Here is a 288,358-nt window from a genome sequence, read left to right on the forward strand (position 1 = left end):
ACTAAAACTCCCTCAGAGTGCTTCTCTATTAAAAAATGGTTTGTAAAGTCGAGGGTAGGTGGAAGTAAATTAGGAGCAGTGGTCACAGCAGGATCTCTCAGGCTTTGGCAGCATGCATATGTACATGGATACCCACATATCTTTCTGTGTGTGTAGGCATTCAACTTCTTCCACATTGTATTCCATGTGTATTTTGCTGGTATGCTTGAATTAATGAGAACTGCTTGTGCTTGTAAAGTGAAGGAGATGGAGTTTTGCCTCCCCAATGGGAAATGGCTCACAGGTGGGAGTATGGAGGTGTTCACTGGAGGCTACTCTAAAATTACTTGTAGATGCAGTGAGCATCTCTTCAAGTATTACACTTTTACCATCTGAGCTGACAAATACAAAATTCGATTGGGGAGGTTTAGGTTGGACATCAGGAAAAATTTCTTCTCTGGAAGAGTGGTCCAGCTTTGGAACAGACTGCCCAGGAAAGTGGTGGAATCACTGTTATAGGAAGCATTGAATTCAATGATTTTAGAGGTTTTTTCCAACCTATGATTCTATGAAATTACCCTGACATTCACCTATGGTTTAAGAGACCTTATACCTATATTGTACTCAAGTTTTACTTGAGTTCAGATATCCCAGAACTTTATGTTTGAAAGGACTAAGTCAGCATAGTGTTGCTGAATTAACTATTGACATGCTTTGTGGAGATTATGCAGCAGTGAAAAACTCTACCATGCTGTTTTACATGTAATCATGTTTTGGATTTGATGTCCCAATACTTATTGAACCAGATTCTGCTGTGAGAGATAAAGATGTGAACTGGAAGTTGTGCCATCCCTCTCAGCGGTGCTCTTTTAGACTTGAAGCAAAACGCACCATCTTGCCTTTAAAACATAATTCTGGTAAAAGCAAGCACCAACCTACATAAATTTCTCCATTTAGATTAGATCCTGCCTCATACAAACATAATCCAGAGGAGAAAGTGAGTTCCTGGCAGAGACAGATGGAAAATCCCAGCCCCTGTCTTGTGCTCACGTACTTGCTGCTGTCTCCTTTCAAACCTGTGTTTTCTTGTTGGTTGTCTCTCTTGAAGGTACGTGTTAAGAACAGCAAATTGATGTTTTTTTAATAGTTTTCTCAATTCCTAACCAGATTAGCAGGACTGACTACAAAGGGGAAGAATTTATGGGTATATGTTGCTGTGCATAGCCAGAGCTGCACGAGGTGTCTCCTGGGAAGAGTTCGCTTGAGTTTTAAATGGGTTTCTTGCATTCACGCTACCTTATCAGTCTGACTCTTTCTGTGCCAGGTGGCTGGCTGGCCAGAGGGAGAAAAGGCACCTTTCCCATCTGCATTTCTGCTTTTAATTTGGCAGCGCAGGGGCCTGGTTTGCTGCCAGTTGAGTAGCTGTGCTTACAGCCATGTCTGCGCCCTCTGCGTTGCTGTGTCTCTGTGCCATGGGCTTGGGAACAAAGAAGAGCCAAGTTATGATGAAAAAGGCCATTTGTTTCTCTGATAAGGTATTTACATGTGCAGTTCAAATAAACACAACCAGAATGAGGCATCCTGATGTGTGCTTTGAAAACATCGCTGGACTTGTGGATATGGAAGGAGGTTGATAAGGAGTTTGCTCCTTTCCAAGCTCTCTTGCTGCCTTTTCTGCCTGCAGCTGGGTGCTGCTGCTCAGTGCTCCTCTAGACTCTTTTTATTGCTTTCTACTGATGTGGTGATTTCTGTCTGGGTCTCCAGGGAGCCAGCAGTAACACAGGTCATGCTCCCTGCATAGCAGTAATGGTGGAATCGATCCTTATCTGGGATACCTCCTCGCTTTTCTGGCTACAACAATCCTCTACCTGCTCCAGCCCCAGCGTTTCCCATGTGGGGTGCAGAGCTGACAGCCCACTGCACTGGGTTTCAGGAAGAGCAAGGCTTCTCAGTAGCTTAATTATGGGACATGTAATGTATTAATGGGATTGATGGGACTTAGTCTTGATTTATGCAAGACGGGCTGGGGATGGGTTTCCTCTAAGTGTTGGTGGATGATGGGGTTTGTGCGTTTCTTGACTTGTAGGACCTTCCTTTGTTTCTCTTCTGTCTCTCTCCCTCTTTGTTTAACTGCAAGCACTGTACTGAAAATTCTGTTGCTGAATAAATGTCACATCCCAGGCAGTATTTGTTTTCCATATTTCTTTGCCGTATTGAGGCTTATCATGTTTATCAGGTTTGAATAAACAGCCTGTGGCTGTGCAGAGATGGGGAAAAGCGAAGGAAGGGTTAACTAGGCGATACCCAGATCCTGCCAGCTGGGATGTGAGCATATGTTCATGTGTCAGGCAGAGGCGAATTTAGTTTGCCTAGGCTGAACTTGAGTAAATAAGCTCTGCTGAGATGTGGTAATATTAGGTTGAGCTCAGCACTGCGCAAAAAGTGGTCATACAGCTTCCATGTGGATTAGTGGTTAGATAAAGTAAGGATGCATCTGTTCAAGGAGTGCAGCCAGAAAATACTTAATTCAAGCCTTGCTGCACTTAATAGCAGTCCTGATAGTTGAAAGACCACTGAAACTATTTAAATAGTAAGAGGGAAATGATGTGACCCGCTTCAATTTAGATTCATGACAGCAGTTAAAAGATACTGCCTATGTGGCGTAAGTTTGCTGCAAAGCAGTGAAACTTCCCTTGATCTGACATTTAATACATCAGCTTAAAAAAAAATAACAACCTGACTGTCACACTGGCAAAAATAATGGTGAAATACAATAGAAAAACTGCTTTGGGGCCACACATTAAGCCTGGTCCACACTGGGAGAAACAGGAGGGAGACGGTGTGGTTGTACCAAAGTGTGACTCAGGGCTGACACGTGTTTACTCCTCACTGAATCCGTCCCAAAGACTCTTAAGAGAAAGGAGATAACCTGGTGCTGGATTCATTGTGGCATAGATTCCAAAAGAGGCTGCTGGCCGCAGGACTCCCCTTCATCTGCACTCTGGAAACAAACAATCAATTTTTCATTTTTAGTGGTTAATTCTGAAAATATGAAGGTCTGTTTAGTCTTGTCTCCCTAACATAAACCAGCCAGAAAAAGGCAGCTTGAGGGGAGTTTGCAACAAGTTCCCTTATTTGGAATAACAGCCACTGCCGTAATGTGGCAGCTGTGGGATGCTCCCACCCTGGTGGGGCTCAGGGGGTCGAGATGTTCTTCTGATGGATCCCAGGGCTGTGTTGGAGGAACTGCAGTGGTGATGGACACATGTGAGGAAGCACAATGAGCCAGATTCTGTCCTAAGCTTTGCCTGTTACTTGCACCCAGTTTGTAGGAGCAGGTTGTGATATGAATGTGGTATGTAAAGGTGAAATGCAAAAGAAAATAAAATTTATGTGGAGCCAAACTTTTTCATGGGACTCCCATGGCTCTGACTTTATTCTTTTCTTCTGTGGGGCATAACACCATCCTACAAGCTCTTCCAGGAAGAGCTGCTGTGCCTTGCCAGTGAGGTGCTTGTGGGCAGGTGCCACCCTAACAGGATCCTTGTGTCATGGCTGTGAACAAGCTGGAGCGGTGGCTGCATGGCTGTGGGCCTGCCCAGCACCTCCCTTTTGCTGTTTTCCTTCCTCTTCCTCTCCACAGCTGCTGCTCACAAGGCCTTTGATCCTGCAGAAACAAGCATGGAATGTCCCTCTTGCGTGTTGTATTGACCTTAGTGTTCTCCTCTACAGGCATCTGATTTTCAGTAACTTGCTAATGGTGTGAGGTTGTAAGTCTTTCAAATTTATAACTTTCTGTGGCCTGAAATGACACCCCTTCATCCTTGGCAAAAGAGGGAATGAGTTCTCCAAGCTCCTGGTGAAGGTGGGCTGGGGATTAGGGTTTAGAATAATAGAATCAACTGGGTTGGAAAAGGCCTCCGAGATCATCAAGTCCAACCCTTGATCCAGCACTGCCGTGGTTACTAGACCATGGCTGAACTGGGCTCTGCTCAAGCTGTGGTGTGTTCTCCATGTTTTGAGGTCTGGTTACCTTGACAAGAGCAGAAAAAAAGTAAAGTGCGTTTCATTTGTATAGGACTTTTAAGTTACACTGTTGTCCCATATGCTGAACAGCATATTAGTTTACACACCCCTCTATCTTTCTCTCTTCACTGGTGGTACAAGAGCCTTCTTTTGCTCAGCTGCTGCTGGTGAGAGTGCTCTTTCTTCCTTCCATGTCTTCCACTGTTAAAATACCTTTATTTGTTCTCTTTGTTGGAACTGGATTGCACACTGATGTTGTATGGCAGATGCTAAGCACAGTTAGAATATATGTGGATATGCATTTGTCACTGATTTGTTCAGTAAAGCACTAATGACAAATTCAGATCCCATACAAATTGTGTTTCCTCCTAAGATTTTTTGCAGTATCAATATTTGATTTTAATACATTGTCTTAATAAATTTGTTCATAAATTTGGAAGGTAAATTTGCTTCTATAGGTAGATATTTATAATTTCATAGTCTTCTAAACAAATTTCCATAAATGGTGTTTTGAGCACTGTCTAAATGATTTCCATGCCATCTCAAATGTTTCACAGACCATTTTCACATCCTAATGATTATTCTAAGACAATGGGTGGAAATCTGCATTGCCATGAAAAAATGTTTCCTTTTCACAGAGCTTTTTTTTTTTTTTTTTTGAGCCACTGTAATTATTTGTATTCCTGCTTGAGGTATTTTATAAAATCTGTATTTGTTCAGCAATTCATCCCTATTTAACAAAGCATTTTAAAGTGTGCATTTCAGTTATGCCTGCTACAAGAGAATGAATCCAAGTTCACGTCAGGAACAGGATAAGATCCAGAAGAACCTATTCCCTGGCTCTTGAACGAAGTAGGGAATCTCGAGGCATTCCTGTGAGTGCTGCAGCTGCCTGCCCAGGGTTTCAGCTGCACTGTCACTCCAAGATTTCTTCTAGAATGAATTAAGATGGAATGTGGGGAGCCAGAACACATCTGAGACACTCGACACTCTGTCTGTTCAGCATTTGTTAAATCAGTAAGTTTTGGAGGAACTGCTGCAGTTAGCTCATGTTCTGTGTTTGGAGGATGGAGCAACGTGGGAGTTACCCTGGCTCCGGGGACAGTGGCAGCGGGGTGCATCTTAGATCTCCTCAGTCCTGTTCATACTGCATCATTCCACACCGTATTGGAGCAGCCAAGCTCTTTTCTCTTGCCTGCTTACTCCAATGGGTGGGATGAGCTTTTGTACATTTGCTCTTTTTCTAATCTTTTCATTACTAGCACTTGCTCTTAACTGACAGTCAGAACCGCAAGAGTTTATTCTCCTGTTCCACCCACCTTTCCCTTTAAAATTCCCACTTTCAGAGCAAGCAGTAATTACAGATGCCTTCAGATTGCTTTGCTCTCTCTGTAAACACAGAGCTGACATCTGGCATATTTTGAAGTTGCTTTATTGAATCTTGATCGTTCCTGTAAATAGGCTCTGTGTCTGTCATGCCTCAATGGCAGTGAGTAGTATATCTCTTCCTGCATGGACTGAATGGGAGAGACCCTTCCAGGCAATCCTGTGGTGGCCACAGGCTGTAGGATTGATGCCCTCAGGGCTGATCCCGTGAAACAGGATCAGTTTCTTGTGGAAACTCCTGTTTCCACAAGAGTGGGAGAGTGCACCCACAGTCATGAATATGTTCCTGTTGGTTCCATGCCGGTAGGAATGGATCATAAGATGGATAAACAATATAGGTGGAAGTGACAAACTGCTGTTAGAGTCTAGGATTGAGTCAGTTTTGGGAGAGACTTTGTTTTGTTAGACTCAGATGTGGATGGGCATGAAGCTCAAAGTATCTTTGCCAGATTTAGAAGGTTCTCTTTACTTTTTTTCCCCCTTCTGTTCCTTGCTAGTGGAGTATGAAACTCTATATGTTCCAGTATGAGCCAGGTGTTCAAGTAGGCTTTATTTTTAAAAATTGGGAGATAATCTGCAGAGCTTCCCACACTGCTGTACAGGTGAAAAAAACCAAAAGCTTCAAGCATGATGGTGTGGAAATCCTCTATGTATAGTTTGAAATTTAGACAACCAATGGCATAGGAACCAGGAGAGTGAACATGGTTTTTAACAAAAGGTCATGTCAGCTCTTTACTCCATGTACCAATCACCTGGCTAATTGCTGCTGTTGGGTTTAAGATGGTGTTTCCTGCCTTCCTATACCTAAATGTGGCCCTAAAAAATCATTAACAGAGGCCATTTTTCTGCTGAGGTGAAAGTGTTGTTCCTAACTGACATGTTGGGGAATAGGCAGAGGGAGGTGGAATGATTTGTCAGGGACTGTAGAGGAGGGTTAGTAGGGTCAGGAATTGATCCCAGGTATCCCAAGATCTCTTCTGACTTTTTGGCTGTGTTGGGAAAAGCAAATTTTCTGCACTTACTACAGGAACTGACAGAGGAAAAAATGTTTTTTTAAGTTACATTTGCTATAAACACAATTCTTTTTCAATACTATATGTTTGTTCATGTCTTGTGACAAAGGAAGACTGAAATTTATTATGAAGGGCTATAATTCTTGCACATCAGAGGAGGAGAAATGAAATATTTAACTTAATCTCTATAGCATATTCCATATTTTCCTTGCTTTGGTTACATTTTTGTGAGGCGAACTATGAATTCCCTTGCCTATTAATAATTTATTGTTACTGGAACATAATAGTGTAGAACGCAGTTTGTCCAGGAAAAATCTTCAGCAGGGAGTGAGTCACTGATGGTAATAAACTTCCGTCCCTCTCCGTAGACCATAGGACCGTTTAGAAAAATGTTTTTGCCATGATTTCTGAATTGCTTGTGCTTTGTGCAGCAGCTGGTAGAGATAAAAACTGAACGGAGCTGGGCAGACTCCCTGTCTCCCCTCTATTACTATAGCATGTTTCTGAATCATACACAAAAAATGTTTTGGTATGTAAGTGACTTCAGAAAAGCAACTCTGACTAGAAAAGAGCCAGCAGTGAGCAAGGATACATTCTCAGAGCATGATATTGAGTGTGATATCTGTCGTATATATAGTGCTCAGGGGGTTAGCAGTGCATCGCAGTGCAGCGCTGAGCTCTCCAGCATTGCCTTCCTGTGAGACGTGTTATCTTCTAGGAGTCCTGGGGCCTTCAGGAGGCAAATCTGAGCTGGATCAGATAGTGTTTCGCAGCTGCTTGGGTTAGTGTGCAGCTTTGCACGTTACTGTCTGTGACCTCCATCTTGTTTGATGTGCAAGATCTTAGTTGCAAAAGACCGGTGTCGTGTTTGATGGAACACATCACACTTGTTCCCGGCTTTGCTGGATCCAGGTACCCAGGAGCAAGCACCCCGTTTGGGTCCAGGAGAGTAAAATGTATTTCTAGCCATGATCTTTTGCTCTTCCCCATGAAGAGGCAGTATAATTAGTGACCAGATAGATAATAAACACCTTTTGAGGAAGTTGGATCTATTAAAAATGGTATTTTGACAGGGGCGTTAAGGCCATTAAGCATTCCCCAGTCAAAGAACAGTTTCTGTGGCATGGGTCTTCAGTATGTGGGGGAAAAGGTTAAACATAAGGTTAACATAATTTCCAGCCTTCTTCCATCAGAGTCCTTTCAAGGCTCCTAGTCCTCAAAGACACTACTGCATCCAGTAGTGGGTGGGTGCACTCTGGTGTTATGCTCCTGGCCAGGAGCAGTGTTGTTATCAAGAACTGATCATATAACTGTGAGGGCCAGATTCTGTACAGCTCATTAGATGGTGCATTATGTATCTGTGCAGCAAACTGCCCCCGTATGTGAATGGGCCGAGACGTGTAAACCTTTGATGACCAAAGGTTTTGCAGCTCAGCCTTAAGTGTGTGGGAAGGAGCTGGCACAGCTGTTGTGTGAACTTCAGAACTGTGACTGGACAGCCACTTCTAAAGTAGTTGAGTGCAAATGGGAAGCTATAATGCTTAAACAGTAAATGAAGCTAGCTTTGCCTAAATAATGCTTTTATTTCTAGTTTTTCATATGATGGCTTTAGGTGACAGATTTTATGATTCTAGTAAGCACAATTCCTGTTATCCTTCAGGGCATGTTTTTGGTGCTGTGGTGTTGTCTTAAACACTGCATATTGGAGTGCTAATACAAGCTTACAAACTTCCCCCCACCCTTTTTTTTTTAGTAGAGCAATAATTTTTTTTTAGGAGTTAATAAGGTATTATGAACTACTTCATCATTTTTTTCAGTGTTTAGCAGATTTTCAAATCTTCTTTCATTAGAAGCCTCAGTAGATTTCACGTATTTTTCAAAAATATTTCACTTTGTATTCCTCCCAAGTGTAGCACTACTCCTGCAGTGGTGCTCAGCAGCATCCCCCAGGTGAACGGTGCACAGACAGAGTCAGGCTGTGCAGTTTCCTAGGCTATCATCAACTCTCCTACAGGGAAGCTGGAGGACCTATCCTGCTCAAGTATCTTTGGGTTTATATCTCCTCTGCCAAAAGAAAGAAGATTTCTTTGTAACACTATGACAATATGATGAGACTGGTGAAGCCTCTCAAAAAGAACCACTTCCTTCCCACGTGCAACAAACCAAGTTGCTGGCAGTGCATAACACATTGGGAAGACTCGATGAGGGGTCTCCATGCTGTTGGCTTAGCCCCCCTGAAAAGGGCAGTGAAATCACTCTCCAGTCCAGTGAATCTGTTTGGTGAAGAGTCCTCTTATGGGATGCTGACAGACTGATCAGACATAAGGGTCTCGGCTTTCTTGGGTCACGAGCAGGGACGTGTTTTAGGTGCACATTTACTGTGTTTTTGACCAGCACCCAGAAGGTGTTTATTCCCTGGCTAGGACTGACTTAATTTGTTTTATCATTCTCTGCTGGGACAGGCCAGCATAGTATAAACAGAAGAACAATCCAAGTCACTGCAATTGTAATTAAACTGGTTGGCATTCATAAAGCAGAAGAAAAATTATTATGGGTACTCCTGTTTTACATTTACCTAATGAGCCCAGGGAGTGGCAGGAGAGGAGCTCACAGTGAAATGCAAGATGGACTGTGTGTGCTCTGTGGTAGTGCTGATATACAAGTTTGTAATTGTTAAGATATTCTTCAATGCTCACATTTATCCATGGAACAACGAGGCTGAAGGCAAGGAAAGGAAAGGGCAGAAGGTAAAAGAAGACAAGATACTTTTTTTGACACCTGGATAGCTGCTGTACTGAAGTGCAGAAAGCATTGTGCTTTGGGTACAGGGCATGCAGTGTGTAAGTGTGAATTGCAAGTGCAGGGATACCCTCTTTGTTCTGCGTACTTTTAGGTAATATGGGTTGATGCTGCCTGGCATTGTTTTTTGTTTGCATAATTATTGAATATCAGGGCCATAAGCTTCACTGGACATCCTTCCCAATCAAAAATTAGAAACTTTCTCCTGAATTTCATGTGTTGCTAATTGCCTGGTGTGTTTGCTTCCCTACAGAAAAAGGATGCCTTTGATACAGGAACTATTTCTGTTCATTCTTATTTAATGCAAATATTTTGCAGCATTTTTCAGTGACTGTCATGGATTTGCTATAAGCTTTTTTCCCCCTCTTTTGTTTCCTACTTCTGTGATTATCTCATGGCTGCAGCAGGCAGTGGTCTGATTATCTGCAGTTGGTTCCCATTCTTGTATGTATTTTTATCCTTTGGAGATAGTACACAGCAATTGCTGTGTAAGAAATACAAGCAGCCATCATCACTTGTTCTCATTTGCTGCCTATTCATAATAATGGCAGATTCTGAGATAAAGTCAGTGCTTAATGCTGAACTCTGTCATGACTAAGTGGAGAATGGTTATAGTCTGTGAATGGAGTTTGTGTTCCCAACAGCTTCCCACTGGATGTGTCTCTGGCATTTACCCAGGTGACATCAAGTTGTGTCGTAGGTTCAGGATAGCAGGTGTTCATTTAAAAGACAGAGAAGTGAACTGTTGTGTTTCATCCCAGAGCTCTTCTCTTTCAGTCAAGTGTGCCTCATATAGGATGGATGAATAGTGGGAAGTTTGTATAGATATTGTGGAGAAGAGCTTCTTTTGGGTATCTTAGTTTATCTGCATCCAAGAAAAAGGTGTTTTAAGCAGATCTGGGGACAGTAAGTGTTGTCAGTTAACATGTCACGTTTGGTTGGCACTGTTTTAATTACATTAAACCTTAAAGAGGAGATAAAGCAAAATTATTACTTACTAGCAAAAGCTGGGCTTCCCCCTGTGTCAGGCATCTTTCTCCAACAGGGCTCTGGATTTTGTCTTTTACTGTAATACACTTTAATATAATTGCTTGCTTGTAAATATTTTACTGTTAAATGTTTTACTGTTACAAGGCTGTTAATATTTAAATCTGCACCCTGAAATGTTTTCTGCATGGCAATTAGAGTGCAGCCAGAGAACAGTGCTTCAGCTTAATGGCTTGTGAATTCAAATTGTTGCAATGCTGTTTTCTAACAAGTGTTTTTATAATTTTTAAGAGCAGAGACCAGTGATGAGCTAAAATGCTCACCATGTTGGAAAATACTGTTTTTAATCCCAGGACTGTGGAATATGAAATATGATGTGTGACCCAACAGGGCTTTATCTTGTGTAGGAGATTGTTAGCTGGATGATATAGATTTATAAAACCTGCATCAGTTGACTTCAGAAACAATTCTACTTATAAAATAAATGCTCTTACAGATCTTCTACTCATAAGAATGAACTGGACTGGAAATCACTGTATTAAGCATATAGTATTTTGAGTGTAATCCTCAGATATCACACATGATCATAGAGACTGTAATCATACAAATCATCCCTGTCCTCTGCAATGACTCAGTTTTTCATATTGACCTCTTTCCACCTGTATCAAATTTACTTTTCAATAGTAGTACTTAATGTTCTTCAAATGGGCATGTTTCCCTTTCCCATGTGATTTATTTATTAGGGGTATTTCCGTCAGGATGTACCAAGTTTGCATCCTTGAAGTCTGCTTGCCCTCTGCTGACTTCTGCCAGCCTTCCCAGTGCCTCTTGTTTATTTATTAAGTCTTCCTAGTGATTGCATTTCCTAATTAGTGTATTATCTCATTTAACTTAATGTACTGTCTCTCTTCATTTGATGTGACTGGATGTGCATCTGTCCATCAAGTGATCCTATGGATATCTTGACTAACTTCCTTCCAAACACAGAGTCATCTGTTCCATAGAGTGTAATTACTGGAATTATCCTGAATATCCTGATGGCTGCTGGTTTCTTTCTGTCAGCTCAGCTACTTGCATCTATTAATGGACTTGACTGATGGAATGTGCACTGGTCTCAATCAGCTTTTAAAACAATTCCTGACTATTAAATTATTTAATAATTCTATCAAATCATTTTCACTCACTTTTCATATAATTTTGGATTTTAGCAGATTTCATTTATTTTACGAAACAAGTCTTCTTTTTTATTGAGAAGACTTTTTACTGTAATTGTCACTTTTCTGGCATCTGGTAAAATATATCCATCATTGCTCATATTTTTCCATTAATTCTCTTTCCCAGCTAATTTTGCTTGTAATTGCTTTCATTTTTGTGAGTTGGGTCTTTTTTTCGTATGTGTTATTCTGTAATTACTGTTTTGAACTTACTGTATTTCACATGCCAAATGCAATCAATTTGAGGAACTGGAGCACCTGGCTGCTACTATTTTTATTCTTTAACTCCTCTTTCTGTGTGAAGATGAGATCTGATGTGGCATTTCTCCCCTTATTGGAGATCTCAGGTGAACGTTCAAGTTACAGCTGAGCTTCAATTAAACACTTGGGTCTTCAGAGATGTGGACAGGAGCTTGTTGCTGATGGCATTGCTGGGTCAGGCACTCGCTGCTGTGGCTCTGTGTTCTCCTGGCAGCTGCCAGCCAGGCACCGATCCCCTGTGAGACCCTTACTGGAATCTCTCCTGCAAAAGTATTTGCTCTCTCTTCTCCCCACACGACTTCTCAAGCTGACAGCATCCGAGATCCTCACTGCAGGTTTGAGGAGCCGGGCATTTGGCATGTGCTTTCCTTGCGGTTGCACCAGGAGTGCAAAGAACACATCGCTGCATCTTACAGCATCAGAGTAGCTCAGAAATAGCCACTAAGCTCCTTTATGTTTTGCCTCTTCTCCTGGAGAGCCTTAAAACATTTGTGTTATTTGGTGAAGTAGCCTACTTGTCACGATCTCTGTGTATTGGTTACCCTTTGTGTGATAATGAAGATGACACTTAGACACAGGTTAGTGATGCGGTGATGCTTCTGAAATGAATGTTGCTAACAAACCTTCCCTCAGGAGTACATTCACCTCCGTGATGAGGGAAGCTATAGCATTTTACTGCATGTTTCAGCAGACTGAGAGCTTGGACACCAATTAGTGTGGATCACTTGCTAGGGGGTAATTAGTTAAAGTAACTGGTTATGGGTCCATCTCTGCCTTCAATCCTTTAACTGGATCAATGACTTGATCTAGCAGAGCAATTCCTAATTCCTTTATGAAACTTCGCTAAGATCTTGGACTCCGTCCAGTCCAAGAGGGTGCTACTACTTCATCAGTGGTTCTCCAGGATGGCAAGCTAAGAGCAGCTTAGAATTTGTGTCAAATAAGAATTTATTCTTATTTGAGGTGCAATAAATAATTTTCAAAGCAATGAATTGACCAGAGAAAAATTCCTCAATCAATCAAGTGCCTGCAGCACCTCTCTGCCTATGGTATTGATCTTACCCTGAACAGCTAAGCTCTAAAACAAAGATATGAGGTATGACTGCTGGAGATTTCAGTGAGGTTATTTTCTGGGAAACTGATTTTAAAAAAAATTATAACTAACAACTGTATCAAAGAATATTATCTGAAAGATGCCTCTGTGTGTGTTTTTTAGTGGCTTAATCTCTTAGGCAGGCTTAAATTCTTACAGTTTTTTGAAGGCAGTCACTTCATTTGACTACAATCCCTAGAAAGGTAAGTGCAGTATTGGTTCTATCAGCAGACCAGATCCAGAAACACAACCTGCTGAAATCTCAAAACAATCTTAAAGTTTGAGAAGTAATTTGGAATTGAGAGATGTGACTCATTAGAGACAACAATACAATTCTGTTCTTGGACATAAGAATTTGAGGGTGCAGATAAATATTAGTGCAGTGGGGATCTAGGAGGCAAACTCATGAGAAGTGGTGCAATTCTGTTGCAAAAGAATGAAATTTTATGCTCGGAGGAACTGGCAGAAGCCCCAGATCTGGGCTGGGACAGTCATTCCCCTCAGTGGTGGGGATGAACTGGGATAACATCTCCAGTTTTGGTCAGCATGCTTTGAGAAAGATGTGGAAACACTTAATAGAACCCAGAAGAGATGAACAAGAACCATGAGACAGAGGGAGCTGTTTCTGATGAGAAAACTGTAGAAAGAAGTGGATTAATTTCCTTTAGGGAGGTGAAGTCTTTGTTGCAGGGAGTTACACGTGTGGCAGCTCACTCTGTATTGTCCCTGCTTCCTCACATCCATCCCCGCATGTACTGTGCATCCAGGCTGGTCCTACTGGTGGTCAGAGGCTGAGTCTTGGCAGAGAAAGTCCATCACTAATCTGTGCAATAGGTATACAGCAGTGGCACCAGCAGGACGAGCAAGAGTACAGTAGTTAAATCCTGATCTGGTGGGACCACCTTGGGGGTGAAAGGGTGCTCAATCCTGTGGAAGAATGTTATATTATAGGATTAGGATTAATTTGCTCCGAGGTCAAATGGGCAATCCTGGATTTCTTTTAGGAACTCATAGCTGAAATCTAAATTACTAGTCTAGTTATAAAATCTGAAAAGTGAAAAAACCCTTCTGTTCATAAAATCCATAAAAGCAATTTATAGGCACCTTGCTAATTTTATCTCTTGCTAGTGGAAAGGAGGAAAAATCAGGTGACTAGTCTGTGTGTATCTTATCTTCAAGAAGCTAAGAAAAGTAAGCAGGTTTTATGTCTTGCCTTACTGAATTTACTTTCCTTTCATCTTTCCTTTTAGGTCTTGCCTCAGTGAATTTGCTTTCCTTTCCTCTTCCTTTTAGATGCACCAGTTTGATACCATTTTATACCTCTGTATATCTGACACAAGGAAGATTTTTCTGTCTCTGATATAGGAGGTACATTGGGAATATCACCTGAGAGCTGAGCTTTACCGTTTAACTCATTTAAACTGCTAAATAATTGGTCAGATTTTCAAAACTTTTGAACACACCTTGGTCCTCCTAAACCTACTCTGAAGCCTCAGGAATTGGCTGCTCAGTGATATCCAGCTGGCTGTGAATATCCAGCCTCTGAAAAACAGGCCTTTTTGTTTATTTGCTCTGCGTGGTGCTGCTTAGTATCGTGGGATGGATAAGCTCTGAATACACCTGATCTGGTGCTCGCCCTCCACCTGTATCCAACCCCCAGTTCTTCACAAGTGTCTGCATTACATGGCAGGATCCTGTAATATAAGAAGTCGTCAGGACAGAGCAGAAATGAGCTTTGTGAGAGCAGAAAAGAACGACTTGCACTGGAGCAGCAGATGTGGCTGTTGTTTTGTGCAAGTAGATGATTCCTTAATCCTCTTAAGGACGGCCTGGGTAAAATCCCCTTTGTGACATTAGGCACAGCTCTGGGCCAGGTGGCCTCAGCTTCTGTCGCTGGCTTTGTGAGCTGCTTTTGCTCTGTGCTGCTGCTGAAAAGCCACTGTAAAAACAGCCTCACTGCCAGGTGTGTGGGAAGAGCCCTGGGAAACAGCTAACGTCATGGTACTGGGAGACCTTTTGCTGAGTACAGCTAAGCAGTCCTGGGAGGTTTTAGGTCCTCAGAGTCTGTCAGTGTTACAGAATTGCTGAATGGTCTTTCTAGAATTTATGCATGTAAGAGGGTAATAAAATATTCAGCCAAAATAAAAAGGGATGACAGTGTCAAGTGAGGGACAAATAGGATAGTATGGGAAAAGTTTGATGGTGTGGGGTGAGCTGGCACAAAGAATATCTTGCAGCTCCCTTTGCCTTTATCCAGGTAAATCCACTCCTTTCACTGATGTGTCTGACCTGTGCAGTTGCAGAGCAAGGTTTTTCCTCATGGTTGGATTGTGAATAGGGTGGCAAAGGAGAGTGAAGAGGAGGTGGGATGGTGGTCTGACACCGGGCATCATTTCCCTCCTATGTCCTAATCTTTCTGTTACACTGGACAAAATATTTCATCCTGGAACATGGAAGGGACTCCAACTCTGCAAACAGTCTGAAACAAGGACTTGGAAACTGGGACATTTCTCCCACTTGCCTTAGTTGATACTCCTTGTACAAACCAGTAGTGACCTGTTAAAAACTGTTGTCCATTATTTCATGCTTAATAAAACTTACCCTCATCAGAAGTCAAACCCAAGCTCCATCCCATTGCTTTCATTCTGAGTACCCTTCAGTACCTCTTCCCTCCCCCATCTCCTTGTACCACACTCGACCACCGAAATCTGCACCTTGAACTTGTCCCCCTCTTATTTCGTGCTACAAGGAGTGATGAGACCCAGTATGAATGAAATATGCTACCTTTATATTTTTAGCATAAAACTGCAATGACTGTAAAAACAAATGGCATTGAGATTGTTGTTTTCCTTTCAGTTTGGTGGACACTACCATTTTTATTCTTGCTTTAACTGGCCAAAGAATTTTGGTAAACCAAAATTCATCTTTGGAATGACACACAATGCATTGTGGGAACACAGTAAGGCTGTTAAATTCTCTGGATTTTGGTGAAGATGATTTTGGAGGGTGAAGTCCTGAGGTTTTTACTTGGGCAAATCTCCCACTGGCTCATCCAAGACTACCATGGTAAAGTCATCAAGAGGAGATTGTATCAAGAGGATACAAGACTGTATGTGGTATGTTTCTGTAATACATTTTTTTGTACATCCAAAACAACTGGCCTTAGCTTTATTTCCATGTTTTCCAGATTATTTTTAATTTCCTCACCACTCTTGCTCATCTGTTGTAAAAGAAGAAAGGAGACAAAAATTTCTGGCCTTGCTTCCTTTGTAAGAGATGGTGATGGCAGGGTCCCAAGTTGCTGGTAGTAACAACTTCCGTGGGGAGAAGATAACAATTTGTCCAATGTCCAGTAAAACCCAACAGCTCTCCTGTGGTGACATGCACCACCCTCGCTTAGTCCTTGTGACTCAACATTCAGTTTATGAAGAGCTGGTACACTGCAGGCATTTCTAGGCTGGAAGATGTTCAACATCTTGGTGTCAGTCAACTACTGACTCTCTCCTACAGATTATATATGAATAATGTGTAAAATGTAAGATGTGTGACTTCACAAAACAACTTTCAGATACAGAGTGTGATTTTCTTCCTCTTCTGTGACTTTAAAGAAACTTGTGTTTCAAATGAGGTTCCTTTTTAACTCTGTCCTGACAGTCTGCTGGAAGTCTGGTGTCTGCCACAGAAGTCCAGCTCCATGGATCAGTCATGTAAATGGGTACAAACTGCCCTCTGAAGGTATTTTTCTCTCTTCAGTATCTTTCCTCAATGAAACTACTGTTTACAAAGAGACTGCATGAAGGAAAGGGGTCTAGGGCCTGAGCTTTCAGATGTTGAAACAAAAAGTTGACTTGAAGTTTGGTCACCCCAGGACCTGTTCCTGGCTCAGCCCCTGTCTTTGAGGAGCTTCAGCCTTCCTGGGCTTGGGTGCATTTCATGAATAGGTAAAAAGATGATTAAGGAAAACAATTAAGGCAGTGTTTGCATTAAATTCGCTTTAACAAGCTGTGAGACATGGGACTGTTGCAGCATTACATACTTTTTTGACTTTAGTGAAGCTACTCTGCATTTCTAGTGATGTAAAGAAGATTTGAATCTGTCCTCTTGGCTGCTCCACTTCAGCAACTGATTCTAAATCAGCCTTGCTATCCAAACATGTAGAATTAAAGATTTGTTACTAATTATATAGGTGCAATTCCTCACTATTTTTCTTCCTAGTTTAGTCAAAATCTTTCTGACATTTAGCAGATTGACATTCTCTTAGCATCTCCACAACAATCTGTCCAGTTTGTTTAAGAAGACAACATTTTTGGAAGAAACTGCAGCATCTCTGCTGGAAACTCAAGTACCTGGCAAGAGACGCTCGAGATACTTGTTGAGCTGGCCAAGTTCTGCTGTTATGCATTTCAATGGGCAGTCTCATGTGTCTTTGACTGTCTAGGGTTCACCTTTTGTTTTCTTCTAGAAGGCTCAGGAAAAAGCAATGTGGAGTTATAGACCACAGCAAGAACCTTGTTGCCTTGGATGGTTCGTTCTCTGCAGTGCTGACCGATCTTTTCGGTGAGAGGTGATTGATGCCAGCATGACACATGGTCATATTTCTAGTATGTTTGCACATTTCCTCATTCCCATGGTGGGGGTAATGACTGCTTGCCAGTCAGATGTTGTCATCAACACTCAGTGAATATTTGACTCACCTCAGGGAAGATATAAAGTGCTGGATGACGGTTACTGTTCCCATTGGTCTGAGGAAGGGGGAAATGTTTCCATATTCAGATTGTCACTTTATATTGTAAGGGTCTACCTAGTTAAGAAGTAAATCTGACTTAGGCTAAGGACACAGGACCTGTGTCCTTTGAAGCCAAGTAACTGCTGGAAGGCAGACATCACTCTAAAAATAAACATGGTTGAACAGTTTGCCCCATACCTGGAGGCTTCCACCTGGGGACTGTATTTTTCCAATCACCTAGGTTGCAATCTCCACTGCTGTTAAACAGTGCTCTGAGAGCCTCCTTGCACTCTTCCTTCTGATACCTGAATAGCTTTCCTCTGCGCTTAATTTTTATTTCCACCAGTTAGTGGTGCAATGGCCTGTCAAAAAACCTTAACAACTCTAAAACCATCTTGAAGTGTATAACATTCTTTAAATAGAATTTTTCTTCTGTTTTCTCTTGTGGGCAGACACTCTTCCAGTTGTTTACACCCAGTGCATTTCACATTTCACAGTGATCCTGCTGACCTCTGCTGATGCCTGTGCAGATCAAGATGAGTATATGATGTGTGCTCTGAGTGAGGCTCAGCCTTTTTTGTTCATTTGTTCTTTATTGCTGTAGTTTGAGTGACTGCAGGCATTGTTCCATCTTGTTGGGCAAATAGGTTATCTTGCAGGATCAGCTGTGCTCATCGCAGGCAGAGGTGGATTGCATGTCTGTTTTTTACATAATTAACTGCAGAGCAACAGTCATTTTCTGTTGTACATGATGACAGGTACTGAGTTCCAGGTTAACCATATTGAAGCATGCACTATTTTTGCTACAGTCTTTTTGGCCATTACTGAAGCATACTGATGACTTGTTGAAGCAGTTGGTAACACCCAGGGGTTACTCAGAGTTCAGCCTTTTAGCAGATACTTAGCTTATCTGTACTTGTCCCTATTGGAAGATCACTGTTTATTCTCATTTTGAGCTCCATGATTTGGATAAGTTTTTACACATTACTCATTATAAATTATACTTATAAGTTTCCATTTGGCCTGGATTCTTCTCTCTTTTTAAGCTTATCCCAGGATTTGTTCACTTTCATATTCCAGTGGCCCTTTAATAACCCTGGTGAGAATACACTTGTAATTTCAAGCCTTGTGTGCAGCTTCAGTTTGTGTCCTGCTTTCATTTATGGCACAGGCAGAGACTTTGTTCTGCTGTAGATACAACAGCAGTTAAATCACTTATGTTGAAAAGCAGTGAAGACTTGGTTGCAGAGCAACTTACTGACAAACTAGTCACTGTCTTAATTTCAGAATGACAGTGGAGAAAACACGAGAGCTGTGCTGAGCCAGAGCATCAGTGATATCACAGTAGCAATACCGCTCAACAAAGTATTTAGTGTCAAAACCTTGGGGTAAAAAAGGCTGGAATAGGTAAAGAAGTCCATTCTCCCTTGCCTAGAGCTCTTTGACTTCATCTTAAAGATAAATTGTTGTCTGATTTGGGTTGAAGAGGGCACATGACTTGCTTAGGCATTGCTTACTCTGCCTGCTGCTTTGCTGTCTAAGAGGCCATCTATTAAGTAGTACGCTGGCAGAAACTTACACTCTTTTGTAAAGTACTTGTCATTTGAAGATCTCCAAATCTGTCCAAAGTGGAGGAAATTTATCATCTCTATCTTATGAATTTAGAAACTAGAAACAGACAGACACACAAGGTCAGAAAACCATTGCCAGCACTGGAAATAGAACCCAACTTTTTGCATCGTGGTTTCAGATCTTGCTAAAAACTAGCTAGCAAGTGGGGAAAGGAAAATGATTCTTAATTTACTTCTGAACCTATCTTCTGTTGCAGTTAAGTTGCTAGGCTGCCATGGTCTCATGTTTACCCATGCAACATAACAATATAAAGCTGTTTGCAGAGCGTAACCCAAAACATTGTTTTTCGTGCAGGGGCAGTAAACCATTGCAGAGCTTAGGAGTGCCTGTGCACACTCAGGGAAGGGTTGGGTCATGTGAGCCAGTGTTGTCCTGTAACACAGCTCCAGCTGTAGAGCTGGATCCAAAGAAACAGGGGTTATTTCCCCGCAACTATGTACAGAGCCTGGCAAAATTATGCCTTCATCCTGCTTTGATCCAAGATGTTGCTGAAATATAAATATAAATAGTATAATAATATATTTTTAGATGCAAAGGCAGTGAACTTGTAAAAAGCAAATGGAAAATCCTCATGCATTGCAGCATCCAGTGAACCTGGTATGTCGTCTTGCTTCCTGAAGTCATTCACACATACTGTTTCACTCTCTGTTAGGAAGTAAGGAAATCCTTGCAAACCCAATTTGCTACTGAGTATGAGAGAAAAACAGTTACTTATGCAGAAGAGCTGCAGAGGCTTTGTAATCTGTATATGTAACTGACTTGGAGAACATTACTTCTCTTTTTAAAAATATCAGATGCTGTCTTACTGTGTGAGGTGGCATCTCCCTGGGAAAGACACTCTCCTTAATTCCAGCAGTCAACTATTGGAGAAAAGGGAATTAATTTTTCATATTTGTCTCTAGTGGAGGCATCTTGTTTTCTGTGAATCACAATTCAACTCTGTTAGAGAGGGCTGGAACCTCGACATAACCAAAGCATTTCACAGAATCACAGATTATGCTGAATTGGAAGGGATCCACAAGGATCATAGAGTCCAGCTCTTGACCCTGCACAGGACCATGCCCAAAAGTCACACCATGTGCCTGGGAGTATAATCCAAATGCTTCTTGAACTCTGCCAGGCTTGATGCTTTGACCACTCATGTGGGGAGCCTATTCCAGCACCCAGCCACCCTCTGGGTGAAGATTTCATTTGTACCTATGTTCTTAAATTGGTCCCCATTGCTGCATTCAAACATCTGCTCCCTGGGGAAGACCATTTGCTTCAGTATTTTGATTTGGAAATTGTACTGACATAAATAGACAGCAACATCAGATTGAGCATCTTGAATGCACTTTCCAGTCTCTGCATATCTTCAGGCTATCAAGGAAGAAAATTTGAAAGTATTTCCAGTGAATTCACTTAGATGATTCATTTAAATTCTCGGCCTTTTTAGCCATTGTTGTTACCAGACATTTGTATAATGGCACAAAGCAGTAGAGTTCACTGCCTCCCCCTCCATGTTCATCCCAGTGTGTAGTCTGGTGGGCTTGAGGACAATTTAATGGGATCCCTTTGTTAAAATGGGCAAGTCATCTCTGAAATGGAGGGTGCCTTGCTCTGATTTGAGATGGTGGGGTTTGTTTTTATGGAATAATACAACAAAATGCTCCTGTGTCACATTGAAATAACAGGCAATTTTAAAAATCCTCAGGAGACCAGTGCATCCAGCCACTCTAAGAGTGGCTAGGAGTCTGAGAGAGCACTTACCTCTTGCTTTTTCTGTGTGACAGCTCTAGGAATATATTTTTCTAATTCTGAAATGGGAACTAATTGAATGCTGAAGAGCATTTGTGCAAGCTGCTGCTGAAATGAGCTGACAAAAATTCCCCAAAGTTCTGTTAGTCTAAAGGAAAGCGAAGATGTCTGATGTACTTTTTTAAGATGTCTCAGCAGACTTGTGTTAAAGACAGCTTGTGGAAGGCTGGCCATCCTATTGTGTTATCTTTTCTGTTTTGTGGCACGTAGCCTAAAATTCTTTCTTTCGGGTTCTATCGTTTTGCCTTTTTTTTTTTTTTTAATTTGACCCCCCCCATTTCTTAAAAGTCACATTCTGCTTGGGCTGGACAGATAACCTCTTGTATATTTATATCTAGTTTTTCTTCTGCTTCCCTGCTTGTCCCAAGGTAGATGTTGTAAGAAATAGTGAACAAATTTAGGACAATGCTAAACCTGCTAAACCAGAGCTATAGATTTGGTGCTATAACTGTAGAATTTTGTCTTAATTGCTTCCAACTGCAGCAGCATGTATATATTTGTAAGGTCCTGAGTACCTTGGCCTCTGATACTGTAAAACACTTAGCACCTGTGGAATTTAACAAAACACATGGCTGTTTTCTTCTCTGGCACATGTTCTTCTCAGTTGTATGAAAGTGTGAGAAATGGTTTAGAGAAATGGTGAGCTCATGGTTCAGAGGATGGCCTGGGTCTATTCTAGTTTAGAAATAGGGCAGGTGTTCTCCATTGGTGCCATATCTCTGTTCTGTCCCTCTAACTCCTCATGACCCATTTGCCACATAAAGCTCCTGGACTACATAGAGGCTCTGGAGCTATCTGAGATTATTTATTTATCAAGCCATGGCAGTGCTGCCTATGAGCACAGAGGGGACTGTGGCATTGAGCAGTGCAACTCACACCCACCTTGGATAATACAATAACTTACAGTTGTGTTTAGTTTCCTTGTCTCCTTTTTTTATATGACTTAGCAAACAGTGCTCTGGGAAAAGGGAGTTGACTCAGAGAGAAGAGCAAATGTGTAAGGAGCAGGAAAGGGCTGTGGCAGTGGCTGCTGCCCCACTGCCACTCATCTTGTTTGGAGGAGAACACCCTTCTCTCCATGTCTTTTCCTTAGCTCCCATTTGGATAGAGCAGTGTTAAGGATGACCCTGTGTTGTCGCCTGCCCCAAGCCACAGATGGATGAGCAAAGACTGGTTTGGGGAACAAAGGGAAGGTGGGCATGTGGAGAGACTCTGCTCCACATGGAGAGAGGAGCATTGAAAGACCAGTAAGATCCTGATCTCCGTCCACAGCCTTGGTCTGACTGTCAACAATCAGAACAGACTCTGCCCTGTATGAGACATTTTGTTCTTAAGCCTCAAATCAGGAAAGTGCTTTACTCATGTTTTGCCAACAGCTGATGGTGTAAACAGTGAAATGAGTGAGCTGTAATGTAAGAGGGTGCTGTGGATATGTTATCCTCTGTATACTGGGTGTGGAACAAACCCTGTTACAACTGTGGGTTTTTTCAAGATTTCATTGCTACTTAAAGTCAGTCATCTCCAGAGTCCCTCTGGATGCTGAAGACAGCATGTGTTGACTAAAGTGTCTGCATATGTGACCTCTAGGAAAGGAGATTTTGCTTTTGATCCAGTTCATTTTTCACATCAGAGGCAAGAAAAATCACCCTTGAAATTGCCACTTTGCTGAGAACATGAGCAGAAAAGTCCCGAATGGTGGTGGCTGCACAGAAGGTTACCCATTGAAGCTGGCCTGGGAACAGTGGGAAGGGTCCATGTGGGCTGCAGTGACATCTTGGACTGGGTTCACTGTGTGCAGTGAACAGTTTGAGTGGTCCCATTCCCAGTTCCTTAACTGATTTTGCTAAATCTGTGATGTTTATGTGTGTGTTAGTTATCTAAAATTTCTCTGATCCTGGTTGAACAATTAATTGCTTGTGACCTGTTAATAATGAGTTTTCGTTCGCTGCTCACCTCCTTGGCACATGACAGAGCCCTTCATCATAATGCCTCTTACTCTTTGGGTGGTTGTAGCTGTTTGGTATGGGAAGTGAAATATACTTTCTCTAAACATTTCTCTTAGCACAGTTTTGCTTGTCTGTGCATCCATCAGTGATGAACACAACTTATTTCCACGTATGGTGGGTTTATATTTGCCATTAGTGTTTCAGAGCATTGTGATATCTCAGGTCTGGCTGAGGGAGAACTGTAACATCATGGTTATGTTGTAAGGCTTGGGTAATGAGAGGCATTCATGCTGTTTGATTTTTGCATCTTTTAACTTTAGAGTAGGTTTAAAACAATTTTTTTTCCAATTTAATGCTATAAATACTATTTGAAGATGAAGAAATAGCAAAAGAACTTGCTCCAGCAGGGAAGCTTCCTGTACACAAACAGTAACCAGAAAAGATGCTGAACTTAAACCACATGACATTTGCAATGATTGCCATTTTTCTGGGGCTGGTAATGAGGAACTTGCCAAGTGTCACAGCTGGTCCATCACCAGTGATGGCCCATTAAAAAGTTGTTTGCTGCTTGGCTTGCATCCCTTGTGGGAAGAGAGCAGATGAGCAGGCAGCTCTTGAGCACTGTGATCCCGGTTCTGTGCCTCTGATGCTGGTTGCCTCTCCCATCTCATCTGGGGTCTGACCCATGGCTGGTTGGGGATGGCAGTCTGAGGTCCTGAAAGGACTCGGTGTCTGACCCATCTGTGACATCTCTGGCCCTTGCTGGCCATGTTTGGATGTCAGCATTCATGCAGCACTACTCTTTCTCCTCTCCACACCTTGCCTGGTGTCAGAGCTCTCTGTCTCCATGGTGCCTCTTCATATTACTCTTTGCTTATTTAAAAAGGGAGAAGAAAGCCAAGTGGTGTCAGGTTCCATTGTGCATGCTGCCAATTCACCCTCTTACAGCCCTACTCTGTAATTTTCCCTATGTGTCTAAAGGGAAATGATTCCACCAGTGCTACAAATTCTTTTTTTTGGGGAATTTCTAACAAGGTTTTGTAAGAGTGTAGAGAATAACTGAAGACACCCTACATTTTCTTCTTTAGACGGCAAAACCTCCACGTTTTATTCTTTTGACTAAGAAACATGAACACCTGACTTAAAAAACCAGATGTCAAAAGCTCGAGGGATATTGTGCACACCCAAAACATCTGCTGGGCAGATAGTATTTAGAAAATGATAATATCAGAACCTGTTGCGTTCTATGTAAGTTGTGGAAATGTCCCTAAAAAACAACAGCTCCCAGAATGGGACCTAACCCCAGATTTGATTGCCCTGAAATGCTGGACCTGGATCCAGTTGTGTTGGCTTGATACTGCTCTGCTACTTACCTAAAGGGATTAGGTTCCTTACCCCATTCTTTGCTGTCTCCCAGTGCAGGTCTGCTGCCTGCATGACTAATCCACTGAGTATGCCTGATGTGGTAGTCCAAGTCCTGTTTTTCTGTTCTGCCTTATCTTCATTATATGTTCTGTACTCAGAGAGATATTAATTTCTGAATACCACGCTTTCCATAGTGACTGCTCAGTGACCATCTCATTATGGTCTTAAAGATACAAGGCCAGATGCTTTCATTTATACTGGATAAGCCTCTGAGGCTTACATGATCAGTTCCCAAAAAATAATTTACAGAAGTACTTTGCCTTTTACATTCCAAGAACTTAAGTTTGAGGGCTACTTCAATAATAAATTATTTACAACAATTTTTATCCAAATTAGCTTCTATGTCTGTGTTGTATTTTAATCTATTTTCATCTCACATGTTCTTTTGTTTGCTGTCTTTATAGATTTAACATGACTATCCAAATGGAAAATCTCTCCCTAAATGTGAAGTCAGCATAAGCAGCTTTTACAAGTTTCAAAACTCTCCAGATTATGACACCTTCGTACTGTGAAAATGGAAGTTTAAAATCATCCACTGCCTATGTTATATTATTCATCCATCTCATAGGCTATTAACTACAGCAATTTGTAAGAGTCTAACATAGCAAATGTCAGATGTTGTTTCCATTTCTGCTTTTGTTTTGCTTCACTGGCAAAATTCATATTGATTTCAGTGGTGGCAGATTAAGCCTTGCATATGTTCAATTTTCATAAGCCAGCAAAAATGCCTTTCTTCTTTATTGTGCCCATTTCCCTTAAATATTTCTGTGTGTCCTTTACACAACTCTCCCACTCAAGTTTCAGCATCTTTTGAGTCTCCGTTCTCAGCTCAAGTTGTCTAAAGCCCAACAAGTATTGGCTCAGACTCTGGGCTTACCCAGCTGAGGGTCCATCCCCACTGTGTGATACACTGCTTCTGTTTGCTCGAAGGTGAACTAAGGTATTGAATAAAGATGCTTTTCTGCATTGCCTGAGTTTTGTTAGGTGTCTCAGAGACTTGCAGAGCAGCAGATAGATAAATGGTGTCAGCAATATACTGTAAGTTGTGAGGAAAAAAGTATAGTTACTGAGCTTTAGGTTAGCATGAACAATATCCAGAAGGACTGACCAGCAAGTAAACTCTGGTCTTTGAGCATCCAGGGACACATGGCTCCCTGCCCTCCCCAAAAGGAGCAGCCAGTTTGTAGGGGAGTTCCTAAGGTCACTGTGGTATGGATTGCCCACATCTCATACATATTCTCTTAAATAAACCTCTGCCTTGACAGGTGGTACTGGGGTTTGTCTTGAAGCAAAAACTGATGTCTGGGAAGATCACAAGCTGCTAAGAGATGGACCTTGAATAGACTTCAAACTGTTAGAAAGACCATCATCTGAAAGATCATCATGTCCGTGTAATGTACAGGCCTGTCCTGCTAGCATGGAACATGTGGAGATATTTATTTTTTCATGCCTAATTCATGTCTAATGTTCCTATCTTAATCCCAGTGGATGGAAAAAAGATTTATATTTCTTAGCTACTCTACATTAATGAAAAACATTCTTCTGTCCTCCAAACACACTCTGCAGCTGCAGGGCAAATATCTCTGAAGTGGGAGTGAGACCACAGTCAGACCTTGAACGAGGTCTTGGAAATGTCAATGGACTGAGTTCACTGTATGTGAGTTAGAAGTGAGTCACAGTGCAATTTGTTGAAGATCTGATAGAAATTGGGGAGCACTGAGCATTGATTGTCTTTGTTTTCTCCTTGGAGGTAAAGGCTAGATAAGACTCATGTGGGGATTCCCCTGGGAAGAGCACCTGTCTCCTGTGGGCAAGAATATGTTGCTGCCCAAAGCTTTGGTGATGGTTCCTGAAGTTACAAGGCAGGAGGAGATGTGTGAAAATGTCCACTTCAGAAATATTGGCAAAGAGTGTGGTGGCTGATCTGCTTCCAGAGACACACATGAAAATTTGCTTTCAACACAGCAGTCTAGGTGGATACTTGGTGAAAGCCTGGTTAAAGATTGTGTCAGCATTATGAAGACTCTCTGGCTACAACTGTGCTGATAAATCTATTGAAGGTGGACATTTTGTCTGTGTGGCTACAAAAAGCTGAAGTGACAGGAATCATCATAGCTGGCACGAAGTTGCAAAAATAAAAATGCTTTTGTGCACATAAAACATCTCCAGGACATAAGAACAGCTGAGTTAAGATGACCTGATAGGGAGGGAGAGACACTCTGTTTGGACTGTTGTTGTAAATGATGTAATTGCTGATTTTTACTAGCCTGAGGTATGGCTCACAGGTCACCTTGAGCAAGCAAAGAGCTGCACAGAGTAGGTTAGCGTTTTTGAGTCATCCTGTGGAACATACACTTTGGTCCTAATAAACAATGTTTATTTCTTATTGAAACTCAATTCTGTGTAGGAATCACAAACATTATTTTTAGCCCCTCATGCTGAACAGAGTTCAGATGTATTTTATCTGATCAGTGACCAGTTGTGCTGGGGTCAAATCCTGCCTGTTATTAGGAATATGTGTATTTAATAAAATATATTGTTTATATCTAAGTTAAGCATTTTTTTATTCTTAGATATGTGTGATATAACATTTCTGTTTTGAAGATGTTTTTCTCTGTTCTCCCAAAATCAAATAATAGTTTGGGAGACTGAGAAAGAAGGGTGGGAAGAAGCAGACATCTAAGTAAAACATACATTGAATGGGAAAAAAATCAGTCGTCCTGGGTTCTGGGCCTATGATTGTTTCCACATGCCTGGACCGTATCACTGTGCTGTGTGCCATTAATGTCATTAGATGCTTTATGCCAGAGTGGATTTTTTGAATGTGCTGGTGAGATTGCAGGATTGAGACCTTGATGGGTAAATGTTGCCAGTGCCGTGTGGGCACTCTGGGGGTGTCTGCTGCACATGGAGCTCTGCACCCTTCCAAACCCCCTTCTTGTGCTGCGTGTGTGGGCTCATGCCCAGCCAGCCCAGCAGTTCCTGAAGTGCCAACAACTGCCTGGCTGGTTAACCGGCCTGCAAGCAGCAATGCTGGTCCTTAGCCCTTTTTAAGAAAAACAAATAAGAAAACTGACTAATCGAACCCCACCTTGTAAAAATGGATATTTTTAACTGGTACTCGATGCTGAAAGAAGGTTGAAAATACATTTAATGTTCCTATTCAAAGGTGTCTGTGTGTCCAGAAGAAATATCAGCCTTTCCCCCTTGTTTTTGTCAGGGCTGATTTGTGAGAATGCGAGACCTTGGGATCCATTGCCATTCCCTTTGGTTCCTGGTGAAAGGAAAAGAGATTTGATTGCTCCCTCCAGATAAAAATACAGAGGAGTCTTCTAGGCCAGAAAACAACTTCTATTTTCCTTTTCTTTCCTTTTTTTGTTGTTCTTTGAGCTTGCCAGATTGGTCTGCTCTCTGCTCTCCAAGTGTGTGGGCGGCACAGAAGAGGTTGCTGAGACAAAGAATTGGGGGAGGAAGGAAAAAGAAGTGAAAAAGACCTTTGGATTGGAGGCATGGTGTATGGGAGGAAGAGGCGCAATGGCACAGTGTTGTTTTGGTTTGTGAAAGTTTGCGGCAGATCAGAAGAAGCTGTGGTAGGTCAGAGACACTCAGTCTAGATGCTGTAGAGATGAATATATTAGCATGGTTTAGATCCTACGGATACAGACATTTTTCTGCGTTTGGTAATATGAAGCTCGTGTCCTACTCTGATCCCTCCTCCTGGAAATGGAGATGTTGAATGGAGAAGTGACTGGAGAGAAGCATGAGCATTGCTTTACTCAGTACAGTATTTGCACTTGATGTTCATCTGCTTTGTGCTTTGCTAAAGTAGGTACAAAATAAGTGGCATTTGGTGAAGGTAAAGCTCTGATTTTTATACTGATTAAATCCTGTTTTCCTGAGCTGAAGAACCAAAACTCATAATAGTCTACTGCATCTGGCTTAAGACCTTTCATGATGCTTCTGTGAGACTGAGTTAGGTTCAAAACATCTTTTTATTTGAATAGTAGAAGAAAGGAGTTAAAGGATATAAAAAGGGAGGAAGGCTAAATTTCAACTAAAACTTGAAAAGCCACAAAGAGTATAGAATGGAGAGGTATAAGACAACAGTATCTGGTGAGGGAGAGCAGGAGACCCAAGAAGGATAACAGATGAACAGAGGGAGTGGGAATGGGCAACATCTGTAACAGGCATGACATGATTTGTTTGGTATTTACACCTGCAAGATTCTTCTCATCAGGGCTGGAAAAATCACCATTGCCATGCATTTTGCCCTTGAAGTATTTGACTTCCAGCTCCTTTGGTTTCCTGGAGTCTAATGTAAAAGAGCTTGTGAAAGCAGCCCTGTAAATGGCAAAGTTTTGTAAATAAATCCCATTTCCTCTAGCATGGCCCTTTAGCAGGAGGCAGGGAAGTTTTGGGGTGAGGAGAAGTGCATAGGGAGCCAGTCCTGGAAGAGGATCAGGGACCTTCCTCTGTGACCCCAGGAGCCTTTCAAAGTTCAGGCTAAAAACTTTCTTTGAGCACCTGCAGTGGGGGACATTGTCTCATGGACATGTGGTGTGAGCCTGCTGCCTGTCTTGCCAGCCCAGAAGGTTTCTTTTGGATTCTGCTGCCCTTTGCTGTCCTCTCTGAAGGACTTTCAACAGGGTAATAAAAAGGTGCTTCTCTGCTGGGTTAATATTTACATTGCAAACATACAGCGCCTTTGCTTGGTTACAAACATCAGTGCATGTAAGTGAGAGGCTTTTCTTGGAAAGGGTGGCACAGGAAACAAACGTTATTCTCTCCTATCACTGTATCTACTAAGAAAAAACTTTAGAAACTGCACTTCTATGGCAAGGGAACATTATTAAGATTACAAATTCAAAGTCTCAAAAGCTTACGCATTCTGGAGTGGAAGCTGTCTATCTAACCTTCATTTGTACCCTGGTGCTTTCTGATTACCTTATTTACCTCTTTGGTTTCACAGGGTTCCTGCTTGTGCCCTTTCCAGAGGGCATGGAATGAAGATTGTTAAAGTGAATTAATCTGTTTCTTGAAAGGTCCTCCTTTAAATTTTTGCAAAACCTCAAAATATACTTTAGCTCAGGCAGAGAGGCATCACCTCTTCCTACAGAAATATTGTGAAAATGAATGTAGCGTTTGCTCAAACGTTCAAGCAAAAATGCCATGAAAATGCTGATGATTTCAGCTGGCAATTTAGTTTTGCAGTGCAGAATTTGGATGTTGCCTGTGATAAAGCATGAACAAGCTACTTATATAATATAAAAGTATATATATTGTACCAGCATTCCCTGTAACCCTGTGTGGAAAACTGTATTATACTTCTGTTGCTAAAACCTGTCATAGTGCCTTATCACATGATACTGTTTAAAGTTTCCAAACATTTAATAGCCATAGAACTGGACTTGAAGTAACAAGTCCTGCCATGTTATTGTTGTGCTGTGCCTTCAATCAGAGTAAAAATAAAGATATTCCCATGAGACTACAGAAAATATTTGCTTTAAGATAGAAACTTCAGTTTTCTCTCTAGTTTTTATATTTGTTCTGAAAGAACAAGTCAGCTTCACTAGGTGAATGTTATAAATCAGCATTTCTCTGTTTTTTGAAATTACAATGGTTCTTCTGGTGAAATGTTTTTATCTTCATTTTCCATTACATTTGGATAGGCCTAAGATTCTTTTGAATCTTCCTGTGCTTGAAGCGTTAATCTGAAATGGCAGTGAGAGGCAGCTATTAATTTAGCATATAAATGAAGGTGAGAGCTGGAGGCATTTGAAGGCCTAGTCAGTGTAGTGCAGTGCAGACACTTGCCCTCATGAAGGGGCTTTTGGCAGATTTCAGGGAATCTTGCCCCAGACAGACAAAGGTTTTCTGTATCATCTAAAAGCTCCTGGTTAGCTTGATGCAATGTTTAATTGCCAGGCACAGCTTACGTTGAATTTTGTGATCTCCAGTCACTACTTTCTCTTACTGTTCCACAGGGTTTTCTGAATATATTATCCCAAAAGTATTCAAGGAGAAGGGAGCACTCCTGGCTTTTGGGGCATTAATTTCTTTCCTGACACCTTTATGCACTGAGTCACTCTCTTTGAAGATAAACCCAGCATCCAGTGGGGGCTTGTGAGCATTTGCACACTGATGGAAAAACGTTGTGCAACTTGACCTGAGATCAGTTCAGTTTCTTGCCTTGGAAATCCTTCTCCTTGCTCAGCTTCTTGCCCCTCTCCAGCACCGCTGTTTCCCTCTTCCACTCCTGCAGACAGTGACGCAGGGGGTTACGATAAAACTCTGGGTGCTGGCAGGGTCAGGGTTAAGACTGGGATGTCCTGTGGCAGCTTTGGCCTTGCATGAACAGGCCTGACAGCCCTTGAGCAGTGACGTGATGCCTCTGGCTCTCCTTCACTGAATCAATCCACATCCTGGACATCCATTACAACACCTCCCTGATGTCTTCATTGCCCTACCAGAGGCAGCCTTTACCACTGTGCCACTGCAGCTCCTGTCACTAAAGCAAACACAACTGATGTCTCATTTATGCTGAGTGCGAATGTAAAGTGGATAGTCAGCCTAAAGATTTTTCCTGTCCTTAAACTCCCCTTCCTGCCGTGCCTGCAGATAATTGTATTGGGATAATTGAGCACCTGGGTTAGTGGTCACGGTGCCATAGTTTGTAGGTATGAGTGGAGATTTTGATTTTAAGAATTCGAGCCAGAATTTTGAATTTTGTTTGGCTTACACATTGAGACCTGGCTTTCATCCAGAGCTGCAGCTTTATAATAATGCTTAATAATGACATAACTCATTATATTCCCAAATGGTTGCATAAAGGTCAACTAATCAGCATACTGCTTGCTGGGGCAGTATCATTATCTTTGTATTACAGAGAAAGAATTGAAAGCAGAGACACACCTTTTGTCTAAGTTCCCTCTATTAATGGCAATAAATTATTGTTAAAAGGATACTTAGAAGGCAAGGTTTCCTAGCTCTGGTCCCTGTTTCTTGTGCACTTGCACATACTGGTGATACTTTTTTTCTTGGATGCTTTCCTGTTGAGAACATTATTTTTCCTATAGAGTTACAGTGGCAGAAGTTCCTGAAGGAAATCTGCTTACTGTACAGGTGAAGTTTCCCCCCACGAATCAGAGACTTGAGCTGAAAAAAGACCTGAGAATGTGTTCCCCTAAATTACCTTATCTTCCTGGATGAACTCCAGCTGTTTGCTGAGAGCTACTGTGTTGAGTGAAAAAGGGCAATTTCTAGTCAATCTGTTGGTTACCATAGAGTTAAGTGCAGTGGTAATAGAAAACTGATTGCAGCTTTTAAACATAAAAATCATTAAGAGAAGGTTCTGTGTCCCTGGCAAATATTATATTGATTTCCACAGTTTCCACCATACTGATCCCATACTGATATTCAAGGAAACTCTGTGGACTGGTTCTTGGCTGGATGTCTCTACCTGCAGCACTGTTAAAGTGGATGAAACCTCCAATCTAGAGAGGTTCCCCTTCCTCCTTCTTTTGTCTTGCTTATGAAGAGTAAATTCCAGTTCTCCACAGAGCCAAATCCAGTCCCAAAAGAGTTCTAGCTGCATGAGGCTTGCATGAGCTGGATTTTCATCTTCCTGGCCCGGCCTGTGCATAAGTATAATCTTATCCTTGATCTTCATTAGTTGGATTTTTCATCCTCTCCTTCTTCCCTCTTTGTATCTTTTTCTGTGTCTACTCCTGTGCCAGACAGGCCTCTGTAGAGCTGGTTTTCCCTGTTGTGGTTCCCTGCAGGTATCTCTGCTGGATTCTTCCAGTCAGGATGGAATGAGCTGTTTGGCCATGTTGGGATGTCTTTTCCCAGACCATGATGGATTTCTAGCATCCTCCTTGCTGATTACCAGCCTTCTGACCAGGACACCAGAGAAGCAATGCAGATGCTCATAACCCCTCAATTTCATACCCAAACCTGCTGCCTGGTGCTCAGGGCTAGGGTTTTTATCCCTGGAGGGATAGGAGAGATGCCCCATTGTCTGCTCAAGGCTGCTTGGAAAGATCCAAGGTTTTAGCTAATACACAGCCTTGATGACATGAATCTATCTTCAGGAGTGCTCTGCAGCCTCAGCATCCTACTCTTGTGGTCGATGAGTATATTTAGCAAGATCAGACATTGCCTCAAAATACTCTTGCAGCAGATTCCTCCCGGCTTGGACAGCAGCACTGCTGCTTGGCTGGAGTTTGCTGGATGCTGTTCATGAATGGGAATGGATTTAGGGGCTGGGTTTCTGTTGGGTCCAACCTAATACCTTTGTTAGTGATTTAGAAGGGAGCACAGATGGGAATGATATTGACTTTTATACCTGATGCCAAAATAGGAGGCCTTACCCATATTGACAAGGGCAAAGAAACACCCCAAGGGGGACCTAGAAGGTACTGGCAGAGAGAACTGTAAAATAGGAACAGGGCTATAGGTGGGTTTTCCCTATGTCTAGAGGAGAACCTAAACATGAAAGACTGAGGAGTAATTTGGAAAAGAGCAAGGTCTGAAAAGTGACAAGAACAAATCAGCAATAAGTTTCAGTGTGACATGACTGAAGGAAAGATTTGCCATATGGCAAATAATCCTCAAAGGTTTATCACAGAACAGGGCAGACAGGCCATTTTACTGCCATGAAAGGCTTTGAGGGGCTGTGTCCCCTACAGGCTGCTCCACAGCACTGGGGGAAGTTCAGGGGTGGGAGGGGATGCTGGATTTTTTCTGAAAAATAATGGAATTTTAAAATCAATTGAAATTGTTTATAATTTTCTGCCAAACAGGATGACTCACTTTGGCAGTCTGCCCTCTCCATCCTCCCCCTCAGACAAACAAACAAAGCCAATAAGTTGCAAAAAATAAAATAATCAGAAAAGATAACAATTCAAAATTTTCCTTTTGGTATATTCAAAACAAAGGGTTTAATTCTTTTTTTTTTTTTAGGGCATCATTTCAGAGCTGGTTTGAATGACCATAACTTGAAAAAATGAGGTAAAAATAACTCTGAAAATAAAATGCTTCATTTTGAGTTAAAGAAACATTTTGTTCAGTGAGACGCACAAAGCATTCATTTTTGGGCCAACATGAAATTATATTTTTTTCCTAGCAATCTCTTGGTTGAGGCAGTGAACCAAGAAGTCAATTATTCACAGAGCTGTAGCAAGATTAAGGTAAGGATGGAAAGCAGAGCTGAAACTGAGGGAGAAAATTTTGGATTGAACGTCCAAATTAATCTTCATTCCTCCAAGTGAAATGTGGTATTTGATGGTGTAAATTCCTGGACCCTTTGCTGTCAGCCTGAGAGGGTGGGCTACCCCCAGGACATGAAACTGGCAGTGTCCTTGTGGCCTCTGTGGGTGCCCAGCAGCCAGGGAGCAGAGCAGGGTGCTGTGATGGGGTCGTGTGACCTGGGAGATATCCTGCACCCGTTGGGGTGTGGGGGCCACACTGCAGTGCTCCTGGAGATGAGTCCTCACCCCACCCACTGTAAGTGCAGCATCATCTGGGGAGGGGAAAAAAATAGAAGGGGGGGGAAAAAGGAAGATTATTCTGCCAAGAAGCTGCCATGAGCTCTGCGGAGTGTGACTATGGGCAGGGATGAGCGGAGTGCTGCCTGTGTGCTGCTCAGCTAAAGAAGAGCTGCTGCTTGGCTCTGGGGTGTGGGTGCAAGTCTCTTCAGCTGGGCAGGTGGGAGCCACTGGGTGAGCTGGCAGCGGTGACTGGCTGCTGCTGGGGGGGCTCGAGAGAGGCTCCTCTCACAGGCTGAAAATGCTGGACACAGCTTTCCTCAAGCATGCAGCAATAGTGCAAACACCCTGACTGTGCTTTTTGGCTTGGGCTTTTTTTGCACTGCCTTTTTTTTTTTTTTCTTTCCAGAAGTGCTGAGACCTCAGCACACAGACGTCCTAAGCAATAATCCTTACAACACAGGCAAGAGAAAATCTTATTTCCCATTTTTCCGGTGGCAGAGTCGAGGCAGTGGGATGGCAGGATTTGCCCAACACCATGGTAAGAGTTGGGAGGTAGAGCTGCACTTGCAGCTGCATAAGTTTGACTCTTGCTCCTCTGCAGAGAGGAGAGTGACTGCGGCGCAGCATAAAGATGCATGAGCTAGTTTTAAACGAGCCAGCTGGGAGATGCCGTTGCTGGCTGTGGCAGCTCGGTGCTTGCTGTGTTAATTTACTCTCAGAGCAGTGGACAGGAAAGATGTAGGGACATGAGTGTATAGGTAGGGGTGTGCAGTGCTGGAGATTCAGAGGAGGGAACGAGCAAGGTCCTGCACGAACTGCGGGATGCAGAGAGAGGGTCTAACCCTGGCTGCAGTCCCCTGCGCACCTCCCTGAACCGCTGTCGGCAACCTCCTGCTTTTTCTAACGCTGGCCATTATCCATCAGCAGAGGTAGAGAACTGGAGTGCAGAAAGCCTTGTATCTGCGCTGAACGTGCGAGCCCTGCACGAAAGAATTTACTGGGGGTACTATTTTTATTATTTTCAGTCTGTGGTGAACCATTCTGCGTTTCGAGCACTTCTTTGCTATTAAATAATTAATAATTAACCTGCAAAGACCGTTTGAAGACTCTGGAGTGGTGATGCCTGGTAATAAATTTTTTCAAAACTTTTTTTTCCTATTCTGATTTATTCCAGGGCTTTGCACTAGGGCATCAACCACTGGGGAGCGAAAGTTTCAAATGGCCAAAGTCGTTTGATTTTACAAATTTTTTTTTGTCTTCGGTGGAGTCTGCGGTGCCTCTCGCTTTGTTCCTAGCGTTGCCGGGTTTCGCCGGCTACCGCCGGGTTTCATCCCGGCCAGCGGCGCGCAGCGCCGGTAGCACCGCGCGTGGATGCCTTTGCCCGCTGAGTTCTCCGCCGTGGGACTGTGGTGTGTGCGTGGGGAAGGGGGGACACGCTGCGTCCCTGAAACGCCGGCAGCTATTTCAGGAAGCCGCGAAGTCTCCTCCTTCTTATGTAAATAAAGATGACAGCTCGGAGCGCCGGTGCCGCGGCGGGAAGGCGCGGGGTGGGCCACACGCGCGCCGGCCGCGGGGCAGCCGCGTCCCAGCGTGGGCGCGGGGACTGCGGAGCGAGTGGGAGCCGGGGCCGGAAAGCGGGGGGGGCTGCGTGCCGCCATGGGGGGGCAGGTGACGAGAAGCCTACTCTACGGTAAGGACCGGCCCGCCCCTCCGCTGCGGGAGGCGTGGGAAGGTGCGGCGGGGGATGCGGGGATGCGCGTTCTGCCCGACTCGTTCCTCCAGGAGCATCCCGCTCCCGGAGCGGCGCTTGGCCAACGGGAGTAGCTCGGGCTGGGGATGTGCTCGTCTGGCTGCACCACGGGGATAAGGCATAAATACCTGCCCGGGCAGCGCTCACGGGCGCGCTGGGAGGTGTCAAGGTCGAAAATAAAGTAACTGTGTCCACGCGCGCTGTCTGACAGCCCCACCGGGGAGCACCAGGCCCGCGATGTACAAGGTTACTACCGGGCGGCTGAGCGGGCTCTCAGAACAGTCACCTTATTTCTCCTTTCCAGCAGCAGTTTCTTCTTAACTGGATTGATAAGGTTTGGAATGAACGTTGGTTTGAATTGACGACGCTGAGGCCATTCAGTGCAACCCACTCCCTGGGTTTGCTGGGTGATGTACAGCGGGGGAGAGGGAGGAGCTGGAGAGGGACTGGAATACCCTGCATAGGCCAACGTTAAAACAGAATTTGAAGCTATAGACAACGTGCCATATTAGCTATGTCCCTACCTGAGCAAGTCTCATGCCATAAATACTTCTGTGAGAATATTGCACTCCTTAGTATTAAACTTGCCTATTGCTCTCATGTATTCTGTTTAAGTTTGGATGTAGTAAATGTGCTGCATGTCTAGTGAGGTATGAGTGTATTTCCAGAGACTCTTCCTTGTCACAATAGTAAACACAGATGTGAAAGGTGTAGGTAAAGCATCATGTGGGTTTGGAGTATCTCTTATCCTTTCTTTGAACACAGATGCACGAGGTATATACATTTACTCTCTGAATATCTTGTTACTGTCCTGATTCTTCCCATATTTTCCACCGAGTCCAAACCCTATAGTTTAAGGAACAAATATACATAGTTAGGAAGTAGATGACTCTCCCTAAAGATATTTAGTAGGATGTTTCAGTAGAGATTTTTATTTATTCATCGTTTGTGTTCTGAAGTTTCTGTGGCCTGATCTTATTACTTCCCTAATTTCGTGATATACGTGTAATATGCAGAACAATTGTACTGTTGGGTCAAAGTAAAAAAAACAAACCAAAGAGCTCTGGTTGTTGTCTTGTGATTGTAAGAGCCTTTTCACCTTTGAAACATTATTTGAATGAATTAGAAAAAAAGAAATGCGTGTGAAAGAATAACAGCTATATATGTTTCCTGTGTGAGCCAGGGGCTTGGCATTCCTGCTAGGGCTTTCTCCTACTTGCAGCTGGCAGTGCATTGCACAGTAATCTTGCAACTTCTGCCTTTCAGCAATTCTACTCCAGCAAGCGTGCCTCTCTTTAATTTTTATTTGTTGGGAGAGGGAGACTAATGAGGTGATGTGGGTAATTAACTCAAATTTTCCTCTTCATACAGAGGGGCTACAGGCTGTGTTATATACAGAGGTGATGTACTTCTCTGTTCAGCACATTGATGCTTTAAAAAATGAAAAAAGGGACCTGCATTATATTAAAAAATAATCACGCTACAAGAGCACATTTAACAAAAATAGACTACATCTGCACTTGTGGTTTGTCTGTGGCTACTGTTCCTCCAGTTCCATCTTTCTGTTGAATATTTCTGTTTCAGAAAATAGCTGTGGAAAGAGAACAGAAACCATATCCATTTCTTAGAAGTGTAATCGAAAGTGAATGTAATGATAGTGAAAGGAGTTGTATTGATATCCTTGGGACTTTGCAACCTTTGTTTTTAGAAATCACGGGTAAATAATCAATCCATGTCCTCCATGGGTCAAGGATGGGCTGGGATTTTCATAAGCACCTAATTAATTACTCACTGAAAATTAGCTCAGATGGGGAGATACTGCACATGCTGGCTGCTGGAGGCTCTGCTGAGCTGATCTTGGGGAAACAGCAGGTTTCCCTGAGACACCTGCCTAGAGCAGTGTGCTGGGGTCCCTGCCTCTGCTGGGGCACGCCCTGACCTTGACAGGGTCAAAAAAGTTAATTGAGATTAAAGCTCCTGAAGTGGCTCTTGAGGAAGGCACCCTTAAAAAAAACCCACCTAAAACCAGGTTGGTGATTTTTAAAAGCTGTGTGTGCCCTGATGTAAGGACAGAGAGGTTGGGCGTTGGCTGACAGCCAGCTGAACGTGAACCAGCAGTGTGCCCAGGTGACCCAGAAGGCTGATGGCATCCTGGCTTGTATCAGAAATAATGTGGCCAGCAGAACCAGGGCAGCGATTGTCCCCCGTACTTGGCACTGGTGAGGCCACACCTGAAGTGCTGTGTCCAGTTCTGGGCCCTTCACTACAAGGACATTGAGGTGCTGGAGTGTGTGCAAACAAGAGCAACAGAGCTGTTGAAGGGTCTAGAGAATAAGTCATATGAGGAGTGGCTGAGGGAGCTGGGGTTGTTTGATCTGGAGAAAAGGAGGCTCAGGGGAGACCTTATTGCTCTCTACAATTACCTGAAAGAAGGTTGTAGTGCAGTGGGGGTCAACCTCTTCTCCCAGGTAGCAAGTGATAGGACAAGAGAAAATGATCTCAAGTTGCACCAGGGCAGCTTTAAAATTGGGTATTAGGAAAAACTTCATTGGAAGGGCAGTCGGGCGTTGGAACTGCCTGCCCAGGGAAGTGGTGGAATCAATGTCCCTGGAAGTGTTCAGAAAGCATGTAGAAGTGGTGCTTAAGGACATGGTTTAGCGGTGGACTTGGCAGTGCTAGTTAATGGTGGGACTTGACCTTAGAGGTCTTTTCCAGTCTTAAATTCTGTGATTCTAGGCGTGTAGTAGTCAAGTGCAACCATACCCAGACTGTCATGATGAGGAACACCTGGCATCATTTTACCCTGTTTCACTCACAGATCTGCTTTCAACAGCAAAGTTAAGTTATGCAGCATTCCTGCTGGACAGAGGAGTCTCAACATACTTTGGCACAAGTATAGCCATGGGTGGGTGATGCATCATGCTTGGGGTTGTGTGGTCAGTGGTGTTGATGTCCCTGGACCTGCACTGATGCTCGGGTCTGTTGTGTGAAGTCCTACAAGCCAGTGCTGTGCTGATCCTGTTTGAGGTACATGCACGCTGTCATGGGCAGGCATCTCCTTAAGTGAAAATTCTGCTTTCCCATTGATACATGGGAGGAGAGCTATGCTATCTGTCCTGATGATGGAGTTGGTGGATGCTGAATGGAGCCTGAGTCACCTGAAGGAAAGTTTCCCACTGGTGGGACTAGGAGGAAAAGTAATATTTCACCTAGGGTCACTGACGCAGCAGTTTCCCGAGCTTTCCAGGAGAGACCCATCTCTGACTTCATTCCTTACCACCAAACAAACTCCAATGTGCCTGCATCATGAAAGGCAGCACCTTTTTTTTTGAAAGGAGACCTGTGATTGGACATGGGAGTCTTCTCTGTGCAGTGTTGAAGCACACTCGTGCAGTCTCCATCTGTGTCCCTGTGCTTGGCACTGTGGCGGTCTCTGCTCCGCTTTCCCATTCCCTCTCACTTTTCCACCACCTCCAAAGAAGTACGTGGTGTGTTTTACAGAGCAGTCTATGCAGAGAGAAGAAAAATGGAACTAGGAAGTTCAAAGGTAACACAGCCCTGATAGACAGGATGTTTACTTGCTTTTTAAAATGTAATATCTATACATGAGGTGTTTAACACTGTTTTAAACAGGAAATGTTAATATGTTTGCTTGTGGTTTATCTGAAGCTGGTTTCTACAAGAATGACTGTATACTTATAGGCAGAGTTTACTAAATAATTATATTAGACTACTTGCTAGCTAATTACACTTGAAACAAGTCTCTAATAGATGCATGTGTCATAATACCTGTGTTGTTCTTATGTATTTGATACAGCTGTCATCTGCTGCAGTAGTTTTTAATTCCTCCTTATGGCCATGAGTGAGCTGCTATTTGTGAAAGATCCTACTCTTAATTTTAAGTGGCAAAATCTAAGAGATTCTGTCTAAGGAAAAAAACCAACACCTCAGTATTTTTTATTTCTCTTTCACTCAGAACCAAACTAACACAAAGTGATGGTTTAGCCAAGGATGCTGCTGCACTGTGCTGGGAGAGGGATTCAGTGTATGTAGTTGTGCAGAGGATAGTGATTAATATGTACACATCTCTTCAGAGGTCTTTTGACTAGCTAATGTGTATAGTGTAGGTTAATTCACATGGAGGTGAATACCTGCACATTTGCTCAGTACCTGTCCCTACTACAAGTCATAATTACTAATAAGTCACTCATTGCAGGGCTTTGTTTCACTTTTGCTTTAATTACTGTATGTGAATCAGCATACCTGCACATTTGCTCAATAAATATTCTTAGTACAAGTCATAATTACTAATAAGTCACTCATTGCAGGGCTTTGTTTCACCTTTGCTTTAATTCCTATATGTGAATCTGCATACCTGCACATTTGCTCAATAACTGTTCTTACTAGAAGTCATAATTACTAATAAGTCATTCTTGGCAGAGCTTTGTTTCAGTTTTGTTTTAATGACATCACAGACATTCATCAGAGTTTCGCTGTGGAATCATTCTTACAAGGAGCAGGAGAAAAGGTATCTCGTATTACATTTTCCAAACTGTAATTGTGTGGCATCAATGTAATTGCAGAGAAGTCCCCTGTGAGAGCATGTTGGCTTTTTAGCCTGGAAGGTGGTAATGATTGACAGACGTGATTTTCAGTTTAAATGGCTGAGTTTTTAAGCTTTTTGCAGGTGATGCTCTGTAAGTTGTGAATACAATATAAAGAATGGCTCTTGTGTCTTTGTGGGGTGTATACAGAGGATCACATAAGTATTATGCATGACCAGATTTATACCACCTGTATATAGATCTGATGAGCAATGTAGCCACGGTTGTGTGCTGCAAAAAGGAAGAAGGAAGCAGGAGTTAGGGTATAGCAGGACTCCATCCATGCTGCATGGCAAGAGGCTTTTGGATGGCTCTTTGGATTCATTTCCCATTTCCATGGGATCTTGTTTTCCATGGACTTTCCTACACCTGGCTAGTCATTTATTCCTGTGCAAAAAAGGTGTGAAGCCCTGACATGGTCCTTTCTCCGCATTTTGTTCTCCTGGAGAATAATTTCTGGGTCTTGTTCACATGTGTTGGCAGGAGATTTGGGACACTTGGGTGCAGTGTGAAAGCCCTCAGGCCCAGTGAGATCTGCTGAGCCGCTGCTGTAGGACTTCAGGGAACAGCAGAGGGTGGAGGCCATTTCCCTAGTGAAAAATGGTTACAGTGTGCAACTTCTTTTACTTTGCACTATAGAGCTCTGTTTTTATCTTTTTCTTAACTGCTTGTAGAGTGGTGAATGATATATCTATATGCAAGTGCTGAAATCAGCTCCATGGTTTGTTTCTCATTAAGTGTATTCATTGCCTGTCCTTCAACAGCCACTCCAAATACCACAGTTTACCCTTGCAGTTAATACCACTAAAAAGCATTGTTCTCTAATGCACACTGTTGTACACATATTCTAATTTAATAATTTCCATCTTCTTATACGTAATTAAAACTTCAAATATCCAAGAAGAAATAAGAAACAACACTGAAAAAATGAAGACCTGACAACATCACCTGCTAGTGAGATTTCTGTGCAAAGTAGTATGGCTTTGTATTCTTATTTCTAAGTTATTGCCTAGATTTTGGGGTAACTTCTCATTTGATGGAGTGACTGGTGATGGGATCAGCCTCACTACGGGGTGAACATCTCCCGTATTCTGCAGACAGTTGCTTGTTGAGTACTAATACAGGACTGGGGAGAAAAGGTGGTTTCTAAGCTCCCCCTGCTTTCAGCACAACTGCTATATAGCACTGAAAGCAAAAGGGTCTGCATATGTGTGTATGAGGAATTAATCCTGTTCAGGGTTGGATTAACTGGTGCAGAAGACCTTTGGCAGGATGCCAAAGCAGTGTTGGCATTTGCTGAAAGTGGGACTTCCAGAGATTATTTTGCTTTGTACCTCTGACCTGCGGGTCACCTACCAGTGTCTGAAGGTGACTGATAGTAAAGTACATCGACTGCTGATGATACTTCAAAAAAGAAAGTGTGTAGGACTTCTGTATATAGAGATTTTATGGGTAATCATATTTATACTTGAAAACTGTTCTATTTATTCTGAAAGGCAAATGTGTTTTTCATTAGTTGTGGCAGTTTTTGAGTGTAGGGATCTTGGTACAATGGTGATAGCAAGGAGCATTCCTGTTTTCATTTTGTCATTTACTTCTGTGATGTTTTCCCATTAATTTTTCTGTCAACTTGATGCTGTCTTCTAGAGGAACCTTGGGACTGAATGTTACTTGTCAGATTTTGTTATCTTATTTGTCTCTGACTGCCCTCTTCTATATGAATGCATTCTTACCTCTGATCCTTCTTCACCTCTTCCTTGCTTCTCTTGTTTTCTTAAGAATTATGGGTGATATGTTTATCTATCATTCAATTAATTTAGAGGCAGCAGGTGTCTCTTCAGGAAGGTTTGTAGGATCCTCTGACATGTCCTAGGGAATCATTTGCATACTTAATCAAAGCAAGTAGTCCCCCAGCCAGAAGATTCATATTGTTAATAGTATAAAATAAATTTACTAAACAAATATAATTACCATTGCTGACATCTAGCAGGAATTAAGAAAAGGTGATCTCTAGACATATAATCTCAAAACTGGTAGGGCTGCTTTAGTTTTAAAAAAGAATTTTTCAATAATGATATCCATACATGCAGAGGGCTGCATTGAGATCAGTCTAAAAAAATTGTGAACCCTGAAGGAAAGGGAGTTTCCTGGAAAGTGAAAGCAAACCAAAGAATGGATCTATTGTTTGCTCTCAGTAATTGTCAGGGATCACTGATGGCACAGCAGGGTACCAAGCTGGAGGTCAGCTTCCCGGAGGCTATAGGAGTGTGGCTGGCAGCCACCAGCCTCGCTGTACACGTGCCCACAGTTGGAGCATATGCTGCAGCCCTGTGCATCGCTGTACTTTGCTCTAGGCTTGATCCCTATTATTTTTTCCTGTCTACTCCCCTCTAAATCTGTGTTTTACTTTGAAAATATGTTTATCTGAGTCCAAATGAGTCCAAAATGAGTCAGAGCCACCTTCTCTCTTTAGCTCTTGTTGAGTTTGTCTCACCAGGATTCCTGTTTCTTGACTCTGTCCGTGATTGTCTCTTGAAGGGACACTGTAATTCGTTGTCATTAAAAATAACATTCAAGGTGACTGCAGTTGGGGCTAGGAAGAGGAGTCCTTTGGTTTTTCTGAGATATACCATGGGCCTGATAACACAGCAAAGGGGATGGGTTCAAAGAGAGGTGTGATAATTGATCAGATGCACGAACGTATTTTCCTCATTAGAAACTTCGGTATTACTTTTATTTTAAGGAAGAAGGGAAAATAGTAAAATGGGTATATAATAAAAGACATATACATTCATGAACATGATACAGAATGTAAGCAGTGTGCTTCTGATTGCTGCCTCCCCAACAGACAGTATCAGCAAAAATCTGAAGTTCTCACCCTCTCCATCAACTTAAAATCATTTATTTAATGAGAAACCTTTGAGATAAACCAAGACCCCTTGATATGAAAATCAGCTTCTTTTTGTGGTTCAGTTTTCTGGCTAGCAGAGGCTGTTCCCATCTTTGATTTTCCTAACAAGAAAGTTCCCACAAGTGACTTGCAGATGGCTCAGTGTGGCTCGGAAAATGCAGGTTTATTATTGCTGCTGGCAAAGACATTGGGTTGCTTGCTGCAATTTCATGAAACTTTTTCTGACTGATACTGCCAGATTTTCTCTGTGATAGACCTTGCTGTGCAGCCATGTGGCGCCGTGTGGATACAGCATTGGAAGTTTTTGGCCTATAGACTTGTCAGCAAAAGCAGGACCTGCTGTGAGATACCAGGGTGGGACTGAAATTGTGTTTTTCAAGAAATTCTGAGGCTTGTGGCCTGGCTTAAGCAGTGCCCATTGAAGCGGGAGGGAGTTTGAAGGAAGCATGTGTCTGTGTCTGAGTTGCACCTTGGCAGGTCTGGAGATTGGTTGTGATTTTTTCTGACTTGGACTCCTGCAAGAGCCTGTTTTTCTCTTCCCCGTGGTGCTCCCTAGCAACAGCTCCCTTCAGTTTGCCTAAAGGGAGTGATCCTCAGGCTCCTGCAAGTCCTGGACCTGGTGTTATCTGCTACAAGGAAGCTGCGCAGCCTTGAGAAGGGTGGATGGTTTTGAGCCTGGGAGAGCTCTCCCACTTGCAGGAGGAGGTTTCTACCTACAAAGCAAGGATGGGAAAGTGCTGTGCAGAGCCCGGGTGTGATGTTCTCCCCTGCTTGCAAGAGTGGAGGGGGATTTGAGCAATAAACCACACCATGGCCCACAAGGAAGCCATTTTAATTTCAGTCTCTGCTGGAAGCACCACATGGAAAAGAAAATGTGATTGGTATGAAAAGAAATGTTTATGTTTCTGGGAGCAGAGACCTCCTGAATAATTAGTATCACTTGACAAACTGCTGTTCAAAATGCAAGTGGTTTAAGTGCTGCAGTTCAGCAGGCATTCGTCACAACTGTGGCGTAGATGTGATCCATGCTGTGGGTTGGTTCCTGCTGCAAAGTAAAGAAGATCTCCGGTAAACATATTTTGCTTAAGGAAAATGTCTCCATGATTTCACTTTTTCTGGCTTGGAAAAGGTAAATGTTAGAAAACTGGACAAATGGCAACTTGGTGGCAAGGATGTTTGGGGTACTTTATTGGAATGAAATAAATCTTGAATTTTGTTTTCTGTTCCACAGACCAGGCTTTCAGTCAGAAGAAAGACAGAAATGTTTCATTTGCTTTAACTTTTGTGGGGAAAGAGAAGGGAAAGGGCTTTTGGGGGAGAGTTTTGAAAGCTACAGCTTCATCTCTGATCTGTCTATCTCTGATATTCACTGCCTCAACTAAAAGTACTTTAAATAAAACCTTACTTTTCTCTAGGGCTGTTTGGAGACTGACTGAAGACATAAGGGTGTTAAGAATTTATATTTTTCAAAGGTTAAAAATGACATCTTACAAAGAATCTGAGATAAAAAGAAAAGTTAAAAGAGAAAAGTCTCTCTGGAAGATGGAAATATGGGTGCTTATAATGTGCTGAAGCATCCCAGATCAAAATGTCTTCTATCTTTGCACGCCAAATAGAATCAGATTATGAAATATAAAATAGAGCTTTAAAAATCTAATTCCTTTTACAAAGGCATCATCAATGCTATGAATTTCTTGCAATTTGGAAAAGGAGAATTGCTCAATTTATTTTCTCATTATCCTAAACCAGTTCAATGCCACCCTCTGTTTTTTTCGTCTCTGAAGTGTAAGAGACTGTAACTCATGTTGCCTTCTTGTTTTATGACTCTGAGTGAAGCTATATGTATAGAAGGAATGCAAGTTTGGGAGTCCTGATGGATGTTGATCCATCTCACGTGGAACTGGAGCTACAGCATGGTAGGAGTTGCTGTTCTTCTGCTCTTAATCTGTCTCCCTGTCAGTGGCTTTGCAAAATTGGCCAAAGGGACCTTGATCAAGCAACATGGCTCTGAGAAGGTTCCTGGACAAACTTGTCTCCTTTCTGATCAGCCAAAAGTTCTATTGCTTTAGCAAAGGTGGGAGATACTGTGTCTTTGTATCTCATTGCGTGGATTTACGAACTGTGAAATGATCTTACTCTCCTCAATAAGGAGAGTATGCACAGCTATTCTGTGCACAGCTTCTAGCAGTGAGGCTTAGGTAGGAAAGTGGGCTGTGCTGTCTTTGGAATGCAACAGAAGATCTTGCATGATGTTAGAAATTAATTCCTGAAATGGAGATGCAGTGATTCCAGCTCCTTGCATCCTTCCTATGCAGGTGTGCCATGGCATTTATCATATAAAGGATGAAACATTCAGGCTATCTGTACCCATGGCAGAAAGAACAAAATGCAGTGAAATATCCTTCAAATGTACTACAGATGGATTTGAAAGAGTGCTAAAGTAATTCAGCATGTTTGCAAGAGCTGACTGCAGCTCTTGCAATGCTCTTCTCCAGAGATCTGGTAACCTCAGCCATTTTGCTGGAAGATGTTTCTATCTCCTTATCTGTAAAGTGGCTACCTGAGCTCTCTTCACCCACTCATGAGTTATCCCTCAGAGACCTTTCTGCTCTGAACCCTCATACAGCAAAGCTGTTCCCTGAGGACTCCAGGTCATGCCTCATCCCAAGCTGATGGCGGCTTCACACTGACCAGTGTACGAGCAATTGCTTGGAGACTGAGAAGTTCTTTAACATATGATAACTGGAATATTTTGAGGTTTAATGGCTATATATACAATGCAATACCCGCTTTCCATCTTCTCTTAATCCTGTGCTTTGGAAAATCTGTGCTTTAACCCTTGTGTTATGACTTTGTATCAGTTTTGTCTTTAGTGGTATGGCAGAAGCTGTAGTTTTGCTATACATACATGGCTAGTACTGCTGGCTCAGTTGATGCACAGGAAGGTGTGTTGTACTGTGTGAGCAGCTGTAATAAAGCTTAAGTATGGGCAAATTACCCTCAATACCCTTCAGTACTCCAGAGATTTTGTAGTGCACCCTCTGGGAAAAAAATACAGATTGGTAGTGGTTTGGGATTTGGGTAACTTCAGTTTGATGACAAATATTTTGTGTTTTCCCTCTATGTACTGTATTTACAGCAGTAGGTTCAGATTATGCATTAAGATCTGCTTTTGGGTGCAGAAAACTAACGAGGGAAATGTTTTGTGGCCCAGAGGTCTGGATTTGCAGACTCCAGTTCAACAGCTGCATCTTTCCGTGATGTCAGGAAGGAGCATCTGTCAGGGATGCAGTGTGGTCCTTATTACATTACAATTTAGAGCTGTGGCTTAGAAAAACAGGTGCATTTATATACTAATTTTTTTTTAATTAAAAATGCAGTGGTCTTTCTTATCAGAAGAAATACCCCTTATCTGAACAGAGACTAAAGGATTTCTCACAATTTTTTAAAGTAAAAAAAGCAAGGCAACTAGATGAATGAGTTGACCTCCACACCTAATTGCTCCTTGCTTTTCTGAAATAGTGTATGTGTCTTTTCACCAGGAAAATAAAGTCCCCTGAACCCTTTAGGCTTGTTTGCTATTCCCACGTGACCTTCAAGGCAGTCATGCCATGAATGTGGCTTCCTCAGGAAAAATACTCTGACTCACGTGACATCGAATTTCTTCCTCTTTTCACTCTTATCAATACATCAATATGCAGAAATGCCCTTTTGCATGAATTGCAAAACAGCATGTTTTCCCTATTCCAAACCGTCTTGCTTTTCTAGTGCATCTCTCTTCCTTCAGCTGTTTAGAAATGCAGTCATCTTTTCATTTTCATGATGTTCCTCTCGTGTCATTACCCAACTTCAGTAAGGGGTAACTGGTCATCTATGTCAGGAGAGATCATGTGAGTAAGTCTGCAGCATTATAAAATTACTGAAAACTGAATAACTGGGAAGTTTTCTTTTGTTTGTGCACACTGATGTTAACACAATTTCCAAGCTAGGGACGGCAAAGCTTCCTTGGCATGCTCTCTCATGAAATATTGGGGTAGCCTCCTTTACAAAATATTTTGTGGGGTTGCCTCTGTTACCAAAGTAATAAGAAAATAATCATGAAAGTTTGGAGGGGTTCTGTGAGGGGTTATAATGAAAGGGCTTTGAGCTTCCAGTTTAAAGTGTATTTTTGCCTGTGCGAATCAGAGAGGACTAGAGCTCTTTCATGTGCTATTGGTGACAGAAGAGGTGGGGAGTCCTCAGGTGCAAGGAATTGCATTGTCCATGGATATGGAGTAGCAGATGTCCTGACAGATTCATTAAAATAACTGAAATTCAGATGAAACACACTTACTTAAAAAGCTGTCTTCCTCTTACTCCCATTTATTTGCTGTTTCTTTACTTATAGGCAGCTTGTAAACAGTTCTGGGCAAGACCCATCTCTTCTTTCTGTCTATGAGATTCAGCACGATGGGGGTGGCTAGCAGGCAGGATCTCTTTTAAAGAAATAAAGGAAGTCTATGTGCTCTTGTCCTCGGGCAATAAGGACTCAACACCCTTAGTCTTTTACTGGCTGACCTGTTGCAGCAAATGCTAAGGAAAACAAATTCCTGTATGGACTACTCCAGCAGTTGTTTATAGCAAAACGTTAAGTGATAATTTTGTGGGTCTGGTGTGGGAATTGCTAGAAAGGGTGGTGGAATAGTATTCACACTCTTTTTTGAATAAGCATCAGAGATGCCGTTTATCATTGTTAAAATAAACTGTAACTTTATGGTTTGAGTGGATGATGAAGTTTCTTGTTTTAATTCAGTGGTCCACCTTCAAGTGCTGGTCTGCTAAAGAAACAGTGTTATTTACTGGTAAAGGATGTTGAAACTGGTGCAAGCAATATGCTGCAGAGCCAGATGAGAGTGGGAAAGTCAGTAATTTAGATTCCACTTGTGACTGTGGTACAGAAAGTGCAGATTAATGAAGGAATGTGCGCGTAGAGGGCCAAATTCTTGCGTAAAGGGAGAGGTGTTGCCCTTTCTCCCGGTTTTGCCTCAGCAGTACTTGAATTATTTCCCTGGAAAAAAATAATATTTTAATGGTGTAGTGGTTAACACTTCCAGAGTCCTCTCTAGTCTGGGCAAGAGTTCTTGCTTATAATTTCTACCTGTGCGTTGAGAAGTTGCTGGAGAGCAGGGCTGGTGCCCTGTGCTGGGCTGGGAGCTTTGTGTCTGGGCCCTCGTGCTGGCTCTGCTGGGTAGACTGGAAGTTTAACGGGCCAATGGTGAGAGTCATGGATGGAGCTCCTGTGCTTTCATCCCAGCAATGTACCTGAAAAAAATGCCGTTTTGATGGTGAACAGTAGCCTCATTTAGTACCCAGTGCAAGTTACTTTGCAGGAATACATGACAGATTAACTAGTGGGCTACTAAAATAAATCCATCTTTTTATAACTGTGAGATTGGAGAGTCTCTGTTAATCACTAGGACCTGTTATGTGTCAGGAGACGAGTAGTTGTTTTTTTTTTTTAAATGAGAAGATATGAAGCGTATCTGTCTTGAGGAGAACAAACCAGGAGATTGCAAGAGATTTAAAAATAAAAGAAAGCAGTAGACCTAAGTAAGAGAGGAATGTTCTGGGTAAAGTGAGGCCAGTGAAGGAAGTGGAAAACCTGAAAGAGAGAAGTGGCTGAGAAACTTTAATACTTGTGACAAGGGAGGAGGAGGAGGAAGATGTTTTTGAGAGGAAGGAATGGCAAAGCAAGCAGAGAGGAAGATTGTGTGTTCTGTGAATTTTCTTCAAGGAGAAATGGACAGAGGGAGAGAGAGAGAGGAAAGAAGGAATTAAAAAAAAATACATGGCTCCTGTAATCCTGAAACATTTAAGAGGATGTTAAACGTGGCCGAATAGCAAAGCGAATAGTAAATTTTAACCTGCATGAATAATTTCTATCTCTAATAACCCTCTACTTTAAGAATTTATTTGCTGCCAAAAGCAGGAAAAAAGCCGCTGGAATCAATATCATTTGGGTTTAGTCTGTGTGGAGCAAGACTAGAATTTCAGGTGCATTTTTCCTTTTGTAAGCAAAGAACTTTCATATTCCATTTCATAACAGCATAAACCCTGCAGCCAGGTGACCCTTTGCAGATATATGTTTAAAGAGCTTCCCTTTAGGATTGCTTTTGGACTTTATATTGAATGAAAATCTTTGATATTTGAGTAACCAGTGTGGATGGAAATAGTTTGGAGACTGTTCCAACTAAGAGCAAAGTGAGCAGTGCAATTTGCTCATGCTGAAAAAGAGAGTTTTCAGTTGATAGAAAGAAATTAAAGTAGTAAAAAAAAAAAATACATAGAAAAGATGTACAGGGTGACCGTACTTCCACAGCCACCAGTCTACACGAAGGAAAAAGTAATTACCTAAATCTGGGGACATCAACACCAGAAAATTTTGGCAAAAGATTCAGGGACCTGCTCACACAGCTGAGCAATGTTATCCTTAGAGACACAGGACTAAGCACTAAGGTCTGGAAATTCCTGGTGTCTCCCATTGTGAAGTGGAAGATCTCCATCACAAGAGCATCTGTAGCTGGGAATTGTCCTTCGGCCGTGCTGTCACTTGAGGTGTCCCCTGGCTGCTCCGTGAGAAGGGCCCTGTTGGCTCTTGGGTTTGGAGGTAAACTTTCCCAGGAGCTTGTGGGCAGCCATCAGCAGAGGAGGCACACTTACACCACTGGGAGGAGGGAATGGGAGCATTTGGCCAAAGCACTGCTTGGGCTCCAGAAAATGATCACTACGACTCAGAAGTGCTTGTTAAGTTTTAAATCCGTGTAAGGAGCTGTTCCTGGCAGGCACACTCTCAAGAGAGCCTGCAAAGAAAAACAGCAAGGGACTACAGGAGGAAGAGTGTGAAACAAGCATGGCTTGAGCACTGTGTTTTTAAACAAGACTATGCACAAAAAGAGACCTTATGGTCTCTCTAAGTGACTCTAAACGGATGTTTTATATTAGAAAAAGTGCACTCTCCAAGTGTAAATGTCATGTATGATAAAAGAAAAACTATCTTTTTCTATCTTCTGAGATTCTTTAGAAATGGCATTGTAGCATAAAACTTCATGGTATGTTGTCCTGAATGATAAACATAATCTACACTCTTCAGCTGAATAAGAGGAGAAGAAGAACAGGCTCTGGAATATATATCCTGACCTGTTCAAATACTAAATCAAAGTGAGGGCATACACATGTGATATTTGCAATAAATTCAAGCACGCAGAAGAGACAGCAAAGTTTCTGGAGATTTTACAACTGCAACCTAAAGTTGTCAACAATGTCTCTGAACTGAGAGGAATATTATGCCTTACTAACATGTACTGCTATAAGGCAGGAGCACATCAGGGCTGTGCTGGGCATAGCTATGCTGGGCATGGATATGGGTATTTGAGAAGGTGTGAAGGCAGGTGTGGATGCTGAATCTCCAGTGTGGGTGAGTGCACGAGCTCTTGAGGAAGGAGCTCTTTACTGTTTGCTCTGATCCAAGCTCACATAGCATGCTGGTCTCTAAACCTTTTATGCCTTTGAGAAACTGATGGTATTTGAGAGTTAAAGGGCTATAATCTCAAGGATATTTAATTTTCATATTTTAGTGCAGCTCTTGAGTTTACTGTGAGATGAATGGTGCTTTCCCTGTCTTGGAGTGTTTTCCAGGCTCCTTCTACAGGCACCCCTGCAGCAGTTCTTCTTCTCTGCCCTGAACCTACAAATACAAGTCCAGCACCCGCACCACCGTCTTGCAAATGCTATCACTGTGATGTTCCTGTTTTTGGTTCTATGTTAGGGAGCCTGTGTTGTTCCAAAGTGTTACTGTTCACTTGCCTTATTCCCAGAGTACTTGGCAGAGCCGAAGTTTCTGGAGAGGGCAAGATAGGATGGTGTCTCCTGCCTGGGTCACTTGTCTTTCTTGATTAGAGGTGGTCTCTGATTAGGGAGCTGTCTAAACAAGACACTTTGGATATGGGAGGTCAGAAGCAACAGGGGATTGTTGACCACTGTGTTCTGCATCCCCAGTGTATAGTCTCATGCACTGGAATGAATGGTAGAGCAGTGGGACAGTGTCCTCCATTTGCTCGTCGAGATGAGAAGCATAATTCAGAAATACTCTACATAATCCCTGTCTGTTTCCACTGGTGATGGAGTGTAAAGAACAGCATCCTAATATAGTTGATTACATTGTAAATATACAGTGGAAGGAGCCTGATGTGGGCCTAATTCAGTGTCTTGAGTCAAGAGGTAAATTTTTGATTTTACACAGATATAACTCAAAGAAAATTCAAGCCCTTGAGTTCAGAACCACAGCTTCTCTAACTTGCATTTTCTTTGCATGGCTTTTTCAGTAGGCTATACCATTTCTACCATCTTGGATTTTGGTTCTATAGATTCATTTGCTTGTCTCTACCACACTTACGTTTGTGTTTTCCTGCTCTCCATTGCTCCCCCATTCTTTCTCATCCTGACAAATTACATATAAAGTTTAACCTTGACAGGTTACTTCTGTTTCTGGTGAACTCTCAATATTCAGGCTTTTAAGTTATTACACTGTATATGGAAAATGTGCCCAGGATAGACTTTCCATTAAACTGTATTTAAATTGGAAGAGAATGCTGGCACCTCAACAAGTATTCCAGAATTAGATCCCAAAATACTGAGGCTAGTTAATCTTTTGGAAGAACAAAAAACTCTTGCTGATTTATATTTAGCAGAGGGAATGCATTTTAAAAACACAGTCTATATGAGGCCCCTTGAAGAAAACATCTTTTACACTGATTTGTAGTGCATGGAAATAATACACAGCCATAAAATATTTGCAGTTAGGCTCTGCTTTTATGTTGCTACTTTTTTGCAGTATGAACTGTCATGAACCCTCTGAGAGCGGCTGCTCTGCTGACTGTGGGCTGTGCGGTGAGACACGGCTGCCTCTGGGGCAGCAGCTTTGCTGTTCATCTCAGCTGTGCCCAGGATTGTGGGAGGAGAAGGAAAAAAGCAGCATGCATTTAGCACTACAGTGGGAACACTCAGTTTGTTAGTATGAGGCTTTGGTTCAAAGAGGATCCAAGGTTTGTATTTGTGCTGTACCCTGAGACCTGTTTAGAGAGGGATGAGGGACTGTTGGCCCTAATCTCAGCAGCACTGCTCTTAGTTGAGTGTCTGCAATAACTACTCGGGCTTAGTTTGCACGATTAAAAATTTAGGAGGAACTCTGTAATGTTAGCACAGGTGTAACATGTTATGTGCATAGTTCTGATATATAGTAAGAATACGAGTATCTGGGATTATGGGAAGTGGGACAGTTCAATGGCTTATTCCAATGGACAGTTTCTGGAAAAGGAGCTATGGCAAGGAATTGGTTCATGAATGCAGTGAGTCAGAAAAGCAGACATAACTTATAAAATATACATCATCTTACAGCAAACAGTGTATCAGCTTATCTTTGAGAAGATTATCAAGAGGATGGAGCATGGAAAGTTTTGGGTTTTTTTCTTGCTTCTGTCCCACCATCTGCAGCACAGACAGATCAGCCATTACCCTGGGCAAGCTGTTTCTCCTCCTCCTGAAGCATCAGATATTAGCAAAGGAGAAGATTCCTAGACTGCACATTTGCAAGAGAAGGATAAACAGAATTTTTGAAACATCCCTAAATCTTAAACTGAACTGGACTTAATCTTTCTTTCGTTAAAGACATATATTTTTACATTTCTTGTTAGACTGCTGACAGAGCCAACCTAATCACAGCAGAGCAAAAATGCTCTAAATCAAGAAAGAGATCTTAGATGCTTCCAGAGCACCATTTTTCACTTTGATCTTCTCATTTCCTACTCACAATATCTAACTTAGGATAGTAAGTTAGCCTAAGTAAGCCAGAGTAAGAACAATAAAGATGCAAAATCACTAAGATGCGAAGCGAATAAAGTCAGAAGTGCCTTGCTGCTCTCAAAACCAAATAATTATATGGCATATGCAAATTGCTGCTGTCTGTGAATCAGAGGAGCTGCTAGAAGCTAGTGTGGGGAGCAGTGGCTGCTGCTGATGGAGGGATGTCATTCTCCTTTCCCTGGACGTGGCTGGACTTCGAGGGACACAGCTTCTGAGGCAGCTCATCCTGCCCAGCATCTTTCAGGGGGGCTGCTCCCCCCATCTCTTCTTACCTGGCAGAAGGGAGCATATGGCTGCTTACTTATGCTCTCGCTGTCCTTATGTGCTCAGAGGACTTATGGCAGTGGCTCATGGGGATTTCCATGGGGAGAAGGCAAGGAAGGAGCCTGCACAAGATGGGCTGCATCCGCAGGAAATGGAGCAGTGCCAGGGGTCTCATGGCCGTCCTCTGTGGTGTGCCATGTCAGTAACTGAATTTCTGCAAATGACTGAGAGACATTGAGTAAACAGTGCCTAATTAGGGACCAGGAGATGGTTAATGATTACACAGCATCATTACTGAAGATGTGAAATTTAAGAATTCATTTATAAGGGGAAGGAATTTTTTCTCAGCAGCCTTATGTGAATATAGAACTATATTTACACCTCTCTTCTCATATCATCTATTCTTTACCAAAAAAAATGGGCCCAATCAGCCACCTTTGTTGTGCTTAGTATTTTTAAGTGCTCACAGTACTGTCAGCTGGATTGTTCCTCATGGAGATGGTGTGTGTGAGGGTTTGTTTCCCCAGCTCGGTCCTGCCCTGCTGTCCTCTCCTTCTACCTCTCCTGCATTTCTAGGGTCTTCCTCACCTTCCTTCCCTCATCTGGCAGAGTCTTCTCTAGGCTCTTCTTATCCCTCTCTGGGTAATTTCAACAACAAACATTAGTTCAACCATATCCTTCCCATAGTTGATTAACAGATCCACCTCTTGTCTGTAGTACTTATATTTCCTTTAGCCAGCCTAAATTTTTGCTCTGGATTTTTTTACCTTTTTAGAAAATATTAGAAACAATTCAGGTTTATTATAACCAAAGCAGAGCTCTTATTGTCCTGTTACTCCTCAGCTCTTTTATCTGCTTTTCTCAATCTTTATAAAGGTTGCCTCACTCTCAGCTCTTACTGATGCTCAGCCTCAGCACTGTCGTCCAGCAAGCTTTTGTAAAGCCTCACATCCAAGTTATAACCAGGGACTTGTAAGTTGACTATGTTCAGCCATGTGGCTGAAAAAGCCCACAAATAATTGCTTGGCTCTCCTGCAGAGGTTGTTGTCTCTTCATGAGGAGTGACTGTTGAACAGGACACATCTCTGATGCTCACCTATATCACTGCAAATGCACCTCCTCCTAAATCCCCCCCCCTTCCTCTTTCTTTTCCTTTCCCTTTTCCTTCTCCTTTTCCATTTCTTCTTCCTTTCCACAACCCTGAAAGTCTTCTCTTCTGCCATTGACAAAGTCCTGCCATGCTTGTATTTATTCCAGATTTCAGCTGTTGGACCTGTTTTCCCGCCCTCTGTCCTTACTGTCATTTTTTGTATCTCTTTTAGTAATTTTATTTTTCTCTATGAAATGAAAGTTCAGCTTCTTCAGTTTGAGGGCTCCTCACAAATTAACCACTGCCTTCCTAGCACTCATCAGTCAGGTTTGAGAGATGGATCCATTGCAAATCATCCTGCAGTCAACTCCCGGTTTTTATACTGGATGATGGGGGAGTGTGTGGTGGTGGTGGTGTAGGGGCTGGGGCTTATCACAGGTGCCTATAAAACTACCCTTGTCTTTCAGATCTGTTGCTTTAAAGATAGCTTTGTATTTTAGTCATAAAAAAAGGGACTGGTATTATCTCCTTTCATGTGCATGTGGTCTGTCTGCACCTGCCTCTTGTCTTGTAGTTTGCAATTTAAATGGAAAATCTTACACTATGTGCGAACCTACTCTCTTGATGCATCTTTTCACTGCTAAAATAGCACAGATGAAAATAAGTTATGTTTTGGCTTTGACTTCTTTTGGAGTCTTGGATGGGAGTGCTAGATTTGACCTGCTGGCTCAGATCCACCTTGTAGATACTTCCTTAATTCACTAAATTTTAACCCAAGATGCTCCATAATTTGGATTTAATGCTCTTGAATTAACCATTTTTATTTCTGTCTAATGCCCCAACACCTGCAAAGCTATAGTTTGTGAAAGAACAAAGCTTTGCTTTTGCTTCTTGGTCATCTTGCAATACAGAGATGAGTACTTGACTGTGGGGACAGCAATCCGCCAGGGTCATTGTTGTCATACAGGCACAGGGAGAGCTGGATATAGACTGGAGATACATTATTACTTACTCCTTCAAGAACAGCAAACATGTTTTTAAAGGCAGTGAAAATTTGCATTAATTTATGGTTCTCTTTCTTCTGTGCACATGCCCTGGGTCAGGCTACATGTGAGAAAACAAGATTTGCAACTCTTTTCCAGTTTCCACTGGTGTTAAGCTAATGTTTATTTTTAGTAAACTGTATCTCAAAGTGTGCTTTTAAGAATCCATTTGCAAAGCCTAGCACAATAATTTCATTATGTTTTCTCCTTTTGAACTTTATTAACAAATATAAAGGATTAGTGTAACTGGTTACACCGTATTTCACTGATAATTTTCAGAAATTTGGGTCCAGCTCAAGAAGCAGTAAGGATTACAAGCATTCTTCTCAGCTGATTTTTTTCTCTCTGTGCTGCTAGTAATTATCCAGCTTTGGAAGGTCTGTGTGGGTGCTCTTTCAGGGCCAGGCCTTTTCTGCTCCACCATCCATGCATCCCCTGGGCAGGGCTTCCCTTGCATTCCCCACACTCACACATCGTTTCCTTTTCTTTCTTCTCAAAATCCTTCCCCTTAAATGCTTATATAGTAAGGCCACCTGCCAGATAAAGCACTGTCAGCCTCTTTTGATAATGTAATAATTTTGAAACCCTCTTCTCTGTTCATAGTGAGGTGTTTGCCCTGTCCATTCTTTTCACTGCCAATTGCCTGCAGCACAAATACGTCTGTCACCACCCAAGACCTCTCCTCTCCTCCCCAGGCAGACAGGGATATATCCTTCCTGTTTGTTACTGTGTGTCAGTCTTGGGGCTCTGCTTTAAAGCCTTCTTTTCTATTTCTTTCAATTGTGAATGGCACTTATTTCACATGCTGTAAGAAGTTTATCTTAAATATCTTGCAGTTAGTTTTCAATCTGAAATTATTTTTTACAGCATTCTGATAGGTGCCTATCAAGATATTTTGAACTGGCAAAAATGTATTTAAAAAAAATTAAATCCAGTAATTTCTTGCAGCATTTAAGAAATCCCAAGCCTTTTTAAGATTGTATCTAGTGTTTGCAGAGCATGAGCACTTCTGGTGAAAACCCCCAACAGGCTTTGAGATGCATTTTTCTAAGCTGTGAACTTCCACTGCTGCCTTGTATATTGTGTGTTGTATGTAGGATGTTGTTCAGGCCTTGAGATCCAGGAGACCAGGAGGGAGGGAGATGCACATGGAGGGATAATTGTGCCACCTTTGGGACAATACACTGCTTTCTCAAACGGGGCTCCAGAAAAGATGCACTTAGGAGTGAGACACTGAAGGCAGAGAGGTTCAACTGCTTAACACTGTGGTTTATGTTAGTGTCTCCTTCACCCTGGCTTACTACAGGTTTCACAAGATCCAGTCCATGCTCTTGTGGCTCAGGAGAGCAAGTGGTAATTTACCACTTTTGGTGCTGTCTTGACAGGGCTTATGGTATTAGGGGCAGGTTGTGTTCAGGGTTGAAACCCAGTGCTGGGTGAAATAGTTCAAACAGCATCTATAACTGGGCATGAAGTGAAAGATTAAAATTTTAGGAGTGAGCAGATTCTGTTCTTTGTGACCCTGAACATGAAGCCTGGAAAGCTGTACGGGCATCCAGATCTCTGCATTTGCAGCCCTTCAACACAGAGGCGGCTGTTTTAAGACAGGCATGATCTTCCTCTTGTGACTTTTATCACAAGGTGCCAATTTCCATAGTCCTGTCATGTTGTTACATCTCCTACTTGTCAGGGTGAAGTTGTTTATCTTGTGGAATGGGAAGCTTGCAGTACCCTTGAACACTCTATTTGAGCCTCATTTCAAATACTTATTTGTTTGCAATTTTTGTTTCAAGCAATAACTGCACCTCACCTTTGTTAGGGGGTTGATAATTCAGGTTGTGGCACAGGAGTCAGCTGAAACAGACTCTCAGTTAATGGAGTCTTGAATGGATGATGTGAAATCAGGAGTACTTTTGCCTATTTTGCCAGCTGAAACTCAGTGTTTGTGAGTTTAATTGAATTCTTTTACATAAAATAATGTGAAACCTACTGCAAGGCCCTAGCTGTATTGTACCACTATTGCTGGTAGCAAACGGTGAGAATGTCAAAATGTGTGGTAGTTTAAACAAGGGGATGGGAGAAGACTGGAGTCTAGGTCCAGCCTAATGAGAACAAAAACTTTAGAAGATGATTCTGTGATAGTTTTAGCCAACTAAGCATGTATTGCTAAAATGTCCCTTTCCTTGTGTAAGTCCAGTCGTAGTTGTTTGTGTTGCCATCTGAAGTTGTATGGTGTCTCCTCATTTTGGAGGGGACATGCTGCCCTGAAGAAGTCGAGAAAAGGCTTTTGCATTTGACCTATTGCTTAGTGATTTTTCCAAGTAGTTATAAGGTGCAAAACCTCCTTATTAAGTAGTTGCACTTCTTAAAATGAAGATCTTGTCCGGTCCTTACCCACGTGTGTTCATCGTGCAGGAGTCTTTGCTGTGTAAGAGCATTTGGGAGGAAGAAGGAGTCTCCTCCCCATTTGCATTATCCACCTGTGGAAGCTGATCCTGAGGAACTTTCTTCCATTCCTGTGGAGCATGACTGCCCTGCGTTTCAGTTGTCTGCATTGGGGGCACTCTCCCTGCAGGCTTTGGTCTGGCATGGGTTTGACTATCACACCAAAGAAGTGTTCCTCTGACATCTTTCTCATGGGGTCAGAGAGGACCCTACAGCTCCATAACGCTGCTCCAGCAAATGCTCTGGACATAGGCATGTTATTTTAAGAGCCTCTTTTGAAAACTGTGGGGAGTTTTGGTGACTCCATTACCACACCTTAAAAGGGCACAATGTCCTCTGGAGAGGTGTGGCAGCTATTATCCCACTCAGGTTATCCAGTGAAATTAGAGCCCTGAGATATGCAAATAGGTTAAAATGTGTGTGCCTTTGTGCTGCACAAATTTTTTTTGGTGAGTGACTGCTAGCAAAATTTTGTTTGAGCTACAAAATTCAAATCTAGATGCAAAGATTGCATGATTTGAATGTACATTCTCTGGTAGCTTCTTGTCTTTCACATATATGCACCCCTAGAAAGTATGAAAGAAGTGTTGAACAGAAAGGACTGGAAATTATCAGAAAAAGAGTTAATCATATTTTTCTTTGGATCCCTTGACTTTAAATTTTCTCAAACAATTGATTATATCCCTCTATAGGTGTCTTGTTTCAGAAGTGACTGTGACTTCATATATATTTAAAAAAAATTTGGAAGTTGAAGTTTTTACACTAGATGTTTATTTTTAATCGGTCTACCTATAAAAGAAGGGGTATAGCAGAAAAAAAGAGGCAGCTAAGAGATGAGCAATGAGGAGATCCAGCAGACTGAAAAAATTATGTGAAAAGAGAGGCTGGGATGGTTTACTTTGACTGTCTCTCAGTGGTCTTGTCCCTACAGACAAGCATGACCCACTTGGGGAAGTGGAGTGGAGCAAGGTGAAGTCAGCCACTTTTGCTGGCTCTGGCTTATAATTTGTGATGGTGAAAAGCATCATGTTTACAGTGGTAAAGGAAATAGTTCTTTGCAAAATACCATTAAGCCTCAGGAACTCATCAACAAGATATTACTAAAGCTGGGGACTTAACAGGGTTTCAGAAGAGTGGTAGTAAAGAACGTACTTGGTTTGCAGAAAAGCTAGTGGTACTGGAAGGGATTCAACCTTCTGTTCTTGGGGGCATAAGACAGCCTCAAATTAAACACATCTTAGGCAGTAACCTCAGAAAATTCTGTCTGTGGGGCTGCTGCAGCTTGTATTGTCTTCTGACCACCTAGTCTGGTTTGTGAGAAAAGTCAGGGTGCACTGCCCCAGGTCAGCAGTGACCTTTCCAAAGGGAAAAGGTCAGGCTTACGTGAGCTGAAGCATCCTGACCTTCCCCTTGTCAAGCTCCCCCTTCATGCAGTCTGTTCTTTCTAAAGGTTTCCCTCTGACCTGCCTGCTCAGGTTAACCTCTACTTTTTCTTGGTACTCTGCTCATTATTTCTCCTCCTGCATGTATGAGGAACAGGAGAAGGAAGTTGACATATTCCACAACATTTTTAGCATCAAATAACTCCCCGTTGGTTCATCTCTCCCATAAAACATTAATGAAAGTGTTTAAAGGTAACAGCCTGCTGTATGACCTCCCTGCTCTGCTTTTAAAGGCTAGAACTGTTGCTGAAAATGGGATGAAGAAAAAACAAACAAAGAGACAAGAGGAGAAGGCCAGAGTGACAGATGCTGAAGTTGAATTATAATGTCCTCATCATAAACCAACATTTTAAGTTCTGCTGGTAGTTATTCACACTCACTCTGATGATGTGCCACTACAATTTTGTGTAGCTAGAAGCTAAGATGACCCAAAAGGCTGGGAGAAATAGGGTCCAGGCTTTTGTAAGCATTATGTTATAGTGGCTATAGAAAGACATAACAATGAGCAATTAATTTGTGTGAAGAATATACATGATTAGTTTCCATCACTTGTATGTTCGAAGGATACTGTTTAGTCATGCATCTTTACAGCACAAACTGGTGCATTGTTAAGGTCATATTTGCTTTAGTTGCATCATTGAGTCTATCACAGAATAGTCCTTTATTCTGTTGGTACTCTGTTTCCAAATCTAGGAGTATTTCCTCCCAAACATATGTGCATAATGTAGTGTGTGTGTGCACACAAGGAAAAGGAAGCAGATGACTTGTGTTCAGTATAATGGTTGTTTTGGGCTGGAACTGCTGCAGGCTCCCTGTTGAAAAGAAACGTGTGTGCCCATTTGTTCGTGAACAAAGCCGCTGTCGTAGCTATGTTGATTGTGCAGACCACCCTATAGTCTTTGTGTAGGGTTTTGGTTAGAGGAAGATGTAATCTCCCTCCTTCATAGCCTTTCTCCTTCTTTGCTTTCCTCACTGTAATCATAGTGTGCTGATCAATGCCTTCATGAGAAGTGGGGTCTCAGCTGAGGTTCCCATCAGCAGAGGAGAGAGGAGAATGGATGGGGCTTGGTGGAGAAGTTCAGGTGGGTTACTGCTGAGTAGAGCTTGAGTATAAATTAGCAGTGTGTGTGTTGGAACTGGCACTTAGTATGGGTGGATAGGGCAGCATCCAGAGTCACATGGAGGTGTGAAAGAAATGATCAAGTTGTGTAGGATTCCTCTGGAAGTGGAAGATTGTTCTTTAAGTGTGACAGCTTTGATACAGCAACTTCACACGTACTTTGCTCCAGTTTTGGAACCAATTCTTTTGTTCTTTCCTGGTCTGTGACCTCAAGATGGCCTGTGATTTCAGTGCTGAGGTGCAGTCTCATTGTCATGCTTTGTACTATCAGATTGTCCAGATGGGAGTCTTCAATACTCTTGTAGTCTTCTATTGCTCAAGATGCTCTAGAAACCCTCAGTGATTTACAGAGTAAGGATTTGGCTAGCTTTTTTTCTTTGATCTATAGTTTTTCTCTGAAGTACCGCTGCTTTTTTTTTTTGCATTGAAAATTACCTTGTTCCTCATAGCAGATTTGAAACCCTTTTTTCTCCATTCTGCTTTCAGATTCCATTGGTGGGTCGTTTTCGAATTCCTCCCACCGATGCCACCACAAGCAGAAGCACTGTCTCCCCATCCCACAGTGTGGAACTCTGTCAATCAGCCCTCTGCTTTTCCATCCTCACACGAAGGGATCCCAGATCATCATGGACACAACACAGAAGGCGGTGAAGCGCCAGGCTAGCTTCTGCAATGCCATTACCTTCAGCAACAGGCCTATTGTTATTTATGAACAAGTCAGGCTTAAGGTGAGTAAATTATACCTTCCCTTTTTGCCATGGGAGCTGCTGTGAATGAATGCTGGGGTGTACCAGGCTTTGTTGCTTGCAGCAGATCTCTAGCCCTTCCTTGAAAAGCACAGTAGTCAGATCTTGGCCTTAAAGATCTGTGATCTTCATTGGTACTTCTGCTTTTGTCACTGTGATTCTTGGAGCCACAGGTACAGACTGCTATAGAAACTGGGAACAAAAGGGAAATCCGTGTTCCAAAGACAGTTGTCTTGATGTTAGGCAAGAACAACAGATTAAATTGAGATTGCTTGGAAAAAGCAAGAAAAAAGGACTGTATTGATTAGTTTGAAAGGCAGCAGCCTTAATATCTCCCTACCCAGCATGTCCTCTAGGCTTTGCTCCCTTCCTACAGAGGAGTTTTGCTGGCAGGCTAAGGGAGGTTGAGGAGTTCGTGAAGGCATTCCAGTCCCCAAGGAGCACTTTTGTTCCTGTAAACAAAGCAGCAATGAGGGCTAGTCTCAGTGGAGGTGAGAGTCAGCCTCTCCACAGCCAAGACATAAGAGATGAAAAGGACCTGGAAGTGAAGGTGCTTGCTTGTGTGCTTGGCAGGGAAAACAGAAGGGTTTGGATGAAAGGATGAAAGGAGCAGTGAGTGCAGTCACAGTTACTGTCTAAGAAAAGAATCTTTCTGTCTGTCTGCTGACTGCTTTGTTGAATCAATCACCTGACTGTGGTAGCCCAGAGGATGGAATTCATACTCCTGGTGCTGCAGCTGGCACAGGAAATTCAACTCCTCTAACACACCATGCCTCCATGTGCATCAGGAGCTGCTTTCTCATGAAGAAACTCCTCAGTCTCCTTAAGAACTGAAGCACTTTTTAGCCCTTAAGGAGCTTGGAGCCCTTTGAACTTCATCCACAGATAGTTCCCAGTCTTTATGCCCTCTGATTTGTGGGACTGCGTTTTTCTGCTCTTAGCTGATTTCATGCCTTACTTTGGCACAGCGTAGGTCATCTTATTTGGCCACTTTAGTTCATGGCACACGTGAATGATCTGACTGCAAATCCTTCATTTATGCAGGAGTTTTCCAGGAGGTTTTTCAGCATATAGCTACCGAGTCTGAATGATCTTGCTGTTGCCCATTGCTAGAGGTCACAGAGTGCTGAGACCTACAGCAGCAAGTCAGCCTTCCCTGCCTCTTCCCTTAGAGCCAGAAAAGGAGCAAGGAATAAGGAAGATGCTTCCTTTTGGACATATACAGAGATTTCAGTGATTTCTGGTTCAGGCCTGTGGGTAGAAAATCCCTCCTACAGGTTTGTTATGTTTCCTGTGGAGCTCTTCTGTTTCCATCCACAGTGGAATCCCAGAGGACTCACTCACATTGCCTAATGAGATTTTTTTTCCGTGTTGGCCAGCAGTTTCGACAATCAACTGCGAAAATAATCTGGGAGAAGATGAAAGCATTACTTTGCTTTTGAAGACACCATCAGAGATTTGAGTGGATTTAGTGGTTTAGGCAAAGGTTCTGGGTTATTTGTTTCTTCCTCATTCTGAAACAAGGTAGCTATCTCTGGAAATTCACACTTGTTTATGACTGTGTATTTTAGGATTTTAGCTTGCATAACATATGTGAAGAATATGCATGCGAATCTGCACAAGAGATTTATAAGCAGAGCTCCTGCTGACTCCAGTGGGAAGGTCTCATGGCAGTAATCAACAGGCTTCACCAGAACTTGTACTCTAGGGATGGATGAAAATGTGAGAACATCTTTGCTTTTATGATAAGTCCATCATGTAATTGCCTCACTATTGTGTGTGCCTGTGGAAAACAGCATCTTAAATCTTACCAACCGAACACTAACCATGAACCCAGTCATTCAGGTCCTATAAAGTCTAAACTCTGTTTGGAAAATAGAAAAAAGAAGTAAGGAGATTTCATTCTATTTATTAGGTATTGTGTCTCACATTTTGTTCTCAGATTTTTTTTCAGCTTTGGGAATATGGGAATATGGCTGTCAAACAGCCTCAGAGACATATGTCCCAGTATGGCTTCTTCCATGTAATTCAGGGCATTGCTAGGGAGTGGAATGAGGTTCTCAAAGATGGCACAAGGCAGTAAAGATCAGGAGCCTGAATCTCTGGAAGCAGGCATGGCTTAGCTGTTTGGGTGTTGATTCTGTCTTTTCCTCCCTTTCTGGTACCCAGTGGACCTCCCAAGCTTTTCTGCTAGCAGTGGCTGCTGAAGGGAGAATTTGGTCCATCGTTAACCGTTGCCTTTTTTAGCAAAACTGTGTTTCCTTTGTCCAGCTGTGTCTAATTCTTGGCAGGCTTTATACTTGATTTGAATTTGGATATTAGTTCGCCTGTGGTCAGACTGTATTGAGAACTGTTTATAGGTGCTGATTAATACATGGAACATGTGCAGCCTCAATTACCATATGAATATTTACTTCACACGGCCTGTGATTGCTGTGAAGTACTGGCAAGAAACTAAATTGTACAAATGACAATGAGGCTGTATTTATCTTAGACCCAAAAGCTTTTAGGGCTTGTGGTAAATTTTCTGCAATAAATAATCCAGACTTCTTCTTGGAGAGTGTGTATTGTGTTTCCCCATTTTGTCACGTGCATGCCTGGTTCACCCCAGTTCTGCTGGGGACACTCACGATCCTGGTCAGAGGAACAAATCCCAGCAGGTTCATACTCAAAACAAGAAAATGTGAGATAAATATTTTCCAAGGACATCATCTCCATCTGGGGACCATACTAACTCTGGAAGACTCCTTACTTCCGTGGGAAAAAAGTGACTTTATAACTGAGTAGTGTTTTGGATGTCCTGCATGTGTTTAGGACCTGCTGCCTGCTCCCCTCAGATCCCCTACAGTCCAGGGCTTAGTTCTTGTGAGAAGAAGCTGATGACTCTGGAGGCATCTGCGATCCATTGTCCTGCTGTCCCTCTGGTACAGAAAGGTGGATATGAGATGTGAACCATTCCAAAAACTAAAGCAGACTCTGTTCCTGACCCCAGCCACACTGAGTCATTGCGTACTGACAGGTGGAGAGTAGTTGTGCACAACATGTTTTGAAAAACACCACTCACAGCTGAAATAAATAGGTTTTTCCCAATCATAAGACAACATCTATTTTTGCCTCCTAATTGGGTATTTAATAAAGTTAGATACTTTAAATTGTGCTTTCCCACACACAGGTTCTCTGTTGCAAGGCTGTGATCCAGTATGACAAGCTAAACACGGGAAAGACTGTCTTTAACTTGTCTAGGAAACCCAGAAAACTGCATGGTGGTACCTGTGATTCTGGAGTCTCTGCTTTTCCTTCAGGTCGTGAGAGACCCCATCATCTAAGAACTATATGGGGAGAGCTCTGCTGCTGCAGGTGCTGAGATAAAAGGTCTTAGGGTCAGTTTTTGGCACATTTCGGGAGAGGATGATTCTTAAGCCAAAAAGAATTACCCTAGAAATAGGAGTGAATCATCATGCAGCTGTAATTACATTTCACCTCTCCACGTAGATTTAATTTGATGTATGTAGTTCTAAATGTGGGCATTGTATCCTAAGTGTGCAGCATTACTGCTTGCAGCTGAAAAAGCTACAGCAGTGTTTGGTGTGTAAAACGTTTCCTAAATCTGGTGGGGTCATCTGCACGCTGGCCACCAGTGTTTGATGCATAGAGCTGGTATTGTTAAAGTAGATGTTCAAGTGCCAAATGCTGTTATTGCTGCTGTTATCTTTGCAGATCACTAAAAAGCAGTGTTGCTGGAGTGGGGCTCTTCGACTTGGCTTTACTTCCAAGGATCCATCGAGGATTAACCCTGACACTCTGCCGAAGTATGCGTGCCCTGACTTGGTTTCCCAAAGTGGGTTTTGGGCCAAGGCTCTGCCAGAAGAGTTTGCAAATGAGGGAAACATCATAGCCTTCTGGGTGGACAAGAAGGGACGGGTTTTCTATCGAGTGAATGACTCCACTGCGATGCTCTTCTTCAGTGGGGTGAGGACAGCAGAGCCCCTCTGGGCTTTGATCGATGTCTATGGACTCACCCGTGGAGTGCAGCTCTTAGGTGAGTACCTGGGTCCAAATGTGCAGGGATGATGCTGAACCTGACAGGGCCTGTCCCCTCTCTGAGCTGGGACGGATGCAGGGAAGCAGCTGTTGCTCCTCCCCAGAGCATCTCACAGCCTCAGCCTGGATCAGTGGGTATTTGAAACGCAGCAGGTAAATATAACACCAGTGGGAGGTGGGAAACAGCTGCTGCAGTATAGCACTAGAAGCCATCTCTAAGTAAGTGGATTTCTGCTCAGAGGTGTTGCTTTGTCAGAGCTCAGAGCCTGGAGTGTGTCATATACCTTGAAAGACTTTATTTTTATCTCATTTTCTGCTTTCCCCATGCCAAAGCAGGAAAGTGCATTTTACGTGCTGTGGATAAATTCTTCCTGGATGGCACTGTTACGATTTTCTGGCTGGTTTAATGGACAGATTTGAAACATGACTGTCTTCCAAATTACCTGAGCAACACTGTGGCTGGTTTTTCCAAAATGTTGCTTTCACAGAGGAGTTTGATTTGTCAGCATGCAGCCTTACATTCACTGGGAGGCAAATCGCAGCACTTCTCCATGTAACAGTAATTTCATGGCTCTTGTTTTCAGCATGGAAAAGGTTAGATAGTACCTGCTGATCTTCAGGAGCTGAAGTTCCTTCTGAAGATCAGAGATCTTGGCTGTTTCCTGTTGTGCAGTCTGCTAATCTCTCTTAGAGTGATGACTTTATGGTACATATGAAAAACTTTATTGAAACTTCTTTCTGACAGTTCTGCCTCCTTTCTGCATTCTGTGCGGTATTAAAAAATCTGGTGGCAGGACTGCCTGTAGCTACCTATATGGTAAGGAAGAGGCATGTGGGTTCTGGAGATGGAGAAATGAGACTGACTTTGTTGCAAAAACTCCTGGCCCAAGATAGCACAAGGCAGAGGAACTGAAGAATTTCTCAGCAGCTTTTTCTTTTTTTAGGTGCAGAAAGATTTATCTTTTGTTATGAATCAGTTTGAATCAGAGCCACTAGGCAACTATTCACAGGCCAAGGTGGTGATATTCGAATTGGGATGTAGAATTTGGGTAAGCGTCACACAAAGGGTTCAGTTAGGAAGAGTTTACAAATGACTCCAAGTCCTCTGTCTATTCTTGCGAGATTTGGCACCTCCACACTGCTCTGCCTGATTAATGAGGGTCCATAACTCTGCGTTATGTGTTTCCTTTCAAAACACCCGAGAAATCATTTCCTATCCGTCATCCACCCCTGCGTTGTCTGAGCATCTTCCACATCCCCTTTCACGAGGGAAATGTGACTTTTGCCAGCCTCTGACTTACCTCCAGTCCAAAAGGCTCATGACTCTGGTGGGCATGAAGTTCCTGAATGAAGCAAGCAGCTTCTGAGTTTACACAGTTGGCGTGGAGCTCAGAGATGTGTTTATAGCTTGTTCCAGGAGCCTTCAGCAGGCTTTAAGCCTAGCAACTGTGCTGAAATGTCTTCGACCCCAAGTCCTCTCTATCTGCATTCATTATTAAACAGCACTAAAAGTCAGAGAAGGGAAATTGTTGGCTGTACTGCCCCTGGATCCTATAGACATACCCACTACAATGTTCTGCATGCCTGTTTTAGTGTAGCAGACCACACATATAGTACAGGACATCTTGCCAAAAATGCCTGGGACTTGACAAATGAATTTCATAGCTTAGCTACAAACATATGGTTGAATTCAACCTGGTATGGCATGCAGGGCATCTGATAGAGGCTGGGGATGCTGCAGTGGTATGTTGAATAGAAGAGCCTAGCATTTCAGATTCCAGTTTGGTGATTTATTTCCCCCTAACCCCAAACATGTTCCTTCTTTTCAAACCTCACTGTTTTCTAATGCCTGTAGGGTTACAGGGTCATACTGCACCTCTGCACTGCCTCCACTTGCTTTATCATTTCTGGTGTCTTTCTGTTTATTGCAGAATTGCTCCCTTCCTACTCCCAGTAATGTAACTTGACTTCCAAAATGAGACTTGCCCAAAGACCTGCAGCAGTAAGTCCTGTGTCACAGCAGGGTCTGAGCTCTGCAGCAGAATGGACAGTGTACATTTATGTTCCCAAAAGTGACAACTTCCAAAACTGCACATTTTTGTTTTGCTTATCTGCATTACACTGGTAAATCAGTTCCAGCTAAAATACGGAACCCAGTAAAGCAGGAAGGTGACCAAATCTAGTGACATTGTTCCTGTCTTACAGATTTAATTAAGAGAAACTTGAACAAAATGGGGGCAAAGCCTGTGAGAAATAAATGATTTGCCAGAGGTTGTACAGCAGTGACACCTGACTCAGAACTGCTGTCAGCCTTGTTGCCCAACTCAACCCTGCCTCTCTGTCTGCATCACAGGCATTGCATAACACTCTGGCATCATTAAAAAGCAGCTGGTTCGTACCTTCATTTTTCATTTCCTCCTGCTTATGGCTTTACCCACAGCATCAACCTTACTGATAATTACCCACATGTCACTAATGCTGTCAGTGCACAGGTGTATATGGCTGTCACAGATGTTCCTGAGTCCGACTGCCCTTGCTTGTGTGTTCAGAGGCAGAGCCCTTTAAGGAGCTTCTTTGCTGGCTAGATTTTGAAATAAAACAGGTGAAAAGGGCTTGCATCGTCCACTGCATCACAGCCAAGGGGAATTTGAACTGAGTTGGGCCATGGTTTGCCTGTCACTGCTGGAGTGAGTCAAATTGAAGGACTGGCTTAAATCCACCTTGAAGTGGCTTCAGGGGATGGGGTTCACAGTGCTGACACAGTCACAGGGGAGAGGCTACTCCTTGCCCTCCTCTACCCACATTATAGAGATGGAAAGGCTTAAATTCACCCAGGACTCTGGTCTCTGACCACATAGTTTCACTGGTTTTCTACCACAGTATAAGGGCTTGCATAGAGGAGGCTGTTGCAATGGAGTGCATGCATGTTCTGTGTTTTAGGAGATGAGTTTTAGTGTAGATGCAGGTTTACATGACCTATAAACATGCCCTTATACAGTGACTCTCCTGCTGACATGCTCAACTTGCAGGCAGGATGGTGTACAGCTCTACTTCCCTTTTTGGGCAGCTAGTTTTGCACAAGTGCACTTTTGCATTCCAGGATAATTTAAAGTAATGTTTACTAGAAATGTGGCTTGTCCTTATGTTATCACTTCAACATACGCACATGCTCATTCACACTTTTTTAAAAGAGTCCGAGAAAAATGGAATATAAGCAATCTGCTGCCTTGCTGCTATAATAAAGCATCAAAAAAAGGAAAGGCCCAGCTGTTTAAATCCTGGTGTTTTCAGAGACCTGGAGGAAGGATGGCAGCTCATGGGAACCAAATGGTGTTGTCTCACATTAACCTGCTTCTTTCAAGGTCTTGGCTAGTGAGCCTGGCATATACACTTTCTGTGGATTCACTGAAGAACAGCAAGGGTGACAGCTTCCCTCAGTGATGTGTACATTACAGCATAATGTATGTTTACAGCATTTTCCTTTACCTTTTGGTGGGGGATTCCAGGTTTGCCTGTCCCATGGTGCCTTTTTGAAAATCACCCCATCGTTTTGGCAGTAACATTGCAGTACAGGATTTCAGAATGGTTAAGATTGGAAAGGCCCTATGAAGATTGTCTAGTCCTATCACCTAGTGTCTTTTCTTTCAAAGCACAGTGCATGTGCTCTAAAAGTACAGAAAAATGGGACTGCAAAGCAATTATAATTCCAGTATACCTCTCTACTCACCCCGTGTTTCCAGTGTGGTAATGTGAGGAATGGTCTACTCATTTTCCTTAGCCCCATTCATTGCTAGGATGGTCAGCAAGCAAACCCCTTTACCATTTATTACTCTGTTCACACTCTTCTCCCATCCATTCTGAATTTTCATTCATGCGGTATTTCAAAGTATTCTTGTTCTTTTACCAGCACAGGCTTTGAAAACCAAGGATAGTTTTATTTAGATTGGCACACTGAGAGGCACCTGTTAAAAGCTGTCACCACATCTTGTAAATATAAAATATGTAAAAAACCTAGTAAGACTTTGCAAAATGAGAAAATTTAAATGCATACATGTTAAATATGCATGTATTAGATTTACTTGAAGTCAAAATAATATAAATATATACTTCAGTCATAAATGTATATACAGATCCTAGTAGAATTCACTAGTAGTGTTGTATATTATATTAGATATTTGAGAAATCTCTTCTTTCTCTGTATCCCCTTCCTAGCTTCTTGTTGCTTTATGTTTGCAATGTATCAAAAATTAAAATGTGAACTGATCCCGAATGGAAATGTACCCATCTTGAGACTCAAGTTGGTGTCTGTTTGACAAGGAAGTTACACATTTTGTGGGGAAAGAAAGAAATGTTTGGTTTTTTTTCTTTTCTCTTGTCAGTTCTTACACAGATTGAATCTCTAGCTCCAGGCCACATTTAGAAGAAACATTAAATAAGCCTCAATTGAGGTAGATTTATGGGCAAATTTCAAGTGTGAATGGTATAAGACTGATGATAAATCTAATTTATCCCATGCATCTGCGGTTTTACTGTGTGGTTATTACTATTTTATTTTCCAAGTGCAAAGCTTATTTTCCATTGCCCACGGGAATCCATTTCTGTTGCTCTTCTGACACGTGCAAATAAGCAGACTGATCTGCTGAGAGAGCTTTGCACTAAACAAAATTGGATAATCAGATATGACTGCAGTGTGTTTTTATAGGGTATTGTTGAAAGTGGAAGCTGTAAACTATTTATCCTTTCTCTGGAAGTCTGTGACTATCTGATGGAAAAGCATAAGTGCTTAAATAGAGTCCTGCTTAATGAAGGCAAGATACAGAAGACCTGCAAACAGTCAGTTGTCCTTGTTTTTCCGCATCTCCTAAGGTGAGAGAGAATTTAAATTGCTCGTAAAGTTTTATTATCTGTAGCTGTTGTCTCTATGGCAGCTGCTGGAAGCTCTCTAACACAGCTACAAATATGAAAACAGTTTAATAAATAACTAATCTCTTGGCATTTTAATTAATCCCTGCTTTGCCTTAGCACCTCTGGAGGGAGGTATTTTTCCAGATGCAATAGGCACCCAAAAGTTACCCACAGCCCCAAGGCAGCTCCTTGTGCTTGAAAGTCTGTCTGTCCTCCAGGTCTGCCTGTCTTGGTTGTGATGATAAGACTGCTGGACACAGCACTTTCAAGCAGATCAGAGCTCCTCTTGGCCGTGTGCGTGCAGTGGGTTTTTTTCTGCTTTGTGTGTTTGACTGTAAACAGTGGAGACTTTGTGCCCATGAGCCTGGGGAAGACAACATGCCCCTGCCCTGCCCTCCTGCTGCCTGCACCATCAGCGTGGGGCATTTGGGCTGAGCAGCTGAATGGCAAATAGCAAGTAAGTCCGAACAGAGAGATGCCAAATAGAATAAGGTCTCCGAGGGATCAGCATTTCAGGCTTCACTGGGACTCGATGAGGTGTTGAATTACAAAGTTGTGCAGAGGCTGTGCATGTTACGTATATTTTCTCAGCCTTGCTCACGGGATAACCTGTTGCTTTCACCCAAACCACCTTTGCCTTAGCAGGACTGCTTGGGGAGTGCAGACATTGCCACAGGTGAACAGAAAGAACAAAATCTGGCACATAATGTGCTGTTGGACACATTATATTCACAAAATGTCCACATTGGCATCAGGAGAGCCTACAAGTGTTCCTGGGTAGGAATAAATTCAGAAGGGATTAGTTTGGCTTTTATTGCCCAGACTGAGCAAAAATGAAGACTGTAACGAGACAGAATGACCAGTGGAAAAATCTATTCTGTGCTGTAAAGTTCCATTAGGTCTATTAAGCTGAAATATTGTTCCTAACACAGGCAAGAAGGTCTATATAGTAATATTTCCATGTTACTCATAAAACCCTGACAATTTTAAGTGTGTTTACGTTACACGTATGTGTATTCTGTAGTTCAGATGCTGACACTGCAAAGGTAGGCCTCTCTGCTAAAAAAAAGTGGTGTCCTCACATTAAATATCTGTTGTGATGATTGATTTGGCTGTTGCTTTAAGGAGGTAAATGTTGCTGGTTTAGACTAAGAAGTTTATCTTGCCTTTACTGAGTGTTGGAAGTGTGGAGAGTGTAGTCTAGAAACAGTGGTTCCAATTAAAAGGGCTTTGACTTTCTTTTACTTCTAATAAAGGTATAAACTACCTGAATAATTGAATGTGTACTGAATTTATTACACAGCTGTAATTTGTTACAGAAGTTTCTAGCATAGACAGGACCTTAGACAATAATAATATACCATTTATGGAGCAGTGTATTCTTTAGAGAGACGTTTTGAAGAATTCCTTATGTTAGCAAAGATTTTTGATTTACACAATTGGGATAAGGTATCTTTTTTTTTTAAAGACATTCTCTTAATGGATAATGCCACATATAATTATATTTTCCTTAGTTTGTCTAGTGTGATTCCTGTTGTAAATCTGTAGGTAATAAATGTCTTTAAAAAAAAAAAGTAGAATATGGAGAATATGTTGGTAGAAGAAATTAATCTTTGCACTTTTCTCAATGCCTTTCTCAAAAATATTCAGCTAAATAGTTTATACTGTTCAAACCTTGGGCTGTAATGCTGAAAGCTAATTCCTCTTCATTTATAAAGCTATAGCTTGACAAAAAGAGTGCATTTACTCCAGTTGGAGTAAAGTTGGAGCTGGAGGTGAGTTTTGGATGTGAATTGAGTGATCTGGTGAAAGTATAACAATTTATTGTGCTAATCTTGCAATTCCAGCTATTCCAGCTGTGGAGAGCCTTTCCCTTAAGCCTATATGACAGATGACAGCTAAACAGTGCTTACATGATAAAGCTAAACACCGTCCCTGTACAGTATGTCTCTGCTGGCGTGAGATAGCACTTTGTCATTTCAATGTCTAATTGGCATCACAGCTGCTGAATATGCAATTTACTGTACAGAGGATGTGAATTTTTATCCCTGTAGGTGTCTAAGTTATTAAAAAAGTTTGACACCTTTAATAAAATAAAATTGGCTTTTCCATCCGTATCGGCAACAGAGCTAAAAATGAGATGTCTCTGTAGTCCAAAGTCTCCTTTTTTTTTTTTTTTATTGACCAAGCTGTGTAAGCAGAACTGTTGTTGTTGGATTCAGACTAGAAGTCGTTATCGATAGGCCAACTCTACTCTCAGTTTTACCAACCTAAACTTGCAGCCACCTGTGGAGTTGCTCTGGTTTTACACTGTGAGCAGAATATAGCCCTGTTTTTTGCTCATTCATCCCTTCTTTTTGGCCAAACACTGAGCAGCAGAAGCTCCTTCAGACATTGCCTGGCTTGTCCTGAAGAAAACAAAACATTTTGACTCAGGGAAGCTGTGCTGAATCAAACCAGAACCTCTCCTTCACAGAAGCATAGAATCATGGAACGGTTTGCGTTTGAAGGAAGCTTAAAGATCATCTAGTTCCAACCCCCTTGCCATGGGCAAGGGATGCCATTCACTAGATCATCTTTAGGCATACTGAGCTACTACTTCTGTTCTCTAAGGTAATCTATTTGTGTTGAATCAAGTCCTGATTTTGATGCAGATCATCTCTTGCTTATGATGCAGCTGATCTGGCAAGGTGCTGTGCTCAGTGAGATGCTGGACTCCTCTCTCCTGTTCAGACATTTAGGAAGATCTGGATCTTGCATTCTTCTATGACTCTCACTTAATCACATTTTCATGATATGTTCTACTGACAATATTTTTTACATCTTTCCTCTATGTTGTGGCATTTGGTGAAAATATCATGCCTTGTACTGACATGTGCTAGGTAAGCACTTCCTCCTGTTGTCTTGGGAATTATAGCAGGTAATGTTGGCAGAACTTAGTGAAATTTGTACAAAGCACTCCATGTTTATAGGCTTGAACAGTATGTCCAGTCACTAGTTTTGATTCTCAGACATTAGCATTGTTTTGATGTTAAAGCCCTTTAAAAATATTTTAAAAAAAAATCCATTCCATCTGCTCATATTAGATTTTGAAATGAAACTTATTTGATATTGGTAAATTTTTAGTCTGTAGCTGGGTATAAAAGACTGATAAAACAGATTGCTGGCCAGTGGCTGTGGCTGGTGTGTTTAAGAAGATGAAAATCTCTTGTGATGCATCTGGCTACCAGTGTGACCCGTCCCAGACAATTAATTCTCTTCAGGAAAAAAAAATGTTTAACTGCTCTATCTTTTTAAGAGGATAAAGACCACTCCAGGGAAAAAGCCTTTTGAATCCAATAATCCTATTCCCGTGCTGGTACTGTGCCAATAGGTACTTGCACCACTTGCATGGAAAGATCTGAAGCCTCTAAAATCTGTAATGCAGAGCATTCCCTCTTCTGCCTGCCCAGGGCCAGAGGACCCCAGCACCTCAGAACCCCATAGGCGTTCACTGGAACCAGGAGACTGGTGATAAATTTTCAATGCATTTCCACAGACATTTGTATTTTCTCCTCATTCTGCAGTGGTGTTTCCCCGGTTGATTTTCATTGCCCTCTCTGGTGTTTGTAGGCAGCAGCCATCACTCTCCTGAGCCTTTCACAGGCATCAGCAAACTGCTGTTATCCCAGCATGGCTTGTGTGAAAGCATCTTTCTGACAAAAACACCAGTCCTTTTGGTTTCTACCCCTTGTAGAAACCCCTTTGGTTTCTAGGCCTTGTTTGCTCTAGATAGATCTGATTCAGTTATTCCATGCACTGGAATGTGTATGCTTGTGTCAGGTGAGTCTTGATGCTGCCTACATTTGTCAAAGCACTTTTTTATTGCTTCATTACTAACATGGTAGAGTATTTGAATCTTGTCTATAATACCACTTTGCCAGGTGGAAGAAAATTGGCTTCATGCTGAAGGTCAGAGCTAGAAACAGTTGGACAGAAAACTGAACTGATGGAGAATTTCTCTGTGGAGCTGCAAGGACTGACAATTTCGACTCAGCCTAATTGCTCACTCAAGAGAAATACAGAAATAATTTGGTTTTGGGCCATAATCACTATTATGAGTATTTGTATGATAATTTCTAGTGCTTTAGTTTTGGATGTGAGACCTAATGCTCCTTAAAAAACAGATAAGCTATGAAAAGTCAAAATAACAATCTGATGGTGAGTCAGAGGGTGCTCTGTGTTGGCAGACTAAAGGATGAAAGCTGGTGGAGTAAAAATTCAAGTGGGAAGTAAAATACTATTTTTTTAAAGTTGTGTAGTTTCCAGTTGGACAGTTGGAACCCATCTTCAATTGGTGAGAAAAGAAGACTGCATAGGCTGCAGGGCCCAAATTCAGCAGGATGGTTAACTACCTACCCACCTCAATGCATATGTAGTTGTATGGTATGCCAGAAATCAGGTGTATGCTTGAGTAAGTATGTTAATTCACATTCCTAAAGATAGAGATGGGCTTAAGGGCTTTGCTAGATCTTTTTGCCATCTGCTTGTTACTGGGTTCTGTGCAGGGCTTGCTAGGTCAAAACCTGCAGTCTGTGGTTAATCAGTAATCAATGGTTATGCAGGGATTAGGCTCTGTGCTTAATGGTTTTTCTGAGAAGCAAAGACTCTTTTAAAAGGAGGAAGAGAGAGATGAACATGAGCAGAGAGGGCTGAACACACTGTTGAAGTTGGAGGGGAGGCAGGAATGTTTCGTCCAAGCAGTACTTGCTCTTCTTGGAAAACATGGCAGGTTTCTGTGCAGGAGGGGTCCAGATACCTGACATAGGGGATCGGGAAGATGAAAACATGGAAATAGGGTGAACTGCTGTCTGAAAGCTGTGAAAGGAGGACAGGTTTGGCCAAGAGAGATCAGGTTATGTTGGTGGGTGACACAAGGACAACTCTGTGACTGAGATACCACCTGTTTCTTGCCTGGCTTCTTTACTTGCACTAAGGTTCGATTTACACTTGTAAATCACTGGCCCCATTTTGATTTTGTGTTGACAATTCATAACCCAAAGGCTTTGGTCCTTTTTTCTTCCCCCTCCTCCCCCCCTCCCCTTATCTGGACAGCACAGTGTTAGGTGTGTTCGAATTATTTTGTATGGGCCACCATGGATATCTGGCATGTTCCTTGAAGATAAGTGAGCTCTTTTATCAGGTCAAGTACGTACTACTGACAGTCTCTCTATCATAGGGATCATGAAGATACAGGAGAAAAACAACACATGGGGAACAATCTGAGATTTGTTTCTTATGTCCTGAATTAGATTGGTGGCTTTTAGTTCTGTTCTTGATAACACCTGTTCCTCTGCATGCAATGGTTCTTTTCGTCATATAGTTAATTTATTATGAAAGTCTTTTCCTAGTGATAAACATCGACAGAACTAAGTATCAAAGGAGAGTTTTGAGGAAGGTGAGCGGGCTGTGTGAGGAGAGAGGAGATACTCCTTTATTTGTCAGTGCTTTGCAGTGGGGATTTCACACTCCTCAGTCTGTGGAATTTGCTACCAGATAAACACTTGTCTATTGAGTTGCACTTCAGAGTCTAATATTCCACTTAGCAGCATCTCTAGCTTGCTTGGCTGAGAAAGAAAACCAAGCAACCATCTTTGAAATATGTACTGAGTGAAATATTCTTCCTCCAGAGGGTTTAATTGCAATGGACAACCTAGAAAATTAATGCAAATTAATTGCAAACGTGGCTTTAAAAAGAACTAGTTGTGCTAACCTGAATAGTTGCTATGGGCAAGCATTTAAAATTGAAATAACCTGACTTTGGTTTAACTAGATTCAGAGTGACATCTGATTTGCTTTAGGAATTTTGCTGACAACCACAAAAAGTGAGAAAAAGTATCTTAACCCCTCTCTGAGACAGACACAGGGGTGAATGGTGACCACTGGAGAAGGCCAGGCAGCCATCTCCTATATCTTTAGCAGAAGGGGGAAAACCAGCAGTAGATTTTCCTAGTAGGACCTTGGTGGGAGCTTCTTAAACTATTCTGGATAGACTTAAAGGTAACTTTGTCATCTCTCATGGGGATGTGTCACTGTTGGTTATTCTGGCATAAGCATTTCCTGGGGCATTTTTGAAACCAGTAGTGCCAGATACAATTGCTGTCCCCTCCTCAGGATGTTCCTGGTGGCAGCTCTTTGACTAAGCTATTATTTTATGGTATATTTAGTTCTTTTTTATCGTTCCTTACTGTCAATCTCTCCAGACCAATAATCATGTTTTCTTCTTTACCACAGCATCCATATCCTGCTGTCATGCTAAAAATGCTTCTGTGATGTTAAATCTTTTCCAGTTATATGAGGAGAATTAATTCATTCTGACACAACCATGAAAATCTGATTCAATTCCTTTTTTTGGTATCTCAGTCACAGTCCTTGATCACAAATCAGCATGAGTCAGAATTTCCCAGGTTATTATTTCCTCAGAAAGGCTGATTGCAACCCTGTCTACATATTTAATATCCTTTTTCTGACTGCAGTGGAGCCAAGCAATGGAGACTGTTTGGGGATCTGGCTGTTGTTCTGGAGTTTGATGCCACAGGTGGAAAAGGTGACAACAAAGAATGTCCCACAGCAGTTTTAGTGTTGTGGTTTCCCATCATTAGGGAGTTGAGTCCACGCTGACTCTACAACATAAAGATGCCTACAGAAACTAGCAGGATTTATTACTCTGGAAACTAAGAAATCTTGGGTCACAGGTGGGGATGGGGCGCAAGTGGCTTTATCAGCTTATGCCAGGACATGAGAATTAGGTAATGACAGATTTTAGAACTGGCCATACTGTGCTGCGATCTGCCAAAGCAGACTGTCGTGAGATGTTTCACATAGATGAAACCCACCCATGTCCTTTTGGGTTCAAGTGGTTAAACGAGTAGCTTATCTGAAGTTACTAAAAGTAGATCAAAATGAAAAATAAGTGGGAAATACTCTCTTTGGGGCCCTTGTCATTAATGTTTTCTCTCCAACGTGTGTTTGTCTCTCAAATTTTATGTCTAAAGGCCAGCAATGCTTTGGCTGCTCATTGAAATGGTGGAGTGCTGTCAGTCTGTTCAGCGTTTGTCTGGGCTGTGGCCAGGAGGGGTTTGGAGGCACGAGGAGGCTTCCCTTTCCTTACACAGAGCTTCTGGCAGGAGGAAATCTGGCTTCCACTTGCCTTTGTCCCTCTCCGTACTCTGAAGCTGTGCTGTCAGCTGAGCAGTTGCTGCAAGGGCTACAGGAAGGAGCAGGTGAGACCCCTGAGGCTGCCCTGTGGGGTTTGTCACTGCACAGATTCAATGTCCAGCTTGAGGGCTAAGGAAGCATTTCCATGTTTTCTATTGATTGCTGCACTTTCCTTTTGTGCTTCTCTTGGGTTCTTTAAATAGGCATTGGTAGTTTTAATACCCATTTGAGGTTTTTACTTGCTTGTTTATTTCCTACCAAGCTCTATGAATATATTTTTTTTCACATGAAAAAAGAAAAACAATGCCCAGAGAGAGATTGATCCATTATTTTTATGGGGGAAGAATATTTATTAGGATTTAACTGTGCAGGAAAAGCCACCAGACACTGCCTGCAGGAGAAAGCCTTTACACACTGGTGTGAGTACCTCACGTCCATAACCAGCGGTTAACAGGAAGGGACAAAAAGCCATCCTTAATTTTAGTGGTAAAGGATTCAGCTCCTGATTCAGGCTTAGATTTCTCATTTTCTTGAGACATATCACACAGGTGCCTGGTTTCTGCAGGATGGAGATACCTGCTTTCTGCAGGATGGAGATACTGCTTTTCTCCCTGACAGGGGACTCTGGGTTTCAACTGCTCTGAGTTGCTGGACTCCTCATGTGCTAAAGTGGGCAAGCAAAGCTGCCTGTCCAACAGAAGTGCCTTATCTTGGTTTGACTCGTGTGCCTTGTGAGTGTGTTTCTGGCAGAGACACGAATTAGTTTCATGGTTTGATTTTATGTTGTGTTGCATATGCCAAAGGCTGCGCTGTGCTGCTGCTGCCCTGCTAAACACATATTGAGTTCACTCACATATTAGAGCTTATGTGAGTGAACTCAATTTCCCCTAAAGTTTCCAAACAATTCTAGGCTTTATTGGTGAGGAGAATTAGGATAAGATGCTGGCACGCTGAGCAGAATGGGTGGCCTTTATGAGGCTCATCCAGTGTTAATCAGCCATGTAATTTCCCTTAAGTGGCAAGGTGCGATTGCTTTTGTTTTAAGCCCAGTTGCATCTTCATGCTACGAGCAGACACGAGACCCTCTCTCTTGCATTATTGTGAATTACCCATTTGGGAAATGAGGATGCTGTAGATTGGAGATACTGCCTGGGAGCTTGCTTGTGGCACAGAGACACAATCAGATGCTGAATAAGCAAGAAATTAATTCTTCCTTCTCTTTCTCCTTTCCACATAAGAGACGGGTTTGTTGTTGCTGGAGCTTTGCCTGTGTAAAGGCTGCAGTGTGGAGCCAGTGTTTGCCATTACACTTAACCTTTGGCATGTCAGAAAGCATCTTATGGTGGGTTCTAAAAGCCTTCTCTGATGGTGGTATCTGCTGACCCTGCCTGCAGTGCTGAGGGAGCCAGTGGGAGCCTGCCAGCTAAACCTGGAAACACTGGAAAACAAACCCCTCACAGATGAGACAACTGTAGGACACTGATTTAATACAACCTAAAAGTTGAACTTCAAATAGCTTACAGTGGAGAACAAATCAGTATATTCTTCTTTAAAAACAGTGATAACATAATAAACATAACCCTAGTGAACTCCAGGAGGCATAAATCACTTGTAAATCAAATGCATTATAAAAAATAATTATGATTCATTGCTGAACTCTGTTTTACAGTCTGTGAAAACTTTTTATGTTTAGCTTTCATAAAAGCATTTCCCTTAATCGAAGTTGTTGCAATTAGAGGGAGTGGTAATGAGCCAGAAAGCAGCTGAGTGATGTTGCCTTTTGAGGATCTCTACAGCTGCCATTTTCATAGCGTGAATAGCGATGCTTGGTGTTGGCAGATCAGCGCTCCAGAAATTGGAAATGTTGTGTTTTGTAATACACCCCCATTCCCCCAAACCTACCATGATGTTGAATTCCATCCACTTAAAACAGAGTCTATGTTTAACAATAATTTAAATCATTATCCTGCCTGTCAGCTTGGAGTTAAGGGGCTACGCAACTGCGATTCTCTGTTTAGAAACTGCCTGGAATAATAACTTTCAGATGTCTCAAATATGCACCACTTATCTATAACATCTAAATACAAATGTCTCCCTGCTGAGCAAGCCCAACACTGTTTACCTATCGTGTCCAAACCATTCCAGAGGGTTTGCTTGGCGTGGAGCGGAAGGCCCTATATCCGCAGCTCCGACAGCGCTGTCAGTGTAATGTTTTTCAACTCCTCCTCACCTTTAGGTGATTGTGAAGAAAGAAACAGCCTAAGGCTGGGGGTGACAAGTGAAAAATGTCTGTGCGTGTGCATCCCCCCTCTTACCCCCGCTCCAAGGATAAAAGTGCATTGGGAGCCAGGCCTGTGCTCCTGCAGATGGGATGATGCTCGCGCCTTTGGGTCCCTGCCAGCCTCCCATGAGATGATCCAAATGCTGAATCCCGCATGCCCCAGGCATGCTGGGGCTGAGCAGAGTCAAGGCGCTGTCGCCAGCTTGGGGGCCCTGGGCTCTTTCTCCGCATGCAGACGTCAGTGGGACCTGTCAAGTCTCATTGAACGTCAGGCTACGCAATTGGCTTGCGCCGTATGCTCCCCCCAAGCCGCGGCGTGCCACACCCGCTCCACGGCGTGCCAAAAGCCGTGTGCCACACAGCTGGGTGGCTCCACTGCTGATGGGAGCTGCCATGCTGGCTGTGGGCGCTCAGTGTGTCCCTCAGGGAGCTGTTGTGGGGGTGATGGGCTGTGGAGTGGAGCTGACCCTGCAGCTTCTGAGCAGGGAGAACTGAAAGGTCCCTCCTTGCTTTGCTGCATCTGACCTGTGGCTTCACATCAGGGAGCCCCTCTGACTTTCGGGGGCTCTCGTAAAGGCCTGGAGTCTCATACCACCCACCAGGAAAGAGGGAAGGTCCATTCCCATAGCTGGCATTGGGTACCAAAAGCCTCTGCACAGTGCTCTGCAACCTAGTGGGACATGCCATGTAGCTTCCAAATTTCCTAACACATGCTGGGGAGCCCCACATCAGGCTTTGTTTCCCTTGGGCACAAAGAGCATTCTTAGCTGGTGTGCACTGTCCTGATGCAGCAAGTGAGGATTAAATAAGGAGAATTTAGAAGCTTTTAGTGCATCTTTGCATCATCTTAGGTCCCTAGGTGATAACTGAGTCACAGCGCTTATTCAAATATCAGGTCTATCCAAATGCTATTGACATTCCTCCTGGGGCTCTTATCCCTTTGCTCTCAGTTAACTGCTGCATTACCTGTGTCCAGCCCCTGCAGCACTGCTGCTGTCCTCATACCTCACAACCCCAGGTTTTTTGAAATGTATGCATTCTGAGCACTGAAAATTGATGTTATTTTATTTTTTATAGAAAGCACGAAAGTTATACCTTTAGCAGGGGCCACACTTAGTACCAAATTGTTCTACAAGGCTGTGGTTATGTAAGCAAGCCTACCCCCTTGTCCAGGAGAACAGTTAGCATGTGTGTCCCCTCTGCAGCCACCCAGGGCTGCCACAAAGGAGCACTGCTGGTCTGCTGCCTCTGCAGCTAGGTTGGGCCCACAAGAGTGTTTTTAAGAATAGCTGCAATTAGTGAAGTGTGCATTACATTGGCTGAGCTCAAAACATGGTTTCTTCCTCCTTTTTTTAATGCAGGCTTCTTTGTAGGGGATGTAGCTTGGAGAGGAGTCCATTATAGCTTGCTCTCAACCTGCTCAGGAAACCAAATTGATGAGGCTCAGTGTCTGGGGCCTTCATGCAGCACAACTGCCTCCACACATGACTGTACAGGCCCATTTACTTGCTTGGAATGTCCAAATTGTGTTTCTGTTCTTCATTAATCTACTTGGATATAATAAGTCATGTTCTTCTGGTGGTGGTTTTCTGAACATAAACATGCCCTGGCATGTGGCTTGATGCCTGCTCAGCTTGCTGGAGCTGCCTGTCCCACCTGCACAGTGGTGCTGGGGGAGAAGCTCTGCCTGTGGATGGTTTGAATGGTTAGGGACTCCATCTTTATGGGCCTGTCCTCACGTACACCAGTATCAGGCTGAGGATGAGAACAAGGCACATGTGGGATCCACAGGCTCTCTATCCACAAGCTGGCTCCTCCTGCACACTGACTCTTACACCAGTTACTTTATCAGCTTCTTGTCACCTCCTCAGCAGCTCCTCACTGGTATTCCCACCATCACTCATGCCAGAGGTCCTGGAACATGTTAGCATAGCAGAAAAATTTCATATATTTAATCCATTGCTCTGCTGTGTATCTACATCGCTGGTGTGTGACAGTTAAAAGCTACCTACATCCTCTACACAGAATATCTTATTTACTAGTTTTCCCTGATACTGGCTCGCAGCTTGGCCATGGATGCAGGAAAATAACTTGGAGGCACTGGAGCTGCCTTCATGCTGTTTGTTGCTCTAAATTTGTACGTGGTGTTTGCTGCCCAGACAGAGCGAAGGCTGCGATACCGGATGCTGGCATCTCAAGTGTCTTCAGTGAGAGATGACCAGTGACGTGTTTCTTCCCAAGTGGCATCCCGAGGTGACACGACAGCATGACAGATGGTGTTAAGTTGCATGAGAAGCATTGCTGGCCAAAAAGGTATAAGCAGCTAGTGTGAGCCCATGTGATCAGGTCCAGTCAGTCTTTGTAAGGAGCTGCAGCTAGTCTCATTTATTGGGGGTGGGAATTATTTGCTATAAAAAACTAAAGGTTCAAAGCTGAATGGAATCTCAGCTCCTCCAAAACCCCTAGTGCTCTCTGATCTGGTGTTTTGATTACCTGAGCCCGTTTAAAATGCTAGCTCAAGCATCAAGTCCTCACATTTCCATTTAGCTGTTCAAGGAAAACAATTTTAATAGCAACCCAGCTATTCATCAGGATTAGACCCTGCTGGACTAGTTTGGATAGCATGCAGGCTAAGTGCAGAGCGATCTGAACTTAACTTGGAACATCCAGAGGCACCAAAAAACATTTGCTTCTGTAACTCAAGCGTGCTCCTCAGCCCCCGCTCTTCATACTGCTGGCCATGTCCAGGACCAGAAGAGGAGGGGCTGGGGGGCAGCCCGCTCTCCTGTTATTCCTGGCCCTGATGGAAACAGGGAGAAGCAGAACTACCAGCGGGAAGCATGCACTTTTGGAGCTCCCACCACAAGTTGACATGGATGCAGAGGAGAAAAGCATTTGTGTACTCGAGTGCTCACCCAGGTGCCCCACGTGGCAGCAGCACCTCGGCCCATGGCTCACACCATGCATCCCTCCCTGCCCCGGCACTGTGGCCTCCGAAAAGCACCTCTGGGATTCCAGTGGACCAGGAGAAGCTAATTTGTTCTGTATTTATTGTCTAAGTTTAGATAGCTAGTATACCGCTCTGCCAAGTGTTGAAGGAAAAATTCCTTGTTCCATGTTATATGTTTCTTGGAGAGGCCCGTGCTGAGCTGAGCTGCCAGTCCCCAGCCAGCCAGCACGGAGCAGGGCTTCATGCTGGCACTGAAGATGCTGTTTTGCTGATGGCTTCAAGACTTGGGAATGCTCATGGGTTTCTGCTCTTGTCCACGTATTTTCATGCAGACATCAAGAAGTTTTGCTTACTTAATCTCCAGTATTTAGTGGGAAAATGCTAGAAAATGTTCTTAAAAAAAATAAATAATGGAAGTTGAATAGATTAGGGTTGCTTTCATGCTGTTGCTGCTGGCTGGCTTTTTCCTGTCCAGACTTCTGCAAGAGGCTCAGGCACCCAAACAAACTTGGACATTTAATGGCTGCAGTGGTGGGGACTTGTCAAGGGTGATGCTGGCTGCCTTCCGTGTAATCGCTGAGATCTGGAACTGAGAGCTGGAAATCCCTTAAGAATCTGGTTTCTTTAAGTACTTTGACCCTTTGGATTGGCTGTGGAGGTTCCTGGGACAGAAAAATTTATGTAAGACATTTTGCAGTGTCATCTTTTTTTTTCAGTTTTGGGAAGTGTTGAGACTGGATGGAGTTCAGTGGGTGAAAGGGATGGTTCTCTTGAGCTTAATAACTGCTGCTGGTTGTTTCTGAGGCATGTTGGTTGCTTTACAAGGGGAGGCAGGATAGTGTCTGCTTTCCATCTGGAAGGACAGTGGCTGTTTTATTCACAGAATGGTCTGAATTAAGATAAATTTCTGAACATTGTAGAAATCTTGATGGTGAGACAAAGCCCTCTCACTAACTGAAAATAGTGACTTTTTGAAGCTCTTTCTGTAAATATTTACGATGATTTCTCTCTAGATATGTACATTTGTAAGTATAAAAACAATCAAACAGAACAACTCCAAACGCTGCACAAAGATTAGAAGTCTTCCAGACTTTCACCATTTTCATGAAAAGTAAGGAGAAAGTAATTGCATTAAATTGTTCACAGTTTTTTCAGTTGTCTGGACAGTACTATACTGAAATAACACAGTGCATCTAGATGAAAAGGGAATTCACTTTGCACTGCAGATCACATGCAGACAGCAAGGAGGACTTGTTGAAAAGTTTTGGAGAATGGTGAGAGGAAGCTGTCCACTGTCCACCTGGGCATTACATCTCAGAAGAGGTGCTGCAGCTGAAAGGGATTGTCCCTACTGCTCAATCCATGGGAGAGGGGAGGAGATCAGCTGGAACCTTCAGCGTATCCAGCATATACAAATGGGACAGGAGAATGGGCCTCATCTTTGCTTCTCTGAAAAACAGAGAATTATCCATGTTGAAAGGGAAGTAAAACCGTGAAGGAAGATTAGCTCTTATAGGTTATATATTCACAATACTTTGGGGATCTGAAAAAAGGAGAAGAGGAGAATTTATTGTTTCTGTAGTCTTGGGACTGTTCTGTGCTTTCCTATGTTGCACAATAAGCACAAGATGCAACTTCTCTGTGGGGGGAAGTGTGGCAAGTCTCTTGAACACTTAAATACCTCTTGATTCCTCCCTTTGGACATGCACTGGCATGCTCTTGTTGTTCTTTCCTTCCTCTTCCCACCTTCCCAGGACGGGAGATACCCAGCACTGCCAGGAGAACCTGAACAGAGCTGGAGCCAAATGGAAATATTCAGGCTCTTCCCACCTGGGTGACTCTTACAGCAAGTGTGAAGACAAACATCTTACAGACTATGTTCTCTCTTTACCCTGCTCACCTTCAGGCATGCAATGAAACCTTTTCAGTTGAACACATGCAATGCAGGGTGTTGGAATCAGAGCAGGACGTGATGTGCTTGAATTTTAGGCATTTAGAGTTTTGTAGATCACAGCTACTTTGTTTATTTTTAATGTGGGCAAGCACCTGCCTGCCAGCATGAAGTCCATCACCTATTGCTAACTGATCTACCAGGAAAACATTCAGGTTGGGAATGCTGGGAAGCACATTTGCAGCATTGCAGTATAGGATGACAGATGCCCTTAATGAAGAAGCACTTAAATGCTATGCCAAGTGTCTCCTTCTCTGTCTGTCAGCATCATCTTCCCTGAGCAGCAATGTGTTTAAGGCATTGCTTTATGTTTCTGTTTGGGGAGCCAGGAGATACCTTTGCTGACAGCTGAAACTCAGGTCTGAGGATTTGAGTCATCAGAAATGAAGTCTAATTATTTTACTTAGACACTGGATGGTGATGACAAATTTAGCCATTGTGGAAATTTCAAAGCAGAGAGCTGGCTGGAGATGGAGAGTTGATCCCAGCATTTCCTCCAGAAGTAGGGATTAGAGTCCCCTGCTGCCCTGGAAGGCTCACAGGTATGTTGAAAGCACTTCATGCTCAGCAACAGGAAGGCTGTGGAAATGACAAGGACGGGGTGGATTGTAAGTGACTGCCCCTGGTTACTACACAGACTACAATAGATTTATTTAAAGTTTCATAGGCTGTGTTTCCCACTTAAAACTACATAGATTTCCAGGAGAAGGTCAGCTGCTGGCCAACTGCTCCCTGGAGAAATGCTTAAAAGGGTCTTTTTTAACACCTAAAATGTTTCAACATTTAACAAGGCAAGTGTGGGATCTGTCACCGAGGGCTCTCAGAACTCACTCCCTGCAGACACCTGGGGGTATTCAGGGCATCACAAGCTGCTTGCAGGAGGAGAACTTGGGTCAGAGATCATAGATTAAATGACCTCCTGGAGGGTCTTCAGGGAGGACGAGGGACGGGAATAGAAACTCGGAAGTCTGATTTTCTGCCTGTTGTTCTCAAGCACAGCTAAATCACAGCCTGGTCACATGGTGCAGTAGATGACTATAGATGTGGTGGGAGAGTAGCAGAAGGGAAGCTTTGAACAGGAGTGGAATCAAGAGGAGTGAGAGACTGGAGAATGGGATGAGACAGAGGCAGGGGATTGTGGGTATGGAGTGCAGGGAACCTGAACAGCGAAAGCAGAGGTAGAAACCCCAGCAAAAGGGCCATTACAGAAAATACTTTTTTGCTTAGTTTGGAGAATATATACATTTTTTTAGAGCACACTCATGAGACAACCTGTCCAGTGTTTGTAATCTGAAATCCTGTTGTCTAACATGGTTTTGGCTGTTAACTTTTTCCAATCTATTGTGTAAATAGCTTCTATTTTAACATTTTGGCAAATGGCTTCCTGGGAAAACCCTGATTCCTCCAGCACTCCACCAGGGTCCTATTGTCCGGGATCTTATTTTTCCTTCCTGTTTCACATGAACGTGCAGAGCTTTGACAATTGCACTTTGTAATCTTGAAATGTGAATGCCTTCCAAGTCTGGAAGGAGTCTCTCAGTTTTTGAGATTGACCTTTGATTTCCAGTGACAGCCAGGATGGATTTCTGCAGTTTTTCATGTTGCCCAGGGCCTGACATTGACTAATAGGACTGGATATTCAGCAGGAATGTCAGGAAGCCTTCGGTGATGAGATTTATTCATGCTGTCCATGCATAGTTTCAAAACCGTAGGGCTAAGTTCCTGTTTGGGGTGAAGGAAGCAGTGTTACAACAGGAATGAACAGGCCATTGCCCCTGATGGCACAGAGCAGTGCTTTCATTCCACGTCCCCTGAGATCTATTGGATCAGCAATAAGCATTCTGGGCTACTTCAGCTATTGCAGTAAGGATATGTAAAATCCCAGCAGCAATCCATTTGCTTTTTATTTATCTTTCTTAAGAAAATAGTGGATTCTGCTTAGTTTTACTGAAATAGTCTGTTACTGCCTGGAAATTATTATCTATAAAAAAAATGTAGCAGATGTGGCTTACTGTGTTTGAGAATTTCTGCAGAGCTTCTGCACTGACTGAACAGGGGGACATACATGGGAGACAACTCACAGAAACTGGAGTAGGATCAGGAGAAGCAATTTTGCATTCCGGTTATGTCTTTATGGCCCACTGAGGTTGCAACCAGCATCCTGATGACCTGCTCCTTTTACCCCTGGGTGAAAGGACCTGTCATGACTCTGCTCAGGAACAGCCTCTTCAGGGCATCCTGGGGGTTGCCAAGGGCCCATGCTATGTGCAGTGGGGGACTCTACATGGTCCATTTTTGTCTTGGTGCAGCTTCATCTTTTCCAACAGAGCAGATTGGGGGCTGCAGGGAAGAGAGGAGAGGGGGCTCTTCTGCTCTTCAGTTAGTCAGAGGTCTCTGAAGCCCTCTGCAAAGGTGGATAAATGGAGTAACTAGACCCTCACATGAAGCTGGTCCGCAGAACACTGGTGAAGCAGTAGGACCTGGTTACACTGGGGTTCCTGTTTTAAAATTCTTCATTCAAATCTCTGGCTGTCCGTGAGTACAACCTCACATGATTAAAACATGACTGATTTTAATAGTTGATTTATTCTTTCTTCTCTTCCATGTCTGGGGCAGGGAGAGTGAATGAAACATTTTTTTTCCTCATATTTACCAGTTAACTTTTTCATTTAACCAGCACTGGTTGAAATTAGGGGAGAGTTTGATTCTGATTTTGATTTTTATTTAAGTGAAGCAGCATGTGAAAACAATCCCTGTTTACCTTAGGTTTTGTGAAAGGCTGTTACTATTCTTTGCCAAACACAAATTTTGGAACAAGTTTGATCAGGCAATATTGTTTTCAATCCAGGATTGCTTTGAACCACTCACTCTCCTTTGTCCTCAAGGGCACCACGATGGATTTCATAGTCGTTGAAAATCATATTTCCATCAAATACTCTCTGCAGCCGGTAAGGGCCCTGACATGGCTCTTCCTTTGCACAGGAGCCAATGGGATGTGTGAGGTACTTGTTTTCCCTTCTCCCACCTCTGTATCACCTGGCAAGCAGTGGCAGAGCTGTGGATACTGAGCTTGGAGGGAGGATGTCTCGACTGCCCCTCTGCAGTGAAACCCAAATGCAGTGTTAACACAGCACAGCATTTTGCACCTCTTTGCAACGCTACATGGCCTTCTCCTTTCTTCATGGGCTCTGGCATTGGTCATTCTCCTGGCCTGAAGAGCATCACCACCCCAGGAACCAGCCTTGGAGGTTCAGTAGGCCGTCTCGGGAAAGTCACTACTAAAGAATCAGCAAACATTTACTTGGGTTTTTAATTGCCCCTGTGGGCCCCTTAGATCAAAATCTGACCCTGGTTCAGGCAAAACAAGAAACAAGCAGCTGCTTCTCCAACATTCAGGCAATGTGAGAATTTTAAACCAATTTCAAAATAAAGACATTTAGCTGACAATTCATTTGGGCATAAATATACAGTCACCAAAGAAAGGTTCTCGGAGAAAGTCAGCTGCTGAATCCTTAACCTCCAAAGGACCCCTAAATATAGTATTGTACGCAATGTGCCTCTTCTTGTGGGTGAGATATTAAGAGCTTATTTATTTATTAGAAAGTGGTTTACAAAGTAAGTAAATTAGTGAGTTCCAAGGCCCTCTCCCAGCTGCCAGATGCTGGGAGGATGTTTATGGCCACTGTAAATAATTTCATAGCTTAATACAAACACATTTTTAGAAATCAAGGGCTGATGGCTGCGTGTTTATGGTGTAGTTGAGGATTTATCAATTCCTCCAGAATATGAGAAAGAAAACAAACAGTATTTCAGATATTTTAAAAATTCGTAGGAAAGAAAAACCCCAGAGGGATTCTTCAGTCACGGTGCTGTGGGCTCAAGTCTGCACTGCCTTGGCTGAGCTCTCCCACGCCGTGTCAAGTCAGTGAGATCAGGAAATGCTCGGCATCTTTCAGGACCCAGCCCATTCATTCTGGAGAGTGTGAAGGCTGGGGGTTAAATGGCACAGGCAAGTTTCCCCTGCACCGAATACGTATTTGCAGATCAGTTTGCTGCTGCCGAATGACCTTTGCCAAGGTCAGCTATAAATTACAGAAATCAAATCCTTCCCAATCAGCAGAGCAGCAAGGTGGAGCAGCATGAAAGATTTGCCTTATGTTGTGCCTAAAATGCAATAAGGACTGAGCAGCACCTCTGGGTACTGACAGAAGGGTGGCTCTAGAGGGAAACCTACTTCCCAGACATAGGACATACAATGAAAATGGGGCTGGAGGGAATTTCCTTTTCAAGGCATGTGTGCAGCGAGGAATTAGAAATCGGCAAGGTGACGTCAGAGCGTATGTGGGATGCTTGGTAGGATTTTTGTGAGAAGTCTCAGTGCCTTGGGGAGGGACGGGCAGAAATGAAGTATTACAGATGCTTCATTTGAGCTTTAAGTCTATTTTCAGCCTTTGAGTGGATGGCAGCGGAGAGCCTGGAAATATCAGCAGAAGCTGTGGGCTGCTTGTGTCATGGTGCCTTGTGGTGGCTGCATGTTCCCGTGCTGTGCTCTCCATAGCAACATATTTTCAATGTAAAACCACAGAACCAGCTGAATAGTTATGAGCATTTACACTCACATGTGCGTGGGGAAAACTGATGATGCTGCTGAGCTGCTGGAAGACAAAAATGGTCCTTGCTTTAAATTGCAGCCTAAGCTGAGCTTTCAGTCTAGGGTTGAAATGAAATTTGATGATGGGAGTTGCTTAGGCACATGTGCTCAGGCACATGTGCTCACATGTGCCTTGTTCTTTTTTGGGAAAAAGTGACCCTTATTTAATTACCCAACATGTCCACCAAGAAGGACCTTGTTTTAGGGGCAGGAGAGTGCCCTTGGTCTATAGAAGGGCAGAGTTAGGTGACCTGACTTGACACCATGAGGTTTGCCTGGGCTACTGGTGCCAGTGCTAACTACAGTTAATTTAGGGCAAATTAACTATTTTTGCAGTTTTGAGATAGCAGTCAATCCCAGAGCAGCCCTGCCCCTGATCCAGGAGGTTGAGGTTTGTGTACTCTCATTGCAGCAGTGTCAGTTTTTGTAGTGTGTGTTGTATGGCACCATCCCGATCCTTCTTCTTGATGGTGCTGTGGGGGCTGCAAGCTCCAGCAAAGCAGAGGTGACTGTGCAGTGCAGACAGGCAGGCAATGAATGGCCACAGGCATGGCACCAGGATGGCCCAGGAGGTAAGCGGGTGGAGCCTGCAGGTCTCTGTGGCTAATCCTGGCCATGCCTCTCTTGCTGGTCTCTGTCTGAATCATTCCCCTCCTTCCAATTTCTGATGCCAGCAATATGTGTGCTGGTGATGGCTTTGAGGTGGTTTGGCAGGTACCACAGCAGCAGAGCATACTCTAAGTGCATGTGTAGCTGTTGTGGAAGGAGCTGGCTCCCACGGCTCTGCCTCCAGCCACCCATGGAGCAGGCACGCTCAGCAGGATGGTGAAGGCACAGAGACAGTGACAGCATTTGACACGCCTTTGCTGAATGGCTGGGAGTGCTGGGGAACAAGGCTGCTGACCTGGAAAACAAGCCAAGATTAAGAAATGTCAAATTTCTGGGGCGAAGAGGGTTTCCCAGAGGGCAGAGGTGGAGAAAGTAGACTCTGGAGGTTTCTTTGGGATGGCTAATTTCAAATGGACCATGAACCCTGTCACAGCACTGATGCCTCTAGAAAGGACTACCCTGACACCCAGAGCTGGGACTCAGGTCCTAGAACTGGGCTCTGGGGCATGGACAACTATTGACAGGATGACATGAGTGTAGAGGTGACTGTCCTCCTGGGGAGAGAGCTGAAGGATGATGCCTTCTAATCAGCAGCCTTTAGTGAGCTTCTTGCAGGGTTCCTGTAGCAGTGGGCAGTGTGAAGCAGGTACACAAACCACACTGTCCCTCTAACTTGCACCCATAGGTGCTGCCAGTGTCTGGGCGCCAGGTGAAGCTGCCGTGTAGCCCTGAAACAGCACCTTTAGCTGTGCAGCAGCTTCACCTGTGATTAAAAACTCTGCTAACCCCACAGATGTTTTGTTTATTGTAGATGTAAAAGTGAACCCGGCAACCAACCTGTTATTTGTTTCCTTACTAAATGTTGTTTGCTTCATATTGATCATAAATGTGAATTTTCAAAGTACTGCAAGACTCACTCAGGAAAGAGTTGCCTGAGCCATCACCTGAGCCTGTGAGAGGATGTGCAACTGCAGCAGCTTCAACAGACCTGAGTGAAACGCTTCTGGCAGGATGAATTAGTGAAATGCAGTGGATAGCAAAGTTGTCATTTGTCACCATTCCCGCAAATTTGTGCCATGGTGGCAGTCTGTTCATTTCTGTGCAGACTGGGCAGTTTTTCTGCTGTGGGCTCTTCTTTCAGCTGTGAGGCAGCCAGCGAGGCAGAGCCAATGTGGCAGAGCCAGGGGGCAGAGCCAGTGGCATGGGGGTGACCCTCACCTCTTCCCCAGTGGGATATAGCATTTCAGGATGTACTGCTCTGGCTGTCAGCAAGCCAGTAGACAGAGACTGTGGTGTTTTGGGTGTAGGGAGAAGGCTGCAGAAACTCGGAGTCTGCTTAACTCAGGTGTCTCTTTGCTGTTCAGTTCTGTTGCTCTCAGGACAAACTCAAGCCTACTCCAGCAGTCCTGATGAGTCCCATGATTTCTCCATGCCAGTTCAGGGACTAAATGCTGTCCCCATTTCCCGCTATGTGCCAGGCCCTTTTGGAAATGGTTGGACTGCCAGGAGCAGCCTATTGTCAACAGCATGGCAGCATGGAGCAGGACCTGCCTGTGCAACCCCATGGCCTAGTGGAGGGAGGGATACTTGACCAGGAGGGATTTCATGGGCTTGGCAGCTCCTCAAGAGGTCTGTTAGCTCCAGGGTGGAGGGTTCATCTTGGCCTGGAGAGGCTATGGAACCCATCCCAGCCAGATTTGTGCCATTCCCAAGTGGCTGCAGTGTAACAGACCAGCAGGACGCTTTAAAAAGTGCTCAGGGATTCAGAGCCCTGGCAGGATTTAATAGGAAGAATAAAAGAGCTGACAGGGCATATATGCAGCATCTCACCATCTTACCCTGACTCTCTTCCCTGTGTTTATTGTACCTTCTTACTGTGTTATGTCTAATTTGGGCCATAAGCTCCCCTGGGATGGGACTTCCCATTTTTAACTGTCTGCCGCAAGGCACACCTAAGCCACCTTATAAATAATCTCTCTGTGCAGAGGGAAACTTGACCCTGGAACATAAAGGGGTGGCCATGGCAACTGCTGTCTGGGTGCTTTGTGTCTTCTATGGACACAGAGCAAAGGCAGGTGACATGGCTTTGCCCAGGCTGGAGCAGAGTGTGCACAGCTTTGTGGGGCCCTTTCTGCACGTATCCATTGAATTCTTCCTGAACATAAGTCGTTTACGTGCCTCTTTGGGACTTTTTCTTCCCCCTACCCCTCACCCCCTTGTTTAATTCATGTAAAAGACTTACAAAACAGAAATACAGCCAGTAGTAGCCCTTTCTTCTCTCTTTTATATGCTAGGATAATTTGAGCACATCCTGTCCTTTTTCTGCTCATCTAGCTTTCAGAAGTGTAAGGAGTTTAACTATGTGCCTTCCCAGTACCATCCTGTGGTGGGTAGGAATGAATGCTGCTGTGAATTATCCAGGCTTTGGCTCTGATTGCTGGACTACATCTGTGCTTGGAAACAAAGACATTTTAAAGTCATAGCTGTTACAGTACCAGGAACAGTGGGACTGTAGTAAGCACGGGGTGGAGAGGAACCTTCTTGCTCTAATAACCAGGTCCCAGACAGACCTGGGATCAGTCTCAGATTCCTTTGAGCAAGATTGGTGCTGGTGATGACATTTCAGTTGATGTAAGGTGCAATTTCTATTATTGTGTAGCAAGGGTTTGATAGTTTCTTACAACAGTTCAGAGAAGATGTAGAAAGGTTTACATAACATTCTCACCAAATATTGCTTTAAACTTTGGTACTGAAGGAGGCAGAATTTGAAGAGAGATGAGTCTGTTAATAAGATGAGAAATCCTTGGGTTTAGGATAGTCACCTCTGTATTGGTTACCAGATTGGTTAACAGATTGAAACTGGACAAGTGGATGCACGAACAACAGTATCTGTTTCTAGCCAAACTGGTGCAAAACCAAGATATTATCGTCAGGTAAGGAAGAGATAAAGCAACAAAGGGAATCAGATAAGGAGGTGCCAATATCCAGAGATGGCAGTGAATAAGCACATCTTCAGGTTGAAGGATGTCTGTCAGTTTTCAGACCTGCTGGCTGGGGATGATGAGTTTACCCTGAATGAAAAGTCTCCCTGAACAAAACCCAAGATATGTTGTTTGTAACACAGATGTTACCGGCACTCTGAAGACTCTCTGAGCATCAGCTTTTATGGAAAAGAAAACAAATGCATAACTGTAACACGCACACGGAAGTTTGTTCTTCATAATCTACTGTCAGACTCTTTCAGAACATTCATATTTACTAAGCAGAACAGTAATTCATTTCAATTTTATGAGGCTAGTTATGCTCTTTGTGCCATTTCACATGTGCAAATCAATTTGACATGCCTACAGATGTTAGGCAGAATTGTATGAATGTTTGTTATAAACCGGACTGGTTGAGAGCACTTTATTAGATAATACATGCACCAAAACTAAAATTCATCAGTTCATGCTGTATGCTTTCTTTGCTTAGATTTTATTGAAAAGTATGCAGATGATCAATTCAATTACTAAGCTGGCCTGGGAACTGCAATTGCTCATTCTGGCTTAAAAACAGCTGGAATTCTCTAAAGCTCAGGGGTTTGTATTTCTCCTTTCTGAATATTTCAGCTTGGAAATTGGCAGTACATGAGGTCACATCCTTTTATAAGCTAGATTTGTTTGTTTGTTTCTGATTTGTTTTGCTATGATATTTTATCTGTAGTGTTGTACAGCATTGGCAATCCATGACAAGAAATCATTGATAAACACTGTAAACCAAGGGAACTTATTTATATTCTTAGAAAAGTACTCTGAACAGATCCCAAGGGTTTCCTGAGCTTCACCTGGCAGGACACTAGCTGCCTGATGGTACAAAGACACCATTCCCTTAAAGCATGATTTGGTGCTAAAGGGTCACAGGAAACCAACAGATTTGTATGATAAAGTTATCAAACACCTAGCAGTTGGTAACAACTAAAAGACTAGGTTTATTGTCTTCCATCCCATTTTTTATCACCTCTCCAAAACTGAATCATGCAAACCAAATAGTTTTAGTGCTCAATCTCTCCCCAAATGCCTGTAAAAAAAATACTGATTTTTATGCAAGCAAATGCAAACACAAAGCAAAAATGAGTCCAGGGAGATGAACTTAAGCACTGTTGATTTCCAGTTATTTCTGTTAAAGTGGCAGATGTTTGTAGCCTAGCAATTGGTTCCACAGAGTCAATGGTCTGCTTTCTTTTGTAATTCAGCTTTAAAATCTGGTGACAATTTTTAGTGTAAATATGAATTATTTCTCCCATGGATGAACTTTGTCTTTGGGCTCTTTGTAACCATTGGCTTGAGCTTTGACTTCTGCACCTTGGTTGTTGTAGAAATTCTTTCAAACGCTTCCAGCAATATTGCAAAAACATGTGAGTATCTCGAAAGCTAATTTGGACTGTGTTGGTCTCAGGCAAACAAATGGACTCAGTTGATTAAAATATCTGCCATTCCTGCAATGAAAATGGCCATTATGAAATACCAGTTAGCTTGCCTTCCAGGTTGCAGTGAGCATGAAGCCAAAATTTGCATGTGGCAATTAACTCCTCCTTAACTCCTGCACATGAAACGTATGTTTGCCCTCCGTTGACCATGTGGTGACATCAAATTGGTGTGTTGGGGAAGGAGAAATTGCTGAATAGTGGTTTCCAAGCTGACCATTGGGATCCATAATGGATGAGGAGTCATGAGTAGGTTGCGTTTTGAGGTGAGAAGAGCAATCTGCACATGGAATCAGAGAAACAGCAGGTAGAAAATAATGCAGTGATGAAGAATTAGGAAATGAGAGTGTACCGTGGAAAACAAGGTGGTTTTGTTGTGCACTGAGCTAAATCCCTAGAAGTTTCACTTAAGAGCTCTGATGGGGAGCCTCTATCCCCTTGGACAACTCAATCCATCCCCCAGTTTCCAGTGTAAAATACAAACATTAATTCTTCCTGCCTCCCACTCACCTTTTATATATCCTCTCTGTTTACATGGTGAGGAGTGTCTTCTGCTGCAGAGCCCGACAGCTGAGATCTGATCTCAGATGTAGTTTGCCCCAAAGCAGATTTTACTTTTGTATTTGTCTCTTAGAGAGCAGCCTGGCATCTTACATAAATAGCTGATACGAGTGGCATTGTCTGTTGGCTGTAGTTTTGCAAAAAGAGGAGCCAGGGCAGTGAGAGCAGAAGGGAGCAGCTTCATTTGAAATAGGATATTTATACTGTCAATGAAATAGCGACTTGCACACAGCAGGGTTTTGTATAAGTAGGTATTAACTGATGTCCTTGATTTGATGTGGGTGTTTTCAAGAAGGAATGGTTGATCTGAGGCAGTAACTCAGACAGTTTGATTTCTCAGTTGTTCATAAAGGGAAATGTACTTTGTAGAATGAATTCCTAAGTATATAGAAAAGAAGGTTTTTAGTCTGAATCATTCCTTTGAGGGATTTTAAACATTTGCCTCCCACATGCTACAGTAATGCTCTGAAAGTGGCTTCACTGTATGGTCCGAGAAGCTGCATTCTGGCGCCTGATGGTTTATGAGAAATAAACACAATGGAGTGGTCTCGGGTCATATAAATTCGTGATTTAACAGTAACAAGCAGTAAGGGGAGAACCTGTGTGCAGCATCAGAGCAGAAGGATCTGGCTGGAAGAGTGGGTCTCTGCAGCACTATGCTGAGCGTGGCAGATCCCAGTCTCCTCTGCAGACCTCACATGGAGAGTACTAGTTTGCAGAAAAACAAATAGTTTTACAAGTATCTGCTCAGACACATGGCCAGCAGGGGAAAGCACTTTGGACATGCTCTGTGAGAGGAGCTTTACCTCTTAATAACTGTGAGCGGGGCCTCAGCATTCTTTGCTTCTCAGTTTTTTTCCTGTGTTTATTTTAAGTAAGGACAATTTTCACTCTCTTGTTTGCACAGGTCTTTCTGGTACAATAAAGCAGTTAAGATACACATGGCAGAGACCGAGATAGCCTAGAACAGAGCATCTCACAGTGATGAGAACATCTTTACACACGAGTATAACAGGCTGCATGAAGATCTGCTTCCAGTCACCAGTTAATTTGGGTGAATTTTGAACCCAGGGCTACACAATAGTCTTTCTGTTCCCAGACCCAGTCACAGCTGCTTTTCTTCTTTCCACTGGAGCTGATGCTGTGGACTGGGTGCTGTACACACATTTGGCAAGCTGGCAACCGAAGGGTTTGAGAACAGGTATTACACCTTGCCACCAGTCACAGTGATCTTCATCCTTATTTTAGGAGGGATAAATGAGAATATAAGTTGTTTCGATTTTATTGTATTTTCAGTCCTCTGTCACCTTAAAGTGCATGACAGGTTGAGCTGTAAACAACATAGAGAAATTGTTCTGCCTGCTTCTGCACTGAAGTGTGGCAGTTCCCCAGCAGTAACAACAGCTCACTAGGACTAAGTCAGCAAGGGAACAAAGATTGCCACAGCACGACATGGGCAGAGTTTGCAAGACAGGCAGCTGAGCTGGTATTAATACCTGCACTCACATGATGGGGAGTATGAGGCTGTGAGTGACAGAAGGTTTCCACAAGCACAGGTTTATTTCTTGTTTTACGACTGATGGCTTTTCCCAATTGCCTTTTGAGTGCGGTGTTATTTTACAGAATGATACATCTGCCTCATATTTCAAACACCTCCCCCTGCAACGTCAAAGTCTTGCCAGATAGACTGTTTGGTACGTAATTCTGCTGTAGACCATGGAGGAGCTAGTGCAGGATTACAGGTGTTGGAAGGCCCGCTGTCCTCCCTGTGTAGCCCCTTGTGACAGGTAGTGCTGACAGTGGGAAAAGTAGCCTTCATCTGCATTCCTGAGTGAGAATGGAGCCCCTCCGGTGTGGTGGGAATAATGCAGTATACATCTTTTTGCAGTTGCACGTTTACATAGAATATTCTTGTAGACGCCACTGACTTCAGTGTGTCTATTGGTAGCTTAGCACCTCTGAGGTCACAGAAATTGTACCGTGAGCACACCAGTACTCACTGGAAATACCATTACCCAGTGAAGTAAGGGATTAAGAAAAGAAAATTGCCCTTGTAAAGAAGTAAAGCAAAGATCAGAAAGAAGGAAAAACATGTGTCTTTGCAAGGGAAGGGAGGCAGCGTAGTAGCAAAGTTCTGGTCTTAACAGTTTTTTAGTCTTTGCTTAGTAGATGAGAACAGAAATGTTCTCCAGATTGTTCCTTGACTTCTCAGCATTTCTCTCTTCTCAGAGGGAGGATCATTAGAAATATGTTCTTAGGTTCTCATTCTGATTCCCCAAATTTTAAGTTATTTTTTGTAGTAGTAACTCTCAAGATTGGTTTATTTATACTAGGTGTTCCATAGCTCCTTCTGGAGACTGGTTGCAGACCTCAAACTCCGAAGAATTACAATTCATATGAGGCTGTAGGATTGCACCACACTCAGAAAACTGATCAGGAGGAGATCTGTGTCCCTAGAGCTTGCAGTTAAACACTGGACTTGCCTGAGTTTCCAGCATGTGCAACCATGCTGAGTTTGCTCTGCTTTCTTGGATCCTTTACAGGTTTATGAATACTGGCTGCTCGTGACCTTGGAAAATCAGGCCTTTAGGCAGTGACAGACAGTACTGAAAAAGAAAAAGGGGAAGGAAATGATGATTTGACAGTCTGACAGCAACAAACCCCCTTCAGGCTGGTGTGGGGCTGAGATGATCTGTGCCTGCTGGTGGTTAGAAATGCTTTTGTGTTTGGATGTGCATGTAGCTGTATTCAGTGTGCATGTATTTGATCTCTGTAATAAATATGTCTACATATAAACATGCTTAAGGAAATAGATTATTTTAAGAAGACAACATTTGGCAGTAGTTCAGAAGAAAGGTGGTAGTGAAATACTTCTGATCTGAGTGCAGTGATTACTGCATCTGTCTGCTCACCAGCTCCTTGTAAATGCTTTTTTTGAAGTGTTACTGCAGTCTCATTGAGCCTGCACAAAGTGGGAAGCTCTTCCGTGCCCTCTGAGCAGAAAAATTGAAAGCTTTGAAGCTTCTGGTCTGAGAAAGATACTTCAAGTTAATTGTCTGTGTAAGGAATCACCTGCTGAGGATCTAAATTTTGCAGATAAACGTCACTAAAGAGAAGAAAAGAGAAGATGGCTGAACTGCTCAGGTGCCCTTTATTTCTACTTAAATAAATGAATTACTCCTCCTTTTCTTTCTTAAACAAAGCTAGAAAAAGATACAAAGGTATTTGTGGAGACAGGCATCCTTTAATTTCAGTGTCTCAGATTCTCCAGCTGAGGAGCAGAAAATCTATATTTAGTAGAAATCTTTTCCACTTTGGCTCTGTCTGTACTGCTACCGGAAACTTGAAGTCTCTAAATCCAGAAATAACATCGTAACTGCACTGATGCAGAGCTCAGCAAAGCCTTTCTGGAAAGCTACCTGGGCAGCCAGCCTGTATTGAGCTGCCATGGTCATGGCCAGCTTGCTGGTGGTATCCCAACCACTTGGTTAAATGCTTGCTCTGGTGGCTTGGTGACAGCTGTGGTCTTCACTCAAAAGTCCATCTATTCTCACCTAAGGAGATCTCTTATCAGTTGACTTTTCCTGAAGAAACACTGCCAATGGCCTCATATAGGAAATTTTATAACCTTGAACATTTAATAAGAAGGAATGGATGGTTTCTAAATTCTTTAGGCTGAAGCCGGGTGATCCTCCGTAGTGGGCTGTTGGACCCATTTTGTGTCTTACAGTCTCGTCACATAAAGTCATTCCATCTTTTTCATCTGTGCTCCAGATTTGTCTCTGCAAATATAAATGTTCTGAGCAAAGGAGTCTCTCCTTAAAGATCACTTGTAAATGTTCTGCAGTAGTAAGGCTGTGTTATGGGCCGCTCCAGCGTGAACAGCTTCATCTGTATTCAGCCTGAACAGCTTGGTTTAAAAAGTGACAACTGAAGCTTTAGAGAAAGAAAACAACTCATTCCTGGGCATCTTCTGCTGAAAGAAAGTGGTCAAAGTCACCTAATTTGTTCCACATTTCACCAGAATTGTTGTTTCATAGCCCTTGGCTGTTATCAGTTATTCTGGGTAAATGGCATTCCACTTCTCTTCCAACCTACCTACCACCCAAAAGATGAATCTCACTTTTGTTGTGATTTATAGTCAATGGGACTTTTTTTTCCTTTGGCTGGATATTTTGTGATACAGGCCAGCATCTCTTAGAGACTCATCTCTCTAAATTTTCACAAACACACTTCAGAAGCCAGTAAACTGCAATCCTTTCTTCCATGAGTATTTGCAAACATTAATGAACTAAGAATTCTCACAGTCAATCCTATATGCTTGAGACATCTTATTCCTTAGGTGGCCATGCATCTGAGCTACTGAGGGATTTAAGTAATACAATTTGATATGTAACTCTGGTTTGCTGTCACTGCCATGTGTCTTGTCTGCAGAACTCCATCTCTCTTAACCTCTTTTCAGATGGAAAAAGATATTCTGTCCAGCAGCCAAAGGGAAATGCAAGCATCCTGGTGGAAAACAAGCTGTTTCAAAACCCTGGCTGCAAGCTACCCACACATCACAGTTGTCAGGCAGGCTGCACATGCATAGTTAGAGGGAATAAAATAGAGAGGACCTTCTGTTCCTATTCAGAAAGGTCTCTACCCATTCACCTTCACAAAAGGATCGTCGTCAGCTGCCAGTATTAATTTGTTCTCCTATGTAGGTTTCCAGCCAAAGGAGGGTAAAATAAGTCTAATGCTATCCAGCAGGAGCACTTGCAATGCAAATGCTAGCCCATATATTACGAAGCATTAATGCAACCCACTTCTAGATTACTTGGGGTAATTTCTGATTTTATTTATTCCTCCTTTAATTAACCTCTGGGAAGAGAAGCTGAAATATCGGTATGCAGAAAATCAAATATGAGAAACAAAGCCCATTTTTATTTTGAGACTGTGCTTCCCTTGTAATAGCAGCTTATTTAAAGAGGAGCCTGGAATAATCCAGTTTAAGCAAAGCAAAGAGCTCTACTGAAGCCAAACTGTGTGTGGGTGTGCTCTTGTCAGGGCTCCCAGAAGAGGAGGACAGGAAAGGCTGTTAGTCAGACCTCAGATATTGCAGGAGTTGTTGGTTACTTAGTAGCTGGCATTATTTGTTGGCATACCAGTACGGAGCTACTATGGTGTACTGGGAGAGAGTGCATCCCATTGGGAAAATTCTCAGATAACCTGAGGTCCTGCTCCTTTGTTGTTTTGAAAGAAAATCCCAAGGATATGTGGCTGGAAGAGATGTCCACTGTGAGGGCCTAGCACGTGGGTTAGGAGTGACTCTGTCTCCTCTTGTTGTTCCACTGTTTTGTGTTTGTGGCACTTGGGCCTGATGTGTTGTTTTGTGCCACCTCGGGGGGGCTTGTGTTGTATGTGGTGGTCCCACCTGATACTGTTTGGCCCCGGGCTCAGAGCCATGGCAGCCTTCAGGCATGGCTCCCACAGAGGCACAGTCTGTGTCGGTCACAACTTCTTACAACATTTGCAGAGAGTTACCCACATGCTCAATTTTTGCACGATGAATAGTCTTCTCATGCTACAGTGTTCTCAGAGTTCAGAAAGTTAGACATAAGAATAAATGTTTGCATTATCTAAGCTTACTTTATAATTTTTTTAATAATTTTTTTTCTCAGTATATTGTTCTTTAAAATTTCTATGGTAACAGTATAGCTAAGGATGTATTAAATATAAATAATTTCAGCATTAAAGATAGGTGATTCTGTTCGTCTTGGAAAAAGTATCAAATTGGTTAGTTCTTGAAGCAGCAGGTGAGAGTGACAGATGATAAGGTACAATTTTGTTTCTATTGGTGAATTGTCTGAGCATCATCTTTTCATCTTTCTTTGTAATATATACGTGGATTTGATTTTTAATTATTTGGCTTGGAGATAATAAATGATTGTATTTTATTTGTAGAAAACTGCATATTCCAAAAATCTGCATGTAAAGTTAATATCTGTGCTGCTTCGCAGTGAGCACCAGAACACTAATGATTAGTTATATTTAGAAAAAATTAATTAAATTTCATATGGAGATAAATAATTTAGAACTGAACATAGCAATTTCTTTTAAATAAAACAGTGTGTAGTTAGATATTTATTTCAAAGGTCTGTGAGAATTACTGTAGACAGTAAAGTGGGCATGAAAACTTGGAGCCTGTATATATATTGATTGGTATGTTCAGGGTATATTTTGGATATTTATCTTCTGCTTCCCCTCTCTAAGGAAGCTTCCCCTGGGCAGTTCTTGTCATCGATTTTGAGTCTGCCTGCTCAGAAGCTGAAACTGTTGATGCTGGTGGGGAAAGTACAAGAACAACAATTGATTGCAAATACATTTTATGATACTCTGCTTCTATATTTCAAAGGGGAAAACTTATTAATGGCAGCAGGTCTCTGATTTTCCCTTTTAAACATATCAATCAAACCCATAGTGATTAGCAAAACTCCTGAACATTTTCATTTTCTCAGAAAGTGACCCCTTCTTGTCTTCTTTCTCCCCACAGACAGTGAAATCATCCCTCCTGACTGCCTGCGGCCCCGCTCCTTCACTGCCATCCGCCGTCCCTCGCTGCGGCGGGAGACGGAGGACACGCGTCTCTCGGTCAGCCTGTGTGACCTCAACCTGCAGGAGGAGACCTTCCATGTGACGGCCACCACGTGTCCTATCCCACAGAACTCACTCAACTCCCAGCACTCCCACCTCCTCCCCTCCCAACTAGAAAGCGACCTCCGCTTCCACCACCTCCGGGGACCCCACGTCAAAATCCTCGATGACCAAACTGTGGCCCGTCTGGAGCACGCCCGGGAGGAGAGGACTTTGGTTTTCACCAGCAGGCCCCTTCGGATCAACGAAACCATTTTCGTCAAAATCAACAAGTCCAACGCTGTGCGCACAGGGACGCTCTCCTACGGGGTGACGTCCTGTGACCCCGGCACCTTGCGCCCCAGTGACCTCCCCTATAACCCCGAGTCTCTGGTTGACCGAAAGGAGTTCTGGGCCATCTGCCGAGTGGTGGTGCCTCTCCAGAGCGGAGACATCCTGGGATTTACGGTGAATTCAGATGGTGAGCTGCACTTGAGTCACAACGGTGCCGGCATTGGCATGCAGGTCTGCGCAGACTGTTCCCAGCCCCTCTGGATGTTCTTCGTTTTACACGGCGCAATCATGCAAATTCGATTGCTGGGTATGTTGGACCCCCTTTTTCCAAACCTCATGCACAAGGAAGCAAGGGGGGGATACATCATGGATGAGGAGGAGATGGAATAAATTACTCCCTCCCTGCTCTAGGATCAGGTGGAAATTTTGGTTTTATAAAAATACACAAAGGCACTACATAGCATATGGGTAAGAGTTACAAGACTTAGCCCCTTTGCACTTTTGTAGCATCCTTCATGTGATGGTCTCAAAGCTCTTTTCAGATAATGATTTAGGTCTCAGAGACCTTGATTAAAGTATAGATGAGTCACCACTGACCTAGGAGAAGCCAGGAAGGTGAAGGTGCTTTGAGCTGAGCTAATACAGGGCATAGCCAGCAGGAAAAATGAGATCTGATGCCCTTTTCTGTGTGTTAGCTATCTGGCCTGACCAATTCCCAAAAGAATCCTTTCTACAGGTTTGCATGCAAGAGACGGGCTAGCAAGCAGAGAGGAAACCTTGTGCCTTGTGATCCCAGCTGTGCACAAAGCTTGGTACTGACCATCTCAACAGGAGAAGAGTTTCCTCTAGCCCAGTTTAAGGCAATTAATTGATCTATGAAGAACTGGCCTCTTCCTCTTGGTATTTTTACTCCGTTTTTAAGCTCTGTTAGCTGAAGTATTTCATTTAAATGCTGCAAGTCATATTTCAAAGGTATCGAGGAAAAAGCTTTGCATTAGCTCAGGATCACATTTACTTTTGAATGTGTGTGTTTATATGTGTATTAGACTAAATGTAGGATGTGTTTGGCCATAAATTTGTACCATGTCGTGGTTCTGCTGGTGGCAGTGTCAGAGAGTGAATGATGGATTCTGAGAACATGATGTAATTCCTGGAACCCCTCTAACCAGAGATGATTTTAAAATACTCCTTTCTGTTTATACTGTTATATTCATATGTCTTTAAGTATACTTATATTCCATTTTGCTTCAAATCCTTTCTTCAAATCTCCCTCTTACCTAACAGGTGAAAAAAAATTACAACAAACCCAAAAGCCAACCAACACCTCCTTTTATAGGATTTATAGACAGTCTTTGAAGGTAAATTGTGGTGAACACACACACATCTGTCTGCAGGGTCCAGTTCACCTTAATCACAGTATGAAATGCCTTGTATAATTTGCTTGAAGTTGACCATAGGTCTGTGCTGTGAGGGTTCTGTGGCTGTTAAAGGCTCACAGATGACAAATGTAATACCACAATTTATTTCCAGGAGCCTGAGACTCAATCCCTGCTAATTCAGCCTGATTACATTTGTTGTGGGTACTGAACATAATCCATGGCTAGCTCTGCTCTCCACCTGCATGTCACTGTGATACTGGTAGGTGAAATCAAACAGATCCCAGTAAAGTCAGAGATTAAGTGCTCCTATGTATGTTAGAAGGAAAACATCCTCAGGCTATTGAGCTGCTGGTAAAACTACATTATTGACCAGTGCTTCCTTTCATATGAGATCATTAATTCTGGCAGTTTGGCACAGACCAAACAGCTTGCTTGCAGTGGGTTCTGAAACAGGGCAGTAGGGATGTGTGTCGCCAGAGGGACAGAATCATGTCCTCACACTGAATTCGGCAGAGCAGGGATTTTAACACAGGCCTCCTGCTGTGCATACCCTGTGTGTGTCCTCCCTGCCTGATCACAAGTTCAGCCCGAAACAGTACATTCCCAGCACATGTTTTAGATAAATGTACATTTGGATGCATGAAATGAAATCTGTAGAGCTTGAAAACTCCTCACTATTTGTATTTGTGACCACATGACAGACTTTTCTGGCCTAAGTCACTGGAAGAGAACCTGAAAATGGGCTGTTGTTCTTAAATGAGGTGTAAGTGAAAAGAACTGGACTTTCTGACCTTGCATCTCTTAAGGAAAGGGTAGAACCCTGCTGAGTGTACAGCTTTATCCACGTTAGCTTGGGCAGCAAGATGCTATCTCCAAGTTACAAGATGCAAAATTGGAGGCTACCTGCAATTTTTAACAGGTATTAAAATATATGTTAGAGCTTTTCATACCTATATTTCCAGTATAACAATGCTGGGAGCAGTACAGTCCCAGTATCAGTACAATATCAGTACAGTGCAACTGCCCAGAGAAAAGATGCTGTCCCAACACTGCATGCATCTGCAACTGCAATAATTATATGGATCAGCAATATCCTGGCAGAAGGCAAAGAAAATAATGAACTCCTATCTCTAGCTTTTGCAATGTTACTAGGGAGGTGATGTGAACTGTTTGCACTGCAGTGGAACAGATTATGGTACTTGCCATAATATCTGTCATTATAATACTAGAAAATGTAAGAAGAATGTAAAGTGTTCATCTTTCTAATGACAAGCTCCATCTTGAGAATGCAAACAAGAGTAATTTTGTGAGATGTCTTTTGTAGTTTGAGCTTTATATCACAGCAGAAGAATTTATAGTCATCTTTTTCTAGATGTAATAAAAAAAGTGATGTTCCATATCCTTGAAAGAAATGAGACACAAATACTGCAAAAGGCACAGTTGTACAAAACCTATCCTAAATAGCAGAAGTCACTGTATTTCTGCGGCACACCTTTATGAGATTAACCAAAGCAACATTATACAGTGTTAAGTGGACTTCAGCACTACAGCTGACTATAAAATGAAATTAAAATTGATGAATTTTCTTCTTCTCCAACTTTTCAGTTTCATTTGGAGGATGGAGAGCTACTCTTGGACCTAGAGAAGGTTTATTTTTGACCGGAGAACAAAATGACTCAGGGTATTGATCACTGGATACTGTATTTCATGCCTGGAGATGTTATTTGGTCCTGATGCAGAGCAAGAGCAAGCTCAGGTCTCTGCTGGCTTGTGGCTTTGCCACAGAAGCTGGCATTTGCTGACTGCACTTATTCCACGATGCTGGGGATACAACATTTATTTCCTAATCAGGGGAGACCATCTCTGCTCAGGCTGGTGATCTTATAGGACTCTGTAGGAGAGAAAGGCAGTGTGGGGGTTAGTTCAACAGTAAAGAATTCTGACTTCTGTTTTCATCTTATCAATTTGGCATATACTGGCAATATATTTGCCGTAGGGGAAATTAAAGAGCAGAAAATAAAGATGAGGTTGGAAACACTATTTTTCTTCATGCTACCCCAGAAAATGCAAATTAATTAAACCCAAGCCCCACTTGGGTTTAAGCACAGTGAGAGGTCACAGTCATCCGTAGTGGAAGTGGGGTGGTGGTAGAATGTCAGTTTGTTGCAAAGAAAAGTTTAAAAGGCAACTTGACCACATGGAGGAAAGATAAATGAAAGAGGAGTGCACTTTAATGTAGCAGATAATAGCATAAAAAATATCAAGCTTCTGGAAAATGAAGGGACACAAATTTAAATTAAACATAAATGAGAGTAATTAACTATAGGAACCAGCTATTGAGGGAGGCAATAGATGTTTTTTGTCAGGGAAGCCCTTCTAAATATTTTATATGTTAAGTGGTAGTCTTAATTTAGAAATTCTGTGGATTATGCACATAAAAACAACCGAAGAGAAACCCAGATCATTAGGTATGTTGAAATGAAACAATCTTTGTGTATCCTTTAGGAATTTCATTAGTTCAGGCTTGGGTTGTTTTTTTTCAGGCATCATTCCTGTACAGTCAACAAAACCAGACAATTAAATTTGATTTACTGCTCTCAGCTTTTGCTGGTAAGCATTTCAGCTCACACGGTTTTATCGACATCTCTGAAAGGCTGAAATGAGCCAGTTTGGATGCAGTGGTCTGGTTTTGGTCAGGTTTTGGTGGTGTAATTCATTTATGAAGTTAAACTGATTGACCCCATAAGGTTTTAAAATGTATGACTCATGTCTGGAGGAGCTATCGCAGCAATAAGTTCATATGTTTAGTGTTTGGGGATCCAAATGGTTGAGAATATTCTTTCATTTTCTTTTGTCTCAGAGTGATTCACCAGCATGTAAACTATCTTCCTTCATCTCTTTTTTTTTTTTTTTTTGTGTGTGGTTTCCCTTGTGAATTTCATTCTTTCCAGTAATATTAAAGTTTTCTTTTGAGCAGTGAAATAACATGTTCCATCAACAGTCACGCTAATGAAGCTGAGTTGCCAACTTCTCTGTGTCCTTTCTTTCCATGCACATCAATAGCTCCAGCCCCACCAGAACAGCTGCACAATATAGTAGCTCTCTGGATGTCTCCTAATGCTGGCCGGGAGCCAGCACTGGGCCTGGAAAAAACAACCCCAGAGCCAGCATTTGGTGTGGGTAAGTCTGTATTCACATCCATGCTGGATATATACAAAGTGTGTGGGCTACCCTCTCCTGCGTCCTTTACCATGGACAGATGAGTTGGGGCTCCTACTTAGCTGCCCATCGCAAAATATTTAGAAACCAATTGTTGCTGAGGTTTGCATCCTTCTTCCCACTTTCTTGAAATTGGTCAATGTGCTCAAAACAGGTGGTGAGGAAGAAAGATCTGATGTGAGACTTGCAGACAGAAAAAATATGAATCCTTGGTTACCTGGGATTTCTGACAACAGCAGTTGGCAAAGGACCAAATTGGGAATTCAGCAGAGTACTGTGGGACACAAGTTGCCGGCAAAGGGCTCTTTAAGTCAACAGTGAAATTTAATCTGAAGTGGCCTTAGTGCCAGTCTGCAAGAATGCCAATTGCAGTCAGTCCCATTACAGGCAGGTACAGGCAGGCTTATGCAAAGCTGTGTCCAGGAAAGCTGTGCCCATTATGACTCTTCCCTGTGGTCAAGCTTAGCAGCCCTGGTATTGCTGTCCATGTGCAGCCCTTATCCTGAGAAAACAGCTGGAAAGACTTGAAGTTTCATGAGTGAACAGAGTAGTGTTTTGCTTAGGTGTCACAGAGCAATGATTTACCAGGGGGAATTACTTCTGTGAAGTTCATCATGCTGCCCTGTTTGGTCTTCCTTGACTTGAGCTCCATCCTAGGTGAGTGACTGGCTCACCAAAGAGCACTAGTGATTCACAGGCCATATCTGAACCTTGGAGACTGCCCTCTCTTTTCTAGCCAGAACTTTTCCTCTGTGTCCCAAAATTCCTCATTTACCTTGCTGATACAGTTCCTGCAATTACTGTCTCCAGTTTATCTCCAAGGGAGACCTTCTCCTCTTTTCTCTTGTCTCTGCTGTGGCACTTGTCTGGCCTGATCCTTTTAAGAATCTGTAGGACTTCTTGGGAGATGTTCCCATCTTACCCCCTCTGTTCCCAGCCTTTTGTCTATTCCTGTGTAAACAGGTTTCTTAGCCTATGGTAGCTCCCTTGCTGTCCCAGGACTTCAGCATCTCATGGCAGTGTCTGTCCCTTCCAAAAAACTTCTCTCTGGGTGCAGTTCTATACTTACTTTGCACATAAAATTACCACAGTGAGCATGCAAAATATATAAATAGTAATTGGTCTGTACAGTTGTTATACACACTGCCCATAGCACAGACAGTAGGTAAGTTTGTAGAAAAGTATCTCACACAGGCAAGGGGCATCTAGGATCTTGGTTCTCCAGCTCTGAATTTATAAGCTTCTCCTGCTTGAGAGAAGATAGTTCATTGCAGTAGCAAGTCACACACCCTAATCTCTGATCTCAGAGGTGTCCAGTACATTACCCATTTGGAAGCTTGATCCTTCTCCACCTTGCTTCATTCCAGTGATGTGGAAATTGTCGAATTAAACACAGCACAAGGGAAGCTTGGTAAGTGCCCAGCGTTGCACAGAAATGCACGTAATGAATGTCTTCCTTTAACAGACTTTCAATTAGATGTGCCCCAGAGTTCTATCTTTCATGTTTATTTGAGTTTTGATTTGTATGGAAAATGGCCTAATTTAAGCTGAATGGGATCAAACAGGCCTGTGTTCTATGGCACTTAATGGCCTGGAGTTCCTACGCACTGCAGGGTAGAGGTTATTTTATGGTGTTAGAGACCAGGGAGAAGAAAGAGAGTTGATATTCAGTGCCTCTTGGAAGGCAATCCACTTGTGTTAATTGATGCCTCATCATAAACACTCCTATCATGCATGGGTTTAGCTTTCATTCCAAATGAAGTAACACATTACTGGTGTTAAGTTGTAATAGCTGCACAAGAGCTATTGTGTCCATAACTGCTGGGCTTAACTCTAGCACTGCACAGGGCTCTCCAGAAACTCTGCAGAAACTGTTATCATCCCTAGTATAATCAACTATCCCTGGCTGTAGTGAGATTGTCATAGTAAGTAATGTATAGATCTCCTTTATAACACCTTTGCCTGCCTACAGTAAATATACAGGATAAGGGATCATATACCAGCCTCTTTGCATTGCAGCTTGTCTCAGGAGAGATAAAATCTGGCTATTCTGTGAAATAACACTGGTATGAGTTAGTTATTCTGATACTGTGAGATTCACATAGCAGACTGAACTCTTTCTTTGCTTCTTTGTCAGATCCTTTTTCATCCAGCAGTGTCCATAGAAATCCAGAGTAGTGCTGGCCAAGAAAAAGTATTTGTTTCCTGTATGCATCTACCACCGTATTTATACATGCCCCTCCTGGAGAAGCACGGAGCTTGGAGGTGCTGGGTTAGTCAGCAATTTTCCTTTTGCTCATAGAGCTATCCTTGCTGTGGCCTCCCAAATACTCTCAGCCAAATGGCCTTTTTTTGAGATGGATCTGTGAAAGGTGCTATTTATGAACAGAAATTATTGGTAATTAACATCTGTGATCTTTTAGAGGGCTTTTTGATTTATTTTTCTTAAACAAGATGAAAGCTCCTATTCTCATTTTTCATGGTTCAGCTACTTCATCCAGGCTTCTTTTTTCATCTCTTCTTGAACTAAGCACCTGCCTGGGTGTGTTGTTGGTCTAATATTTCTCAAGTTGCGAGGTAGAGCTCCAACTCTATAACTCTTTTACTTCAGTTCAGCTGGATGTTCATTGCATGGTGACCATGCCCTCAGGATTTTGCAGGATCTAAGTGCTGACTAACCACTCAACTTCACCTGTCAGGTCAAGAAAGTAAATTTTCTGTGTGCTCTTTGCTTTCAGGCAGCACATTGGGTTTGGGCTGTGAGAACTGCTGAATAAAAAATGTCTGTGGTGTCTGGAGCTTTCATGTTTCCCCTGCTTAGCTGGAGTGTGCCTGTGACTGCAGGAGGGTAATAGATGTGCTGGTGCCCTGCTGCCCTTCTGGACTCAGCAGACAGCAAGGCTCCAGTAAAGCCATAAAGTACACTCCTTTTCTGATCCTCAGGGAAGTCTGAGCTGTTGTTTTCCATGTGGTTTGGATCTAACTTTTACTTCCTCAAACAGTGGTGGTCTGATCCCCGTCTGCAAACACAGACCTTACGGTTTTGCATGCAAAATCTGCCAGGCTGCTTTTTGACCTATTTCTGGACATTTCTGTAGCATAATGCAAAATCCCGTATGTTTTCATGGGCTTGTAAAGGACAAGATGTATTATTTTTCTATAGGAACAGTTTTTAAATCCTTTGGGAAATACTTGAATGCAAAAAAAAAAGCCCACGGATCATCAACTGATGTCAGTCACCTGAGAGGCAGAGATGAGCTGCAGCACAGAGGCTGGGCTCTGAGAGCATGGTTGGCCAAAAAAACATTGAGCCGAAGGGGAAGAAAGCTCTGGTTTCTGGTCAATGCAGTATTGTTCCCATTGCCGTGGGAACATAACAAATGGATGTGTAAATACATGTATTTTATGGCATTCAGAAGTGATGGATATGCTTATATCCCTCCCTAACATTATAGTTGATCTTTAACTACCATGTATCCAGGCAGCAACAGGTGCTTTGTTCTTTTGTTTTAGCATGATGGATTCAAAAGTCACTGTTGGGCAAGACCTGGGTGGCCCTGGGGGACAGAACAGCTCTCCTGCAACCTCAGCCAGAAACAAGAAAATCCAATAATGTGCAGAAATGAATGTGGATGCAGTATTCACTCTCAGTAATGTCACAGCCCACTCACACTGCAGGAGCTCACGTGTTATGGGACAGACCTAAGGCAGATGTTCCCATGAGCTCAGTACCCACAATTGTATCAGATTTTTGAAAGAACCTTGATCTGTTTAGATAACAAAATCAATGGCCTGGATACATTGAGAGTGTTAAATATGAGAATGGATATTGAGCCGTTTTTGACATAGGGTAATTATTTTAGCTGGCATGCTGAAAAAATCTGGCTCCTAACAAAAGGAAATCAAGTTAAGAGTTTTGAAAGGCATCTAAATGTAGGTGCCCAATGCCTGCTAGACCGAAACTTATGAGAAGTGCACAGATCTCTTGAGCCCCCTTAAATGTGCCAGTTAATGGCTGCAGCCAGACTTCAGCAGCTGTACTAATCTTTTCCACCATGTGCTGGAAGCCTTGGGACCTGCAGATAGATGGAACAACACAGAAATTTGTGATTACTCTTGGTAATTACATGATCTTTATTAGCTGTCGTATTTATGCAGCAAATGTGTTACAAAAGCGAAGGGGCTGAAAATGTGCTTCACATGATACCATATTGGGCAAGTTACTATGTTGCATAAGACTTTGTCTTCCTTAGAAACTATGGCAGGAGGCTCCCATATTTTTTCTTTTAGGTACAAAGTTTAGGTAAGCTCCTGACATAGTTGTTATGATGGTTATGGGTAAAGAAAGCCCATAAAAAAAGTGAAGATGGTCAAACTATGTGAATTGTGAGTTGGACAGTAGTGGACATTTACTGACCACATCCTATAAGCCAGGACAAACAAAGTTTAAGTGGGATGGGTTCAAAGGGCAGAAAAAGGATAAACTCTGGAGTGCAGATCAATGGGTTATGCATTATTTTTATAGTGCCTGTGAAATAGTCATTAAGAGCCTAGGACAAGTAATGCAAATAGAAGGTGAATGAAACAGCTGAGTTAGTGGCATTGCCAGAAAACATTGGGGGGGCAGAAATCATTATATGCTTTCCTGTTTGCAGCCAGCAAACACTGAGTATTGCTCATTTGTTTCTTCTCTACTTTGAAAGTGAAGTCTTCAGACTATGCGATACTACATTTCCACTTCAAAGCAGCAGACATTTTCAGCCTGTGGAGCCTGGTTTCTGCAAGACTTCCACAAGCACAGTCCCAGTGCTCTGACACTGCGCTTGCAGGCCTTTTAGGTTAAGATCTGAAAAAGTGCAATGGGGCTGTATAATGTTGAATTTAATTATGAGGAGGAAAGGTATAAGAGAGGGAGACAGAGATTTGGTAAAATGGTTTGCGTCTTGCTTTTGTGTCCTTGGGACTATGAACACTCCTCCCCACACTGGGACAGTATGAGGAATTCCTGGGTCAAATCCTAAGAAGTTGCTGTGTACCTTTCACTGGTTGATGGATGTTTTTCATAATCTGATGAAGTTCTTGTTGTTCTGTTGTTATTATCTGACTCCCAGGAATGGCCCTGCCCTTCTATCACCCCTCTCAGGAATAGACACCAGACTAAGAAATGTGTTATGAACGCCTTAAACTAGCAGTTTTCCAACCTTCAGTGATCCAAAGTCAATAGTAATAAGAAAGCAACATACTCTTTGGCATTACTTTTCTTTCCACCTCAGCTGTAGTTTGTGTAGTTTGAATCTGGGAGCATTAATATACTTCTTGCTCGCAATGGGTTGGGAATAGCTGCAGAACAGATTTGTGGCAGCTACTCCCTGCTCTAGGCCACAGAGATGCCTTGGGTATTTATTTGCATAATAGCAAATGCCCCTAAGCATATTCAGAAGGAGAATGCAGGCAACACATTGTTCTTCCCACCTGGTTTTGTTGTTGGAGTTGTTTTCCAATTCTGTCTTGGGCCTACGCAGAAACAAGCAGGTCAACATAATCACTTTGTTTTGAGAAAGAAATGTAGAAATAATACTTCTATGAATTAATTAAGGGGGACAGTTAATTGAAAATTCTCTGTATTTTTGGGAGCATTGACTGTAACTGGTCTTCTTACATTGTAAAGCCTTGGGCAGCACAGCTTTCCCCACACAGCTGCCATTAAGAGAGATGCTTAAATGTTGGGACAGCTTCATAGATACTGTGGAGAGTGGATTGCAATGTTCTGGAAAACCACCCTGTTCACCACAATAGACACAGAGAATCAAAAGCATCTCCAGCAGCCACAGCTGCTGTATTTTGGTCACGGTTACTACATTTTATAAAAAGGCAATTATGGATACAGATAGCTACTCTCATAAAAATTGTAAATGCTGGATGGGATCCCAAGAGACTGCCTACTTCACCTTCCTGTCCTGAAAAAGCTCTAATGATGGACATGCCATAATCTCTCTGGGAAGTCTGATTGCTTTACAGTGCTTCACTATCTACATAATGTCTAGCCTGAATACCTTAGGAGTGCAAATCCATAATTTCTCATCTTATATAGAACATTCATGAAGAACAGATTATTTCTTTACTCCTTTTAGCAGCAGAAAAATGTTGCCATCTAAAAATCGTAGAATCTTACAACATTTTAGGTCAGAAGGGACCCCAGGGAATTACCTAATCCATCCTCCTGCTCAAAGCAGGGCTAACTTCCAAGGTAGCACAAGACTATGTCCCATCAAGTTTTGAGTGTTTCCAGGGACAGAGATACCACAGTGGCTCCAGGCTCCTGTTCCAGTCCTTAACCAGCCTCATATAACCCTGGATTGGCCCAGTCTTGTCATAACAGGATGGTATTGTTGATTTATGATCATCTGGTGACTTCCAGCAATTCCCAGGCCTTTTTCTGTAGGACAGCTGTATTTCTAATTGAACGGACTAATTCCCTGTCCTGTAGTTGGGTAGCTGATTATCTCTGCTTAAGTGCTGCGTTTTGCATTTGATCACATTGAATATCATCCCATTTACTTCTGATCCTATTTCCAGTTTGGCAAGACCATTTTGAATTACAAACCTTTAGCATACTAGCAGCCTTTCCTGGCATGATTTTGCCTGTAAATTCCATGGTAAAACTCTCTTCTGAAAATAAAATATTCTCTTTCCTTTTGTGGGTGGACCTATAGGTTCATTTATTTGCACCTCTATCAGAGCGATGACAGAAGTGCAGAGAAAGCTTCAGTCTGCCTTGGACTTTGCTAATAATGGACTCTGTAAAGATAAAAAAGCAAATGGAATTGATTCAAGATCTATTAAAAGGTGATTCCAGTGTGTTCAGCATGTTTGAGATCAAGCATGAGACAAGTTAGCAGCAGAGACAATTGATCTGGAGGACTTAGAGAGAGAAAGAATGTTTAAACTGATTTATTTAGAATTATTTAGTTTTTCAAAATTATGATTTGAAAGCTGGCTCTTGGTGGGAACTCTTTGCACACAATGAGCATGTTTGGCCTTGAGCACATGTATCTGGTTTTAGTTAAGCCAGGCTGGCCACACTCATTCCACTCTGCACATGATCTCATTCCATGCTCCTTGTCATGGTATCTGCACACCATCCAGCAATATATTAACAGCGTGAGTAACGTGTCTTATGTTGATTATTCTGTCACCAAGGGAGAAATGTGTCTTGTCTGGTAGGGAATTCAGATTGTTTTAAACAAAGCTCTATACTTATGCTGGAGAAAAGTCAAGAGCTGCGCCTTGTATTAGGAGAAAGAATTGGCAAGGTATCTACTGGCCCTTGGGTCTTGGGTAAGGCCATTTTGGGACTCAGACCAGCTCCAACCAGAGAAAACTGTGGTTGCTACACTGATGAGCTCTCCTTGCACTGTGGAAAGGCCATTTGCCCTGCTGCCAGCATGCTTCATCAGCTCATACTCTGTGATACTTGGGGCACCTCCAAATTCTCCTATTAGTACAGGAAGAGAAATGCTCCTAACAGTCTTTATTTTGCCTTTAATGAAATGACCAGGTTGGTGCTAGAAATGCAATGTGCTGTGTGTCAGCTGAGTGGAAGAAATGTCTCCAGGCTGCAGGGAGGAGAGGGAAGGCTTGAAAAACTTGTTCAGCTGCTCAATGTTCATATTTGTTGTGTGTGCAGTGAACTAGCTGAACCCTGTGCCCCTGCTGGGCCTGTTTTCAGTGTGTGTTACCACAGGGCAAGTTTTCTGCTAAGGTCATCTGTCAGACTGGAGGGGAAGGGCTATTGCTAGTGGCTGTCATTAGAGGCTGCATCATTCTCTTTGCATATTTACTGAGCTAAACTCCAGCCTCAGCTCCCATCTGTGTGGTAAAGGAGGTACCTCTCTACAGTATCTCAAGTGTGGGAGCTCCAAAGCCCTTTAGGAGTCTAATTTAATTTCAGCTTCTGCCTGGAAGTAGAGCACTCCTTTTTTGGAGAGGGGTAAAACTGAGGAACTGAAGGCTAAGTCCAATTGCTTCCTCTCTAATACGTAGTCCTCAGAACAGATTTTGAGCCAAATATCACCCCTCCTCAGTCCCCATGCTCCACTTTACTGCTCAGTCTTGTTCTGCTGAAAAGGGCAGGAGAACTCTGCTTTTGCTGTTTTGCACAATCCACAGCTGCCACTTGTAGTCCCTGCTTCTCAGATTTGGTCTTTCTTGGCTCAGCAGTCTCCCTGCAAATAAGAATTGAAGGACCTTTTTGGTGCATGGGGTTTTCCTGACCTCCCACTGCTGCTTTTTCCCTGGAGAGTAGCCTCCAACTCATTGAGGACACTGTGGATCCCAGACCTCTGTGTCTCTGGCTCCTTATATGGTAACATGAAGAAGTCTGAGCATTCTAGTTCTGATTTGGAGTTACCCTGGTTGTCTTCTCGGCTGGGGAACTAGAAACTTTAAAACCATAGGCAAGCTAGTTCTTACCATCAGGAAACCATCCTTTGGTTCATGCACATTTGCTGCTGTCTCACCACTTGCTTAGTGAAGACCAGACTGCATCAATAACAATGAAAATCCCCTACAAATTCTTTGCAGCAGGTAGAGTGTTAAGCATTCCCAATATTTTTCCCTTCTGGAAGGGGCTTTAAGATATTTGTTGTTAAAACAGCAGAATAAAGAGCCTGAGACTGAGGGAGGGTGGCAGATAGGCTGTGGAACAGAGCTGGCTTTTCTGGCAGACAGCACATTACCATGGAGGTGATGGTGGGCAGTGAGAGCAGAAGATAATGGAGCTGGGTACACCTAGGAGAGGCTTGAAGAGGCTCTGCACTCTTGAGCCATCACATCCAGACCTGCAGGGAGTGGAGAAAACATTCCTGAATAGGGGGAAGAGGTCTCCTTCATCCCAGAGCCAAATGCACTTTGGTGACTTATCCCTGCCTCTGACAGAAGCCACCCTACCAAAGAAGCAGAGCAGTGAGCATAGCTAAGGTTTCCTGATTGCCAAACCCTCATGTTTGTCTCTGGAAAGTCCTTGAGTGACTGTATGCATTTATCAGAGCCTGGAATGATGCAGTTTTGCACTAGGTTAGCAAAGAATGCTTTGACAAGGTGATGCTTTGACACTTCTTGTGCCAGAATCCTGCCCACCCTTCTGAAGGCTATGTCCTCTACTGCTACAAACCCATGGCTGGCTATAGTGCTAAGGGCACATATGAGCAGGAAACCACATAGGAAATAACTGCACTAAATGACTTGGGACACATTTAAGGGCAGAAACAAAGGGTTATGATGGCTAAGAGAGCTCCAGTAAATTTCAGCGGTTGTGGGAGTTTGATGTCTGTTCAGGACCAGCCGCTAGCATTAAAAAAGGCATATGAGGATTCTCGTGCTGATGAGACTAATCCTGACAAGCACTGAGAGCTGCACCCCCTGCCACGTATCCCCAGTGCCCTGTCAGCCTCAATTTTTAAAAATAACTGTAGGTTTCTTTTCTCACGGTGCAGGTTCCACCATATTAGCAGAGCGGCTGGGATTGTCCACACCAAGCTCGCCCACATCAACACCGAGTTCCCCCACCGTCCTCTGCAGTGGTGTCTCTGGTCCCTTATTGTCTACATGTGGCTCTGGCCCCCTCTGCAGCTCTATCAGTGGTAAGTGTGGTGGGATCCTCTGCTTGCCTGTTCTTTGCCTCCCCACTGCCTCCTTTCACAGTCTCACACTTATCTCCCAGAAGGATTCTAAAACCACAATAATCAACAGACTATTATTATTATTATTATCCTGTCAGCTCCCCTGGGGAGGAAGGGAGAGCCTCTGCAAAGGCTATCTTCAGTCTGTTTTACGTGGAAGCTGCTTAGATGCCTAGACAGCAGTATTTCTCCAACCCTTTTCATCATGAAAGGTCCCAAGGGAAGCAGTGGATTTTCTGCTACGTGCATGGCCCTGTGACGCAGAACTTCTTCTGGAGAGCTGTATGGCAGTGACATGTTGCTAGCTTAGACTGGAGCTAAGGGTCTGTCTACAGCTCTGCCTTCTCTCTCCATGTACCTTCAGTACCCTCTTCAGCAAGATGCAGTGTTGCTATTTCTAACATGCCAATGAAGTACAGTGATATTTAGATAAATGTACATGCAGTAGAAAAGGATAGGATGTTCTGCAGCACTTTTAAAACTCCCAGGCACCTGCATGATCCCAAGGCATTGATGGTGGGATATATAACAGTTGTCTCTTGGTTTGCTCTGTGTGGGCAGCAGACCCCAGTAGATGTTGCCTTTCTGCTGCCTTGAGCACTGGCATGTAAACCAGGACTCAGTGAGTGGGACAGTAGGTCACAGGAAGGAACCATGATCCTGGAGCATCTATTTCTGCTAGGACATGGTTCTCTGCAGCTGGCTTCAGGGCAGAAATTACCTTGGGATGTCAGGAAGCAATGTGAGTGACCCTGTTTTTTGTGTTACAGGCACAGCTCCCAACTCTCCAAGCAGCTTGCCTGAATCACCCATTTCCCCATCCGTCTCAGGGCCCTGGGGAGATGAATGCACCATCTGCTATGAGAACATGGTAGACACAGTCATTTACTCCTGTGGACACATGTGTCTCTGCTATTCATGTGGGCTGAAGCTCAAGAAGATGGCCAATGCTTGCTGCCCCATTTGCAGACGGGCCATCAAAGATATCATCAAAACATACCGCAGCACTTAGAGCAACAGCAGATGCCATGGTGGGGACTGGGCAGGGTAGGGAGGAGGCCATGAAACAACACAGGTCTTGGTCTCTATTTGTCATCCAGGAGATTCAAAAACTGTCACTCATCATCACCCTGATCCCCTCTTCCATGGACAACAGATGAGACAAGCTTGGATGCTGCTCTTATACCCTCCAAGCAAGCCCTGGGGCTGAACTCCAGTGTGTCAGGGAAGTTGTGATGGACTACTCTCCCTTGTGGATTTTCAACTTTATCTCAGAAAAAGCCAGCTGGTGCAATCGTCCCTTTTCTACACCATGCACAGCACAGGGGAGTCTCCACTGTATAGCAGCATGTGGTAAAAGGTTCAGTGCTTCACATCTCCTTCTAGAGGCACCCCACGTGCAGAGACAGCAGAAGAGAAGAAACAAGCAACATGTTTCTGTGTACAGCCAGCCTGACCATAGGAGGCTCCTTAGGAAGGACGGAGCAAGGCAAGCTTTGAAACAGTGAGGGAGGTGCAGTGAGTACACTCACAGAAGAAAGGTTGTGCAGAAAAGAACCCAAGATTTGTGAAGCAAAACCCACCTCACGCCCACAGAAGAGCAGCCCCACGGCAGCCCCTTGAGGGCTGTCCCCACCTCCTCCCTGACAGAGGCATTCGTGGTAGGTTTGGCAACCCAATAATGGCAACAGCCTTGCTCCCTCCCAGCAGCATCCAGCCACCTCCTATCACCATCCCCTTGCATGATGAGTGGCTCTCAAACCCCACCACTACCAATTTGTGTGTGGTCTCCACACAGCACAAGGGATTCAGCAGCATCTCTGTTCCCACGGGCCTGTGGGAGAGGGAGACATATCTCCCTCACCTTTTCTCCCACTACCATCCAGACAGCACTTGTGAGGAAAACCTCCAACCTCACCCCAGAAGAATGTATAAACCCACGTCTGTGGGTTTCCTTTACTGGTAACTTTATCACTGTGCTTTAAGACAAAACCAGCCAGGTGGTACTCAGCCCTTCACAGCCACACCGGCAGGACATGGCTGTCCTTATGTAAAACAACTTGAGGGGTTTGGTTTGCTTTGGTTTATTAAAACAAATCCCCTTCCCTCCTCCATTTGGGAACACCCTGTCCCCAGCAGGGAGAATGGCAGTCCCCATGGTTTCTGTGTAAAAACAGCTGCTGTTCTGCCATGGCTGTGGGCCTGACCCACCTGAGCTGGGTGGCTTGGCAGCATTAGGAGCTGCCTGTGTCCCCTCCTGTCCGTCCTGCTCCCTTCCAGGGCTGCAGAGGAGGGAGAGACTGTGTCTGGGTCCTGAGGGGAGATCAGGGCTGGAGCACCACAGCAGTGGAGTTTGTCCCACCATGTTGCCCATCTGGCCAGACCAGGGAAGGCCATGGAGTTGCACCCTTCCTTCTGAGCTTTTCTTGCACACCAGCATATGGCCATTGATGGGAGAGAGGGGAAAAGGATGGTGAAGGGATAACAGCATCTAATGTACACAATTGCTTGCCGCAGGGGACATCATGTCCCACATGGCAGGAGGTGGGTGAAAGAACACTGGCAGAGGCTGCTCCTAAAACTGCCTGGAAAACATATCCTTGCTCTGTCTTCTTGAGGAGATGAAAAAAGAGACTACTCACTGAGGAGCACATTGTAGAGCCTTTCTCTGAAGGTGCCACCATCACTGCAGCCTACCAGGGGGTCTGCAGCTGCCCCCAGCCCGCCCAGCGGGCAGCACTAACTTGAACGCTGATACTCTGGGTTACAGGGATTTGTGTTATTTCTTTGCATACCTCTGATGTACAACGCCAACCCAGCCATGTCCCCTGGACCAGCTGTCGAAAGCTCCAGAGCATCATGACTCTCATGCAGGAGAGCCAGTTGGCACAAGTGTGGGGGAAGTCAGAGCAGCCATGCCAGGAGCAGGGCTGGTCCGCAGGCAGGCAGCCAGCCTCCAGCTTGCCTGGGGACAGAGCTGTGACCGGTGCACACAGGAAGCCTGTTTCAGTAGTTACACAAACTCCAGTGCAAGGATTTCAGAAAGGAAGAACCCAAGGGGCAGGAAAGTGTTGATTAAATAGTGGATGTGGGGAAACGTGCAATAAGCAGCCTCCTGAGCCTTCACCGCACCAGTGGGACCAGTTTCCCTCCGTGTAGGGCAAGCCAAGGGGTAAACTTTATTTTTGAAGAAAGTCCATCCATGAGTACCAGTGCAGTGGTGTGAATTCCCTTTTCACCTTTTGAATTGAGAGTGTTTTAATATATTAACTGTGTTTGTTTTACTGTGGACCAAACTCTAGGAGTTAGTAGAAGCTGAAAGCTCCCCCAGCATCTGAGCTCAAAATTTGGGGTTAAGTCCTGCTCCCACATCAGCTGACCTCCAGCTGTTAAGTAGGAAGGAGAACAAGGCTCTCTCCAGGGAGAAAAAAAAACAAAACAAAACAACCAGCAAAACCAGTAAAAGTAACAACAATCCTAATCTTTTGTTTTGTTTGACTGGTGTAGGTTCCCATGTACCTCTGTGTTCTTGTGTCATTTGCATTTCATTGCTTTACTTTAAGATGTTTTGTGTTCTGTTTAAAGAGAAGAATAACTCATTGTGAAAAATTGGATAACTGTGATCGTGAATAAAGTTGATTTAGATATCCTGCAGCAGCATGGGTGACTGAGTACTTACCACTTCCATCAGCACAGCAAAACATGATGAGTAGCACAGTGAGAGGCTGAGGGAAGAGCAAAGGTGGCATGAGAAGCTCTTCCTTAGAGGGAGCTGGGTAGAGAGATCTCAGGCTTTCCCTTAGTGCTTGAGGATGAGAGGGCATTGGAAAATGGATAATGAATATCCCCTCGATGGACACCATACAAATGTAAGGAATAAAGGAAGCCACAGAAGTCGAAGTGAGGGCTAACAGCATTCCTGAAAGCTTAAGCCCCATGCTCCTGAGCCTCTTCATAGCCTCCCCAGAGAGAAGCCAAAGCTTCTTTACTCCTACTGCTTTGTTTAAAGTCTCTCCTGAGTGCCTGTAACAAAAAATACCACCCTCCACCAACACAAGAAAAACCATGTTGTGAGGAAACCCAGAACATGCTCAGCCTTATAGGAGCCAGGTAAGATGGCTGAAGATGAGGCAGAGCAGTAGCATCCCTGCCCTGAACATGTTGAGAAGGCCCACTGATAATCTGTGATCTGGCCAAGGGAGACACTAAGATGCAGATGTTTCCTGAGCATGTAAGCAAGGGACACAAGGACCCAAAGGGAATTTGGGTTCTCCAAAGGTGATGCCAGTTCCCTCAAAACTCAGTAGCTCCTCTGCTGCAGGTATCTGCTCAGGATACACAGCCATGTGAGATTTTCCCCTCATCCTTTTGTTTCACTCTTCAGCAGATGAGAGACTAGCTGGATCACTCTCTTGTCACAGGACATATCTGAGTTCGCATCTTCTCCCTCAGAGTGGGTGCTCCATCTGCCAAGGGATAGAGACATCCCAGGAGAGGTGTCCTCAGCCTCTCCAGCGGAAACCATTCCCATCTAATACTTCCCCAGTGGCCTAAAACATTCCAGGCTGGGTAAAGCAAAACCACTTTTACAACCCAGCTTTCTCCAACACCAGCCTAAGGAGAACCTAGCTGCAAGACTGCATACACATGTGCTGCCCTCCAAGAGCTGTTCCCAGCTGTTGCTTTCCCGTGGACAGGAGGACCTCTAGTGGGTCTAGAAAGGCTTGTCATCCCCTCAGGAGCAAGGGACAGACTTGCACAACATAGATTGCCCCTAGAAAAGAGGGACACTGACCTGCAAGACATCCTGTGCCCAAGCACTGCCAGAGATTAAGACAAGTGAAGAGCTAACACTGAGTCAAACTCAAATCTTGCCCTCCCCTGGCATCAGCAAGAACCATGGCAGGTCCCCCAAGTTTCTCCTCTGACAGCCTCAGTCTGTGCATTCCCTCCTGCAGCTGCTACATGCAACAGCCCCAGTGAGCTCTGCATCCTCATCTGCTGAGCACTGCTGGAGTCACCCTGCTCTGACCTCCCTCCCCAGGTCATCACCTTCACCTCACCAAATCCAAACCAAAGCTGCAATTTCACCATTGCTCCCAAACTATTCTCTACTCCACCAAGACCAACTATGGTGCAGCACTGACCTTCCCCAGCGACAGGGTATCCTCAGCACCGCAGCCCGACCGCTGCTTCAGGCAGGGCCATCCCCGGGGTGTCCCGGCCGCGGGCTCTGAGTCCATGGAGGGGCGAGGAGGAGGTGGAGGAACATGAGGGAGGATGCTCCGAAAGCGGTCCAGGAGCTGCAGCGCTGGTCCAGCATCGCCACCTGGTGCTCAGTGCCCGGCCCGGCACAGAGCTCCTTCTGAGATCGATTTACTCCTTTTCACAAACATTACAAATATATGTAAGTAGGACCAGAAAAATTTAGTCTTGAGCGCAGCACAACTCTGGCAGGAGCTCTCAGAAAAAAATGGGCAAGAGGGGAGCAATTAACAGTGAGTTACAGAGCACAAGGGGATACATTAGTATATGGTGATTGCACCAGCCCAGAAAAACCCTTTCAAACTGAAGCTGGTTGGCTCACTCGGCACAACGGGAAGAGAGGGCACAGTTCTCAGGCACATTTGCCACTAAGTTTGTACCTTAAAATGCCCAGGACTGTGTGCTGTGTCAAATCTAATTTCTGGCATCCTTCAGAGAGCTGGGGTGCTTGAACAAGACTCCTTGTGCAGCATCCACCTACTTGTCAGCATGGAGAAACATCTCCTATAATCAAGTTGGGAACTGAAGTGCTAAAAAATAACCCCGCTTCTTCTCTACTATTACATACCTTGTTATAACCATCTCCCTTCATTATATCCCCTAATCCACTGCCTTCAGCATCCCCAAGAGACATCCTACATAAGGAGAGGGGATCCATTAGCAGAAACCTCAGTTTTACCTGTCTGCAGCTTTATGCAGGAAAGAACTTCTACTTATTGAGCTATTTGGGCCTCCAACCTTCAAAGCCGGGTAAGAGGAGTCAGCAGTGCCCAGCAACCTTGCAGGATCACACCTTAATATCCCATGTTCAAGCATCGTTTGCTCTGCAGCCTGCACACAGGGGTAAGGGCTCATCCCACTTTGCAGAGCAACCCGTTTATCACAGAACCAAAGGACCACTTTTGTAAAAGTACACTTCTCTTCTTATTTTGGATCTGATGCCATATCCTTCTCCAAAAAAACATCCTGACTGAATACCTTACAAACTTGCTCAACACAGACAAAAAGTTCTTCATGTTTGAGGGCTGAGGTGACCAGTCCATAAACTTTGTAGAATAGAAAAGAGACAAAAATACAGCATACAGTAACAACTCAGGGCCTGGGAACAAGACAAGTTCCATTATCCATTTAGCCTAAGCTGAAATTTGCAATTGCACAAACACATAAGTTGTAAGGTATTCTGGGAAAGATAAATTTAGTGGTTTGACAAACACAGGTGGAATCAAAACAGTGCTGAAAAAATTAGAAAAATAAACCCCAAAACAACAAAACAAACCAACTGGATCACAATTAAAAAGGTCAAAAATTTATTTTCCTTAGGGTGTAAGAGGCGATGTAAACAAAATAACAACAAACAAACAAATCACAAGTCAATTCTTACAGTCTGCAAGCATTTGAAGATAGAGTACCCTTTTCCCACCTCCCCCTGAACACTGCAAGCCTGCTCAAATGTTAACAGGCAACAATCCTGGACCCTGAAGGTCCAGGGAGTTTTGCCATGTCCCAAGCTGGGACTAAATTTCTCATGTAAGAAGGACACTGCATGTGTTTTATCAAACACTTCAAAAAAAAATCCAACAAAATATAAATATTACAGACAAAGATTAGATTTAGCACCACCTTTGGTCCAAGCAATCAATGAACTGGGAGATGACAGGTACAGTTTGTTTAGTAAGTCCTTTCTCTGCCTGAGTCTTTGAAAATATTAGAGGTTCACATTGCAAGAAGTTGTAATAACTCTGAGAAAACAGCCCTCAAACTCTGGTAGTCCCTCACAACCCTCCAGGGTCCTGCACACACGGGGAGGGGAGCGTCCTGGCTGGGCAGGAGCACACAGCATCAGCAAACATCTCAGAACGCTTGGCAGAGCCCTGTGGGACGTGGCAAACACTGTGCCAAGGGTCTGATCCTGCTTTGGCCCAGCAAAGCTCTGACTTGACGCATGGATGACAAACAGGAAGGGCAGTGACAGCGTACATCCTGAATTTCCCTTTCCACTAACATTTGCCACCATCCACCACCTAGCAGACTGCAGCACCTGTGTGCTGCCAGGGTGTATGATGGCAGATGCCTGGAAGTAGCTGAAATTGCTTCAGTGCAAGTTATTTCAGCATACCTGGGACATGCAAATCAGGAGTTCTTTTATCAAGTGTCATTTACTCCAAGGCCTTTTTAGGCTCATCTTTTCCAAGATGCACATGCCTATCACAGATGCATGGTTATGAGGAGTTTTTGCAGAGAGGTGTCACTGATCAATTGCTGTGCCACAGCACTAGTGGAGGCCCAGATACAGTCACAAGGACCTGTGACAATCCTAGGAGAGAAATTAAGTTCATAAAGCACCTGGTAGTATTTTATTTTTATTGCAACTCCCTCTTCTACAGATGTCCGGAACTCAAATTGTCTTTTCCTTTCCTGCAGGAGTCTTTGAGCAGTCTTAATTAACCATTATTAAATGCTGCTCAATTCCAAGATAACACCAGTTCTGATAAATGCCTAAAGAGAAATGCTGAGATCTACTTTTAGGCACAGTAATCTGACGTTTTTGCTCTGCACCTTCACATGCACAACTTCCCAGGACAATTGGTGTTTCTCATTCCCTGCTGAGAGATCCATACAGAGTTTTTACCTTTACAGACACAATTAAAATTCCCCAAACAAACATTTGTTTTCACTTCACTGCTTCAGAACATGCTGCTCTAGGGAAAAATCCCAAACCTCAATTGCTTTACATTGTTTTGCAGTTCTCCGAGCAGCACGTGGGCATGGCTCAGAGAGGAGGGCAGCTCCCTCTGTGTGCAGTCCCTGTCCCTCACAGGGCACCAACATCCTGACCCAGTCACCCATGCCTTTGGCATGAGGAGACACATGCTGATCCTACAACATAACCATGAGGACAGTTCTGAAACCAGTTCTGGACTGGGCACTACAGTCAAGTAAAATCTGCAAATCTGCATTAAGGGGGAGATAATGCTTTGCACAACATTTCCCCCCCACTACTGTCATATCCAGAGCAAACAAAAACATTGTGTTACGATGATTTCATTAATTCTTGCTGGGACAAAGACACATTACTATTGTCGCAGTCACAGAACCAGGTCCCCAATACCATATGTATCAGCTAAATTCTCACAGGTTCACAGCTGATTAGAGCTAAAGCCTGAGGGACATTTCTACAGGGTTATTTAGCAAAAAGGAGAGCTATGTTTTCCCCACTGATAACACATCTTTTGTGTTGGCCCACAGAAAAGTTGCTCATTTTGTTAACTAGTACTCTAATTTGTATCAGATCTACCATTTACACACAGACTCAGGGACTGGTTTTAAAAAAGATCTTCTGTCTTGTGCCAGTTCGGACAGATTGGGGCATCTAATCCCTCATTAACAATAACTCTTGCCATCAATGGCAAAAGATACTGTTAAGTGTAAAAAAGTGTAATTTTCCTGGAGTTCAGTTTTACTGGGATGACTGAGAAAGGCAAAAATCCTTTTATCATGCACATGATTTCCTTTCCTAGGAAAGCCTCTCAGAGACCCAAGCACATCTGGAGTCTTGCAGGAGCTGTTCATTGTACAAACAGTTTTATCCAAGTGGTCACCATCTTGAGTTCACTAAACAAGAACTGGACAATGCATAACACTACAGTTATTATTTCTGTCTCCAGCTCACATTTGTTATAGGACATTCTGTGAATGTCAAAATACCTGTCAGCTCTCTAAGAATTAATTCATGACCAAAAGCTCTAACATCTACATGATGAACAACATTCACTCCACTACCTTCAGTGGAGTTGGATCAAAAGCCACAAGAAAATATGGTCCAAAGCTGTTGCCACAAAAAAGGGTTTCCCCAGACTCATTTTCTTCCTCTCTTGGCTTAACTTGCAACCCAAAACAAACTAAATGGTCTCCTGCCCATAACTCTCTTAAAAAGACAAAAAAAAAAAAAGCAGCTCTCAGCTATTCCTTCTCATATTTACTGCAACAGAAACCACATCAACTTCTAGACCTTTTCCCAAGCAGAACAGACAAAATGGTTCCCATATTAAAAACAAACAAAAAAAGACAAAAAAAGTATCACCAACTTGACTACACACACACTAAGACCAGCCACACATTTCTCTATCTCTGGTCACCGACATACTCTCCCAAAATCCCAAGCTCCCACCAGGTACATTCCCACCACCTAACCACTAAAAGATGGAGCTCTACACCAACACAGAAATGACAACGGCATCTAGTATTCAAGGTCACATCAATAACATCAACCACCCAGGAAACCCACTGCAAAACTTCACTTAGACCAGGCCTAGATCCATATTTCTTTTTGGTCAACCACAACTTTGGGACAGCAAACCCTGTAGGAGTTTCCAGTCCAGACATGTGCAATTGCTCTGCTAAAGCAGGGGAACACAACAGCTCAAACAGATTTCAGCCTTCATTCAACAACAGGTTTAGGCTCGCAAGAACTGACTACTCACAATTTCCAGAGATAATCTGGGCTACTTAACAGCTCTGGAAACAGCTACAGATGTACACACAGCCAGCTGACCTGCTTTCAACACCCACCTTGAGTTATCTGCATCTCACCTTTAGCCTAAGCAGCAATCAGTCAAACTGCTGGCAGGACTTCTGACATGAAATTTGATATTGAGTCTTAACTGAGGAAGCTCATCTGCATGATTCTCCCCAAACATAGTAACGAGTGTCTGCAACTAAATCTGCAATAACAGATCAGCACTGATGGCATGGGCAAGTTAGCCAGACAGCAGAAATGCACTTACTCTGTACACTATTGACCCCACAATATTCACTTCGGACCCTCGGTACAAAAAAGTCATTGTAATGCTACACTCACTTTGCTTTTGCAATATTCCAGGTTTGAACTTATCACAAGTAATGAGCAAGTCTTTTCAGCAAGCCTATTCATCATGATGCAGAAAAATTCCTCCTAGAGACTGGAAACAATTATAACTTCCCCTCCTCCCTGAAAATTAAAGACAGGAAATAGGGGACAGAAACAAACCGAATCTGCATGCTCTGGGGGACCCAGAGTCAGAACAGAATCTGATATCCCCCCAGTCTATAACCCAAGGGTGACGATGGGATTTTGTTTATTTATTACTTCTTCCCTGGTGACCCAGAAGCAGTTCAAGAACAAGCTCAAACCACAAAAGAACTGTTTGCACAGAGAAAGCTGCCATGTTGCTTACCTTTCAGTCATCAAATACAGAGCCAATGACAGCTCTCATGGGGAATATCTAGAGAAGCCTGAAATATTTATCTAAATATTAAATGTTATATTTTTAAAATTCTTTTACAGTGCCAAGTGATTCTCCCTCCCATCTGTTTTTCTCCTTCACCTAACAGGGACCATGAAAGACAGGTACCATTGTAACCAAGTAACCCTGAGCATCAGGGAAAGGTCACTAAACCCAATGTTTTTCCAGAAGCACCACTAGCACAGGGTTGTTTCACAGACAGCCAACATGGACAGGTCTAGAATAGCCACTCTTGCCCACTCCACCAGCTGAACATTGGTATATGAAACTCTGAGACACAGAAACTGCCTCAACTACAACAAGCATGTAACCCATGTTTGTCTTCCTTTAGTGGATCAGTGGCTTCAGAATAAGATTATCATAGTAAATTATGGAGTGAAAAAACTCAACTTTTCTCAATAATGAAAAATCATAACACAGAGCAGTGATGTATTTAAACTATCTATACAGAGAAAGCACCTGCAGTGTCAGACCAAATAATTTATGGCCTTATTGGAAACATTTTTCCTCATATTTTATCTATCTCTCCCCTGCCAATATAGTTACCTTTAATTTCTTTTCTGATTTCTTTCCAAATTAGCAATATAATTCCCATAATTTTCATTCAACAACAAACAGGAGTCTCAACTCAGGACAGTAGTGGCTTATGCTGACAAGAAAAGGTCTGTAAAACGCCAGTGTGAAGCTTTAAACCAAATTTATTTATAAAAAAAACCAAACACAAAACAAAATTGCACTCTCCGACTAAAAATCAATGCTACCTTGATGCAAGAACAAATGAACAACATTGTTGATGGGACCAGCCCAGCCCTGACAATACAAAATGGGAGAAACTAATTTGTTCTGCCTATGCCTATCATGCCTGCATGCAGCGCGGTGCAGCTTTTGCTCCAGGAATTGCTGCAGAGTCCCTGATGTGAGGGCACCCAAGAAAAAAGATCTCCTCGCTCCACTCTTGGCAATGCATGCACACCCCACAAAACTGACACCCCAAAGCAGAGTTATGGGTGACTCTTTACAGACATCTGTGCTTTGCTCCAAGTTGAGGCTAAGATGGAGGAGGAAAAGCAGCAACAGCAACCTACATCCCAACCCGTAGTCAGCTGACTGGGGGCTTCTGGATCCAGCCTTACATACAGTACTTTATTTGAAAATTACAGACACACACAACAGACATGACTACTGAGCAGCACAGAGGGAGAAAAAGAGAAACACAAGCACTGGGCAGCACTAGCAGAGGCCATCAAACAGTTCAAGTGTGCAGACACATTCCCCATGCATCATCGCATTGGTGGTCCCTGCTTCAAGCAAGCAACTAAAAGCAAATGGAAATAAAATAACTTAGACAAACATATGCTCTCAGCCCATCATGTTGGTACTGCTGGCAGCTATCAAACACTGCACTGGTACACAAAGCACTTTGATGTGTGGCTAAATAGCATCTGAAGTTGACAGAGAAGGAGCCGCTAGTGATGGGAAACCACCAGCAAATAGCAGCAAAGCTCCAGCTGGTTTTAAAAAGCTGCAAGATCTGCAGCACAGTGGATCCATGGCAGGGCAGCACCAAGGCTCAGCAGTCCTGTGCACCCTTCAGAGGTGTAGGAACAGAGTGCGCAGAGCTTGCTTTTGCTGAGAACAGGTCCATGCTGAGCACCCACAAGGGTCTTCTGTCAGTGTAAGTCTACTGATGCTCATGGGTTTCTTGCCAATTTAGACAAGAGCATGTGAAAGAATTAAGTTGGCTCCTCAAAACCAGATTAGTACTTTGTAAAGTAATAGAGGTTTTCCAAAATCGTGTGATTGATACTATTTCAGTACAGCTGCAGAATTCCATTTTCCTGTTTGAATGCAAACATCTCTGGCAATATTAAGGTTTTTTTGACAAACTTGAGAACAGCAGGACAAAAACTAAGCAGAAAACTGAGGTACACTCCCTCTCCAGAGACATGAACTAGAGCCACAGGAGATCTACTTCCCAAAGCTCAGAGAATCAAGTGCTCTGGCTTTCACATTTCTCTTGCACTTTACAGAAACAGTCCAGTTTTTCAAAGGTAGTAGATTTTGCTGCTACCTGGAAAGTCACATTATTTTTGACAGACAGAAGGTCTCCTTCCATTCAAATAGAATTTAAGACAAAACCTCTTTTGAAGAGTGAAGTTTCTGCCCAACTTTATTTAGGACCTAAAAGATCCACCTTTGCAAGCCAAGTAATATGAAATCAATATCCAAATCATCTGTGAAATTCTGCAGGTGAGAATTAACCCAGATAAAATGGGGACTTTTCTTAAGTTAACAATAAGGAAAGAAAAGAAATAAGAACCTGTAAAAATATTTCCATAGCTCTTGCAATAAATACAAGTCATAATACAGTATCAAAATTCGGGACTGCACCAGCAGAATTATTTTCCCTTTTGAATTTATCATCAATTCTGAAGCGCAACAGAGGCTGCAACCAGCAGAGACATACCAGAAGACAGTATCATGCATGGATGACATAAAGAGTGTTTCAAGCATAGCTCAGAAGTCCTGTACTGACAAGGATGTCAATGCACATTCTATCCATAATCCTGGCAACATGCTGCATAATCCTTACACTTTCATGAACAGGTGATACTTTATTGTGAAAAGCAGCCATTCCCAAGCCAAACTACCCCAGCTGTCTGTCTCTACCTACCTAAAGGCCCTGTTTTCATCCAGCAGCCCCCTTCTCCTAAGAGTGCATGAATAGAGAATTACAAACATTTCACACTGCACGTTCCACTCCAAGTCCTGGATGAGGGGCCTGTTTATTCTATGAATATTGCACTTATCCACTCATTGGATTTGCTTTTTCTCAAGAATGAAGAGTATTTGGGAAAAAAAATAGAAAAAATAGTAGGATACAACACAGGAAAATATGAGTTATTAACAAGCTAGCTATGAAGATCTAAAATTAAATAGTACTAGTTCTATTCTGTTAATACTAGTAATATGAAAATAATGAATGCTTTATCAAATTCCCTTGTTTTTCATATAAGATAAAAGCAGTAACTTTCTTTTTAACTGAGGAAAGCAATGAATATATATTACAATAAAATATGATTCATTAAGATCTGAAAGTGATGAAAACAATTATATAATGCCTTCGTCAAACTTTATAGCATCATAATGGAAGGAGTCTTTGGGGTGCATATCCACAAGGGCCAAATCCATTTTTTAGCTATACCCATGCAGATGTAAAATTCCATTTTGAAGAGTTTAGCTGCAAGGCAATTTCAATCTCTCTATTGTGTATTTACTATTATTGTATACATTGATTTAAAAACTTCCTGTTGACACATCAGTTAAATATCCCGACACGTGCCCATCATCCTTTTATCTTGAAAAGTTTGGCTTGCAAAGGACTGGTACATATGACTACACTCACCCATTGCACAGTGTGACAGCTAAAACAATGAATAGGAATTGCCTCCCACAGGGAAGGACTCCTAACAAAAATACATGACTCTTGGTGTTATAAGAAAGTGTTTTGAAAGGGAAGACAAGGGAAACCAGCAATTAAACTTTTCAGGCATTATATAAACCTCAATAACGAACTCAGAAGTGCTCATTATTATTAAAGTTGCAGTATACAGCAAGACACAATTTTCACATTCTTTAATTTTGTTCTCTGGCATTGGAGTTTGGAATTTCTGCTGGTCCAAATTTAAGACTCTTTGGAAAGCATGGAGAGTGGCTGAGAGCAAGACTGCGAGAGCAGCCACCTCTCCACCCAGAGGAGGGCCCCCTTCACCTGCAAATGGCTTTGCTCAAGCCCTGCAGAGCTCTTCCTCTTAACAATCTGGTTGAGGAATAAATCAGAAAGAGAAATTTAAACAGTACTATTGATTTCTGCATTGAGTGTTCACTGAGGTGTACATTACATTTAAATATTGCTCTTGATCCAGTGTCAGTTCTGACAAATTTAGTACATAAAAGGCGACATCAACATTTTTAGAAAAGAACTAAAACACTTCTAGCACTACACTGTCCTCTGAGCACCCTGCCACATTTTCCTGCCCTGCAGTCAGCCTTTCTAATGTAGCTTAAGGCCTTTCCCTCTGTTTCACAGCTAACAGTGTGAAGGGTATTTCAGGTATAAGTAGAACTGACCAAAATTAGCTGCTCACCAATGGAAAAAATTATTTTCCTGATATCTCTCAGTTGAAAGGATCAAAAAAAGAGATCAGTGAGAGATGCTATGAAAATGGTAAAATGGGAGGGGGAAAAACTGCATTTAGGGGTATTTGCTTTCAAAGTGCCCTTTTAAACACAAGCAGCCAAAGAGCCACCACGTAAAGGGAAGCTCAAACTGAAACTTTCCACCAGGCTGGAAGCCAGCGTGCTAGGTGGCCCACATTCATTTCTAGCATCAAGTAGGTCATTTGCACTCCATCCTTTTTGCTGGTACAGGTGAGGACAGAGGGAGAGGGAGGCCATGACTGTGGCTTTGCAGCCCATCTACAGGTTCTGGTCCCTCCTCAGAGGGCCACGAAGCCTCTGAGATGGGATAAAGGAGCAATTGAGCCATAGGGCACTGAGCTGCTGTTTGAAAGAACCCTGGCAGTACTGCAGGCACCCTTATTCTGTGTCACCCTACACTGCTTGGAGCTCTGCAAACCATCTCCCTGCAAAAGCCAGAGCTGGAGAAGTGAGTCAGCAGGATGGAATGGGAGCCGTGGAACAGACTGATGTCTGTGACAGAGCTGTCACAGGCAGATCCTGAAGCCCTTGAACCTGAGCCTCACAGTAAACTCACATCCACTGGGGACCAGCCTCATGCAAGGCACATAGCAGCCAGGCACTGGAACTGTCTGCCAAAACCAGCTTTGACTCCCCAAACACTGCAAGGACTCCTGCAGTTCAGAGGTGCCCTGGGTTCGGTTTTACTGGATGCAAAAGCGAATATTTACAGTAGCCCAGGCTCTCCTGCCTGCATGCTGCTCTCCTCTCCCTGGGTAGGGGCCACACTGTACTCAGAGAATTCAGTGGCTCAATGCAGAAGATCTGGGAGCTGTGCTTTATATCCCCCCAAAGAGATGACCTAGTGGGAATGTCTTTAAACAAAACTTTAGAATATTTTAAAAAATAAGTTAATTCTTAATAAATATGTACTTCAAGAAAATGATAATTATATACTGCACCTTTAAATAATGCACTTAGTTCTCTGCATTGGCTTCCATTTTGGTTTCTTTTATTGTTAAAGTGCATTAATTCAAAATAATGAACCACTTCCGCATCATTATTGTTAAAATAAATCATAACATTAATATGAATCACTAAGTCACTACTATTAGTACTGCAATCTAGCAGATAACTCTATGTATTGCTCTATTTAATACTGTCCAGCAGAAGAATATAATACTTCTATTATAATCTCACAACAGCTCCAGCAGTCTTTTATGGCTGCTACCATATTACTACAACTAAAAATGGGGAGAAGTATGGGAGACAGGGCCACAATGTCTCAGATACACATCCAGTAGGATGCAGCTAACTGGATATACGTTTATGTATCATATGGTAAGACATCGAGGTACAAAGAGGACCCTGCACACTGTGATATGAGCTGTTGTGCAGTTACACCTCCTTCTCCTGCCACCACAATGTAAAGGGATCCCAAACAAACAGCCTCCCCTCCCCACTTGCATGCGGAGAGCTGCTCAAACCACAGCACTGTTTGTAGCCAGTTGTGGCACCTGGATGTTGCTTCAGCTACCAAAAGGACATCAGTCACATTAGCTGTAGGCAACTCTCTAAATGATACCACGGAAATTAATAAACCCCCCAAAACAACACCCCCCCCCCCCAAAAAAAATAAAAAAGAAGAAAAAAGGGAAAAATTAGGAAAAAAAGACAAGAACAACATATAAATTGCCTAATTTCTTTCTTTTTTTTTTTTTTTGGCAGTGAAACATCCCCAGTAACATGATATTTTTGTGCTATTTTACTCAGCCCCTTGATCCCAGTTATTTTGAAGCCTTTATAACCTTTAACTTCTGAGCCAAATCAATACGAAACTGGTGGAAAAAGAGCACATGTAATTTTTTGTGTAAAGCAGTAGTGAAATGGTCTGCCCCTCCCCCTTAAAACAGATTTACAAGGCTGCCTATTATTTAAAGGAACTAGATATTGATCTTGAGTGATTAACAAGGCTGTACAAAAAAAGAAAAAGCATGACTTCCTTAAGTACAGTAGGGATTCAGTCAATTATGTTTACAGTACGAGGCTACCTCTAAAATAACTCCATATTCCTAGCCTTTTCCAATGGACAGCTCTTCCATTTCCCACATCCGTGTGCCACGTTTCAAAGCATGAGTTAAGTAAGGCAAACAGAACTGGAACTAGAGGAGGCAGCTTCCTGATTAGATGCATTGTAGATCTAATTGCTTTGATATTAAATCTCTGAGCCTGAGAAGCCCAGGCACACTTTCCAGTACAAATGTACTTTTTGGATTCAAGTGGGAACAGAAACACATATTTGGCTCCTACTTCAGTTTTAAGTCTCTTCTGGTAAAACCAGACACACACACACATACACACACACAGAGAAAATAAAGTAAACCCAGAATGCACAGAAAAGACAAAAACAAAACACAAAAACAATTCCCCAAAAATATACAAATTAAGGATGTGCAGACTGAGTTTGATGGCTTTTTTTTTTCCCTACTCACTGTAAACACTGATGTTGCAGAAGGTTACAGATATTTCTCACTAATACCCTGGTGGGCCCTGCCAGCAGTCAGCACCCTTGGATTCGGACAAGAGGGCAAAACAGGAATTAACACATTTGACAGGTTTGTCTTCAGTGTCCTAAGGGACTATTGTACACTTTGATATTATGACAAGTTTTGAGAAACCCAACTCTGGGAAGAGAATCAACCAGGATCACCTGGCGGGAGTCAGGCACAGAACTAAACATGGAGCCTACAAAGTAATCAATGTGCTTAAGCATGGGGTTTGTAGGTTTGTTTTTACAAGCACCAGTAGGCATCACTGCCCTAGAACACCTGAAATCCCAACTCAAAGAACAAGACAGAACAAAAGGAAACAAAAAGCCCCCAACCCACATCACTTGGTTGCCTTTTCTGGTGAGTTAGCAGTAACAACACTGAAGTCAGAGACCAAATCTCTCAGCTGTGAAAAGGCTCCAACTCTGGACCTACCAACTGTTTAGTAAAAAAAAAAAAAGAAAAAAAAAGTGAGCATCTCCAAAGGATTAGAGTCCCTCTGTTTCAGAAACTTTCATTTGCTTCTCACTGTAAGTTGTGGAAAAGCATTCAAAATTCTTGGGTATTCCACATATGGACAAGAATGAGGAGAAAGGGAGCCAAGATTGTGAAACAGAGTTTGGCACAGAACTCCCCAAGTAGATACATGTGTATTTCTCTCTCACAAAAGGCACACATTTGGTTTCCTATCAATAATGGGAAGGATGGGATGTCATACCCTGTTACACATACAAGATTATTAACAACTTCACAAAAAGGCATTTGACTATGCGGCATCTTCCTCATAGTTGCTTACAACATGTAAACCCCACAAACCTCTCCAGAACATGGCAGATTTGTCCTCAGTATAGACTCCTTTGTACAAACTGGAGCACAGGGAAACGTCTTTTTGTGTAGCAATTGTTTTTTCCACATGTACACAGCAGGAACAGTATAAATTAGGGAGGTTAAAGATATTGCAATATTAGTTCTTTTTTTCCAAATAATTTGAGGGCACCCAGCCTTTGAATGGCTTCACACCATTCATGATCTGGCAGTACCACCAGCCATTTGGGTTCCTTTCGAGGACCTCCATGCAGACACCTTCCTGAAACCCCGCAGTCTCCTCATCTCCTTCATAGTCTGCAATGGAAACATAGATGTCCTTGAGATTGTTGTGGATAAACTGGGACTTCTCAATGGGTTTTGGCCTGACTGTGGACACAGGGATCCCATTCCTCTGCATAGGGAGGTTGGAGGTGGTCTCAGAGCTCTGTGTACCCAGCTGCTCAGGCTGCTTTCCCTTTGTGTCACCAGGCTGTGACCATGCATTGCTGAAGGAGGAATTCCGACGGACGGCCCTAAGTTGGTCTGTAGCTGTTAAAGACTCATTTCTGCGCAAGGAGCATGACAGGTTATTATCCTTTGGTGGCGGAGACACAAACACTGACTGTGGACGGACAGCAAGCTGCCTCACACCATTCCTCATTTTAACCGGCCCTGATGCTTTCGAAAAGCCACCGGGAGGTTTGCTTGGGATGGGTGGTGTTGCACGTTTGCTCTGGTTGATGGTGTTCAAAGCCTGAACCCTCTTCTCTATCTTCTCCAAACTGTTTGACTTGTTTTCATTTTTCCTGTTCCTGGCAAACGAGGAATCAGCGTCTGCTGATGTGGTTTCTCGTTGGTTATCAGGGAGAGCCAAATAATGGGAAGGAGCCCAGCCTTCCATGTCTCCGTACTTCAGGTACCACCATCCACTGGCTTGCTTTTCCAGCACTTCCACTTCTACTCCGGCTGGGAAGCAAATTTCAGAATCCTGTACCTTTTGGTATGAGTCAGTGGTCACATAGAAACATCTGGAATCATTTTCTTGCTCAGTTTTGGCTGTATGGCTGGAGCAGAAAATGCCACGGGAAGGAGCTGTGATGAGATCAGCTGAGCCTCTCCTAACAGGGTCATCTTGGTTCTCAGAAGCTGTGCGTGGGGGGCTTGCAGACTCTTCACTCCTTGAACCTTTAAGTCCACCTCTGAGCTGCCCGGTTGGCCTCAACTGACGCCTTAAAGTGCTAATATCCATCTTTTCTTGGCTCTGAGAATCTGCCTTGTTCAGAAAGGGTTTGGGCCTAACAATTGGCTTTGCTCTAATGGAAGGACTCTGCTCAGGCTCCTTCTTCATGCCCGTTCTTGACATGCTACGTAAGCCAACGTCTGAAGCTGACCTTGGTTTTGTCTCCTCGCTCCTGGAATAGTGACATTTTCCAAGATCGGGCTGGATGTTTTTGTCTGTCTTGAGCTTCATGAGCGATGATTTAGGAGAGCTGGAACATGGAGAATTCCTTTGGATCAAGGACAGAGAGGAGCTTTTCTGAGAATCGGAATCTCCACTGGATTCCTTATTGGACAAAGCATCTTCCACGTAACGTCTGAATCCCTCGTTCTCATAGATGGTCTCTTCTTCATGAGTAGCTTCTTCTGAAGACTCTTCTACTTTGAACTTTGCTTTCTGAAGTGATGATACAGGTGAGGGCTTGAGGGGCTGAAACAGTCGTTTTTCAGGAGTGCCCTCTTCATGATGACTTTCACTCACTTCACACTCCGAGTCAAAGCCAAAAGCAGGCACATCATACTCGGGTTCTTCATATTTCAGCTTGTGGGGAGATTCCTGGGTATCTCCTGAAGAAACTGCTCCAGGAGTTGTTCCTTCTTCAGAGTCTTTTGGTTTACTGGGAGGTGCTGGGGGAGGAACCTTTGGGCGGGTTAAAGTACTGGTTCTTCTGTTTAAATTCGGCTTCTTCCTCTTGTCAATGTAAGATGCTGGAGCCCATCCTTCCTTCTCTCCAATCTGCACATACCACCAGCCACCAGAATTCTTTTCTATAACCTAAGAGGTGACAAAGAACATGTTACTTAGACAAAAATCTCAACCAATTGCTGTGGAAACTCCTCCTCTTTCAATCCAGTCCCCTGCAATAGCCAAATATTATAATTTTTCCACTGTTAAGGCTCACCTCTGCTTTTTGTCCTCCACGAAAGCTTATGCCATCAGAGATACACGACTGGAACTCTGCAATGGTGTAATATTCCACTTCCACAGAGGGTGGCTCTGGTGGCTTGGGTAACTGAAAACCCTAGGGCAAATAGGACATTTTGTTCAATTAAACCAAAGAAACAGTAAGCTGAACAGCAGTATGAAAATAATTGCCTTTATTCACTAAAATTCTCCCTTCTTCCTGTGCTACTTCCTAATTATAACTTCCCAGTTCTCCAGAGCAGAAGCTGATGTATTGATATGGGCCGCAAGAGAGAAGCTGTTCAACATATGCACTGTTCATGCCACTTTCACCAGCTATTAAAACTGTGATAATCTTCACCTGAATAGTAAAACATTTTACTCATGGGCCATAAAGTGTGAGCAACCATTCCACTCACAGTAACAGCAGCTCTTTTATGCTGAGATTTTTGTCCAGAAAGACTCAGCTCTGGATAACTTGCACAGCTGCAGAAAACTGCATTGCAACAGGCTGCTAATAGATTCTGCCTATCATTAAATGTAATCCCAATAAATTATTGCTCTTAATCTGCTGCTGGATTTTTAAACAATCTGAATTAGTCAGTGATATGAGCTAATGGACACCTATTGTATCAAGAAACAAGGATAATATCATAGACCCCTATGAAGAGCTTTGCTCAGCTAGAGTGCTAGAAGAAGGGAAGGACTCTACTATAGAATCCAGTTCTTCCCTGTTACAGACCCAGAACCTCTGTTCAATCCCAACACACAGAGGCTCATAAAGGCTCTATGAGAAGTGGGACATTGCTATTTACAGCCATTCTGGCAGCATACCAGACTCTAAAAGCTTTTACATTAAGCTGTTACATTTTAGAGTTTGCTACAATTATTTTTAAGGTGATAAACGGGATAAAAGTCCTTTCAGTAATTTCAATATTGAAAGCTTTTCAGTGCATAGGGCTCATCTACAGGACAACTAGATGATGGTGAAGCTTCACAGCTTCTACACTTCACTGCTTGGAGTTCTATGAAAGAACTGCAGTTGTGTCAGGATCTCCTGACCACAGGTCAGAGCATCCACAGACACAGGATTGCCAAAGACACAAAATAATCCTAAAATGTTAACTGGAGAACGGCGAGCTGCATACTGTGCTTTATTCTCATGCTCCTCCATTTCTAAGATACCCTTGTAACTAACAGTTGATGTTTCATCACGCACAGCATGTAGCATTTCTCAGAGAATGCATCTCTGCACCTTAGGAACCGTGTCTAACAATGTTATAATTGGATGTTTCTGCACTATAAATGCTGAAATACAGCAGAAGCACACTATAATAAAATGCCTTCAGATAATAGGATGGTTTGGATTAAATGAAGATAATTGGAAACAGCAGATATGTTCAGAGTTTCACATATAATATCACTGTTACTTTTAGCATGGGATTAAGTGTTGTAGTCTCACCAAAACAAATCTAATTGAAAATAATGCAAAGAAAAATAGGAAGAAAATGCTAATATGCTATTCATCTAGTTTAAGAAGCAGTTGAGATGACACAAATTACAAGTCACATACTGCTCATAAAGGGTACAGCAAAGATTAAACACTGCCTAGATAAACAAGCTATTAGCATGACTTTTGTGCAAATACACTGAGTAGCTCCTATCTGAAGATGACAGTTCTAATCTCCAATTAGTACAAACTTCCAGAATTCCACTTGGAGGATAAGAAATCATAGGAGGTCTCATTACTATAGCATACATCCTTCCATAAGATTCCAAGCACTTGAAACACACACAAGAGTGAATCTTAGCCACCTCAAAGATGGCAGCCATGGGAAGAGGGGGATACATTCCCAGTTGCTTAAGACAAGAAAATGTAAAAAAAATCAGTCCGGACCAAAGATACTAGGAGGAACTTAAAACCTTCTGAGTCAGCCAAACAAGCTTTAATGCCCATGTACAGAACATGAGCCTTAGTAAGTTCTCCCTTCAGATCTGATTATTTGGGGCAGCATTTTGAATAACAGAAATCCCCAATCAACATTTTGATGTCCAGGGTTTTGCTCAATACTTAAACAATTAAATGAACAGGCATGCAAATAAGGGATCTCTCAGATACCCCCCACACCCTGTAGAGATGCAGAAAGTCTCACAAAGCACCCAGACACCTACCCCACTGCTAACATATACCATAAACCAATACAAACCAGACTGGATTCTCTTCGTGGGGGCGGTCTCGTTCTTAGATTTGGAGAACCTGAGCAGGAAAGGGCAAAAAGGAGAGTTTATTTAGCTTTGAAAGTACTGCTAAGCACATTTTCCAGCAGCTCTCTGCTGTTACACAGTTTGAGAATATTAGAAGTCAGTATTTGCAATATTTAAGGCATCTCTATGAAACAAGATAGGAAACTATGAGGGTATATTAGAAATACCAGGGTAGCTTAGCTATTCATCTCAGCTAAGCCAGTAAATTTACAGGGAAATCACTGCCAGAAAGTAGTGGATTGTATTTTCTGCTGGAACTGACCAGCTCCATTGGACACTGGCCAGCAAAGAACTGGCTTAACACCTAGTTTTCCCCCCCAGCAGTAAAAATAATCCAGTAAATTAATAACACTCACACTGTCCTCTATCATAGTATTTAGCCATTCCTTGCACAGACTAGTGTCAGCATTTGCATTTTGCAGATGAAGTAGTAAAAACATTATAGCAACTTGCCCCCAGAAAAACAGCAGAACAAATACAAGAGAAGACACAGGTTGTTTCCTTGACTTGAATACACCATCACATCATCTGCATTTCTGGGGCAGGAGCACATTTTAGAGTGTTCAAAAGGAACAAAAAGTCTTCTCTGGGAAAAAATAACAAAGTAAACACAAGTAGGGTAAGTTAAAGAGCCACCATCCAGCCCTTGTATAAAATGAAGTCAAATTTTATCGCTACAATTGAAGGACCACATTCTGGAGTCCCTGTAGATAGATCTATAGACAGTGCAAAGGTCTGCTTGTGTGGACTTGGCTATAAGGCCAGGACATGTGGGACCTTAGCAGGCAATGCCAGTCCTGAAAGGTAGAGAATAAAATTGATTGCAAGCCCATGAAAACCCAGACTACTTTTCTGCCTTACTTATTTGAGCTCTTTGTGGTGCTATCCTTGCTATGGCTGGGGATCCCTGGGCCAGTCTGGAAACCTGCTTGTCTGAGGTCATCATGGCATTGCCATTAGAGTCATTGCACAGGATGGGCAAACTGATTTCCTTCTTGGTGATATGTGTTTCTGCAGTCTCATTTTCTACTTGAGCTTCCTTGTCAGTGGATGATTTCTTGTTCAGCAGGTTACTGATCTCCATGATATTTCCTATGATTTCCACTGGCCCAGTTAAGTTCTTTTTTCTAGATGGAAGATCATCTTTAGCCTTCTTCAGATATGAAGCTGGGGCCCAGCCCTCTTTGCCTAGATACCTGCAGATGCAAAAGGAAACATCACCACATCAAACACAGCCTTCTGACGCATTTCAGGTAGAACAGCTAAAGCAAAAGTGATGGATGATAAACAAAATTTGCAGTTCTCAAATAAGATTTTCGTGGTCTCTATTAATTTATTACCTATTGATTGGACATGTCAAAGTCAGCTGAGCTAGTAGTGAACTGTGGAGTTAAAAGCCACTAATCACACTAAGGAAGGAGTCTTTCTGGACAAGAAATACAGTTACTCACAAGGTAAAGTCCTTCACCAGTTTGTTTTATGCCCCCCCCCCCTTTGACAAGACTAAGTAAACTCAGTATTTTCCCATACTGCAAAAAAGCAAACTAGTGAGTAAAATATTTTAATAGTTTTTATACTTCCTAATAGCAACTCAAAATGGAAAAGGCTAAAATAGGGTGTACAGAGCCCAGTAGAGAGACTTGGTGCCTGCAGTTTATAAGACCCTTGTGCAAGCCTCCCTCCTTGCAATTATAATGGACACTGCCCCTCTTTCCATAACTCCCTGTTCTGTATGACCAGCTTTCTCTTATGGAGAACATGGGACCCTTAAAGTACTATAGCTTCTTCTAGCACTGCAAGATCAAGAAACAATTTGACTAAGGGAAAAAGGCTTCAACGGAGATTCATTTCCCTGAACAAGCTAAAGGCTATTTCAAGAAATAAACTGGGAAATCTGAACAGACACCTGAATCCAGTATGTGTTCCCGAAACACCAGACTGAGCTGATCATGCTCCACTTCAAACTGAAGTCATTCTTCCACAACTTGGTTTTGGGGAAGATGTTTTTTCTAACTCCTGCCATTCCTAACACCTCAGCAGGGATTTCAGATTACAATCAGACTCCAGGGAGGACCACGTGGATGAACTCTGCTTTCCCTAATGAAATCCTAACTTGCTACAGAGTGAGTCACTGAAACCTTTCTCTCTTTAATCTCTCAAGATACCCAAAGCAGGCGCTTGAGCTGAAAGTGGGAAACCAGGCACCATTAAAATTCTGGTGCTCAGGAAATCTGCAGGAAATCCAAAGGTTAAAACAGTAGGACTTTAAGGCTCTTTAATGAAAATGGAACCTCATTAGACAGCAGAGGAAGGAACCGGGGCATGTGGGATATGAGCAAATCACTCCTTGGCAGGTGAGCATCTTTGTTATGACAATATGTGGATTCTGAGGTTTGTGGTGAGATTTCTTCATCAAGTCACATCCTGGCCTCATTCACCATATCCAGACACTTGAATGGCACTGGGACTTTATGGGGAGAACAGGAAAACACAGTTTAGATTTGATTCCCTAGACTTCATTACTGTTCCTGTACAAAAGCAAATATAAATGCTGTATTTCTAGCAATGACTACAAGGACTTTTCTGTCCAAAATCCTGCCTTTTCCTCCCCAGTCCCCTAGATGAGCCAGGATACTAGAGATGCTGCTTCTCCCTAGATACCTGCCTTCTGTCACACATGAAGGCAAAGATATGGGATCTCCCCTGCTCAGGGAGTTTAGGGACAAGTTTTCCCAAAGATTCTGGAGTGGGTGGAAAGCATCCCAACAGCTCTGAGCCTTGTTTGACACATGGAGACTAACAAGAAGTAGCAAAATGGTAATGACTTGATCTGATTTCAAATCTGATGCTGATACACAGCATCCACTGTGTGATACTATGTCAAGATGCAATTTGGATCTATTCAATCCTGTCCTTTTTGAGTTTTTTCTGCTAAGCCTCATACCAAACCCTAAAAGAAAAGGAAGAAAGGCCTCAACATGTGCTAACGTTTCCTGTTGTGGCAAGGCATCTCTTAGTGCCATTTTCCAGCCCTGAAGACTTTTGGCTTCATTCCCTTTTGCAGTCGATAGTTCTTTTGCAGAGCTACTGACCAATGCTTTCTGTGCATCAAGAAAGTTTTTTTTTAAAGGACATTTTATAAGTTTACATGACCTATAGATGTAAAGGTCTTCATTTGTGAGAAAGCCACAGTGGTCAATGCACTGTGGATTCACAAATGTGCTGTGGAATGTCCAGTTCCAAAGGTTACTTTCAACAGAGCTTGATTGTGCAAAATCAGCAAGAAAAAACAGTTTACATCCATCTTAGTTTGTGGGAGACTTAACGTGTTTAAGATCAGAAAGGCAGCCACAGGCAGGTTCTGTTCTGGCTTGTCAGTTCTCCTGCCAACTGTATGTATTTGGATCAGCCTGTATAACCCCACTGCTTCAAACACCTCTGATCCCACATAGTTTCTCCCAATGAATATTAGCAGCAATAGCTGGACAGTTAATAACTCTGAGCAACATATCCTCAGTAGGGAGGCTGTTTGCAGGCTATTACTTCCCTGGAGTTAGTCAATACAACCTGGAGTGAATGCTGAGCAGTAGTTGCCAGCAACTGCCAGTTTATTTCTACAACATCACAAATAAAAGTTATTTATGTAAGTCAAATAGGCTTACATTTTTTACTTTAGTCCTTGAATTTGGTAATCCTAAAGCTCTTTGCAAACATAAGCTTAGAAGACTACTGTATCTCCTTATTTTATAGGTGAAAGAACTAAAGCAACTCATAATCAGCTTCAGAGAAGTCCTGGACTGGTAATGATCTTCATTTCATATCTAAGAGTTGAAACACAAGCATCCTTCCTTCTTTTATATTCACAAGCTACTGGAAACGTTTCAAACCCCATCCTAGATTCCTCCTCGTTTCAGTGCTGCTAACACCTCCCAGCTGCACTTCATTCACATGGGCTGAGGCTCAGAATAACCACAAAATGAAGATACAGGCAAATAACAAAAGCCATACTTAGCATATTGGTACTTATTTGCCCTGCAGTCAAGTCCACTTGGGCACCATGAGACTACCTCCAGGTGACAGAAATAGATACAAAGTAAGATCTAAATGATGGATGTTAATGCCAGCTTTGGGCACACCAGGAAGCAGACCTACTGCATGCAACAGAACAGTGAGAAGGATCCCAGGTCAGAGCCTTTCTTTCATTTCCCCAGAGTCCTGATGTTTTTTTTTAAAGAGCCATAGTGCACACAGGAAAAAATAAAGACAGATACCAATATTTCTTCTAGCTTCTACAGGGTTTCAGAATTAGGTGCAGTGATTTGGTTCCTTCTTGATTCTAAAATCCTCCCTGTTTATCTTACATGAAGGAAAAAATGGATTAAAACCATAGGAATGTTAAAAAAAAGTCAGAAGTGCCTCTGTAAGTCTGAGAGTCACATCTGCTTTCCAGCTCCAGAGCACTGGAATTACTCCAGAGGGAAGCAAACTAGAGGAAAAAAAGGAAAAAAAAAAGAAAAGAAAAGAAAAAAATAAGGACAGGAAATGAGGATCAGCACATGGCCAAGAATTTGGAGAAATTACGTATTTAAGGTGGAACAAGCTAATGTCTTTAAGGTGGATTCCATTGCAAACTACTGGATTTGTTTTTACTTCTACACATTGAAGTGTACTCAGTCTGTTATCCAGTCAGCAGGAGTCAACTGCATTCTCTTCCTGCCCCTCTCCCCTCACACTCATGACAGGAGGAGTTGCTCCTTCTAAGGCACTCAATACTCAGAAAAGTGAATTTCTGCAGAAATGGAATCCTTCTCTGAGGGGTACCTAACAGTACTCAGGGCAGTTTACATACACTGAACAGCACAAGAAGTTGAAGATCAGCTACCCAGGCTGCAAAGGACCAGCCTGCAGGGATGGATCGCATCAATGTTTCCAGAAGTGCTGCCCATGAAAAAAAAAAACCTTTTTCTAAGAGTTTAATCCTCCAGCAAGAGTGTAGTGTAATGCTCCAGAGCAGCAGAGAGGATGATAGTTGACACTCCACATGCTTGTCACACATATGGGGAGCACCTAATCAATTTTTTCGACAAGAAGAGGGGTTTGTCAACTCAAAATCGAGTTGAGGTCTCTTACAAAAAAGCCAAGCACATGCTGCATTCCTCAAGTATCATGGGGTGGCTGGGGCATCCACTGTCCTTCTAGCAGATTGCCATGAATGAAGCTGCAGTGATTTACATGGCACCAAGTGCCTCCATCCTGCAGAAGGCACTTCTGCTATACAAAAAAATGTGTCTTTTGGGTTGGCCCAAAAGAGTGTGTGAGAAAACAGGGAAAAAAAATTCTGCTTATAGTAGAAGTGTTAACATATCAAAGGGAAACCTACAGTAGTAACCAGACTACATTTCAGAAAGAGAATAAAAAAAAAACAACTAGAGATGTCTTGCAATGGTTCTCCCCTCAGAAAACCTATGCGCTCAATTCCCCTATCTGCAACTTTGGATTCCACTTCTGTGAATGATTAAAGGAGAAAAAAATGTGACCTGACCAAACCCAGGCATTTTTGAGTTCCTCCTATCTAGAGTGCCTTCCTGGCTCCACTGCTATCTTTATTAGCTTATTCGCTCTATGGGACCATTAAATAGAAGAAAAAAAATCAGCTTTCTAAGTAAGGGAAATCAAGAAAAACAACAACATTGCTTCAGTCAGCATTTTCATAGTCCTCATTCATAGTCAATAAATTAAGCAGAATTCAAACAAAAGCAAGTTATGACTTAGGGAGGGAAAGGGGAAAAAATAATCACTGTAATTACAAGTTGAATGGAAAAAGATGACTAGATGAGATGTTTTGCAGTGCTGAGAGATAAACCTTCATTTTTTAGCTACCTATTGCATCACATCTTGTTTAAAGAGCAATGGGATATCACAGCACTGCCAGATTCACACTAAGATACAAGATAAGGAGCAGAATCATAAAAGAGCACTAAAACCTAAATGCTGTGTGAACCCAGATGAAGAAAGTTCTCATTAAGTACTTACCCTGACACCTTACATCATTGAGACAGCATCTAACCTACGCTCTTCCCCATAAGCATTTTAAAAGGAGGTTTTTTAAGTCAAAACTCCCTGCTAAGACTACTGTTCCAAATACATAACAAAGTTTGATACCCAATAACAACTTTACCTGCTTTTGGAATATAGCCCCTCTACATTAGGAATATCTAATGTTGACAGGTAGAAGTCAAGGCAAATTAGTTGAAACCATTGGTAAGTTTGGAAGAAGGCTGTAGCCAGCAAACTGATCTCTTATATCCCTGAAAGTAGCACTTACCTGCCCCAAACAGCTCAAGAGATCACAATCGGTCTTTCAGCATTACTATAAATAGATTTAAACATGTTGCAGAATAACTCTTATACTGGAAACACATTGAAATCACACACAACAGAAAGCCTTGTTAGGTCTCACAGATCTTAACTCAGATATGGGCTTTTAACTTGAAGCAAGAAAAAAACCCTCTAAAACTACAAGTTAAGGCATTTCCTCACTGGAACAGTCCACAGCCTTTGCAGACACTGTAGTGTTACTTTAATCACCATTGTATCGCCTTAGACTTTATGTTTCTTCAAGAGGCATTATGAACAATTTGGGCTTCCTTGCCCAGCTACAGAAGTATTCAAACTCTATCATTAAGTGAATGATCAGAAAAGCTCATTGTCACAGTTTCTGTAACGATCAGGCTGCGGAGCTTCTTTACCTTATGTACCACCATCCTTCCAGGTTCTTTTGGATGACCTCCACGGTGACCCCTTTCTCGAACCCAATCTCATCCTTCCCCTGGCTGGCGTACGGCTGGATAGTGACATATTTCTCTTCTAGTGAGGGGAGAAAAGGTAACATCAGTTAGGGTCAGAATCAGTCCAGCTGTTTTTCTGTACTGCTTGCTTTTAAACTGTTATGCAGTGATTACGTGAAGCCATTACAAAAGGCGGAGCCCTGCTCAGGGGCCCACTGGTTATTTATGCTGACGACATGATAGATAATCAGCCTCTTGCCACTACCCTGCTGCTGATAATCACAAAATGTTTCCATGCCAATAATGACACAAAGTCTCCAGAGAGCTTTCCCCCCTTCTTCCCTCTCCTCCCCCCTCCAAGTTTCTTGAGCGGGTAAGGGAGAGGATTTGAAGTTGGACTTAACTCCCATACTGTAACTTGACAGAATCAATCCGGCTGCCAAATCAGCCAAGCGTCACCACAGGAGCTCCAGCCAGTTGGCTCTTTGTGCATGCACATGGCTGCACAAAGCATTGTGTTACTGAAACCCGAGTGGGACAGATCTCCCCAGCTCAGAGGGGCTGGCCCTCATGCTGCTCTCCTTGCACCTCCCAAGCAGCATAGGTCTACAGCAATGAGCTTGAAACAACATTAAAAAACGTGACAAAAGAATAAAAGAGGTTTGCATTTGACAGCATTTGCATTCATGGGTTGTGAAGTGTTTCACAAACATACTTTTGCTAGGCTTCACTCCAGAGAAATGCACGTGCGGCTTGGGTAAAGGAGGGCCAGAACTAAGACATGTACTTCAAAAGCAAAAACTGGATTTCAAGTACAGTGTTTAAGCCAAAAATTTAGCATCCCTATTCGTCTCCAGCATCTATCCCCTTCCCTGCCGGGCAGAGGTAAGCAAGCAGACTTGCTGAGAACAAACCAAGGAGCAGAGCAAAACAGACACTTGTCAGCATCTTCCTCCACCCACTAGGAGACATTTACTGCAGCGTTTCTATCACGCTTAAGGTCAACCATTTCCTCTGGAGCTTAAAAAATTACAACTGGCATTGGAAACTTGAACTACCAGCCTTCCTCTGCAGCAGCAGACACAAATGGCCACCAAGACTCTCTCCTCAACCCAAACTACAGTGTAGGTAACAGCATGAGTTTCTATAGCTAGATTAAAGGCAGGGAAGGCAAGCAATAAAGTGCACCTCAGCTGGCCTTCCTAGCACTTTCTACTGGCAGTCACAACAAGGCACAATAAAGCATGGGAGAAAACAAATAGAGGGCTGTCAGTGCACAGGAATTGGCAGGAAATTAAGTGAATCCAGAGCTCCTGATCACTGCAGAACAAAGGAGCTATGAAAAGGTTGCAGCAACTTGAAGAAAACACTCTTGAAGAGAGTAAATCAGACCCAATCGACTATTTGCTTTTGTGGCTCAACTGTATTTTGTTTCTGGGGGAAGCCTGCAAACCTTAATAAAAAACCCCAACAAACCCTTACTGAGACAAAGTAAGTGATAATACCTCAGAAAGGGGGAAATAATGTTGAGAGCGTCTGATGGCAGAGAATTCAGCAGAGCTACATCTCTGAAGTCAAGTTCCCTTGACAGGTCACAGTCGGATCCTTCTAATTCTGATGGGGCAAAATCTGTCAAAACTTTTGCCACCAAGAGGAAAATGCTCTTTACTGCTTTCCCCTAGGAGGGCTGCTTAACTGTCTCATCACTGGTAAGAAATTCCAGTTAGTTTGTAATTCACCATCAGGATATGACACCTTCCACACAGAAATACTTCACTACAAGATGGGGCCTGACGAATGAAACCTGGTTAATGAAACCCCACTCCCAAGTCACAGGACAATTTTCCTAGCTGGGTTTCCACCCTGCATGGTAAAATTGGACACAATTTTTCCTCTTTTTCAAGTCACTGCTGCAGAAGTAGCTACATGTCTGGTTTCTGCAAAGCCCTGAGCACTAACTTGAACTGCAGAAGATCCCTGGGCAGCTAGATCTTGTCCCTGAAAGGGCCAAGGGAAACTTCAGGGCTGCACTGTCCAGATACACGTTGCTTAGACACTTCCAGGGATGTTTCTAGGACAGTAATAAAGAGCTAAGCATATATTTGCTAGGCCTTGGAAGAAAGCCCTGTTTTTTCTTTCTTCCATACCAAAGCTGCTTTATAACCCAGGCTATCAGAGTTCACTCTTCCTGCTACAACTACCGCAGAAGTTTATGTTTATTCTATTTTTCCTCCACACAAACACCAGTCTCTGCTGCAGCTAAAGCCAGCTATTCAGCTCCTCTTGCTGCACAAAGTGGTCTCACTCTTCAGGGATGTGACTTCCCCTCTTCTGCTGATGACAGGGTAGGAGGCCATGAGTGAGGGATCATTCCTAGCTTTCAACACAACTTTCCAAACTCCTGCTCCAGCAGGACTTCTCCTTCTCCTGAGGAATTGAGACAGCAGTCACACTTCAAAATCAAAAGCATTTGAGTCTGATCGCTCAAGAAATCAAAAGGTGTGGGTAAGGGTCCTTTGCAAATTAGGATGCAACCACAAACACAACTTCTGGGCCTGCAGCTATGCTTGTGGGTACGTATCAGCACTCTACCTGTTCATTACTGGTTGGGAGGAAGGCAGATGCCAACTCTGGACTTCCCTTCCAATTTAGTTTAAAGGTAAGGCAGAAGAGCAGAGGTATCCTCCAACTCCTCTTATTCTGGCCACAACTGGCCAGGAAGGATTGACCGTGCTACTGAGGTGGCACATTGAAAAAGTGGCTACCAGCTGCATGGAGAAGCCACATCCCCAGCTGAGAGAGCTGCAGCCTCTTTCCCAAGATTTTCACTATTGCCTAGGTTTTACTGAGGAGAGACTCTGCTCTAGCACAGCACTCTACCCCCAGTACTGAGATTCCTGCTTTGCCTGTTGCTGCTCTCACCTTGCTGCCTTGCACACATCACATGTGATATCACCCATCAGAGGCTCTGAATGATCCACTCTAGAAATTCAAACACTGAGTTATTGAGGAGGATGGAGCCTCATCCAAACACCTGGGCACTGGGATGCACAGGTAAGGCTCTTCTGAACTGCCACTGTCTTATCCTGTCTATGAGCACCATTGCTTACATCTTCTGTCCTGTGGTTTTCAACTCAAACCCACTGCTCTTCGAGAGGAAAGGCCTTCAGGTGACTCCTCCCTATACAGAGGAAGTAGAAAAAAGAGTGTGCATGGAAGTAGGGAGGGAAGAGAAGGGATCTTCTGTGAAGCAAGACAATCAAAAGTGCTAAAAATCTACTTGGAAAAGGAAGTCCTACAATGTTTTTGTTTAGCAGCTCTATTTTCAAGCCTACAGATCAAAACCAAGAAGCCACCATTACAATTTCCCCTCGCAAAGTACTTCCACAGCAAAAATTACAGCCATTTGCAGGATTACACGTTTGGTTTCTGTCAGTGCTGCTGGTGGTACCTCAAACATACGTGAGGTTTGTAACTTAAACAGTATTCTGGAGATACAGCTCCTCTTTTAATCAAAGTGTAAATTGTGTTTTGTTTCTCAAAGATTATCTCCAGCCAGTGGACATTTGGTATAAATCAATATTTGCTGAAGGGAGCAGGGGAGCTTTCAGCAGATGTGTCACTTAAGAGGACTGATACAGCATTCAACGTATCAGGTTCTTATACAAAAATCTTTAAGAGAAGATATTTCATGCTTCATGACTGACACGTAAAGTTACTGTAAAGACTTAACAGAGATAAATGGTTTCATGACAGAATCAGAAGAGCATCAGACAGCAGAACGACACTGCTCTAAGTTATACTGACAAATCTGATATAACAAGCTTGTTTCATTCAGCTTCTGTGACAGGCAATAGTATAAAATACAAGCCAGTGAACCATCCCAGACCTACTATTAAAGTTATATGCCCAGATCTACAGAGAATAAAATAGTGTATAATTTTGGTTCATTAAGTTTTGACCTAAGAATTACCAGGGGAAAAATAAAAAAGGCTATCAAAAGTATAATTTGTATTCCCCAGCTGCAGCTTCTGTTACATCAACTTGTTGAGGTCAAGTGGGCAGAATAAACTTTACTACATGCTACAAAGCACACACACCAGCTTAGAGGCTGCACTTTTGAAGTAATGGGATGAAAGTTCTATTCCCCCTTCAAGGAGAAAATGGCAAGGAGACACCTCTGTTCTTAGTGAGTGACATCCAGGGATGTATTAATAGGTCAATTAGCAAACTTCACTTATATTTCTTTACCGCTAACTTGCAGGTCAAAGACATCTTCCCCAGCCCAAGTGATGGAGGTTCCTCTGCTGGAAATTCAGCTGCACTAGTAAATCTGAACAAGGCACACATGAAGAAGCAAAGCCTGTTTGGCAAACAGCTACAATACAGGTCTGTCACATTATGCATTATCCAACTGGAACCTACTTGGGTTGGAAGGAAAGGATTAATATGTGTCATTTTCCTTCCTACCCAGACACAGACACTATTTAAAATATGCACAACAAGAATTCTTGTACTATTTGTACTACCCAACTCATACCACACTGCTGTAGCTGTGCCTCCTAGACACCACAGCAGCCCAGTGCTCAGTTCACTAGTTATTCCAAAGCCTCACTTCTCTATCAATCTTTCTACTCTTTTTTTTCCTCCTTCCCAAGTAAAGGCAAGCTTCTATTTCACTCTGGTTCTACCTAAAATCTCCAGAAGAAATGCAGTAGAGGTTTGGGGCCAAAATACAGGGACAGATTTTGGTAGATCACTGGGAAAACAGTGTGGACAGCAGAGGACAGCACCCATGTCCTTGGAACAGACCACAATACTACAGAGAGGGTTTTTACTAGCAACAAAGATTTCCTCCAGAAAACATAGCACAGATCTGGCTGTCCAGCTGGAAGCTGCACACATATACAGGACAAAAGAATTGAGCTGCACAATGCCCTGCATTACAGCCACATACTCAGTGTGTTCTGTACAGATGTACACAACAGGCCTGGTACAAGGAAGTCACTGGTATTATAACTACTAGAAGACAAAAGAAGAAAAAGGAATAGAAAAAAAAGAAAACAAAAAAATGACCGAAACCCACCAAACCAACAATACAACCATTTTGTGTTCCTCCAGCAACATCACACCGTTCTGCCAAGCTGAGGCCTTTCCTGTACACAAATAGCAATAGCTTTAAAAGTAAAAAGTCACTTTGAAATCAGTTTTTGAATGCATGCCTAGTGCTGCAAGTAGCAGAGACCATTCCCGTTTCCTTCTGTCATCCTGCCTTGCACCTGTCACCTCTGTTTGCACAGTTCATGTCTCTTTTATGAGATGAATGTGAAGCCAACCTAGCCAAGAAAAAGTTGGTATGACCCTAAGTCTGGTTTGGCTCATTGCAGATCTGCAGTGAAAAAGGGAAAATGCTGGGAATGATGAGGCTGGTTCTTTCACTGGTTACACAAATGCTGCACAAAACTCTTCTCTATACCAAGGCAGGCCAGTTTCTATGCAGCTTCACTTAATTTTGAGGAAAGAGTCCTATTTCTGAGACTGCTGGAAACAGAATCAAGGCAACCCACGCAAAACTGGATCTAAAACCTGGCTAGGATAGTTTAAGAGTTCTCTCATAGGAGAAACTTCAGGAGAGCTAAGATGAAGCTCCATTTGCTTCTGAAGAAATTGTACCTACTTGACTAACAAAGCAAGACACTGAACTTGACAGCCCGTGGGGCTTGTCCAATCCCAACTGTCAAACCAGAATTTCATATCTTACACGTGTACTTGCGCACACACACACTACACATGAAAGTTATGAGGTGTCTTGAAAAGACAACTTGGTCCCTCCTCTGGCTGTCTGGATTTATACTCACTGTCAGGTAAAGGAAAGCAGATCTATGGTTTTACTGCTCAAGTTGTAACATAGAGTTTCAGTAGCGCTTTCCAAATCTTCCTTATTCAATCCTCCAGATTCCCTTGGCACTGATTATTTCAGATTCCTCCTACTCTATCACCAAGGTAATAGACTTGCCCCAACATTTTCAAAGTCCTCTGCCGTTGCTGCTCCTCACTGCCAGAGCCCTAATCCATCCCTTCAACCCCTTTTGCACAGCCACTTTAGCCACCTCCTCCCTCCTCTGCTCCCTTCTCAGCCTTTCAGTACACTGCTCTTGCTGAAGGCTCTTGGCACAGCAGTGCTCTGGCACTTCAACCAGGCTCCTACCAAGCACATACCTAATTCAGCTGTCCCATCTTGAAGTTTCAAGCCTATGTGCTGTACCTTGCTTTAATATCCTACTACACACTCTCACATGTTTATGTAGATTTCCCACTCCTCCAAATTCTGTGATCTTTTCCCACTCAGCCTCATGCCTTTCTTATGATGCCTCATCAGCCTGAGCAGGCTCCTTCCTCAGTGGTATCAAATAACCTGAAACTCCAAAATCTTTCCTAAAATAAGACTTACCTACCCTGATTTCCTGCCTTACCAAACAAGCTTAGTTTTAGTCCTTCTCCAAAAGCTTTTAAAAATACTAAATAAGTATCATTTTTCACTGTGAATACCCCTTTGGTCCCAATAAGATGCGTGCCAAATTCCCACTTGCCCAGGTTCCTTTGATACACAGATCTCCTTCTCTTTGTTTAGGCTGTAAACTATCTGGGACAGGAGCCTTGTCTTGAAACAGCTTAAATACCATGCACATTTCCAGCCCTGCATAATCAGTGTCATCTTTCCCAGGCAAATGGCCAGCGCTCATACATTTCTGCTTCCACATTCTGAGCACCCCATTTCACATGCCTCTCCTTCACCTCTTTTTTGTACGTTTGCTCTTTTCTGCCTCCATTCTCCATTAGAAAGTGTAGAAGTTATCTGCAGCACTTCAGGAACCAACCAAATAAGGGAGTAATTTCCTTTGCTCAGCTGGTGCTTGTACATGCCCCCAACTTTCCGTGACCCCATCCTTGTTTGATATGCCAGCAGGGGTGGGGGTAGGGGGGAACTGGTCTAGAAATTAGCCAATTAATGATTTCTCAGCAAAATGCAACAGCCTCAAACCTACATCTTCCAAACCACAGAAGAATTTTCTTTCAAAATACTTTCCCCTCAGTCAGCAGTCTGCACTCGCCCTCCCCCACTCCTCCGCTCCACCCCCCCTTTGTCAGACCTGCTTCTGGAAAAAGTCTCCCTGTTCCAGAGAGCATTAATTCAACATGGTCTTTGTTTTACTTGCCTAAATATGCAGCAGAGAAAATAACTGTCCACGGTTATCAAATCTGTTCATCTGCAGACAGGAGCTCTTCAGCCTTTGTCCTTCCCCCCCACCACTACCGTTTTTGTTTGAAATAACAGAAAACCTTATGTCAACAGATAGAAAAGAACAATAATGACATTTCTTTTAAACAGTTTAGTATTGCGCGTGCTCTTTCTTCAACCAGCAAGAGGCAATAAACATTTACTACTTTCCTTGGAGAACAGAGGGAGGAAAAAAAACCAACCAAAGGAAAGAACAAACTAAGTCTGAAGCTGCTCTGTGCTGGTTTGATTTAACACAGCAATGTCACTCACAGCCTTTCTGTGAGTGAGAAACGTTTCATCAGCATCAAGGACAAACAGGAAAAGAGTGAAAACAAAGGGAGAAGTCCCATGGGTAATGAGGGGGCTGTCAAAGAGGGCAGAACAGCTCTTGTGAGATGCAGGAAAGGGTAAGAGTGTACAAGCAGACCAAGGCAGGTTGGATTACCAGTACTGATCAAGTGTTCTTTTCACAGTTCTGAAATTGGCTGCAGAACCACCCACCTGGGCTAGGACATGAGGTTTCAGTATCAAGACCAACTCAAGATAGAGTTCAATTATCAAAACCACTGGGTTACATGGCTGCCTACTCTTTACACAGTGTCCAGCTCTCTCCATCAATGTCCTGCTCTCGCTCTCCCTAAGATAGGCAAGCAGTTGGAAGAGCTATAGGTTCCAAGTTCTAACTTTAACTCTTTCAATGAATAGTTTATTCCTTGTACTGGGAGCTACTCTTAAATAATAGGCTCATTTGGCAGAAAATTCAGCCCATATGTCGCTATATTGTTGGTATGAATAATTTAAAGTACTTTTCTGCATTGTAACAGGATGGGCACAAAACAAAGCAGCAAAAACTTATGTCAGATATCTGTCATAAAAGACAGGCATGTAAATCCCCAGTTTTACCAATCAAACTGTAAAAGCACAAATGACTTTCCATTAAATTAGCCTGTAAAAAAATCCCAAGTTCCCTGCCAGGGGAAGTTCCAAAAAAAAAAATCCATATTTAGAATTACTATTTAACCCAGTACAAAACATGAACTCTGCAGCTTGCAGGTCTAACGAGTGTCAAGACCGAGGAAAACTATAAACTTTCAGGCTTCTCACAACCTGTATTTGTATTACTGGAGTTTCACATAATGTATAGGAAAAAGTTTAGAAAATGTACCACATTTAAAAACATTTATCATCAAAAAAATGCAAGCTTTGCAACTACATAAGAAACATAAACCAATGTAATCTCTTAGATCTGGGCACACCACAGACCATTTTAAAGAGAAAAGTTCAGCAACAAAAGTCATCTGTTTCTCTTTGTAGAAACAGACTACAGCTGTTCTCTTTGCAGTTTTTTTTTAGCTTTAAAAAAAAGGAGTACTACCATGATATTCAATAATTTGTCTTTCATGTTTCTTATTCACAGACCCAGTAACATTGCTTCCAAATATCTGAAGTTCAGGGGTGCTTAGCCTCTTCAAATGACTTTGTAAAGAATAGAAATAAATAAGTCATATGCTTCTCCTAGTAATTCTCCTCCATTAGGCGGTCTGTAACAGGGAAGCAAACATCCTTCCTTTCTGCACTCAGGCTTTTCCAGTGTTTTTAATAACCAAGTTACTTAGAAAATCCTGGCCTTCAGAAACAATGCTTAATTCCTTCAGTTCTGGCCTTAAAATGATTCTATCACAGACCCAGTTGATAAAAATGCTAATTAGTGGTACCCAAGTGTAAATATAAAGGGAAGCATCCTTTACAGCTTGCTTTTAAACTCCAGTGAACTCTCGGAACTAACCCAACAGCAGGGACTATCTCAAGCAGAATATCGCTGGGTGGGAAGAATTTCAGCCAAAATGTTTAATTGAGTTTATTTCCAAGGAAGAGGCCAAGTGGGGGAGGGGAAGCTGTTTTGCTTGTATTAAAGAATTCTGGCAACCTCTTGTTCTAACAGCTCTAGTTCTTCTGCACTTCGGAGCAGGGACTTGAAGGTTGGCAGGGGGGTGAGTGCATACACTTCATGCATTCTGTCATTTCCCTGCAAACCCACCCAAATTTGGCCTTGTTGGAAGTCTTTTGGGCTGGAATGGGAGGGAAAGAAGGGAGAAAATATCTCCTGACCTCATATAAACTGTGCTCTGTTAGGAAACAGCAGGCTGGACACCCAGAGAGACTCATACTTTCAACCACTGCAGTTTGAAAGGCGTAAATGTCTGTACAGGCTACAGCTATGCCAGAGGACGAAGCTGCTGTCTCCAACCTGTGCCCAAACATTCAAATCACTTTCTTTACTCCCAATGAACCTGCTCTTGTAAGAGCTCCCTAACCTACTATTTCTAGTGAGATTAAACAACTTACTTTTAGCCAGCCTGGCTATTTGTGGCTGAAATGCATTGAAGAGACCTTACAGAAGCAGCTCAGCCAAAGAGGGTGCCCCAAACCTTGGACGGAATCACAGAATGCCACAGTTTGTGACAAGTTCAAGTGCTAAGATTTAGTTTGAGTTAAAGCACATATTCTCCAACACACTCAAAAAACCCCAGCACTTTTTGGGCCTAATAGGGAAGAAACTGTTATGAAGCAAGAAAAAAGCAGGAATGGAAGAGATTAGGGGAGCCTGTGGTGGGGAAAACTGCCAAGGAAGACACTGACACTGGTCAGAGGGCAGGTCTGGAGAAGTTGCACACAGATGGTGGGCATCAGAATGCAAGAGTGAAAACTTGGGAATGCAACTTAGGTTCTTGAGTCTTACCAGCTGACTATGCTAAGGGACTGGTCATGCTGTCTCAATATTTTATGGAGCTTTGTTTGCAATATTGTATGAATATGAAAGGATGTATTTGTTGACAACAGTAAACAAATTGTTTAGAAAACTGATTCCCACAAATTATCCCGGATAAATTGCCAGGAAGCATCTGGCAGAGTTTGACAAAGCAAAATAAGTAGCTCCCAAACTCTTGGGGTACAGAAATAAGCACAACTTCTTTTTCATAAGCCAGCATTGGTGCCTTCAGGGTGTATTTGGTGGCTGAGAAGCAAGACTTCATCTTTTGAAGGTAGTTCCAGTTGCTGCAGGGTCAAGCTACGGTAGGAAGAACACTGCTCTTGCTGTTTTGGTTTCCTCAATAATAATTTGAAACAAAGTTAAAGGGTCACTGAAAAGCTGTGTGCGCTTGAGACATATGAGACTGCACGTAGAACCATCATCAAATCCAGAAGGTAAATTTGCTACTTTAAAAGTACATTCTCTCCTTAACAGGAAAAGGCACCTTTTCCTCAACTGGGAATTATCTCCGGTGCTTACATTTGGATCCATGCCCTCAGGAAGGTCATCTGAAAGTTACACAGAGGTGCGAATGTGCTTTGTCCTGCACCTTTCCTTTTTAAAGTGCAACAAATACTACATTTGGATCCGTTTTCAAGTGGAGGGGGAGATAGAAAGGGGTACCTCCTTTACTCTGGGAAAGATGACTCACATGCACTGGAGAAGTACTTGGTTTGGAAGGCTTTACAAACACAGCTTCACCTAAAGACAAGGTGTTCCCCCCACCCTGCCATGCTCACTGTTAGATCAGTGAAAGTTAGAAAAAAAAAAATTAAAATGCTGCTACTGATAGTATTCAGAACACCTAGAAATGATACCAAAACCTCCCAAAATTCTGAACTCTCTCTTTAGTATCAAGGACTGCTTGCAAGGAAGAGAGGGGACTAAAACTGGAATGATTTTCATCTTTCCACACCACTATGCACTTTTCCAGTGTGCACATCTCTTACCATGTTTTTTTGGCATTCGACCCATTTTAATGGCCCTGAAAGTACCACTTGTGCTTATTGAGGTAGGAAAGACTGAGTACAAATATGCCCAAAGTTAAACCACAACAGATGTGAGCTTCCCAACAGAACGAAGAATCAGACTGCAGAGTTACCCTTGGCTACTTAGGCCTCCAGCTCCCAGGGTGCCTAATCCTGGCTCCAAGATACCCTCAAGCTGAAATCCACATCTGAACTCTGGAGCTTCTCTCTACCAGAGTGCCAAATATGCAGATCCCAACACACAACAGCGAAAGCTGCAGTATGGCTTTTGGAGCACCCTCAGTGGCCGGTGCCATAGGAAACTATTAATTCACCTCGACTCTGCTGCCTGTTGACTATCCCGCCCAGCGTCCATCGCCGGTCCAGGCGCCTCAGGTGAGCCTTGCGTCGCTTAGAAACTAGTTTGGAACATGGATGGAGACAAAACAAAGGAAAAAAAAAAAGAAGAAAAAAAAATGGAGGGATGAGGAATAAAAACAAAACATGGCATTAACAAGCACTGGTCTTGTTAGTGGAAATGGATTAGGCAGGATGTAGATGTTTTTAGTTTATACAGTACAGTGGAACAAGTTATCTTCTTGAGCCTGAGTAACATGAACCATGCAGAACTGTAACAAATTGCAACTCTTGCTATTGGCTTTTCTCAAAAACGAAGCCCAGAAAGCCAAAAAAAAATATACACCCCGCAAAACAACTATACAACTTGTCCAAGGAGGGTGCAGTGGCAGTTGCATCTCCTAATTTGGCTGCATTATCTCTGGGGAATTCACTCTATTGCATACAACATCAAATCCAACAGGGTTCTAATCCTCTCTAAGCAAAATCATCACACCATAAACAAATCCCAAAAAAAGAAAAAAAGCTTTTCTTATGTGAGTTCCCTTATAACAGCAGCACTCAGGAATGGAACCCAAGGGAAAAGTGTCTGATGTCACCTTGCTTGCAAGACGTGACTCGCAATCACTGCCACAGCTAATTCTCATGATTAAAACTTCTAATATACAGATTACAAATGTCAGGAAAATCCTAACCTTGTAATTATCAAGCAGGCTCAAGAAGCTAACAAGCCAGGACTGAGTATTAGCTACACACTGAAACAATAATTTATGCTTAAACTATAAACAAAGACAAAACACTTATGGAAATGGCATTGTGAGAGCAGCTGTGCACAGAGGACACCACTTGTTTTCTGGACTTAGATCTGTACTCAGTTCCTTCTTCTGCCTGTACAGGACCCATTGGACTGGCACAGAGACATAGACAAACACTTCTGGTTTTCCACTCAAGGGCTTCCATGCTAATTTGGCAACTACTGCAGGGGTGCTTGATGCTGCCACAAAGCAATGCAAAATATTGCACATCAGCGACAGCTGAAGTCCAAACACAATCATTTTACTAGTGATGCTGGGAAGCTGTTCATAAATTCTGATATCACATCATTAATTATCACTCAATTCTTCTTATGTGCACTTATTTAGGGAATATACCGTTACACTGGAGTAGAACACTAGTCTTCTAAACACCATTGTGTAAAATGTTTGCCCCCAATTTTCTTAAGTGTCTCATCATGGAGTAGACACCATTGTCTTCTAGAACTATATTCTGTCTTCTAGAACTATGTTCTGTAGACACTCAGGCACAGTAAAATTGATTGGGGAGTCATTAGCTGAACAAAAAAAAAAAAAAACACAACCAAAAACCAACCAAACAAAAAAACCCCAAACTTTACTAAAAAGTGGCTTTTGACTTTCTGTCCTTTATCAGGGGATAAGCCCCTCTGTCAGGGGCTTAGACAGACTTCTGCACCCAGCTCACTCTCCTCAATTTCTCATCTTTGCTGTAAGGCCTAAACCTCTCCGTGTCACCCTAAGCAGAGGTGCAGTGTTGAACAGACACAATATCTAGTTTGTGTGCTCTGTACTTCCCCTTTAGTCCTATGCTGTCAAAAAACAACCACAAATTTTCAGAGGAGCTGAATATCAAGTTCATAGATTGCTGTGGTTTTGGCTAATGGAAATTGGTGATCCTCTTGGAAGCCCATGGTGGGACAGAAGATGAGAGGGTTTAACCTGGTGACTTTCTCCAAATCAACAGGACATTAGACTGCCAGTTACACACATTCTACACAAGAGGCAACACAGGACACCTCACTAGACACACAGATTATAGCAGAGAGAGAAGTTAACTTCACAGTAAGGCTGACTGCAGTAGGAGATTTCTGAACAAGAAAGGAGGAGATGAAAGATATTGAACATAAAAGCTTGCAGAAAGGAGGGGTCCAGAAGGTGTAGAAACTAGCTGCAGGTGTCAGCACAGAGCAGTCACCTCGCTAATTGCTCACACTGGGACTTTGGAGGATTTGGTCATCCAGGAGCACCCCTTAAAAACAGTGGGTCACACAGATCCACCACACTGTGTCCTCATAACATACAACTATCCCCAGTGACAGCCCTCATATCACAATGATGCTTTTGTGCAAGTCAGAGTTTTTTACTCCTCAATGATATTGAATTTTGCCATTTGATCCCAGACTTAGACTTGGTTGGTCATGCCACAGTTAGTCACCAAAAAGGTTGTTTATCAACAAGTGTCTAAACCTTTCCAGAGAGTATTTTAACATGTTTACTTTATCAGCTCCTGTAGCTGCTGAATGTTTCTTTAGATTGCTTTCTGAATGTTTTCCAACCCTTGCAAGATGGTGTTGGTCTAAACACTGGCCCAGGTAGTAGTCAGCTGTCTGCCTTCATCTTGACAAAAGATGTTGTGTAGGCTCAGATGCAGGGAGGAAACACTTCTGTCTTTCTCAGGGAACAGATTATTTAAACAGAGACATATGAAAATATTACTGCTATGTAGAGGCAGAATTAATAATCTGTGTTCAGCACCTCCTTATCTGTACAAGCACCTGCCACAGCAGAGCAGAATTCTGGGTCTGCCTGGATTGTGGTCTTGTTCCAGGCCCGCCCGTGCAAACGGGGAGGACCAAGAGTCTGATACAGAAAGCTCCTACATGAGTGTTGCTGCGCTTTCAAATTCACTCTGAAACTTGTATGAACTCTAAATTTAGGGGCTAGGGCACTTAATCCACTTAAAGTGCCTTCCTCCTCAGTTATATCAGAGCCCGCTTCTCCTGCCTACTGAGAGAGAGCTGGCAAGTTTTCTGTCTAAGTAGGTTCACTTTTATACACTTTCTTAAAGAGAGTGAACCTGAGTCATTCTTTCCTCACTTATGAAACAATTATATGGACAAGAATAGCCCAAGCAAAGAAGAACTGGAGGGGGAAAAACAACGAACACAAGAAGTCTCAGTTTATATGGTTAATAACATAAACCAAAGTTACTGCAAAGCAAGCAAAACCTGAGGCACATCTAGGCAGCTGTGGAGGTAATGCAATTAGATTTGTCACTGAGGTGGAACTGAACAGAAAGGGAAGAACAGTCTCAGGTTTCAGCATATCTGGATTTGGAGTAAGGCAGGGAGCAGGACTGCTGACCACAGTTGAAGAGAGCAGTGTAACAGATTAAAAGAGACCGAGAGGAAAGAGATAAGGAACATTTGATGGATTTGCCACTATCCGGGATAGACTGCTCTGTGGCAAATCCCTGTGCAGAGTACACTCCAGAGGGCAACACGAAAGGTGAAGGAGAGCTTGAAATAAAAGCAGTTTAAGCAATAAAGCTGTCAAGCATGCACCTTGTTTAAGAGTCAGGAAAAGGGAGGAAGCTACAGACCAACAGACGAGGCATTCTTCAATGCTTGCAGACGAGAGCAGCAAGTTTTTGTTCTTTACTAACAAGGAAACTTTACTAACTGCTTTTGCATCCGCTGGGATGTTGCATCATACCAGACTGGTTCCTGGCCTACCAGTCTACAGCCAGTCTGTCTCTAAACCCTAAGTGACCCAGGATATGGGTAGATTTGAGCAGGGAAAAATGAGTTACAGAGAAAGAGATTTCAATAAGCCACAGATGTCATCCCTGGGGCCCAGTACAGTTATGTTTTGCCTGTGTGCTCTCTTAATGGGCAGATGGTCACCCCAACACATCTCTAAGCCTCCTGCCTGTGCTAAGGAAAGGTCAGCTGAGTTTCCACATACATTTTACATAAGTGTAACGTCAAGAGCACCTAGATTTAGCAAGACATTCATTAGAATAGAGTAAATAATAATAAAAGTGTCCTTTGTACACAGTTGCTACATGAGAATTCCGTTAAGATGTGGTTAGTCTTTCATAATGGAACTAAGGAATATGTGAGGCTGTACTATTCCATCTCTGGAACCCGAATTAAGCATATTTAGTAAAAAAGAAAAAAAAAAAGCAGTGCAGCTAAATACATATCATGACAAATGGCATCTCACTTTTAACAGAATGAGACCACACCAAATAAAATTACCTTTCCACACAACCACAGACCACAGCAAACAGCAGTAAAACTAGTTTCAAAGATTAATTAAAAAAAAAAAAGTTACGAGAAAGAACAACTGAAGTTAAATCTCACTCCTTTCAATGGTCTGTGGCTCTATCATGCATCTTCTTCCAATTAGAAGCTCTCGCTTGTGTAATTTCTGCAAACAAGTCATGCAAGTTCTCTCCTTCCATGGACACTACCAGAACAAACTGCTTGGACTTGCAAATAAGTTGTTTGTCTACTTTTTAAGGGTATTATAATGAGCATCATTTCATCTTTTGAACCTTTCGTCACACTCATTGTCCAAGCTGGTCACAAAGAGATTACAGACATAATACTTCACTCCAATTTCTTCTGCAACAATTTATTTACTGATACAAGATGGGAGAAGAGGTTACTGCACTGGATTAACAGCCATAAGTGGCAGCAAGAGTTTTCCAAGTTTTCCTCTGAGGGAAAAAAGCATAGAGCAAGTGAATACCTATTTCTCCTTGATAACAAAAAGCTTTCCATACCTTCCCCAAATTTAGATGTGTTGATGTCAGAGTCATCTCTGGTTCCATTTTGGGATTCCAAGTATGTAGCAGGGACCCATCCCTGCTCCTCTGCTGTGCTCACAAACCACCAACCTACAAAAAGAAATTAAAGAAGTCAACATTAAGAGGAGCAAGAACAGTAAATTGCTACCAAGAAGATGGTAGTGTCAGGAGCTTCAGTGTAGGTTTGAGTTATTCTGCAGCTTCCTAGAATGAGAAGGGCTTTAGTCCTATTGTACCATTTCTATCAGATACTCTCCCAGTGGTAAAAAACGGGTGAAACGGAGCAAATGACAATTTATTTTAAGAAACTCAAAGTCCAACCACAACAACTTTGATTCAAGTTCTGTAATTCAGTTTTTCCAAGCTGGTCTTGCCACATGTACACGTACATCTACAGTATCAAAACACTTAGTATGTGAATATATGTATGTGTGAACATATCTGAAACAGCACAAATGCTGCCCAAATCCTAATACGAAGCATTACAGAAGTCAAATGATGGAAATAGGAAACACTTCAGTAGAAGGGCAGAGATTTCAGAATAGGATACAAAAGTGCTTCAAGAGCACTTGTAACCACAGCTGGTGTTTAAAAAACATGACCTGAATTCAATACCTTGGGAAGCTGGAAAAGTACTGCCAGAACAGAAATAGGAGAGAAAAAGCTAACTGAAATGTGACTTCAGGTAACGAGTGCCAGTTATTTGTCTTCCCACCTGAACATCCAAATTTTTACCACTATCTATAAAAATGTTAAGTATTCACCAGCTATAGGGATATAACCTTTCAGTCATATCTGTGGATGGATGAATAAAATTATAGGCAAACCAACTTCAGACTAAATACATTCCAACCACAACCATCCTTGCCTCTTTTCTTGCTTGGTTACACTGATTTATGGAATCCTCTGCTACTTTTGATGTAGACTCACTCAGCCAAGAACTTCCTGCTCTCAGATACGAACACAGCTAGATTCTCCTCCATTCAGACAAGGTCCAGGTTAAGATAACAGGACAATAAAAAGTCTAACAGGTAAGCAAACCACTTCTGTTGTTTTCTGTAATCTCCCAGTTTCCCTCCAAAAACACAAGCTGCTTTGTCAGGACAATGCAAACTTTTGTCCAATACCAGTCTTCCAGACTCCCCAAAGGGAGTTGGGAAAACAGCTATTTCTGTACATGCACCTCAAAACAGTTTAAAGACTTTAATGGCTGTCATAAACACACCAAATTTCACAGAAGACTCCCAAGCCTGCCTGTGATAAGCAAAGGCACCATCTTGGTCTGTGAATAGATGGGCATGAACACTGGTTAGTTTATGGAGGGGCAAAGCCCTGAGCTGGGTGATAGCCACTCAGCTCTCCCACAGCTAGGATGCCACAGCCTGAGCCCAGCGAGGGGGAAGAGAAGGTCCTGGGCTGGGCTCTGCTGCCATGCCACATGCAACTGTCTTTAAAGAAAAAAACCACCCTCCTGAAACAATGCTCAAGTGTTCATGCTCAAAGTCACCCAAGTTCATGCCAAATCCTGTCATGGAAGATTTTACCAGAGAACAGTAGTTACAAACCCTGTTTTGCTCCCTGGGGCATGTGGGTGGGAGATAATGTGCCCCAAACAATAACCCCTCACTTGCCTCCGTGCAGCTCCTAGGCAGCTCTATTTATTTACTCTCCAAACTCAGACATGGATTTCCATCTTCTGGCCCAGCAGAGGTTTGGAAACTTTGCTTCACAAGGCTCATGGTTGGAAAGTTTAAATTTAGTTATTCTCCCTCAGCAGGAGGTGGGTTCTCCTGCCACGAAGCCCACAGCAGCGAACATGCAGGATCTGCCAGACCGTTTCAAAAACACGTCTTCGTGGTTGTTCCTTATTTCACTACTAACGTATCGACACGGGTAGCAAACACAGTTAACATACAGTTATAATTAGGCACAAAATGTGAGAAGCTGGCTTTCAGCTGATATCAATTAGCCTGGAATAGTTTACGTAAACTCTTCCTCAGAAAGAAATTAAGCACAATCGCAGAAAGGACTTGCCTAACTTAAAAAATGTACCTTTGGGCCAAATTCAAATCATGGTAAAAACTTCTTCGGAGAGCTGGATCACACTTGCTTGACGCCAACCCAGTGCTAGCCCATTTCACAATACAGCTCCTTTGGTTTGGCTCCTTGAGCTGCACAGTGGCCACAGAGCTGAGTTTAGGTCTTGTGTTTGGGGCCACAGAGTAGCTGAGCCTCCATCCAAAAGGGCTCCCTGCCAAGAGAATACCCCTTGCCCTCATGCCTAGGTATGCACTTGCGCATATGCCTCCCTCACATCACCATGCCTCCCTACTGCCATTCCTAGCTCCTGAAAGCCCTCAGCAAGCAAAACTCATGACTCTGATCTTGTGAACAGGCTCCAGTGTAACAGCTGGAGATCAAGTCACATTTGAGCTACGTTACAGACAAGTAACTCAACCAAATCCAGTGCCATGTGCAGACAGAGCATATAAGAGTCCAGTTGAGGTTTTAAGCTGCTTTGATTCTTCAAGCAATGACTAAGGCTAAAGCTTTTAATCACCACAGAACTCATGAAAGTTATCATTTCTTTCTAAAGGTTTCCTTTATAAACTCTGTGCAAGGATAAAGCATAAATGAGAGATCTCCACAACTACTGAGAAATCAGCAGCATCTGTCCAACTTCAGGAAAAAATAGCCCCAACTCTGAAATTCTCTTCTCCCATTTCAAGCTTGTTTCTCAAAAAGACAAAAGAAAGGCTTTAATGTAGCTCGTTGAAATAGCACATCTACAGAAAAAAGGTGTGTTTTACTTAAACAACCCAAACAACTGAGAAGACTGAGAAACTTTCAGCAACACACCCTGGTAACAGAGAAGTCACAAATGGATACTCACAAGCAAGATGTGCAAGGTCTTAGAGCAGCCGAGCAGACACTGCAAAGGCAGCACACCCCCCTTATGAGACCAAAACTTGAATTATGACGGCACATCCAAGCCATAACCTTCCAGAAAGGAAACTACAGCATATTGCAAGAATTGACTCCTAGCAGAAAATGGCAGCAGTGCAGACAAGTTTCTCAACACAGCCCCTGCATGGCATCCACAAACTGCAGAACTCTGCCCAACTGATCATGAAGTACTTGCTCTGTGCCATCCTCTCATTAGAAGCTTTGGGCAGCTGCCATTTGGTACCACCACCCCTTCCCCCCCCCCCAGGTTCATAGGTGTTCATGATTTGCAGACAAATTAGCCAGACTGGTCTTAGTTTGCGCCATTATAGCCCTGGCTTCCTGCAAACAATCTCTTGTCCCCTCTCCAGCCATCTTTCCCAACCCAGAGCATCATAGAAATATTGTTAGAAAACTTGCTTTTGAAACACAGAACAAAACTGCATTTATTTTGAGTTCTCCCTCTATGCTGGAGTTGAGCTTGACTTCACAATTCATTATTAAAACCATTCTGCAGCAACATCTGCAGGGAATTATGTAAAGTTATCTCTGTGCACTGCCAAGCCAGTCTGAGGTTCTCTCTTGCACTCACACCATCTGTAAAAATTAGGCAGTGCTTTACAGCTTGAGTTAACCCTTACAGATGCCCCTGTCTCTCAGGCATCAAAACACAACTTTAAAGGTGATGTGGCATGGATATTTAGACTGAGACTCATCAGCTCTCATCTCTGAAGAGGATTTAAAGGGAGTCTGAGCCTCACAGAAGGCACATAAGGAGTTGTAGCCACTGTAACCAGACCAAGCTCAACTTGAGCTTTGTTGCATTACTCCAACAGCCTGAACACTAACGTCAGAATACAATTTTTTAAGGTAGGAGTGCAATTTTCTCCCCACATATGTTGCTGCTTTGGTTGGCATCTGTCAGCATCCCTTGCTGCAACCGGCAAGATGTCTCCACACCCACAGAGTCCACGGGAGCTCAGATAACTCTCAAGCATTTTACAAGTTACTGAGAAATTACCAGTTTCACTTGATATACATACATATGGCAAGTTGATGATTGCAAAATGGATTGGTCACACTGCAGAATGACTAAATGACAAAAAGACTTTGATTCTAAAAAATCATGTTCTTGCTTTTAATTTTATTCCCAATCCTCTTCTCAAAAGGCTTTTACAAAAGCAAAAGAATTAAGCAAATGTTAACCACAACATGCACCATGGGAAACTACTGGAACATAGTTAAAGGATTACATTTTAGGCAAGTTTTCCTTATCTTTGCATGTATCCTTATCCAGCCATTCTTCAGTATTGTCCCTTTCTTCACGCCAACAGGGAATCAGTTATTCCCATTGAAGCTTGCCTGATCATAAGATGCTACAAATCACTTTAAGAAATAAATACATAAAATTGCAGGATAATGCTGAACATTAGTTTCTAATTCTCTCCTCAGCCACTAATTTCTCTATAGATTTTATGAGTTCGAGTAAAGTAAACAAGACTGATAGCAACACCGCTGGGCATGGATATTTCTCCTGCAGGAGTACACATTCCTCTAAACAAATACTTAAATAACACTCCATCTCTCAAGAGTCTTGAAAAAATCCCACACAAGCAGCAGTCTGGTACATTTGACATGCGCTCTTTGGGCTTCAGAGAGATGCTTTTTTAAGTCCTTCTGCCTTGGAACTATCTCAAGAGACTTTTTTTAATCCAACAACATAAACTGTCCTACAAAGCAATACTAGATGCAATTAAGTCACTTCCAGACCTGTCACACAGACCTTTTCATGCCAACAGCTGATTACTTCCCTTCAGAGATATGATCTGCTTCATTAGAAAATAGCTAAGGTAAGAGTATTGCTGCACAGCTGAAGGCACTTGCTTTTTCCACCCCCTAGAGCTTGTCCCACACCATACATATATATTTGATAAACATAGGGCAGCCAATCATAATTGCCTCTGACAGACCTCTAAAGAATGCGTAGAAGTGGAAACAGAAAGGCACCAGGAGTGGCATTCTACAAGACGGATTTTTCTGCAGTAAGATTATGCTCACACCCACTTCTGTGCCTGTTAGACACCCACTGTATGCTGTTAGACACTACTGTCCATACTGGCTCTGCTCGCTGTAAAGGGCTATTTCAGTCCCACACACTTGGCAAAGGCACTAGATTGAAACCACTGAATTTATATGAAGGCCAGTGTTCAATTTCTGAGAATTTTATCCTTACAATTCACAGAAGAGGCATCTTTCTTTTAAATATGGAGATACATGCAAGAGGTCTTTCTAGCATAGAGCTAACTTCAGTTTAGGGTACAGAAGTCTGTGCATGAGTCACTGCAAGGCGGACTAAGGCTGTCTTCTCAAGATGAATTATTAAAGCTGGTGAAATATTAAAGGCAGCTTTCACCTCAAAACACATAATGTTTTCCAGCCTGTGTGCACTGCAGACTTCACTGCAACCACTACTCAACAGTGAAGCAATGTTTGTCTACTTTTAAAGATGAAAGTGGGGCTCAGAGACATGCTCAAGGAAGAAAGATGTGCTTGTGGTAGACATCCTACTTGAACACAATTAAGATCCACAGCACAGGTTCACAGCCTTTTATGTGCCATGCCCAAAGCAGACTGGGCCATATGTTAGGATTCCAGATCAACCACATGATCCTTCCAACCAGTTCATGCCCTAGAGCTACACGCTGGGAGCATGGTTCATCAGGGAAACTCCACCTCCCAGAGGAAGTATTGCAACCCCAAATGTCTGTGCTTGACAGTCAAGAGCGAAGGTTGTTACCTTGGAACTACTGTGGGTGCACTAAGTACTGCTTTAGGAACTCAGGAACAAAACTCATCAGCCCAAGTTACTGCTTTAACTCCAAGAGGTTTTTCAATTTGCTGAGGAAATAACCCAAGAGGCCACAGCGCTGTGATAGGGCAGAGTTGTTGGCTTTTTCACATAAGAGAAAAGAGAAAAAAGGATCACAGTTGTCACTACTTTCCTGGTAACCCAGCACAGGAAATTTGACGTTCAATATGGGTTATGAAACAGGTCTTAATTTAATGCCAGAGCATTAAAAAACTGAATGAAGAATTATAACCATATAAACTCTGGTTTTATCAAAAAAAATAAAAAGCATCTAAAATGTAGTAAGCAAACATTTTGTTCCCAGTACCAAGAACATCTGAAGGACATACTTTAGAAACCACACACCTGATCGCTGTTCAACAGTGGTCACACAGCCACAGACTATGTTCTGCCCAGTAAGCTACCCTCAATATTTAAAAATGAGCAATAGTTTTAACATTTAGGGAAGAGAGAACACATTGAAGGTGGATGAGAGGCTGCACACTCCTGTGCCTTGCTCCAGTGTTCAACTGAAAATTTACAGGTGTCCCTACAGAAACATAATAGGAACCTAACCTCAAGAGCATCACTTTGGAACCCTGACAACCCAATGCACATATGGAGTGTCCCTGGAAACACTTTTCTTTCCCTCCTTAGGGAGGGCCTGAAAGCTGAGTTGTGTTCTTATCAGAGTACAGGCTGCAGCAGTTTTTGCTTAATTTGGTGATTGAAACAACACTTGAGGGCTTTCTGAGGAGAGAGAGATGATGGGGAGCAGGAGGAGGTGGGGACTTCTGGAAGGCTGGACTCTGTTGATATCATTTTTTGGCTATTAACACAGCAGCATTTTGCCTTATGAAGCTAAAAGTTGGACTAGAGACCAAGAGCTGAGACCACAGTTTGCTGTTCTCCACCAATACTTGACTAACTGCAAATGCTTAGGACTCAGCAGCAGCTGAGGGAATTGAAGTCCTTGCACTGCTTTTGGTGTTACTGAGTTCAAGGAAAATAGAAGTGAATCCCAGTGGAGGGCTGTAACATGTTCTTCCTGCAATGACTGGTTATTAAGGTAACTAGTTGGATTTGCTATCCTAATCCTTCCAGTCTGTCTTCTTACACTTCTACTAACAATTTTGTGACATTTGTAGATAGAGACTTCTCAGCTGTGCTGTTAGCAAATCCCACTGCTGCTGTACTCCAGTTCCTGCAGTTGCAGAGCTGGCTAGCATGGAGAGCCCACTACATGTGAATAAATATCCCAGTTACTGCTGCCATACAGGTATTTCCTGGACCAAAGGCAGCTGACTAGGTGTGTAGATAAGTGCTTGATACAGAGTCCCAAAGTGCATCGCAGATTCTGGCTGAAATATCTAGCTTACTTGGATTTGTTTCACATCACATTATGTGCATATGTATATATGAGGAAATTCACACCCTGATCTCTGCACTCAAATACATATTACCCTTGTCTTCTATTGTGTTTCCTTGTACTTTTGGAAAAAGCAGAAGTGATCAGAACATGGGAAAAGTTCATGGGAAAACAGAAAACTGGATAATATACAACTCAGCTCTAATACTTTATGGGTTACATCACTAGTAGAGACATTGGATATTCTGAGTATTAGACAACTAGGAAATACCACATTACTGTATTTATTCAAATCTTACAAGCTAGTAGGCAACAAGCCTTTCAAAGGTGCACATTCAAATAAACACATATATTTATCTCTCATTACAGTTGTGACTTCTTGGGTCTATCTGTGTAGGGAGTTGTTCAAGTAGAGCACACAGTTTATCTCTGGGTTCTGATAATACAAACTGATAGTTACAGACTCCAAGTGCTGTATCTGCAGCTATTTGCTATGGCCCAAGTGTTACCCAGGGGCTTCCCCTCCCTATTTAAAAAAAGAGCCTCAGATTCGTGTATTGACACAGCTGGAATAAAGGAATCAGCCAAACACGTTTTCTAGAATTGGCATGTACATTCACGAAGCCATCATCTAATCCAATACAAATTACACATTGTGTTGTTAAAGCAAGGGAATAAATGCACTACCTATTACATTAACAGATATGGAAAAGTCTTGGACATTGCCTGTAAATCCCAGATCAAGTCCCATCACACTCCAGGTCACCGGTTTCTCCTAAACTGTCAAATACTCTGGGCTCTACAAGACAGAAGCAGATGAATGCACCATTTCCTAAGCCTGCTCATGACCAACTCCAAAACACACAGAGCCAACATGCCCAAGGTGGTGGCCAGCATTCCCAGACCACTCAAATTAGGGGACCCACAGAGCTATAAAGTCAGTCAGTCAGTTCTACAAGTCAGTCAGCACCCAAAAAGTTGAAAAACAAACCAATCAAACAAACCAAAAAACAAACCCAACAAAAAGTTTTCCAAGGCTCAAACATCCTAATGCCTTCTAAAAATAAATTTAAAACAACCTTTCCCTTCCTGCTTTATTTGATTTCATGAACACCTAATGATGTTACTGTCTGTGCAACATCAGCTGCATTTCACATAGCCCAATGTGTTTGCACACATCCAACCCACAGTACCAACTCAGTTAATACAGAAAATATCTGTTCTCTGAGCACAGATTTTCTTTTTTTTTTTTTCCCATCTGATCTGCTTGAATACTGGATTTCCTATCTGACTGCAAGTTCTGGTCACACTACACATCTATTTTCAACTTTTCTTGAATTTTTTTTTTCTCTTGGAAAGTGACAGATTTACACTGATCGTTGAAAGATGAAATCTTTGTGATTTCAGTAACCAAAAGGCAAGGTAAGGTTGCTAGAGGGCACAGAGACTGAACAGGTAGTACAAAGAGTTCTACTTTAAGTCTCTATGGGCAACAAGTGGTACCAGAGAGTACTTTCCTTTCTTTCCCTTCCCCCAAAGTTTTCTTCACTTTAGTACATCCCAGAAGTTGACCATTTCCCTGATAATGGGAAGTTCATGGGGCATTTTCCTTCCTCCATCTTCAATTACAGCCCAGAACCATTCATTTTCTATTCCAGAAGGACCTCTGTCCCATATCTCCTTTAGTGTTTTTACTGCTAGGAAGATGTTGCTCAAGTAGGAAAGTTAAGCAATAAATCCACCTCCCACCCTCCTTAAGGTCTGCCCCCCCATCTTCTCTCCAGCAGCCCATCATTTAAAAGGTTGAAATCTGTATGTCTGATGTTTTAATAAACCTTTCAAAGTGATGCTGCTATCACCATAATCAATAATTTACAAGAGCTCCCAACCACAAGTGGGTTTGGCTAGGGCACAGACAGAGGAGGACTCCAGCACACAGTGCAGAATACACAGAAATTTGGTGGGCAAACCCAGCCCGTGGCAGCAACAAGTAACCCACTGCCTTCAGAAAGGCTACGCCAGTGCAGTCAGCTCCTGCAGTGGATTTTCCAGAGCCATGAACAACTGATTACAGTAAAGGCATGCAAACAGATGGCTTTCCACCCCACGGGGCATGGGAGCTCAGCCCTAGGAGCCAACGGAGACTCTATTAGTCATGACCAGTTGTGGGGTTGTGTTTTCAGTGGTCAGCCAACGGGGTGTAACAGTCGAGCTCACAAGCAATTTCCTTTACATTCACAGGACTTAATCTTAAAGCAAACACATTTTGTGTCCAAGCTTTCTTTAGGAAAACATGAATAAGCTTTCAAATGGGCCTCATAGTAATCTTGTCCAAAGATTACAAATTACTTCCTAGTGGTTTAAAAAGTTACAGACCCCCAGCTCCAGCTGATAGGAAATGGCCTTCACAGGCAGCAGAGAATGGCCAATATTTACTTCCTGTACAGATTGACAAAAGTTGCTTTTGTTTTAATTTCTTATTCTGAAGTCTATAGAGAACATGGCGTCAGTTGCTTACTGGGAAATCCTAAAAACCACACAGAATTAGGAAAAAGAGACTCTGAGGACTAGGAACAAAACCTAGTAGAGTACCCAACAGCACTGCAAGTGCCAGAGTCAAAGTCATACAGGAATTCCATATTTCATTTGAAAACACATCTGCCGCCTCTGAGGCCCACTTCTGTTATGTCAGGGCAGAACCGAGCAACACTACACAAAGGCTTGAAGCAATGAACAAAGGCTACAGTACATCCAGCAGAAATCTTAGGATAAAGCAACCAAACGGTGATATTAGTTCAGTCTGAAGCAGACCTGAGTCACCAGGTTAAAAATGCTGCCTTTTACAAACAGTTTTGGTGGGATCCTTCTGAACCACAATACTCCTGCTAAAGGAACAGACACCTTGGTTTGCTGGTGCCCAGCAGAGTGTGCAGAGCAGCTCCGCTCTGCAGCGCTCAGATAACCATCTCACAAATGGCCATTTCCATATCCTGGCTGTTCCTTGAAGCTCTGCTGTCCAAATACAACTTCTGACCAGCTCTATTTATTAGCTAGATCTGGCGAGATCGTAGCCCAGATGGTATGTTATCACAAACAGTGACATAAGCCAAGTCGAATGCGCTGCTCTCTCTCTGACACCGCTTCATCGCCTTTCTCCTGAGCTCCACTCAAGCCGTGTTTCTGCAGTGACCCGGGAGCTGAGCCTCAAAGACCTGCCTGCACACGGCTGCAGGAAATGACAGCTTTGGAAGTGAGCACCAGAGTGATGAATAGCCTGCTACAAGAGCAGCCAGTGCGTTAGCAGGCTGCCAACTAGTGACCTACATTGTACTGAACAAGGACATACATGGGTAATAGTATCAGTGGCACTGCCAAAAAGAGACTAAAACCCCAATTCAGTATTTTCTGAAGGGTTTCTCCAGGCTTCTCTAAAATGTAGAGACTTGTAGACTTGTTACTATATCTTGTTCAGAACTGGTCCTATTTGGAGCAGATTACAGAAAACTAAAAGAAAAAAAGAAAAGAGAAAAATATTTGTCTTTTATCTTTATTCATCGTGAAGACCCAGACAACAAGGACAGGCTATGCAGGTGAAACAGAAGGAGACACTGACCTTTATGAAAGGGATATATGAGATCATCCGTGTAGGTTTTGAAAAAGCAAGCAGGAATTACCGGGTTATCTGTTCCATCAGCTCTAACAAAAAGGTGCATCAGCAGCATAAGAAAAGAACGTGAATATAGGAAAGTTACTGAGTCAAAAAACTCTGGTAGGATAGACATTTCTCCTCCCTCCCCCAGCAAAAGACCACTCCTCTTATATTGCAGAAAATACTCTGCACACAGCCAAGTAACTAAGCACTTGTTTTTACTCATTGTGGCTTAGCCTCTGAATACAAAGGCTACACACTTTACTCAAGCATCTTTGCAGGGCTTTGGTTACATGGTAGTAGGCATGTGTTTTCCCTGCAGCTTGCTTGGTTGCCTCATCTGGGATGTTTAGTCTAAAGGCTGATATTTAGCCTTTGGTTGCTCCTTACAGACTGAAAGGCAGTCTCGACTCAGAGCAGAAAATCACTGCCTTGAGAGACTAGGAACAGCTCACTGAATGAGCCTTGCTCTATGTGAACATCAAGAGCAACATTTCTATTAACACCTTATCCATAGAGAAAGGTCACATTGCAGCAGCCTCAGATGCTGCTCTGCCTCCAGGAAGGTACCGTTAAGTGCACAATAAGTCAAAGTCCCAATACATAAACATTTTCATTTTCTGACTCTCGGTTTTGTCTCTCAAAGCTTAAACAGAGATAGAGCAGGCACTAAACACAGATTTGCTGGCCATAATCAGGAAAGCTGATCTTTTGATGCTAAATAGAGGTTAGCAAGGCAAATTAATGATGTGAGATACAGAAAAGCTGTCAATCTCCATACATTTCACAGAGCTGAGAGAAGACAAATAGATCATTGTGAAGCTTATTCCTTTCCATTAGGAATAAATCAACCGTGAAACAAGGGCAAGAGTAATGCTGTCCTTGAGCAAAAAGCTCTGATTTGCAGGCCCTCCATTACAAACACACATGCATTATACAATACAGCACCATTTAAAATAAATAAGCAGCACAGTAAGGGATTACCTAAACCTGTTAGACAGATGATCTAGAGGCGCAGTGTTTATCTTTTCAACAGGGAGTCACTTAAGCTTACCCTATGAATGCATGCTAGATTAAACCTTTCCCTCTCCCAAGTAACAAGGCTACCAAAAGAGGAAATGCTGTACTGCCTTTAACTACTCCTGCCCAGAGCCTGCTGCAAGTGCTACACTTTCATGCATCTCCTGCTATTCCTCAGTCACTGAAAACCTTCAACAGAAAACCTTCAGTTCAGGCATTTTGCAACCTTGTACTTTTCAAGATCTCACTCTTGGCAGATTGATGGACTTTTTTGTTGGGCTGGGGTTTTTCATTTGTTTATTTTGAGGGGTTTTTGTTTGGTGTGTTTTGTTTTTTTTTTTAATTTTCTTTCCCCTTCTCCCAAAACACATTGATTTCCCCTTTTTATTTTAGGAAAGCTCAGTGATGGAGCACAGAGGCTGCACGTTCACTGCAAACTGAGAAAGAAGATGGTCCTGCTGCTGAGGAGCTGGGAGCTCACTGTAAGAGAACTGAGAACCATACCAATTCTTTTCATGGGAGTTTTTCCCTCCTCAGTTTCCAAAGTCTTAGTTACTTCCCTTCCCCTCCTCCACCACCCAGATTTGAACAGCGTTTCCTTTGTCTATTCCCTATGTAGACTTCCATTCTCTGGAGACAGGGCCTAAGTGTCTAGCACAACAGGACCCTGACTTCAGCTGGGCCTTAGGCACTGCCATAAAAAACAAACAGATCACAGAAGCATGGCTCTTGCAATGTAAAACAGCCCAGATAGTAAATAAGTCTTTGAATAGGTCTGTTAGCTCATGTACTAATTATGATGTTGGAATACTACGGTTTAACAAAAGCTTGTATGGCCTGAAAATTTATTCCAAAACATCCCATTTAGTGATTATGTGTGCATTTGGAAAGGGAGTTGAAGTTCACTGCAATACTAATGTGAAGTATATGCAACACTGCATCTCCAGTAAGAGCAAGTAGATTACTAGCACATTTTAAAGTGACTAATGAATTGAAGTTTCCTTGGCACACTTCCCTCCCAAGGGCTGTAGGTAAGGATTACAGAGTGGAAAGAACCCAACTTCAGTAGAAAGAAAAGTGCATATTCCTGTAGCCATTAAATCCCTACCAGGGAACAGGTTTTCCCATTGCATTTCAGGGACATCTACCCCCCTCCCTTGTTTGCATAGGCTGTTTGACACCCTCCCACCCCCCCCACCCCAAATTCTCAGACTCCAAAATCACATGCAACAGAGCCTGCAGAAGGCAACCAAGACCACACATTTTTGGGAAGGACAACCATCACTTCCACTTATCCACAGACTCTTAACATTGCTGTAAAGTGATTAATTTCTTGGAATATTCTGGCTAGTAAATGACACCACCTGAAGGTTTAAAACTGCCTCCTCATGTTCCTCCCTCCCATGTTAAGTTGTAGTACAGCTCTTTTGTGCTCACAAGCCATTCCCATGGAGGTCATGCTTTCTTCAGCTGACCTATTTGTCACCAATTGCTAATACGAGTGGGGTTGCCTAGTATCAACACACTTAGCCTTCCCAATCTGCCCTGCTAATGACTGAGTTCATCCAGATGCCAAACAATAATAAGAACTGTTTTAATAAAATTTGGAAGGCAGCTTTGCATGGTGCTAAAATTAAGGCTTAACTCTCTGTCATACACAAGGCTTAGAGTTGTTGGTCATCTGCCAGCATGTACTATCTCAACACTAAACTAATGTACCTACTTGCTAGTCCACACATGAGACTGAGGAAAAGTGAAGATTCAAAGGAGACTCAGCATCTGGTCTGTCCTCTTGCATCTCACAGGCCACTAATGTTACATCACCTGGCTAAGCAACACTGTGACCTTTACTGGGCTACTCATTCTGAAGAGCATGGGGTTTTTTTTCCATAGTTGAAGTTACATATGGAGTCTATTCTAGAAACACAGGCACTGACCATCAATATCTGAAGAATTATCATACAGACCTGCTTCCCAAGGTACTTGAAGATTTATGTAACAGGAAGGTGGAAAGAAACAACCCTGTAACATTTATCTAATTAGATTTTAATTTTCCTTTTTTCCAATTTTTCCTTTCCACTTCAGTCTCTAGAATTACCTTCCAGGAGTCAGAAAAAAAAACTTAAAAGATGATTCAGAGAAAAGCTCAGATATTTCTGCCAGCCTATCACATCAGCGAGGTTAGAGGACCAAACCAAAGGCCTGAGCATCACAACCACTGAAATTTCAGAGTACGGTTTGTCTTCAAGACCTGCTTTCTAGTTTGAGTAAAATGTGAATCTGTATTTTCATATTCTCTTAAAGCCTGAGAATATCTAAATCTATGAGAAGATGTGATCTGCTTCTACTTGAATGCAATGAATGAGGTGTGACAGAAGGACCTTCAAGAGCACCTTCCCACCGCAAAAAGCGATTAAACGTTTGTTTCTTTTAAATTGTGAGCTCTAAGAAGAAGATAATACTCATTACAGTAACCAGTAAAGGTCAGTATGACATTTGACACATTTGCTGATGTGGCTTACAGATGTCAGTATGGCTGTGACTTACTTCCAGGAGCTGTCTCCCTGCTCCTTACCCCAGAAGATGAGGAAACCTCATACCCACATTCCTTTTCTTCTTGGTATCTCTTTTCCATAGAAAATAGGATAGGCAAAACCATTAGCCACTTGACTTCACTTCCTTGCCACTTTTGCCTCTCCATCAGCAGAGCAGGTCCCTACAACATGAGAGTCAGTGGAAGCTGAATCTATCTTCAAGCAGAGTCTCTCTCTTTGTTTCTAACCTGCCTTCTGTCCAGAGTCAGTTCTGGTCCTTTCCAGCACTGCTTCCCCATCAGCACAAAGGAATGGAGTTACTCATCATTCATGCTATTTCCATCTCTATTTTTGCAATTGTAAAAAGGTTCACACAGCAGTTTACTTATTTATAAAAACAGGAAACTTTTTTTTGGACTTGGATTATCTGAGTAGGCTGTAGTCTCCTATTCAATAAAGGTATTTAGTACGAAAATAGTGAAACGCCCCAAACCCCATGTTCTAGTCAACTGTAGGCTTAAGCACTTTGCTCAACTGAGGAGCAGAGCCAAGCAGTGAGCACCATATTTAAGAGATAAAACCCCCATCTGCGAGGAGCCACTTGCTGCTTCATCATGGTGCTATCAGGCCTTTAACTCATCATAGCTTTGCACTGTCAGTTCCAGCCTCCCTTGCTTTTTCCATCCAACTATGCCTCAGGCCTTTCAATGAGCCTATTTGCTTATTTATTCTCAGCTCAGTTTTTAAATTGTGAGCCAGAGCCAACAAAGAAAAGCAGCTTCTCCAGATGAGGTCCTAGAAATCAGCTACACAGGCTTCAATACAGCAAAGTAAGACCACTGCATTTGCTTCCTCTCCAAATTCAGTGAGAATGTGCAAAGGACACAGGTATCGCATAGCAAGTATGAAAGAAGAAAAGAAAAAAAGTCAGGTGAATCCTTTAAGATTGGTAAAGAAATTACAAAGGCCATTCCCAGTCCAAAGAAATTTAAAATATACCTTACCTACCCAGCTTAAACACTAGGCTAAAGGTCAGAGACTGTTTTCATGCTGGAGTTCAAGGGATTTTATATCTGCTGCTTAAAGTCACTGTACCTTTGATGGTAATCCTATCCAGTTGTGAACTTAACAAGCAGCAAGAGAAGTCAAGCATCAAGGACCCCGACAATCCTGCCCTCAAGCACTGCTAGCATACCTCAGGGTATATGTCTCATTGCTGCACAGTTAAGTGCTGCACTAGGTCTTAAGAATACTTTTAGTCTTTAGCTTCTGAGAAGTATCATTTGGGCAAACTACCTCAGTGATTTTCCTTTATTTCTGAAACAGAAATAAATATGCAGAAGAGTGAGCAAAGGGTGACCCAAGATCATTGTTCCTGTGCCTGTAGCTATATCATTTAATACAAGATCAGTCAAAAGCCCTACTTTGCAAGTGAGATGCCTGTCTTAACCAGAGCCAGAAGTCTCAGGAGCATGGCATTTCATTCAGCTTTAGCAAAAGACTTCTCATGAAAGAGATAAGGTATTGATTAAACAGAAAAGCAGCTGACACACCCCTTGCCTGCTCAAGCAAGCTGTAAGTTTGAAGAAAAGGAACAAAATGAACTTTGGTTCGACTCCTCTGTGCTTGAAATTACTTTGTGACAACGATTCCCTGCTGCCAACACACACTCCAGCTCTGAGAGCAGGGTTGATGGTGTCCAAGCTAAACACACGCGTGGCTGGAGAGACTCACAGCAGATTAGACAGCTCTTCTTTGTACCCATACATGAAATACATCTGGGGCACCCTGGCTATATCAAGGGCACATTCCTTGGCTGAACTGATGGTTGTTGAGCACCACTACAAGCACCAGTGACATACCTCTGGAGCACTGATACAGCATTTCCAGCAGCTCCCCACGCTGGCAGATGGAGATGCCTGAGAATGAGACTTGTGAAACAGCCCTGACAGATTGATATTCTCACTCAGATTATCTAATCCCAGTGTGGAAAAAATGCCAAAAGCATTCTTACTCTGAATCACAATTAAATGCTCTAATAAGAGGCTGGATTTACAAAAAGCCAGCTGCAAGCAAAGACACTCCTTGGCCATCAGTGTCACAAGCATCCTAAGAAGTCTACTCAAATCTACAGATACAACTGTATGTTCAAGTCCAGTTACTGCCTCAAAGTCCAATACTTCAATCATATTGTGCATCTGGAATCAAGCTGTTGCTACAGTAATTCTCTAGAGAGTCTGTGCTCTTGAGAGACACAGGGCAGCAAATAGCCCATTTTTCAAGAGATTTTTTGTGGTTTTAAATTTGTTCTTAAAAGATTTGGTTGGGTTTTTTAGGGGAACAGAAATATTATAAATTGCTATTACAGTGATGGTATCATCTAATGAGAAAATTAAAAAAAATACAATATGGAGTTCCCTTATTATCCATTTCATTAAATATCAGCACTTTTTTAGTCAGTTTATAATTGGTCCACAAAGAAGGTATGAAAATTTACACTGAATCAAAGTAGAAGGGCCAAACCCCAATGAAATGTACCAGGCTTTTGGGTTTATACATCATAGCTTTTTCATGGATTTAGCAGTAAAACTTTTAGCTGAATGTCCAGTTTAACATTAGTTATTAGTTAGTACAAGTTACATCACTGCTTATGTAAATCAGAGGTTATTTGATGGGTCACCAGCAGATTTAAGAGAACAGGCACCTCTAACAGCAGGGAGCTCTTGTCCATGTAGCACAGCCTGACTCCAGCACCTTCCAGTCCTCCCTGTGCTAGTCTCGCCACAACATTCACACTTTGCAGTGGTTTCAAGTTACCAAATCAGAAGCTTTGCTGGATTTTCAATTTCTAGATATCCCCATGACAGCAGAGAACAAAAAAAAAAAGAAAAATATTCTGAAGAATTTTAATTTTTCCAGACTGCATACCAGGTTTAATTCCTTATTCTCTGTTACTATTGTCTATGAGCTCACTTGACAATTTTCAACTCTTCAGATTTACAGTCATTCCTAGTAAAGCATTTCATCCACAAATAAATGCAACCACCCTTTTTCTGAAGGCAGGGAGAAAATATATAGAAAGCACACAGATGTTTGGCAAGTACATCAAAGCTAGGCTAGTCAGTACAAAAACCCTCCCCAAAACCCCTGAAGTTTTCAGTGCTTTAACAATACAATCAAATTTTAAATATGAACAGAGCAGGATTCCAAATGGGTACATAACATCTACGAAAATAAATTAATTGGAAGTGCACATAAACTTGTGCTATGGAGAGCTGTACACTGTATTAAATGTCTTCACCTCATTCCGTGAGACCAGGCACACTGAGTCTGAATAAATCTTTGTTTTTCACACTAATATGAAATTAGATGAGGCTTGGGCAGTGATACCAACTCCTGGTCAGTAGGTATCAACTTACTGTCTTTGGCAAAGTCATCCTCCTGAGTTCTCTGCACAGGTGGAGAATATGGTACTTGGCTCCTCAAACTCTGCAATTCACAGCTGACCCATGTACATTCACTTAGAAGCTCTTGGACTTTTGGAGAGCAGAGAGGACTTTACTCTCCTACAATATTTCATAACTTCAGTATGTAATACCTTCTCCAAAGGAGGACAGATGTGCAGAAGTAGTTTCAGTCTTCCAAGAAGTTTTCCATTAGGATCTTGCTGTTTCTCTGGCTGTGTAGTCCAACAGCATAACCACAGCAAGGCTGTAGACTGGAGGTTGTTGCTCAAGTCGTACTTACTGCAGGCAGACCATCCAGCTGAGGTACTGCAGACTTGCTCCTTGGGTTCAGAGCTGTAGCTGTGAGGAGGGTGCCAGCACACAGCTACTCACTCTTTTTTGGGGAGCTTCGGAGAGGGCATCATAGAAGAATAACTTGAGTCCAGCTTGTCATACAAGGGAAATTTCAGCCAATTACATCAAGCAATCAGATTTTTGAGGGAGTAGAGCTGCCATGTCATATGAAATGGGTGAGGAGAAAGACTATTTTGTTTACATAAAATTGTATATCCTAGTTACAGGAAACGAACCAGAAATAATACCTATCCCCATTCATGAATCTCGTTTTGGACGTTTTTTTTTTGTTTGTTTGGTTGGTTTTTTTCTAAATTTTGCAGTCTTTGAAGAGGACAGGGAGGAAGAGGAAGATTCTGAGCCCAAATAATTTCACTCTTGGCATGCCAAAGCCAGCAGTAGAAAAGCCTGGATTTTCCACAGTGGCTTGGATACATGCCACAGGATGAGAAGTCACTTAATAGTAAGCTCCCCTCCATGAGGGGACACACTTCTGATCGTTCAGCTTCAGGGAGAAGGGGCTACTTCCCTTCCCCACAGAGACACCCAACCTGTGCCTGTACTGTTCCTACCCAAACAGCCATCAGGCTGTTCAGCCAGCCTTGGGGACTAAGGACACAAGCAAGTCTATTGTCATATTCCACAGGAAGGCATCAAACCCATGATGATGTTCAAGGCGGATTACTACGGGTTAAAGTAGTAGAAACACTGCAAAAAGCAAAAGGAAGAAGCTGATGGGAATGATTTGCATCCTCAAAACTCCAATGGAAATTCAGTTTTTCAGCAAGGATTTGGAAGCTGAAAGTTGAAGGACAGCCACAAGTTAATTTTCCAATATCTGCATGCACCTTGGGAAATGTTATTTGTTTCTGCAAATTACTATTAGGACACATAAGCTTTGCTTACTATCCATTTTTATAGCCAGGAAACCCTGATGTTGCCATCACATGATTGAGAAGTCACTCAAATTCAGCAGAAACCAAACATTCCAGTGTCTTTGGCCGTAGCCACTCCACAAAGATCATTTGAGATCCTGTGACATCTGACAGTTTTCCTCTCCTCCAAGACTGACATTAACCAAAAGCCTCTTATCCAAACCAAAACACTGTACAGAACACAGTCCACATTCCTATTTTGGGAAAGTTTGGATTGGAAACTTAATCTGTCATCTTGAACCCATGTGTAGCTGTTTAATTGTAGTTCAGGAGCCATATGACATTTACAGTTTATTTCTTTGAATGCTATAGAAAGCTGATAGAAGAGTGAGAATCATCAGCAAAATTGACTACAAAATGCAATGCAGAGTAAACTTGAGCACACACTGATCATATTCACACCACTGCTGCCCACCAAGGACCTTCTGCTGCACAGAAGAGATGTGGTTTTGGGAAATGACAACTTCGTGACAAGATGAGAGCTTGAAAACTCCAGTTTTTCGAAGGGAGGCTGGGTATTCTGCCACCACCTCATCCCAGACCTGCTCTTCATTCTCATGATAAACTGCACTTGGATTTTCCAGAGTGGCTTCCACCTACTCAGAAACCAGTCTTAGAAATGATGAGGTTGCACTGCTGCCAGTTCTTCAGCCCCTTCTTGGTCACACTGTAAAGTCCTCTGCCTCTTGATTCCCTCCTACCAGCCTGCAAATGGTAATTTCTGAACACTTTTGGGCAAAATCCCACCAACAAAATACTACTGGGCTTTGAAATAAAAGAGGACAGACAAACATCCAAATACAAATTGAAAGCACCTGCTCAAAAGACTCCTGTAGTGTCTCAGCAGTCTTTGACTAGTAAACACCTTATATTTTTATTTTTTAAATAATTTTTCTACCATGGTTCTTGGATCCCTTAAAGCAACATCAAATTCCACTATGGATTTAGACCTCACAATGTGACTTCACCCCTCCAAACACAGAGTAGGAATCTTGTGAGAAGGTTTCACTTCTGCCAGCACCCACTTCCAAGTTCTCTGGCCCCGTACAGCAGAGAAACAAACCAAACAAAACAGGATAACTGTGTAACAGTGGTCAGTCTCCTACGCACTCAGGATCTTCCTGGCTACTGCTGCATTATGAATATCATGAGCTGTCAAACAGAGCTCAGCCCACCTGTGTGCCCACTGGCTTTGAACTGCATGGGTCACCATGTGCCGTGTCAGTACAATGGGACAGGAGGCACAGCTCAGTCATTTCAGGGAAGATTATGAACCTGTACACACCCAACTAAACAAAAAACTGATATGGTCCATACTGAGAGATGGAGAGGTACACTCAAATATCATGCCCTGTTAGGCACCCAGTTGTAAGAACTAGAATGATCAGGAGTTACTTGTTGACTTGAACAAAGCTGATATTCAGACTCATTCACTGGCAAAACTGTCCAATCAATCAGCTGATCGCTGCCTCAGTGTTGGCATCCCTGAATGGAAAGCAGCAAAAGAGCAGAGAAAGATGGATGGAAAACATGACCAGTAGTGCAACTCATTTTTCTCCTCCATACTAGAAGCTAGCACAGACAGCAGAGAGCATAGGAGGCAAAAATTAAGGACTAGAGAAGAGGGCATGACAGAGGGTATGACATTTGAGTAGCAGACGCCAAGAAAGAAACTGATTTTAACGTTTCTTTGCCTTTCAGGCCACAAGGCACCTCCCATAACTACTGCACCTGGACCGTTTTCAAGGATGCTGGCCACATGCTGCTCACATAAACTTCGTGGGATTAACACTACAGCCTGTTGGATGAATCACTCCTATATCTTTCTTTTTTTATCCCACATTAAAATCTCAAAAGGAAGAAAACACTGGCTTGCTCATAACGGATTTTCTCTCTTTGCTCTCCAAAAACATGCAAAAGACTTGTTACAAATTGGATATTGCTAAGGCTACAGATACATTCCAAAACAATATGTAGCACCAAAATAAAAGCTCACAAGTTACTTTACGTTGTCCTGTCTTCCATTCTTTCTACGGTTAGTTGTTGTATCACTGACAGAAGCAGTCTGTCTCATGTGTGAGCTGGTCATAGGTGAGCACTCAGTGGAACCTGCCTTTACTAGTTCACTGTCTCCCAGAAAGAGGTATTGTTCAGCTTCAGAAGTCCAAGATAAGCAGTTCTGACCTCAGCCACAGCCCCAGTTAAACAGGGGTGACTACAGCTGTGAAATTTGCTTTATTAAGTGATGGCTGTTTTTACCAATATAGGGCAGGCTCAACTACAGCAACTGAGGTTCTTTTCTGCCAACTCACTTGCAAGAAAAACACTAAGTACCAATGGATGGTCTGACTCTGGAGCTCTACCTTATAAGTGCATTTCTAGTCCACCCACCAAGACTTGATAAGACAGCTACAGAAAAATGCCTCAGCGTCATGTTGTCAAGGTAAAACTTCAGTCCCACAGAAACATAGGATTTTGATTTCCTTAAACTGAGGAACGTGCTGTGTTATATTTCCTTAGATCAGAACGTGCTCTTGACAGAACAAATTAGCAGAGGATTTAGCTTTGGCAAAAGACAAAAAAGTATTAATCACATGGGATTCTCCACAGAAAGTATGAGAGATCAGTAAAAAGGAACTAGAAACACAGAAGAATAAATGATACCCAGGAAGGAAGTTGCTAGTCTCCACCTGCACTCAGTTATCCTCTTGCAGGTCTTCCCTCCTGCATGCACTTAAGTTTCCACCAAATTTACCTGGGATCAGTCAAATGGTCCACTCAGGAGTCTGCTTAAATGAGAGGTAGAGAAGAAATAGAGGAAGGATTACATGATTTGGCGATATGGAGAAGTATTACTACTTTAGGCAAGTTCAGCTGTAACAGATGGCTTTCTGGATGTATCAAGGACCTGGCTCTGTTTGTTTACAGAAGCTAGAGTAGCTCATCTGGCAGCCTGCAGCCATCAATAAGTTGCAGATGAGTTTGGTCCAGTCACTATTTCTAATCCTGTTGCTGCAATGCCCCCAAGACACACTTGTCAAGGGCAAGTGCATGCCCAGGCACTCAGCCTCTGCTGTGTCTACTCATTAACTGGTGGAAAAAAGGCTCTTGTGCAACCCAAGTGCAGCGTGCAAGGAGGTCCCAACACTGGCATCTGTCACAGCATTACAAAGGGTGGCTACGTCTCATCTATAATAGGAGTTTCTCTGAAACCACCAGCGTTTTCTGTCAAATGTCTCTACACAACAATTCCTGGTAACCAGAGCTAAATTTAAATCAATGTCAGCAAGGATCTTGCAAACTATCCCCAGAACCATCAGGTCTCCAATATCCCACATGCTGCAGGCAGTGTCCTTATTGTGGGATGTTGGTTTCTGTTCAGGATTGTTTGCAAGGGGGACTCTGGGGTGGCATAGAGAACGCAACATCCTTTCATGTGGCTGGCTCTCAAACCTGGATACTTCTGTAAAAGAGATATTTAACTTCCCAGTTCTCAGTTGAGTGGAAGGGTTCACACGCCAACCCCACAAGCTCACTTCTTATTTTAAAACCAACAGGCTAACAGTCCAGGAAGTGTACAGTCAGCTCTAAAAATACAGACATCTGGAATGACCAGTGTGTAATTTAACTTGTAGCTAGTACAGGCATCAGTTCTGCTTGCTGTGCTCAGGGGGAGCAAAAGAGGCATTTTCTATAGGACTCAGTTAATCCCATTTGCCTGGCAATGAAAATAGCATCCCATTTCTGTTCATTCTATGTTTATTCAAGGACATTCTGGTCAGAGCTCTACTTGAAACAAGGGAACAATTTGCAAGCTCATCCTGAGTGTACGGCCATCTCATAATTTTGATTCTTCATACTCTGCAGAGAGTGTCCTTCTTGGTAACGGTAAGGAATTTTAGTCAAGATTAAGAACAAAACCTCAAAGAAACTGTCTCTTGGACTCCTGGCCCTGTTTTGAAGCACAGAAGCAAGCTTCACCTTCTCTCCCAAGAGTCAGTGTGTGCAGCCTTCTCCTTGCCAACACTAAGAAATGCAGATTTTTCAAAGTGGTTTCCAAGACACTGAATAAACTGGCCTTGAGTTTAATTCTGGGGTTTCAAATGATCCGTGATGGATCTTCCCAGGTTCACACTACCCATCCTGAATCTCCAGCTATACTTGGTAAGACAAATGGGTCAAGTGTCTCTAAGCAGCTCTATTTCTCCTCATGCAGGGAAGCCTCCAATAACATCCAAATGCTATAAAAGGGACATTAAAGTGCTATTTTTGAATTTACCAGTGTACAAGTCAATGACTCAGGTTTAATAAAAGATGCTCTTCTTCCAGTTTTAGGATCACCACTGCATGGAAATTTACCCTTGCACCCTGCCATCACCTCCATCATATTTGAGCAGGGATCATGTTTAGGGCTTCCTTAGCTTCATTTCAGTTTTGGCATGCTGAAAAAACTGCCAGGTTTTGTCCCTAAGAGCTCTCATCCTTAAAAAGGATACATGTCACCTGCACATACGGTCACCGTTTGAAAGCCAGCACAGTGCCTCAAGACTTGGACATCAAATCATGAAGGTGTTATCTTACACTTGTCAGCACAGATGTGTGCCTGCCAGCATTAGTCTAGCTAGTCAAGCTGCTGCTAGTCATGCAAAAGTAGCAACTTACTTTCTCTTTTATCCAAGTTCCAAACCAGTCTGAGATTCTTAAGCAAACATATGGCAGCTGTATTAATATAGGAGCAAAGCAAACAAAGCAAAGGTGTCTGCAGCACAAGTGCACCCAGCATTGCCCTGGTGCTTCAGCCACTAGGAGATAGGCTTGCATTAAATCCCATCTCACCAGCATGCCAGAAGGGGTGTGCATGTGTGATGGGAGAGAGGAAAACATAAGCAGGAGGTGGTTCTGCAAACAGAATTATAACAACTTTTCAAAGCAACAGGTTAGGGCTTTCCAACGCACATTCACATTGCAGGGAGAAATAGGAGATACACACTCCAGTGAGGTCTGGGAAATACTTGCCGTGATCACCAAGCTGAAGTTTGACAACGTTGCCAATAAAACTGCAGTTCAGTTTCATTTGAAATAAATTAATGTCCCATTGCACGTGAAACTTTCAGATGAAGTTACACAGTATCAAGATACAAAAAACTGAACCGGCCAATAAAAATAGTAATGAGAAGCCAGCCAGTAAAACAGAGATTCAAGAGAGCCCATCTCATCCCTTGCCTCTTCCAGAACTGCTTCAGTTAATCCAACCATGAGCCAACATCTTTCTCCCAGAAAAATAATTAAATTCTCCATCAAGAATGCTGGGAAATCTGATGTCCCAGCCTGAGGGGTGGATAGGAAGAGCCAACATTACACCCCTTTGTCAAGCCACCTCCTAGATCTGATTGCATTCTGAAACTCCTAAGCAAGGCAATTACTTCTATAGGTTTTGCTAAATCTGAAGATGGACAAGAAACTGGTTTGTGGGGAAACTGAACTCTTTTTAACATGAAAACCAAAAGCATGGTGTTATGTTGCTGGTCATAACTGAAACATGTCTGCTAATGATTACAGCTTCCATTTTGCTGCCAAAGTATTATTGGAACTGCTTATTTGCTGTGCAGCTTGGGAAAAAAAAAATCTCTTCCATCCATTATTAATCTTGTCCTCATCTGACACAACAAAACTGCACCATCAGTCTTTTGCTTACTTTGAAAAACAGGCCCGAAAGTCACCACAAGAGGCAAAGTCTTTGTGTATAATTGCTGTCTTGATTAACTAGAACAAAGGGCAGAAAATGTCAGTCATTATGCATTAAGTTTAGTATTTGGGGGGCTTATTTAAAGCCATTTCACTGACTTAAAGTTTCTTTCTTAAAAGAAACTTTAGTATAACAAAAAAACTGAAATAATTTTAAGTAATTGCTTTTTAAATTTTTTTTTTGGTTGGTTGTTTTTTTTTTTAAAAGCAGTCACATCTGAAGGAATGTAGCTCACAGGGTAACTACAGGGCTCACTGGAAGGCCTCAACAATATACTTGTATCTTCTTGGCCCCAGGTAGTTTCTTGCAGAATTGCTGAGCTGGTGACCTATTTGGCTGATACAGGACACTCAATCATTACCAAGTTTATGTATTCTAATATTAAAAGCAGATTTTCCTTGGAAACATTTCCTTGGGGCAGGTTTCAGGGTCCCAAAACTGGCAGTGACTGCATAAACAAAGGAGGTAATGAGTAAACGCTTCAAGCAGGGATGCTGTGTCAATTTTTTCTCCTTTCCAGCCTGCCATCCTAGGCTCCAAACAGGGTATGCAGTAGAAACACAGAATTTAACTATCTGCCTAGGCATAAAGTTTCAGCACATAGGATTGAAAGAGAAGGGAAAGAGGAAGAAACTTTTGGGCAGCTGGAAATTTTGGAATTGAAGTTTTCAGAGGCCTGATAGAAATCCTACTGTTCAGGAGTACCTGGATGTGTTATATGGCAAACTTAAAGGTAGCAGTGCTTGTACCTTATGGTACAAGCCATGCTTATGATGTGTCCTGTTCCTCTGAGGCCAAATTGCCTTTACACACAGCTAAGTCTTCAAGTCTATGGTTTTGGTGGTCACATTCCACCCTGTCCCCAGCAGACAGACTAATAGGGTAGTCTCAGAAGTCGTGGGACAGATTTTATGCCTACAGCTAGCAATATGAAGTCCAGACAGGCTCGGTCCTTCTCCTGCTCTTAGAGGGGGTCTTCAGGGTCTCAGTGCCTCAGATACAGGGAAACCAAAACAGATGCAGATAAGAAACAATCTTTGCAAGAACTGACACTGTTTTTTTCCCCTCCTTTGAACTACATTTCTTGTGGTTTGGAGACAAGAAAAGACTCCTTGTATGCTGACCTGGCAACCATATGGAACCTCTTTCAGTCCTGCCTGTGTGAAGGCTTTGCCCTGGCAAGTGTGTCTTGCTCCACTGGGTTTTGTGAGGGGAATTCCTTTCGCTGGGCTCCCATTCCTATTTCTTGAGAAATAAGAGAAATGTAGATGTTCCCTAATCTATAGAGAGATTGGAGATCCAACTACAGTTAAATGGGTAGTATTTTGTTCCACATCAAGCCAGGTGGAGGGAAGCCTAAAAAAGGAATCTGTTTACTTCAGTGGGATGCTTAGATGACAGCATGGAAAAAACTCAGCCCTGGAGGTAAATATTTAATATATCTGGAAACTTCTTATTCACAGCAATCACCTAACTCTCCCTCTGTGGGAGAGTTGTCCCACAGAGGCATGACATCAGCTAAAAAAAAGGCAAATGAATGCAAAAGTCAAAGTGGTGGGATTAGAGATGTCTCCATAAAATGGAAAAAAACCCCCACATAACTGAGCTAGCCCTGTCAGAACACCAGTTACCCAAGATTAAGAAAAACAATGGAAGTAGGACTAGAAGAATTAACACAAACCACACACTATAGCTGAAAACATTTGAGAAAATATGTTCGAGAGGGACAATTTCAAACTGGAAGTTGTCTCATCAATCTGGAAAGACATTTCTTTAAAACAAGTTAAAAGCAAGCACTACATAAAAGGGATCTGATAGGTACTATTAAATAGGAGAATGCTTTAGAGGAATATGAACCCATGACATCCTGTGTCCCTATTACTTGCTAATTGTTCTTTACCCTCTATAGGGATATGAAATGAGGCAGTGTTGCCTAGAAAATAGTAATTTGTTTCTTACTACACTTAAAACTTCAATTATGAACCTGAAGGAACATCATTACTAGTTAACTTTTGCAAGGCTTTATAAATGCACTGAAGATCACTTTAGTATGACATTCAACTGCTCCCAACTCATGTGGGACCAAATAACACAAGCCACAATCAGCAACTCCATCTCAACAAGCAAAACATCCCTAACTAGCAGAGCTCCAGAACAGCCTGGAGGTGTCCCAGGAAAGTTTCAGCAGAGCCAGGCACTGCAAAGGGCAGAGTGTTAGCAGACAGCCATATTTCAAGGGTTCTTAATGAGCTTGTCATCAAGAAGTCAGAGCAAGTACCAACTGCAATTCAAAGCTGGGCAAAGGAAAACCAAGCAAGGATGTCTTTGAAATGCAGAAGAGCTTCCCAGAAGTGACAGAAATGTCACAGCACAATTAATGGGACACTATCCCTTTGTCACAGGGTTGGAACAAATATTACCAGCAGAAAAGCAGGAGCCCACCTTAATCCCTTTGCACAGTCACAAAACAACATGCATTTCAAAAGTGGCAATGGAGAACAACCTCATCTGCCACAGTGATAGAGGACAACTACAAAAAAACCCAGAAAAAAACCAACCCTCCTTTGGTTCCAACACAGGAAACTACATTTCAAGCTCTTAAACATAGAAACAGATGTCGATTGCCATGTAAGTTACCAAGTGGGGCAGAGGAGAGCCATTTACACATCACAATATAGCAACAAATATTATAACGCATTCCTAATTCAAGCATTTTGCTTTATGCAGCAACATCCCCAGCTCAGCTGATACATTGGTGTGGTGATGCTCAAGCAATAGACAGGTCAAGAAACTTCAGTCCCAAATAGCTTATCTTCAAACCTATGTACAGGGCAGCCTTGAACAGCAGCTCAGATGTAACTACTTCAGAAATGTTGTGGCATGATTCCCCTCTGGGCACAGTAAATACAAGCTAAATTCTGGAAAAATCTAAGGAGGACTTCAGCCATACCAACATCCTTTGACTGCTGAAAGTAAAACAGTCAGAAAAAGAAAGCAGTTACCATCCTCCTTAGCCTTTCAGAGGCACAGAGTTAAAAATTTAATCAAATTAGGAAAAAAGGCAAGAAAAAAGAGGGTCAGAAAATAGTTTACAAAACAATCACCAGAGAGGTCAGGGTATGCTGTCAAGGGCTGCTTCCAGCTTAGTACATCTGCTAGAGTCATTAGATAGTGTCACCCCACCCTTGGGCTCCCAGGGGCAAGAGCAGAGGAAGGAGGGCTCCTCCTCATCTCCTGCTGACCCGGCTGTTTCTGGTGTGAGAGTAAATTCTCTCCATCAACTCAACATTTTGCAAACAGGCCACTGGAAGAGGGAGTGCCTGTTTTCAGTGTTGCAGGGTTGGTCAGGCACTGTATTCCCAGAAAGGAGCTGATTTCCAGCAAAAACTTGGCTAGAAGCAAGTAATCACATCCAGTTTTACCTCTCTGCTCTAAGCTTGCCACAGACTTTTCCTGAAGCCAGCATAGAGCCTGGATTAGTCTAAACGACCCTGTCCATCCTTTCAATACTATGTTTCCATTGACTACTTTAAAACCAGTACCCAGGCTCCCTCCAGAGAGCAGCTTCCAAGGCAGCTGAAGTTTAAAATAAAACCCACCCTTTGCAACTAGATGCATCAACTGGATGCTTTGCTTATACTGTTGCAGAACAATGCAAGAGAAGAACCAGCCTTGATCACTGTCTCCTAAAAGCCTGAAGACAAAGACAGTGAGACAAGTGAGTGCCATTGAGCATCCTTACCCTCAACACAAACATCTCTGAACCTCCGCCTGCCCAGACAAGGCTTTCTCCAGCCCTTGAGCTGCAAGCATTTGAAGGAGAAAAGCATCTCTGCTTTGCCAGCATTGTCCCTGTTTGGAGAGAAAGCTTCTACAAACACTGTTTTTTATGACATTAAACAACTTTCCAGTAACTCCTAGCCAAAAATTCCGAATCACCCACCCTGCCTCCTCAGACAGCCTGTGTTTGTCTGCCTTAGTACATACGTTGGGCAGAAAACTGCAGCAGGACAGGAACTGAATCATAAGTGGATCAAGTATCCTCTGCTGCTGGGCTGGTGACAGGCCCAGAAAGACAGGACACATGGCAAGGCAGCCCTGCCATGTCCATTCAGAATAGGACACTGAAGGCTACAGACCTGTTTTTGAAGAAAGGGTTTGGGGTGGTCCTTCCTTAAACTTGGCTCTGCTTGTTAGAATTACGAGCACTGGTACGTACAGAAGTAGCTAGTCAAGCTATCGCCAGTATTTAGTGGTGGCCACTCACCTAAACCTGTCCCCTGGGATAAAGCCAACAGTGCTAGAGGAAAGGTCTTTAACCTACATAAGTGTTTGTTTCTCCTCCTCAAATTCCAGGCACAGCTCAAGGACTGACCAAGAGAAGGGGCTACTATATGAGGGAGTATTTACTTGTTACATCATGACCTTGGTCTCTTACAAGGTTTAAAATTCAAATACACAGCCACACTGGGGAGAAATGGAAACAGAGAACTGAAGTAGCTTTCTCAGAGCAAACAGCAGGGCAGGGCTGGGCTGTGTGTACAAACAGAAATCAAGTCCTTTTTCATATCTGATGAACCACACTCTCTTGAAAAGCTATGTAAACAAAAAAGGCACTTTTTAAAGAAAGCCAACATGCACAATTGCACCTGAAATAAAGCTTGATGTTGGCAATTAAATGTACTGTCTAGCAACACATCTGACCAGTGGATGCAAAGCTACTGACAATTCATAAGCAAACTAGGAAACTGCATTTGCAATTTGGTGTAGAGCTACAGCCACATTCGAAGCCTAGAAAACTGCTAGATTGTCACTTATCTGTTAGAATAAACAGAAGTGTACTGGGGTTTGGTCAGCTTTTGCAAGATAATGCTAATGCTCAGACACATTTGCTAGCAGTGCACACAGTGCCACGCTACCCCCTGTGTATAAAGGGGGGGGGGGATCATGAAGACAGGAACCTAGAGAGAGAGGTAGAGCAGAAAAAAGCAGTTGCAAGACAGAAACAGTGATCTTTACAAAATTTAAAACAAAAGCCCCACCTACACTAAAGAAAGGGGACTAAAAATCAATGGTACTTGCAAAAACAGGCATGGCAGAGGGGATATAAGGATGCAAGACTGATCCATGAGTTGCAAGAAACCATGTTTCTCTGTTCCTACCTGGAACCCTTTAAGGGTGCACCTTCAGCCAAGATGCAGTAGTCAATCATGAAAGCACTCGGCCTTATTTGGTACCAAATAAATCCACTTACTTAACCCTGGAAAGCAACAGCTTTGTATAAAGGGTGCTATGTTCTCCATGAAGAGTCAGAAGCCTAACTCAAAAAGCCCCCAGCCCAAGAAGAGGGAGTTTGCAATAGGGAAGCCAGTGCATCCCCAGGAGTCAAGAGAGCTGAGGCTTCTCTATGTCCCTTTCCTACATCATGACTGCAGGCAGTGAGCAGCAGAAGGGAAACCAAATGGGGCAGCAGAGGATATTGCCAGGCACACACTAGTCTCCTGACACTTTGCAGACAACCAGAAGGTCCCAAGTCCCCTAAGTCAGGACTCCCAGACGAGCAGAGACCTTCCTTATGGTGATACTTCAGTACATGTCCCACATCCCAGATAAAGAGTGAAGAACAGCCTCCCTTCCCAGAGATCCCTTTGGGTCCTGAAAAGGCTACACTAGCCATAATAGCTTTGTTTTACGTATTACATGTACTATAATACTGAAAATTGGTCTGCAGTTATGTAATTGCAAAGGAAATGGCTCTGGTCCTGCTCAGCCCAGCTGAAAACACCATCCCACGACGCCTCCACCGCAGACACAGCTCCCAGGGGCTGCAAGGAAAGAGCACCCGTCCTGCCTGCAAGCAGAGCAGCAGCAGAGGCAGAGCTGCTCAGGATTATGCTTATGCTTCACTGTCTGTCAGGTTTTCCATTGCAAACACTGCCGCCACAGTTTATAGCTTGACCATTTCAAGCCACATCCATGCAAAACTTGGCAGAGAGGGAGCTGCTCTGGCTCAGTCCCTCCCCCTTCCACCTTAAAGAAATCTGTCAGATTCCTGCTTTAAAGTCACAACATTTCATTTCTGCAGCAGAAATACATTTTTTAAGTCACTCCACAAGGCTTTTTTGGTTAAGGTTTAAAAGAAGCCTATGTACTTGACAGACAAGACTTACGTCAACTATTCACAGTTATTCTGAAACAACTCAGAAATGTTTAGATAGCGTTGGACCAGGCAGGTTGCTTACACCAGGCCTTTAAACAAATCACAGTCACTTCTAGCAAGAAACACAAGCCGTGTAACTACAGACTTCACAGACAACATCTGTAGAGACTGTAAACCTCCTTTTTTCTCCTGATACATTTGTGACTATTGCTACATGCAGATTTTCCTCCCCAGCTAAGGAAAAAAGAAAGGGATAAATATTCATGAGATACAAATGCATTCTGGGTCTCTTATAATCAGAATTAAGGTCTAAAGGACAATTTTTTTGAGCCAAGATAGGTATTTGCAGCAAAAATCAAACGCTGAAGCCTGAGAGCTGGTACGTGATTGAATATCTTGCTCTGAAGTATAGAAATACTTCAGTATAGCAAGGTTTTCTTCCATGGCGGTTGCAGCAAAAAACAGGTTACAGTGACCCAAAGGCTTCATAACCCAGATGAAGGGTTTTGGAAATTATTCACCACATATGCTACAATGACCTTGCTTTTAAGTCATAATACGGGACAGAACTTTCAACTTCAAATGATGTCCAAGTCATAACTTTTACTGGCACAATAATGAAGACAATTTATCCAACTATTTCAGTGAAAGAGAAAACCAATTATGAGACAAGACCCTACCAAATGGGTTTGTGTATATCAGTTTGTGAGACATCTTAAATACTGCCTCTTATATGGGAAAAGTAACAGAGTAATACTATACTGTAAGTGCAACACACTGACTTGAGATGAAGTTAAAGTAGCTTGATGAAAACCAGATAAGACTTCAATAAATTAAATATCAGATTTTTTTCCCCATTCTACCTCTGCCCTATACACTGGTCTTTGAAAAAGCCCAGCTTACTTCCTTTCAGGAGTGCACACAATTTGGAGACAAACATCTGAAAAGATGGTAGCTCTAGCTCAGGCTCTAGAAGTGTGCAGAAGACATCCAGCAGGACATGAAACATGCACCATTGTTTGGAAACTAGTTTTGAGGTTCCTTGATTAAAAAGCATAGGGACATTTGACCAGTAAAGAGAAGGTGTTTCTTCCCTATGAAACCATGCAACAAAGCCAAATTTAGGTATTTCCCACTGCAGAAAACAAAAAGAACCATTTAAGTGTTCCTCAGCCCCAGCAGGCAAACCTATTCAGGTAAAGTTTTAAAATCAAGCAGTCATCTGTGCCTTTTCATACCTAACTACCCCAAAGTACAGTTAAAGAAACACCCAAAGGAGACATATGATATGCTATATGCATGTATATACACACAATGAAGTTTGAGATTTTGGCCCAGCAGCACATCCAACATATACTGTCCAGTCTGATGGGACTTCTCAGCGACGAGTTAACAAGGTATCCAGCCATTCTGCCTTCCTTTCACAGAAGGAACTGCCCCTGCTGCAGGTGACATCCATAACACCTTACATCACCTTTGTCTGGATCAGAAGAAGCAGCTTAATTTATACATCACAACAATAGTTTCACAACACTTTCAAGCCACCATAACAATCAGTCAGATTAATTACTACACATGTGCACAGTCAAATAATCATATTTTTTTGAAAAGTGTATCCTTATGTTCTTAGAAGTTGTAATCTCATCTCCTAGGTTTGCTTGCTTACACTAAGCAGTTTAGGAAGCTGACACTTGCAAAACTTTTTCTAGTTTAATTACATGCCATATGTAATTAAATATAGGTTCAGCTATAGCTGAAGAGACAAGAAGTCATATTATTGAAGTCATTTGTGTGGTACCCCTAACCTAGGAGAGAGTAAGAGTATGTTTGGAGTCCCGTTCTTGGAACAACAAAACCATGATTTCCCTACCAAAACAGCTTCAACAGGATCCAAGCAAGTGATGCTCTCTCCATCACCAATCTGTGACTTATGTGTTTATTTGCCTTTTTCTTTTTTTTTTTTTTGAAGATATACATATATTTATCTTACACATATATGAATATAAAGAGCAAATCACAGCATGGAGTTTCAGGCTTCAGATTTCCCTCCTTGTTTACACGGACATTAAGAAATCTGACTGCCAAGTATTAGAATATGGTTTTAAGAAGTGTAATCCAAGTTCAAGGATGTTCCCTTAGAAGAGTCACATTTCTGGACCCACTAATTAAATTCAAATCCTGACATTCTCCATTTCTATCTCTCTCCCCATACCATGTGGTTCAATACAATATGGTGTGAACTATGCAAGTCAGAGAGGCCACATTAAAAGAAAACACAAAGGAACTGTAACTGGAATTCAGACACTTCTTGCATTATTTAACAACCCAATTCCCATGGCTCCATAAGTCATTAGCCAAGACAGGGATATCATGAATATAAATTGCCAGAATATAACCAGGCTTGCTCTGATGGCAGTAACACCCACTACTGACAATGAGGAGCCCCAGGCTTGGAAGGGAGGATGCTTGTTCACTAGCCCAGACGCTGTTTAAAAAGCTAAGACATTTTTCCTCCTTCAATCATAACTATTGTTTTAAAGTGGGGCAGATAAACAGTTTGGTTTCTATTAGTTTTGCAAGTGATATAGCCAGCACCCAGGAGACAGGCATTTCTGTGCACACTAGCCAGTGCATTTCCACACACTATCCTTTTGGACACCACACTAAATCACCAGCCAGCAAATGACTGCATCACTTTGAGCCAAACAAGCATGAGGCTCTCATACAGGAGAGAAATTACCACTCCATTAAAAGAAGGGAGAAAAAAAAAAAATACAATGCCTGGTCATCTTTGTGGATAACCTGGCTCAAAGCTCTGGAAGCTGGATTTGAATCTCAGATCAGGGTGTCCCAGTTTCCCCAAGCTCTGGCGTGCCCAGCACGCTCCAGAGCCAGCCGGTTGTGAGAGCCCTGCATGTGGAGGTACCACAATGTGAGAGTTTGCTTGGACCGCTCCAAATGTCAGCAGCTCCTCTGGATGAGGACACACAAGTCACGAGTGGGCTGGAAATCAGTCCTGGACAACAGCTCTGGATTAATACACAAGGAGTGCTGGAGGGAAGGAGGGGGAGCTGCCAAAGACAGGCAGTTATTCAAACCAGCTGCTAACCAACTCCAACCACTCACACGTACACAGTCTCCTGCATCTGTTCTGCCCAGCTCCAAGCTACAAGGCATCCAAGAGTTAAAGCATACAAAAGACATCTATACAAACACTTGCCAAAAGTCTCATTTTCCAAGTGGAAGCTGGTTGTTCCACGAATGGCAGAAGTAAGGATTTCATCTTGCTTTTACATGACAGCCTCTGCCTCCTTGCCTCAAAATTCCCCAATTAACACTTCTGCAAGAAGTTTTGAAACTGTGCACGGCCACGTATTTATCTACGCACATTCTCTCCCCTCCCTACTGAGCTCTGGGCCATGGGCTAGGCTGTCAAGCCAAGTTTCATCCCAAGCAATTTTTAAACACTCATCCTATAAATCCTCCGAAAAGGGAGTTAGTAATGGAAATACTGACAGAAACTTGAAGAGACAGCAAGGCAACTATAGCAGCCTACTATACATCAGCTTCAGTAGGTGCAGATCTTTCCCTCCTTCCCCTTCATTTTCCATTAGTGTACCTTGGCTAATTAATACACAAAACCTATGAAACATTCTTACAGTAGAAGGCAACATTTGGCCCCCAGCCCAAATCAACATTGAGAAACTTCAACATCCACTGCCAGACATAGTAACTGTACCAGATGGAGCTAACATACAGCTACAAGTAGTGATGAGGAAACTGAAAGCAGAGGAACACATGCAAAAATCAAACCATTGGAAGAGGGAAAACCAGCAAATATCACTTACCGCTTTCATTTTTCTCTATGACATCCACTACTTCTCCAGCCTGGAGGCTGATCTCAGAGTTCTCCTGCTTCTCATAGTTGGACACCACCACATATTGCTCCAGGATCATGGGTTCAGAGCTAGCATCAGCACCTGGGGAAGGGAAAAAGCAAGCCGTAAGCCAGCTTCCAGCCATGGCTCCTTGAGAGCGACCTCCGTCCATCCGATTCAGAACAGGCCAACTTGTCACCAGAGCCAAGCGAATCAGCAAACAACCCTGGCTCGCAGCATATCCCCAAATGGCTGGCCATATAGAAACAGCCTCCTCTGGCCCACAACCCAGCAGCACAGAGGGACATTGGAGAGAATAAGAAGAAAAAAGGGGAGGAAAAAAAAATATAAAAAGAAGCCAAAAACGTGAATTAGTTGTACAGTTTCATGATGGATTCTGAAAATAAACCTCTTCCCAACATGGTTTCCACAATCCTTGCTCCCATTCAAAGAGAAAAATCCTGGGCAGAAGCAGTATAAATCCACAGCTGAGCCATCCCCCCAGTAAACCCAAAGAAAAAACAGCTCTCCCCTTGGCGGCTCAGCTCCTTCTCCACTCTAAAGGCTTGAGCTGAAAGTCAAGAGGGGGCTGTAGATGCCAATCATATTCGTCTGCACTGCAGCCCTTAAATAGAAACACATGAGCGGGACTGAAAGAGAGGGAGGTGGGGTGGAGGGAGCGAGGAGAAGGCGGGGAAGAGTGTTTACTTGAAACAGAAGAAGAAAAAAAGTTATAGCGCCAGATCCCTGCTCAAACGCGGCCACCCCCCGCCTGCCCCCCGCCAGCTCCGCAGTTCCGCATTCCCCGCGGCAGAGCAGCCCCGAGCGGGACAAGGGCACAGCAAGCTCCTGCTCCCCCTCTCCATCGCCCCTCGGTGCCTTTTTGGAGCTCTTGGAGCCACAGCCTCCCCAGTTCGGTTTCTCTTCATAGCAGCTTTTGGCTGTCAGAGCCACTTATGAATGAGAGCAGGCTCTCACACAAACAGGGGCCAAGAAAGGTGCAAAATAACCGTTCTCCTCCCTTCCCCCATACTGCTGATGTTTCTTCTTGGTTTGGTTTTTTTTTTTTTATTTCTGACTTTTTCACCCCCAAACCAAAATCATGCATTTCGAGATGGAGTCACGAGGCAGGCACACCACTGTGCCAGATGTGGAGGGAGACCTTGTGCCTCTGCTCCCCGCATGAGACGCATCTCGGCTCTCGGATGCAACATAAACAGCGCAGATGGGGCCTCTGCACTCCCAAGCCCAGGCACAGACTGATTGTGCTCTGCCTGGAAACTGCCTTGAAAAGCCACGAAAACCTTTTGGACATCAGGGTTTCTTAACCTGCCCTCATTTTATAGTCTTCAAAGTGTCATACCAGAGCAAAAAGCACCTACAATTTACAAAGTAAGAGCCAACGTGCCTGAATGCAAAATTATTTTACAGGTTACCTGAATTACAGCAGTTTAGGACAGCAGCATTATTATATATTTTACATATTAAGAGGCAGTTGCTCTGGATTAAGATGCGGACAGAAAGGGGAAACAGAGGCAGATGTATGACTTGCTGAATGTCCCATTTCACGTGACAGGGGCAGAGCTAGGAGCAGACTCCAGGTCTCCTGGACTTCTGATGACAAATTGGCTACAAGAGACGGGGAAGGAATCAGCATGGTCTGAAACTGTCCACCAGAAAAGTCAAGGGACTGACAGCCAAGAACAGGATGCTGGGCCCTGTATTTCCAAACCCAGGATGTTCATATGCATTTGGGCTGGAGATGTAAAGCGATTCTACAGACAAGTAATTAGCATCCCTGCCAAGAAAGAGGTAAAGAATGCATCAGCCATTAAAGCAGCATCCTGTGAAATGAAAATCCTAGAACAAAAAGCAATTAATTCAACTGTTTCCTGAGAGGAAGCACTATCACAATGCCTCCCTTTGGACCAGATTGAAGAAATCCAGAAAATTAGAAGACTTCCTTGCTCCCTAAGCGTGCCTCTGACTCTCCTCAAGTTACATAAGTTAATTTTCTTTAAAGAGGAGTCATCTCCTCTAGAAGTTTGTGTTTAAGAGATTTAGCTTTTATATAGATAGTTGAACCACAGCCAGTAGTAGGGATAGGGGGAGAAGACCATGAACTGACAACATGGAAATTTATATTAAAAATTTTCACCATAGCTGTCCATTCCAAATAAGCATCATGTTTCTCTTCATGATGAATCAACTTGACTTATACATTCTGGTTTAAACCAGTGCTGGTTGGGTAGCCTAGAGTGCAATAAGATGCTTTCCCCTCTTTCACACTGTTTTCCACACAGTCCTTCATCCAGTGCAAAATGTGGCAGCATTATAATCTTCCTTTGACCTGTTTATACAAGTAACACCTACAACCCCTACTTCATTTTAGTCTTCTTTAGATGAATACAAGTTCTTGAAACAGAAACAAAAGCCATCATGGCTTTATGTTTATGCATGTGCACCAGCAGAGAATTCCACGTGCGGAAAAGAAAAATGAGGGACCAAACAGTGGCAAGGGGAGCAGGGGACATGCAGAAAGGTAATTGCTAAACCCACAACCCAAATGCCTTCTTTCCTCTAACCTCCTAGACAGTTTTCATGGGAGTAGAATAAGAAAAAAAAAAAAATCCAAAACACAGCACTGGCTTGGTGGCAGGAACAGTGATGCACGTGTCCCTGCTGGGAACAAGGAGAAGACCAGGCTGGAGTGCAGGCTGGCAAACACCCCACCGGCAGCCACTGAGGCCAAGCCAGGAGCCGTGTGCCAGGGGAATGCCCTTGCCAGGAAACATGGAGAATCTGCACTCCAAATCCACCACAACTCTGGCTTTAAAGGAAAAAAAACACAACAAAACCAAAACTAAACAACATAAAAATAAACAAACAAAACCAAACCAACCAACCAGCAAAACAAACAAACAAAAACCAACAAAAAAGCATGCCACAACCCACTTACAACAGTTCAGCAAGACAGGTTATATCTGCATACAGATATCTGAAATCCAGCAAGACTTTAAAATGCTCGTTCCTCTGTCCTGCCTTGGATAAGCTACTCACTGCAGGAGGATTTCTTTGTCGCTACAGCGGCTGGAGGAACGTATACAATTAAGAGACTGTTTTAACAGAAGCTTGTTTAAGTGCTACAGGGCTCCTATTAGCACCAAAAAACCAGGGTGATAAATTCCTTGGTCTAGGAAGTAACCAAGGTCAAACAAACTTGCTTATTTACAGGTACAGCAGATCATGCCTAGAGGATATCCTTCTTTTGAGGGGTGGGGTCCCTGTGGCTCCCAGAGTGATGCTCATCCAGGATTAGGTACTACACATTGGGGAAGATTTCAGTAACGGAGCAAAGAAAGGAAAAAGAAGAGGAGGAAAGAGGACATAGATCATTCCAGTAATCAAAAGCTTTAAACATTTTCTGGGTAGCCTAGTTTAGGTTGTTACTACGTTCCCTTCAGGCACAGTCAGAAGGGTAAAAGACTTTAATCCTCCTCGGCCTTCCATCCCCCACAAGCATCTTTAGACCAATTACTCCTCAATGACACTTAGGATGCCCACAACGTTGCTGGTACACTATGTCAGACTCCAGGCTTGCCCCCAAAAAGGGATTCAAAAGAACAAGACAGGCAACACCACAGGGAGCACAGCACCAATTACACCCACTGCCGTGGGCGCTTCCGCATCCCTCCAATTAGTTCAGGTCTAATTTGTACCACAGGACACAGTGGGCTCAGTGTGAGCACACCAGAGAAGAGGGATGCAGAGTGGAGCGAGTTCCCCAGCAAGCTCACATGCAGGCTGCAATGCTGCCCTGACATGAGAGCCCTACTTTTTTAAAAGCATCTTCAGCCCAGGCAGGAGAAATGGAGAGGATAGGATAAGACTGATGTGCCAGGTAAAGGTCCCCCCTCCTCTCCCTCCAAGAAAGCAGAATTAGTGTTTTGGTTTAGCTTCAACTTGCAAGCCCTCCCCAGAGCAGAGCACAAGACAGATTGCTGGCTGAAATAAGAGTTTGCTTGCCTCTCCATTTCTTTTTGCCTCGAGTCCGTTTCCTGGTTAAAGTCTTGAGGATACCCCTCCTCCTCTCCATAGGGCTCCACTTTACAATCCTCCCGCTCCTCACCTCAGCGAGTCTCTTCCTGGGGCTGAGCAGAAATGTCATCGGAGCTCGTCATGCCCTTCAGAGCTGGCACTATTAAGTGACACAGTGTCCCCCTCACCAGGCAGCGAGGAGGGAGCATCATTCCTCCTGCTGTACTCGGAGACCAGCAACTACTGTGAAAGCCTCTTAAATAAGTGCACACACTACCCCTTCCAACAACATCATCCTCCTCCTCCTGTGTTGCAACAGCTAAGACCTACGATGGTTTTGCAATAGCCAAAAATTAAAACCACCAACTGGACTCCAAAAATAAAATCATCTGGATATGGAAATCTGAGACTCATGATCTTTGCCAGATTACTCTGTTGTTATCAGGCTATAAACATGTCTGTTCTTTTAATCCATACAGCACACAGGCTTTTATATTGCCCTTTTATGATTATCAATCAAGTGTTTACAGATTGAGACTAAATGAATTAGTACTGGGCTGGTCAGTGGAAGCTCTGCAGAGGCAGCCAAAACCACAGAAACGGTCAGTGAATGCCATAAGGGTGACTCACAGCTGAACAACCAACTGGCAGGTAGTCCAGCTCTTCTGACATGGGCACAACTGAGGACACGTGCAGGGTCTGCACACAGGGGTGTCTGGCAGACATGTCCCCAAGTGTCACAGCATTCCATATGGCAGTGTCAGAGCTCTGCGCTTTTCCACGCATAGGGAGGAGTAACTGTGGTAGCTTGGATCTAGAGCTGTGGTTTCTTGTTAAAGCCAGTTCTTGAAGGGCAAACCTTTATGAATCTCTGGAAAACTCCTTTTGGGGAAGGAGGAAGAGAAAAAATAAATCCCAGAATAGCAGCAAGCCTACTTAAAATCCTCAAATCTATCCAATTCCTCACAGCAATCATCCACCCAGCTTCCCCTAAAAACTTTACCTCTTTTCTTTCTTATCAGAAGGACCACATGACTATGATAAATAAACATACTTAAAATTACATGTTTTCCTTGAGCCTCCACCAGTGATTTATCCCAAAGTATTTTAAGATAGAGAGCTTAGATCTGCCTAAAAATTGGGTTAAATGTCTATTGCACAAAAGATAAAGCAGAGTTTGCCATGTAATGCACACAAGAGTATACAAAAGTTCATGCTCTCACAGGGGTCTTGGAAAAGGAATTCCTAAAATAACCGATTCCTAGAGTAAGCAGTAGGCTGAGACTGATGAAGCCTGCTACAAATCTCTTTTGGGAACAATATGGATTCAGATCAAAACTGTGTTCCTCAATCTAGGATCTCTTCTATTCAGTGAGGGGTTTTTGTTTTGGTGGTTTGGATTTTTGTCCTTCTAATATTCTTAATGTGCCCTAAGCAGCTGGGGCTTTGACTCATATCCTGGATACTCCTGCACTCCAGCCTATCACTATTCAACCCCCTTCCCACTTACCAAAATTAAGGATATATTTACACATCTATTATTCCTGGAGGTAAAAGACCACTCACAGCTTAGAGCGATAGTAAAGGGGATTCATCTCCAACCATTCCACCAGACAGCTATCCCCCCAGTCCTAGTATTTAACTTCAGAGCTCATCAGCTCTTGGTATAGCAGACCTGAGCCACAAAGCTTTAGAGACAGAGACAAAAGTTCATCACCACCCACAGTTACTACAGAAATTCAGTACAAGTCCAGTCTCAAAGTCTTAGCAATCAAAGAGTCCTGGCAAAAACCCCTTTGCCACATTAGAGAAGAAAATAAATACTTGGGCAAGTCTATCAAATGGGTTATTAATAGACTATCATTTCTGTAATTTCAGAAGCGGGTGACACCCTGCTATTTAACAGAAATGGGGTGGAAAGCAGAAAGGGAATGGTTTTGATCTGACCTTGTAAGTGATTCAGAAGACCCAATGCCAGAGAAGTTTGGCCTAAAACCTTGTCCAAATCCCAAAGAATGTCCAAGAATAAAACAGGGTTGAGGAGTACACACCCAGTGATGGCCAGGTCAGCACGCAAATCCTCTCACCCTGGGTTAGCAGCCATGATTAACATACTTTCTCCCTAAGTGAGCATCCATCCTTCCACCTTCCTCAACTCCACAGTGCTCATGTGCTCTGCAAGCCTTTCAGTATATGGGGCAATAGCTTCTTTGCAGAGTAGCCAAAACTCCAGTATGTCTTATCTTTTTGGCTAAACATGCCAAAATCTGGTCTAGATGGTAACTCCATGAGCTGCATTAACTCCCTCCTGGCCCCCTGAGTTGCTGCTACAAAAAATTACAGGGGGCCCACATCAACAGCATGCATTGCCAGCAAGAAAAGAGTATGACCACCATTTACAGCAGCAGAAAATTAACCCAATGCCTGGATTCACTCCCCAGCACAAGACATGCGTAGTATTTTCTAGCACTTGAAGAACCAAGATCTAGGTTTCAAGAGTTTGGGACAAGTGGCAGCTTTAGGGTAGACTGTGGTTTCCAGCACTGGCATGTGTGTGATGCACAGCTAAAACCAGCAGCAAAACACAGCCCCTAAGGGGAGGGCCTCAGGAATGAGCTTGGCCCATGGTAAATGGCAGGCACTCTCTCAAGCAAGTGCTCCAGTTCAGTTCTTTCTTCACAGTCCTCAGCAGCATTTCCAATGAAATCCTGAAAAATTCAGTGCTGACCTTTGCCAATTGGAGACTATTAGTCTCAGGATTTTTATTTTTTATTTTTGATCTGCTAGGTTTTAAAACTGAGCCAAGAAAAATTAGAGGCAGGAGGGTGAAAGTAAGAAGTTGAGTCCTCTTTCCACTCCTTCTTGGAAAGTTGGCTCTCCAAACAGCGATTCCAACCAACTAGGTTACAGGTAGCAACAGTTAAGAATACTCAAGTATTTGCACACAAATCTGTTAAACTGCTTGGAGATTTTCACACAGCTGCCAAACTGAGTCTTCCACCAGGCTGAAGTCACCTATACACTCTAGTATTTGCCCTAGTCCTGCTCAGTAGTTCAACACATGGCATGAAGCAGAGTAGCCAAGGAGTTTAACAGCAGTCAGAGTAACCCATATAGTGCCCCACCACAGCACCTCTGCGGATGTGGCTGTATGGCACCCATCTTTTTCCAGAGTAGGAAATTAAACAACTTGCAATTCTTGGTTAGACTCTCCACTTCATGGAGCAGGTTCATGACCTCAGCTAGAGCTTGGGCAGCATGAAACTGCCTCCAAGCCACAGCCTAAGACACATATACGAGTCTTTACTACATGGGTAAAGATTATATCCAAATTCAAGCCTGCTTTGCCAGCTTAACACATCAGGGTACAGCCCATGGCAGATCTGTACTGAAGAATAGCTGCTTTGGAAGCTGGGTATTTGTTTGGATGAGAAGCAAACTGAAAGGCCACAGGCACTAGAAGAGCATGGAGAGCTAAGAACCTGCCAAATGTACATAACACTTCTGAGCAGCACTATATATCAACATTCACCTTCTTGAGCACCATGCAATGCAATTTATCACTTATATTTGCACTATCATCACATACAGATTTTTTTTTACGCTAAACTAGCAACATGCATTTAGCTAAAAGCAGTCAGCAGAAGGGAAAAAAATCGTATCTATTTAAGATTTTGCTTCCTTGCCTTTCAAGAAGGCTAAAAACTTTGGCATTCAGTTTGCCACTTTATATATAAACACAATGAAACAGTCCCAACAGATGTATTGAGTCAGAGAAACACTACCTCACCCCCCCCAGCCAGGTAATCTGAAGGGTTCTTGTCATTTTTCCTATGGGACACCACTTCTTCTGTCTCCTCCTCAACATGTTTCTCTCCTGCTCAGTCTCGTTCTGTTTCTGTCTCAACTTCCCAGTGACCTGTCAACCAAGAGGCTCCTGTGACTAAATACTTCAGATGTTTCTGCACTTTTATATCCAGTTACCACCCTGAAATTAGACCTATTCTGCTAAGATGAGGCAAAGCACCCCCCCCAAGGTTATATTCAACTTCTGTCAAGGATAGTATTTCTGGAATCATAGCAGTATTACTCACTAAAAACTCCAGGCAAGTAAGCACTCATCTGCTGAGGATGGCGGGATTTTGTTCACATACTTTGAACAGGGCATGAACTTGAATATTTACCAAATGTGGTATGGAAAGCAGCAGGAGCGTTTCCATCTTTCCTTGCCCCAAGACCTACGTGTAGCCTTAACTGACAGGGTGACCAGCCCAGCATCCTGTGCAGGCACAGGGTCTATCTCTTAGATTTTGCCTTGTATGGGACTACTTCTCCCCAGACCTTGACACCTCATCTAGAAGTTGTTCCCCTGCTCCCTCCTCCTTCCCAGCTCCTTGCACCAAGGAGATTGATGCTCCCTTGAAAATTCTGCAACTTTGTCAGAGTCCCATCTTATTCATGTAACACCCTTTCTATTTACTGTGGAAATGCAAAAGAACATTTCAGAAGGATAGGGAGCATGTAGTCGTGTTTCTCTGCTTTGTCTTGACTCATAAGATTTCTCAGTTTTGCTTCTCTTCTTCTCTCCTCTATCCCACACAGAATAGTGAGAGTACAGCTGTGCAGGTACTTAGCTGGGGCCAGGGTCAACCCACCACAAGAGGTTGGGTGAAGCTGCCTTGGATTGTGGCTTTGAGTTGGGCAAGGAAAATAAAACACAGCAAACTACTAACCACTGCTAGCAGCAACATCAAGGTGAGGTAGTCACCAGAAAAGCAAAGCTCTTCCTTGTGAGAAATCGTGCATCATGAAAAACCTATTTTTGTGACAAGACAACACATCCTGGCATCCACTGTCAGAGACTCACATTCAAGATAACTCCAAAAATCACACACAGCTTGGACTACAGAATTCTCTTTTTAATAGCATGCAGAACACCAAGATGCAAGAATTTACCTGGAGCGACGCTCTTTTTTGGAGTCTCAGACAAACTGGACATCCAAACTTGAAATCCAATTATAGGGCAGCCATGAAAACAGAAAGTAATTAGAGACACAAGAAAACAGTCAAAAAACAGTCATATTGGAAAGTCTGAGAGTTAGTAAACACAGCTTTGAAAGATACATTAAGTTTTTCTTAAGAGTAGTGTTGGCATGATGGGGACTCAGAGGAAGGTCAAGTCATAAGAACCACCCAGTTAATTTTTATGTTTTAGGGGATTTGCAGAACTTAGGAAACTGATCTGTAGGTGACCCAATTCTGAGATCTCAGAATAGGATATGCCCCGAGCTTATTCCCAATAGGACAGGGAACACATACCAAGAGACAATTTGACTTATTAAGCCTCAGATCTGCAAAACTATTTAGCTTTGCAGCTGTTAATGATCCCCAAAAGACCAACAGACAACTCAGAGAGACTGAGCTTAGCAAACACATGTAAGTTTCTACAAACATCTTGTTACCCTGGAATAACATTAAGGAAAATAACAATAGACAAATAATGCTCCCTGGAAAAGAGTAAAAAGCTCCAATAAAGGTACATTCGAAGTATGACTAGAAGTTCCATCTTTTTAGCAAATGTTTGAGACAGAGATCTGGTTAAAGAGAAAGTTAATGGAATTGCTACCAACAAGGTCAAAAGATATTCCTCCCCCTCTGTGAAACGGGATGTAAATACTTGGCTTGGGATTCTGGAGATAATCCTCTAATGTTAAGTGCTGCTTTTTTTCTTGAATGCACTGGACGCATGTTTTAAAACTTAGCAGGTTTGCCCCCATTTTTTAAGTAAGAACCAGCAAGCATTCCCCTTCTGTAGGATGAGGGAGCAGAAGGGCAGCTGTTACTCTCACATTGCATGGGAGAAGAGATGGAGGAGAGGTGTTTATATGACACTCTAAGACTTTCCTAAATCTGATAAGCAACTCCAAAATGAAATTTGAAAAAAAAAACCCCACAACTTATTTGCAATGAGGAACCCTGATCTGGACCTATCAGTTTAATAACAGAGAAGATGTACCCTTCAATGAGTTGGAGAGAGAGGCAAGCTATACTGGTGGCCTTGTCTATTTGAGTTGTTACTGTCTTCTGAACTGCAGAATATCTCCAAGACAGTCAAACATCAGGAACAGATTTTTAGTACATATATAACTGAGAAATTGCTAGCACGATACAAACCTTAAGAAACAGTTCTCTAACTTTCCCGATGGAAACCAGAAGTCCAAGAAACACATTGCTGCATTTCCTCAGCACTAGGAGAATGGTGAGGTTTTGAAATCCTTTCTTTAGATCAGGGACACAATTTTCATTGTGTAGAACAAAACTGGAATTCAAATGGATTCAGTATTTTGCTTACTTTACAATAAGCTCTCTATAGTGGCAGCCTTGAGAAAAATTTGAAGTCTTTCAACCACCTAACTCCCAAACCCATGCACTCCACTGTCACAATACACTACAAAAACTGTGGTAAATTACAATCATTTACTTTGGACTACCATTTAAGAAAGAATGAAAAAGGTTCTGCACTGGTAGAGTATAACAGGAAATCATCTGGCAGAGTAACTTATGGTGTAGCTTATGGAGGGAATATACAGCATGTTTCTATTACAGACTTGGGGCACGCACAGAAAAGGGTGTGAAGGAGTTGTTGTCAGCAACTTGTCTATTAGCTTTTGAATAGACTTCCACTGCCTTCGGGAACAGGATTATGAACTTCAGTCAGCTGTCAGATCTTTTTCCAGACAGAAGAACCTGAGTACAGCAGTGATAAATCAAGCAGATGATGTATTGTAGGAGCAACTGGGAAGATGTCAAAGTTTGCCCCCATCCAAGCTGGCAGCAAAAGGCTGAAACACCCAGTAATTAAAGACAGAGGTATTAAGCTGCACTTACCACAAGCTTAGGGCTACCCTAGATCTGTCTGCCAAAGAAGAGAGGGAGTTTAAACCTAGATCCTCAGTAGCCATATCTACAGATATCCCGTGTGAGACCTCAAAGAACCAAACTCACCATAAAAACCCAACTCTGTTAGCCATTATCAAATAATAATTAAAAAAATTGTAATTTTTTTCTCCTTGTCAAAACTAAGCCAGAATAAAAGGGCAGTATAAGTATTAATTGGTAAACAATCCCACAGGTCCACAATGTGGGCTTCTCAGCCCAGGAAGCAGCATAAAAGCAGCAGCACTTCTCAGTTGCCCCAGCCCGACAGCAGCTAGATGTGGATGAGGTTGCTTCTGAAGCAGAAGACAGCCAGCATATTTCAGCTGCTCCTGCACATCTGCTTAGCATTCAACTTCCTTCTTGGGATTTTTTTTTTTTTTTATTCCAAGACGTTTAAGCTCTAATTGCTACCAGCTTTTAAGAGTCCCCCCTACAAATAATAAAAATATCAGACATTAGTGATAGATTCCACTTCACAGAGAGCTCAAACGAAGAGCCGCGGCGGGAGCCAGCGTATGGGGAGGAGGTCAAAGGCCCCAGAAGCATGCTGTGCCCAAGCCAACAAAACACAAGCTTTGAATGGCCCCGGGTTTTCCCTTTAGGACAGGGTTTTACTGGAATTCTGCATGGGGCTTGGAGCTGGTTTCCAATGGGATTGGTAACAGTAAACGAACAAACCCTCGCTTCCTGCCACTCCTCTCCCCTGTTGCCACACAGCTGAGCACTGGCTGGTCTCAGATGACTTGGAGGTGGGGGGGAATCTCAGTATTTAGAAGGGAGGTAAAAGTTGCCTGAGTAAGGCAACAGCATCCCAATTCTGCTTCAAACACCAGTCCCCACAGCCCTTGTTGCCGACTTTAGCTGGAGCCAGAACAAACCCTTTCAATCGGAATTATTTTTAAAAGCTCAAAAGAAACATGGATCCATAAATTACTGCTAAGCCACAGGGCCAAGGCAGTTGTGATGTGCACAGAGGAGGCTTTCCTGTGGAGCCACACTGCACAGAAATAGCAGCAGAGCAGGCGTGTCACTGGAAGCAGCTGCTGAACCCCCATCCCATCGCTTCCAAGCTGCCAACACAGAGTTGGGCAAGCCCCAGATAGATCGACTGAGTTCCTCAGGTGTGAAAGAAAAGGAAGAAGTTGGAAGAGCAAAAAAGCTTTAAAGACAAAATTTAGTTGGTTGCTGTGGTGAACATGAAACAGATTATTTTAGATTTCACCAGAAGCTTTTCTGCTGCCAGTGAGACTGGTTTGTTTGCTGCTCCTCCCACCACTGGCAAGAGCATAGGCGCCAGACTGCTGGGGACTAATGCTTTATGCTTGTGATACAGCCCCACTCATCTCATTTTAGCAGCAGACTATTTGTCTTGTGTGCAGTTAGAGCAGAATGAGCTTCCAGAAAAACCTACAAAAGCTGTACAGTCAAATGCATGAGCTCAATGCTACCGAAATCCAGGAGATGCCACATTCATGGTTCATATCAGTATTGCACATCCAGCTGGGTTCCTTCTCCAGCAGGTGCAGAGAAACTCCTCCACAGGCATTTTAGCAGCAGCTACTGATGCAGGTTCCCTTTTGTTAATAACACTGCCTAAAATGTTTAGTTCAATGTTGAGCTCAGGATCCATTATTTAATACTGCTGTCAAGGCCAGAAGGGACACTCTCCTAAAGATTCACAGGTTGAATGCTGCTGGGGCTATAAGGGACCTTTATAACAATTTTTTTTTAAACTAATGTCTGTATGGCTGTCCAGCCTGTTAAGCTACATATTTTCCAACAACACTTCTGCAGTAATTCCAGGGAATGGGATCATACTAATGATGTGTCTCAGTGTGATTGTAGTTCTGGCTGTGTAGCCCTTGCCCCAGATGATTTCTTTGCATAGCTGAGAAGTTAGCTCGGGCCAAAGACAGGTCCCAACAAGTGATCTGGATGTGGCTACCTTGCTTTGGAGGGCAAAGAGTTTAATTACACAGGTATGACCTGTTCCATAGAAGTTGCCTTCCATAGGAGATAACATTCCTAAGTCCATTTAATTAATAAAACTCTTTTGTTCTCATGAAGGTAGCTCTACCTTAAACATCAACTGGGAATACTAAAATCTCCCAGCTCTTAAGGTGCACCTTAAATTACCGTGAAAACAATTATAAGAACAAGTGACCATGCTGAAGAGATGCTGACATCTGAGAGACTGCAGCTTTCCAACAGTGATCAATTTTGTAGGTCATTAGTCCTCTCCATGAGAAGGTACTACTGGCTCTGTTACTCACCACCACAAGTGGTGAGCACAGCTGACTGTTTTGCAGATTTATTTTCCTGACTTCTATACTTCCTGGTTTAATTGGAAGGCTGAAAAGAAGTCCAAAAAAAAAAAAAAAAAAAAAAAAAAAGAAAAAGGCAATATAATCAGCGATTCTTCTACTTTATTTCTCCCCTGGAGCTAGGGGAAATAAATGCTGCTTCTGAAAAATGAGGGTGCCCTCATCCCAACAGTGGTATTTGGTAAGTCAGCAAGCAGCTGGCTGACCACGCTGTTCCTTAGAAGGGTCCACTTCCCAGAATTGGCCTAGTGCCATGTTTGCTGCAATGTTCATGACATATGGCGGAACAGAAAACAGAAATTAAGCCTGTGTTTCAATCTACATTTTGGAAGACAAGCCTGCTAAAGAGTTAGTATAAATGAAGCGCCACATTGTCCTGGGAGCTCAGGTGGGACACCTTACTGCCCCGAGCAGGTAGGGAACTACAGAGAGCCAAGCTCAGTCTACTCAATACAGAGCTTCTTGCTGGGATTTTGCCTCCAACAACATCCTCCTCCTCCTGAAAAGGTGAGGCTGGCCATCCATACAACCAAGAGCAGAAAGCTCAGTGAGGAACCCTAAAACTGTGTGTTCACCCATACCCTTGTGAGCCATTTCCAAAACCTTCATCCCCCAGGCCCATTGACCATCCTCTGTCAACCTGCTATGGGTTTCTCTCCCCTAGCCCCTTCCCCTTCAGCTGGGGCTTGACACTTTGGTTAAATGGGAAGGCAGTAAGATGCAATAGTACTAGACTAGGAGAGGGAGAGAGCAATACTTGGTGTTGCTAACCTACCCCAGGAACAGAAGTACTTTTACCAGAGAATTACTCTGATACAGAGTCTACACGTAGCTTTGCAACATGGCTGTAAAACAGCTTGGAAAGAAGAAAAATGCAGATGAGCCTTCATCTGAACTGGAACCATTTTCACACATTCTTGGCTCACACAATTAACTCATTCAATTAGGCAGAGAACAACAGACAGTCAGAAAAATGGGAGGATGGTACATAAAGGTTGTGAGTGTTTTCATCTATCTCAAGCACTACTGCTCAGGGCACCCTACTGAACTGCACCATTGATGTTTCTCACTCCAGGCTCCAAAAAGACCTAAACAAAAACAACGCTTGTGCCCAGTGCCTGACCCAGGGTGTGCCTGGTTAGCCATTACACTTCTTAGGTACCACAGTGACAGATTTATTTGCTACTCTAATTGCTGGGCAAGCAGCAGTCACCCCTGTCCCTCACCAGGACAGCTTAAATAAGCTTTTCATGGGATGCTGATGCATCATGTTTAAAGCAAATGTTTTAAGACAGTCTTTGGAGAAATACAGATATATTAATTTTTCCCCCACTAGGAGACTGCATTTTAAAGTAAACCTCTCATCCTTGCAGAGGTATCTCCTCCTCTATACACTTGAAGTTGAACATCACCTCCACTCCCCATGCCATCTGTTCGAGAGGGTTATATCTTGAAAAAATATTTGACTAGTAGATTATCAAACATGCAAATCCAGCTAAAGTGCCTGAGTAAGAGGATTGGCAGCAGGCTTTAAATAAGGCCTTTAATTTTAGTCTTATTCATCAAGTTCAGCCGCATCATGAACAGCCTGTGCAGGGCTTGTGCTTGGGAAGAGGCACTGCCTTTGTGCGGGGGGCTGAAGGGAGATGTGCTGAGCTGCAGCGACAGCCAGCACCTTCCTCTCTCCCTGGCAGAAGTGGCCACCCCAGGAGTTGCTGTGGCTCCTTGCCTCCCTAGCACCACACTGCAGACCAAACTCAGACCACGTCCACTTGCCACGTAGCCTGGCGTACACTAGACCCACACATGCTTCTTGGAAAATGTTCACATCTGGTCTTCACGTGACTAGAGCATGCCTCAGAAATTCATCATCTGGATAACTCACTCCTGCAGGGGAGAAATCCACAACCAGAGAGCCCTTTCCTGAGCTGGAACAGAGCAGTGGGGCCAGAGGATTGTGTGCTTGACAAACTGCACAGTGACACGCTCACCAGCTGCATTTCATAGCCTCATACAGTCCTTCATCCTTTCTAAAAGTACAAACGCAAAGAAAACTTAGTCCCAATTTTCCACTCTGCTTACTTTTTCAAAAGCCCATTTTAATCCCATTTGCAGACCCTGAAGTATCCAGGACTGTTTAGCTTTTGTTCTGGCAGCCATAGCTCATATTAACTCTTTCCACATGGCAAGTGAGGACTTTCCCACATGATCACTGTGGTACAGCCCCTGCACATACAGTTTTGTAGCAGTTCCAAGTTTGGCTGGGAAGTGCCTAGAATATCTGAATGTTAATCCACATCTACAGCTGTACAAACTGAGAGCATCACCCCTCTGAGGAAAAAAACCAGCTTCCAGCACTGCCAAGGAAGAGGGCAGAGAAGCCCCTAACACTGCACTTGAAAATTCACAGGTACATACACTTGCTGGGATTCAGGTGTGGCTCAAAAAAAAAAAAAAAAAAAAAAAAAAAGGAGCAAGGGTCAAATTCCAACTGTGAAGCAGTCACACTGCCAAGCACAGAACACGTATGGCAGCATTGGCATGTCCAGGCAGAGAGGCCAGTAATCGATGCATACATTATAACTCCTGCTGAATACCTCTGTAAGCAAAGCTTCCAGTCCTCTTGGGTTAGGTGAACCACTCCATCCACAGTGGACTGGAGAAGATTTTTCCTGTCATGCAGCCTGGACACAGGCCAGGTAGAATGTGGCAGGTGAAAAGCCACACACAAAGCTGGAGGCACTTAGGGAGAGCTGTTTTAGGGGTGAGTGCTCTCAACAGCCTAAGGACATACACCCTACACTGAGGTTTCCTACTCATGAGAGAGATTCAAGTGCTCCTCTGCCTGAGACTAAGTTACCCAAAATGCCCAAGGAAGGTCTGCTCCTCTCAGCCAGTCAGACCCATCTGTGCTGCATATGGATTCCTGGAGTGGCAGAGGATCATCACCCTCCACTCCAGCTCCCAAGTGCATTTCTCACCTGCCTTATCCAGGGTGCCAAAACCAAAAGACCAGTACTCTCTGTGCAAGAGAGGAAAAACCCACGCAGGCAGCACTAATACCATCTGCCACCAACAGACAGAAGTGGGAGGCAGAAAGGGAGCAGATTGAGAACAGAGAGTTCCTTAAAAGCAAGCAAAATGCCAATATATCCTCTAAGGTACCACGCACTTTTTCAGCGCTCAGCTTGAAGGCTCTCTGAGGCATTTGCAGGGTGCATGCTGTTCTGCCATGGCTGTGCTTAAGCCACACCTCATATTTGCAGGCCTCCCCTGCCTGCCCAGTCTCCTTGCTCTCTCTCCCAGAGACAGGGTTCTCTGCATCATCAGTGCTGAACTGGGAACAGCAAAGAACACAAACACATTCCTTTCCCTAATCCTGTACCCTGTCCCCACACTTCAGTTTAAAAGTCAAGGAGCAAAACAAAAAACCCACACAACACACAAACAACTCTTTCTCTCTTATCCCATCTTCCTCCCACCCCAGCATATAGGCCACCCAGAAGATGACAGTGATCCTATACATCTAATGGGCCACATCTTGTCAGCAGAAAACTGAAGCAGCACAGAATAAAGTCTCCTATCTGCTCTTCTCTTCAGTAGCCTCAGGCAGAAGTCCAAAGCATTTCAGTTTAAGCAGTGACTTTAAAAATATGGTGTACAAGGAGAAGTGTGAGATCAGCTTCCTCCTGCCAGAATACCACAGGCTGGATTTAGAGCGTGGGATTGGAGTGGACAGATTCACATCTTGACTGAAGATGCAGAATTGGGTCACACACACAGATGCTGCAAGGAGATGAAATCTGCCTGACTTAGCGGCAGCTCTTCCTCAAATCCTGCTCTCTGCCAGTGCACCTGAGCATAGAGCAATAGTCCTGCTTTAGGAAAAAAAAGAAAACCACAGAATGGATGTTTCTCTAATTATATGAAGAACTTGTTAAGAAAAGATTTAGAAGCTTGTTACAAAATCAGAACAGAAAATTAGGTGTTTGGGGAATTACTATATCAAGGAAAAGCCAATAAAATGACCAGAAGTTTAGCAAATTCACTACCTGAGAAAGAATAATTCTCTGTCATGAGAAAAGGAAGCTCTGTCATCAAGGACTGAACTCAAGATGCACACTGAGATCGTTAACTACTAATGTCTTCCAGAACCAGGCCCAAGATGTATATCCACAGTAATTAAATGCTAAGGTTTGTTTGGTCCTTGGTTGCTATGCCTCTGGCTATTCTATCCTTCTATTATTACTAAATCCTTTATCTTCCTGTTAAAGAAAAAAAAGCAAAAGCTATGTGAGAACCAAAATGTTCTGCCAGAATCTGCTGTTTTTAAATTCCATGCAGTAATTAGTACGTACAGCCAAGAAGGTTAATCGTATGATGAGGGAACAGATCCTGATTTCTGATCAAGAGCAATCTTGTCAGTACATGCTTGTGAAGTTATAAAATAGTGGCTGGCAAACTACCTCATCCAGCTGCCCTCATCAACAGGCTAAATGGCATCAAGGAGCCAGTCCACCATCACTGTTTCTGCCATAATTGTAGAAAGCAATGTAAGAAGCACAGCACACACATGTGATTCATCAGGACGCAAACAAGAGCACGTGCCTTGTCTACAGGGATCATGTCATACCACAGATTTCTTACAAGGATTAAGACACCAAGACCAAGCTACAGGGTTTAAGATGTTCCTGGGACCTTGCCATGGACTTAGACAGACTTAGATTCTCATTCACCACCTTAAAAAAAAAAAGGGGGGGGGATAAAAGAATTGACCTTCCAAGCTAAAGCTTTCACTTCAGATGGAGTATAGGGAGACAGACTTCAGAGACAAACACCAGGAGAGCGGAATGACTCAAAGTAACATTTGAGTTAAAAATCACATTTTAGCTTTGTTGCTATCACCTGGGCTCAGATTCACTAATGAATAGCCAACTGTCTGCTTCATTACTCAGGCACCCAATGCAGATAGCCCCAAGACATCTGCTACAGTCACCACCCTGACAGAAGATACATTGCCTCATGCTGGGATTTACCATGTTAGTTAATTGGATTTTTCAGCCTCTTTAGTAACACGTTCTCAGATTTGGCCCCTTTGAGAACCTGTTTAAAAGGCTTAGAGTTCTTCTGACTGAGAAGACAGAACTGAGACAGATTTCACAGTCAACTGAGTAAGTTAAGGCAGTTAGCCCACAGTTCTAATATTAAAAGGGTTTCCACCACTCCAGATGACATCCCATCAATACCGCAACAGCCTTAAGGCAAAGGAAAGGCAACATTGCATCTCTGAGAGAGAGGTCCTTCCTTCTCCCTCCATGCAGCCATCTCCCACAAATATTATAAAATACCTGCCAGGCCTGGAGGCCACACATTCCCTTCTCTCCCTGTGCCCATAGGTAGCTACACAGGCCTGCCACAGGCCCATGAAGCTGGCAGGCAGCTCCACATTCAGTTGCATCAACCAAGCTTTGCCCCAAGGGTTGGCACCTCAGTCCTGCAATAGGTAAAGACAGTTCCAGCCATACAGCCCTACCAATCCAGCTAGTGGCTCACATATTTGTGACCCTGTTGAATGATTAGGCACAGAAGGGCTAGCACACACTATTCCTTTTCTCTGTGTCATCTTAAAGGAGGCAGTTCAAACTAAGTTAAGAAAATAAAGCTCATTTATAAAAAAACCAAAAAAGCAAGACTTGCCATGGAGCTGTAAGTGCAAGCTAGGCACGTGCAATGTGACAGGACCAGAAAGGTTAAGGTGTGAAGTAATGAGCATAGCTCAGCTTGTAAAGGCAGAAAAAGCCAAAAGTTGAGCCATTTCCCTCTGTAATTACAAAGGAAGAAGAAAAAACTATCCCTAATAACAAAGTAGCATAAGGCAACTCCCTGAGGCTGACAGAATACACATCCTCAGCGCGAGAGTGAGGAAGATGGTTTTCCTAGTAAAGAAGAAACAACTTTTGCCATCAGCTCCACCCATAATCCCAAAGCAGCATCCCACAAAGTGATCAGCCACAAGGGCCAGTGGTGTTGTTACCATGATCTGCTTGTTTCTCACTTGGGGCCCTGCTTCTGTCAGTGCTGCAACTCTCTCAACTCTACTTAGTAATTTCCCCATTGAGGGAAAAGAGAGCATTGCAGATGTTTCTATAAAAAGTTCATGAAGTAGCTTCCAACAGACTCTGAAGTTTTTATTTACTTGCCAGTGGATACATCCTTCCTAGTTTTAGATTACAGGAGGGAAAGAAAGCAATGATTGTTGTCTGTGTGTAGCCATAATCTTACTAGCCCAAAAATTGGACATGGGAACGCAGTTGAAAGATGGTTCACTCGTGCAGGGAAGTCTCATCAGCATCCTCACTGAGGTAACATTGGCTTGGACCAAGTTGTTAAGTTAATATTCTAAGTGCTCAATTACAGGGGCTGTTTAAAGAGACTTCAGCTGTCTGAGCCAGCCAAAGCTCAGCCAACTTGACACAGACAGGAACTGAACAACGAGGGAAAGGAGACACTGCATACTGAAGGAGCCATAACTTCTATTTTTTTAAAGACTTATTCCTCCTCAGCTGGAGGAGCATCCTACCACATCGCAACAAGGTGCCAGAGAAAGCTGCTGAGCAGTGGCTTGAAGCCAGCTCTGCCCCCAGTAGCAAGCTGGGCTGTCAGCAGGGGGGGTTTCGTTATGATTTCAGAAGGGGATGGCCAGCCGTGCTTCTGCTAGTGCACACTCAAAGTAGTAAACACGAGGACTTGGTCGCTTACCAGGCAGGTGACAAGGATCCACACCATTGCTTTGAAAGCCATGGTGAAGTAGCATCTCTTCTGCTGGGTCTGACCCCACAGTTAGCAAGGTGAATCCTCTCAATAGTTGAGAAGCACTGAGACTCAGTGCAGAAAAGTTGTAAAGCCCATACTGACTCCCCATTGCCACCAAACACCAGGTCCCGGATGTTTGCTTCAGCTTCATGACTGGGAAGTGACAGCTTCGGTATGAAATCAGCCAAGAAAAATTCTCAGCAAGGCAAGAGGGCAAGATGATCTTAACTCCAGGAGTTTGTAGCTTGCTCTAGCCAGCAAGGCGTATGTGGGGGACAAAATGACATCTTTGGGAATAAACATACTCCAATTAGTTTTACAAGCCACACTAGGATTAGCAGATATCTCAAGGGTTAATTAGTCCACCATGCACAGATGGTAGCTGGTAGGGTTTGCAGAGTGGATTAACCTAATTTGTGGTTTGTAATGTACCATGCAAATATCCATTATTAGACTTGCAGCAATTCTACCCTTATTTTGATTTGAGGACAGAAAAAACACACAATGGATGCCGGCATAGAATAATGTCTATTTTGAGTGACAAATGAGTAGCTGTTCACTTGGCTTATGGGATGAACAAATTTGAGTCTGAAAAGTAATACCTTCTAGTTTTACTACAGAGGGTCTTTGGATGGACCAAGATGAGACCACTTCTTGTGAGCATACAGAATATGCCCATGGTAACCACTCCTCACAGCTGTGCTGAGGGCTCTTCAGCACTGACAGATGGTCACAGAGCAACAATTCAATTGCCTGGAAACATGAAGGGAGCTTTTGGAAGCATCTCCACAGCATGTCAAATAAAGCCCCACAGGTTTAAGGTCTCAGCACATCAACACACACTGCAGTTCGGGCCACCACAAACGCCCATGATTTCAGAGCCTCAGTTGCTTCCATTGAAGCTCCAGGCCTTCAAGCTGACTCCAGGTTAAAGCATTTATGATTAGATCACATCCAAGCAAAGGGCTGTGTGTTTACATAGCACTTTGCACAAAAGGAAGCCTGGCTCAGGGCTGGCATGCAAAGATGCCCCAGATCAGCACAAGACCCCCTTTTGTTTAGCTAAGGATGTGCCATGCTGTTGCATTTGGTTCAGGAGGTCTCAAATGTTTACAACCAGTATTAGCTGCAGCGATAAATGTTTCCATAACTCCTGTTAAACTCTGAACTTATCCAGTTTCTCCCTTCTCTAAGGGGCAAGCACAGGACTAGCTAGACACTCACTCTGGCAAGGCAGAGGTCAGAGTAGAGGTGATGCTGGCTGTTAGAGGCATTCTCCACATGTTTCTGCAATTGGCCATGCTTGTGTCGTGCCTGCACATGCCTGAGACACAGCAGCTGTGGGATTCCTGCTGGACAGTGTGGGACAGCTGTGCTCACACCCAAAATCCTCCTTCCAGCACATCTTTGGTCAAGACAGAAGATGTGTTCACAGGTCCCATTTGTTGCTTGCATTTAAAAGTGCAGATTTGTCTTTCACTTAAAGATGGAGTAGTGTCTGCACCTACAGAGGAAACTACATTTCAAAGCTAATTTTTGTCTTAAAAGACCCTCACAGCAATCCTGAAAATCTGTGCTTATTTACCCCATCACTTGTTCAAGTGTCATAAAGCTGGTCTTTGTTAGAGGCTGTAATTGCCAACTCCCTTGGCATATTCCTTCGCTCATTGTGTACACACTCCCACAGTATTCAGCTCCAAACAGAAGGAAGCATTCCTCTGCCACTCTAAAATCAAGCAAGAAGATGGCCAAGAACAGAGTCCCTTTATGCAGTTCACTTTGTTCAGAGAGCTGCTTTGCATTCCTCTTTGTACAGGGTAAGTGGAGAAAAAGCATCCCTAAGCCCCACTTTTTCCAAGCCTTAGCTGTGCAAGCAGCCCAGCATCAAGAAGCAGAGAAGAGGAAACAGTCCCAGAAGGAGATATGGCAAAGGAGGGAGGCTGACCAGACTGTCCCTCACAGGGATAGACGAACGTGTCACTTGGGATGGCTCAGCTCAGGGGGCTAAAGAGTCCAGCATCCACAAATGGCATCTCAGCTACACTGACTCAACTTAATTGCTCTTTTCACAGTGTCATGGCAAATCATCTCCAACTTGCCACCAGAGCCACAGGAATGGAAATGCAGAAGTTTCCTTCCACTCCCCAAGCAGTCCCTTGCATCTCTTGCACATGAGTTGCAATACTCTTTCATGTCAACTGGTGCAATGAGCCCAAAGCTCTCCTGGTCTCCTAATGCTGTTCTTGTCATTGCTAAATCAGGTTGTCCCAGAGACTTCAGCAATGTTTTTCAATGGGCTTTACATGGCCCAAAAGCCACCAGTGCTCAGGATGTGGCACCGAGCCAGGAACTCCCATCCTCAGCTCTGCCTTCCACCAAGTTACTTGGACCTTTGCATTTATGGTCAACCTCTTTGGAGAAAGCACTGCTGCTTAATTCATAGGCTGTTGTAAAAACACACTTTTACATTACATTTAGGAGGTCCTAGAAGTGCAACCCAGACAGAAGTTTTTTAGAAGATTAGGAAGACAAAGCATGCCCTAGTTTATTGTGTTGGACCAGCACCTTGTACCACACTTGCCTCTTCATTACAACAACCCATTGCAGGGACATTCAGGGAAAGGTACTAAAAGTATCGGCCTGCAAAGGAAACTGCCATTTGATGCAGAGGCCATCAGGGTTAACTAAAAGCTTCACTTAAGTGTATCACTTAGCTTATTATAGGATGACAGCTTAAAAGCCCTAATAATTAACCAACAAATCAATCTATCCAGTGATCTTCATTGCAGTCCAGTGCATTACATTCATCTTCCCTTCCTTCCCAGAGACTAAGCCAGTGCAGTGTTTCTTTATCATCTTAAAAAGCAAGAATCAAAAAATCTTCCCCTCCCCTGCACACATGTCAGAGTTTTCCAGGAGTTGCTGTTGGTTTGAAAGGCCTCTCCCTGAATGCAATTTGGAGCATCCAAGATTCCAAACAAAGTCAATGAGAGTTGCAGGTGCTCAATGCTGCTTGGAGAAAAAAAATTAAAAAACAAAAAAATAGAAAGCCCTGACACATCCAGCTCAGAGCAGCCAAACCCAGAGGCCCATAATTACACGTCTCTATTGAAAACACATCTGTAAAAATCACTAAGAGCTACATGGGAAGGGGAAAAATTAGATTTATATAGTTTCAAATCAGAGTTTCATAGGACATTTCAATCCAGGATTTTAAAAACAAAACACTGAGCTAGAGCCTTTGAGGCAACCCAAATCCAGGCATAGACACTGAGAACATTTTGCATCAGAAGCCTCACCAGAGCCTCTTGGAAAGGCAAAATAAAAGATTCAAACCAGAACAGAAAAGGATTCCCTTCCCCTCCAGAAAAGAACCCCAACTCTGAGTCTGCATTTTGACCATTTGTAATGAAAGAGAAAGAAATTTAATACAATTATCCTTTCAGATTTGAGACAGAGCTATATAAATACAACCAGAGAAGAGCAGTCATTTTAACTGCAATACTATATAAGGTGGATTTCTTCTCTCCAGCAAAAGAAAAAAACCTGATGCTTATCTCCAGCAGGATTCAGTAATAAAAAGTTAAACTGCTATACAATTTCATGCCACACAAAATAAATGGAAGGTTTAACACGGGAAAGCAGGGGGCAAGGTCTTCTCTATAATCATGCAGTACATATATATTAAAAAAAAAAAGGCTGGTGTCTTACCTGATTTTCTCTTTGAAGATCCATAGTCCCTGAAAAAAAGGCAACAACAAATAGACATGGTTAGAGCTGGAAACGGTTGTGAGAGAATGGGTACCTCCCAAATTTCCACCCATATGCTCAAGGGCTCATCCTGCGCCCTCCCTCCCTTAAAGCGGAGGTGAGGGCTGCCGGGCATGGGCAGGCGGGGGCCGGGGGCGTCCCGGGCAGCACCGACCCATCAGCAGCAGCAGCTGGGGCTGCTGCAGCACCGGGGGCTCGGGAGCATGTGATCAGCCAGGCAGAGCGAACCATCCGCAACCAGCAAGGCAGGGGAGAAGGGTGTCATTTTTTCCCCTTTAAATTGTGCTATTAAATGCACAGCTACTGAATTAACCCTTAACGTTCCCCCGGAGAGCAACGGGAATATGAACTGATTGCTGCAGGGATGCGGCTGCTCCAGGCTGAGCTGCCGTGGCTGCCAGTTCTGGCGTTTCAGAGGCTAATTAATTTGTGAATAACTTCCAGACCTCCTCTAGTTATCTCTGACAAGCACTTGGAAAGCACAAGGGGAAAACAAAAAAACCCCAAAACCAAAAAAACCACAATCAACCCCCAAACTTTGTTCTTTCTTCTTTCTCGCACAATAGAAAATGCACCCTTACTTTTCTGTAGTGATTTAAAAAGGGTGCTGGCACCTCTGCTCATGCAGAACAGCTGAAATCCCAGACAGCTGCTACAGAAGGAAAGAAATCACAGAAAGAAGCTGGGAGAACTGATTCAGGATAAGCAGAACCGAGGACAAAAATACTTGACTATGGCTGTCCTTCCTTGTGGAGCTCTCTGGAGCCTCTCAGACCCAGCTCTGACATGGTCTGCACAGGCAGGACCCTGGGCAGTGACAGCCCGGGCAGAGACAGCATCGCTGTGCAGGCACAGTGCCCGTGGCACCATCACACCCTGTGCCCAGCGGTGTTAATGTCAGAAGAATCACCCAATGGACCCACTGTAGAGGCAGGTTGTCTTTGCAGGAATCCCACCAGAGGGACAGGTAGTAGCCTCTATATTTTGAGTCACCAGTCTGTCGGGTGTGGGTTTTTGTCCCTTGCAGCATGCTCCGTACTCCGGAGAATCAGAGAAAAGTTATCCCAAACTATTTATTTAAAGAGAGTTTGGGGGACCAGCTGAAGAAACAACACGTCTTGAGGGCAGAGGTATGTCTACCCATAAATTCTGTTTCTCCCAGAACTTTGTATGCATCCCATGCCTTACATGTCTAGCTAGGATTTGCTTTGAGTGAGTAATAACTACTTGGGAGGTTTTTGCAGCCTCTTTTAATTTCCCAGTGTCATTTCTACTTCAATTAAACAGTTGTTTTCTCAACCATGTCTGCAGTTGTATGTGATGTGAAGATGCTACTGCTCATGAATAACTCGCTTCTTCTACAGAAGTGATATCATATGCAAATATAACTCCTGCTATTTGGTGCTCGAAACAGAGATCTCTCAGAACAAGGCAGGGAAGGCACAACATACTCTACCCTAGCTAGGCTCCCACGCCAGCCTGGAGCTTTGTGGAGCTGTCAATACAGTTCTCTTGGCATGTGAAAGTCTGTTTTTGGTCCTGCTCTGAACTGCCTCTCTTTAACAGCGATAAATGGTGAGAAGGTCAAACCCTGCTGAGATCCACACATATAATTTAGTTTAACCTAGTATCTCTCTCCATTGTGCACATGCTTGATGATCACCTCAATCCCTCCCACCTGTCTTGGCTTTTTGCAGTGAAGTTCCTGGACCTCCTCAGGATTATGGCTTGGAGCTGGGATTTCCCTCTGCAGCATGTTGGGTCCCCACCTCCCCCTGTGCCATGCAAAAAGGCTGCAAAGATTAGGGCCTCTGAGGACCCTGGGAGGATGGTGTAACTATGTGCCATCCCTAGAGGAGAAACACAACCTCCTTCCAGTCTTTGCCAGAAGGTCCTCAGCAAACATTTCCAGGGCAATCTCCAGCCAGCCAGCCATGCTGGGGACACCCCACAAGCACACTAAGAGAGGTCAGAGCACGCACAGAAGGGTGAAGACAAGTAACATTAGAGAGACACAAAAGAGCCCTCAGCCTGGTCAAAGTTACCAAAGAAAACTCAGCTCCTTTTGCCCCTCTAAAAAAAAATCATCCAATTCACACAATTAGAAATGGGGTAATGATGGACTAATATGGTTAATAAACAACTAAAAATTGATAAAGCTGTTGTTGAATGTCTTTGTCCACCAGATCAGGTCACAGTTTGTACCTGAGTTCAGAAATAGTAGTAGAAGATGATTTAACTGTGCTCTCACAATACAACAGTGGCAAATGCCACACAAAGCTCATAATTCAAACCTCCATCTTGGGTGCTCTCACACATCTTTCAGCCCCATCTCTAGCTGGTTTTAGGGCTTTTGTGAGCCCTACCTGACTCCATGTTTATTTTTTTTTATGTTTTACTATCCTGCATATGATTCATTGATGTATTTTCCTTCTCCCAAGTGATGATATATAAGGTGAATCCCTCTCAGCCTCACTGTTTCAGTGAAGCATTAGTATAAAGCTGAAGTATTGGTTTAGGTCTCCAAAACAATAAAGGAAATTATTTAATGGTTTCTCTTAACTGTAATAATTTCCAAGTAAAACTTGCAGTCCCCAGACTGCACCTGGCACACTGCTAGCCCTTAGATCAGACAAGAAATGTGGCCTTGCAGAAGAAAAACCCTTCCAAGGAAAGATAAAATGAATGTCACATCTGCAGCTACATAGGGAAGTTCACTTTTTCTTCAGCTCTTGCTCTTTTTATCTTTTCATCTTCATACACGCACATATTTCCATTCTTCTTCCATTTCTAGATGAGAACAGACACCACCATCCTATTTCACTGCCAGCCATAGCTGTAAGAATAGCAGTGAAACCAGCGGGTGGAACTAAAAATAGCTCTGGCAGGTCCCTTCCTCATTAGTGAGGATCACTCCATACTGAATGCCTTTCACAAAAATAGCATATTTCTAGCCTCTTTTGTATTAGAATATAGTAATTTTGTTTAAAATCTTCCTGTGGGGCACCACCTTTAGCTGACACTGAACCTCATTACTGGCAAGGAAAATATTTCCCACTCCTAACAATATTAAAATATCACTGCTGCCAAGCACGTCACACAAGCTGGACACACTTTTATTTAATGACAGAAAAGAGGGAAGCTGGATCTCCTTTCTCATCAGCATTACCCCAGGATAGCATTACTAATTTGAAATCTAGCAATGAATGTGAAAGGAAGACGGTGAGCATTGTGATAGAGTTGATTGTCTTGTTATCACACTAAGCTATCCACAGTCAGTCTGGAAATTTCTGAAACATAGAAGTATCTTATGCCATTGAATTTATATGTCACTTTCAATCTAATTTAAATATGAAATTTATATTAACAATGTTATGAAAAATTTTTATGGCATGTCTTTTCTTTAAGGATTGACTTTGCTGCTGTATTCAGTGAGAGTTAATAAACATTGATGTGTGCATGTATGTGTTTCCATCTATCTAAATACATACAGATATACACAAACAAGCAGTGGCACAATTGGAAAATTGTTTAAAAATGAGGAGTATCCTGACATTTGTTCAATAGAGCCTAAGAAATGTTCCAAGTGAGCAGAAGACTGGAGGTGACTAGGTGTGCTGGCAACAGGCTATGCCTACCTCTTCAGCTGTACTTCTAATTCAGTTTGATTTATATCTGTCCCAGAAGGTTTCTCCTGCATCTTTCATAGAGATCTGGCAAGTCTGCAGAAGCCTCCTGTAGGAACCAGGGGAGCTTGCAGAGCAACACTGCATCAATAGAGGGGCTGCAAGGCTGCAACTTAGCTCCTGCACAGCTCCCCCTCAGAGGTGATGTATTCAGCAAGGGGACCTCAACCTTGTGGTATCCATGATGCAAAGGCTCTTTTAAAAGCTTCTCCCCCTTGCCATGGGACAGCAGACCCAGAAAGCTCACTCTCTGGGATTCCTCCTTTCTCAGATACGTCACCTTTTAGCCCCGAGTCTGCCTGTCAGTAAAGCAAAGCTTGGCTTCAACTTGTTTAGCAAAGATTTCAGACAACTGTGAGTTTCAGCTATGAGAGAAAACAGTGCCTGCAAAGCATGAGGAGCTGTCAGACCCGTGGAGCAGCACATCCGGAGAGCTGCACAGCAGACATTTCTCCAGACGAGACAGAAGCTAACGGGAGAGTAAATCATCCTTCTGTCTCTTTCTTGGTGTTTGCTGTCCAAAGGAGATGAGACAGTGACAAACCCTGAGTAATGCAGGTTAATATGTATCCTCTAGAGTATTTTAATGCGTGCATTAAAATTGTTCTGTATTTGTTGCCTTTTGTTAATTCACATTTAAATACATTGTGGATGTTTATGTTCCTATATTCCTTAATTCCTAAAAGTCTCTAGTGGTGTGGGCAGGCTGCAGTGGGGATGTATGACATTTCAAACAAACAACTCAGTTTATCATTTAATCGCCAATGATTTGCCAGGCAGATTAAAAGCACAGAAATGTTTTTACAAGGAAGTCCACTCTCTCCTTCCCAACACCCTTACAGTTTGCAGTCAGTAATGAAGACAGCTTTTTCACAAACTATTTTTCTTAGCACTGCTATCAGATTCTGTGACACTATTTTTAAAGTAAACCAGTACAAAAATACTTTGCTACTACTCTTTACATGTACAGAAACCTGAGCCTTGAGAATATATTTGCATCTTGAAACTCTCCTAACTGATTTTCCTTAACAGCCAGACTGACATTTTCTATTTGAGATGAGGCACAAAACCAAGTGTGACTGAAAACTGGCACTAGGTACCTGCCTGTCACCAAGGCCTATGGCTGGAGGAGCACCTGAACACCTTAATACTCTCCAAACACACAGGATCTATATGGAGAGTGTAGGGTTGAAATTCACTTTCATAGTACTCAAAGTGCAAAAGTTTAACCATGTGCACAAAAGCATCTCCATTCCCACTAAGCTCTGAGACCCATATGACATGCAATTAAGCAAAATTAACTCTATATGTTATGTATCAGGAATAGAAACTCAAACACATGGATGCATACAGCTATATGTTTTTCCCCTCCAGCATTCCATCCTCTGAAATCATGAAACCACAGCTGATCTCTTCCTCGAGCCAAAGAAACAGATGAAGGCTTTTTTCCTTCTTCTTTTTTTTAGAATGTATTCTGCTCATTTCCTGATATAAATCGTTGCATTGTGGAACCCTCTCCAACATGAATCTGTCCTTCTGAGCAGAGGTCGAGCTTTCCGGCCCTGTGAGAAAAGGCCCCATTGTGGTGGTCCCGAGACTACAGAATTCCTTGCTGCGAGCAAAATGGACTTGTGGGGCAAGAAGAAAATCTGGCGACCTGACTTCAAACCCAGGAGTTTCTTGCTAGCTGGAAGCGGCCTCTGCTTGCTGCTAAGAAGGGTAAGCCACTGTTGTGCAATGAGCTCCTTAAGAGAACAGAGGCAACACAAAATAGAGAATTTTGCCTTCCTGCCACCTTTCTATTGTCTTCACAGCATGTCTGTAATGCTGGCATAGAGCAAACAGCACTGCTTTACATACTACATACTTCTGGTTAGGCTGCAGCGACTTTCTCTGCAACATATAGCAATGGTGGCCCAATTTGGCACACCAGGACCCAACTGGAGGTCCTGATTAAGTACTGACTTCTGACTTCCCTGTGAAACTCCAAGCACAACACTGGAAAACTCATTTATAAGTGCAGAAGAGATCTCCCCTATACCAGTAACCTTAGCTTGCACAAAAAAGCCAAGGTTGGAAGGAGATGGACATTGTCTTCTCTCCAGCAATGCTCCCTAACCTGAATCCATGGATTTGTATCATGAAGCAGAGGTGCAGGACAAGGAAAGGCAGTATCCTCTGTTTTGCACTCAGAGGATCCTGGAGATTAGTCCTGCACAGCACAACTTGAGCTCTGCCACCAAGTCCAAGGTGCAGCTCCAAGACAAGCAACATCCCAATAGGCCATCTCAGCCTCACACAGACCCAGAGTATTTGAGGTCAGGGGCACCATTTCTTTTCTTGTGTAGAATGGGTGTTAGAAGGACAAGAGATGGGTTCAAAGCATCCAACCCCTTCCCTAAATCACTAGGGAATGCCACAGATTTCTGTCCCAAGATTCTTCAGCAGTGAAGTTGATTGCCTGGCTCCAGAGTGCAACTTTAGTATTTGGCTCAGCCTGAAGAAATGCAGAATTAGCCTTTTGCATTTTTCACAGTCGTATTTTTTTAATTATGGAATTATCCTCTTAGAGAAAGACAGGGCCTTGGAAGTGCACATTCAGCATTTCACCAGGCTGTGAGATACGGGGCAGGGTGATCTGACAGCAAAGCCCAGCCTTCCCAGCACGAGGGGAGATGGCTCAGCACAGGCTGCAGAACACTGGGGCGATGAGCTAACGCCACATGATCCTCTACTGCAAGGCTTCAGCGGCCTTGAAAAAGACAACACAAATGTTTATAGCAAGTTTTTCCTGGAAAGAAGTATAAAAACAAGATCTTGCCTAAGAGTCATATCCTCATCTGTTTCTGTTTTACCTTGTTTATTCTTACAGATGGCAAATTTCTCCCCAGGACAGAAAAATGTATTTACCTTAGCGAGAACTCTGGGTGGAGGTGTTCTTCATCTCCTCTAAACTGACCCTGCTTGTCCCTTGTGGGGAGGCCAAATTTATCTCTGTCTTACACTGACCAAGCATGTGCCACTTTATTATAGCCTTTACAGCATAAATGCTGAGTGATAAAAACAAGTTAATAAAAATAAATCATTCTCATATGCAGGTTTTCCAGTTGTGCTTTTCACTTTGGGATTTTATTACAAACATCTACATGCAGATACAACATGTTTAAAAGATGCATCTAATCATAGTTACAAATTAAGCACTGAGTATCAGAATCGTAAATTCAAATGTACCTTATAAACTAGTCGGGCTGATGAGCTTGCATATAAATCATACGAATCTGATTAAGAGCTCAAGAAGGCAGTACAGGCTTTGAATCTTTACTTCATTTTTTTGAGCCCTTCCTGATATGAGGGTGGGTGCCTCAAACTCTGGTTTCCATAGCAAATGTGGGTCCCACCTCTGATTAGCAACCACACGGTCCTTTTGGGTTTCTAAATTAGAGTCCAAATGGTGATGGTAAGAAAAGGCAGAATCCCTTTGCCATTCCTCTCCAGGGACACCTTCCTTCTGCTGTTTCAGACTAACTTTGCCCAGAGTTATGTGTATGGTGCCTGGCTGCTGTCTTCTCCATGTCACAGTGGCACTGTCCCTATGGATAACCACCCCAAAAGGAAACATCGCCCATGGCACACCAAGCTCTCCCTGCTCATGGGAGGCAGGACCCCACCACCTCCACTGGAGTGTGTATGAAGACCAATACTGTCATCCCCTCTCATCCCAGAGAGTCCTTGGAAATGGAGAGAAGGAGGGAAGAGAAGAAAACTTGCAAGTTACAGATTTCCAACCCTCAACCCCAGGTCCAGACATAGCTTGTCCAGAAAGACTTTTGCCACTGAATTACTACACCAGGAAGAATAGTTGGAGCACAGCAGTTTAAATCAAAGTAAGAGAAGTCCTTCTGCATGTAACGCAGCTGAATCATGGTACTCACTGGTGTTAGACACTGTAATCACCAAAACTAGGCACGGGTTCAAAAAGCAGTGAGATAAATTCATGAAGCAAGGATAAATGGTGGCTATTGTACTCTGTGCTCTGGATGTCTTGACCCAAAAAGTCCCATAACGGCTGAATGCCAGAAACAGAAAGGATACACAAGGGAAACTCACTCTGTATTTGCTTTGTTTCTTGTATTGGCTGTAAGCCACTATTGGAGACAGGAGGCCAGATGGGGCCCTGGTCTCACCTAATTGTGGCCTTATAATATATTCCCCTGTAAAAGATCAGACTGGATTAGGATAAATTACATCCAAATCACGCTGCATTACTCAGCACATTAAATTGTCCTTAATCATGTACTTTGATGGTCTAGGTTCCTACTTAAATTTACCTCCTGTGTGCATTTCTGGGCTTCTTCTGTTGAAATCGCTGCTGAATTTCAACTATACATAACCAGGCTCTAATGAAAAGCCAGTAAGGCTCTTTGATCAAGCTTTAATAGGACTCATCATGGGGACATACTCTGCTGTGGCAAATGGTTTCCTCATCCTGTCTCTTTCAGAAATGTTTTGTGAGCCTTTAAAAGCAATTTAGCCCTGATTTATGTTAGCTAAGTGATTTCTGTTGCACATGTGAGTTACAAGAAAAGGGCTCTCATCTCTATTTGCTATACTGTTCAGGAAATCAGTTATAAATGCTGCAGTGCCTTCAGTGTCTCTGACTTCAATGCAGCGGAAACTAGCAATTTGATTGAATACTTCATCATTCCCAATCCTCCCACACACCACATCCAGTACTTAAAGAGGCAACCTATAGGATTTTTATTTCTTTTTTGGTAAAGGGTACTGAGATTCCCTTGTCTAAGCTGCTTACCCAAGCTGTTTTCAGAAGATAGTCAAGGAAACAAGCAGGCAATTCTTTAATACAGAGCATGTGAAACATGTTGATGACTATTTTATAAAATCGAGCAAGCATTCAATAAGAGTGAGTCACCTCCTCACATGTTTAGAGATGAGGAATGTAGAAAAGGTGACTGAGCAAGCTCATGCAGCAAACCAGGGGTGCAACAGGAACCCAAATGTTTTGATGGCCTGACCTGACCTGCCAGTGGCATTCCACGAGCCCCAGGCATAGGTTAGAGTAGGTCCCTTCTCAGCCAGGGGACAGATGCTAGCAGGACAGGAGCCATTGCTAAGTGCCTATGGCTAGTGGTGGTAAGTGCTACAGCCACTGCTGCTTTGCTTATGGTGTTGCTGAGCAAAGAAACACTCCATTTCTTCTCACTCCTCATCTTGGGGCAGAGGGACCAAAGAAAGGAGCAGTGATCAAAATGACAGTGGTCTGGGCTGCCTTCCTTCTGTTCTCCCCTCCTGCTTTTGCAAGAAAGCCTTTGGACATGCAATTCCCCTTGACCCATATACCCTCACTGGCCACATCCCACCTGTGAGCACAATTCCCCATGATGACTCTGCAGGGACTGGTGACACTAAGCTCTTGGAAGACCCACAGGACCAGGACCCTTGAGGGAGTCCACAAGGAAGGCAAAGCAGAAGAATGTCATGTCTGTCCTTCTCCTTCTGACTGCAAGACGTGAGGGTACCCAATCACAGCCTCCTCTCAACACTCTCCTTTGCCCTATATCAGCCTCAAAACCACGCCATGGTGGGTGCTGGGTTTCGGCATCGCTTCCTGGGATTTCCTGCAGCCTCTCCCAGTGCATGGTGCAAGAGCTGGCAGCAGCCCACGTGCTGGAGGCTCATATAGGGAAATCCCAGGCTGTCACTGGCATTTTTGACATTTTAAAGGCTCTAACTTGGCAAAGTAAGAGATGATTTACAGGCATTTCCAGACATAGCCCCAGCCCTGCTAGACCTCCGAGCTCCCAGTACAAAGGAGAGTGTGCCAGATGCTTGGTGTCGTACAATTCTGCTTTTTTCTTTTTTTTTTTTTTTTCCAGTGGTGTTCTTCTAGTGTCTGGCAGTTCTGTGTACTCAACTGGCTTTTTAGCAATATAATGCTTGGACGTCTCTGCCTTGCTGCCTCTGCTACTTGTCCAAGGGCAGTAGGACCTGGAAGATTAAGATCACAGTGTGCACAGACAGCAGATGGCTATTGCATCTGCACTTACTTTGCACTATTAAATACCCTATTGCCCTACCTAGTTTACATCCCCCTATAGTGGGAGATCTCTCTCCGGACTTTTTAAAATCATCTGTTGCACACATGGCCCTAAGAATGGTAAATATTATTTCCGAGAGAGGTAAAAACTTACAATGCATGTGGGAAGACAAGATCAAGCCCACAATATGAACTCCAACTTCTTCATCTAGTGACTGTAGTCTTTCCTTTCCTCATTACATTTCCTTTAGTTAGAACAGTGAGATTAAAACAGGGATGCTTCCCAAATCTGCCTCAGCAGCATGTCCTCAGTTAACTGTCTTGCAACATCAAATGTCTTTCCAGCATAGGAAATGGTAGTGTAGTTGTCTATAAGATACCAATTTTATATTAGTTGGATTTGTTTTCTGCCTGTTTCTACAAAGCAACACATGGAAAAATCTTTCAAGTTGTCGGGTTCTTTAATTTACTAGTCAAGAGACATAAATCACGGCATGTAAGATCTACTGCGAGTTCATGAACTCTAGGAAATTTTTCTAATCACTGTTCTTTGAACTGAGCTTTTTCAGACACTGTAAAACTCCAAAACATAGCTAGTAAATGCATCCAGTAAATTTTGCTGGATTGGCAGCTACTAAAAGCAGACTTGTCTTCCCTGATTACCTACCAGCATCAGGCAGTCTTAAAACACCCTCTGTGAATCTGAGACTAAAACATGAAAGGAAAAAGAAGTCTTGAACTTGTCTTGCCCAATATAACTGTTGGGATTCATTAAATGATTCCAAATTATCACTGACAGGCACCAATTAAGGCAGAAAAAATAGAGTCAACTTCCCAAAGATAAAACCTTTCAAACACTCGGGTTACTTTTCAAGGTAATGACCAAACCCCTTTCAAATATCCAATTCTGATAGCAGGTCCCACTCCTTCATTCCCTCTAAAAGGTTAAAGAGCTAAATTATATGGCACTTGCAAAGAGGCATCACAAAGTTTCCCAAGTATTCCACCCTTGGGAGTATCAAACCCACTAAAAAAGGATTCAGTGAGAACATGAGTGAATGGAGACTCTTTTTTGTAGTAGAGTATGAAACAATAAATTAAAAAATGCACTATACTTCAAGATGATGTAAGAGACTGTTTCAGTGTTAATGCTCTGTTCATTTTAGGAAGGAAACAAAGAAAATGGCACAGCTATTTCAGCCTTAAAACTCACTTTGCAGAGGCAGAAGATGTTTTTGCTATTACATGTACGGATCCATTCTAATACTTCCTTTTGAACCTTACTCAATTAAAAGGGCAAATTAAAAAAAAATCATGTTAACCTCAAATATATGCTTGTATATTTGTCTCAAAACAGCTCAAATCATGTCAACTGAATTTTTAAGGTGACCAGCATTAAATATTAAATAACTCTGGAAAATAGAAGAAAATATTTTTATATGCATTTAAAACATATGCAGATTGCACAGACCATGAAACAGTGCAATGTCTGAATAGACCAAAAACCAGTTCAGATACAAATCTGGATGTTTTTCAGACCCACTCATGCAGAAAACAGTCAATTTCTCATTGTTCTTTTTATGTAACTCCTGTCCAAATCTCCATCCAGACATTAACTTTTAATTCACCTCATACATCTCCAAAGGGTGTGTGTGGTATTTCCAATATCTTTTCCCATGGTCTACATTCATAAAAGTGAAGAGGCATAATGAATGAATTTAATTATTTCCATCCATTCAGCTGGTTATAGGAGCAGACCTTTTAATTCAGCTAAAAGAGAAATTACTTGTTCCTTCAAAATGAATGCTGATTTGGGGGGTATTTCTGGCCTGCAACATGAAGAATCTCTGTTTTGCAGAGCTAAATGGCCACTGGCAGCTTATTACTGCCTTAACTGTTCACGTTATCTGATACATAGATATCACATGTGGGCAAAGGGAAAATGTCATTGATTGTCAGGAATTACACCCCCTCCTTTTTAGGCTGTTGATCTCACTTGCTCAGTAGTTTACAAGCTTGGAATGTCAATGAGGTTCTGCAAATGTCATGCCCTGCAATCAGCTTTTGTACACTATTTTCTCCATTTGTTACCTGAAATGCCAGAAGCTGGACAATAACAAACCACATTCTCAGCAGGAACGTTGCCTTTCCTATCAGGGCATGCCATGCTGTGCCTGGCAGTGAACTCCTCCCATGGAGCAGCATCTACCACAGGATGCTAAGAGCATCACTGAGGTCCTGGGGAGTTTGTGTATCCTGAAGTCCACACTGAGGTGTCCAGTTCCATTGTTCTTAGCTTCCAGTAGTGAGTCTAAATTCAGTGCTATTTTGAATAACCTCTCACTGCTGTAAAACACTGCGAGATTCAAAACTAGGATCTAGGCACACCAGCCATGAGATGCAGCTGTAGGGATTATGAATCAGAGCATGAAACAGAGTGTCCTGCTGCCAATAACCTACTTATTAACAATTTCTTCCTCAGTACCCCTGGGACTGAAGCTAATTCCTGAAACTTTCTGCTTTTCCTACGCTTCCTCTCCAGCACCAGCTACCCACCCATCCCTGCCTTGCTGCTTCTGGCCTCAACCTGTTGTCTCCTTGGCAGCTGATTGCCTCCTTCCCCTCCCTACAACAGACACCTCACTGTAATGCAAAATGGCTCTGATCACTACACAAACACCCTGGGCCCTGCACAAAATCCAGCTCTGACCTACCCAGTAATAGCATGTGCAGCATCAAAAACTCATCTCTCTGCCTTACCCAGACAGAATCAAAAGCCTTCAAGCTCTGCTGTGCATCTCATCCATTAGCAGCACCTGGGGAGCTCTGCAGAGACCTACCTCATGATTAGATAAAAGCTTTTCCTTCTATATCACTGTCCAGAGGAAAACAAAGGTCTGGAAGAGTGAACTCCATGCACAGTAGAGGCTGGGCACATCTCCTGTGCTGGTTATTTATGTGTTTTCATTTTAGGCTGAAGAATGCAAGGTTTTTTAGTAGGTAGTAAGTTGCTTAATTTACTGTGGTAACACTGCCAAGACCCTTTTCTCAGTAAAGACACAGAAAAGGGAAAAGTGCTCTCATTTTGCCCAAGAAGAAACATTTTTTAAACAATATTTTGAAAACTTAGAGCCCTATGTACTCAAGCAAATCTGGGAGGGTGATGAGAAGGAAGGTCAGAGATTTTTGGCCACCTCTCTGCCTCCACTCCCTTGTAGCCTGCAGGTCATATAGTGCCCAACAAGGTCCCATAACTGCTCTAATCAGCAGAGAAACAGTCCAAAATGCAAACGTTGCACCCTGCCCCTAATCCTTTCTTTGCCTGCCTTGAGGGTCTTGGAAGGGCAGGTGAGGAAGCCATGAGAGTAGCTGACCTCCCAGAAAACAGGGATGGGCAGAAGGACACGCACAGAGATGAGGCACACCATGCACATGTCCTGGGACTGTGGCTCACTACCAGCTCCAAAGAAAGTCTGTCTCCCAAAGAGGACTTGAAAATAACTGCAATGATGACAAGAGAGCTCCAAATGTGTCTCCAGGTGAAGTTTTGTTCAATGCTTAAAGTCAGGAACATCTCAGAAGGAAAGCTGCAGATAATGCTGGGTAACAGACCCTGCTTGAAAGACCTCAGAGCATCCAGTTGCTAATGCAGCCGTGGTCATGTTATCTTTAGAGCTGAGCACCCAGGAACTCGGGTGGATCTCTCTCATCAGAAGCAGGGACAAGATACCACAGCATTTCACAGGAAAAAAGCTGAGCAAAGAGCTTCTGGCCCAAAGTCTCAAAGGAAGAATGGAGGCTGGGTTTTAATGTCACCATCCCTCAAAGACTCAGGCTCAGGTGGGCCGACCTTCATCTTATGCCATAGGGTGAGTTTAAAAATACACTGCTCCTCTTAAAAATATGTCACAGGTCTTGGAAGCAAAAAAATCAGGTTGTGGGTGGAAGTAACTGCACAGTATGTATGCATATACATACATACATACATACATACATATATATATACATACATACAGTTTCGAGCAACGGTCTTTTAAATTCCACTTTACAGAACCAGACTTTTTAGCACTTCAGGAGTCAAACACACTGTTATTTTCAGAGGGTGGAAGCAGAACTGTTTTAAGAAGTAGGGGTCACTTTCTATTCATTTTTGTAGGAAACATACTTTTGTTGCGGCTCTGCTTTTTTAAAAAATAATTATTTCATGCTCAGTCACAGCTCTTCACCGGTAATGTCACGCCCAATTTGGAAGATATGAGCACTGAATGATTTGGCACAGGCATATACTCAAAGGAAAAGAAACTGCTTACAATTTATGATACGCTTCGATAGCAGTGATTTAAAAATGCTAGTGTTTCATTCCAGCAAATGTTATAATAACAAGCACAAGACTAATGACCTGATGCCTTGTCAGAGATTTCACAGGTCAGATAAAACCACCACGTTATACCTGCAGGATCCAGCATTTCAAAGATACCCCTGTCTGAGCTTCTCCTGGGTTTTCATCCCCACAAGCCATACGTCAGCACTATCCTCCCAAAAGCTGGCCTCACGCTGAGGGTTTTTCTGCCGACACACTTTCAACCCTCTGAAATATGTCCGGGCTGTCCCACCCCCCAGCCACGGCCATCTGAACCACCCCAGCCGCCTCCTGCATATGAGGAAGCAGCGAGGGGAGAGAAGAAAACGTTCAGCCCACATCAGGCTTTGCCAAACAGCTGGCAAAGAATAACCTGAGAAAAACTGATACTTAAGCAACTGTGGAGGAGATTTTTCGATTTAAGAGGGACAGGGTGAGATCATCCATTGTCTTCTGTTGCCTTTTGGCTAAAAGCAGCATAGGGACAGCTGGATGCCTCTGGTCCCGCACTTAAACACAGTTGCAGAAATATTTGCATTTCATCATCATGTTGCATTTTTCTCTTCTTCTCACAGGCCTTCCCTTGAAATCACTCCAGAGTTTCCAAGCCTGTATCACATCCCTTCACACCTGCTGTGGTCTGTTCACCTTCAACATTGTGCAGAGCATGTGAGAAGTAACAAATATTTTTCTTGTATTCCTTTGTTTAATAAAGGTTGCAAATTTTTCAGAGTTCCCCATATTAGCTACATATTCTGGGGAAATAAACCAGATTGTCCATAAGTAGGATGCTCTGAGGATGTGACTGCAGGAGCTCAGAGGTGTGTGTGGTAGCAAACTACAATTCACTGCAGTAGTAGTGGGCTGGCAATGATGCTCACAGGTCAGGACATACAGGCAGGATTTTAGCAGCACCTGTACTTTTCAGTCACTTCATTTAGTAAGGAAAAGGGTTAATTTCTCAGAGAATCCTCTGGCACTCAGACTCCCTCACACTGCCAGCCCCTGCTACCCTTGAAGAGGCTGCACAAGGACCATGCAGGCACCCCTGTGTGATGCAAAGGGAATTGCTGCAGTTACTTAAAATAACCTGACACACAAATGAGGCTTTGCTGGGACTCTTCCACCTGTCTGTGGATGGGCATGGTTGAAATTCCTCCTTCTCCTCGAGTGCTGCAGAGCAGCACTTGCTCCAGCCATTGGGGTGAGTTGCAACCATATCTTGGGCTTAGGCAAATAAAGTTTCACCCTTTACATCTGACACTTCTTCCTCCAAAAGACAGAAAGACGTATGTATTGGGTGCATTCACATGTAAATATTACACTGTGATATGTTGGATACCAGCACATATGGTCCTTCCAAGGCTCACATGCTTGCAAGAACAACTTTTGATATTCATAGAACCATTTAGGTTGGAAAAGACCTTTAAGATCATCAAATCCAACTGTTAACCCAGCACTGCCAAGCCACCGCTAAACCACGTCCTTAAGTACCACATCTACACATCTTTTGAATACCTCCAGGGATGGTGGCTCTACCCCTTCCCTGGGCAGCCTGTTCCAATGCTCCATAGCCCTTTTGGTGAAAAAATTTTTTCCTAATATCCAATCTAAACTTTCCCTGGCCCTTTCCTCTTGTCCTGTCGCCTGTTATTTGGGAGAAGATTGACCTCCCTACAACCTCCTTTCAGGCCGCTGTAGAGAGCAATAAGGTCTCCACTGAGCCTCCTTTACTCCAGGCTTAACACTGACCACTCCCTCAGCTGCTCCTCATAAGACTTGTGCTCCAGACCCTTTCACCAGCTCGGTTGTCCTTCTCTGGACTTGCTCCAGCACCTCAATATCCTTCTTGTAGTGAGAAGCCCAAAACTGGACACAGTACTCAAGGTGCAGCTTCACCACTGCCACACAATCACTGCCCTGGTCCTGCTGGCCACACTATTGCTGATACAAGGTTTATAAAGCATTTTATAGATGAGCTTCCAATCCAGATGGAGTGATTCAACAGTTTGCCAGACAATATGTGACTAGGAGAAGACTACAGACTACTGAGATTAAATGGAGGTATTAGAAGTTTAGTCACAAAGTTTACTGAGAAACTTTTATTGCAGCATGTTTATGTCATTCCTTTCTGGGACCCATGTTTGGACTCTCTCCCTGGACCCACTTTGCAGTCACATGAAGTCTATCAAGAGATAAATGCCAGCGATGCTCATCTTCCCTTCTTTCTGCAAGATGGTGAAGAGCAGCTGATGCCTTGACCAAGGCAGGCTGCTTAGAGCAGACTTTACACCCAGCCTTCACCAAAGGCAGCTTTCCCCTCCTCCATATTACTCAGAACATTTGCATTAAGATGTATCGCTTCACTTCATTATGGTCCATCTGTTCCTCTTGGCTCATTTCCTGTTTTCTGGTCAATATTTCAGCACAATTTGAATCATTTGCAAAACAAAGGACAGGGGGCAGGGGAAACCTGTGCAACCCTCAGTATAGGACTGTAATCCCACGTTTCTACAAATGGCTCTAGGAACAAGGCACATGAGGAGAGGCCTGCAGAAAGTGGAAAGCTGAGGCACAAGGCAGGCTCCAAGGTCCCCGAGGAGCAAGAGCCAAGCACAGCTCATGATATGCTGCTGCCTGATGATGTTGGGGCACGATTGCTATTTCTGCCCAAGCACTACAGCTGTGCCTGCCACCACATTTTCAGCTGTTTGAAAACTGGTGACAAAGATGTATCCCCCCTCCTGGCAGGAGATTAAATTTTCCCTGCTGTGATACATGGGCTTTTTAACTATGCGTGGCTGACTCCTGCTATGACCGGCTTGCTTGGACCACTAGGTGGTAAACATGCTTTATCCCTGTCCCCAGCCATAGCCCCTGAGTCCCCATTGTGTGTCAAGGGCACTGACCTTCCCTCTCTGCCCACTGAGTCCCAACAGGATTCATCTGGTGCCGATTTCTGCTCACTTTCAGACTCCTTTCTTTGCCACACTGCTCCACACCTCCTTCTCTCTGGTTAATGTGTTAATTATTAATAACTTTGGATTAGCAGACCCATAGCAGAGTGAGGGTTGGTGTTGATTCCAGCATGCCCTCTTAGCCTGGCTATCCTTGTTTTTCAGATCAGATATCCCTTTTCAGGCATGTTATGGCTCACAATGGAGTCCTGGCAGCACCCAGCCATCACGGGACAGGGGCTCAGACACATCATCATCTCCTGCATCCTTTTCCCTCTCCAACTGGAGTCAGCCACAACGTGGACAGGCCCAAGCCAGCCCCATGGGAACACCAAGCTTGGGCTGAAGCCTAGACGCCAAGGCTCTGCTTTATCTCTGCCTCAGAACAGAGTACAGTAAAAAAACAACTCTTCGGACACTGCGGTGACCCATTAAAATTAATGGGGTTAAATCATCCTGGTGTAAGCCACCAACTTCAAAAGATTTACACAAGGGATGAATCTGGAGCTGTTATTTTTCTTCTTTGTGACTTTCAGAAAGATGATCTACTTTCCAGACTGCTACACTCAGCCAGTCTTTCTAGCTAAACTAACTACCCTCTCGTTGGTCTCTTATTCCATGCTCCTGTCTGCTGTCCAAGCAGTTCCAAGAACTGTCCACCTGCCCTGGTTTTCCCCACACAAAACAGCCCTTGTATACTTCCAACTGGGCTAATTAATTTCCTCTTTCGGGGACAAATAAAAAAAGACAGAAAAACTAACCCCCAAAACAGTTTCATTAGAGAAACCAGGGGGGTTACGTACCCACAAGGCACATTTCCTCTCTACGCTCGGTTGGAATAGCAGGTAAAGGAGCAAGTACAAGTGCAATATTTGTGCCTCCCTTAAAACTACAATGTACAAAACCTGCCTGATGTATGTCATATATACTTTTCTGTAATTGGAAGCACTTGTTTAAGTTAAGGAAGTTCAGGAGACCAAGGAGACAGGCAGAGAAACCTCACTAGTAAAAGATACAAGCTCCCAGCTACTCTGTCATCTGGAAGCCAGTCTTGCTCCTGAGGAGGTTCATTCAATAACAGCACCAGTGCAGATGGCCTTCAACTCTTTCAGCAAAGAGATCAACAACTTCAAAAAGCATAAATCAAAACTGTTAAAATTGGCAGATGATTTGATAGGAAGAAACTGCCTTTTGGGGACTGCTTTTTGTCTGCCAAATTAACCCAGACATAGAACCACATATGGATTTCTAACCTATCTGGGTTTCAGTGGTGATTACGGCAGTGACTGTGGTATGAACCATGCTAGACATATTATTTTAGGAGAGCTGATGCATTAGAGGTAGACAATGAAAAGCTCAGAGCTTATTTCATCCGTGACTTAACCCACCTTCATAGTTCCCAGGTATTCAGCTCTATGGGTTTTGGCACAGGAAAAAGAGAGTTGAAATTCAGTCCTGAACTGGTTTCAAACTTTGCTGAAAGTCCGGAGGTGTTTGGATCTGGGATTTTGACTAGTAGGTCCCAAAAGAGGCTGCTAATTTCTCAGGGTGAAGCAGCAGAGGATGGAAGGAACCAGTGTTATTTCGCTTTGCTCTGAACTCACTGCAGCCATCTGTGCAGCTGCTAAACCACGGGGCCTTGAAGGAACTACAAAACAGTCTGACTGTAAAGTCAGTTGCTGAGAAGCAGTCACTGCCGGGCCGACACAGCCTGCTGGTACTTCTCAAACCCCAGGAAGAAATGCTGCCTGACCGCTGCTTCTATCCCCCATGCTTTGGCCCCATCATGTCCCTGCTAGCGTCTTTTACAGCTCTGGTTAGACACGTACCAACGATGCATCAAGATGAGTAACGGACTAAAAACAAAAATACAGGGCGATCAGGAGCTCCACAAAGCTGCCTGTAAATCTAGTAGAAGTGGCATGTTTCCACAATAAACAATCCGTTATCGCACTGCTCTGCTCCCACGGAGCAGCGCGCCCAGGGAAAGGGAGCGGGGCCGCTGTGCCGGGCGCGGCCGTGCGGAGGAGCCGCGCTCCATCTGCCGGCTGCGCCCTGCATCCGCCGGGATGCTCCTCGCTCCCACCGCGGCCAGGAATCATTAATTCCTACACGCATTGTGACAACATCTGTGCAGGCACTGTCCGTGAAGCATGACCCTCTCTGCCAGGATTTACACAGACAAAGAATAAAAGTGACACTGCTTATTATGTGAAAGATGCTGGGCTGTGGGCTGTGGAGAAACACCCTCCGAGACCAAGAAGTTGCTGCTGTCACCTCTGTGAAACACAATCCATCACTGTGCACAAAGCATATACAAGGTGCGATGAGTTCAGTGAGTGGGAAGCACTCTGAGAACCAAAAGTTTTGCACAGGTAACCTGTACCAGGAGCTGGCTTGAGATCTAAAACACAGGCTAAGCCAGGGAGACCAAGCTGATCCCTTAAAATAAACCTGCAACAAAGAGAGAATCTGAATTCTCAACCCTTTCCTTCCATTCATCCCATGAATCCTATCACAGCCCTGTCCAACAAGGCTCCCACTGCGCAGAGTCCGCCCATCCAACAGCAACAGCAGGCACAGGACACCTCAAACCTCCATCAAACAGCTGGTTTCCTACTAATTAAATCTTGAAGGCAAATGAGCTTTAAAAGCCTAATTCCTGAGTTATTTTTCCTATGTCAGTTTTGATATAATGGGGGCAAAACAGCTCACATCATCATTTTCGAGGTATCAGGCAATTTAATTTTTTGCTTCTCTGCTAATCTCTGAGCAGTCATAACCCTTCTGATATCCTGTCCATGTTTTAAAAGGATGTAGCAATCATGGTAGTTTAGAAATGTGCATACAATTATGAATGCTAATACAATTAACAGTGAAAGAATCATACTTGGATCACAAACCTAGCTCTCTTCTAACTCAAGCCCTCCTCAGAGGCTTCCAAGTAAATGGGTCAGATAGCAGTACAAAACTCCACATAAAAAAACCCCAAACAACTAGTGCTTATGTGGAAGAAAAGACCACAAAATTCTTCAAAAAGCCCTGACTAGGCACTGTCAGAGAGATTAAAGACAGGAGCAGCTCCCTAGCTATTAGATGTCAGGGTCAAATTTCATGTAGGGTAACTCGAAGTGGAGTTACCCTGGGGATGCGAAGGATTTGGATCAGCCATGAACTAAAGTGAGTTTTACCCCTGTGCTGAGTGCAGGTTCAGGATTAGTGCCTGAACCCCCTGCAAGGCGCATGTACACACACACACACACACACACACACACACACACACACACAGAAAGAAAATGATGAAAAATGCATGATCAAGTTTATTGCAAAGCTCCCACTGAGGATCAAAGCTGCCGCCCCCAGCAACACTCTCTGGCCCGAGCCAGCTTCACATGCTGCCTTTTTGAATTTTCTAACATGGGAAAATACATAAAAAGCCTTGAAAGGGAAAAAGTGCATCTCCAAGGAACACCACCTTAAGCAGATAGGGCAGTATTGTGAAGAAAGAGGGGATTGTCAGCACTCTGCAAATACCACAGGCACAAAAACCAGACAGTTTCCCAGAAAAGAAAGAAACCCTCACTTGACCAAATCTAGAAACAATTAGCCCAGGCACATCCCACTTGAAGCTAAGCTAGCATTGCAACAAGGGGACCCCTGCCACAGATGGGAATGCTCGGCACTTGTGAGGACAAATCAGTTAATATAAATTCAAGGGATTCAAGTCAGTGGACTGAGACTGGTGCCTCTTCTCAGAAGCTTTGAGGAAATTTCTCTTCCCAGGTCTGCAGGACAACAGGCAGCTCAAATCAGAGCTTGGTCAGCCCACACTTCTGCAGGCTAGGTCAGCATCTCCATTGCTGGGAGCTGTTCCCAGCTTTTCCTCCCTTCCTAGAACGCTGACCCACCTGTGCAGAGTAAGGAAGCACTTTGCCCAGGTGCAACCCCAGCTCCTCTCCTGCAAGGAGACATCCTGTGGCCGAGGTGGCTGCTGCCTGCAAAGGCTCAGTTGGGAAATGCTCTGGGTGCTGCTGAAAGTGGGAGGTGGGAGGCTGTGAAAGGCACAGAGACCCCAACTCTCCCAACAACAGCTGGACAAGCCTCCAAAACGTAGAGTGCCATTGCTCACGTTTTTCAGTTCATAATTGCAAATGTATTTTCCTCTTCAGACCATTTTACCAACAGTTCATAACTCTGTGGCTTGCAAATTGCCCAGCGCTGGGTCAGATGGTTGCTTGCAATTGTTAAACACCAGAAGTTGTTTGATTAAATCAGGTTAGTGAGGTCCCAGGCCCCTCTCCCCTTCCCTCAGGAGTAGTCATTCTTTCCTTTACTCAATCACTTAAATCTTTATTTTGCACAACTCCTGCCCTTGAACCGAGTCTTCCATTTCACCCGCAAATGAAGAGTAATTTTCCTTCAGAGCAGCATTTGGAGGACTTTGATTGGAAATTTGTCCTCATGCCATCATTTTTCAAAGGCTTTGTGTTCCAACCTGCTCCCTGCTCCAGGTTAAAAGGAGCAAAAAGGATAGCTGTTCATCTTACTGCAAGGCAGGAGCAGGGCCAGGCAGGGAATAACTCGGCCTGGCTAAGAGGTGATCAGCTGCTGGCTGACAGATTCCCCAGACTGGCTGTGGTCTGCAGGTACCACTGTGCTGGAAAGGGAGGGAGGAATGGAGGGATGGACGGATGGATGTATGCATGGATGGATGGGAAACACACAGGACAAGCAGGTCCTTGCCACCTAGGGAAGAGCTGTGCCTGCAAAGCTGTGGAGGGAAAGACCTTCTCTGAGCTTTGCTAAAGCGCACCAGTGTGACGAGGCAGCAGTCCAAGGGAGCCTCAGCAGATGTGGGGTGGGGTTTAATCCTTCCTGGGTCAAGCAAACAAGCCAAAACCCGGATTAATATACAGTGTGTCAGGCTGCACATGCAATGCACTGGCAATACTATTTGGATGACAGAAAACACCCAGATTAGGTGCTGACAACTCCCCTAACAGGATCACGCACAAAATCTGGCCATAAGAAGAGCTGTCACTGACTTTCACAGCCAAAAACGCGAGCAAGCCAGTGACACCTTCCACACTGAAATCCTGCCGAGTGCCCCAGCACAGCCAAAGCTGGGGATGAGAAACGTTTCCCTTTCCAAGTTGGCTCTTTAGCTTAGTGGAGAAGGAGCAAGGAGAGCCTGGTGATCTGCACAGCTTCCCAGGCCTGCGGAGATGATTCAGTCTAGTACTGAGTATTAAGGAGACAATTAGATAATCTTCAATCTCTTCCATATGCTTACAAATGTCTGATCCAGGTGCGGTTCTGGAGTCATTAGTATTAATGTCCAAGACTGCAAGTCTGCTTCTTTCCCATTCCCTTGTCAAGTCCTAGATGCAACGTTATTAAATACCAAAAAATGACTATCACACGACCAATGGAAAAAGATAGGGCTGTAACACCTAATAAGAAGCCAGGTGGAAAAGCTATTTCATATCTGTTCATAGCAACATGTCACATCTTTCCCACTGTTGTCTAGAGGAATTCCTTCTCTCTGAGATACAAGAGCCAAGAGAAAGTCAGCTTCACCAGGTGAGCATGGCAAGGGGGTGAAGCAGGGCACATCCCCCAAGAGAGCAGAACAGACACACACCACCATGTCCAACATCCACCCAAACCAAAGGCATTTTTTTTCCAGTTCAGCTGGTGGGTTTTGCTGCACAATAAATGAATGTAAAGCATCATCTCTCCACGATGTGGCAGTAGCTCCCTGCAGAATCCATAACTTGGGGCCTTCCCATGCCCGACCGTTGTCATCAAGTGGAGCTATTTATACCAGATGCTACAAGCTGTACAACAAATATGGCTTTGCAAGAGGGTTGGAGAGTTCTGCAAAACACACCAAGTGCAAACCTTAAAAAATTTAAGTCATTGCCAGACATTGGGTTGGTGAACTGCAGCTGTGATAGAACGACTGTACACATCTACATGTATATACACATGCACACAAGAGCAAAATATTATTCCCTGCATCACATAGCTTTTGACACATGATGGACTTCTGGCTAAGTTTTTTGTGAAAACTAGCCAGAAATCCCTGCCCTCTGGGGCAATATTGAACACAGAGCATTTTGTGGACAGGGGATGGATGTGCCTGGTAGTGTCCCTGGCTGCCCTCCATCATGATGAAGTGTGCTGAGGAAGTCCCTCCCCTGGATTTCTGGGAAGGAAAAGACACTGGGCAGGTGGAACCCTGCCCACCTCACTGGGAGCTGTTTGATGGACCAGCTATTGCTAGTGAGGGATGTCAGAGTGAGTGGCCCCTCCCAGGGAGGCTCTTTGTAAAACAGGCCAGCAATGGGAGTGAGACATTAGACACCAACTCAATTTCATGGCAGTCTCAATGTGGTCTGTAAAAATGAAGGACAGGACACACTGAAAGAGCTTGTGCAAGGCTCGGAAAGGAAGCTGTTCCCTGCCTATTGCTGAGTCCTCCTGCTGACGTAAAGGGTCCAATTCATCCCCTGGCACATGGTCTCCATGAACAAAGCTTTCACGAACTTGATTTTCATGCTGCTCTTCTCATGAGTTCTCCCTGCAGCAGCACTCATGAAATCAGTCCTCTCCCAGCACTGGGGAACACGTTATCCCACCCACACTTCAGGCTGATAAGCTGTGCCTATGTGTGGCCCTCCACTGGATCTACTGGGAGACTAAATGAGACTTGGTCTATTGTCTGTTGGTCACCACTGACAAGAATAACTGTTGGAATGAGGGGACAATAAAAAAAGGCAATAGAAGAGACAAGGTGTTCATCAAAGGGGGATGAAACAGCAGCAGCTGAGTCACGTTAAGTAACACAGAATTTGCCTTCAAGCAGTATCAGTTCAATAAATGTTACAGACCTTGGATTCAAGAGCCATCTTCAGCCGGCAAGGATCAGAGGAGAGAACCTATGGACGATCCATTGCTCCTGAGGCTTGGGGAGCAGCGACACATAGGCAGCAGCATCACTCTCTTGCCCAGGTGTCCCCACACTTATACTGAGGTTGCTCCTATATGCTCTACCTGCAGCACCCTGCTTCACTTTCAGAGCTAAGGAGGCTTTTGAGAGTCCATGCCTAGACTAGCGACATGGGACGAGTGGAGGGACTGCTCCACCTTCAGCAGGAACTTCCAGTTTAGCATAATTCTCTTTCCACTTCCCATGTAATCAGCCCCTTGGGCAGGGGTGTGAAGAGACACATGCCTACTCTCAATCTCCTTTCAATGGAGACATCTCCTTTCATCTCTCGCAGTGGAGACACGAATGAGGACTGAAGTGGACTGAGAAAAAATTTGAACAGGGTCAGCCCTACATGTTGGGCTCGTGTTGGTTTTTGGAGAAGAGCAGGGTCCTGCTCAAAAAGCTGCCATGAGACGAAACTTGGCCCGTGTGCAGCAGACCGAGCCCAGGCAGGAGGTAAAGCTGCTCACCATAGTGCAGTCTGGTGGGTTCCCTGGCAGGCAAGGATCAGCTTTTCCAACACAATACCTGCAGCACTGGGAGTCACTTCACAGGCAGCTGTGCTCCCAGGCAGCCTGGTGCTAACTTGCCTCTCTGTCTCATGTGGCTTGGATGGCATTTCCCTCAGCATTGCCAAGCCACGAGCCCCTGTCTTTCTGAGACGTGCAAGTATCTGCAGGCAAGGCTGGCAGGGTTGTGTGTTCCAGTTGGTGAGGCTCCTGTGCTGTGGGTGAACTGCAGGGCGAGCAGGGTGGTGGGCTCAGGAAAAGTGGGATGGGCTCCTCTCCAGCTGCCCCCAACAGGGCTGTTTTGTTGTGTAAGAACCATCCCTCAGCTCAGCTCCACTGCAGGAAGTTTGTTCCTGTCACCGCATTTCTCACCTCCCTCCCCTCTCCCTGCAGGTTGTGGAGGTTGCAGTCTTGGGATGTGCAGAGGAAGAACGGACATGGGAGCAGGCTGCTTCTGCCACTGTCTTCCTAGCCAGCCCCCAACACCAGCACCCCTTACAGGAAGGAAGCCTAAGAGCCACTCCAGGGGTTTGGTTTGACTTCTGAGCACAAGCCTGCTGCAGGCTGTGAACAAACAAACCATCCCCACTATACACTCCTTATTTATTCCCTTTCCCCACCCTTCTGCCAGAGAGTTTGTCCCCAGCACTGTGGCAGGGCAGCACAAACAGCTGATTCAACATCCAGCGATAGAGGGGAAGAGGTGGGAGCCCTGGAGCTACCCGTGCTTGACACAGGACTCTGCTGGCAAAAAAAGCTTCTCTTTGCTTTGAGAGCTCCTCTCCAAGCACATCCCACCCCCAGAGCTGATTTTCTGCATCCCCTGATGTTCCCTCCTGTCCTCTCCATGCTGGAGAGCAGCAAATTAACATTTCCATTTCTTCTCATGTGAGCAGTCAGGGGAGAAACCCCAGTGAAGGGAAGGAAGAAGTGGGCAGAAACAAGTGGCTCTTCAAATGATATTAAAAGAATATACAGCTTTAAACAGCCGACAAGCAACTGGAAATGGCTTAAGGGAAGGCACTGCATGCTTGCATTCAGCCCCTCTGCCCTCATGCCTGCCTTCACACAGGACTGATGGGAACTCATGTGCCTGAAGCAGCAGCATGTCCCTCCCAGCTTCAGGTTTCAGCATCACACACTGAGCATGTTTGATGAAGGGGCAGAGAAAGGAAAGCCAGTGGGTTATTCCAGCATAAAGTCCTCTCTGTCCCATGTCTCCTCTACCTATAAACCCAATAAATGGGTTTACCTAAAACATGTTTTCAAATATCAGCTCCATTGTCAAAATCTGTTGCTGCTATTCCCTATCCTGAGCCCAAGTCAGATTTATGTCACATTTACTTTAGTCTCTCTGCCAGTGGTCACCACTTTTTTTTCCTTACAGAAAACAAAGGATCAAGCACAGGTTTGGGGGAGTAGCAGCACGGTGGTGGAAGCAGCATCATAGCTTTTAATGGGAACAGCCTGCTGAGGAGTCACTGGATTGAATGAGGGGAGGGAGAATGTTTCTGAGCTGTCAAGTCAGCACTTTGCAATGTCTCTGTTTCTGTGAGTTCTGCACAGGCAGGTTCAAACCCTTCCTGCAGGTCAAAGCAGCACCACCACCATGAAGTGCAGCAGCAGGAAGCAGGATGCACAGTGTGTTGCAAAGGTGAGTAATAAACTGCCCCACCTCATACTCCAAAAAAAATCCTGAAAGAACTGATGTATCCCCAGGGTAACTCAGCTGACATCAACAGTGTTACTGCAGATGGTGTCTGCCTTGTAATGTTACACAACCCCTAAGAGATTGCTCACTGTGCCAAACAACATGTGGCCGCCCTTGCAGCAAGAAATGAAGGTTTGTGGAAGGATCTTGCCCAAGTGCTAGACTTTGCTGGTGCCCTGTGGGGAGGTGGTTTCCAGTCCCTCCCTCATTGCAGCCTGAGGTAAGTCCTTGCAGCACAGCACAGAGAGAACTTCAGGTGCATGCTGGGTTTGGCATGATGTTTGCATGCCAGAATTGTTACTTTCCTATTATTTTCTATTATTAGTCCCCCAATTCAATCAGACAGGGCTAAGTGAAACTGTTGGTATAATGAAAACTGTAGCCCATCACAACCAGAGTGTTAAGTCTACCTATAATTAACATTTATCCTTCCCATGTTGCTGTTTGACCCAAGATATGTTAACAGCCTCAAGGTCGAAGAGAGGAGAGCGCAGCAGAAGAGATTTCTTCTCTAAATGACCTTGCACCAAGAGTGTTCATGTTCTAGAGGTCATAAGAAAAACCTCTATCCAGAGAAAAATGGTTCAAAAGGTTCTGTGAGGCTCAAAAGATGCTTCTTTCCTTGCCCTACTCCTTTTAGGTGTCAAAACACTGTGATATTACTCAGTGTCCCCATGCTCCTAAGGATAAGACTCTAAAACATTAACACTTTCACACCCAAGTGGGTTGCAGTTATGTGCTGTCACTCCTCCTCCTGCACATGGCATCCAGCAAAAGCAATTCTCTAAATGTAGTTGCAGTAGTTACCTGAGGTTTTGCTCCTATCTCAACACAGTCAGCAGTAACCCACATTTTAATCCTCAGCCTGAAGCAACAGGGGAGGAAGAGAAAACCATCCATTTTTACAGCCAGGAGCACTCTCACTCCAGCTGCAAACACATATTTTCTCCACTTCTTTCTTTTTAAGCAATTTTTCCACTGGTGCAATACGTGAGCTGACACAGAGAGGATATCTGACTTTTAGTCTGGACTAAAAAAACCCTAAGAAATAAAAAGCAATCAGAATAGGTTTTGCAGTTTCAATTCAGCTCTCCAGAGGCAAAGGAATGACTCAGATTCCTAGTGCTTCTGGCCTTGCCCCCACTCCTCCCATCTTTCCGTCTACCTCCTCCATCCCTCTCCCGTGCCTCTTGAAGCTTCCACTATTTCAGCAGAGAGCAATTACTGCTAGTATATGTTCTATCAGCCCTAATGGCCAACCCTAACGGGGACTTGTATGTCTGCTGCAGAAACACAAACCTTTTTCTGCCTCAAACTTGCAATTTGAATAGCCAGACAGGGCAGAGGTGAAGGAGCAGAAAGCCCAAGCCGAAGAAGGCAGCAAGCTTGACTGCACGCCTGTATCTTCCTGGGGTCAGTGGGGTCAGTGGTGGAAGTGAAGTGACAGTGCTAGAAGGATTGCCTGGAGCAGAAGGCGAACTGGCCCAGTGAAGGGAAGCCCACAGCTGAACTGCAGGCCATTCCCTGAAGGTCCCAAGGTCTTGGCCTGGCTGCTGTTATGGCTGTTAGGGCTGGCCAGAGTCTGGCTGTTTTTCCTCTGCAGTTTCTTTCCTCAGTCCAGTTGGGATGGAAGAGAGTAAGGATGTGAAGCAGTAGGACCATGGCACTCTCCCAGTGTCATGCACGCTCCCTGCCTGCTGCTGGCACTATGACACGAGAGGGAGAGGTGGCCTGGGCCAGGTACCACTTTCACACTGCTGTCCTTCAAACGCAAGTCCTCCTCCTGTTCCCACCAGCTGGAGCCTGGCTGGCTCATGTTTGATCTCCAGGATCAAAGCAAAGCTGTAGGCTCAGAGGGGCAGGGAATATCCTCTTTGCCATCTGTCTGAAGGAGCAACGCAGCCTTGACTCTTACACAGTCTCTGTAGGTGTTTCTTTACTTAGAGCGATGCAGGTGATTTTTGCCCTGCTATGCATCCACTGACTCCTTGAAGTCTTGTCCAGAGTCCCACTGTCATCAGAGCAGACCTTGCCACAGCAGCAGCACACAGGAAATGCAGCAAATACACGCAAAGTCCAAGTCCTTCTTATTAGTGTTTCAGAAAGGGGCGATTTGTTGCAAGAATCCCAGATTGAATCCAAAAAATTGCCACTCCCTGCTTCTTATTTCCACCTCTGCAACCTCAGATCAAGTGGCATTTAAAAACCAACAGAACAGGGCTGAAGACCCCTGCAACCCTGCAAAAGCTCAACCAAGAAACTCATCTCCAAATGCTGGCAATGGCTGCCCCAGCTCTAATGATCCCCTTGGAGGCTCTTCTGCATCTCAGCTAAGCACAGTAATACAGCGTTACATTTATTCAGACCATATGTAATACGCGCAAGAGCCCATAAAAGCTTAAACAGCACAATAAACATTTGGAAAAGCACAGTGACCAGATTTATGGGCTTGGATACCTGCCAGCATGACCCACCAGAATCAGATCCTTAAGTTTTTGTGTAAGCCCAAGACATACACACAACACAAACACAAATGTGCTGTTATCCTTGGAAAAAAAGATAAACAGCTCCCAAAGCCCATTCCCAGCACTGGAACATGATGGCCTTCCACCGTGTCTGACTGGACTTAGTTTAAATCAAAGCCATAAAGAAGGTCTTGGCGAGGAGAAATAAATGTAGCACGACAAAACTTCACCCCAGAGCACAGAGTAAAACTGACAAAGAGGGAAAGACAAAAAGATTTAGACACTTAATTTCCATTGAAGGGGAGATGAGCCCTGCTGCAGAAGGAGACCTGTGCTTTGCCAAATTCCAAGATTCTTCACAGGGATGATGTGATATATCCTGTGCCACCTACCAGTTTGGAGGATGAAGTGATGTCTCAACAGAAGAGAAAAGATATGAAATGATGACAGATTCCAGGGGGTACAAAACATTTTGTCCCAAGGAGCTGCAAAAACCTTGAGCTTTGAGTACAAATGCCTTTGGCATAGTGGGAGAGAAAGGCACTGTTGGGATGTAGAAGTTCCTCTATTTCCCAAGGTTCAAAACAGTTCAAAGAGTTCCAGTTTCCTGGTTTTTTGGGCATTTTGTGACACTGGGGTTTTTTACCTCCTCTACATTTAATAGCATTCAGGGCTAAACACAGTATTTTGAACACCTACAGCCCCTTCCAGTTTACAAAGATACTGCACAAGCAGGATTTAGTACAGCTGTGAGTATCCAGTGCTCAACACAGAAGCTAGGAGTCCTGACTCCACATTTTTGCCCTCGTCCAGGGCATAACTTCATCTCTAGACTTAAAGCAAAAGGAAAGAGATAAAAGAACAGCACAAGATACTGCTTTTGAGAAACCTGCTTCATTTGTTAGGATAAAGGAGAGCATTACAGATTAACTGGCAATACCTGGAAGGAGTTGCCCACCTCCCACGCATAATTTCCCACAAAACGTTTTTACAAGTTTAAGATGAGCTGCTATGTAAAGTTATACAAAAGAAAGACTAAAACTTGATGACAGATTTACTTACATAAGGCTCAGGGTGCGATGATGTCCTTGCTGTTAAAGGACCAGCTCAGAAGCAGTGCTCTGCTTTGCTCATTAAACTGCAGAATAAGGCTGTTTGTGTTTATCTGCTGCTCTGGGAGGTGGGTTGTGCCCGGAGAACAAAAGCCACATGCAAGGGTGCATTCTCTCACCCACTGGCACGCTCAGGGACAGCTTTGCGTAGGATAAGGTCTATCTTCAGCACTAGCAGCCACAGAGGAGGACAGAGAAGGGGGGCTCTGGTCAGAATGCTGCACCATGTCAGCTGCTGGGAAGACCACACATTTGGTGACAACAAAATTAGTGAGGAGGCACAGAGCAGTAAAGGGTCCTATGGGAGGAAAAGATGTATTGAAGCAAGGGCTAGGATGGCCTAGGTAAATGGGGTACACACCAAGTGAATGTCTTAGTAGCTCCTGCGAGGGAGGTCAGGCAGATAAAGGTCTGTGAAAGGTGGATGTGCTTGTGTTAGCTCAAAGGTCAACAGGCACAAGAAGTAAGAATAGGAAACAGGACAGGAAAGGCAGGGAGGGAACAAAACCAGGGGGCTGGGCAATGAGGTTTTGACACTTCCACCTGCTTGGGAAGGAAAGCTCTGCTCAAGCTCCAAAATACACAGCTGCCTGAGTGCTTGAACAACCCCAGTTAAACCTCCTTGCAAAAACAGCCCAATAGGCTGGGGGTATCTCCAGCACCAGCTACCAGCAGCAAAGGCTGCAGTAAAGGATACAGAGGACAGACAGTGGAGCAGGCAGAGAGCAGGACTGACTCTGGACAAGGACTTGTGAATGCAATGATCTAGCCAAGTGTCACAGGGACCAGAGCCTGCAGCCCCACATGGACTGATGAGCTGAAAGAGAGTGTAGACTCCTGAGCAATTTATCTTCTACAGCAGACTGTGCTCCCAGTACTTACAGAGATTTGGTTAAGAAAGAAGAGGGAGACCTAGGGAATCATCAGCCCTCCTCCCTTCTCCCACACTCACACTGATCCTTTCCAAAACTGCCATGGGGCAGAGTCATGCACAAAAGCAGGCGCTTTATCCACATCACAGCTACAGCCCCCACTGTTCTCCATGCTGTCCTGGTGTATGAAGAAGCATGAACTGGTCTTTGTGTCTCTTCTGCAGAGGTATCTGCTGTTCATCTCAGGAGAGTGACTTTAAATCAGGTAATTCACCACAGTCTGGGGTAGGAAGACAACTGAGTAAGGTCAATTTTGATTTAAAGATCCGCCTTCACATGCTTATGAGCAAGAGATGAGTGTGTGTTCATTTGGAGGACTGAGAGGCCCGTGGTCGAAGCAGAGAATCTAAGGAGTAGTGCCCCTGTAACCTAAGTCAAACTAGTTCAATGCTTCTTTGGCATGTTTTCCTCAAATATAGAGTTTTCCAAAAACTTATATGAATTTGACCCACTTCTGCAGATCCTAGAAGTTAAACTGTTGGTGCGCTAGCAGTGTTTGCAAAGGCAAACAGAAAGTATGCTGAGAGTCACAACATGCAGCTAAAATCCAGGCCTTCTGGCTCCTGTTCTATCCTTGGTGACCTTTCAAAACTTTCATACTTTTGCTTCCATAGTTCTAAAATAAAAACCGTAATTCACAGTCAAGCTGAGAGAGAGGGTTCATGTTTGGGCCATACTTCGAGGTGTATGGTGAGATAGTTCTATAGAAGGGCAATGCAGTTCTATTGCCATTGCTACTCCTGTATGAGTCACATGATGCTTTCTTTTCAGTATTATTATTAGGAACAAGTCCTGAGAAGATTTTAGGTTCACTAAAAAAAGAAGTAAAACAGATTATACACAGCTAGGGACAAAAATAATCCCATTCCCATGTGGTTTGTGCTATTTAAAGGGACATAATACCTATTTTTGAAAAGACCAGTTTCAGAAGACAAACAACTGACATCTGTCAGCATAAAGAAATTTGGAAAAATAGACATATAATTTCCCAGAAACTGTAGCTGTGCCTGAGATGACCCAGAGTACAGCAGCAGCTGATGGAAGCACGCCCTGTGCGACAGAGCCCAGCCATCTCTTCTGTCAGAACAGGAGTAGTTTTTCTGACCAATTTTTAGAGGAGGATCTTGGTTTTGAGCCAGGAGGTTGAAGGGTGAACACAGCAGCACAGGGAGAGTATTTTGTGCCATGTTCCCACATTTCTGTTCACAGTCCCAGCTACATTCAGGTGGGAAAAAATGCCATGCCATCTATTCAGCATGAAATGCAATTCCATATAATGGGCTGAGTTCTCTTCTGCTGAAGTATCTGGTGGTTGGACAGAAGCCACTGAGCTAACATCTGTGCCTCACAACAAACAACAGCTGAAGGCACCAAGGAACTAGCATACAGTGGGAATTTGCCCCAGACAGCACCAGTTAAAGCAGGAAAGTCTTATTCCTCCTGCATTCCCTCTGCATCCACCATGGCCATTTGCTGGGGAAAGCCATCTGCTTGAATCCAGAGGTGTGAGGATGGGCTGAGGTGAGTGTTGTGCTGAAGCTGAAGGATGTGAGCAGATTGAGCAGGGGAACACAGCTGGGAGTTGTGGGATTTAACAACATGGAAAACAGGGTATGACCGCTTTTAGTTCTGGCAGGTCCTGACCTTATATGACTGCTATGAAGCATTAACCTTGTCCTGGACTACAACTTGGAGTAATTTAGACATGTCCACCACGTGGAAAATTCCAAGCCACAGACTCTAGGGTTAGTTTGTGTGCATTTAGATCTGTGTGTTTTGCTCTGGGACCAGCTCGAACAGCAGCAAAAACACTGGGTAAAGAACAGAAGGACAACATTCAATTTGTGCTGGTGCTGCCCATACGGCTCCTGTCACTAACAATCAGTGGGAAATCAGTGAGAGATGTCTCAGACACAGCATTGAGAGGGAGATGCTCAGCACATCATCCACTGCTGTCTCATTTTTTCTGAACACTTAAAACAAAATGTTGGGGCAGCTACAGACAGAACAAGGCTGAACACAGAGAAGTAAATTTGCTTTTCTTTGTCTATAATATTAATAGGCACATTATGCAATTTCCTTGGCTTACTGATGCATCGACTCTAGTTACAAGATGGGATGGGATTTCCTTGAGATCATTCCCCCAAACTGTGTGAGTTGTTATTTTCCTGGCTCACCCACAAACAGAATGGTTTGCTCTTCTGAAATACTAATGTCCAACTGTTGAAAGGTTTTGCCAATCAAAACATTGTGGCCTTACCCCGTTTTAATAATCTAAGGCATCAATCTCCCCTTTAGTATTTGTTTGATGTGTTCTGCACCCTGCTGAAATATCCCCTCCAGACCTCCCTGAGCTTAGGCTCTGATTGAAGAGAGATGCCACGCATCAGGCCTGCAGCTTTCTCTCCGAATGTTTAACATGGGATGGTGGTAAAATGTATTTATTTTCATGTATTGAGGAAAGACCATATATTCCAGCCTCTTTTTTTTTTCCATCACTCAGAGATGGGCCTGAGGCCAAAACGGTGCTGCTAAGCTTGTTTTCTATTTAAAACCTTCATTTTTATTAATAACCCTTTACAGCCTACACACCAGCACTGCGGGAGTTGCATTTCCGTGTTATGTCATCGTGAACTGTTATGTATTTAATTCCTGTACCCACAAACCCATATGGACATCATTAAACACGCACCATACAGTATTAAAACTGTGTTCCATAAAGTGTGATTTAGAAAAAAAAAGAGCTATGAAGTGGGGATTTCTTTTTTTTCCTAAGGTCATGGGAAAATGGAGAAGCAGGGGAGAGAGAACGGGCTCAGCAGTGCTGCAGGTTAGCTCACAGCTCTCCATGCCTGCAGACTGAAAACCCAGCCCGCCTTATCCACTGCAGAAGATTAATTACCCAGTAACTTCAGGCCAGTGATGATGAATTTCTGTTTGGCAGACCACAGAGACAACTTCTACAAAAATTACATGTTACAAACCAGCACAAGACCTTGATTTTATTTCTGCCAAATTAGGTTTCCATCACTTCTTTTCTTCCTAAAAGAAGTTCCCGTTATAGCGGGGCAAAGGAGCAGGTTCCCCATATTGCTAAGGGTCAGTTGTCAGGGCCAGTAACACAGGTGAGGGTAGGCCCTTGCACCAAGTGCAACAAGTGTGGCACAGGTTTGCACCCAGTTTCTGTGATGGCCCCAGAGTGGCTTGTCCTGGCTGTTCTCTATCTGAGCAGCTAATTCAGCAATGAGGCAACTTCTGCAAGGCAGCAAGGGTGCACTTACTCTCAGCATCTCACCTGAGTCCAGGACACTTCTATCATCCCTCCATTATCTCTTATGTGGGATTGGGGATGAAAAGATATAGCAAAGGGAAACAGAGATGGAAGAAATACATCAGAGAGCAAATAAACGCAATGTACAGAGTACCAGTGGGACAAATAGAAGTGAGTGTAGCAATGCTGGGGGAAACAGGACAGAACATATTGAGGAGGAAGAAAACAACATCCAAGGGATGTAAGGATAATAGAAAAAAACCCAAAAGAAATAGTTTAAAATGACACAAGAAAAGATATGCCAATATGAGGCAGAGAAGCTAATGCAGTCGGGGATAAAGCAGTCAGGTAAGAATTCAAAAAGAAAGCAAGAGATAAGAACAAAGCACAATGTAAAATGTCCTGTAAAAGATTTATGTGTGTATGTAAAATAGGAGACAATCAGTACATTGCCTACATCACACACCAGACACCTTACAATGACCTAATCTGTTACACTGGAATGAGACCTGCCAAACCCTGTTTGGTGGCTGAATTCCCTCTGATCGTGGAGCAAGCACTAGCTGAAGCAAACAAACCACAGTGAAAATGGTATCTGACAGGATTTTACAGCAAGTACAGCCCCATAATGGTATCCTACATAGCCCTGTGCTTATTGCTTATTCTCAGAGTGGCTGCATTCCCTCATGGAGACTGTACTGATGCTTCATTGATTTTACAGCTACACAATTAAAAAGTCCTCTCAAAGATACAGAGAAGATACATACCTATTTGCTTTCATGGTCTTTTTAGTGTTTTGGGGTTTTTTCTTTTTTATGAAAAAGTTGTAAAAATGAATGCATAAAAAGAGCATCCAGAGCACATACAAATTATCTGCTGTATAAAATCTCTAAGCAGTCAGGCCAGTCAAGCCTTTCTGTTGGTTTTGCCATGTGATATCTGTGTTTATGCGTCTCTGAGAACAGATGTTTTCTACCCTCCTCCCTTTAAAGCCGGTGCCTTAGTTCAAGTTAAAGTTGTGCTGGCCCCAAAGCCTGTGTGTGTACATACTCCATACCTGTCCATCTCCAGGCAAGAAAGAGGAGTTAACATGAATTGCAGAGGGGGTTACTGATGAATGAGCCTCCTTTGTATCCCAGTCCTCTCCAGAGTTTCTCATTCCCATCAAGTAAACAGACACATGAATACACACACAAATAACTTCAGGTGCACATGTGCTCCTGTTGAATTCAATACAGTTATTCACTGTGTAGAAAACTACCCACATGCATAAATGTTTGGAGGAGGAGGGCTGCTCTCAGGATGAGGCTGACAGCAAATTTAGTGTTATCTAGCTGCATTACTCTGGAGGTGAAATGTTCTGGGCATGTGTCTCTGTTGGGCTGTGTCCTACTTAATTCAAAATCAAGAATTTGCTTTGATGTTTTGAAAATAAAGCCTTAAAAGAAGCAGCAGACATGACTGAAAAAACTTTTCCAGGAGACTTGCAAAGGACCATTAGAGCCCCAGGGTGTTAAATAGTCTATTTTGGGTGAATGTTCTCTTAAACTGATTGTCATGTATCCTACTTACACAGTTCCATGGCATGCGAGTACATCTGAACTGAATGAATCTGGAGATAAGATTGGAGATTTTCTGAACATATATTAGAATAGACAAAAATCATGTCAGTAAGCAACATTTGTTTGTTCAAGCCCAAAATTCTCTGTTTGCTGATATTAATTGAATCTTTTCTCAAACACTACTTATCCTGCCAGGGATCGAGATGTATTGGGCAATAAACCAGGGCTCAGTAGTTTATATGCCTGTCAACAAAAAAATTAAATATAAACCACTTGTCAGAAATCTGCAAGGACAAAATTTTCTGATTTATGAGGATGCTGAATGACTGAGCCAAGACTGTCTTCGAAATAAAAGCCTTAAGAGAAAGCAGACAAAAAAGGGAAAAAGAAGTAGTAATTATATAAAGCACTGGAGATCAGCCTTCCATAAGAGGAGGGGGAAAGGGACTCCTCTTATGATGCCTATTTCATCCCTTGCCTAATAATCCCAAAGCACCTAACTTTCAAAGGACTGCATTTTTTTTTGGAGGCTGGAAGCACCACAAAGCATCCTTCATCAGCCTGGCCTTTTGGCTGTTCTCCTTCTCCAAATGCAAATGCTACATCTGGAAAAGGCAGAAATCCTCTCTCCTGCCTGAAAGCCTCCTTTTATCTCCGTTCCCTGCAGAACTCCTACTTCTTGCAACTACTCACTCCAACATACTACTTTATTGAAGGGATTCAAAGCTTTCTCCTCATCTGCTGAACGTCTGCCTCTTATTAAAACCCCAGCTCACCTTTGGAGCCCACTGGCTCGCTACTGCGGGTCACCCTGCCATCCCTCAGCCAAGCATCTGTAACACAACCCCCTCCTGAACACACAGATGAGCAGGAGAATGATAACAATGAACATTAACAGAAGCTTATTTGTCAGGGCTGGCAAGAACAGCATCTCATTAGCTGGTATGGACCGTGCAGTTCAGCCACTGGGGCTCCTCCTCCCTCCAGGGGATGACACTGATGCATGGCGAGCATTAACAGCGCTGCTAAGTGCGTGTCCCACAGAGCCCTGCTTTGTGCATTGAGACGGGGGCCAACAATAAGATAGCTTTCCACTGACCTCTTGCTGTAAGAGCTTAAAGCTGCTTGTAGGGTTCCTCTAGTGCCCTGGCCCTTAGCTTCACTACTGAGATATGTACGGAGGTGAAGGAACTAATCCAGACTCAGCAAGATGCCTTAGCATCTGGGTTATCAGCTACAAGGTCTGCAGAGGTTAAGTGCAAGCTGAAGAACCTTGTTATTGGGACCACAGAAAGAAAAGCTCTGTTTTGTTACCCATATGCCCTGACAAATTTGGGAGCTGTATTGCTAAAACATCCCACCCTGTAGGAAGAAATGTAGAACACTGTACTGGTGTTGTAACATGTACTGTAACTGTACATGTAACATGTACTGGTCTCCTCTACAAGAGTAAAAGCTGCCCCCAGTTACTCAGTCTGCACACCTTGTTTGTATTTGCCCTTATTTTAAGTGGTTGATGATAGCCTTACACACCCCACCTTTTGCTCCTAAGTTCTGAATAGCTGAAATAGTTTTCCTCACTTGGGGTGAAAATTCACTGCACCATTGCCACTGTCACAGTGCTGTGGCTGGCCTTTTTCACAGTGAAACCCTTCTTGTTCCTCTTTTATTTACCAAACATTTATAATGTCCCAAACAAGTGTTGCACCAGGGCTTGCTCTTGAGTGCATTCATGAGCCCTTTTTTTGCTCGCCAGATGCTGGCACAGGAGAAAGGGATCAGCTGCATGGCTGATGCTCCTCCAGAGCTGCCTGCTGGAAGAGTGAGGCATTACGTGGACAGGACCAGACACACAGATCAAGTCCCAACCACGCAGCACCCAGAGACCTGAGCACCATTGCAGAAGGGGTCACCTGCAAAGCCATTCTGCCAGATGTCTCTGGACAAGTCTGTTCACTCTACAGCCATCCTGCTGCTCAGTAGGAACAGGAACTGAGAGGTTCATTTTTGGTTAAACGTTTTCATGAAAAGATAGCTCCTCTTTTACCCAGGTTTAGAGGATAATCAACATCTCCACAAAATATTGCATTTTGATGGAAATAAGATTAATTTAATCTTAGCATCCTCAAGAACTATACAGCTCCCCTAGCAAGCAAGGACAACATTGAGGTTCTAATAATTAGAAAAAGGACCAGCGATCTATCCAATGGGGAGCAGCAAAGACAGTAACATTGCTAATTCACGAGTGAACCAGGTCGGCTTCAAGTCTCTGATGAACACTGTCTCTGGCATGAGTCATTCACACTTCATTCCCAGCACGCTTGGATGGGAAAGGAAAAGGTTTATCTGTTAGATATGGTACCCCAGCCATCCTAACCCGACAGTTGTTGCAATGGTTGACTTCTCATAAAGCAAAATAGACATTTTTTGGTCCCCAACTTTCGACATTTTATTCTTCCTTTATATTTTCAAGCACTAGGTATCTCAGGTTACTAGTGATTTTTTGTGGTGGTTCCCAAATGAGCCTGAACTGCTCTGATTTTTCAAACCCACAAGACTGTAATTGAAAGCAAATGTAATCAGACATATACAGTGTTCTGAGGTTCACCACAGTGTACTGCAGTCAGCATTACTGGAGTGGCTATTAAAACTCCTTAGAGCTGGGAAGCAAACACAGCTTGCAAGAATCCAGCAAATAACCAGCATTTATTAGATTAGACTAAAGTATTGCAAAGCCACAGTCAATCCTCTATTCACTATATATCCGAGGTCTGTTTAAATGAACATCTTTCCTGAGCTTAGGCCAATGGTTTTAAGAGAGTGAATAGAAACAAGGAAAGAATTCTACTTTTAACACAACAAATTCTGCAATCCTTACATCAGCGTCAATCTCAAATAGTCCATTACTGTCAGCAGGGTAATTCCAATCAAACTCTGGCATAACTGGAAAAAGAAAGAGGCCCAAAGACAAAGGGTATCTTTGAACCCAGACACACAGCTCTAGCTAGAGATAAGCAGTAGCAAATCCCTTCCATAAACCTCCCAAACAAGATGTAAGCATTAAAAGGGGTGGGGGAAATGGGGGGGGGGTGTTAATTGAATTCCCACTGGCTCTTGAGTCTGCACTTAAAAGCAGGTCTAGGGTTATCTGTGAAATTTCAATTAAATCAAAACCTTTGATAACATGATAAGTCACTCCAGAGTTTGGAGTCAAAACATGTTGTTATTTGATCCTCTGCTCGTGTTTCTGGGAATGGCACGCATGAAAGACAGTCAGCTGCAGACCAGTCAAGAAGATGGAAAGGGTGGAAATGAATCTACCAATAGATCACTGTCTCCTTCAGCCAGAGCCACTTGAGGTCTGGTATTTTTTTTATACATCCAAAGTCCTAAAGGCACCCTATTCCTCAAGAGACAGAAGAACAGAGCAACAGAAATCATCTTGGACGTGTGCAGCTCTCCAGGGCACGGTTCCCTACTGCCACAAAAGTTTTTTATTTCTGGACTTGCTACAAGCAACACTTTAACCAACAACAGCATTGGAAGCTGAATGCAAACCTCTGTGATGGACACAAAACACTGAGACCTGCATATGTAAGTGCAAATCCTTTGGTGGACCAGGGTGAACAGGTGAAGCCAGATACACCAAATAATAATATGATTCAGCCAAGCCAGAAACAAAACCAAGCTCTTATAACAACAAAAAGCAGGAGGCAGCAGCTTTCCAGAGAGACCTGACTTGCTTTACCTGTTGTTCAGCACCCTTTGATTGCTAACGCTTCCTCCTTTCTCTTCAGAGGCAATGCTGGATGCTAAGGGAAATGCCTGAGACTCTCAAAGTCCTGTTTACCAAAGAATATAACCTTTATTTCCCAGTGTTTAGATGGAAACGCTTCACCTTAAATAAATGTGAGATGTCAACTCCACCTTGTCTGTGGATACATTTTAAGCAGTGGCTTCCCTTGTCGCATATAGTACAGCCTAATAAAACCCCATCAAATGTAATGGGAAGCCTTACCTTGCCTCCAAACAGTTCAGAATCACACACAGGGTCACACTAGGCATGTGTACATGAGAAAACCCCCCTTTTTATAACCAGTGAGGCTACTGATCCTCAGCAGTGCTAAAAACAAAGGGACTCTCTAGATAAGCAATGTCAAAATTACACAGCAATCAACAATAGGAAGAGCAGAGCACTGAAAAATCCCATCTGACCCCAGGCGCCACTGGGGGATAATTTATCACCCTGGCAGCAAACACCCCATTGAGCACGTCTGTCCCCAGTGCCTTCCTCTTCGGAGTGGAAAAAGATTTTCATTAAACAATAGTGTGACCATATTAAATATAGACATAGCAATGACAAGCTGGATTCTTCTCCATGATATAATTATATTTGCAACATAAGCTGCCTAGTCTTCCAGAGAAGTAACACACAGAGGACAAGACAGGCTATATTCAGTTCTGTCATGTCAGTGAATAGAAAACCCCACCCCATCTCCTCCTGCCTGGCAGGTCATGAGTCAATGGTGACACATCTCAGTGCATGCAATTAACCTGCTAGCAGGGGCTCACCAGCACAAGAAATCCAGATAAGAGGAAGTCCCCGTCCCTCTTCCTCTCCTCAGTTCCAGGCTTATCCACAAAGCACAGCAGGACTGGACACTTGTCTTCCACACAAACCTAAAGATCTCTCTTGTGTCTATCAGCATGGGCCATTCAACCCTGTGGGCTGCCCCTATTCTGGGGCAAGTATCCAAACCTGGTACAGGCAAACCAAGCACCACCAGTCTTTAAACAGAGAACTTCAGAAGATCCTGTGACACTGAGCCAAACCTCTCTACAAGTGAGGGCTCAAGGACAACTGGTGCCCTAAGTCTTTCACAACAAGCTTGATAACCTCTGAATCCAGTTATTTTGGTTCTGCTCCCATCCTGCCTCATTAGCCCAGGTTTCCCCCACTGCCAGGTGAGCATATTTACTCCTTTTGACTTCCTAACTGCTTTTGCATCTAGAAACACCACAACAAACTTTCCTGACAAATTTTGGAAGTAACGTTTCTTCCAATGTTGACTGATGATTTTAAAACAAATTATTTTTCTAACTGATCATTTCTAAAAACATATTATGTCAGGAATGAACATTACCAGAATCAAATCCTCTTAGCAAATCTCTGAAACCATACCTCTGCAATCAATCTGCAGGTACAGCAAGGAGATGTGAGAGGCCTTTCCAACATCACAAAATAAATCAATGAGACAGTAAGGAGCAGATTTCCCAATCCCCTGCATTAACCACTCAACTTCTCTTCACCGCAAGGAAGGAATTTTATGTCTTAAGTTAAACATTAAGCAAACTATTACTTTCTAATCTACAAAAAAGCATTGGCAAATTATCAGCAGTGATTGTTCCTTTAGTATAAGAACAAAAATAACTGGACAGGAAAAAAGCCCTTGAGCCAACAGGCCTGGCATATAGTTTTTCTAAAGGCAATATCTCCACATTTCAAAACACCTCTTCAGTCACTACTCTTCTACAGAGAAACAAAAAAAAATTGTTTTGAATTTGTGCTCATAAACAGTGAACTAATCTAGCACTGACACTACTCTTGTGTTCGGCCTCAACGAGGCAGTGTCCGTTGCCTCTGCTGAAGCTGCTGGGTTTTGGCAAGGCTCTGATCTCATTCTCATAATGATGAATTTCAACTAAGTCTGGTTATTCTTAATCCATCCTGTGCCCGTGACTTTTAAACCCTGCAGCCTGCTCATAACCAATCCAGGCAAAAGCTATTTCTGTACATTTGGCCGCCAGTGCCAAGTGTCAATACATTAAACTGTCTTTGCTCCTCTCAGCTCTGTGTCCTTTCACAGTCAGACCTAAAAGCATGAGCAAACCCAAATGTGAAACTCAAGGCAAGGGATAAAAGCTCTTGCTGTACAGTAACAGCAGTAACATATGCTGTTCCAACTGCCGCACTTCTACTGCTTTCTTTTGTAGTTGCTGAACTTATTTCATTTAATGTGCTTTCTGTTTTATCCCAGGTTTATTGCTTGATATTTATCTACATATATTTCTTTTTTCATTTTCTGCAGGAGTAGCAAAAAAGATTCAAATCTTTTCTCAGGAAGGCTATGTTATTTGCTTGTATCACCAATACTGCAGCCAGTAGCAAATTTCAATATCCCCTATTTGATATTCCAGTACAAATCGTTTATAGGTTGCAAACAAAAGGGAAAGTCCCATGTGAAACTAAAGAAGAGAACAAGTAATGAATCCGTTATTTCCTTTTTTCCATTCCTGCATTGGCTTAGTTTATTTAAGATAACGATCTCCAAGTGAGACCTTCCAAAGATCATAAGCACTGATGAAAGGCAGCACACACTGTCGGGGTATCCAGAGCCCCATCTGACAATGGCTGCGCCCCAGAGACTGAGCTCCTGCTCTCCAGGTCAGAGGGGGCACAACTGGGGATCAGCCACACTTGACTCCTCTATTTCTGGGGCAGAAGGCTGCCTGACCTCTCAGCCACATATTTGTGACAATCCCACACCGGGAGCAGAACGCTGTAAAGCACTTCTGAGATTTAGAAGCTGAAAAAAACATTTTCTCAACAATTTTAGCTGCTGAGGCCAAGTATTTGTAGTAAATGCAGCCCTAAAAGAAGCACAACTGAGAAAATAAACACAGGTGCTCTACTACACAGATCTCAAAGAGCTGAGGTACCTAATTCCCAGTGAAATCAGTGAGAGCTGAGTGACTAGTTAGGAGTAGCCAAGCACAGTTCTTGGCAATCTCAGCTTTAACACGTTGTTGCATCCTTAGCTACCTAAATCTTGGTAAAGATAAACCATTTTTTGAAAATATTAACTTTTTCTTCTCTTCAGAACAGTGGGTTTTAATTGCTTTATCCTGTCACCATCTTTATTGAGTGCCTTTTCTGCTCCATTTTTTGTAATTTACTTTCCAGGGGGGGGAAAATCACAGAAAAATAAAACCTCCATCTTTGCATTTCTTAGGGAAATTAATTGCCATTCTGCATCTCTGAAGTGGAACGAATTTCCCAAATAAAATGCACGCATTGAGAAGTCATCATAACAGTGCCAAGTGCAGACTGTAACACCAATTGTCATCAAATGGTGCTGACCACATTCCTAAAGGATGTGGAAATTATCTGTACTGTAAGTCCTGTAAAAAAGAGCAATCACAAAAAAAGAATTTCAGTTTTCCTCATAACACATCTGCTCAGAGGCTCAGCTGTCCAATGTGTTGGGAAAAACAATTCAAAAGGGGTGAAATATAAGAAAGGAAATATAAGAGATGAACTGTAAGAGAAAATATTTCCATAATATCAAACAAATAAGAATAAATGTAGATATTTTACACATGAAAAACTTTCCTCCTCTACCAATAGGTAACTGAATTATTATTACAGAGCAGATCAAAGTACATTTGGGAAACAGAAATATTTCTATGTAAACACAGTCATGCTCTTAGAAAAAAAGGTGTATTAGAGAACTGTGCTTTAGCACCAGTAGGCTCATAAACTAAAGCAGTTCCTTTAACATGATCCCTGCATTACCCTGGCAACTTCTTTCCAGTGTCATTATCAGGACATGTAATACATGAAGAATAAAGGGAGAATGCAGCTTCCATTTTACAGTGGCTGCCTGGCATCAGAGTATCTGAGTGTTACACCAATATTTATGCAATAAAGATAGGATCAGTAAAGCTCATGGCTACAGACCACAATAATTTCTGTTCTTTAGTAAAGGCACCTTCAGCAATAAATCCATTTTCTGTATCAACCCTTGTAATATTATGCTGCGTACCTAATAAGTCCCCTAGTTTTTCTGGATTTGCATATTGTTTGAAAATTGTGTTATGATTCTTCCAGGCAAAATATTCTCAGATATTGAACACTGCTTTAAATTCAGCTGTTAATATTAATAGCGGTAGTTTAAACAGAATCTTGTTTGAGCCTGCATGCATTTCTGTAGAGGGAGTATTGGAGAACTGAATCCTTGGCTCTTGATCTACTTTTTAGACTAGATCTAGACACAGAAAGAAAAAACAAACTCTCACAAGAGTGGTCTGGCTGTGATATTTTGAACCTATCTACAAAAAACCCTAAAAGCAGTGGACTATATGCAGTGTCTAATTGATTAATCCTACTCTTTGAGTACTTCTGTTATTTCTAGTAAAAAAGAACTATTAAAAAAATTGGTTTCTGAGATTTTGTTTGTTGACTGTGAGCCCTGGCCTGACCTCAGCCTTGAATTTAAATCCCCAGTAGAAATCTGAAATTAATCCACCTCTGTTTTAGTTATCAGTAATTATAATTATTAACAGAAGTATCCAGTAAATGAATGGCTTTCAGTGGCATGGTGTTTTAACTTGGAACAATGCATAAATAAAAATGCACTTCCTTCTCACTTTACAATGTCCTTTCCCATAGCATTGTCTCTTCCCATAGCAGTGCAGAATCTGGTCCTTACATAGGCATGGTAAAAGACACAAGCCCAGCCATGTGCCTATAGACATTGATGTTTGCTCAAGCACTAAAATGCCACATATTAGAAACCTAAGCAGTTGAAAGCTGCTCCTCCTGTACACGGCTGAATGTTTGATGCTTGATTCCTCTGCAGCTAATTCACAGAGTGGAGTGAAGCAGCTGCCCTGGGAACACTGGCACTGGAGCTCCAAACCCTGCCTTGCTCATCAGTGCTCCCATGGCCTGAAGCTCCCTTGAAAATGCCATGTTTTCACCATGTGAAACAGCCTGAGAGAGCTCCCAGACCATCCCACAGAGGAATTTAGTGTCCTCCTATGGTCTGTCCCGTGCAGCATTAAGGAAACCTGCTGTTGGGAGCTATCTGACCTAGAGCTGTTTCCATAGGCAGGAGCAGGCTCAGAGGAGACTGTCAGCCAGTTCAAACACTGAGATTTCTTGAGACATGTCTGCAGGTCTCTGCCTGTAAGCTACTGTACCCCAGGAGAGGTTTAATGGGCTGAAAGGAATACCTTGTGCCTATTGTCACAGGACTCGAAAGCCTGGACCATCACCAAAACAGGAAACGTAAAACCTAAGCTGTGAATCCAACTGAACAAATTGGCTGGATTAATACAGTGTTGGGAAAGCCCTGCTTTTATTACAGCTGGACTGTGTGTGCTGCTCAGCACTGAGGGCAATCAGAGCACGGCAGCAGTAGGAAATGACTCTGTAGGGAGCAGCCGGCAAGCCAAACATGGTATAACCCACTGAGGACTGCAGAAAGAAGTAGGGAGGAGGCAAGGGTAGGGCAGATGAAGGGTTGTAAGAAAGAAGCCAGCATCACGTCTGTAAAAGTGCCTAAGGGACAACAGGGGAATTATTTTGGTTTCTTTCAGGACAGTAGAGCAGGAGTGAAGGGCACAGCTTTGCAGCTGAATTACTGCACCAATACATAGATTAGTGCATCATCACAAGTCAGATCAGCAGCTAAAGGCATGGATACCTCTCTCACATCCCAGGTGTGGCACTTTTTTGTGCCTCTTCCCTTGAAGTTTAAGCTTCCATGTTTTTTTTGTCTGGAAGCATATGCTCAATCACTGCTCTGCAGACATGCAATAAGCCAATGGACTCTCTAGGCTGAGCAACCCAAATGCCCAGGGGATTAAGGTTACACTCCTGGAAATTAGTTAATTGAACTCTAGGTCAAGCTTTGTCTTATGAGGCCAGGCAGCTGCAGAAAAACTGAGTAGGTCAACATGAAACTAAAGATTGTCTCATTGCACACAGAAGGAAGACAAGCTATTCTGTCCTGCCATCCCTTGGTAGCTGAGTCTCTTGTTTGTTCTTCTTCAACTCAGCAAGAAGAATGCCATGTCTATGCTGACAGATCAACATACAAACTACCTCTGCGCTGAGGGCTAAAAGAAGCAGCTGAAGAAATAGATGAAATAATTAGGATAGTGTAGATGCTGCCCCCAGGCTACAGCCCTACAGCCCTACAGCCCTACCACTACAGCCCAGTGAGATGAATGATGGACCACAAGGCCCAGGGAAGCCTGAATTCCTAGGGCTTGGGCATCACTGGCCCACTGTTTCTGGAGGGGCTTGGCAGAGTAGCCAAATGAGCAAAGAAATTGGGATTTCTCTGTCTGTGCTCCTTCCTGCAGTGTCTGCTAAGGTTCAGAATAGCCCTGGAGGTGTCCTTCCCCCGGACCCTACACAGTGGTCCAGTGAGCCTCAGATCTCCTCCCTTCCCCCTCAGTTCATAGAAGAAAAACACTAAGATGTTTCCGTTGGCTTTTACATCATCTTTTTGTAGAGACTAATCTTCAGTTTCAACAATACATCTTTTGTGAAGCACTCCCAGCAGAAACCTTAGACACCTTCTCTAAGATCTGTTTGCTTACAGAAGATGAGGTAGGATTTGTTTAAACCCAGCTAGATTAATGTCTTGCAGACATTAGTGAAGTGAGATTTAATCAGGTTATTGCTCTACATTTTCCAGGGAAATAAATCACACTTATTACTAGGTTGGAATAGGATGCAAGGCTTGGGCTGAGAACATTTACTCTTTTTTGTTTTTCCAGAGGGGAGTGAAGGGATAACTTGAAAATTGGTGCAAGGCTGTCGAATTGGGAGCTCAGCAAAAGGCCCTCAACAACTTGGAGGTGGGAAAAGGGAAAGCAACTAGTGCAAGTCTGAGGGTGGGCTTTGGTGCCAATCCCCTGCCTTGCAGAGGCACTGTTAAGATCTGTATCAGTACAGAAGGCAGTCAGGAGCTTAAAGCAGACTCTCAACATCCATTTGAGATTCTCCATGTGAAGTCCTCCATAGCTCTTGGGACATCACTAATCTTCTGAGTGTCTATTTCTGCCCGGCCCATGTCTCTCTGCATCGAAGGTAGTTGTGTGATCAAGCAACCTTTGCAAATATACTTACAGACTCTAAATGGAAACTGATAGTCAGCAGGTCTCAGAGTGTAGGCTTACCTTGTTGCAATGGTTTCTAAGTTTGCAAGATATGTTTAACAGTGTACAAGCAACTGTATTTTTTCATGCCAAACATTTTTCTAAAACAAGGCTGACTAGGAAACTAAAATAAAGCAGCTCTTTATAGAGGTTTTAAATTAAAAACCGCTCTTTTCCTCATTTAAGAAACAAAAAAGACTTTGCTCTCAGCTTTACCAGCAGTGGTTTTTTTTAGTATGCATGCTAATACATCCCCTTGTATAAAACCATGCATGAGCAGGAGACAAAGTTTGGGAAATCAAATTGTAAAGGTTCTCTCCCTTCTACCACCATGGGAACAGAGAGCTGAAGCTAATACGAATCTTTCCACTTAGTAAAGGTTTGCATGCATTTAAGTGCCCAAAACCCAGGAGCTTTACATACATTTCCCCTTATCCAATTGGCTGCACAAACACCAGAAAAAGCAAATTACGGTAATGCAGCCTGCAATCAAGTTTCAAATCATGCAACAAAGCAGCAAAAAACACAATGGAATCAAGTAAAAATCTTATTATGGACCACAATAAAACATCCTGTTCGGTATGAGGGAGAAAAGGAAATACCAAGCAAGGCAGCACTGTTGCTTGTAAATACCCTTCTGCCAATGCTTTCCCTGGATAAATTAGTCCTCTGAACCCTAACTGCATCAGCATGAATCAGCCTGTCTGCTGCAAGGGAAAGGCTGCAATTCTGTTTCGTGTTTAATGGGAACTCTTTTCTCTGCCTTTTTTTGGCTTCCTGCTTAGAAAGAATAGACTCTCTAGAGACAATTCTGGATCTGGACCACAGTCTTCCTCCCTTCAAATAACTAAGTATCTCTGGGCAGGAGTACATTTAAAGAAGCAGATGGTGATTATTAGCCAAGTGCTTACTGGCAGGATTTCCCCCTGATATTCAGCCAATGCTTTTGGGAACTAAATGACTTTTTGGTGATAACTATCAGGTAAAACCCACAAGCCAGGGGAGGTTCCCTCATTAGAATCATCAGCAAGAAACAATGTGAAGGTGGGTGGAGAATGGCTGAAAATTGTGTCTGAGGGTTGCTTGACTCCCTTGTCCTCCACACACCCAACGTTGTGCGTGACTGCTGGGCATTCTCTAGGTAGTGCTCGAAAGCTGCAAAATCAGTTCCCACACCTACACCAGTAATAAAAACAAATGACCTTTTCCTTCCAGCTAATCAAAATGTACTGGGCAGCACTGGAAATCCATCACAGCACTTACTCTTTTGGAGGGTTAAGGTCTTCCGGGCGAGCCTCGAAAAACCTGAAGACTTCATCGCACTGGGAAATATGAGGAGGAAGCCGAACCAGTGCCTGTAAAACAAAACAGGGAGGGAGAAGCACTTAGACAAGTCAAGTTCAAAACATGGCCTCAAACATATAAGCTACCAAGCAAGAGGAGGTAAAACAGCCCTGGTAGGGGGAAAGGAATACTAACAGAAAACATCACACCTGGCTATTACCTGAGAAGAAAGGAAACAGAATGTCTTCACTGCAAATGTCAAGTAGGATGCAATGAATTCAGACAAGCAATGGTTCTTAGAGCCAGCCAATGTAATTTTTCTGCCATGTGTACAAGAGCAGAATTTGGTCTACATGTGCAAAACCATAACACTGAGTAGATAAGTGTTCTGTGGCTGGGACAGTCTCTGTGACATGGGCTTGGACAGCACCTCAATCAATGGGTTTACAGGCCCACAAATTCAAGCAGTGAAAATCAACACCCACTAATACAAAAGGTTAATATGCTTCATAAAGTTTTCCATTAAGCACTGTCAACAGAAAAAGCAGAGTTTTCTATAAAAAAAATCCCATAACCAAACCAAACAACACACTGCTCCTAAATTAACAGGAAAGGAAGTTTGATTAAGCGTCTGGAAAAAAACGCCAACCAAAAAAAAAAACCAAATCACAGAGAGGTTGTTTCTGCATGAAGGTTTCACAGCACGTCCTGGCTAACAATGTCCAGGCACTTGCCATGGCACAGGTACACAGTGCTTGTCACATTCAGCAACAGTTATGTACAGTCAACCACACTATGTCAAAGTGTACTGGAAAGAGAAACTTCAACAAGACAAGCACACAAGGCAGAAATGTGCTATGAATTTGCTGTTCAGAATCTATAGCTTGGTGGTACTAAAAGAGGTCAAAGAGTTGTCTCCAGCCCACAAAGGGGGGGCTCTGTGACTGCCTCCAGAAATGTCAAGCAGGAGCAGAAAAGAGGCTGGACTTCACCTCCTCCTGTGTTATGCTGAAAATAGGCCACAGGTTAAATATAGACCAAGCTTCTTAGAGTTGCTGTAAACCTGTTTGACAAAATGAGATTGTCTGGCTCTTCTGCTAGTTGAAAATAGGACAAACAATCTTGAAAGATGGATGAAAAACTGCACCAGAGCTAAATGAAGATGCATTAGGGCAAACAGGTTATACTAACCATGAGACATCTGACTGATCTTGGTCAGACACACCAGAAGGCCCAGTCAAAGCACAAAGGCAGGACAGGGCAGTTGGTTACCCTCACAGATGTTTTTAACCAGGCTTTAGAAGTGGTCAGATTTGTTTCCAAGTCCACTTTTGCTTGGAGATGTGAAGGAAAAGAGTTGAAAAAATACTGCTCGGAAACTGCAGGTCTCCAGTATTAAATGATGGTGTCTTTTTTTTGAGGTGGTCAGAAATTCAAAGTCAAGTGTGTCCGCCCTCTTTTCCCTTGTGGAGGGATGATATAAAAATACTAGGAAAATCCATTTGGTATCACTAGGCCTGTGAAGAATGAGGTCCTGGCCCTTGGTCACGTGGAACTGCACTATAGAGCAGAAGAAGATGCCTAGCAATGAGGAAGCAGCATCAGATACAGAAGCTGGTGGGTCCAAGTGCTGGAGCATGCACCACTGACTGCTGCACTAACACAGGATGAAATGTAACAGCAGGAAAACTCAAGCACTTTTATGAGAACTAAGGATGCCCTGGTCCCCACCGCTGTCTGTTCAATCTTGCCTAAAAGCACAGCAAAGGTGAGAGTTCTCTGCCCTTACTTCTATTCTATGTAAACACATGCATCCAGCTGGCAAACCAGGAATAACACTGGAAAGTCAGGAACTGCCCAGGAATAATGATCACAGCATTTTGAAAGAGAAATGCCTCCACAGCATGGGCTAACAATGACATAGACAACATTAAAGCATGTTTTATTCATTTGCATCTCAAACAGGAGACAGATGTACACGGCAAAGCAATACTGTCTAACCATCAGTGGATGGAGCTGAGATTTAGCAATGGCTCTATTACTAACGCCCTTCTTGGTTAGGGCAGGTTACTTAACCTCTTTCCATCAAATTCAGCTGGGATATATCTTCAGTTACACCCTTACAATGCTGAGCAATAACACTTACCTAATCTGCAGAAAGGTTAGGAGGCTCAGATATTCAATATCTACAGTGTGTTTTGAAATCCCAAAGGGCTCGATCTTGCACAGTCAATGGGGCAAGAGCAAGCACTGCAAATGATACGTATCATTACTAGAGAAACACAAATACCCGAGTTACACCCATCACGGGGGGTCTTGGACATCAGACGCCTTCTCAAAGAGTCACCATTTCCCTACAGGTCACAGGTGCTCACCCTTTCCAACAACCAAGCTATCAATACTGGATATCAATACTGGAGGACTGAGTAAATTTTCAGTGATAGAGGAACACAAATCCTACCAAGCTGCTGTGGAGATTTTTGTTTCTAAATCAAGGTAAGCTTTAGGAAATCTGAACCCCCTGAATCAGTGGTTGGCTGCCTGCAAATCTCCAGAAGCACTGTGGCCCTGCTGAGACGAAGGGAGATAACTGAAAAGCACCTCCATGACTCCAGGCCTTTGCAGGGAATGGATAAAAATCAGTCATTTCCACATCCAGCTGTCCACCTTCCCACCCTGGGGCAGGGCTGGCTCTCCTGCTTCTGAATCATCTCCCAAAGTGCTGCAATTTCCAGCCTTATGCACAGAGATGGACTGAAATCCACCCCATAGTAACTTGCCATTGCATGTTTTTTGGGAAGCTGAGGTGTATAGTCCAGCCAATCAATTTTTTCTGGTTTTTCTTAAGGAACAAAACCCTAAGAAGCAGTAAGAAAGGGTAAAAAAGTGCAAACAAAGAGTATAAAAGCAGTCAAAATCCATCTATTAATTTTGGATAGCACCAGGGAGAAGCAAAGCTCTTTAGAGAAACAAATGTGTCTTCAGCAAATACACAACATCTACCCAGGAACAAGCCAAGGCCAACAGGATTCCAGCAAGGAAACAAAAAGTGCATTTAGGTGATGAGGGACACCACTGTTACTCTGAAAGGGGAAAATGCAAGTTTCTGGCATTTCCAGCATGACAGAGCTGCAACAGCCTGAAGGAGAGATGTGTAAAGACAAAGAGGAAAAGAGATGATGAAAGGACAGAAAGGACAGGGAAGTGACATTCTTCTGGGGACGTGGAAACCAGAGGTAAATGCACACAGTTACAAACAGCAAGCATCCAGAAACAGCAAGGAACTTACACAGGAAAGGTGAGAGATAAAAAGCGCCAGCGAGCAGAATTCAGCCTTGCACAACCATCCAGTATTATCAGTAACAGCGTGTTTCCTTGCTCGGCGTGCGAAGGCGGACGTGTGCTGCTCAGCCCTCACGTGCTCCTTAGAAGACAGGCTTTTATGTGCTATTTCAGCCTGTAACGATGTCTGTCTCTCTATATTACAGGTTATGGACAGTCTCGCAGAGCGCATGACTTGAAAAGCTGTAACATCAGGCACAGCATGAGCAGGCAGCCCTCGGAGCTGAGGAGGGCTGGCTGCTCACACAGCACCAGCCCACCGGCAGGAAGGCTGCTGGGTGCCACACATGGCATTCGGAGCCAACAGAGCACCAAGAGCAGGCAGGGGTTCATGGCTTAAGGTTACATGAACTGGAAAGGGCTCTGTGGGACTGTATTACAGCTCAAAGGCTTCATGGAACACATGCACATGGGTATAAAACCCTGCAGGTGCTTGTAACGATGCATTGAGTGCTGTGGGTTGCATTTATGCGGATACATTTATAACGGATACATTTATAAAAAACTGACTACAGACATGTATATGTAGAGATAAACAGCACACGTGTAGGTGTGTGTGTATATAGGCACAGAATGAGTTCACCCCACTGAAGGTCATGCATCTTAAATGGGAGACTGGTCGCACTTGTCTGTCAACTTGTATAATCATTAGAGAAAGCACCTTCAGGGGGTCCTTTGTCTACCTTTCTATGGATGTCTGGCTCTTCATGGAGTGAATCACTGACTGTCTCTACACACCCTGTTGAGGCACTTCAGATGCACATCTTTTAGATCCCTAGTGTCCAGATCTGCACGCAAATACACAGTCAGCTCACAGTAATGCATGGTTACGACTCTCTGACTTTTCATGTAAGTTCTCCACTGTTTATCATTTTCATTAATATTAATCACTAGTGCCAGATGTTTGGGAATGGTCATGAGTCCAGCAAGGGGGAAGGTGGAATTAAAATAGATAAGTTCTCAGGACAAAGAAGTAAATTGTTTCATCTATGTGAAAACATCTTCTGTTTGGTTGAGAGCCTCAAGTAACTCCCAAGCTTGAATTAACGCACTGAAGTATAGAGGGTGGATGGCAAACAATGGTAGTCAGGCAGAGAAGTGGATGAAGAGTGCATGGTAGTGACTCAGACTGGAGAAGAAGAGAGAAAAAATAAAGAACTGAGGGAAGAAGGAAAGAGGGTGCAGAGTTTTGGAACTAACTGAAACATGTAAGGGCTTCTGGCATGGAAGCACCACAAGGCAATGGAAAGCCAGGTCCTGCTCCAGGTGCTGAGAGGGATGTTGCAAATAATTAACCCTCATAACTGCAGCAGGTCTAAGTGCGTGAGGATTCTGAAATGCAGATTAAAAAAATACAGATAAAGTTTGAAGGTATTTCACTTAAAGTCTCATTCCTGACCAGGACTATCACTCCATCTTCAACGAACACTAGCTCAGTTGTACAAGGGACAGAGAGAGAAAGGTCTGTGTACCTGCCTCAACAGGTTCAAGAATTAAACCTTGACAGAAAGGCATGACTGAGAGACCAAGAGGGAGGTAATTATGTTTTTGAAGTATGGTCTCTCACATAGTGAACATTAATAAAAGAATGACCAGTACTTCCTGGTGTGGATGTGACTTGCTCATTTAATTTTTATTTAGGTGGTGTCCATTTGGGTACTCAAGCCTCAGTACAGAAAAGCCCCTAAGCTTCTACTTAAAGTCACATCCAGTTGGGAAAACATGACAGCATGTGACAAATCCAGGTAAATGTTTGTGACAATGGGACTTCTTAAGATCTTCCCTGCACAAAGATGCTTCCCTCAATTAGGATTGACACACACAAATACACAAGTCAGCAAATGCTGGCCAAAATCTTCCCAGAGGGCTGGGTAAGGAGAGATTGGTATTTTTGTGAACCGCTGACCTGAGAGGTCTTTCTTGAACACAGGATTGTACATACTGGACAAACACTCACCAGAGGTGTGTTTGGGAGATCAAAAGGTTCATAAATAAAATACCACTGGGAAGAGAGGTCTATGAAGTTGCTCTTTCTTTCACGTTGGCAAAAATTCTTATACAAATTAAGAAAATCAGGCCCAATGAGCCCAGAAGACCTTAAATCACACTAAACTAATTCCAAGCCTACAGTTAAAAGGGAAATCATCCAGAGACACCAATTCCAGTGGGCAGCACACATTTACTGGGAAAACACAGTTTGTTTGGTAACTCACTCAGGTTACCAGTAAAGACACCCAGATCCTGCACTTTCATGTTTACAGATGAGACAACTTCTGGAAATCTTCCCCTGTGTAGCCCACTCCTCCTGCTTCCATTGCAGTTTCTTGCAGCCTTAGCAAAACCACTGGCCTAGTTACCTCTGATGGAATTTCTCTAAGCTGGTACAATGCAATGAGGAGCCACCCAGGTATGAGTGCTACAGAGGGCCAGAAGAATCATGCCCCTGATACAGAACATTCTGCAGACCTCCTCTTGCTTCCCAAGTATTCTCACAAACTCTCAAACAGCCTCTGCCTGTCCCTGCTCCTGTGCCCGGCAGCGAAGGAACAACAAACACATCCACACAGCAGGAGTCAAACCTGCTTCTCAGCCATGCAAATCACCAGGCTCTGACAGAGACAGTCTGCAAAAACAACAAATGGTCAAATATTTGCACCCTTCATTTACCAGGGTCCATTTGTACTTTGTCTTTCCAGGACAGGTGAAATGGATGGAGGACCTTCATCTTGCAAAAAAATTACCATGAACTTTGCATCTGGAACCTGCCTCCCTCCTCTGCTTCCTCACAGATTCCAGTGGACAGAGGTCTATTTTTTCATTTATTCATTTTATTATCCCATGTCAGATTTATTCAATAAACTTCACCCACATCATTCCAGCATAATTCTCTAAATTTTTCAAAATTGTCAGCCTACACATTTTAGGACTAGCATGGGACATAAGCTTTGAACCCTTACAGAAGCAGAACTGAACTTGGCAAAATAATGCTCTTGCTCTACACTTCTGTACAATTCTCTAATGAGTCAAAATGTCTACTGGACAGGGGATGAAATGCAGAAAATGGGTAACACTTCCCAAGAAGTGGGCATGATCCCACTCTTGAGTCATGCACATGTGCCAGTACCTGCCACAGAGTAAGAAACAGTAGTGAGCAATATCGCTTTATTAGGAAAAAAATCTCTTCTCTTCTTACAACAAGAGAGGATTCATTAAATTTCACTTCAGCTTTCCAGAAACTAGCACTGAAGCTAAGCAAGTCACTCAGGTTGTCTCTGTAGTACAGCTGAAGGGAGAGAGACCCTGTGTCTGGTTTAGGCTGGTAAAGTAAGGCCACTTTGGTTCAGATTAATCACCTAATTTTCTGTTCCCAATTCCCAGTTTTCAGTCATTCCCAGGTAACTTCATATCAGGATAGAAAGGTTACAGTAAGGTTACAAAGGTCACGTTACCAGAAATTTTTTAAGTGGTGTCCTTCAGTGAAGGTATCAAGAAAGCATTTCTGAATCTTGAGTCTTTGCTAAGCCCCAGAGATGAAACTCCATCCTCACAGAAGGTCAGTAGCAGAACTACCACTGACTTCACTGTACCACAAATCTCTCCTTCTACAAGCTGTTCCCCCAAGCTCTTTGTACCTTTGATGTTCAGTGTCTGATTTTCATATTACTTTCAGTCTTGTGGACTTTCATATCCTATGTCAGGTTCGGAACAGTAATAACATATGACAATATTCTTTGGAGAAATACAAATTGGACAAACCATAAATGTTCAAAAGAAAAACTTGTTCTGATAAAATGTGAGACTTCTAAAGGTCGGGAGAGGTATGAGTTGCAACTCTCTAGTCCCTCTATTTACACAGGTTGCCAACTATGTGCTGTGGGATTTAAAAACTACTGTGCCATTGTCCTGTGCCAGACAATGGTGTGACCAGCTACCATGTTCATTTACTCTCTGTAATTAGCAGGAAGATGTAGCAAAAGGCAAAGAAATCAGCTCATAAGTGGATCTGATGACAGGCAGGACATCACAGTTACTTCTACACTGCTTTTGAAGACTGGGCACAGACTTGTCTGTCATCCACACTGGACACAAAGTAATGTCCAGGCATGGGTTTAGAGTCAAATGCAGGGGATGGGGAAAAAAAAATTGGCATTCCTTTACTTTCCAGCACTGGCTGAAGGGCTCACCCACTTGCAGTGGGTGACTTGCAGTCACAACCAATGTCATACACTCTCCAACAAGACACATCCCTGAGGAATGGAAGAGTTAGTCAGGGCCTTCTTTCTTTAAAAGCCTGACACCCCATGCAGAAAGACACTATGGAGGATGTAGCCCTCTTGAAGCATTCACACAGACATGAGAAGCAATTCCTGCTCAAGCTTTTCTGTGACTATAAGCCTTGCTTTGCAATGCCATCCAGACTTAAGCACCTTCTACTTTGAAGTACCGAGGCAAATTAAATACAAACTCCAGTAATACAGAAATGAAATAAAAAGCCACTACATCAGGCACAAGAAGCATATGAGCCAGAGACCACTGGAAGCTGGGATAATATTCTGGAGAAGTCATTACAGGTTTGTCATACTCAGTGCTGAGCACCACTGTCACTGCTGCTGGAAAAAGGAAACACTGGGCTGGGGGAAACTGGGCTAATCCAACCTGGCTGGGTTTATGTTCACAAAATCAGCACCTATTAATATACAGATTAAGTAAACAGCTTGGCTTCAGGGAAGCATCCAGCCGTGTCTGGGCAGCAGCAGCAGATCCGAACCAAAGTGAAACCATTCTATGATTCTATGCTTCTGTGACCCGAGCCAGACTTCTTCAGAAGAGAAAAAAGGAAATGAGAACAAGAATCACAGCACCTTGGTGTTAACAAATGTGCCAGCAGCTGATGCCACAACACATCTCTTGGCCATGACCAGTGGAGCGCCGGCAGGCCTGGCCAGGTCAGGTCAGGTCTGTCTGGAGCACAGACAACGGGGTCACAGAGAACTGGTTGCCCCCCCAGCACAAGTCACTGCTTTCTCCACCATGCATCTGTTGGGTGAACCCTGACATCAGCCAGCCCTCATCGCTCCTGTCGCCAGCAGTTCCTGTCTGAAGGAGGCGGCTGGGGACTCAGTGAAACCCTACAGATTTTAAAGACAGCCATTCAGCTTCCAGCAGGAAGACAGTGCAGTAATTGTCACACAAAAAAGCCTGATCTTATGAGATAAGACTTTAATTAAGCTTCCTTGCCCTGGGGGTGCAGATGGCATGGGTTTCACCACCAGCCCCCAGCATGCCTCAGGCACTTTGGCAATCTGCTTCCAATTTTGCAGAAGCAAATGTCTGACTGGAGAAGTTCTTGGGAGTGCATTTTTTCCCCCTCCACCTGCTCCTCTGGCTTTCTAAAAATGGAAAGAAACGTCATGGGAAATAAGAGAGGAAGTCTCCGGTTTAAATTATGTACTGACGTGCTCGATACTTCTACAAAAACTGGGAATCCTCCTTGCTTAGAAACAACTTTTAATCTACTGACAGAGGATTAATTATCATCATATCATAAACTCTAGGCTAGAAAGGAAAGATTAGGTGACTTAATATTCTCCTCAACAGAGCTGTGCTTTTCTGTCCTGCAATAAATTCCCAGGCTTTCACTCATCAGGAAAGCACTCCTAGAAGACACTGGTACACCCTCAGTGCTGTGCCAGCCGGCACTGTCCTCATGTGGCACTGCAGGACAGACAGACAGGAAACAGAAAAAACCATCATCTTAGTTGTGCTTCTCTGCCTCTCAGCTCCTGAGTCATTGTGGCTGATGCAGAAATAAAATTCACATTTAGGGCAGATGAGGCTTAGAGCCTTTACTGAGGAAATGAGGCACCAACCCAGTGCATAAAGCTTGCATGGCAAAATGCTACGAGGACCCTGGGAGCAAACAGTGTCCTGTTTCCACCTGCCCTGGTAGTCTTGGTGGTGTTTGGGAAGGACCATATTCCCTGTGATAGACTCAACACACTGCCTGTCAGCAGTATCCATCAGGGAAAGCCCAGCACTGAGCCCCCACACATCAGGGCTGCCCGGCACTCCTCGGAGCTCTTACCCTGCAGTACTCGTCGATGGGCTTTAGCCTCTTCACAGCTACGTCTCGGACATGGCTCCTCCGGAACAGAATCTTGCCTAAGGAAGGAACAGATGAAAGGGGAAGGTTAGGGGCATCAGCTGCCATGTGAGATAGCACAACAGCACCAAGCAGAAAGGTCAGCAGACAGGGTTTCATTCCTGGCTCCAACCATGGCTGTCAGCAGTGCCAGTGGCCGAGCTCTGCAACCCCATTATGTTCCCAGCTGAGAAGTTCCAGAGCTTGAGAGGTTCACAGAGCTGCAGCTCTGTGTGAGTGCAGCCCCCCATCACTACAAGTCACACAGGATGGCACACTTGAAGGAGGTGTGAGCAACAGATCCACTCTTGCTCTCAGAGCAAACTGCACAGAAAGGCATTGCAGGGCAGGCAGCAGAAGGGTGTGGGGAGACAGCAATTACAGCAGCGTCCATGGCACTTCTTGAAACTGGATGCTGCTGTCTTAAGTTTGCACAGGAAATGCAGCACATGGCCAAGAACTACCAAAGGCACAGCAGCTCTGTGAACCCTTGGTGACTGCCACCAAAGCCCTGCTTGCATGAGCCACCGGAAGGAAGTCTCTACATAAGAGACTAATGGGATAGAGGGAGTTTTTCTGATTTCATCCTGTAGATAACACAAAAGGACTTGGTTCCCTTTCAGTGATGGCACTATCCTGGAATGGACCAAAACTATGTTATGACTTGCTACTACTTCAGGGTTACTTTGGCATGCTCATTCTGGCTGTGCAGGAAGCATTGCTGGGGTGGGTAGGCTCCATCTACTTCCCAGCCAGCTGCCTCCCACTGTGGATGCTCCTGCCCTTGCAGGCAGGCAAACCGCACACCCAGCTCACAAGCAAATACAAGGCTGTTAGTGACAGAGCCCTTATAAATCTGCAGAGAGAAACCAAATAATAGAAGAAAAATAAACAAACTCTTTTTTCGAAACTAAAAAAAAATAACAATCTCCATGTCCTTACTGGATGACATTTCTGCAAGCAGTTAAGATTAAATAAACGACTGGGGTTTGTGTGAAACTGATTGTAACAAAGTTTATCAAAATAATCTAGGAGCTGAGTTTCCCCACACACAAGGATGTCATAGAGTTGGTATTTTTCTGGCTAGAAAGGATTATATCTTCATATCCTTTTTTGGTGGTTTTCTTCCCTTTTCCTTTTGTGCTGTATTTCTTTTAATGTAATGAGACAAGAATAAATTATATGTTCTCCTTGTGGTGGAAGAAAACAGTATCTGCCAGCATTATTTAGTCCATGAAACGTCCATGTAAAAAAACCACGACATATATACCACTCCCTGCTCCAAACTTCTTCTGCCAACAGGCAAATAAGATACTCATCCATAGATCATGAGATAAGAAAACAGACTAGGAAGTTAAATCAGATCCCAAATCTGAATATGTGGCTTTGACTTTGTCATGATTACACAAGCTGAAAGGTTAATGAAATTACAGCCTTTAAGAGTCCAGTAGCAGAGGCTCTAAACCCTCCAAGACACTGCCCCTTTTGGTTGCCTTTTTCTACATAGCCGCTAATCTAGAAAGTGTTAAAGCCTTTTGTTTCAGACAGGAGAAAGTGGTTTATCTTCATCCCCAATTCTGGCAACAAAACAGTTTGTCCTGTGAGGTAAAGCCATTTCCTGGTGTCATAAATTTGTCTCTCTGGGTTCCCTGTGGTTATCTCATTACTAAGCTGGTGTTGAGCCATCCCAGTAGGATGTGCTGCCATGAGGTCAGAGAGCACAGGGGAAATCTTCAATTGGTGTCTGAGATGCTCATCTGGGCTTGAGTAATTTAGTGAAAAGCTGCTTGAGGAGGAAAGTGTCACTCCCATCTCCCTGCACTGATCCACTCTGGACACACCAAAACATTCCTGCTTTCTTGCTTCTCTGTCTGGTAAACTGTTAGAATTACCTGCCCTTCTAAAACATTTCTGATAGCCTCAAGGGTCACTGTGTACTTGTACTGTGTTACTAGAGTAAGCTGCTTTTTTGGAGGGAAGGGATGTAGGCATAGCTGTAGAGAAAAGACTAGTTCCTTTCTCAGTGCTCCAAAAATGTTGGTGTGGGAGATCTTGGTATTTTTTTGCAACTTTTATAAATACACTGCAAAGAGAAAGTGACATTTTGGAAACATTCTCACTTTCTGGTTTTCCTGTTTTCAGTTCAAGCCATGAGTCTAAAGTTGAACTGGTGACCATACAAAAACATTAAGGAACCAAAGACTTCAACACATTAAAAATCTCCTGTAAATGCAATTCGGCTTTCTTAAAAGTAATAATAAAGAATGTTATATTAAACAGAGTACAAAAAAGACCACAGGATATGATGAATCTTAATTCAGTCCTTAAATGGAGATGGAAAATATCAGGACAACTGTGGTGTTAGAACAAAACAAAGCCGAGAAGGTGTTTCCATTTTTATCCCTCCAATAAAACAAAGATCTTCCCTCTACTACTGTAAGCTGGAAAAGGCTCAATGAGGCCTTTGGAGAAGATCTGTAGCTGCTTTGTCCAGTATGGCATTCAAAGCTGAGATCTGGAGGAGGCTGAGTATTTCAGAGCACCATGGAGCAGCAGTCAACAAATTAAAAAGCAAGAAGAAAAACAAAGACATTCCACAAGCACATCCAGTTCTGTTGGGCAGCAAGGAGGGACCCCCTCACAAATTCTGGAGGTCCTCAGGTGAAGAAGTCTCACTGACAGGGGTACTGAAGCACGTCTAAGGAGGGACAACTTCCCCACTGTCTGTCTGGGAAGACAGACTGTGCTGACAGAAGATCAGTCAAAGCCATCATGACTGAGCAGCAGGAACAACTGCAGATCCAGAAGTTGTTACTACTGCTTTCTCCAGTTCCCCTATTTGTCCTGGTCTTCCCCCAAAAGCAAGGGATGTCCCATCAGGACTGGAAAAGGAAGGTAATCCGAGAGACCCACATTGTACATACTCTTTACGTTCTCCAAGTGAGTGCAGATCCCATCAATGGAAAACTTTGCCTAACAAGGTAGGTAGGATCACCCTAAAGAAATAACGAGAAGGCAGACAGCAGAGCAGCAGGGGCACATCAGAGCCAGCGAGGAGCCCTGAGCACGGCAGTGGAAGGGAGCATTTCACCCAGAACAAACATGAAGTGGGGAAGTCCTGGGGTGGCTGGTAAATACAGAACAGCCCAGGCAATTTCCTTGTGAGGGTGGAGTAGTGGTTCATGTGCCACTTGGCTTTTCCTCTGGGAAAAGCCACATCTCTAAGGAAGGGATCTATTCTACGCAAGTACATACAGTGCTGCTTCCGCTTTCCTGAATTTTACTGCAGCTCTTTTAAGCCTCCTCAAGCACTACAACCCCACTTTACAGAAGGATGAGCAGCTTTTTTTTAACCATGCTGCAGCCTAGCTAGGAAGTGAACAGGAATTGTGCCTCAGATTCAGATGGGAATTTAAATGTTACATGAGACAGCGCTGTCTCATGCAAATATTTCATTCACCGGTGTGCCAGGCTTTGACAGGGCCAAGGGAGGTCTGGCACATGTTAGGAAGGCCTCCGAGGACAGCAGCACTTGGAAAGAAAGACATGGGAAAGACACAGGGCTCCAGCCCTGCTGCTAATGCAGGATAACAATATTTATTTTTATCCTTTTTTCTTTAAAGAAAATATTATTCCTAGGAAATTAATGTGGATAAGAGGTAAAGTATCATGTTTAGCAGAGTAGAGGACATCTTAAGTCATCCCTTCATCTCCCTGTATATATATATATATATATATATATAGTCTTTAATTCCACGACCACACACCTCTTCTCTCACAAGACCTAAGTTTCCTCCTGTATACACAGTGGGTGCACAGAGTGGGAATAATAAAGCTATGCAGGAGACTGCCTATCTGGCAGCTGCTGATTCTTCAAGCTTAAAGGTATCCTCTGAGTATCATTTTGTTCCTGCATGACCTCATACTTAGAGTAACACAGATTTTTAACAAATGAGGTCCAAGAACAAGCCAGCTAAAATGCATCCCAACACTCCCATTAGCCTACTAGTTTGTGCTGAGCATACTAGAAAGGTCCACAGCCTAATGCTTTGTAATGGTCAAGGACGTTGTTTGTGCAAGGAAGAAACCCAGCTCCTGGTGGGCTTGGTGACACTGCAGAGCACAGTGTGGAAGCAGGACAGCACCCAGTGCCACTAGGCAGAGAAACCTAAAAGTCCCCAACAGGATGGCCTAGCAGGAGAATCCAGCCTCTCCTCTTCAAGGAAGGGGGACATATGGCATATGCCCCTACAATCACAGCAGATGCCAGCTGTCAGCAGCTACTGCCCTTGACTGGTGATTTGTAAGCTCTAAGACAGCCTCTAAAGCACATCTCCCAATCACCCCTTTCACTGCCAAGGAGAGATGCAGCATATCGAGGCCTCTAGACCTCCTAGAGATGTCTTCACTCTTTTCCTGCCCCTGTGCCAGTGGCTCAGCCCTGAGCTGCCAGCTTGGTTGCTCTTTTAGAGCCAGGCAGTGAGAGGCAGCTGTGGTAGGGGCAACAAGGAGACAGGGAAATTGCTGTTAGCTCCTTTCCAAATCTACCAGACAACAGATCCACCTCTTGGTCCTGCTCTCTGATTGCTGAGATTGAGTCTCATTTGAAGGTACATCTGAGTGATGGATTGGCCTAAGGACACCAGTAGTTTCATGCAAAGAGCGTCTGCCAGAGATTAGGAGGAGAACAAACCCACTCTCAAAGGGATGATGGACAAATGCATATTCACATTTAACCTTCTATTTGAACACTTCAGAATGCAGTATGTGAAGCAAGCCATATGATAAATATTCAGCAGCAGACAGTCTGAAGACTGATTGGAAGCATTAATAATACTCTAATATATGATTTATGTTTAAAACAGACGTGCTGCCTCTGACTACAGAAGCTCCAGCTGTGGAGGTTCTGTTAATTCTGTCTCCAAAGAGCAGGAAGGAGCTCCTGCTTTTGCCTCTTCATGTTGTTCTTGTTATTGTGCTGTTGATTCTCTACCTTTTTTTTTTACATGAAAACCTGGGAGATGCCAGATCTGTATATATCACCAAGGAGTATGTTCAAGCTAGGATCAACTTCTCAGAGAAGTCTGCTTATGAGATGAGGTCAGACTCTTTTTGCCGTTACACTGGGGCTGCATTGGTAAAAAAGAATACAGAATTCAGCCCTCATGAAGTTACAGGTTCTCCTTTTGAGCTAAGCAGTTTCCTCTAGTGTAACTAAGACCATTTTACTGCTCAAGTATTTTTATGACGGCTTCTACTCCTTATTAATATTTCTATACACCAAAGAGGCACAGGTCTGCAATCAAATATGACACAACCCCACCGTCAACCTATTTAAGCTGTGACATCCACCTCAGGGTCCTGCCTGAAACTCTCACACATCTGCCACACAATCTATCTCCCGAATGGAGCATTTAAACATGTACTGCCACCTTACAATGAAAACAGACAAATCAACAGAACAGCACTACGGAATAGAAGAAAAAAAGTTATTTTTCTCATACGATTGTCAATCAGATGGCAATCTGACAGCAGCCAGAAGGGAGGTGTGTTCCTTACAAGATAATGTCTTACTTTTATAGGGGGATTCCAGTTTCCATGGATTGTTTCATCCATGACTTCCTGGAGTCAGAAAGTCAGTGCCAGGGTCCTAACACTGATGGCATTTGCTCATGACAAAGAAAGGGGAGGGAAATGATTCATTGTGTTTCCACTATTGGGAGGGGAAAGGAATTTTTTAATAAGTAGAAATTCGTGACAGAGTCAGAACTGTTGGCTGAACTTGGCTTGCCAAAGCACCTCAGCTGATAGAGGCCTTTGCTAATCAGCAGAAATTACTATGGAAGGTGACAAGAGGTGATGGAGACAGATGGGGCAGCCAAGAAAGCCACACAAGGAATAACAATATTGCCCTGAGATATGGGGAATGGAGGGGAGGGTGTCCTTGTGCCCTTGGATCCTGTTTTTAATTTGCATAAGTTGCAATGTTAAAGAAAATCACTGAGAAGCAATAAAGCATGGGAAATAACATGGTTTTTAAAAAAGAGTAACACTGGGAAGAGAAACCCTCCTCCATTAGAAGCGATAAGCAGAATGTGCCCTTATGTGAGTAATTACTAAGGGAAACCAGAGACAGGCAAGCAGTCAGGCTAGATTGCCTATGAGCAAAGAGCTCCTGCCTCTGAATCTGTCTGTTTTCCACTGCCTGGAAGGGGGGCTACTATCCTCCAGGGCCAACAGCATCAGCTCTAGAACAGCTTTGCTAGTACACACTTTGGGAACTCAAGCATCAGGCACAGCTGGAAGGAAAAAAGCCATGAGCACCAATGCTGAAATTCAGGAGTGACAGATGGGGGCCATGGGTTTCAAAACTCAAGCAAACAGCTCTGTTACTGTTTGTACAGTGTTTTGCATAAGCCAAGACTACTTCATAATGTTCTATGTCCTGCTGCTATCACCCAAACAACCCCCTGCTCGTGTAATGTCTTCAGCTTCCCCAGCTGCAAATTTCCCACCTCCCAAAGCAAGGCAGGAATCATGGTGGAGGCAAATTATGCAGAGTTAGGTCTGGAAAGGGTAGGCAAAAGTTGTACAAAATTATCCTTTCAATTTTCTCACTGTGGGGCAGCTTCCTGTGCATTGGTCTGTGAGCACCAGCAAACCTGAGGGGATCTATCACCTTGATTAAACCAACCATCAGAGTAGGCCAAGTAAAGCATCTATCCCACACAAGAGGATCTCAGTGTGAGCACCAGACCCCTCAAAACTAAACTTCCCAGTCTGTAAGTGGTTGCAAAATGTTGAGAGTGTTGATTCAGTGGGTCAGGTCTTTAATTTCTGCAGTGAAATTGATGTCTCCTTAGACTACACACCTCAGCTGCTACAAGGTGGAAAGTGAGCTCATTTGCAATTACTGCTTGCAAACAGCCAAGTGCTCTTAATTGCAGAAAGCTGCGGGTTTGTCTGAGGGCAGAGGGAGAAGGGTATACCTGAAGCCAGCAACACGGACAACTGGCACACCCTCACCAGAAGGAACTGACCTGATGATAATTCCAAGTGTCACAGAGACAAGGAGCCAAAAGAGGGTCACGTTTTCAAAACATCTGAGAAACACTGCTTTAAGAAACAGCAGGGCTTCCTCACACAGAGGATGCAGAAGTGTCCTTCTCTTTGCCTGATCTTTGCTGTGCTGGGAGCAAAAGGCACAGAAAAACAGGAAAGCCTATGCAGATACAAAACGTCCCCCTTGCCTATGCACACTTCTCCTCTAAGATAAGAATCACATCCACTGCACTGTTTTCTTTTGTTTTGTTGAACACCTTCCAAAAAGATCCACTTCCAAATATCTGGGACCAAGTCATTTAATGTCTGAAAATACCAGGACTTAAATAATGATCCAACTATCTAGACCCTATATCATATTGACCAGAGGAACACCAACCACTGAGACTCATTGCTGAAACATTTGTTTTTCCTCCTGTATCAACTGAGGTCACTGTCCTGCCTCCACCTAGGTAGTTAGTGGCTCCTAACCTGTGATCTTCAAATCACTAGTGATCCACATACAGTCTGCAGAGCTATGTTTCAGAGTAACTCTCACTCTATGACCAGTGTTGGAATGATGTGGATCACTGTACATTGGTCCAACAAGTTTGGGAACCAGTAGCTCCTGTTGGTATTACATATTTTCTGGTGAAAATGCTTGTATTGTCTGAGCTACTTCAGCTCCTGACCCCCAGAGTGGGAAAAGGCAAGAGCCTCTTAAATGCCTTTGTGCCATCTTAACCATGAAAAATGCTCTTCCTAAAGGGCAAGACCATACTTCTGTAGCTACACTAACTACATTCTTCCTCTGCTCTTTCCAAAACTACATCAGGTACCACCTTGCCCACTGAGGTCTATTAAAGTGAACAGAAGTCCTTCTATAAACACTTGTCGGTATGTACACTCAGGTAAGGACCACATGGTCCCACCTAAATCTTTTAAAGCAGGAGCCTTAAGGAACTGAGCCTACTAAAACATTTGCACTCTTATAGGCTCTTATGAGACCTGTCATTCATGCAGGAGTTGGTGTGACACTAAGCCTGAGACACTACCTCACAGACACTGGGTCAGTGCCAGCCTCGCCGACAGGGAGCCTTTGAGCTACTTCCACTGGGGTAGCAGACCCTGCAGCAAAGTCACTGGAGGGAGATTGGATGTGCACCACACCCCTGCCAAACTACACTGGAATAGCACAGCAAGGTCCTAGCCACATCCCTTAGTGTGACAGGCAATAACACTGCTTGGGAGACTCCACCCTTGAGCTGGTTGAGAGCTGGAGTTGTGAATAAAATAATATTTGCACTCACACCACGCAGATCAAAGTTATTATTACTATGAGGTTGGTCATGCAATAACGCAGTGCTATGGCATAAACTCTTACAGGAACATTACAGGTAGAAATAGAGGGGTAGGGATGCAAAAGTGGCTCCACAGGGTCACAAAATAAGCACACCCTAATGAAAATTATAAAGCCAGTCCCTAGATCTCTCTGCTGATTGCATGCACAACAAAAATATATCTACCTTGGTATCTAGGATCAGAAATTCTTTCTGTTCAAACATTTACTCAAATCAAAAACAAATCCTTGATTTCTGCCACAAATGAGGCAGAACTCTCTCCAGTGGAAGACCTTGATTAAGTCAGCTGCCAGGTTACACATGTCCCACTTTACAGGAGGGAAAATACAGCAGTCAGAGTGGCAGGGGCAGTACGCCTCAGAGCAGTTGTGGTATTTGAAAGGCACCAATTAACACAGAAATAAAACAAACAACAGAGCAGCAAACATGACTAGATGTGCCTGTCAGAGGCTTAACTCACCAGCAAGAATTTCATAAAGCTGTATTCAGAAATTAAATCCCCCATGCTTTGCAAAACAGAGCACTGTTCTTGTTTCCTAAATGTGTTTTCCTGGAGTCCTCCAAGTGAAACTGCTACTAGTTTTAAGATGAATTTTCAGTAGATAACAACAGATATAGAAGAAGCTGGTGAACAACAATCAGATCAAAACTGGCTAGTCCTTAAGTGAAGAAGTTCATCTGAAGACCAAGAGACTGTCTCAAACCACAGACATCATCCTCTGGTTCCAGAAACATCTTTTCAGTACGTCCTACTTCAGAGTGTTCTTAAGACAATCTCTGGTAGGGATTTCCTCTCTGCCTGCTCTGATCCCTGACAAAGCTACTGCTGATTTCAAAAGCTCATGAATATGTGCTTTAAAGCAGGGATGGCAAATTTCTGTATTACAGGAGAGACAGGCACTTTATTTCCAGCACATGCTGGGGGTCTGACCTGTGCAGTCACTTTCACGCCAATCTGTGCCAACTCCAAAGCCAGACCTGCACCCCTTGCCCTGTCTCCTCTGAGCCTGCAGTGCCATAACCCAGCTGGGACTGTGACATGCCCACAGGTATTGGGTCTGGCTGAGATGGAGTTGATTTTTCCCACAGCAGCCCATAGCAGCACAGCATGGTGCTGTGCTTTGCATCTGTAGCTAGAAAGGTGTTGATAACAGCCCAGTGTTTTGGTTGCTCCTGAAGCAGCATCAGCGCTGCCTCTCTAACATTCCCACCACCATCACCAGTAGGCTGGGATGGGGAAAATCCTGGGAGGGGACATAGCCAGGATAGCTGACCCAAACTGGCCAAAGGGCTCAGTAATATGACATTTGCTCAGTAATAAGAGATGAGGGAAAGGAGGAAAAAGGGGGGGCATTCATTATTTATGACATTTGTCTTCCAGAGAAATCATTACACATAATGAAGGCCTACTTCCTGGGAAGTAGCTAGGAAGTTGCCCGCTGATGGGAAGTAGAGAATAAATCTTTTGCATTGCTTTGCTTCCACATGTTACCCTTGCTTTCACTTTATCAAACTGCCTTTATCTTGACCCACAAGTTGGTTTTTTCCATCTTATTTTCCCCCTGCCTGTCCTGCTGAGGAGGGGAGTGATACAGTGTCCTGATGGGCACCTGGTGTCCAGCCAAGGCCAATCCACCGGAACACACTGCCTGATGAAACAGGTCTGTGACCACATCACGTAGCAGTACCTCCCCTTTAACTCCTGACCACAAAGCCACTCCTACTGCCCCTTTCCAGCTGATGGATGCATGGCTAGCCCACTCTTGTGGTAGGCAGTGGACACAATGATCCATGTGGGCACATGCAGCCTGCACCAACAGAAGCCAGTGTCCAATCACTTGGCTTCCTGGGGAGAGCAAAGCTCACTCAGTTTGTTCCACCTCAGCTCCATGACTAAAAGCACTCGCACCAACAGTTATCACAGCTCAGCTGATGTGCAGGAACAGGGAAATGATTTTATAATTACTTATCAGATAACCAGCCTCCTTCACACCCAGCTCCTCCATGTGTGAGCACGTCAGCTGCTCCCAGCTCAGGCCACTTAATCCAAACTATGCTCAAGTGCAACTTGGCACCAGCAATGCCTGTTGATGCCAGAAGACGGTGGAGGACGATTTCCCTGAAAAATTCCTCTCAGTTTGTCCATGTGCAAGTAAATGCAGTTTTAAGGGTGCAAGAGCACCTCAGAGGACAGAGCTGCTGCCCTGGAGCTCAGGATGTTGAGCATCCCCAGCTTTCCAGGGCCACTCTTTCCTGGCTTCAGCAAGGTGCCTATGTTGGATCAAAGAAGGAAACAGCAGTGTCAGATGTCGACAGCTTTGCCCACTGCAGAATAAAAAGCCTCTTTCAGGGATTAATGCTGTAAGTAATTATTCACTCCATGAAAGGAAAGTATCTTCAGCCAAGGTGACAGCAGGACCATAGGACTATGCACACTGCCGTTTCCCTTTCATGGTTAATATGGGCTTTTCATTTCCCAGAAAGAAGAAAAAAAGATGGACTGGAAACTAATGTTTTGTTATTTTTTATTTTTAATAAGGATCACTGGGCCAGCAGCATAAAAACATGAAAACAAGCCCAACTTCATTGCTAAAT

General features: G+C 43.3%; 2 protein-coding genes across 7 annotated transcripts; one reads left to right on the forward strand and one right to left on the reverse strand.

Annotated features, from left to right (window-relative positions):
* Positions 1-33,417: 33,417 nt before the first annotated feature.
* On the forward strand, positions 33,418-119,536 carry NEURL1 (neuralized E3 ubiquitin protein ligase 1). Of its 4 annotated transcripts, XM_018069316.2 has the most exons (7): positions 33,418-33,475; positions 34,185-34,313; positions 60,828-61,069; positions 64,805-65,126; positions 101,231-101,911; positions 115,697-115,843; positions 116,653-119,536. In XM_018069316.2, the coding sequence occupies exons 2-7, from the start codon at positions 34,289-34,291 to the stop codon at positions 116,892-116,894; spliced, it is 1,659 nt and encodes a 552-aa protein (XP_017924805.1). In that variant the 5' UTR covers positions 33,418-33,475; positions 34,185-34,288; the 3' UTR covers positions 116,895-119,536. The 4 variants fall into 4 exon arrangements, with proteins under 4 accessions (XP_017924805.1, XP_017924806.1, XP_017924807.1 ...); XM_018069317.2 differs by lacking the exons at positions 33,418-33,475; positions 34,185-34,313 and adding an exon at positions 33,740-33,791 and having other exon boundaries at positions 116,653-117,153; XM_018069318.2 differs by lacking the exons at positions 33,418-33,475; positions 34,185-34,313 and adding an exon at positions 35,197-35,270 and having other exon boundaries at positions 116,653-117,153.
* A 12,808-nt stretch (positions 119,537-132,344) lies between these two features.
* On the reverse strand, positions 132,345-220,031 carry SH3PXD2A (SH3 and PX domains 2A). Of its 3 annotated transcripts, XM_029958607.1 has the most exons (10): positions 219,961-220,031; positions 205,130-205,177; positions 196,106-196,237; positions 161,227-161,340; positions 156,618-156,701; positions 145,182-145,299; positions 139,294-139,628; positions 138,375-138,424; positions 136,166-136,285; positions 132,345-136,038 (listed from the first exon to the last, which is right to left on the reverse strand). In XM_029958607.1, exons 1-10 carry the CDS (start codon positions 220,016-220,018, stop codon positions 134,143-134,145), a joined length of 2,955 nt encoding a protein of 984 aa, XP_029814467.1. In that variant the 5' UTR covers positions 220,019-220,031; the 3' UTR covers positions 132,345-134,142. The 3 variants fall into 3 exon arrangements, with proteins under 3 accessions (XP_029814467.1, XP_029814468.1, XP_029814469.1); XM_029958608.1 differs by lacking the exon at positions 156,618-156,701; XM_029958609.1 differs by lacking the exons at positions 205,130-205,177; positions 219,961-220,031 and adding an exon at positions 200,265-200,344.
* Positions 220,032-288,358: the final 68,327 nt, after the last annotated feature.

This window comes from Manacus vitellinus, unplaced genomic scaffold (assembly GCF_001715985.3).
Source record: "Manacus vitellinus isolate BGI_N305 unplaced genomic scaffold, ASM171598v3 scaffold_15_pilon, whole genome shotgun sequence".
Lineage (NCBI taxonomy): Eukaryota > Metazoa > Chordata > Aves > Passeriformes > Pipridae > Manacus > Manacus vitellinus.

Coding starts and splice junctions, on each gene's coding strand:
- NEURL1 (XM_018069316.2), top strand. CDS start 34,289: ATGGCAGGATTTGCCCAACACCATG. Junction 101,912..115,696: donor CATGCAAATTCGATTGCTGG/GTATGTTGGACC, acceptor CTCACGGTGCAG/GTTCCACCATATTAGCAGAG. Junction 115,844..116,652: donor CCTCTGCAGCTCTATCAGTG/GTAAGTGTGGTG, acceptor TTTGTGTTACAG/GCACAGCTCCCAACTCTCCA.
- SH3PXD2A (XM_029958607.1), bottom strand. CDS start 220,018: ATGTCTATTTGTTGTTGCCTTTTTTTCAGGGACTATGGATCTTCAAAG. Junction 139,629..145,181: donor GAAGGATGGTGGTACATAAG/GTAAAGAAGCTC, acceptor TTGCATCTGCAG/GTATCTAGGCAAAGAGGGCT. Junction 136,039..136,165: donor GTGGAGGACAAAAAGCAGAG/GTGAGCCTTAAC, acceptor GTCACCTCTTAG/GTTATAGAAAAGAATTCTGG.